Raw genomic sequence first — 286432 nt, 5'->3', positions numbered from 1 at the left:
TTTGTTTGATCGCATAGTTCTCTTCCTATCACCTTCCATGACTTAGCGACAAGCCACTTTTGCTGGGGAAGGTTGTGTGGCACAATCACTGTTTCTTTGGGGGCATCGCTCATGGCTTCTTGGCCTTTTTTTTTTTCGGCTAAGATCAAATGGAGTCACAAGCTGACTCCAATCTTGGCCCTTTGGCTAAGATTGAGAAGCTATAGAATATGGATGGGGTGGGGAAGTGGTGTTAACCCATCCCCACCCACACACACAATCCCCGTGTGGAACACAAAACTGTAGGACCCTAGTCACACCAGACAGATTAAACCTCCTAGTTAAAAAAGAAAAAAAATATTTTAGATGGTTCAGGATTTTAACTGCTCACCAGGAAAACTGAAATGTTCCAGGATATAGCGTATGTTTACTACTCTGATTAGATAAAATAGGCTTGAAGACTCAATAGCGTGTATTAAAGCAATGGAGTGTAGCACTTTTCAGTAGTATCAGATCCCAAATCCTGTGGGCTCGTACAGCAGGAAAGCATCAGAGCAGCACTAGTTAGAACCCTGATATGTGAATAAACCCGGGGCTTATTGCCGCAGGCAACTAACAGACATATTACATGCCTGGATTCTCTAATGTTGTACATCAAATCTATCATTTACTTCCATCCAAAGCTGCCTCTGCTGTTTAAATATATGAAAACAGATGATTACCAGCGAAGAAGAGGTCAGAATCAACCTGCTTATGGAGATTAGTGACAAATGCCTTCCAGCTTTGACTAGAAGAGTCAGTCTGATGGGGGTAGTTAAGTGCGTTGTGGTGCATATCAGCCCCTCTTTGCAATTGCTTGTTTACTGCATCAGAAATAGTAATAATGTCATTGCCACATGGTAAAGGATCTATTACAGCCGCCTGCAGAACACGTGCACCGTAGGGGGCAGGATCTGTAAAGCAGGGGAGTTTACTAGTGCGACAATCTTCATTATTTATAACCCATGACATCAAGAAGATGCCACTTGCCTCTCCTGCTTTACTAAGAAGTTCATGTGCAAAGGGCAGGGTTGTGCCAGGAGGCGGGGTAACCCTTTCCTTCTGCGGGGCATCTCCTGCGAGGACACACAGAAACGTTTCCTTTAGCCTTCTCGGGACTATTTTCCTTTGCCAAGGTCCCCTCGCATTGTGTTACCTTGGGGCTGAGTTCTCGCTGTGGGGATGAGCATTTGCTCTGTGGCCCAGGCGCTGAGATGACTTCCTGCTGGTGCGCGGCTGAACAGTGGGATTTCTAACGCTGAACGGGACAAAACGGCAGGACAGAGGGTTGGGTGTTGAAAGCATAAAGTTTGCTTCCTTAGTTAAAAGGTAATCAAGGTCCAAGCAGAGTAAATATCTGTATAAAGGAGGGTCCTCGTGGTCTCTCTGTGTGCGAGTGCTGAACTCCGGGGTCCTGGGGAAACCGTAACTCCCTTTACCTGAGAGCTCAGTCGGGTCCCCGATGGCCACAGATTCCCTTTGGCCTTTCACCGTCCCACCTGGATCCAGCCGCACTCGCACCACGGCCCGACCTGCGCCTGCGTTCCCGTCGACGATCCTGTAGAGGGGCTTCGATGTCACTCTTCGGTCTTTATTTCTGGTTTATATTCTGCTTCAGAGCCTTCCGGAAGGGAAGGCGTTAACTCACGACCTCCTCTCACCCTAAATGGGATATTTCACTGACACGGCCAGTATCTCCTGAGCCCACTGGCCCCTGCAGCCCTTCATTAGCTGTGGAAGAGTAGGACGAGGTCTGAGTGACCTGGCCTCTGGATCCAGGGGAGGGTAATCTTTCCTCAGCGCTCCAAGCTGTAACCCGGCTAAAATAGTTCTTAAAGTACTCCAAATCCTTGGAAGCTTTCTTAATTTCTCTATATTGGTACCCAGAACGATACAGGGTGAAGGTGTAGGCCTCACCCTAAGAAAGGGACCCACTCCACACGCTTTCCTCAAACGCGCCACTGGACTCTCCCTCCAACCAAGCTCTGGTCCTTATTTATTAGCAGGGCCCACCCACTCAGCCGCCTCTAGAGGAGGCGTTATAAAATGTTATTCCCACTAGCTGGTTGTCTTCTATAAGGGACTGGGTGACATCTAGTGGCCAACCCTTAGGCATGTCACACTAGGGACTGTGAGCACTGGCATTTACTACTACTGATGATGATGATGATGATGATATGGGCAAACAGAATGAGAGGAAAAATTATACCTAATGGTACGGCCTTGAGAAGGGGAAGACTAGGACCATAATGAGAGAGAGGAGGCATGGCCTGAGGCTTATAGGATTGGTCTGGGCCTTGGGTGTTCTGGGGCAGGAGCTCAAACCTCTGCCACTGATTCTTCATGACATTGAGTAACTCCCTTTATCTCCCAATGCCTCTGTAGATATTTGTCTTGACGGGGCTCTCTTACTTAAATTAAGAGGTACTAAAAGGCTATGTAAAAAACCAATTAGTGCATGTGGCACTTGGGTTTGTTATTGGCTTATGGCTTTCCTGATAATGCTGTACTGGCCTTTTTCTTGATCTTCATGGTGGCACAGAGCTGGTTTCAGGCATCCTGCTTTGACCTCTAGTAGTAATCTGCATTAATTCCAAGTATTTATTGCAGAGCTCATTAAGGAAAGACAGAGGAGACCCGATACAGCTATTGCACTAGCTGAAAGCTGTCGATGATGCACCAGAGTCAAACCTTTTCTGCTGGCAAGGAAGCTGCAGAACGAGGGGTCATGATCTGGAACTCAGAATAACGGGTGGTGGAGGCCTGGCGTGCCCTAGCTGCTGTCATGACTACGAAGAAACAGGATAACCTGTGCTAACTTTAGATATAACATTTCTGCAGGGGGGGGGAGATTAGATGACCTGAGCGAACCTTCAGTCTTGCACCCCCCCCCGACCTTTGACACGTGTACCTACCAGCAGCACTTTTGGCACTAAAGCCACTTCTCTCTCTCTCTCTCTCCCCCACATCTCTCCAGCATCCATTTCTCTCTTTTTCCCTCTCCCCATAGCAGCAGCTGCGGGCCACCTCTGCCAGGGGTCCTGGGCTGCCTCCTCTCTTCGGCTGCTGGTGGGATGGCTTGTGCCAGCAAACCCCGCTCCTCTCCTCATCTCCAACAGTTTGCTCAGACATTAACGCCTGCTCTAGGACAGGCAGTAATTTCTGAGTGTAAAAATGTGCAGATTTGTTTGTATCTGGGGCAAATAGCTAATGGCCTCTTGAGCTGCTCCCAGGGGTGTGCGAATGTTACAGTTAAGCCAGAAGAAAGATGCAGAGGTGGGCTCTGTGACCTCAGCACTATGCGCCTGAGCCTTCCAGCGTGGCCTCGCTTATTCAGCCTGAAGCAGTTTCACAAAACCAAGGGCAAGGAAGTGCTTATCTACAAGTGTGAAGTGCGAACAGGGGCTGGTCCTGTGGCCAGCGACTATTTCTCTGGATAATTAGAACAATTTGATTTTGATATTGGACCCTTGGGGGTGTTATACTTTTTCTTCTAATCATAGTGCACTAGAAGCTTCCTTGTTATTGAAATCCGAGGGCCAGGCCTCCACTCTGCGCCTGCCTTTAGTGAATCCGGCACCGTGCAGCGCTGCTTAGACTTGGCCTTCTACAACAGGGAAGCCAGGGGCTTTATTCCTAACTACATTGGAGCGGGGGGGGCTGACGATGCAACAGTTACTACAGGTTAGGGGGTATTTTTGCCCCTTCAGAGAAGCCTGGCCCATTTCATATTGAAGAACAAGTCATATACAGGAAAACAATTATCAGGGCAAATGCAGAGGTTAAAGCTGATTTATGTCACTACAACACTATTCCGCCACTGTAATCCCACTGCTAGAGAGAGAGCTTTCTGTCTTTCCCCGCTGGAGGTAGTGATACTGATGGGAGCACTAAGGATTTCCTTGGCATCCTGCGGTTCTTGGCTTTCAGAATTAAAATAAGACTTTGAACCTTAGAAAGGGAGATAAGCAATGTGGCCTGAAGCAGAGCCTGGACGTGGAGGGAGGTGGAGAATGGGACAAAAGGATTCTGGGAAAGCGTTGGCTTGGTTTTTGTCCTCAGGGCAGGAGAGTAGCTCTAAGAGGTGGTTCCCTCTTCCGGACACACTTTCTTTTAAGTTTTACAACATCGAAATATCGGCCCTGAACCCTTTTTCACTCTTGTGTTCACCTGCCTTGCTTCACAACAATAATATAACTGATAAATCTATTTCTTTCCCCTTCCCCAGAATTTTAGTGGAAGTGCCTTGTGGGGGTGGCTTTGGGAAGCTCTCATTGACCAATCCAATAACGTGCAGACGATTTTACACCTGACAAAGAATTTCATGCACATTAGCACTCCACATTAATCAAGGCATTAGCTATTACTCCCCAAGGCAGAGAGGTGCCTAAGCTTAACACCTGTTTTCATGATGTGGAAAATTTAATTCACAATTAGAGGTGGAATAACAGTTCTGGGGCTAGTGCAGGAGCAGGCAACTTCAGTCTGCAAGTAACACAAACAGGTCTGGTTTTCAGGATAGTCAGACTGAATGTGCATGAAATATATTTGCATACCTAACCTCCCACTGTCTACAAATCTCATGCCTATTCTTTGTGAATATCCTGTAAGGCAGATCTGGTGGCAGCACCTCAACACTCATTGAGGGGGGATGAACCTACAGTGTGTGGTACAGGGGTCCTAGAGTGGGGATTCGGGCACAATTGGCATTTCAGCACCTCACACACATTTTGTACACGTAAATCATTTTTTATGCACACTTTCAAGAGAGCAGGTTTACCTTGCACTGCCTGAGCTTACTGTTTTTCTTAGTGCATGAGGAAAGAATGTGCACTGAGGGTTAGTGCACACATTTTACACAAGAACTACCATCCTGGGCCAAAGGGTCCAGCAAGCACGGGGTCCTGTTTGTAACAGTGCCCAATTCAGATCACAAGTACCTGGCAGGATCCCAAATTGTAGATAAGATTCCATGGTGCTATCACCCAGAGATCGGCAGCAGCTTTACCAGGTCTATAACGGTCTAAGGAAGGAATTTGTCCAAACCTTTTTTAAACCCTCCATGCCAACTGTACCACCTTCTCAGCAAAGAATGCCAGAGCTTAATCACACATTGAATAAAACAATCTCTCTTCAATTTGTTCTGTGCCATTTAGCAATGTCATGGTAGTTTTTGAAAGAGTAAACAACTGCGTTACATGTAGCTGTCCCGCTGCACTCATGATTTTAGAGATCTCTGTCACATCTCCCCGCAGCCGGCTCTTCTCCAAGCCGAAGAGCCCCAACGTCATCTTCAGCCTTTCCTCGTAGGGGCGCCATTCCATCCCCTCCTTTATCATTCTCTAGTTCCACTATCTCTTTGCGAGGCAGCGACCAGCCCTGTCTCCAGCACTCCAGGCCGGTCACACCAGGGCACAATACAGGGGCCTTATGATATTTTCCATTTTACCTGAGGCTCTCAGTTGTAGAACTGGGGAGGTCACAGACCTTCACTGTTTTAATCCACTTTCCTAATCAGATTAGCATATTGGTTTGTGCCTGCCTGCTTCCCTGGCATGTTGCATTTTGGACTAATTTGACTTGCAGATAAAGTAGGAAGTGATTCAAGGCGGAATTCAGCGACCTCTTGCTTTCATAAATGTAGGTCAGTGGGGAAATAAGGGCACTTTTATTGAACATGATGCAGCCTGGGAAGTTATGTACACCTCTTGTGATGGTATTACAAGTTGTGATATGTCAAATAAGAAATTAAGGTTAAATGTCAAAGACTCAGTCCATATAAAATAACTGTTAGAAGGTTCTGTCTAATAAGGACAGAGTCCATAGCAAAACTGAAACCATTATTGTACTGCTTGGTGCAACAGATTTTTCAAATAAATCTAATGTAGATTGGCAGGCTCTGTTCACTAAGGAGTGATATTGCACAAAAATTAACATTTTAGTTGCAACTCTTGGCTTTTTGCACAAGATTTATGTACATGTGCATTTTCATTAGAATTTAATGCATGATAAATTAGCCTAGATTCAGAAAGCTTTTGCACTACCTTATGGTTAGAGATACAGGGCTCAAAGATTTTTCAGGGTTATGTAATTTCAGACTTATTTTTTCAATATTTGTTTAAATATATATTATATTCACAGGCACACACCCTTTATAGTTTCACTTTTTTTTTTTTTTTTTAATATGGTGTTTAGACGAAAATCATGAAAGATCACAGTATGTTAAAGTAACATGCAAAATATATTTAGAGCAAAATTAAAATGTATTTAAATGAGGGTTTTTTTGTTGCCATACTTAGGGGGGAAAAGAATTCCCCGAGTCTCCATCTGTCTCTCTGTACACATACAGGTTGTGATTCTGAGAAGCCGCCCCCCGTTTCAATAAACACAATTCAACCGGAGCCTCTTTTCCAAAAGACCCTGTGTATATACAGAGCCTCGTAAAAGTCTTCACCTTCTGCTGTCTAAATATGCTCTACCCTTTTATCATGCAATCCAAAAGTAATTGCGTGAAGAACAAAGAAAAGCCTTGGTTGCATAAGTCTTCACACCCTTTGGTCATAGTAGACCTGAATGGGCTCCGAATCAAACAACCAACTTACTGTGGGCCTTGTTAAGGCAAGAGCTCCCCTGTGTCCAATCCCAGTCGCTGAGCTGATTTGAAAATTGCTGGACCAAGAATCAAGCCGTTTCTGTTGTATGAAATGAATCCAAGGCTGGCTGATGCAATATCCACAGCTCAACGTGTGACTGGGCAGGCGACCATAAGGTGCCAACACAGGCCAATGGGGAAACTGGAGAAAAGTCCTCATATTAGTTTTGGATCTCTTGGCTTTTATGGGGAGAACGAGTGAGAAAACAAATCTAGTTAGGCACCCCAGACGTTTTCATCCATATTTATTAAGAATGTGAATATTTGGATTTAGTGCAATTTTCCTTAAAACCCTATAAAGAAAACAAACTTGAAAAATCACATTTTCATTCACTGCATCCTAATGGTGGTGTTCTTCCCACTAGTACTGCAGTCCCTGGAGGTAAAACCCCCCTTTGGCTGTATTTTTTTCTTCTCTCATTTTGTGCCTGGTGACCATCAATGCATGTGAGACCTTCTGATCCTTTGTGCAGAGCGTAACCCGCCTCATCGAACATTCAAGTCCCACCTAAAGCTTGAGCAGCAAAGTCCACGCCGGGAACCGGCTACCGGACCAAGGTACACCTCAGAGGGATCTTGGAAATCGCCCCGGGGAGGGACCTTTAGGTCTCACCGCAGGAGAGCAGGACTCTGTCTTTTCTCCAATTTAAAAGTACAATTTCTTCTTCCAAAAAGGTACAGCAATCCCCATAGGGAAAGCACACCCACATCTGCTGGAGATGGAGAAATAGTGAAGGGCTGAGGTTGGCTTTGAAACCTGACTCAGATCTCCATCTGCTGGCAGGGGAGAATAAACCCACTGGTCCTGAGTCCATCTGGCTACACACTAGGAAATCTCACCATTTTGAGACTGCTTCTCATAGCCTTGGCTATTTTTTTTTTTTTAAAGTTTACTGTAATAAGTAAATTTCCCAATAGCTATTTGCCCTGTCTGCATGCCTTGGCTAGACAGGGACTCTCTTCTGTGGATAGCATTGTGCATGTCTACTGGTGCTATAGAAATAGGCAGAACACTTCCAAGCTCTTAAAATGGTGTTTACACTGTCTACAAGCACCATAAATTTGGGCTTGCTCTGGGCCATATGTTGATACGAACACTAATTAAGTGCCACAGAACTGCTGATCTACGGCACTGCAGCCACCTGCTACACCAGCAGCAGTAAAGACTCCAGGTCAGCACCAGGAAGTTAACAAACAGGTTATGTTTATTCTTTCATCCATCAATAACAGAACATGCTTCCTTGTCTGGCAAGAAAATTCATTATTTAAAAAAAATATTTCTTCACGGTTCATGTTAGAATTCTGTTTCCATTACCAGCAGCCAAATTAAAAGATGAATAAAGAGACCCAATATCTGTTAAAAAGACAATTGTTTTATCCATCATCTACTCTCTCAATGGAATTGTAAAAGTGAACCAAGCTCACTTTAAGAAATGGCTTTGAATCAGTCATTTTATCCGAACATACACCCGCCAGACTTTAGTACAAACACACTGGGTGGTGGGAGGAGAATGTGGTTTTCAAATGAATCGGGTTAAGTGCAAAAAAATATATTTACAAAACTACAACTTGTGCCTCTCTCTCTCTGCAAGTTAACCATTTGCAGCTGCTTCTCTTACTTTGTCAAGTTTAAAGCTCCATTGTGTTTGCAGACTTGAAAAGTTTATTTTGGACACATCTGTTCTATAAATTGCCTGCACAGTTCGGTAATGTACTGTTGGCAGAATAGATGGGCTGGGACGTAGGACCCGGCTTCTCACCTGCTGAGTCACCAATGAGAGGGATTTTTCAGACAGATGCAATTTCAGTACTGCAGCCGGTTTTATGGCGGAAACGCCATTACAGGCCAAGCTCCATAGCTTTGGGCAACTCCAGTACCCATCATGCTCACAGTTTCATTGGTTTCGAGCAACTGAGCAGGAGGAAAAGGTGGAGTTTCTTTTTGAAAGCTCAATCCCCCCTTTACAGGGGCCTGTAGGTGGTCAGTGTAATAACCCGGGGAGATCATATACAGAAAGAAACACAAGTCAGAAATGGTATGCTGTCATCTCACCTACCCGAGACTAGAACTGAACCTTAAATATCAATATTAATCAGCTTTCCAGCAGATGCAAAGTATGGATTTTTAGATCACCGTTCTGCTACAGTGGTGCAAAGGCACATCTCTCCCCTTAGGACCTACACCTGAATTCCAGATCAACAGAAGAAGAGAGAATGCAATAATTCCCATATCCGAGACATTCCTTCAGCGACTGCAGTAAAGAGAAGTCATGAGGTGAGGGCCTTGAGCAGCACACAGTGGGCCCCGGATGCTGCTGCCTCTTTCTATGGATGAGTGGCTCATGCAATAGATCATCAGAAAGGGCATAGCATTTCTGTTCCTTAAAGAATGTAGTCTACTGGTTCCTAAATCCAGTCTTCAAGAACCCCCCCCAAACAGGTCTGTTCTAATAGCCAGGTCCAGTTTACTTATTTTGATTAGCGAGAAATAAAACAGACCTGCCTGTGGTGACAGAGACCCTGCAGTGCCATTGGATTAATCCCTAGCAGTTACCCATGGGCTCAGTGGAAGGAGACAGCTCCCTGCACTCTTCCCAGCCGATGTTTCTAACCGTGGAAGAACTGCACATCTGCACCACTTTAAGAGGTTGCTGGCCAACCTTTTTTTTTTTTTTACTGAAAACAAGCTACAGGCCCAAAAGAGCACCCTGTCAGTTGTTCACACATTAAAACAAAACACCTCCTGGTTAAATATGCCAAAAAGTTACTTCTGTTTTATTGCATGACGTTGCATAAGAAGGATTAGGTCTGAAAAACCATAAGGCATCATGCAGTTACCAACAAGCTAATTAGTGGCAGTTTCGTAAGATTAGGTGGTTACATAGTCTTAAGTTTATTAAACCAGTTTCAAAAAAGTACATAAAAAAATTTTTTTTTACACGATGATCATTCCATACCGTTCACGCGCCTGTACCTGTTCCTGGTAAAAAGTGCATTCGAAAGGTAATGCTACTGGAAAGTCACTGTCCGAAAATGGTAGGGGCTGCTACCAGCAACGACATTAAGTTGGGAAAGAAGAGGAATCACTCTATGGGATTACAGAGATCGTGGTTTTAAACGCAAACTCTCCTGAAATTGGTTTTCAATCCCACACTTAAAAATTTAGCACAGTTGATATAATATTAATATTCTAAAAAAAAAAAAAAAAAGTTTTATAACCAAATACTTAACCAACAAAAAGTCAAATGAGTTCAAGTTATGCACGCCGAGTGACCAAATAAAGTCAGTGGACGCAATCTTCCGGCTCCGAACAGAACGCACCAATGCAAGTTTGGCGTTAGTCGATGTATTGCGAGAGCCAGCGGAAGCCTTCACCGTAGCCTTCCCTCTTTAACACGCTGCACATGAAGACTTCTAGGGGCCTGGCGTTGAGCTCCTTCAGCGAGATGTTCCCCTAGAAACGGAGAGGTCAGAATAAGTTCCGGTACCGGGAGGAGATCAAGCGAATTATTTCCAGAAGGAATCGTGCTGACACTCAATCCTTCAAGGGCTTGTGATTGCTCTCTTATAATGAAAGAAAAATAGCAAAAAGCTTTTCTGAACGGCATACCCTTCTCACATACAGAAAGAAATGAAACGTTACTGATGGTGCACCAATAATAAAATGACTGGAGGTTAGCTGCCTGTAGATTGTAGGCATTTTTATTTAATTTTCAGTAATATGCGATATCGCTTGCAATCAGACCCTTCGGCACTGGTGCGTGTACCCTCGCCTGGCAGCAATTATTATGAATAAAATCTGTTTATGGATATATTAAAAAAAGGAAAAAAACCCCCAAAAACAAGGCATTGAACTCAACAGTTAAATATATCGAGTTGTTAGCCAAGCTAAATCTGTATGAAACTTGGAAACTGTGAAGGAGGCTCAGATAAGCGACAGTTAAACCCTTTTAATAAAGGCTGGTTCATTTTATGCTCTAACCTTGGCAGGAATAAACGATGAACTAATTACCTTTCCTGTCGTCTGACCATAGAGTCCAAACAGCTCTCTCAGTTTCTCTTCGCTGATGGCTTCTGATCTGTCGATCTTGTTGCCAAGAACTAGGATAGGCACGTTAGCGATTGTTTCATCTGTCATTAGTGCCTACAAAGGAACGTACGGCTCACTTGAAAATCTTTATTTTGTTAAAACTAATGTTTATTTGTAACAGCAACTCAGGAGAACTGCAACAGAAGTCCTGCAACATATCCTCTCTGTGTCTTCGGGAGAAAGGCTCAAGACGGGAGAGGTTAAGTGAGCTGTGGTTTACGCCTGCCTGATGCCTATACTTGGGGACCCTAAACATATTTCATTTTCAGCTGCTACACAGTGCAAAGGAAACCAAGATCAGACTAGAAAAGAATATGGTGAAGGATTAGCAGGAGTCATATGGGAAGCAGGAGCCACAATGGAAGTAGGACAAACAGGAGGCATACAGGAAACCTGAGAAGGGCTGTTGCAGGACTGATGCAAGGGCATCAACAATGGATGAAGACAAGAGGACAGAAGGACAACAACCCTGTAAGAGTAAGACGAGGAGGCTTCCATGGAGATTCATTGACCACTGCCCTGAAAAAGTGAGGTTCTGTGAAATCGGAGGGTGAGAAGGAAAGGCCAATGCAATGCAAAAAAAAAAAAAAAAGATGTTCCAAAGTTAGGGAAAAACAACCAGAGAAAGCATGAGCTGTGGCAGAGGCGTGAAAAGATCCTGAGGTTGGGGCAGCAGGATGTGGGGTGATAGGAATCAAACTCTACACCTCTCTCAAGCCATGGGGACAGCAGAAGGGCCCCTCCTGAAACTCAAGTGCTCCGCCAACATTCAAATGCATCATTAATAAAAGATTATTAAAGAGACGTCAGCTCTTTTACTCACATCAAGTTCTACTTTTGACTCTTCCAGTCTTGAAAAGTCGGCACAATCCACCAGGAACACAATACCATTGATGGCTGGGAGGTAGTTTTTCCACACTCTGCGAGCTTATGGGGGGGGGAAAAAAAAAAGCAAACCAGAAATATTCATGCATCAATGAAGGCAGTGTCCTACTAACCTATATGGTATAGAAAATATCCACAATTTACAAAGTAAGGAATAACTAAAACAGAGCTGAAATTCTCAAAATCCAAGGCAGCCATCAGAAAGAGTCCACCTAGCTGGACAAAAAACCCCCACAACATTTTGACTTGACTTGAGCCCAGAGACCTCCCTATGCTACTAGTGCCACAGGGGTTTGGACTGGGACCAGGACTGGGAAAGGGAGTGACGAGCGAGACTGTCAAATCTGCAGATGACACAAAACTATTCAAACATGAGTGAACCGTGAGGATCCACAGAAGGCCCTTGTGTTAGACTAGGTGACTGGGCTCCTGCGAGGGCAGATGACATTTCATGTGGATAAATGCAAAGTAAGAGACGTAGGGAAAAATAATCCTAACTATACATACATACACAATGCTGGGTTCTGCATTAGGAGCCACACCGAGGAAAAAGATTTGAGTCACTGTGGACAATGCATTGAAATCCTCGGCAGTATAAAAAAACAAAATAGAACATTAAAGGAATGGAAAGTAAGAGATAATGCCTCTTTATTAATCCATGGTGTGACCACAGCCTGTGTGCAGTACTGTGCCCCAGCTCAAAGATATAGCAAAACAAAAAGGTACACCAAACCGATAAAAGGGATGGAACGACTCCCTAATGGAGAAAGGCTAAACAAGTTAGTGCTCTTCAGCTTGCAGAAGAGGTAACTGTGAGGGGTGGATATAAAAGAGGTTTATAGAATCATGAGTGGGGTGTCTCCCCTTCAAGGGTTAAAACTGGCTCTGAACTCTTAACCCCGCCTCCCCTTAATAAAACTGGAGGTCTGAACTCTTAGGTGTCCTCCTGGATACCAATCTTCTACCATCCTCCGACAACTAAAGCAGAATAAAGTCAAACACTGAGACAAGACCACTGATATATGCGTTTGTCCTTGCCTAGAGTACTGCAACACACTATGTGTACACTTGTGGGCAAAGGTTGGGGCACTCTTGGTCAAAATGTATGTTTCAATGAATCTTTGTGTGAACAGAAGTTAAGAACCTCTACATGGAACTGTACAACATTAAACATGACATCTCCCTGCAATTTGTAAGGCAAAAATGACTATTTGCTGAATTTAACAGACTGAAAATAATAAAGGGAATGAGGCTTGTGCAAAAGTAAACCCTCTTCCAGCTGATTCATAACTTAAGGCCCAAAATGTTGACTGACTCATTAGGCCTTCAATTAGTCAGCGGAAGACAATTCCATGGTTGAACAACTTTGATCCTTCTAATAACTTCTCAGGTTGTGAACGTTGTTCTGTCTACTTTCAACAACCATGGGCTCCTCTAAGCAGCTGTCTGAGCATTTGCAAATGAAGTTGGTTTATGCTTACAAAAAGAAACAAAAACAGAACTCCAAACGCTTCCAGCTAGCAATTTAAAGTTGTTGATGTTAGAGCAGACATAACAGAGCTTGGTTGGAAGAGTTTCATATTGACATACAACTTGCAGCTATGTGGCCATGAAGCGTTTGCCAGCTTTCTCTACAAGGTATCTCTGGTTACAGGGTGCCAACTAGAAAGCAGGTCTGGGTCACTAGTGTGTGCACTGGTGTCGTCTGTCTGCTCTCATGTTCCCTGGATGAGCAAGTACTGTAAAATGCTGGCGCGGCTTAGCAGCCCTTTTAAGAAAACGTTCTTGCACTGTTACTCGTTTCAAACCTTACTCTTTTCACAGACATAAAACAAGAATATAAAGTGCAGACAGTCATCACCTGTTGAGTACAGGCAGGTGACTTTTTGCCATAGTCCACCAGCACTGCAGGAACAAAACGGTTATAGAAGTCCTTGGCTTTCTCAAAAATGGGCCATCCAGCCACCAGAATCTTAGTTTCACCACATTTCTGTCTGTATTGCTCCCAATATTTTATATTTTTGGCTTGCTTAATCCTTCTGCACATTCATGGACTTAGAAGACTTTCTGTTTTTTCTGCTCAGTATTCAACAAAGCTGATGCCATAGAAGACCAAGCAGGCAAAGGCAAGCCTGAGGCAACAAAAAAAAAAAAAAAAGCATGCAGGCAAGGGGATGTGTTAGAGAGAGGTGACAGAAGCCAAGGGAAGTGGTCAGCGAGCTCCAAACATGGCAACCAATGCTGGGACATCGCGCACCAAAATGGTTAAACTGGGCGACACGGACAGTTGGGGGCCCTATAATAGGCCGGTTACTGGATGCGTTTACAACTGTAGTGCAGCAAACATCTGGCTGGGCAATTTGTGGGTTTTAAGCAACCTCCAAGGCAGAAAATGTGGATTGAAGCTGGGCAAGACTTAGCCAGAAATCTATAGGATATGTACCAAGGTTTTATTTTATTTTTCCAGGGAATTTCAATATTATAACAAAAAATTAGTGAAAAAAAACCAAACAACCCACACTTATAACGGGGGGGGGGGGGGGGGGGGGGGGAAATCTGTGGAAAAATGTTTCCACTGATTTATTTTATTGCAACAGTGAAGTTCCCAGAAAACAAATAAAAACTGGAAATGAAGGCCCCTAATGTATAAACTCCGAGCCCTGATTTAAGTTTTCACAACCTGCAAGAGAAATGTAAGATTTTCATACAAATGTTAGCCAACGTTTCACTCTGGTGCTCAAGGAGCAGCCAAAACATTTACCTATGGCTTAATATGCAAATAGACATATGTAAATGAAACGTCACTTACCCTGGGCGTGTCCACCCAGATCAAAGGTAGTAAAGGTCATACCAGCAATCGTCAGCTCTTCTGATGCTAGGGTGGAAAACAGAATCGTTCTTGAAAATGAAAATTAAAGCCCACATTTGTCGCTGCTTTAACACCCTGGCAGGACAACGTCGGTCTGAGCTCCTCACATATAAAATGTGATATTTTATCTTCTAAATACTCATTTCAGTCTTCCCATGATGGGCCCACATCTCACGGTCACTTAGGTAGCAGACTGCTTCTTCCAGGAGTGCCGGAGTCAACGGGGCATCTTAGGGGGCAAGGAGAGAACTGAGACACCCTTCTGCTTCTTGGGAACAGGAAAACGTGCCCAAAATCTCACCACATGCACGCTGAGGCTTTAAACCAGCGTAGGAGATGTGAGGAAACAGCTAAAATGGGTGCTTCCTACAAGGCCGTAAAGCCTGGCACATGGAACCGAAGCGGAGCAGGAGCCTTTACTTACTGGGATGTAACGTGGGAACATGCTGTCCCAATCTGTCATCTTTCAGCATGTGTAGCAGCGTCGTCTTGCCAGCATTGTCCAATCCCAGAAATACTAGCTTACCCGACTTCTTATACAGTCCTAACAAAGAAACAAAAAAAAGCAACATTTGGTAAAGTTTGCAAATTTAGGTCTACGGAACGGATGAGGAAATCTAGAGGACTGGGGGTAACAGACCACTCAACGCTGGCATGCGCACACATTCTTCTGTAGCAGAGTTAAGAAAGCACGGGATAGAGGCAGAGGACCCCTAGACGTGAGGGTAAGGCCACAGATTGGATTCTGTGGTACAGCATCAGGAATGGGCACGTCAGATGGGCCTTGCCCGCCGCTGTCATCCAAATGAACCAAGGCATTTAGAGTTTAAAGTCACAACTTTTTCCTCCTTTACAAAAGAAAGGTCGGCCTTACCAATCCCAAACGGCGAGGGACTTGAAAATCACAAGGCAAGAACGTGATCCTAAACCTCACTCTCTACTGGGGCATTTGCCCAATTGGCAGGGTTTGATCAAATCACACAGTCCCAGCTCACAAATCAGGAGCAGGTTTGCGCTGTCACAGACGTGGCTTGACGTGCCACATCCTGGAGTAAAGACACAACCGCGCTGCATTTCCAGAGAATCAAAAGCACAGAGCAACTCTGGTCACTCGCTGCTGCAGCCACGATGTTTTAAGGGACAAAGTACATCAGCATTACAAAGAATGGTGGCAGAAAAGTGCAATCAAACCACGCAATGCAGTGCTTCTAGAAGATTTATAAAGCACCTTGGAATATGTAGGTAGATAAACGCCACACTATCACAAACGGCAATGGTTAAACAAGTGCTTTATAATAGAGAAACACAAACACAATCACAAATTTAAAAAAATGCTGCTCCTAAAAGCAGCAAAACACTGCCACTTATTACCTGGAAACTACAATCCTTTGTAATGCTTGTATTACGTAGCCTCAAGTCCTCTTAAGGTCTCTTCCACTATAAACAGGATTGTGACATACGGTACATCTCTTATTGAAAAACCTCTCTCAGAGTAAGAGGCTTAAAGAAAGCTTCCGTCACCCGCACACCTCTTCTATCCAGGCACTATTTAGCACCATTCAGTCTCTCACATACACACGTGTCTGGCAGCTGACTCATCTGGGGAATGCATGGCAAAGTTAGGCACTGAGCAGCACTTTATAGTCCCTCTAACTAAGAGAGGGGATGCACAACCGTGCATTGTTACAATCACTGCCATTCAGACAACTTTGCTTAACCTGCCGCTCTTATCTAGGGTAACTATTTACACTGGCATACAGATTAGAAAGAAGCAGCTGAGATTTCAGGACATGTAAAAATGGGTGTTTCAAGGCTTACCTAGAAACTGTAGCACGCTACTGAAACCACTGTAAATCCAATCAAATATGAAGGACATATCCAGATTTTTAAGGTGGTCTGAAAAAACAAAACAAAAAATACACAAACGTTGAATCAGAGGTTAGCATTTAAGATCATCAAATCAAACCAGTGAAAACTGCACCTCCCACACACTTTTGTAAAGATTATGGATCCCTGGAGGAAAGGTCCAGGCATTTTATAACCCTGCACAGCAGCAGCTTGGGCTCCGATCATGGGGGTCATGTTTGTATTCTTTACTCTTAATATGTGGATAATTTATTTAAGTGACAATAGCAATTAAGCCAGGTTAAGAGGGAAGAGAAGAGTGCATGGGTTACCCATGCCAGACAGAAGCACAGGGCTCTGAAGGTGCAAGAAAGATGAATCTGATGTGCACATGAAGAATAAGCACACAGCAAGCCTGCTGTGTAGTCTGTTTCTGGATTTCACGAGGACTGAATGGACCCTTGTCTGGTGGCAGAGAGCCTCCCTTCTAGAATGCCGCTCCACGAGGTCAGATCACTTTTCACGAGGACTGAATGGACCCTTTTAGGCACGGGTCTTGTCTGGTGGCAGAGAGCCTCCTTTCTAGAATGCCGCTCCACGAGGTCAGATCACTTTTCACGAGGACTGAATGGACCCTTTTAGGCACGGGTCTTGTCTGGTGGCAGAGAGCCTCCCTTCTAGAATGCCGCTCCACGAGGTCAGATCACTTTTCACGAGGACTGAATGGACCCTTTTAGGCACGGGTCTTGTCTGGTGGCAGAGAGCCTCCCTTCTAGAATGCCGCTCCACGAGGTCAGATCACTTTTCACGAGGACTGAATGGACCCTTTTAGGCACGGGTCTTGTCTGGTGGCAGAGAGCCTCCTTTCTAGAATGCCGCTCCACGAGGTCAGATCACTTTTCACGAGGACTGAATGGACCCTTTTAGGCACGTGTCTTGTCTGGTGGCAGAGAGCCTCCCTTCTAGAATGCCGCTCCACGAGGTCAGATCACTTTTCACGAGGACTGAATGGACCCTTTTAGGCACGGGTCTTGTCTGGTGGCAGAGAGCCTCCCTTCTAGAATGCCGCTCCACGAGGTCAGATCACTTTTCACGAGGACTGAATGGACCCTTTTAGGCACGGGTCTTGTCTGGTGGCAGAGAGCCTCCCTTCTAGAATGCCGCTCCACGAGGTCTGATCACTTTTTTGGATCTATTTTGTGAAGTGACTTAAGAAGCAGAACAAATTAATTTCCTAAGACAGCTGTAGCCAGAGATGTCTACTGGCTGCATCCTAGACCTACTGGGATCACAAACTATACAGGAGAGGAGAAATTCACTTAGGCACCCTGAAAACCTTGCACTAGTAGAACAAACAGCTCTGTAAAACTTCTACTTACAGATGGTTTCGCAGAGACATATTCTTTCAATTATTCTGAATACAATGGAAAACTAGCAGACAGTGAGAGACAAACATTTCTGAGGACAAGGCGGCACGATCCATTTCTATTAATGGTACGCTCGAGACAGGATGACTCCGCCAGCCCACGCCACCTCCCCGGCAATCATCAAGCCACTAGTGAAACAAATTCCTCATGCCAGTGGGTTTTCCCTTAAAATCCTTCTAGGACCCTTATTCAAAGGACAGGTAGCAAACTAAATGTATAACACATTAACCTGGATGAATCCCCCAGTAGAGGTTTAACGGTCTTAACCAGTTTTTCAAATGTATTGAGATTACAACTTCCGATAAAGTCCCATTTCAGGGGTTGACTAAGTTTTTTTCTTTTAAATCTGTAAGCTTATAACCAGCTTTAGTTCTGCAGGTGTTTGAGCTTTGGAACATGGTCAATTAGAATAAGGCTGAATTTGGTGAACTGATATTTTCTTTCAAACTACGTAAAGCAAAGATTTCCCATTGCCGCCTCTTCACGTTCATTTCCCTTTTCTGATATCACACATACAACAGTCCTGCCCGCTCGCACGCGAGTGCTCAGCGCCAGCTGTACCTGCTCGTAACGTCCTGAGCTCCACTTTAGAAAGGCTTCAGTCCTGCCAAACTAAATTACAACTCAGCCTTGGCTTTGCAGAGGCAGCGAGAGCAGCAGCATGCATTAAACATATGTAATCACCAGAAGAGTATTTTATAGGTTTCACTCATCCTATTTTCTGCATGCTAGCTGGACCTGCTTACAGTCCTACAAATGTAAGATTCGTCAGAGATATTGATAGCTTTAGCAATATGAGGGCTCATTTATCAATGGCTTACAGTGAACAGGTTGCCAAGACCAGAAATGCCTATCTGGGTCTTTGCAGGCCAGGGTATGTACAAACGTTTTGTTTCCTTGAGGCCCAAACAGTATCCAATGTGTGTCTACATTTACTGTTTTCTACTCAAACTCTGCCATTCAGTGAACCACATCATATTATAAGCCAATAATAAGGAACGATCTACTCTTTGGGACCTGCCTGGAACGTGTGACGCAGACAGGGTGCTGGGTTCCATGGAGGTTTTTCTCCGATTCAGCAAGGCATCTCTTATGTTCTCATTGTAGCCTCAAAGTTTAAGCATTAGGTACTTGATCTACTCTTCCCAGGACCATTTTCCAAGGTAACAATGACATTGCCATATACCTCATGTTGAATAACAACACTCAGATACTTAAAACATATTGAAGTCTAACGAATTTCACCACTGACCTTAGCAATTACAAAAAAAAAAAAAAGAAGGTAGTACATGAGCTCCGGAGGACGGTCTAAAAAGCTCATGTTAGATCTTGTTTGTTGATCCAATGAAAAGGTATCCCGGCCTACAAAGATTCCAACTTTCTCCAGCACCACTATGGTTATTGGAACCCTCAATAAAGTCCAAATATTTCCTTGTCAGATGGACTTAGCAACAGAATATGAATGCAAAGTACACAAAAACAGAGTAACATTCAGAGTTTGCTGTGGATAAATTCTTTGACTCTGACCATTATCAAAGGCAAAGCTTTAAAAAATAAAAAAAAATCCAGTCCTCCCAATATCATGACCTGGCCAGGTGATCACAGTATGCCACTATGCATCAGACAATTCCTGAACACAACTGCTGGAACTTCAATGTTCGGCACATCTGCCTCGCTCTATTTATTAAATTACTAAAACTTGATTAAAACAGTTCTTTCCTTAAAGTATCAAAGCAATAAATAATAAAAAAAAAAATGTCCATCATGCATCTAAAAGAAAAAAAAAACCCCATTCTCCCATCCACTAAACCTAAAATGAAACCCTTCAATGTGTATAACTAAAAACACTAAAACTACACCTACCCCTTAGTACTATAAGTTTTCAAGTTCCTTCTGTTCACTTGAGAGCCAAGGCAAATCACTACAATAAAATCAGTGTTTTTCAATCAGTTCTAGTCCACATAACAGTATTACTACTCATAGTACTACCGCTTCTCAGCACATGCAGTGCTGTATGAAACCAGCAAAGAGACAGCGCCTTCTCAGGACAGCTCACAAGCTAAGCAAGACAACCGTGCCGGGCAAAAGAAAGCCTGTGACTGCCACTTAACAAAACTGTTAAACTCCATAAGGCTGTGAGCGGGATAATTAGGGATTAAGATTTAAAAAAAGGAGGGGACTTATAGACTGGATTTGCGTTAGAGCAGAGAGGGCAGACTGTTCCATACGTACCGCACGGAGTCGGTGGTAGAGAAGGGCCGAGCTCAGGAGGAACGGTGTAGGCAGCGATAAGAGGAGGTATTGCAGAGCTGCAGAGTGAAGGCTCTGGTAGGTGAATAAGAGTAGGCTGAACCGTACGGGGGAAGCACGAGTGGCAGTGGGGAATGATAAAATCAATTTAGGAAAAGAAAGGCCCACTAAGAGGCTCCCACTGCATTTTGATAACAGTACAAAAAAAGGCGGATAACTGCCTTCAATGAAAGCACCCAGCAAGCTGCAGTTGACTGTCTCACTTCTTGGCTCCTTTCCTTGCTTGAACCTGCCTTTCATACCCTGATTCACCTCTGGTGATTCACAGTTTGGAATCTCTTGCCTAATGCCCCATCTCCAGTCATCCATTCCTGGATGGGAGTGTTTGGGGTAAGGTCGAGATGACAGTGGTGGCCGCTAAACCAGTCACGTAACAGTTATTTGGCTGCTTTAGGCAGTGAAATGCCTACCTGAAGACCCGCAGGAGCACCCTCCACTGGTTTTAAATCAAAAATGGATCCTCAGAATAAAAAAAGACCATGAAAGCTGGGGAGATAAGGGCACTGCCTGTCTGGCTTTACTGACTGATTTCTTTACTTTTCCGACGTACTAAAAATGCAACCAGAGCTACTTTCCAGCAGTTTCAGACATCACCCCTATGAGCGCAAACGTTCATTACACCTTCTAAAAAGCAAAGATCAGAACACGTGAGCACAGCTGAAGGTACACGTCAGCAGTTTTATTTATTGCTCAAACTAAAATACCCACAGGAAAAGCCTCAGGAGATCTGGAGAGAGAAGGGATCCGCTTGCACAAGGTACAAAGCAAGGCAAATGCTGTGACGTCACTACCAATCTCAGGTTACAGAGGAGAAAAATCACTTCTAAGAAACCAGTCACACTGCAGAGAAAGAGGTGCACCCAGAGACTTCACGCCCCCCAAGGCAGCAGAGGAACTGGTGTATAAAACATGGACATTCAGTTTGGTCACTGACAGCTCTGCCCTATAAATACATTTGGAGATACTGCTGATCCCAGACAAAAAAACACACCTATAGACAGAGCAATGGCAGAAACGCCGGAATATTTATTCCTGCTACAAACGAATTCAGGGCCATCCCCTGAAAACCCAATTGACAGGTTAGCTCTAGTCACAAGCCTGTCTATGACAGTGCCCAGCCTGAACACCCTTCCGTAGCTTGCCTCTGCCTCACATGATCTTCCTGCTGCCTGCGTAATCTGGCACTGCAAGTTCAGTTCAAGGTAAGTGCAGTTTCAGCAACTCCCATGAGTGATTCAGCCCAGGACACAGAAACTCACTCCATCTGCCTCACTTCTTCAGCTTCCCCAGGCAAAGAATTTACAGAAACAAAATATGGAAGATTAGAAACGTGGGCGGGGAAGCTGGGGAAATATGGACAGAAGAGGCCCATAGAAGATGCCAAATGAAAGATGATGATGCAAGGTGGCACTGAAGGTAACAGGAGGCATGGACGGGAGCAGCAGTTAGTACCCAATATAGAAGGCACAGGGGCGGTGGGGATTAGCCTGTACAGTGCAGCAGTTACTACCGTAAAAAAAACCCTCTAGGTGGAGAGATTACATGGACCACATGCTGGAAAACAGTTCAAGATATTGACATGAAATGTAATCTACAAGTCACTCTCTAGAGAGGCTTGTAAACAATTATGTTCAGGAAAACGGGTCAATTTTTTCTAATCTGTGCAGTTGGCCATCAGTTCAATAACAGAAAAAAAAAAAGTATCAGGCCTGCAAAAACAGTTGAGCAGCAGAACTATAGCCCCGTCCATACTGGAACCTGAGCAGCAGGCCCAAGTATCCTGCTTCTCTGGATGAGATGGGGGTCAGAGGGCTTAGGCCTCCAAGGGTCCCAAACAAAGTCAAGATTGGCAACTAAGATGCCCAGAAAACAAAGCCAACCCAGGTAAATGCAACCATGTCAACATCCATCCCTTCAGAACATCAGTAAAAGGCTTGATATTCGTTTCTTTTCAGCTTTGCTCAGTTACCTGATATACTAACAAAATAGGTCCTATGTGTTAATTTGCATTTATTTTTATCTATGAAATGTCAAGAATTTCCACCTAAAACACAGACTCCTGCTCTAGTTTAGAAAGCATGTGCAGCAGTGTTTCTGATACATGACAGCATGTTTGAGCATCAAATTGTATTTACTAACTTTGGAATATTTGTTTGTTAGAAGAAATTAAAAATAGTAAGAGTTACACATTCTGCGTCTGGCCTACCTAGATCTGTTTGATAGCCTCTTGTTTAATTGAAGGCTCATTTTAGCTTATAAGATGGTTTTAACGATGCTTCACCAGGCTAGGTTTTGGTTGGCATTGCTGTAAAATCTAGTTAGTTACCAGTCATATGTAACCGTCACTTTCAGTAACTACAATAAGTTCACATTTTGTTTACAAAGTACATCAAAACACCACAAAAGAGAATGGAAATGAAACCTTTATTAACCAACACAGAAAACTCTCTGCCTACTGGATTTTCTTCAAGAGTCTACAATAGCAAAAGATAAACAGTAAAAGGAAGAACATAAGAAATTGCCATGCTGGATCAGACCAAGGGTCCATCAAGTGCACCATCCTGTTTCCAACAGAGGCCAATCCAGGCCATAAGAACCTGACAAGTACCCAAACACCAAGAAGATCCCATGCTACTGATGCAATTAATAGCAGAGGCCATTCCCTAAGTAAACTTGCTTAATAGCAGGTAATGGATGTGGATGCTGGGTGGAGCACAGCAGGTGTGACCTCTCTCCGGATCAGTGCTTGAATTTTTGGGAGGTTCTTCCTCAGAAGAAATGGGGAAAAGAGAGAGAGTGAGTTTCAACCTAACACGTGGCGAGGAGTAAGGAAAGGAAAAAAGTGATTCATTGCTGGAGACTCTCTTGTGCTCAGCCATTTCTGTGTAACCAGTTTCTAATGCCAAGTTAAGGAATCTCTTCTGACAGCCTGTCAATTAAATATTACAAGCCCTAATACAAATAGACACATGACCCATTGTGTAAACTGTTTTTCTTGTTTAGAAAGTTCAGCGGTAGGCACTTAATTATCTTATTAGCCATCAAGGCAAGAAATACTCAAGAATGATAAAATTTTCTCTTGGGCTGTATATAGCAACACCTCTCAATATATAAAGGGAATTTTGAAAGTTATTCAGTTGCTTATCAAAATCCCTCCCTCTGTGTGGGTCATATGCCAGGTTTGCTTGTCAGACCTTACCATTCAGTCCAAATCAAGGAAAATCAATCACGGTGCTTAATAAGACTAAAGAGGTTAACTCTGTACCTTTCTGAATTTGCAGAATCTGTCTTCTTGATAAGCAAATAGTTACCGCCCCAAAAATCACTGGTCAAGATTCTCTGCAAACTCATGGGCCGATACAGTAAAAGTCTCGGGAGAGTGGGCGAGCGCACAGGCCACTCTCCTGTGCGCGCTATTCAGTAAATTAATTTATTTAAATTAGGGCCCGCGGTAAAAAGAGGCACTAGGGACACTAGCGCGACCCTAGCACCTCTTTTTGGACAGGAGCGGCGGCTGTCAGCCAGTTTGACAGCTGACGTTCAATTTTGCCGGCGTCGGTTCTCAAACCCGCGAACCGTGGGCCTATTTTTAAATTTTTAACTATTTGTAACTTTTGGGACCTCTGACTTTTCTGTACACTTTCCCGGTGCCGAGAGAAATTAACGCCTACCTTTGGGTAGGTGCTAATTTCTGAAAGTAAAATGTGCGGCTTGGCTGCACATTTTACTTTCTGAATTGTGCGGGCGCTATTAGTTTCGGGGGGGGGGGGGGGGGGAGGGGGGTTGGACGTGTGTTTTCAGTGCGCTCCACCGGAGCGCACTGTACTGTATCGGCCTGTTAACTTGTCTTTGGAAGGCTTTTGGAACTGACAATAGCATTGTTTGCTTTATGAGGGAAACCAGATGAGCTCAAGATATCTGATAGTGAGATTTAGACAAAGTGTTGAATTACTATTCTAGGACAAAACAATCTTTGTTCATTAGTGATTTGCATGGACAAATACTATAAGAAACAAGCCACATTCAAAAACTATGCTGGCTCCAAAGTATCTGTAAATAGTCTCTCCTGCTTCCAGCATTTATTTGGTTGGGGACTATAAATAAAAATCTGTTTGGATATTTGGACAGAGCTAGTGACAGGTAATTACTAAATATTATTAGACATACTCTTATCTTTATGGACAAACAATCTTTCAAAAACTGATAATCCATCCTCCCTAACAAGCCAATGAATGTGTTGGATCAGCTCACATTTCTTCCCATGGGGGGGAGGAATGGAAAACAGAGAGCCAGCATAAGGCAATGACAACTCTACAACTAACAGGTGAGCTGGACAGCCTATGCTGGTCACATGTTCCTGCATTAAGGTCTGTCTCTTCTATCATATGCAAAATGGGCAGAGCCATTTAATGATGTCATCAACAAGGAATAATGTCCCCGCACTACCACTGAAATGAGTCACTGGGTATTCATTTACAATGGGAGACACTGTTTGGGATTGCCCAGCATAGGAATGAAAAACAAAAGTGTGTCAGCAGGAGACCTACTTAAATCTAAAAAAATGCCAACCTGCGCGAGGGCCATTTTCACTGGCTGAATAGTATGCCTGTTTCATTTGGAAATAAGATACTCTTGGTTTAGTACCTACTTGGAAATGCTACCAAAAACCAATGGCTTTATTAAATCAATTCTCTCCAAACTTTTCATAATTGATCAAATACATAAGTGTCATGCTGGGGCAGACCAATCTGAAGATTCCTTGAGTTTAACAAGTCCATGGACTGGCTATTCTGGGCTCTATACTCTTCATTCACCTTGGGATTTTGTCTTGTAACCTGTTTTAAGGTTCAAGCCACCAGATGAGAACTGCTGTGCCAATGGCAAAGGCTCAGTGAAAATTCAGGAATCTGTTAAAATGTCACCCTGTATTTTGCAGGGTTTGAATGAAAAATAGTCAATTCCATCAAATTACCTGACAAATTAAGGTCAGTTCTAGTGACCAAAGTGAGATTAAACCTATTAAAGCATGTCCACGCAATGAGATTTATGACTATTCAAGTGTAAACAAAAAGGGGTTAATGAGAGAAAAGGAAACTTAGAAAAGATTATTTCAAACTTGTAGATTGCAATTCCATGGGAAAGCAATGAACACACATATAAATACATAAAAGCAAATATGATTAATACAAAGAATTTTATAGACTCAAAATCATACTTAACTAAAAGTTGCTTAAAGGGATCGGGAAAGAATCTTCCCACTTAAGAGTACTCAATATAAAATACGATAAAATAAAACAGATGTGAAATGCAGAAAAGCGTTTTAACTGTTCATGTTCTTACCCAACAGTACCACAAACTGCTTTAACCTGATCTCTTAAAACCTAATAAACTCCAGTTACCTTCACTGACTTCGACATGATTTGAGCACACTGAGTAATACCCGAGCTTAGTCTTAGCTGAACACATCCGACACCTGAGAAGCACATACCGAAGAAACTGTTAACAAAAGTTACTTGATAGCTGACAAACGTGCCAGAAGCCGCCTTGTTTGGATTAAGGGGGTTCTTCAGTTGTATCAAATTAAATTCCTGTGCTCATTCCCACACGGATCTCATGTTAAAGAATGGACTTAGGTACAGAGTAACCTGCCTTTGTTACCAGAAGGGAAACTCCAAAATCTCAGCCCAAGGAGGGAAGGGAAAACTCCAAAATCTCAGCCCAAGGCTGCCCCAAAGGTAAAGACAAACTTCAGAAGCAATGAGAAGCAGGCAGAGTGCGCGTCCAACTTCCTCATCTCTGGAAGGAGCGGGGCAGATCTGGGGGCTGGAAACTCCATGGTCGGGGGGGCTCCTTTAATCCAGCTTTAGATCACCGGGGGGGGGGGTCCCATTACTGTCCGGCGGAAACAGAGGACGGCTCCCCTCTTTTACTCGGCTTCATGCGGCGCTCGGGAGAAGCCTCGGACAGGCCGGAGAGCCGCGGACCCCCCCGCCTGAGGGAGGGGGCAGAGTGACCACTGGTGCTTAGTGCGGCGGAAGGAGGGAAGGAGGAGGAGGGCAGCACTCACCCTTCCGCGGGAGAAGAGGCAGCTCCTGCTCCGGGGCCTGGCACTCACCCACCGTCCGAGGGACTCGCACCCCGCAGCTGCTCGGAAGCCCGGCCGGCGCCCGCTTCCTCCTCCTCCTGTTCCTGCCGCTGCGTTCCGCTGCCACGACGCAGCTATGGCCGCCCGCTCACTTCCGGGCGCCGCACTGAAACCCTTCCCCACGCCGGATCGGCGCGCGCCAGCCCGGGGACGTCTGCGTCAGCGCGCGTCACCTCCTTCCCCGCCCCCTGCCCTGCACGTGCTCTGCGGAGCAAGGGTTCGCCGCGCTGTCACCCGAGGAGCTCGCGCCGAAAGCAAAAGGCTCTGGCTACGCCCGAGAACCGCCCCAGTGGCGGCGTCCATCAAAGCAAGAGAGAAAATAAGGGCAAGGGTCACTCAAAAGGACCCGGGAGCTGAGCTTAAGAAGCGTTAGGAGCGAGGGCTAGCAGGGCAGCAGGTACAGCAGAGTAAAACCTGCAGCTTCCCTTCCCAACCTGTGTGGCTTACGAACTAAAACGCTTTGGATTTGAAATGCACCTTTATAAACCTCCGTTTACACGAATGGCCAGGGTACAAAGTGTTACCAATGAGGAAAAAAAAAACAGAGCTTGCTGGTTAATTTAAAAAGTGTCCAATTCCTGGTCACTGCCACTCAGCAAGGATTCTTCCACAGCTTGCTGAAATAACTTGATTTTGCCCAGAAAGTGACTGCTTCCTGGCAGAATTACCTTCCCATAATGTTTCAAAGTTGAATCTCTCAGGCCTCATCGATGTTGAAACAGTGGACAAATGGGATGTTCTTTGCTCCTTTACAGGAAGCAGCTGTAAATCCTCAGACCTTGGGATACCGAAGCCTCAGGCTTGATAACACCCCCCAGTGCTTTCAAGTTACTCCACTTCACCACTGGGTTCTTTCCACTGTCAATACACCCTGGTGTGTGTCACCTCAAACATCATCAGAAGTTACTGGCATCACCAAGTCTCCGGCCCACAGTGCAGTAGGGGGAGTGGGGAAAATACAAACTCTGGGTTCAGTGGGCTGTACGGACCAGAGTCACCGGTGAGCCTCCTTCCATCTCCGGCAACCCTAAAGCCTGCACCGAAGTCGATGTCATAGAGCTGGACCAAGACACAGACAACTTGCACAGGAGCAGGTGGAGATGCCCGCTGTGACAGCCCTTATGTTATTTTCCCCATTCAGGTAAAATTAAAGCCAAAGGAAACTTTGAACATGCTGTCGGCAAGCTGCTTCTGCTGATAGGGATCTTCCATCCACCCTCTTGGATCATCTCAGGGCCATATTACAGCTCATCACAATTCCCTGGCGCAAGAGTGAAAAACTCCAGTCCTCAAGGACCACAGATAGCTTTAGCTTTCAGGAAACTGAGTATTTATGAAATATATTTCCATGCATTTGGTTTAAGAACAGGTTCATCTGCATAGCTTGGTTACCCTGAAAAGCAGACCAGTCTGCAGCCCTCCAGGACTGGAGTTTTGCACCCTTGCCCCGAGGGAAAACCAACCTCTCTGCAAGTCCGCCCTTCCTTCACTAAGAAAAGGAGGGCAAATCCTTACATGAGCTGGAAGAAAGCTAGGACTGGTTCAGCCTGTTCTTAATGAGTGCTGACTGAGCCACACGATGACTCCAAATGGAACCGCCTACAACCTCTCCAAAATCAGGACCATTATGTTTTGATAAATAAAGTTGCTAGCATCAGTGGTGCATCCTGTGCTGTATAGGATTTTAGATTTGTTTAATAGCCTTAAGGAGTCTGAGCAGATTCTCTTTAGATTCACCTACAAAGTGAACTCTTGTCCTCCAAAACTAATGCCCCAAAACAATGTTAACCTTTAAGGTGACATCAGCTTCCATGTCATTTTTCAGATACCAAAGGTGCCTGTCAACTTATACTCATTAGATAAGTATGAAAAACAAAATTACACTCAGAGAAGTTGCTAGGTGATGTTTGTATATTCTTATCCTCTACCCATTTCTGGACGTCAGAGCTCCACCCATTTCTGGATGTCAGAGCCTGTGACCTCTTTTTGACAGACTACGATAGAAGTTTGCCATTACCTTCAGCAGCCTACAGCATCTGATCTTCCCTGGTGCTTCCCTCTCCAGGTTCTAGCCAGGCCTGACGCAGACTACTTTCTGCGAGTGCTGCTGGGCTCAGGTGATGCACACCTACCAAACCAGTGCAGAAAAATCCACTGCCTTTCAAGTCTCAGGCATCTTGAAGCTGGGTCTTTCATTTGCAAAGCAACTGTCTCAAAGCCTCCCCTCCACTGGAAATCAGAACTAGGACAGCCTGCTTCTGATGGCCTGCTGTGATCAACCTTGATCTCACACGTGGTCATCTATCGACAGATGACCACTGTGCATGCCAATCCTTTGGGGAAAATATTTTAACACCCTGTTGAAATACATTGGATTATGTTGAATTTGTGATTAATAATCCACTCAAAAGAGTAACCTGACTTCTCTACATAAGCACAGAAATAAAGGTGAACGTGGCAGCCACATTTTCTCCATCAGGTTAGTATTGAGGGCGTGAATCCTTGGATCAAGGTGGAGTTGGAGCAACCACCGTCGGCTGGCGGAGTTAGCTGTGGCAGAGGCCCAACTGGAGCTTCACCTGTACCAGCCCTCGTTCCCCTTAGGTTCAGCCCTCAGGCACTGGGGCAAGCAGGTGCGGGCCTCTGTTGTCAAGCTGGAAGTCCAAGGAGATAGCCATGTGACAGGCCAGGGTCCGGGCAGGCTGGGTGCAGGTGTAGCTTGGGTAAAGGGGAACAGTTGCACCAGTGGGGGACCGGGAAGTGTGGCGACACACCAGTTGAGCACCACTGTAGTAAACAGTAGTAGGAAAAGGGTTGAAAATATAGGGGTAGGGAACTGGGATTGAATATAGGAATTTATATGCTTATTTACATCAAGTAGAAAAATCTCAACTGGGCAGCTTTGGACAAAGTTGGACTTTTGCTGCAGTCGTGTTTTTGGATTCTTGGTGGTTTTTAAAAGTTTAAAATAGCAAAATGAATTTGTAAAGAATTCTTTAGTTATCTAATATAAACAATATCCAACTATTATAGAAAGCCAAGATGGCAGAATAATCTCAAAAGTAAGGCAAAATCCTTGTTTGTGCACTGCCTTGAGAGTGGATTATTGCAGTGATTTGTTCTTTGATTTTGTAAAGTAAGCAATTCTTTATTGTAAATGAAGGGCAGAACTCTAGGTCTCAACATATTACCATATGCTGAAGGATCTTTATTAGCATAGCATAATGGTTAACAGTGACATGTTCGTCTTGTTCAACCTTCTTCAAACAGGAATGAAGAGTGATGAAGGGCAGTTGTTGTTAACATTGCCTGTCCTCATACTGTGAGGATCAGTCACTAACTTCCTCCAAAAAAACAGAGAATGGAGTATGAGATTGCCTTATTTTTGTTTGCTGAGAAAAGTCCTACTAACAGGCTTTTCTGTGCACCCTCCGACTTAATATCATGGTGATATTAAGTCGGAGGTCCCGAAGAGTAAAAAAAGTAAAAAAAAAAAGAAAAAATAAATTGGAAGTCAGCCAGCGGATGTCGGGTCAAAAACCGGACGCTCAATTTTGCCGGCGTTCGGTTTCCGAGCCCGTGGCTGTCAGCGGGCTCGAGAACCGATGCCGGCAAAATTGAGCGTCAGCTGTCAAATCCGCTGACAGCCGCCGCTCCGGGCTAAAAGGAGGCGCTAGGGATGCGCTAGTGTCCCTAGCGCCTCCTTTTGTAAGTTTCTACCACCGGGCCTCATTTGAATACCGTATCGCGCACACAGACTAGTGGCCTGTGCGCGCGCCGGGACTCTCCCATGGACTTTACTGAATCGGCCTGTAAGTGCATGGGGCCCTGGTGGCAGCGGACGGGAGTTATTTAACTAGCGTTGCTGCCTGACCAAAGAAAACCCTTATAGGGTGATCCAGTTCTGTTTTTACCTCATTGCATCTATGGACATGTAGTGCCTAGTTTCACGGGAGAAAATGGGCCTATAAGTCCATAGATAAGTGAGAGCAAAAGACCCTGAATCAGGTCAGGCAGCAATCAAATCTGGAGATGTTTTATACCTGCACGCTTATGCTTACAACATTCACGTTCATTTATAAATTTCATTACCTGGGGAAAAAACCCTTAGGCCAACATGAACTGCTACCGCCAGTGTTTCTCGTCCAGTCTGCAACCCTTGAAGACTGGCAGTGCTGCTGACAAGTTTGAAACTTGTGCTAATGCAACCCCTTTTTGAGTCACAACCCGCAAGGACTGTAGCAACACTTTGTACCCTGGCCATTCGTGTAAACGGAGGTTTATAAAGGTGCATTTCAAATCCAAAGCGTTTTAGTTCGTAAGCCACACAGGTTGGGAAGGGAAGCTGCAGGATTTACTCTGCTGTACCTGCTGCCCTGCTAGCCCTCGCTCCTAACGCTTCTTAAGCTCAGCTCCCGGGTCCTTTTGAGTGACCCTTGCCCTTATTTTCTCTCTTGCTTTGGTGGACGCCGCCACTGGGGCGGTTCTCGGGCGTTGCCAGAACCTTTTGCTTTCGGCGCGAGCTCCTCGGGTGACAGCGCGGCGAACCCTTGCTCCGCAGAGCACGTGCAGGACAAGGAGCGGAGAATCCTGCGGGCGGAAGGAGGTGACGCGCGCTGACGCAGACGTCCCCGGGCTGGCGCGCGCCGATCCGGCGTGGCGGGGGCGGGGGGAAGGGTTTCAGTGCGGCGCCCGGAAGTGAGCGGGCGGCCATAGCTGCGTCGTGGCAGCGGAACGCAGCGGCAGGAACAGGAGGAGGAGGAAGCGGGCGCCGGCCGGGCTTCCGAGCAGCTGCGGGGTGCGAGTCCCTCGGACGGTGGGTGAGTGCCAGGCCCCGGAGCAGGAGCTGCCTCTTCTCCCGCGGAAGGGTGAGTGCTGCCCTCCTCCTCCTTCCCTCTCTCCGCCGCACTAAGCACCAGTGGTCACTCTGCCCCCTCCCTCAGGCGGGGGGGGGTCCGCGGCTCTCCGGCCTGTCCGAGGCTTCTCCCGAGCGCCGCATGAAGCCGAGTAAAAGAGGGGAGCCGTCCTCTGTTTCCGCCGGACAGTAATGGGACCCCCCCCCCCCCGGTGATCTAAAGCTGGATTAAAGGAGCCCCCCCCCCCGACCATGGGGTTTCCAGCCCCCAGATCTGCCCCGCTCCTTCCAGAGATGAGGAAGTTGGACGCGCACTCTGCCTGCTTCCCATTGCTTCTGAAGTTTGTCTTTACCCTTTGGGGCAGCCTTGGGCTGAGATTTTGGAGTTTTCCCTTTTCTCCTTGGGCTGAGGTTTTGGAGTTTTCCTTTTGGTAACAAAGGCAGGTTACTCTGTACCTAAGTCCATTCTTTAAGACGAGCCCAGGGGTTTCGTGCGATGCAACTTTCTGTTACTTATAGGCGCACGCTTTGTTGCTAAGAAAACCATTGCGCTCGTGAGGCTTTTGTCAGCTGTCAAGGAAGGGAAACGCCGGGTTCCCAGGTAAGGTGTTCACCTTGACCTTTTTTGGTTGTTCTCAAGTGTCGGAAGAGAATTGGATTTGTACAGCTGAGATCGTTTCTACGTTACCCCTTTAAACTCCGGCATTACGCAGCATGCTCAGGTCATGTTGAAGTCCGTGTATTTACTAACGGGCACATTTCTTAGTGTTAGACTTTTTAGGTTTAAAAAGATAAAGGTTAAAGCAGTTTGGGGTTCCTTCATTTTCAAGCTTTTCTCCTCTGTCTGTTGGGTTTTATTGGTACAGTATTTAAACATTAAGGACATGTACAGCTAAAACGCGTTTCTGCATTTTCTGCCTGCGGCTCCCTGACCTGGCTGACCCTTGCATTGACCGGACACTTCCTGAGCCCAGGGCCACGTTTGCCAGATACATTTCTCACATGTATTTTTCTTTAACACCGTCCCAAATGGGAGCATTTACAGCCGTCAGGACTACCTAGGGCCAATGAATTTGCCTACAACTTGTGAATTGTAGGATAGTTATTAAAACTAATTTGCCTGCTGGAAACAAGACGGAGTCACAGATTCCAAAAGAGAAATCCTAAAAATGGTTGTGGTGCAACGTTTGTCAAAACATCTCTAGGAACAATATATGTGAAAGTAAGTATTACTCTTTATTTTTAAATCCCAGTAATGTTGTCTCTGGGCTTACAAAGTTATCTTCTTTTGGGTTATGATGCCATGAGGCATCCCTGTTTTGTTTTGGTTTTTAATTTCTCATTTTTTTTCGTTTCCCAACTGAGCCTAGTCACGGCAGTCTTTGTCCAGGGACCACAAACCTCATCTCTTTCCTTTATCCTGCAGTTGTGGGCCCTAAGCCCAGTTTCTCTGTGCTGCCATGGCACAGTGACTAGGAATCCCCCCCAGGGCCTGTCAACACTAATATAGCCTTGAATGCAATTCATGCAGTATGGAGAATATTAATCATGGGACAGAACTCTGAGGTCACTTGTTTCCTTTAGCACATAAGTTCAACTTTCTACAGTTTGTCTATTTATCATTTTGTGTCTCAAACCAGTAGGATAATACCTAGAAGGCAGAATTATCATATCTGGCAAATTGCTCTCCTTCTTCTCCTGCCCTCCCCTACCTCCACCACTAACAGAACCAAGCTTTGTTTCCCAGGCTGTTTCTTTTAGGTCAACTTAATCGACAAAACGGTTGGCCTTTTATTTTTATAATTTAGGTAGAGATCACACTGGCCCAGACCCGTAAAATATTGGCAGCTGCAATCTCTCCCCCAAACTCTAATCATACAAGTCCTATACTATACAAACATATAGAATTACCAGAGGAACCCAGTCACAAAACTAACGGGGCACCGTCCTATCGTCTTTAAAAGGATTGCTTGACCGGTACTGTACATTTAGAGAGAAGCTAGTATAGTATTTATGGTGTATTGTTACTTGATAGCCTGTTTACAGAAACATATTTTATGGATTTTTCAATTGGCACTAAAATATAATTCTAATTCAGAGTAAATATTTGTCATAGACCAACATAGAATACTAATAATTCTTTTTTAGGTCATTGCTGGGCAATCTGCTTTCCTCATTGCTAACATTAAGTGTGTTGATGTAACTTTTGAGTGTTTTGTTACTGCAGGTGTGTAGATATTGGTGCTAATGAATTGTAATCTGTTCAATTGGAGTTTTTATATTTCCAATTTTTTTTTTGCCCTCACTGTGAAGGATCTTAAGTTTTCATCCTCACTCTTTTATACAGTAATGAAGGACTGTATGTCTAAGTATTAGTTATTTGCATACATACTTTATTATTGTGTATATTTAAGCAACTGTTAATGTTGTAGTACTCATGGAATCAGATTTAATTATTCTCTGAAAAAGCAAGCCTGGTCTAAATACATTACTAAAGACTATATTCAATGTTCTGTGTTTTCCTAGCGCAGAATATGATTCTTTTCTCTCATTAGTTGGAATTTTTTTTTCATTCCTCCCAACTAAGCTGAGCTCCAGAATTAGTTGCAATGATTTTCTCAAGCATCCAGTTCAGAGAATCCAAACAAGGATGTGAACTTGCCCTGCCTCCTTCCAATGACAGACAAGATGCCACATGTACATTAGATTCAGAAGTAGAGCTATCTGGCCATCCTGGCATCTGTACTAATTATTTTGTCTTGTAAATTAACTGGATAGTCTCCGTAGTTAAATTCATTCCAAAATAAATAAATCACTTCAGGTGAGCAGATTATTAAGGCAAGCTTTCAGTTTTAGCCAGTGTGTTTTCTATAGTCTTATTTTTAAATTGGAGCTTATTTAGTGATTTGAACAATTGTAGATAGAGAAGGGGAGCGTTTCAAATATTTCAACAAAATAAGTTAAATAGATGCCCTAAAGGTTAAAATGTCTCACTACTGCATCTTAGCAGCTAGTGTTAATGCATCTTGCGTTTTTTGTTTCATATTTATCTCCTATTTCTCCAGTCATCTAGGAACAGGTTTAAAGAAGCAGTTCTTATACCATCAGCATTTTAAAATAATTTGTTCAGCAGAATTATCACTTTTGATGGGAGACTGAAGGATTAAAAATTGGCGATGACATAGGGAAGTTGTGAATGAAGGTACTTGGTGCTGTAGCCCAGTTAGAGGGAAATAAAAAAAACCCAACAAATTGTTTAAGAGTTAAAACAAAGTTAATATCCAGGGAGAAATTATTTGAAATCAGGATATGGCTGTGCTTGTTACTCTGGCTCAAGTTGCAGTGTGAGGGATGCAAATTTTGATCCTCCATCCAATGCGGCCGATCGGGCTTAGCCATTCTGCAGAGGTGACACACTCAGAATGACTGGAGCCCATAAGGGGTACCTGGCTGCCCGGATATGACTACCTGGAGAAGGATGAGAGTGGCCGAGACAGCTAAGGGCAACAGGCTAAAAAGACCAAAAAAAGTCCCCTCCCAACATTTGGTAATGGTCTTTCTCCATAGGACTGGGACTGCATCACCACTTGTTGTTCCATAATTTGAGCCACCAAGTTTATCTCTGAAGAGGTCATCACCAAGGCAGGGCACGCCCGTCAACTTTCCGTGGACATCCATACATAGGGGACAGACTCAACCAAGCCATGAGGAGGCGAGCTGCAGTGGAGTTTGGCAAGGAGTGTGAGGTGGTAGAAAATGCAAGGCATCCATTCTTTGCTTTTAAAAGACTTTTTATTTCCAGAGATGCTTTTTCCAGCAATTCTAGCACTACCAGATAATGTCCCTGCTTCCGCTGCTGCTACCACTACTACTAGCACCACTACTACCACCACCACCTTGTACTTGACATGAGTGTGAATGTCGTCAACCTAAATCAGTGCAGCGGGTTCAGCCAAGTTCCTGGCCACCCTTCAGACCAGACTCTCTCTGGTAGGGGGGGAAAGACTGCTAGGCTCTGGATCAGTCTCACTTGACCAAAAAAGCAGGAGGGTAGGCTATCTAAAAAAGCCGTTTGGGCAAAAATGGAGGTTAGACGCCAAAGAAATGTCCAAGTGCAACTTTATTAAAATGGAGACCAATGATTTTTATATGTGCCCGACTCAGGCCAGAGTTTCGCCCCACACCGGGGCCTCCATTTGATCGTTTTGCACTCAAGTGGAGATCGAGTGAAATCAGTATATGCGCTGAAAGCATCTGACCACTAGACCATTTCATTTAAGAACATTATTGATTTTCAAATATTGCTCTTCAACACACACAGCTCCTGAGGCAGCCCCGGTGCACTTGGATTTTCTGTGTTCATTTCAGGAATTGATAACGCAAAAGACTGTAACTAGCAAAGCAATCTTTAGATGATAGTTATAAAGTTTGTTGTAATTGTGTTTAAAATATTGATGGAGCATGAGGAAGCCTGCGGTTTTAACACATTTTTCTTTTAGGGGTGGTTGATGTATAAAACATTCAGATTCATTAAGTGCCTGAGATACTGAAACAGGGGCTTTTCACTGGGGATCCCCTCCCAGCTCTTCTCTCTCCCTACACCAAGCTGCCTGCCGCGTCCTCTCTCTTCCCTACAGCAGGAACCATTCTTGGACTTCACTGAGATGGTGGCAGCAGTAACCGCCGGTCAGAGAGCACGGGCCAGGACCCGAGCCAGCATGCACCCCCCCACTTCCAGACCCTGGCAACCTGAATTGGGCAAGGCCAGTGAGCAAACAGAAAGGAAGATAGCCCGGTCACCTTAGGTGTAGGGAGACATCTTCTGTTTTGTTTGCTCATGTTGCTTTCTAGGTGCAGAGCCTGCGCGCAGGTAGAAGACAGGCCCTTAATTCATATTTTCCATTGCTGGCCCTCGTGGCTGTTGAGTGCCACCAAACTGATTCATGCCATACGAGTGCCAGTGCAAATGTCCTTAGACCTCTGTCCCGGTCGTGGGGTATAGCCCATTCACAGATAGAAAATGGTCTGAATCAAACTGGACTTATCCACTGCCCCCGCCAGTGCTGAAACACCGCCTTTTCCTGTTGCATCCCGTGTGCTTGTTTTTATGCCATTTTGAATTCAGTTAGGTGCTTGGAAATGGATCCTGCCCGATTGGTGCGGCACTGTCATGCAGGAGTTCTTGGTTTGATTGCTAAGCTCAGCTTCTGCTCGTCGGGTCAGCTGGGGATACAGTCCTGTGAGTGAACGCAGTGCATCCTTGGATTATAAAGTGCAGTCAAATATAACGTTATTCTAGTGGGTTTAGATAATAAAAGGAATATTTGTTTTGTAAAAATGTAACTTTTTGTTTTGTTTTGTTTTGCTTTTATTCTTCAAGGTCCTGTTCAGAACCCACCGATGATGCATTCAGCGCAAATGTCTGTGGGACAGGGCTACCATTCTGCATTTCCTGGACAATATCCCCACCCGACAGCAGCTAAAACGCCCGCGCATCCGGCTTCTGGACAGTTGAACTATGGGGGTCCTCCGAATTTTTCGCAGCTAAGCAATTTTCCAGGATCCGCACAGACCCTGAACAGACCACTGATGGGACCCCCTCCAGCCCCACCTCCGCAGCACATGGGCTCTTTTCCCAGAATGCCACTTCCCCCTCCGAACTCGGCTGTTGTGCCTCCGTCCTCTGCCCCTGGAACTGGTTTCCCCCCCCATTCAGAATGGCAGTACAGTGCCTCTTCGATGAGTCGGCCACCGGTGGAGTCTCAGGCAAACCACGTGGCTCCTGTAGCAGCAGGGACAGTATTAACCCAGCCGTCATCGTCAGGGAACACACCGACAGCTAATCAGTATGTAGCACCTCTCGGAGGCTCATCGCTTCAGAACAGCTTCATGAGACCAGGTACGTCTTGCGTATGCTTCTCAGATTATTATTGGTTAACCCATATTTTTTGGGGTGGCAGATTCAGGATGACGTGCATAGATTATCTGTTGCATCCCGACAGCATCCACCCGTCATTTCATCTAATTGTTTAGCTTCTGGAGGTCCTGTTACAATCTTAGGGGCAGCAGTTGCTGGTTAACAGAGCTCCGGGGAGTGCTGTGTTGCACAGTGTGGGGGGTGGGGGTTCCTGATGCCTTTTCCTGTTTTCAGAAGCGATGACGCTGTCCTTCGGGTCTAATTCAAGCCCAGTCTAGAGCAGCATGATGATAGGGGGACTGAGGACAGTTTTAAAATGAATTTGGCTCAGTTTCTGTAGCTGGTCCTATTCATTTTAACCTGATGGTCCAGATAGCTTTCTCCCTCCCAAGTTGTATGGTCGTCATCTTGCCTACGTATGCCACACCCTCCGTATATTGGCTGCTTCTAAATAACTGGTTCACTTTCTGCTACAGACGGGAGAGGGTGATGTTTGTGTGCGGCTGTATCTTAACTGTCAGCATTCACTTCAGCAGGTTCTCTTAGAATTGTGGATATTTTGTGTAGGACTGGGACTATGTTTTTTTTGTGCATGTATAGGGGAGGAGAACTGGGTCTATAAATCACATTAGCTGCAGACAGAAATAATGTGTTGAGGGAAGCAGAGCTGGGCAGTGCCAGGCACGCCTGCAGTGCTTGTGCTGAGTGCTGTACTGATGTGCAACGTTACAGAGTTGGAAATATTCCTGCCAGTGCATTCACAGCCCTAACCCCTTAATACTGCTTTCTTTTAAGTTTGGGGTTTTTTTTAAACATTTTTCATGGGCAGTTTTTGATCTTGTCCTCCGTTTTTTATATTTGCCTGCAGCTCCAGAAGTACAATAGTTTCTACTTTTAACCACTTCAGACCGTAAGATTTGCCAGGCTGGGTCAGACCCCAAGGGTCCATCGAGCCCCGCATCCTGTGGCCAGTCCAGGTTTATGAGTCCCTGGCAGGATCTCAGGGGGGGGGGGGTAGATGGATTCCCTGCTGCTTATCCCAGGGAGAAGCGGTGGAATAATCTCATCCGGACCCCTCGTATTTGGAGCAGGGGCGGGCGGACCTTTGAGGCCCAGAAGGGGGCAGCAGTGAGGGGGCAGAGTCTTCCCATCGCCAGGAGGGGCAGGGAGGGTCGTCAGAGGCCCAGCTGTAAAGTAAGGCCCATTTCACTGCCCGGGGGCCATAACTTGCCCAGTGCTGTGCTAGGGCCGTGTATTCCTTTAGAAGGAGAGTTCCCGGCAGCGGGGTTACCATGGCCTTCAATTACCGCCCCCTGAATAGATTAGACCCATGAAGAACAAACTGCACAATCCTTTTGCTTTCCTCCACCCAAACGATCTATATCAGATGAAATCTGTAGAGTTGGACACAGTTTGTTTGTTTTATTTACAAGATTCCTGAATCGCCTTCCAAAGCCTCCACGAAGTCTTTCCCTAAGTGATGCACAGCAGACGTAGCCAAATTAAAACCATGGCAGAAAGTAAAGCCCTGGGAAATGTCCGGCTGCTTCCACCTGCGTTGTAAAGTCACTTCCTGTCCTTTCGCTGGCGGGCAGCGAGGGGGAGGAGCCAAGGAAAACCTTTCTACTTGCTCCTGTCTTTAGTTTGCATGGTTTGGGGGTTTTTGGTGGGGAGGAGTTTTGGAGCATTTAAAAAAAAGTCCCCCTCTCTCTCTTTTTTTTTTTTTTTTTTTTTTCTCCTTCTCCGTCCATCTTCATTTGTTTTCCCAAACTCTTTCTCCCCCCCCCCCCCCCCCCCCCGGGCTCACATATGTTCCTCCCTGATACCAATGTTTGTTTGATTTAGATATAACCTCTTCTATGCAAAGATGAACCAAGCAGCTTACTTATTGAATAACCGTCCAGACAGAACACACAGCCCATTATGTAGTGCGGGTGAAAGCAGCGTAGCCATCCCCCCAAATCCAGAGAACAGAGCGAGAGAATCCAGGCTTTTACAAGCTTCTGATGATACGGCTCACAGGAAGTGCCACGGATGGGCGCACACGTGCGAGGAGCCACCCCTGGGCACGGCCTGAATATCTGCTGTGGCTTGGACTTCAGGTGCCCCAGCCGTCGGGGGCCCGGCGCTTGCAACGTTTCACCAATTCCAGCACCGAAAAGACGGCTTTCGAATAATAAACTTGCACTGGCCATCTTGTTTAAAAGCTTGAGCAGGGGAACTGAAAGGAACCAGTTTTGATGTGGAAATGGATAAAGATTGCAGTATCCAACAGGAAACGCTTTCTTTTTTTTTTCTCGTTCTAACTCCTTAGTAAAGGACGGGTATCATTTACTGTTCTCTCCTTTTAATGGTGAACAGAGGGAGACGCTGCTGCCCTCTGTTCATGTCTCAATTAGAAACCGTTAATTTGATTACTCTTTAAATCTCGCCATGCATGCCTGTTTAGAAAATACGCTAGCGGCCTCATTATTGCCTGCAGTGTAGGAATTCATTTCTTGGGCTGACTCGCTGTTAGATATATCTATATATATATATATATATATTAGTAGGCTTAGCAATGGCGTGCCTTCTTTCTGCCGAGTGCAACATTAAGTGGCTGGGTGCGTTGCACTGTAGGCACTTGTGTTAAGGTGAAGGTAAAGGTCTCTGCTGACGCTGAGGTTGCACTTTGCACCTTGTCCTTTCATTCCTAGATCAAAGCTTGCTGTCGCTGAGATTCTGGTAAACACACTCTTTGGATAAACTGCAAAGGTGCCCTGTGCCAAGTCCTGCAGCGGGACACTGATTACCGTTTTGTCAAAGCTTCGATTTCCCACGCAGGAACGGCGGCAGAAGACCGTCTGGCCCATCCCGCCCTCACTGCTAAGGATACATCCCGGCTGCAGAATTTCTCTTTCCCTGTACGTACCTGGATCAGTCCAGACAGTGGGTTATGTCCCCAATCCAGCAGATGGAGTCAGCAAAAGCTTTGAGGGGGCGTCACCATATATACTACTACCCCCTCTGCAGGAGTTGGAAACTGGATTAAATATAAATGATTAAATTGCATTTACAGTTAAGTTTTTTGATTCATGGGTTATGGTGCACTTAGCAGATGTCCTTTTGGTTTATTTTATCTCTGTTGTTGCAGACAAGAAATACTTCCTGAAACTGCAGGCAAGTTAAGGAACTGCCTGACAGCTTTTCTTTCTCCCTTCCCCGTCTACCTTCCGAAGGGAGGAAAAAGACTCACCAGATTACCACGTGCATGCACGTCTTCCTAATAACCTGTATGTTTTGGTATTCTGTCCCCACCAAATATTCAGGCATGTCAGGAGGTCCCAGAGGATTCAGAGTTGTCTTTTAATTAATTCACATAGATCCATGGGTGCACTCATTCTGTCCCCACCAAATATTCAGGCATGTCAGGAGGTCCCAGAGGATTCTGAGTTGTCTTTTATTAATTAATTCACATAGATCCATGGATTCACTCATTCTGTCCCCACCAAATATTCAGGCATGTCAGGAGGTCCCAGAGGATTCTGAGTTGTCTTTTATTAATTAATTCACATAGATCCATGGATTCACTCATTCTGGAAAGTAGGCTCCAATAATTCTGCCTGCAGCTTCTTGTTCCTGAATGACATCTTGAGCAACTAGAAACTGTATCGCTGCCTGATATGACCTCATCTTGATTTTTGTGTGTGGTTTTGGTCGCCCCATCTCAAAGATATAGCGGAATTAGAAAAGTTACAGAGAAGGGCAACCAAAATGATAAAGGTTATGGAACAATTCCTCTATGAGGAAAGGCTAGAGAGGTTAGGGCTGTTCAGCTTGGAGAAGAGGCAGCTGAGTGGGGATGTAATAGAGGTCTATAAAATGAGGAGAGTGGAAACAAGTAAATGTTAATTGTTTATGCTTTCAAAAAGTACAAAGACCAGGGGACACACAATGAAGTCACTGGGTAATACATTTAAAACTAATAAGAGAACATTTTTTTACTCAACGCATAATTAAACTCTGGAATTCATTGCTAGAGGATGTGGTGAAAGCTATTAGTGTAGCTCAGTTTAAACATGGTTTGGACAAGTTCCTGGAAGAAAAGTCCATAAACCATTATGAAGGTAGAGTTGCAGAAATCCACTACTTATTCTTGAGATAAGCAGCTTGGGATCCTGCCAGGTACTTGTGGCCTGGTTTGGCCTCTGTTGGAAACAGGATACTGGGCTTGGTGGACCCTTGGTCTGACCTAGTATGGCAAGTCTTATGTTCTTATGTAAACTGTGTATATCTCTTACCACTGAGTATACAGAGTTGACAGAGAGAGAAAAATACTACTGAAGACCTCAGCCATGCAGCCATACGATATGTCCTTTATTGCACTAAATATGCTAGTTGCTATGGCGTAAGAAAACTTTTGAGTGTAGGCCTCATTGAGTAACTCTGCTACTTCTGTCTACTGGAGTTAAATCAGAGCCCAAAACAAGACCAGCTCCTTTCCCCTTTCTAAGTGGGGTATTTTGTATGCTCATCTGTCTAAGATGGAGTATAAAGACAATAGAAACTGTCCTGGATAAGGAGAGAGGAATTTCAACTTCATGGCTCGCAGAATGGATGAGAAGAACTGAGCAGGCTGGATAGGGTCAGGCCATGTTACTGTTTTAGTGGTGAGCTGAGCACAGAGAACCTGCGGACCACAGATGGCAGCTGAGGATTAGTCATATCAAAAATGGCAAGTCATGAGTTGCTGATTGTGGCAGTCTTAGCTGATATTCAGAGAATTATTTGCATAACCTGCCAAGCATCCTTCTACCAGTTCTTGCTTTGGCTTTGTCTGTGGTGCTTACAGATAGATGTACTGAGTGTTGGGAGAAAACGGGCTCTGTCTGTCTTCCTCGTTCACGCTCTCCTCTCAGCTTCCAGCCCTCCGCCCTTCCTTTTGCCATCTTTTCTCTTCTCACACCTCCCTAGCCTAGTGGTTGGAGCAGCAGATTGTGGACCAGGGAAGCCAATGTTCAAATCGCATTGAGATTTCTTTTGATCTTGGGCGAATTTCTGCACTTAAGCCCAGATTTAGGCCATTGCCTCTGGCATCAAATTTTGAAGGTAGCAAATATCCAGGCCAAGAAGGAATGCAACTTGTACCAAGGAGGACCCTGATCCAGAAATCCAGGCACTTGAGTTTGGGGGTGGGGGTGAAAGACCTCTCTCATTTTCTAATCTCCAGGATCTCCATTGCCTCAACTACAAACTAGGGACAGAAAAATGCCCACAGTACCTGAATGCAGTCCATTTTGATGGGTCATGGAAGGCAGAATATAAATAAATGTATTACCCTACTGCGCCACTGCATTTTCCTAGCCTTCCATTCCTTTTCTTTCTCTCATCCTCCCTTGCCGTCTCCGACCCTCCATTCCTCTCTTTATTCCCTGCCCCAGTGCCTGCTCCAGAATCCATTTCCCACTTCAGCAGCTAAGCAAGCAGTGGGAATCCGTCTTACAGAAACCAACAGCTCTGTCTTTAGGAGCAGCTTCCGACTCGCAGGCTGGCAGTCCTGCCCCTTCTGATCTTGTGGCATCGCGAGATCTGCAGGCAGGACGTGCTGGCCTACCAATTTTACTCGTTTGCCTGCTGTGGGACAGGCTCGTGCCCAGCCCTGCACGGTGAGGTGCGTGCAGCCACTGGAAGATGAGTGCGTGGTACCAGCACAGGGAACATTGACCAGTACCCTCTTAAGCGGTGCTGTCAGAAATGACATTCAGGGGTTTTTACGTTCTTGTGCTTCTGTCATCGGATCAGGGCCTGCCTGCGGAGCATGAGCTCCTCAGATCAGCTTTGTATATTGGGCGTAACATCTTCATTATGATGGTCCTCAGCATCCGACATCTTGCTGATAGAAGTGCTTGCTCTTTACTGCCATTCTGGATTGGAGCAGAGAGAAAATGCAGCTTAAGCTAAGCTCATGGGTTTGTGGTAGGGGGTATAGGGTACGTGAGCCACCATCTGGAGCGCACTGCTTGGAGCGGTTGGGATAGATAATAAGGAAGAGCAGGGAATGAGGCCCGAGAGAGACTTAACGTGCAGGGCTGTTTCATGCTTGCATTTGGCACTGGATCTGCAGGGCTTGATCTTGTTCTTTGGATTGTGATTCTCTCAGTTGGCTAAACAGCATCAGCAGAAGAGAGGAGCTTAACTTCTTTGGATTAAGCCAGCCAGTCATGGGATCTGTATTTTGGAAGGAGAGCAGTGAAATGAATGACTCGTAGCATGGAGTAGAAACATTCTGGTGAAATGGAGACTTGTTTTCCTTTGCGGAGTCTTGTGCCCCCAAACTGCTAGAGCCAAGGGGCCACAATTTGTATCAGGGCTAGGAAATTAACTCCAGTGAGTAGGGTGAAGGTTAATGAAGGTCACTGAGCAGTATTTAGCGTCTTTTAACCATTTGACGTGGTCAAGGATGATACATTTCTGTGAGCACAGCTTGTGATTAACGTTGGGGAGTTTGTCTTCACAGGTTCTGCTCCTCCACCAGTGAATCACCTGGTCCCCTCGACCTATCAGCCAGGCAGACCTCCTCTCGGCCCCCCTCCAGCTGCAGGCCCTTCCCTATCGAGGCCGTTGGCACCTCCTGCAGGCCCAGCGGGCAGTGCGGCACCCCAGCCTGCGCTGGGCCCAGGAGCGCACCCAGCAGGTGAGCACGCCGTCCTCTCGTCCCGATTGCACGTTTTACTTACTAGAAAACAGGGTGAGATACGGCGGAGACGAAAACGCTCCTAGAAAAAAAAAAAAAAAAAGCAGCTCACTTGGCAAAGTTCAGTCAAAAAAATTCAGGATCCAAATGAATTCTTACCTTTTTTTGTGACGACATGGAACCAGAAGGAGGGTCCAAATAGGCAGTTTCTTAAAAGGTTTCACTTAGATAAATGAATTGTTGCAAGTCAAATATTTCACTCATGAGTGAGCTGTTGATGCCTCCTGTAAATTGAGGATTATTCCTGTGGCAGCTGAGGGAGAATCCCTGCAGGAGCCCACAAGGCCACTGAGCTGACGCTGGTTCCTCTGCTACTCACCTTTCCAGGGGTGGGAATATTCCCAGGCACCTAAAAATTGATGGCCCACATAGTGGAAAAAGAAAAAAAAAGTTTCTTGAAAAAACGGAAGAAAGCGCCAACAAAATAGCAAATCCACACAACAGCACTGTCTTCCATATACTTAGTTATGAGGATAATTGGAGTAAGGATGATGATGATCAGAATGTAATAATCCTCCTTCCCTCAATTTCAGACAACTATATTATATTAGACGCCTCTAAAATGGCCTTCACAGTAGGCATCAGCAGTTTGTGCTGCCACACTTACAACACATCCGATGACTATATATATCTGCAGTTCATCTTTTGATTATTATCATTAGAACATCAGAAGATAAGAAAATGCCATACTGGGTCAGACCGAGGGTCCATCAAGCCCAGCATCCTGTTTCCAACAGTGGCCAATCCAGGCTACCAGTACCTGGCAAGTGCCCAAACACTAAGAAGATCCCATGCTACTGATGCCAGTAATAGCAGTGGTTATTCCTTAAGTCAACTTGATTAATAGCAGTTAATGGACTTTTCATCAACACCTTTTTTTAAACCCAGCTACACTAACTGCACTAACCACATCCTCCGGCAACAAATTCCAGAGTTTAATTGTGCGTTGAGTAAAAAAGAACTTTCTCCGATTAGTTTTAAATGTGCCCCATGCTAACTTCATGGAGTGCCCCCTAGTCTTTCTACTGTCCAAAAGAGTAAATAACCGATTCACATCTACCCGTTCTAGACCTCTCATGATTTTAAACATCTCTATCATATCCCCCCTCAGCCGTCTCTTCTCCAAGCTGAACAGCCCTAACCTCTTTAGTCTTTCCTCATAGGGGAGTTGTTCCATTCCCTTTATCATTTTGGTTGCCCTTCTCTGCACTTTCTCCAGTGCAACTATATCCTTTTTGAGATGCGGCGACCAGAATTGTACACAGTATTCAAGGTGCGATCTCACCATGGAGCGATATAGAGACATTTTCCGTTTTATTCACCATTCCCTTCCTAATAATTCCTAAGAGTTTACCTCATAACTACGTATACGGAAGACAGTGGTGTTTTGTGGATGACCTAAAAACGATACCAGCGGGCCCTGGCCTGATAGGAGAAGTAAGGGGGAATCCAGGGCTGCAGACTGCTCTCACAGAAGAGAGGCCTGGGGGGAGGATAGAAGAAGGAAAACAAAAAACATCTAACCCCTCAGAATATGACAAAACAAAGCAAACAGGAAAGAGATCTGAAACATTTAAAAGAGCAGAAGAAAGTCCAAACAGAGACAAAATTAGAAGCACTAAAAGCCAAGCATCTCAAAACAAGAATAGGCAAAGGTGACTAGGGCAACCGTTTTTTTTGTGCTGGCTCTTAAAGCTTTGGCTGGCATGCAAGCTTCCTAAACCCCCTACGCCTTCTGCTGGTGGCTTACGTTTTTTTTAATGTCTGGACATTCCTTGAGGACTTTGCTCGAAATGAAAGGGGGGACCCTGTTATGGATCGGGCAGGACACTTTCATATCAAGCTGAAGACCAACTCTTTCTTCACTGTGCCTGCCCTTGCCCCCAAGAGTTCATGTTCAAGATCAGATTCACTTCCCCTCCGGCAGAAGGTTCAGCAGCGTGGTTTTTGTGTTTTTTTTCTTTAATTTCCGCGTGCAGTGCTAGGGTTATCGGTGCACTTTGATGTCTACTATTCCGCTTTCCTGCTGTACAGGATGAGCTGACCTTAATACATTTGAAATGAATCCAACATTTGAACAAATATATTTTCAAAAGGGGTCTGTTGTAGGCACAGAGAGGGGAAGAAACCATTGAAAATCCATCTGACTTGTAAGCAAGGCAATGGGGCAGACTGGGGCCTTTAGGTGTGAGAGGTTTCCAGTCAAAAAGGATGTCCACGAGCTTTACTGGCTGTGTTATTATAAAGGTGTTATGCACTTTGTTTTCTTTCCGTATCGTTCCATTTTCCTTATGCTTTGTGCTGACTTTGGCGAAGCGGAATATCCGATCAGATTAAATAAACAGCTGATCCCATTCCTCATCCTGTCAGTGTGACCCTATGAGTTGCCACTTTCACAGAGTCTCAGGTGCCACAAGGTGGCAGTGCTTCCACGGAAAGGCCCGGAGGCAGCTTTCGGGCAGTGGATAATTCCCGTCCGCCTGCAAATAACCAAAACCGAAAAGAACTAGCTTGTGTTATTTTTTCTCTTTAGTGCAAACTACAACTAAATTTATAAAGCCTTTTTGGTTTTCCCTTTGCAGAGTATTTTCTACTGTTAAAATGCATTTTAAAGAGATCAGGCCCAAAATCCAGCTAAGCAGGCAGGCAAAGAGGAGCGCTGGCTGAGTGTGTATGAGCTTATATTCAGAAATGTATTCTGTGCCCTTTTTGTATTTCTGTAGCTTTGAGGCCATTATTTAGAAAAGCAACTAGCAGATAACTGTTAGCTGTATAAGGAGATCTCTCTCTCTCTCTCTATGCTCTGTCTGCTTCAGCCTCACAGCCCCCCTCCTGTGCCTGGCAGGGTAGGGGCCGGAGCAGGAAGCAGAGGGCTGTTCCCTGCCGCCTGAGATTCATGGCACTGGCCAGTGCAGTCTTGGGGAAAGTGCCCTGTGTGCTGGTGCAATGGGCCCCCTTGCTCTGTACATCGGGAGAAGCAGCTCTGCTGCCGAGCCCACCCTTAGGCCTGACTCCAGGAGCCAGCCGCCCCCCTTGTCAGGACTAGGGGAGGACACCGCAAAATGAAACAAAAAAAAAGAAGGTGATTGGGCTTGCAGGGCTGATCTGCCTTCCCACAAAGCACTGCAGGAAGTGCAGGCTCCCCCCCCACAGTATATTTATAAAGTCGCGGAGCCCCCAGGCGTGCTGAAACCTCAGCCGAGCGCAGGATGGTCTTCCGCGCTTTGACAGCAGTGCTGGAAGCGTTCAGTGACAACCTTGCCCTCCCGGCATCTCTTTATTTACAGGCCTCCTCTCGGGCACTGCAGGCGCTGTGCTGGGATTGTACAGCAGTGCTGGAGGCGTTCAGTGACAGCCTTGCCCTCCCGGCATCTCTTTATTTACAGGCCTCCTCTCGGGCACTGCAGGCGCTGTGCTGTGATTGTACAGCAGTGCTGGAAGCGTTCAGTGACAGCCTTGCCCTCCCGGCATCTCTTTATTTACAGGCCTCCTCTCGGGCACTGCAGGCGCTGTGCTGTGATTGTACAGCAGTGCTGGAAGCATTCAGTGACAGCCTTGCCCTCCCGGCATCTCTTTATTTACAGGCCTCCTCTCGGGCACTGCAGGCGCTGTGCTGTGATTGTACAGCAGTGCTGGAAGCGTTCAGTGACAGCCTTGCCCTCCCGGCATCTCTTTATTTACAGGCCTCCTCTCGGGCACTGCAGGCGCTGTGCTGTGATTGTACAGCAGTGCTGGAGGCGTTCAGTGACAACCTTGCCCTCCCGGCGTTTCTTTATTTACAGGCCTCCTCGCGGGCACTGCAGGCGCTGTGCTGGGATTGTACAGCAGTGCTGGAGGCGTTCAGTGACAACCTTGCCCTCCCGGCATTTCTTTATTTACAGGCCTCCTCTCGGGCACTGCAGGCGCTGTGCTGTGATTGTACAGCAGTGCTGGAGGCGTTCAGTGACAGCCTTGCCCTCCCGGCATCTCTTTATTTACAGGCCTCCTCTCGGGCACTGCAGGCGCTGTGCTGTGATTGTACAGCAGTGCTGGAGGCGTTCAGTGACAGCCTTGCCCTCCCAGCGTCTCTTTATTTACAGGCCTCCTCTCGGGCACTGCAGGCGCTGTGCTGTGATTGTACAGCAGTGCTGGAGGCGTTCAGTGACAGCCTTGCCCTCCCGGCATTTCTTTATTTACAGGCCTCCTCTCGGGCACTGCAGGCGCTGTGCTGTGATTGTACAGCAGTGCTGGAGGCGTTCAGTGACAGCCTTGCCCTCCCGGCATCTCTTTATTTACAGGCCTCCTCTCGGGCACTGCAGGCGCTGTGCTGTGATTGTACAGCAGTGCTGGAGGCGTTCAGTGACAGCCTTGCCCTCCCGGCATCTCTTTATTTACAGGCCTCCTCGCGGGCACTGCAGGCGCTGTGCTGGGATTGTACAGCAGTGCTGGAAGCGTTCAGTGACAGCCTTGCCCTCCCGGCATTTCTTTATTTACAGGCCTCCCCTCAGGCACTGCAGGCGCTGTGCTGTGATTGTACAGCAGTGCTGGAGGCGTTCAGTGACAACCTTGCCCTCCCGGCATCTCTTTATTTACAGGCCTCCTCTCGGGCACTGCAGGCGCTGTGCTGTGATTGTACAGCAGTGCTGGAGGCGTTCAGTGACAGCCTTGCCCTCCCGGCATCTCTTTATTTACAGGCCTCCTCTCGGGCACTGCAGGCGCTGTGCTGTGATTGTACAGCAGTGCTGGAGGCGTTCAGTGACAGCCTTGCCCTCCCGGCATCTCTTTATTTACAGGCCTCCTCTCGGGCACTGCAGGCGCTGTGCTGTGATTGTACAGCAGTGCTGGAAGCATTCAGTGACAGCCTTGCCCTCCCGGCATATCTTTATTTACAGGCCTCCTCTCGGGCACTGCAGGCGCTGTGCCATGATTGTACAGCAGTGCTGGAGGCGTTCAGTGACAGCCTTGCCCTCCCGGCATATCTTTATTTACAGGCCTCCTCTCGGGCACTGCAGGCGCTGTGCTGGGATTGTACAGCAGTGCTGGAAGCATTCAGTGACAGCCTTGCCCTCCCAGTGTCTCTTTATTTACAGGCCTCCTCTCGGGCACTGCAGGCGCTGTGCTGTGATTGTACAGCAGTGCTGGAGGCGTTCAGTGACAGCCTTGCCCTCCCGGCATCTCTTTATTTACAGGCCTCCTCTCGGGCACTGCAGGCGCTGTGCTGGGATTGAACGCCTCCAGCACTGCTGTCAGAGCAGCACTGCGAGCGGGGAAGGCGCTGCCTCGCTCCTGCCTGGGCTTTCATGGGGGCGCTGGCCTCGATGCTGTGGGAGGGGGGAATCGGTTGCTAGGCCCCTGCTGTGTGGGGTGAGCAGGTGGGTGATTGGCCTGCAAGACCCGATCACCTTTTTCATTTTGCAGCCGCTTATCCGGCTGTGTCAGATACCTTTAGATTTGCTTTTGCCATGATTATGACTAAATTTATCATTGCTATCTGGCTCTGCCCCCAGAAGGCAGCTTTTTTTTTAAAGTACAAATACATTTTAGCTGGATGACTTATCCAGCTAAAATCGATCTGGAAGGCAGGGGGAGGAAATATTTAGAGCACAGATTTGTCCGGCTAAGCTTGAACTTGGCCTGTGAAATCATTTTGGATATTGACGTCTTTGGGGTCGATTGTAAGACCTGCACACGCACATGGACGCGCCGATTTTATAACGTGTTCATCGGTGTGCGCATGTTATAAAATAGGGGTCCCGCGCGCACCGGATCTTCATGTCCATACGTCTATGTGCAGGCAGGTGGCTAGCTCCATGTTGGGGGAGGAGGGGGGGAGGGAATTTTAGAAAAATATGCGTGGCCACGCAATTGGACCTCCCCCAGTTCCCTCCCAGTCCGCTCTAATTAAGTGTTGGACTAGGAGGGGACGTTCCTATCCCTAACTCTGTCCTTCCTCCCTGCCCCCTAAACCTACCCCAACTATCCCCACATTTTTTGTTTTGCTACTTACTGCTCCACCGGAGCAAAGGTAATCTCTGTGCGACTGCCGGCACGTGCTTCCCCGGGACAGCGTCGAAAGGTGCTGTCCCGGCTGTTCCAACAATGTGTGCGGCACTCGCAGGGCCTGACCACGTGCCTAGCCCCTGATTTTTTTTTTTCTTGCCTGCGCATTTTAAAATCAGGCCGTTTGCGTTTTGCTATACAAAGTATCCCATGACATTCGCATCGTGCGGCTTGGTGATGACTGAAAAATGAGGGTTGCTTTGTTCAACAATAAACCCCTATCTTGGATTTTATGTAGATATGGATTTCAAACCCCATGCAGAAGGCGATTTTTATAATTGGGGGGCACAGTGGGTAAGCCCGAGGGCCAGGGAGAAGCAGGATTTGAATCCTGGGTGTGAGCCTGCTGCTCTGGGCTGCCCCTCTGCTGCTGCTTCCTCATGAGATTTGTCATTGTTAGGAACCAGGGCAGATTCAAAGCAAAATGTTACAAATAAGGAGGGAGAAATGTTTGAATCATCCCATGTGCGCATGCGAGCATTAGATGTACGTGCAGCACGGTTTTTCCTGTTCTTGGCCTCCTCCTGTTGTTCCTTTCCCACAGAAGCTGGGGGCCCGCCGTGCTTGCTATTCCAGCGCGCGGTTTGTTTTTGTGCGAGGGTAAATTAAGCCTGTTAGATGCCTGGGTGTGTGCTGCATGCCCTAGCGCCCAGGGAGGGAGAGAGAGACGCTAGAGAAATCACATGAGGCCCCCGAGGCCCCGGTGGCAACAGGAGGAAGCTTGGAAGGAGGAGAGATGCAGGGATTGCGAGGACTTGGTGCTGGAGACGCTTCAATTTAATCAGGATTGGGAAAACCCCCAAAAGCTCCCACTTTTCTAGGGCAGTGTAACGTCGAGCAGAGCGGCCTGTCTTTTCTAGGATTTCTCACTGCAGCTTTGGTTTCATAGGGGAAGTCTGTGCCGTGCCCGGCGATGGATCCTCTGTACAAAACAGCTATGATGCAATAGAAGGAGGAGGATATATGGGTAAGAGACTCTTGTTACAGTTTTGTCTGTAACGTTTTTATTTCTTCCTCTTTGGCTACCCTGCCTTGTTTTGTGGAGATCAGGTAACCGCATGTTGTGTTAACCTATGGCCACGATGGTGCGACATGAGACATAAGGTGATCGCTGATCTCATTTTCAGAATTATTTCGATTAACAGAGCGTTTTATGCTAATCGAGCCAGACTTGCTAGAGAAAATTGACATTTTTAGGAGAAAGGATTACAGACTCCATTTATTTCATTTCTACTTATCTCAGTCTGGATCTAAATGAACTATGTGGCTTATTTAGGAAATGCCTAATGTATCAAATGGATTACTGTTTGTTTTTCTTTAGAAAGAAAGCGAAGGCTTAATATTTGAATGTTATAGAAAGCATTACCTGTGTTATAGTTAAATGGCTTAATCTACTTATATTTCAACGTCAAATCTAAGGTACAAGAAACCTATCCAAGTCATTAATTGTTTTCAATACATGTTTTTGTTAGTGGTAAATGTCTTACATTAGGAGATTTGTGGGAAAATACATGGCAGTGCATTTCTACAATGACTTAAGTAACTTTTCATATGTTATGGTTTTTGGACTTGCTCCAGATTGCTTAACTTGATTTGCTGATTTCAGGACACTTCTCAAGTCCAAGATTTCTGTCTGTTTCAGGCTCCAAAATCTGCCGGACTTGCTTGATGTTCTGTACATTCTTTTCTTTGTCGCCTCCTAGGTTTGTTTGCATCCCATCCTGCCCCACCTCAGCCCCAGAATCCTAAAATGGGCAGGAGTGTTGGTTATTCCTACCCCACGTTACCGCCAGGCTACCAGAGTGCAACAGCAGGAACGTCAGCAGCCCAGCCCTCGCCCCAGCCATTCCCCCAGGTAAACCCTCCGTTTGCTAGGAGTCTCCATCGGTGCAGACCCTGTCGATAAATCCTAGGAGAGAGATCGGAGCAGGTTCCACCCCAGCTCTCTCCTGGAGGCACAGCCAGCCAGGCGGGGTTTTAGGATTTCCCCCATGGCTATGCATGCCGGACATTTGCATACACTGGTTCCCTCAGGCATATTCCTTCTGGAAATCCTGAAACCTCGCCTGGCTTAGCTGTGTCTCAGGACAGGATTGCGAGCCACTCCCCCAGCCGGTGTGATCATTTTGGATTCTCCTCCGTTTCTCTTGAGAAGAGCTGAATGCTAGGATCTTTATACAGCATGATATAAAGTGCAATAGTGGAGAAGTTTTGTTTATTTTAGTTTTTGCTTATGTAGTTTCAATTCTCTCTTTTTGAAAAACTTTTTTTTTTTAATGTAGATATCGATCCCGGTCACACCTCCAGCCTTCCTAGCAGAGTGCCCCTCTCTGTATATCATGCGTGTCTTTTCATAGCTCTTTATTTAGAAAAACGTCCACAAGACTTCTTTTTTTGGTGTTTCCAGAAAATCACAAAACTGGAATAAAATACATTTATATGAACATAAAGGTGTGCAGAAATGTATTTTGCACTTGCACTGAACATATCTGCAGTCCCGGGGAGTGCGTCCTGCGTACAGTCTCCCTCCCAGCTTCCTTGCAATGTGTTTTTCTGCCGTGCTAGAATTTGAGTAACCTTTGACAGCTGATTTGCTCTCATCCCACACATACCAAACAGGCTTCAGATGGGCCAGAATTTGATCCCCTTGTCATGTAATAAGACTGTTTACAGCTTTTCATGTTTGTTTCGATATGCCCAGTTGCTGTAGGTGGGTTTTGTCCATTTTCTTTTTTTTTCAACAAAACTTGAAGTACAAAATTTCCATCGCTGCTCAGTTGAGGGGCAATTAGTTTACGGGAACTCGTTTTGAGATGAGCGAGATCCCTGCCCAAAGAGCAAAGCAGTGCCCTCCCCAGTTTACCATGAGTGTAGTTCAATAATCCGTCCAGGCAAACCCCTCATTGTAACATCTAGTAGTATGTTCCTTAAATAAATTCATTGTTTCAAAGTAGACTAGTGTAATTGGACTTTCCCAGGGCTTGGATAGTTTTAGCATCTTTTCAAACAAGTACAAATGAAATATTACAGTAGCAATATTGTGTTCTGTGGCATCCCGGGGCTGCCAGTAGCGCTATAGAAATGAGAAATAGTGGCTGCTTGAATGTTGTCTCTTTCCTTACTCAAAAGATGCATTCACGTGGAGACCTTTTTGTTGTTTGCTGCCTTTTGAATATATTTTTATTATTCTGATTGTATTGTGATTAGTTTGTGTGTGGGGGGGTGGGGGGTGGGATTTGCACATTTTATGCATGCTGTGATTTTTTTTTGTTTTTCTGTTGCCTAAGAGTTTTTTGATTAGATTTTTAGGAGAGTTGTAAACCACCTGGAGTTTGACCATAGCCAATGTGATTCCAAAGTTGCCATAAATAGAATTTACTCCCAAGTAATTCTACACAAAGGAAAAATGCAACTCAGGCCTTCAAACAAAAGGATTGCCCAGGCGGGCCTGCCTGCAGTGCCTGTCATTTCGAAATCAGTTTTGAAACATTTACAATGAGAGACAGTAAATGATTACATGAAAATTTGCTCTATAAGGCTGACGACTGCCTGCGGCCCATTGTGGGCGAGAGAGAGTAGATTACAATATCTTAGAGCATCTGTTGATGATATTGTCTCTCGTTTGTATATGATTTTTGAGTAATAGAATTATATTCTATTTCCCTCTCTTTTTGGTGGTTTGTGATTAGTGTGAGAGGAGAGTTGCTTCTGTAACATTTCGAAATCATGTACATGAAGTTTATATTAAACAAAAAAAATCCCCCTGAGGAATCTGAATTCTGACAAAGCGCAACCCCTGGGATATCAGAACCCACTTCCAATTTTAGCTGCGGCTTCTGTCTATGCTGTTTACTTTTGAAAGAATTTGTCGCTGATTTGAAAAGTAGAGGTAAAAAAAAAAAGCACTAGGATTGCTGCTTTGTCCAAGTCTGTGTGTGTGTGCGTGGCAGGGAGGAAAACAAAGTTCTTTCTGTGCTTGCAATCCCTTGATCCTACGTAATAAAGTACTTTTCAGTTTTTGGGGGGGTTTTCACGCAGGCTGCCTTGGGTGCTAATCAGTTGACTTCATCTATGGGTGGATTAAGTCTTCAACAGAGCCAGCAGCCAGAAGGACTGAGGCAAATCAACCTCCTCCAGGACCGAAATGTGCTTCCTCCCAGCCCGCTGCATTCTCCTGTTCCCAGCCTGCACGAGGACATCCGGAAGCTGAACTGCAGCCCAGAGTAGGGGCTTTTAAAATATTATTGCCATTTCTTTGTTTAAAATTGGAAATGTCTTGATGCAGTTTCCCAATCCTTGCCCTACAGACAATATCAGGGGTCTGATGTTATGAACACTGTCCAGGGAAGTAAACTTTATCAGGGAATGGCTTCCTAGGTGAAAAATGATTCTCCTCCTGATCTCTCTTTGCCTGCTGACAGCACACATAGCGCTGTAAGAGCATAAGCGATGGAGGCGAAGAGCAGGGAATCGGGTCCGAGGGAAAGACTTGGGTTCGGAGCGCTCTGGGCTTCATTATGGCGTTGGGTGGCCGGGTCCATGGATTTGAAAGTTCTCAGACAGAGTAACTAACATGGTAGGAGAAAAAGACCAGCTTTGGCCTAGCCAGATGAGCATACAAATTCCCACGTGCAACCCAACACTGAACTCCCATCTTTGCCCACCCGCTCTCCCAAATCTGGTCTTTCACTTCACTTTTCAACTCTCTTCCAGATCTGTCAAAATGTTAGCCTTCATCACTTTCGCAAACCTTGTCGTCTTCCTCTGTGAGTTTTACAAGACCAACACTCATGTCCCCTCCCAGGTCTGATTGCCAAGTTTTCTAATAATCCACATGTTGTTCTATAACTTACAACATGGACTGAATGGCATTTTGGTACCGTTGGATGTCTTAAGTGCACTTGACACTGTGTTCCATAATATTTTATTGACCTGTTTACAGGCTATTGGGATCACAGGAACTGTTTTGATGTGGTTTGCATCCTTTAAGGATAAAAAAAACGTTAGGAATCATCTTCTTGGCGGGAGCTGTCAACTGGTGTCCCCTACTTTGCTGCTAGATAAAATGCGAGGCAGGCCTTTTGGCTCTTTATTATTGCACCAGCAGTTTTTAGCAAATGATAGACTGATGTAATCCCCCTGACATGCTTTTCACAAGAGCTTTCTTGGTTGTGCTGCCTGTAGTTCTGTGCGCAGCTCCTTGTTTTGTCTTCAATGAAAATGCTTCTAAATGGCAGGTGATCTTGTTAGTCTTAATGGTATTTGAGTCGTCACATTTTATCAGCCTGAAACGAGGTGGTGCTTTTCTGTTGCCTTGGTGCAGAAAGCATAGTTGAAAATTTGAGCTGTTTGCAAGTAATCTAAAATTAAAACTTGAACGGAGATGCATTCTACATTCCCTGGAGGAAACACGTGGGGAAACGTGTACCAGGGTCACATGGCTCCAGGTCTCCGTTGGCCCAATAAACTGCCTTTTTAAAATTAGAGCTATACCTCTGTGGGGTTTTTCTTTAGAATTCTCATTTAAGCCAGGGATCAGGACCTGGAGGAATTATACAGTATGTTCTGCTTATTTAAAAAACTTGTATTCCACAGTCTTCCATACAATTTTGTATTCAGTGCAGTTTACCTAAAACGTACATAAAAATCATAAAACAAAACGTGCATATAATTTAATTCAAAATCTTATGTTAAAACAAGAAAAAAAAAAACCCCCATGCAGTAACCTCCACAATATTGCTTTCATCCAAATGCCTCCCAGAAAAGCAGGCCTTCACACCTTGCTAAACCCTTTAACATCCGACTCTCTTCACATATGCAGTGGTAAAGCATTATAATCTCTGTGTGAGGGGACCTGCAGTAAATGCTGGCTAGCCAGAGTGAAGAGCACCTGCCAAACTATTTATTACATATATATTTCTCTACTTTGATTATCTTTCTCTTCATTTCCAATTCCAAGTTATTCACCCTTGTTATAATGTAACTTTTTACCTTCTGCTCCCAATCTGTCTCCTCTTTTGAGGTTTGACTAATTATTGTTAATGTACTATCGTTCTATGTAAACCGATTTGATCTGTATCAAGAAAATCGGTATATAAAAACCCTAAATAAATAAATAAATATATATATATATATAATTTTTTTTTTTTTTTAAGAGCACGGTGTATTTTCATGAAACAGCTTGAATATTATGATGAGTAATCGAAACTTCACAGGCAACCAGAGTAAGACCTGCAGTGCAGAGAGTGACAGGATCAAAGTGTGTTAGGCCTAATAAGAGGCGTGCAGCAGCCTGCTGAGTTAACTGTATCAGGAAAACTTACACAAATGGTGCTGCAGTAGTCAGTATGACCTAGGATGAGAGAGTGAAGGGCTGTTTGAAACACATCTGCTGATACTGAGTACTTGAGTGGTCTGGGCAGTTTTAGTTAAATATTTTATGTCGGGGGTTTCATACTAAGTTGTGAGCCCAAAAACATCCCCCCCGCTTTCTCTTGGAATAATGTCGGCAACACAACTCCATCACAATTTGTGGCCACTGAATTTGTTGCCAGAGGACTTCTTCCTGCCCAAACTAACCTTGTTTTTGGGACATTTAGGACTAAACCATTAGTACCTAACCAATCTTTTACTTCATACGTACGTTTTTGGAATGTTTTGTCAGGGATGACACCAGTAGCATCACTTGAGATTTACAGCTAAATATGACATCCGCGTAGAGAAAAAAAATGATACTCCCAACGCTCGAAGAATTGAGCATAATGGTACACAATACAAACTAAACAGAACGGAAGACAGGGTAGAGCCCGGAGGGACACCAGTTGACAGCTCCCGCCAAGAAGATGTTTGATTCCTAACGTGAATGCCCTGATTTTTTGTCTTGTTTTTTTTATCCTTAAAGGATGCAAACCACATCAAAACAGTTCCTGTGATCCCAATAGCCTGTAAACAGGACAATAAAATATTATGGAACACAGTGTCAAGTGCACTTAAGACATCCAATGGTACCAAAATTCCATTCAATCCATGTTGTAAGTTATAGAATAACATATTGCGAAGAGATACTATGATGAGCCCTTCCTCACTGCCAATGCACGAGCCTGCCTTTTCTTTATTAAAATAGACCAGTTATGCACAGTCTCTCAGATTATTGTGGCTACAGGAGTAGGGAATTCAAGAAAACATGAGACCAGCACAGAGGATATAAAGCTGAGCAAGAGAGGATGGGGCGTATGGTCTATGTTTCTGAGAAGAATTGGGGTGGCTTTGGAGAATACTTCCTTAGGTAGCCCAGAGAAGGATATGATTTGGGTCATCGGCAGTTGATGACTGTAATAGGAAAAATATGAATCGAGTGGCAAGCTTTTAAACATGGAGCACATGACTTACCTTTTAACCCTTTCTTCCCAATATCTTTTTAGGTTATTCCGGTGTACCTTGACAAATATCCCCCAGACGCAGGCCTTATTGAACAAAGCCAAACTTCCTTTGGGTCTCCTGCTGCATCCTTTCAAAGACTTGTCGGTATGACACAATACCAAGGGGCTCAATTTTCAGAAAAAATGCTCAGTACCTGCATTTTAGGCACCTAAGTTTAGGAAGGTTTTTAGCCAAATTTAGAATCCTTAATTTTCAGCTGAAAAGTCACTAAAATGTAGGTATCTAAAACGTGAGTTCCTGCCTCAGTTTTAGGCCTGTGGTTCATTTGCTTAGGTTTAGCAGGCTAAGGGCCTGATTCATCAAGGTATTTTCCCATAGACACAGAATCAGGTCATAACTTAGGTGTCAAGGGCTGACAATTAGTGATTTTGGAAGAAGTTGAAATTTCTTATATTTAAGGATCTTTTATTTGGGGTTTGAAGTTTATACTTTTTCTAATTTTACCCTGATCATTATTTTATATTTATGTTTTTTATATATTTATTTTACATTATTTATAACACTTTGTCCTGTTGTGTTAGATGTTTTAGTCTTGCAGACTCCCACTTTTTAGGTTTCCGGTGAAAATAGCTCCTAAATTTAGATTCACAGCCCTAGTTTTCAAAAGGGGGCTTATTTAGGAGCCCAGCTTCCAAAACGAGCTACCTAAACCCTTTGAAAGTTAAGTATTTTCAGCAGCCAAATTGAAGTTTAATTCATATTTAGCCGAGTATGTTCACTACTGATCTCCTACATAAGAACCACCATCCAGATCCGAGTTGTTGTGGTTTTGCACGCCATGTGTTGAAGTTGAGCCTCTCTCATTGTCTCAGCCAAGCTTCCCTGCTGATTATATAAGGTAGCAGAATACAGAGTGACTTTGGGCCACTTGTATGTGATTTGTTTAGCTTGTGCTTGTGGCTTACCAGGATACAAATACATCTGCCAGCAGGGAGCGCTAGTCATCTCTGAGGCTATTTTTGAAGCAGACTTTGTTTTGGCACATGGCAGATGTTGGTTTTTGCAGCTAGGATATAAAGGGAGGCTGCTCTAGCTAGGGAAGCATTGCAGATGTTGTCCTCTTGCACCTTCACATCCCATGCTCCTTTTTTTTACTTTTTGTTTTCTCCCCTAGCAATTGCCTGTGGTGACCTCCAGCACGATTGTGAGATGTCGTTCCTGCAGGACGTACATTAATCCTTTTGTCAACTTTGTAGACCAGAGGCGGTGGAAATGTAACTTGTGTTACCGAGTCAATGATGGTAGGTTGTCGTCTGATTTCTAATGCTGCCATGTGGCAAGCAGAAGTTGGATCACTGGTTTTGGGATGTAGGAACAGATCTGCCAGGAAGCGGGTGTTTACCTTGTCAATCTTGTATTCAAATGTTTCCTCCTGACAGCAGTGCTTCTCGGCCTTTTGTATGCCAGCTGCCTGCCTTACGTTATGTGCACTGTTGCAGGTTTGGAAACTTAAGAGTAGATTTTTAACCAGCGTTCCTTGATAATGGGGTGGACTGATGCTAAAGAATATTCCCGTTAGAATGGGAGATTAATGGGCACATTGGTTTGTTCCAAGAGATCTCTGTAGTGCACTCTTAAACTGTTTGGCATATTACTGCCTTGTCATCTCCCAGCTGAGAAAAGTACGATGATCACGGTCACCCAGCAAGTCGTCTTTACTTTTCTCTTTTTATAGTCCCTGAAGAGTTTATGTATAATCCTGTCACAAGGGTCTACGGAGAGCCTCACAAACGACCTGAAGTCCAGAATGCTACCATTGAGTTTATGGCTCCTTCGGAGTATATGGTGAGCTTTTCCTTTTCTTTCATCTGAATATGCTGAAATGGGAAGCGGTCCAGAAAAAAAAAGCACAAAAAATACGTATTTTAAACTTGCTCGCGGAGTGGCACATGCAAGCCATGGTACTCAGGTACGTAAAGGGGGAGAGAGGGCAGGAGCATGATGTGGATTAGGAACTAAAAGGAGGGACCTATTTATTCAGATGCACTAAAAGTGCCCGCTTTTAACGTGTGGTGGTGCGGCACATTTCATGTGCGGTTTACTAAAGACTTTTCACCCTTAGTGAACAGCATGTTAAGTGTTGCAAAAATGCAGTTTAGCACATGCTTTTAACACAACATTCAATGGCATTTTTAGTTGTCTAAAGTTGGGTGTTGATGGCTGCGTTACGTGCCGCATTAAACAAGCCACTGTCCACACTGGGACAAAGTTCATGGATACTTTTTCCACCTACAGCCTTTGCAGCAGTTTCACAGTGAGAATACATAGCTATTTTGAACATTTCCTAAGGAATAAATACCCACAATTCCCTGTACATACCCAGATCAGTCCAGACTCCTGGGGCTTTGCCTACCTGCCAGCAGATGGAGACAGAGTTTTGCAGGCACTGCCTCTTAATCCGATGGGCCACCTGCAGCTCCTCGGTATTTCTCTGCCTCCAGCAGATGGAGGAGGTACAAAATCTGCAGTTTTGTACCTAAGGGAAAAAAAAAAAAAGGATTGTATTTGTAGATATTCCCTCCCAGGAGGTTGGCAGGTCCTGGTGGGACCATCCCTCCAGGTTTTAGAGAAGGATGAGCAGGGGTTGGGGACCCTTGAGTGCCTGCTGATCTATGCTGATTCACACCGGGGTTGAAAGCGGGTGGTCCAGTTCCCTCACCCTCAGGAGTCTGGGGAGAAGCCTCTGCTACGTTTCAGATAAGCTTGCTGTCTGTTTTGTAAAGCTTTTAAAAAAAAAAAAAAAAAAGAGGGGAAAGAGAAGTCAGCGTATTTTGTTTTTTGTTGGTGCTGTCTGTGGCAGAAGGGCTCCAGTCAGGCGGCGAACTCCAGTGGCGGCTCCCAGCGGTTCTCATGTTCCGGCATGTGCCACATGGTTGGAGCCAGGCCATGCTGCATGCCTGCCGATGCACCACGTGTGGAGAGAGTGCCACGTGCCTCTCTTGAGCTGGCCGCTGTCACCGATGCCTCTGGTGGGGAGGGCATGTCGGGGGGGGGGGGGACGGGGATGACTGCGATGGCATCTTCGTCGCAGCGTGGGTCTGGTGGGCCTGGAGATGCAACATAGGTCATTGATCCTTTGCCGCTGGGCAGTGGGAATGGCAGCCATTTTGGAGTCCTTTGTGGCAAAGGCACAGAATGCATGGGGGGAGGGGATCTTCCGCCTGTACTTTCTCCGGCTGATTTCTCTGTAGAGGAGGACCTGGGGCTAGTTGGGGGAAGAACAAGATACTCTGGAAGAGGATTGAGGGGTTCCTCCCCTTTTTTGCCAGAATTTGTTTTGTTGATGCACAAAGCCTTTTTGGCTTGCCAGGCCGCGGAGTGGTCCATTCCTAAGCGGAAGATGGCTGAAACCCCCCCAGAAAGAAGTCCAGATTTCTGGGGGGGTCAGGGGCAACTGAAGAGGATTCCTCGGAGGAGTCTGATTGGGGCTTGCCATCTGGGGATGGTTCTCCCAGTGACGATCCCAAGGTGGTTTGCCTATTTCAAAGGCAGGAGCTCAGGCCCCTGATCCTGCTGGTCCTGGCGGAGTTAGGAATAATCATTCTGCAGGAGCAGACTGTCCTGGAGGAAGTGGATCTGGTCATGACCGGCTAGAGGGGTCCAGCCAAGACTTTCCCTTTTCACAGGTCAGTTAAAGAACTAGTGGTCAGGGAGTGGTATACTCCAGAGACTGGCTTTATCCTTTGCCTGAAGAAACTTTGGAGCTCTTGAAGGTACTGAAGGTTGGATGCTTCACTCTTGGCAGTTACAAAAAGGACCACCATTCCGGTAGCTGGGCTGCAGCTCTTAAGGATTTGCAGGACAGTAAGCTCACAGTACTTCTTAAGAAGATTTTCAAGGTGTTTGCTCTGGGCACCTGTGCAGTTGTGTGCAACAGCTTTATGCTCCAGGCTAGTTTGAAATGCGTGCAGCAGTTGCAGAGTACCAGAGATATGTCACTCCAGGAGTCCGAACAGGTGGAGCGATTGGAGGCTGCAGTGGCTTATGGTGTGGATGCTTTGTATGAGCTCATTTGCACTTCTTCCAGGACCATGATGTCTGCTGCTTCAGCTAGGAGGCTTCTTTGGTTGCGAAACTGGTCAGCGGACGTCTCATCTAAGGCTCAGCTGGGAGTGCTGCCTTTTAAGGGCAAACGTCTGTTTGGGGAAGACTTGGAGCAGCTGATAAAGCATCTGGGAGATAAAATCACAAGCTACTGGAGAACAAGTCAAAAGGGTTTCTCCCAGTACGTTCTTGTTTTTGGGGCCAATGGCGTTTCCCTCAGAGCAAGGCTCTGGGTATTGACCAAAGGCAGACCTCAGAGTCGCAGTCCTGGAACCAGCCATTTCGTGGGATCAGAGCAAACCGAGATGGCTCCAGCCAAGATACTGGTAGAGCCAAGCCTGCGCAATGAGGTGAGGCCGACCCACTTCTCAGTCCCTGTCATTGGGGGTTGTTTGACTCCATTTTACGAAGAGTGGGTCGAAATCACATCAGACCAATGGGTTCTAAGCGTGATAGGATAAGGCTACACTTTAGAATTTGCTCTGCCGCTCGGAATACTGTTTATGTTGTCATCTTGTGTCTTGTGGAGAAGCTGATCGTTCTGCAGACCATACAGTGGATGCGAATGCTGGGGGCCATTGTTCCCATCCCCCGGGATGAACAGGGGACGGGGCATTATTCTATTTATTTTGTGGCGCTAAAATAAGAAGGAACTTTTCATCCAATTCTGGATTTAAAGAAGGTAAATTAAGCTCTCAAGGTTTTCCGTTTCCAGATGGAGACTCTTGAGGTCCATCATAGCTGTGGTGAAAAGCGGGGAGTTCTTGGCTTCCTTGGATCTGACGGAGGCGTATCTGCAAATAGGGATTCAGCCAGATCATCAGCGGTACCTCCGGTTTATGATTCTGGGGAGGCATTTTCAATTTTGCGTGCTCCCATTCGGACTAGCAATATCCCCGAGGACCTTCACCAAGGTGATGGTGATGGCGGCAGCCCTCAGAAAGGAGGGTGTGCTGATCCACCCGTATCTGGACGACTGGCTGATCCGGGCAAAGTCGGAAGACCTTTGCCGACTAGCAGTGGAAGTGGTGTTGCAGCGCCTGAGATCGTTGTGATGGATAGTCATTCTGTCCAAGAGCCACCTTTCTCCTTCGCAGGTTCTGGAGTTCTTGGGTGCATGCTTCGATACCTGTGTAGGGAAGTCTTTCTCACAGAGAAGTGGATTGTCAAGCTGCACGCTAAAGTTCGGAACCTGTTGCCCAGGGTCTGGGATTACTTGCAGATCCCTGGTTCCATGGCCTCTAATTTGTAGCTGGTCCCGTGGGCATTTTCTCACATGAGATCTCTACAGAAAGCGCTGCTATCCTGGTGAGATCCAACTTAAGAGCAGTTTCATCTTCCACTACCGCTTACAGAGTTCGCCAAGTCCAGTCTTTCGTGGTGTATAGGCTGGGACCATTTGTGCCGTGGGGTGGACCTCGAGGTGCCTCAATGTATGGTGGTGACAACCAATGCCAGTCTCTCCGGTTGGGGGGCTGTGTGTCAGCCCAGTTGGTGCAGGGCCAATGGTCGGTGGAGGAAGCATCCTGGTCCATCAATCATCTAGAGAGCGGTACGGTTGGTTCTGCAGGAGTTTCTTCCTCTCTTGAACAACCGTGCAGTCAGAGTCCTGTCAGACAATGCTACAAAGGTTGCCTATATCAACCGCAAGGGAGGCACCAAGAGTTGAACTGTTGCTCTCGAAGCGGAGCTACTGATGTCCTGGGTGGAGCATCATCTGGCCTTGATAGCAGCCTCGTACATAGCAAGGTCCAAGAATTTGCAAGCGGATTTCCTCAGCAGACAACAATTGGATCTCAGAGAATGGGAGCTATCGGAGGAAGCAATGACCCTCATTTCTCATAGATGGGGCATGCCTCCTGGATCTGATTGCAACCCAGAGGAATGCCAAGGTGCTGCGTTTCTTCAGTCACAGAAAAGAGCACGGAGAGGAAGGGGTTGATGCCCTAGGGCTTCCTTGGCCACACGACGCTCTGATCTACGTGTTTTCCTTCATGGCTCTGGTGGACAAGGTTGTAAGGAGAATAGAGGTCCACCCAGGAAAGGTAATTCTTGTGGCTCCTGAGTGGCCATGTGAAGGCCTTGGTTTGCGGATCTGGTCAGTCTAACAGTGGACATCTCCCTGAGGCTAGGCCATCTACCACATCTTCTGTGGCAGGGCCCTATGTTTTCAGATCAAGCGGATTGCTTTTGCCTAGCGGCTTGACTTTTGAAAGGAGGCAATTAAGGAAGAAAGGATATCTGGAGGATGTTATTTCTCTCTGTTGCAGGCTTGCAAGACCTCTACTTCCTTGGTGTATGTCCAGGTTTGGAGAGTCTTCGAGTCTTGGTGTACGGAGCAGGGAGTTGATCCTCAGAGAGCTTTGGTGGCGCAGATTCTAGTCTTTTTGCAGAGAGACCTAACAAAAGCTTTGTCCTTTAGTTCCCTGAGAGTGTAGGTGTCTGCCCCGGGCTGCTTGTGGGGCAAGGTTCATGAAACAACTCTGGCTGTGCATCCGGATGTGGTATATGTTCTCCTAGGGTCTAAACATTTGCACCCCCCCCCCCCCTCTTTGTGAGGTGTGCCCTTCTTGGAGGCTTATCTTGGTCCTCAAGGGCATTTGTGAAGCACCCTTTGAGCCTCTTACGAGGGCCACCATAAAAGATCTGACTCTGAAGGTGGTTTTCTGGGTGGTGATTTGTTCAACCAGAAGGGTATCTGAACTTCAAGCCCTGTCATGTAGGGGGAACCCTTTCTGCAGATTTTGGATTCCGGAGTTTCTCTGAGAATGGTTCTTTCTCTTCTGCTGAAGGTCGTTCCAGCGTTCCACTTAAGTCAGTCAGTGGATCTTCCGGCCTTTGCAAATTTGGAGAGTGGTATGCCTCAATCAAGGGAATTAAGACGTCTGGATGTCAGAAGGGCTTTGTTGCGATCTCTAGAGGTCACTAACCGTTTCAGATTGTAAACCTTTTGTGCTATGGAGTGGTTCATAAAAGGGGCAGAAAGCATCAAAAGCCATGATATTGCGTTGGTTGAAGGAGGCTATAGGTTCCGCATATATCTGTCGCGGTCGTCCCATCCTGCAAGAGGCCTGGGCAGAATGCCAACTGGTTTTGACGCAAGAGATTTATAGGGTGGGTACTTGGAAGTCTTTACATACCTTTGCCAGGCGCCACTGGTTGGATGTTCAGGCCCCGGACGTCGGAAAGTTTGGTGAAAGTGTTCATCAAACGGGACTCACAGTCCTACCCTGGGTAGGGAAGCTTTGGTACATCCCAGGAGTCTGGACTGATCTGGGTACATACAGGGAAAGGAAAATTTGATTCTTACCTGCTAATTTTCGTTCCTGTAGCATCACAGATCAGTCCAGAGTCCCACCCGGTGGTGGGGAAGAGGTGTGGAGAGTCCGCTCAATTTGTCTACTATAAGAATGGCACAGGTTTCTCATTAGTCTTTTCAAGAAAGATTTCAAATTTGGTGTTAGTTCTCAATTATGAATTTTCCTTTTTCCCCTGCTCGATCTGGGGAATATTGTAGAGTTGATTTATTAGAAGTTTTGTTAAATATTTTATGCTTGGGTACTGATTAATTCTGAGGAGCTGCAGGTGGCACACCGGGTTAAGAGGCGGTGGCTGAGAAACTTTCTCTGTCTCCATCTGCTGGAAGGGAGGCAAAACCCCAGGAGTCTGGCCTGATCTGTGCTACTACAGGAACAAAAATTAGCAAGTAAGAGCCAACTTTCCTATATTTGGCAGATACTGCTTCCCAACTAAAACCTATGTGCATGGTTTGGAAAATCCAAAACTTAGCCATGTATCCCTTGTCCGCCCTAACTCTGGCCCAGGAGCGCCTCCACTTCAACTTATGGAACATCCTTTTACCCGGCTGCTGGGCGGGCAAATTTCTGATGGGTGATTTACGCAGCTAAGATGCTCTTTACCTGGAGAAATCTTTTAATTCGGAGTGCAGCTCTTCTTTTTTTTGTTCTGCACATCTGTACAAATGTTAAAGACTTGGCAGGTATAACCTTAAAGTCAGAGAGCAGGCCCAAAAAAGTGCATTTTACAAAGTAACTTACCACCAAAGAAGTTTTAATATAAACTTAGAACGGACAGCTCAGTGGCCTGCTGTCGCATGCAGGAAAATCAGACAGCTTGCTTTCCTTCAGCCTGGATGTCCGAACAAAGAGAAAACAAACTGAACCTGATAATCTGTTCTTGACCCTGGTCACAAGGAATTGAAACTATTTTCTTTTTCTCTCTTCCTCTAGCTGCGTCCACCCCAGCCTCCTGTGTACCTCTTTATGCTTGATGTTTCCCATAATGCAGTCGAGACGGGTTACTTGAACACAGTTTGCAAGACCTTACTAGACAATCTTGACTCGTAAGTTTTTGACTTCCTCTGTGGAGCTGGTGCCTTTGATTCTGGGTCTGTCTGCATCTCTTTCCAGTCTCTGGTCTGTAAACTTTGTGATTTCTGCTCTGCTGTGTGATGTTGCACTTACAGGTAGACAAGGAAATATTACAAAATGTCTTGCATGCTTTGGACCTAAATTGAGTGTAAAATGATTTGATAAGGTAAAGCCAAAATGGCCTGTAGTATTCCCCTTCCCACAAGGGCTGGAAGTAGCAACACTGACAGGAATAACACACGCCTTTGGGAATCTAAGGTCTTAGCTGGTCTGTTCCTCTCTGGTGCATGTCATGGCCCTTGTTAAGGAGCATAACCACCTTGATTTAACTAGATTTGGAGAGTAGTTGTCCTAGATGAAAAAGCAAGCCCTTCATGATGTCTCTGAATGGCCCTCTTGGTGGTATTAGATTGTAGCTGGTACAGAGTCATGGAAGATGTCAGAAGATAAATCATTGATCTGCCTGGCCTGCCCATTCTTAATAAGCACTTTTTTCCTAGAACCCTTTTTATTTATTTATTTTTTTGAATAATGTGAATAGTTGTTCCAGTTTTTCACGTGAGCTTAGCTACAGGAATCGCTGGAGGCAGCCCTAGAGCTGCAGCACTGCTAGAGAGATGGATGCACCCAGCAGCCACAGAGTGCGATTCATCCTGGCTTCCTGGCATAGAGAGACTTCTGCCTCTCTAGTTTTATTATTTTAGACCTTGCTGGTTGGAAAGGTGAGGGCAGCAGCTCACACCTCCTGCCTAATATCGCCTGGTGTTTGAACACATTTACAAACTGACTTGTGAAAACATAGCTGATAGCATTGTTTGTGAAAATTATTAACAGATTAACATGTGTGTGTGTATAAACGCTAATTATGATTAACATGCTGATTATTTTCAATCTTGGGTATTTTTTTTTTTTTAGACTCCCTGGCAACACTAGAACAAAAATAGGTTTTATCACATTTGACAGCACAATCCACTTCTACAGTCTTCAGGAAGGCCTGTCTCAGCCTCAGATGCTAATAGTTTCAGATATCGAAGGTACTTAGAAGCTCATTCGGGCATGACATCAATATTTTACGGGTTTAATTCTATGAAACGTGACTCCGACAAGCAAGATGTTAATGCTACACAGATCTGCACAATAACATAGTAGATAATAGGCCGAATGGCCCTTATCTGCTATCTTGTTGCTTCTGTCTTCATTGCTCTGGCATTGATCATCAGCCGTCCTTCTCCCCACACTTAGCACAAGGCCCCTGGGCTAGTGTAGAGGTCCCAGCTACAGGAGGTTACGCCTCATCCTATTTGCCATTAGCTTGGGAGTGTATCCAATCCATCCTGCCACTTCTCTCCCTCCCCTCCACCTTGTTAACCTGAGAATAGCAAACTCCTGCTGCCAGCTGTTCCTGGAGACCTGACGCAGCCGCACTGACTCTCCATGCAGGTACCCATACGAGGGTATCTTTTATCATTCCAGATAGGTGCATGCATTTCCATACATAAACCAACACACCCCCCCCCAGCTTAGCTTATTGGCACTCTGATGCCTTATGCTTTCTGGGGAGGGGGGCTGGTAGTTCCGCCTTCTACCTTTTTCTTCTGGCTCCATTGGAACCAGTGTTGAGATTCTGGTGCCATGAGCCCTCCTTCACAACTGCCTGAGGATTTGTTCCTCAGTTTGTCCCCCTCCCCAAAGCACACACTGGAACCCATGCACCAGGACACTGCCCGGAACCCGTTATCCTGGATTCTAAGTCCAGCCACCATGGATTCCCATTAATGATGACCATGATCATATCAACCACAGGGCACTGGGCCAATGCAGCGTTTGCTTGGAAAGGGACCGAACGGTTATTAAATGTCTGCAGGCATCCAGCTGGTTGCACGCTCGGTGCACCCTCATCTCTTGTTTAGTGCCGTTATCAAAATATAAAGTGGGAAGTTAACAGACCCTGTGCTGCCTCGCACTTGACCAAAATTTGCAAAGAATTAGGGTTTTGAGATAATGATAGCTTGGATCATTTTAATTTGTAGTGAAGCCTGCAGATGAGGAAGGTGAATTTCATTTTAAAGTGATCCAATCCTGCCTCGTGCCAACTGCAGGGTGATTTTAGTACATGTGGGTGAGCTCTAGTTAAGTGTTCTGCTCCCCAGAAATGTGTCTTCTAGAGGATTCAGCTTGTTTTGTAGATCCCCGCCCCCCAAACAGCCTGCCTGGGCGTTACATGTGGCCCTGTTGGCTGGGAGCCCTCGGAGCCCCTCCAGGGGTATCGGCAGCCGGCTTCCTGCTGCCAGCGCCATCAGACAGAAGATCCGTGCGCTGCAGCCTGAGCCCACAAGACTAATGCATTTTCCCCCATCTAAATTGATACTTTGGCTCTGCGAAGGAAGGAAGGAAGAATACACCGAATAGTTTATTCATGATTTTTATAAAGTAGAAGTCATGGAAAACATTTTCCAAGGGCACAGCTGGAGGAGGGTTTAGGTTACTGGGAAATGCGTACATCCTGTGTCTGACGGCCAGAGGTGAGAAATGTTCAGCTTCGAGCAGTAGTGCCTTGTGTGGACTGCAGAATTAAAATTTGCAGAAAATCATGAATAAAAAATTGCATTGTGTCTGATAACCAAAGATAATGGTTACCATTTTCCACTTTAAAAAAAAAGTGTATCCCTCTCTGCCTGGTAATCATCAGTGTATTTTTACAAGCCTTGGCGTCTCTTCCTTCCACATCCCCTGCCAGCAGGGCAGCACTGTTTTCTCAGCCTTTTAAATTGCCCAGGGTAGAAGCTCTGCCCCAGTGGTGCCATTTTGTGTTCTGCTGCTGCATGGCTTCGTTTTGGGGGCACGAGTCGGGGAGCGTTCTGCTTTAGCAATCCCAGCTGGCTTCCTTCGGCTGGAGCAGCGGTACCGATGCGCCTCCTGGGTTATTACTTGGCCTCTCGCAGTTTAGCGGCCTGGAGTGCATGCTCCTAGCATGATTCTTCCATGCCTTCTCATTGCAATAACGCTTGCTTTTCTTCTACAGATGTGTTTATACCCATGCCCGAAAACTTGTTAGTAAACCTAAATGAGAGCAAAGAGGTAAGATCTGACTTCCAATCCACTAATTAAAAGCAATGGTTAATCCCTGCTGCTTTAAATGAAAGAGGGCCATTCTCGGTGCCGCCTGTAGAGCTTGCAAGAACGTTTTCAAAGGGAAACGCCCTGCACACTGTCCCTTTGGTTTTTTTAATATCTTGGCAAGTACCCGCAGACTTTGCTGGCAAACTCCCCGCTGGGCAGTATGCACGGTGTTAAATTAAAAAAAAAAAAACCAAACCCCAGCAAAACTCTTCTTAGGCGGGCAGAACGCTTTGGGCGCGCATTTCTTGGAAGCTTAATGTTGTTGGAAGGGCGAGGGCGCCAAGGGATCCTCTCACACCAGTGTTGCCCCAATTTTCTTTCCAGCTGATCCAGGACCTGCTCAGGGCTTTGCCGCAGATGTTCACGAAAAGCTTGGAAACGCAGAGTGCCCTGGGCCCGGCCCTGCAGGCCGCCTACAGGCTGATATCGCCCACGGGCGGCCGAATCTCCGTCTTCCAGACCCAGCTCCCCAACGTGGGGGTTGGAACGCTGAAACCGCGCGAGGAGTCGAACCAAAGAACTTCCGTAAAGGTAAAACGTGAGCCATGGACCAGTGATTGAGAGTACATTTTTTATTTCACTGGGTGTGCTGTGACTCCTCCATAAATATCAGGAATACGTGTCTATCGGACCACAGAGGAGTCGATTTTTGTATTTTGATTAGGCGAGATGTCCTTTGCCCTATCTGATGTGATGACATTTGCTTACTATTCTAAATCCTCGTTTTGCAAGGTTTGCTCTGTAAATGTTCGAGAACAGATCTTACACAGCCTCTCGTTTTTCAAAGGATAGAAATAGCGCTTACAGCACATGAGCCCTGTCTGAAATGGCAGAAAGTATTGGAAAAACCCGACCGCAGAAATCCTGCAGCTTTTCTTCGTCTTTTGCATTGGCATGGAACATTCATTGGGTGTTGGCAGTTCCCTCGCCAAGAAGGGAAGCTGATTATTTCTCAGTTTTTCTTTCTTTTTTTAATCATTAAAAGTGGCCTGCATTTGCATTCTTTCGAGGTCTACCCTCTGTCCTTAGGCTGAGACTGAATACATTTGCCATTAAGCGGTAAAAATAACTTAACAAAATATTCCCTTAGGAATTCCTTGCTGTATTTTACTTTTCTCTCCTATAAACAGGACATCCAGCATCTGACACCAGCAATAGACTTTTATAAGAAGTTGGCCTTGGACTGTTCAGGACAGCAGGTTGCAGTTGACCTGTTTCTTCTCAGCGGACAGTATTCTGACCTGGCATCTCTGTGTGAGTCCTGATTAGTTCCCTTGCTCATGTCCCTATTTTTGTAAGGGGAGAGCTGTAGGAATGTCCACACGCTCTATCCCAGGCAGGCGATTGTATCTTGGCCTCTCACCTTTATTCAGGGGGTACCTATTGATTGTTTGCCTTTAGCTTTTTAGTCCGTGCTCAGAAAACTCAAGCCTTGTTGCTGCCCATGAGTAATGTGACAGCTCCCGCCCTTCCCTTTTTCTTCCAGCCAGCGGCAGGATCACAGCAGAGAGTGGAATCTGACAGGGTTGTCGGTGCTGAGCCATGGCACTAATCCTTGACTTTTTTCCCCCCCCTTCGTGTCTTCTAGGTTGTATTTCCAGATACTCGGCTGGTAGTGTGTTTTACTACCAGTCCTACCACCATCAGCAGAATCCTGTCCAAGTGGAAAAGCTGGAAAAGGAGCTGAAACGTTACTTAACGAGAAAGATTGGCTTTGAGGCAGTCATGAGGATAAGATGCACAAAAGGTCTGAATATCGCTTTTTCCTCACCTCATGCTCAGTTTGAAGAAATGTGCCCCAGACGTTAATCAATGCAGTGGATTTCTGGCAGAAACTGAATTAGCAAACTGTGGCACGCCAGCGGCTGTCACAGTCAAAATGGGATCGGCTTTGCTTCCCATCCCAAAATCAGTTGCTAAAATCATGCCCGTGAGATCCTTTGACGTGAACAGATCTGTAGGGCATTGGCTCTGCAGTGCATTAAACCTCTTCTTTGTTGACTTGTCTGAAGCTTGGCTCTCCAGAGAAGCTGCAGGGCATTGGAGCTGCTGTTGATAAATGCCTGATGTCCTGAGTCGCATCACTGCCAATAGATTATAATTACATGGGGCTTTTTCTTTTATAGGTCTTTCTATCCACACCTTCCACGGAAACTTCTTTGTGCGGTCCACGGATTTGCTCTCCTTGCCAAATGTGAACCCTGACGCTGGCTATGCAGTGCAGATGGCTGTGGATGAGAACCTGACTGACACGCAGGTGGTCTCTTTTCAGTCTGCCCTACTGTACACATCCAGCAAAGGTAAAGAGGGCAGCTGCCACCTCCTCGTGGGAATAGTTGGTGTGGTGGGACTTGTAGGGAAAGATTCCCAGCGGCTTTGGGTGCTGGAGACTCCAATCCCTTTGCTGTCAGTTTTGCGATCCCCCCCCTCGTTCCCCATGGATTGTAGCACAGTACTGGTAGTATGGATAACGTATCGCGGTTAACTTTTTAAACGGTGCTGTGTGCTAGGAGGAGAATCTCTGACACCAGCCTTTCAGGTTTTGCTATTAAGGCAGCTTTCTGCTTTTGCATTGGGATCAGCATCAAACTGCAGAGTTAGCTGATAAGACCTGCGAGGACTCTCAGTGGCTGTAAAACACCGCAGAGGTGATTACAGTGTGAAAGGGTAATCCCTGCTGGGCCTGGTAAAGTTCTCTTCCCTCGCTCCCTTGTAGACCACTGCCCCCTACTGTCACCCTGTTGTAATTAGAAACCTTTTTTTTTTTTTTTAATTGTAGTTTTTAGCAGTTCATACCATTAACTGAGTAATTGAAAGCGTGCACAGTGAAACCAGACCTTTTGCAAGGGCACTGATTTGTAATGTGCCAAGAGAAGCCTTTGCCACGCCACATGTAAAACAAAAACCAAACACACCAGTTATTTAGTATAGGCCAAGAACTAGGTTGGGCTTGTTAGGGAAGGAAGTGCAAGCTCTGCAGGGCCCTGCTGATAGCAGTGAGACCAGACAAATCACTCCCATCAAGCCTTTCCTTCTCGGACGGGCAAAAACCAGTTAGCAATGCAGCAGTAGTGATTTAATGCAAGACCTTATCAATGTGCCAATGAAAAAAACCCATCGTTTTTTGGGCTTGTCATTCCCCAAAGGTGAGCGGAGGATTCGTGTTCACACGATGTGTCTGCCTGTGGTTTCATCGCTGGCTGATGTCTATGGTGGAGCAGACGTGCAAGCAATATTGGGGCTTCTGGCCAACATGGGTGAGTGTTGGCTATCAAATAAAACAGATCTACGGCTTTGATGCATTTTTTTTATAAGATGATGATCCATTTTTTATTCCTGTTTTCCAAAGGAAATCGAGGTTTATGAGATTGCTGTAACTTTTTGGTTTGGTGTCCTATCCTCACCAAATTTTCAGGACTCGGCAAGGTTGTTTGTGGGTTATTTTTTGGATTCACGTATACACGTGTCCCAGAAAGTACCATGTTTTCCAGTGTTTGTCTCATTTTTATGAAAAGGTTTGTACATAAGTCTCACCTTTATAAAAGATGCACCCGTTCATACAGAGACTGATGAGTTTATGCTGTGTCCTATGCTGTGCCTGGATATCACTGCCTAATCTGATTCAGAAAGCCTTAATCTTCCGCGGCACTCAGAAAGACAGCGGCTGCGTAGGATGAGAGTGCTAATCACCGTTATGGCACGCGGGAGGATCAGGCATACCAGGCGAGTGCCAAAAGTAAGTCTGCTTACTGGCATTCGACAGGCAGCATGGAGGGTTGCAGTCAGAGGTGTCGCGGATGCTGTTACGGTAAAGAAACAGTGTTCGGAGGCCGTGCACAGCAGAAAGGGAAAGACAGATCGGTAATATTTAGAAAAAAGCATACAAGACGCATTGACGAAAACTTGAAAATGAAATGACTTATACACTGGAAAATATGGTAGATCTCTTTACTTCTGAGTGAAACATTGTTTTTCTTTTCTTTTTGTAAAGAGAGGAAACTGGGTCACCAACATTATTGAAACTTGTAAATTAATTCATTTTACGTATAGTTCCATTCTACTGATGTTTTAGTGCCCGAATGGGATCTTCAGCAAGACCTGGAGTATCTGCAGGGGTTACAGGGAAGCCGTGTGGGGTGGGTGGGTGTGTGTGTGTCCGTCCATCCGCGCATTGCGATTCATCCTGACGCTTGGTATGCTTTTTCTGTTGGCAGCGGTTGATCGCAGTATCTCGGCTAGCCTGAGTGATGCCCGAGATGCCCTGGTCAATGCTGTGATAGATTCTCTATCTGCATATCGCTCCTCTGTGCTAAGCATCCAACAGCCTGGTCTCATGGCACCCCACGCCCTGCGACTTTTCCCTCTCTTTGTGCTGGCACTCTTAAAACAGGTAAGCACAAAATGCAGAACTCTCAGGTAATGCTTTGAATGTGAGAATTAGACGGGGGTTTTCTGTCCCTAGGTGAAAATGATATCCGCACAGAATTTTGAGAGGTTAGATGCATGTTCTAGTGTGGAGCACTGAAAGCATTTTGGCAGGCTGTTTTTACTGGGATTAGTATTCACAGGTAGTTTTGTAACCAGGCTCTTTATTTCATAGAACCACTGTTTATCACAGAGTTGGACAATTTAATGCACACAGTCTTTGTGTAAGGAAGGTGGGGAGAACATTTGTAAAGCACAACTAGAAGTCTTGCAGATGACATTTGAGTCTGTAGAAATATTGACCTGATTGAATGTCCCCTTTTTCCTTCTTGATTTGCATTTCCTTATGAAAGTGGTAGCAGTGTTTAAAGTTTCTGGACGGTACCAGCTTTGCCTTCCACCTGGGGTGCTGCTTTGTTAGAATACAGCACAAACAGCCGAAGCGTGATCTCTGGGTGGAATGGTGCAGGGCCATTGGCCAAAGGAAACCATATAAATACATAATTACAACTTATTGGCAGGAAACGGAAAGAGGACCTGAAGAGGTGTTGATAGGAACTGAAAGCTCCTAGGAGAGTTGTTAATTTGGAGACCTGTAACTCTGCTGCATTTGCACCATTGCAAATTTAGATTTGGTGGAGCTTGACAAGTAAGGGTTTCTAATCCATTAGCAGTTGAAACTTAACCTCTGCCATGGAAAAAACGATCAGCAGCGAGCAAAGTGATCATATTACGTGACATAAAAAGATGAGTGGAGGTTTCCTGTAACAACTTAAACGGGTGTCCTTCCCTATAATGGATTATTTATTTATTTTAATTTTGCGATATGTTTTTAATTCTTTTTAATTCTTTTATCTTACAGAAAGCATTCCAGACTGGGACAAGGACGCGTTTGGATGAGCGCACATTCGCCATGTGTCAGATAAAGAATCAGCCGCTCGTGTACCTCATGCTCATGACCCATCCCAATCTGTACAGAGTTGACAATCTCACAGATGAGGTGCGTTGTGGATCGGTGCTCCTAAGCCTCAGCCCACTATTCCCAGATACCTTGTGTACACAAAGGGAACGTTGTGCATTCTGAAGAGCCTTTGGTGCCTTTTAGAAAATAGGTGAATTATAGCAGAGCTTATCGGGCTAGGAAGCTAAATCTCTACCCATTTTAGAATTTGCAGAGATCTTGAAGGGAGATTGGGTATATCCTACATTATATTTCCATTCATCCTCTTGTTACCATGGGGTGTGGTGGGATAACAGGTTACTGGCAAACATTTTGCGTTTTATCTAGCCAGTGAAGAGTTTAATTAGTCTTGACTGCAGGAATACCATTGGTCTTTGAGTAGTGACATAGGCATCAAAGATGTGCGATAATCCCCTCAGTACATCTTATCATTCAGTTGTCTCCATTCAAGTTTCAGTGAGACCAGAGCACAGTTTGATATTATCTTCCCTTATTTTGTTGCTGGTCCGTGCACTCCTGGAATGCTGTTGACATTTCACCAATGCCGATTATTCACAACCATATTAAATACAAATTCACTCTACTTGTTCTCCAGATGGCACCCAAGAAGATCTACTTAATGTTAAAGCACCTATATTTTAAAGATTTAGTGTATGTAACTTGTTATACCAATACAATATATTCCACATAGGGACTACATCAGAAAACTATTGCCAGACTGGTAGAAAGCTTACTTAAAGGAGTCTTAACAATGATGGACCCAAAATATTTTTTACTTTTTTAATTTTAAAAGCAAAATGTTTTGGGTTTATTTTGGTCATAGAATATAGGGCACACTTTCTGGGTTTCTCCTTGCTTCGGTGTAGCTTGCATGGAAATCCTTTTAATGTGCACTCTGTTATTTATTTAAAAAGGTGTATCCCATGCTAGCAGGTAAGAAGGTAACTATCATAAAATTATATAAATTACCAAAAAAAACCCCCAAAAACATTTTAAAAGTGCAGAAAACTTAAAATCACTCTGTAGCACAAACATAGAACGTGAGAATCGCATCCTGTAATGATGGTAACGAGCACATGTACCATGCTCAGATACTGTAAATTTGCATAAATAGATGAGCTTTAATAGGTTGTAGAATCTGACGATGTTTGATTTGATCTAATCTCCTCTGGGAGCCCATTCCAGAGACACGGACCTACTATGCTATCAAGCAATTCAGTCACTCTCTAATTTGCTTTACTGAGGGCACATCCGATAGATTGCGGAATGGGATGGCCAATAAATCTAGACTGTATTAAAACAACAAGGAGCTAAGCCGTGTACAGCTTTAAAGTCTTAAACTTAATTTCCCAAAAGAACAGGGAACCAGTGTAGCTTGCATAGGACTGGGGTTATGTGATTGCAAATACGTCAAGAAAAAAATCTGAGCAGCTGCGTTCTGAGCTAGCTGGCACGCGCTTAGAGTGGTCATTTTAAAACAAGCACGTGTGTGTCCATGAAGATACGCTGGCATTTTAAATCGTCTGCACACTCGCATGTGTTTGTCTTAAAATACCCCATCCGCCTGTTAAGTATGCTCCTAATTTTAAGAAGTTACTCAAACAAAACTAGCGCGCGTGTCTTCCATAGGACTGTCAGCTTTTACACACACGGCAGCAGATTTTAAAACCTGATCGCATAAGCCACATTCCCAGTTTTACAGTGAGTCCACCAGTTTGTCCAGTTAATATTGAGATCTTTCAGAAGTTGACCAGGACCCCTTACCCTGTCCTATAAGCCCTAAAACACAAGATTTAGACTTTCTCCTCCAAAGGAGCAGCAGTAAAGTTACTTGGTTATTTAGCCTGCGGTTTTTGATTTCAAAATACGGAGTTATGCGAGAGTGGCCACGCCCCTTATTTCTCCCATGTGCACGGGTGCATACCCACATAATAAGTGGCTCTTTAAAATCCACATTTGCGCGCGGGCCGCGTACGCACATATGTGGGCGTTTTTTGTGCAGGCAACGCTTTTAAAATCGATCTCTCGGTGTAGGTTCTGGGAGCCCAATAATCAATTGAAGGAGCGAGGAGGGCTTGCTCTACAAATCTAAGGTCTCATTCAGAGAACAAAGGTTTAAATGACGCAGCATCTGAAACTTGTAAAAATAAATAAATAAAAGTTCTTAACTCCTGAACATGCAGATTCTGAGCTTGGCGTGAGATGCTAACATTTCAGGGACAGGAAATCCTGCTAGAAAAGGTTTGTGGGCAGTGCAAGTTCGCCTTCAGTTTAAGGAGTCGCTCTCACAGTGCAACAGAAGATAAATCTGCAGCATTAATAAATCCAAAGTCAGAAGCAAAACTAAGCAACATCGGAAACCTTCTCTCTTGCTTTTGTTGGCTTTGACACCAAGGGCAGAACATCTACTTTTGTTTCCTTAGGGGGCCCTGAACATCAATGACCGAACAATACCTCAGCCACCCATTCTTCAGCTGTCTGTGGAGAAGCTCAGTCGAGATGGCGCTTTTCTAATGGACGCCGGCTCTGTAAGTTCTGTGCCGTCCGTGGAGAGTTTTATGTTGATGAAGGGTGGTCCTCGGTCGTTCGGCCAGCAGTTCTGCATGTAACGGTGAACTCTCCTCCGCTAGGAGAAGTAAACCTGCCGCTCTCGGCAGTACCAGCCACCCACCCGGCGCCTGTTCACCAATACCGCAGGCTGTGCGGCTTCTCGCCAGTCTCAAACGTTTGTAATCTGCATGGGGCTGCCTGCCGGAAGGGGAACCGTAAACCTCACATGTTGCTATGGCAGTGCCTTGGAAATAAGGTGGTAATTACTGAGCGATGTTTCCAACTTTCTAGGTCCTGTTTTTGTGGGTCGGAAAGACCTGTGGGCCGGACTTTATCAGTCATGTTCTGGGAGTCTCAAATTATGCAGCAATACCACAAAACATGGTAAGTGTGTTTTTTTTTTCTTTCTTTCTTTTTGCTTTTCTGTGCCACTGTATTTTTAAAGGATTTGTTGGAAAACGTTTCCTCTTGCAGGATGAGTACAGGACTGGTGAAACACTGCAGAATTTTTATGGTGCAGGTTTTATTAAGAGTTCAAGCCAACTTCACTTCATGGAAGAAGACATTTTATAGAAAAATATAACGCTGACCCATTTGGTAAAAATAAGGCCCTGTAAGACCAAGCCTCTGAGTACAGCCGTGCCCCTCCTATAGTGGGGAGGTGCGAGCCTAAAGTGTCCCCCATACAGTTGCTATACTACAAAACATAGTGCGGTAATCTCTGCAAGGAGCAAATTCATTTTTAAGTTGTTTGCTTCTTAATTCTTGGGCTTTCTTCAAGGTCTTTAACTTCCTGGTGTCCAGAGACTTTCTGAAGAGTGGACTGAGAGCCAAACTAGGGGAGGGGGGAATAAAGCAGCTGAAGCAGAATATTTTCTATCCAAAGATCCATTATCCGGGAAAAGTCTTAGGCGCTTCCGAAAAACGTCGGTTCTCCAACAATATTGGGGGAGCTTGCATTATTCTGAATGAAAATTATTCAGATGAAAAGTACTTACTGCAGTGGCCGTGCTGCTTTACACTTCAAAATATAGTTCTCTACAAGACTGTGGGTGCTGTCCACAAAGGATTGATGATTTCTTCCTTGTTTTATGTTCACATGAAGTCCGTGTGAGGTTCACACCACTGTAATAGGTATTGTTTAAAACGTACTTTTTAATGTCCTTGGGGTTCGTCACGTGTGCTGTTGCTGTTCCGGTTACTTTGTCACATATTACAGACCGTGCTGTTTTCCTGTAAGTTCCAGTAGTCTGCATTCTCTCGCAGCAAGCCAGAAATGTTTAAAAATAAGGACGAGCATGAAATTCTCTCTCTTTGCAACAGACCCAACTTCCTGAGCTCGATACGGCGGAATCTGCTAGGATGGCCTCCTTCATTTCTTGGCTTAGGGAGCAGAGACCCTTCTTCCCGACTCTGCATGTAATAAGGTGAGCTGGGCTTTGACTCCTCCAGCCCTCTCTACGTATCGGAAGCTGGAGTGCTGATGCCATTTATGTTCTCGCATTTAATCCCAGATAATTGAACACTGAATGATGAGCGATTTAATGCTGGATTCCAGTATCTTAAGTCATGATGTAGACGTGCTGCTGCCTTGATTTTCTGAAGCATAGTGCATCACGGACATTTTAATGTTTAAACCTGCGTGTTTGGATAGGTTTCCTCTGGCTAGTCTCTGATTTGAGTTCTCTGAAAGGTTGCAGAGCTGTATAAACCAAATTGGGGTGGTTTATGTGTTTTTGGGTTTGTGTTTTTTTTCTCTCTTGACCTGGTAATTCCTCTCTCCTCCTTTTTCTTCCAGCTCAGTCAGAAACACTGCAGGGATTCTGGCACAATGAGCTTTTGTTCCCCGCCCCCCCCCCCCCCCCCCCCCCGGTTTAAGACTTTCCCTCCCTAATCCAGCCAGTGACCCAGGTCCATATATACCAGGGGTCCTTCCAGAAACCCTGGTCAGTGGGGTTTCCCCCTTATCGATGACCGGGACTTTCTGCACCCCCAGGAGCTGTGAGCGTTGCCTCTGCCGCATCTCTAGCCCCACCTGATCCAGGAAGCGTAACAGGCCGGCCTGGGACTGGGTCATTTGTGCATCTCTTCTTTTGGTTACGTCTCTCTGCTAACTATCACTATGCTGATCTGCAGAGCTATAAAAGAAATAGGATTCTCTTAACCAGCAGCTGTGAGAGAGATGCTAGTACATCACTAGCTTTATGTATAATATCTGTATGCTGGCCCGGTGGTTCAGGCTCCAATGCTATGCATTGCTTTATGGGTAACAAGTTTCTCTGTTTTTTTTTGGTCTGATGAAGCTGGCAGAGTTGTGAACAGGGGAGCAAGGCAGCTGCCATTACTGTGGTGATCCTTCTCAACCAAAAAAGAGTAGTGTTGTGTCTCTCCTGGACCTCTCCCAGGCTTTCTGTCTGGGATGCGGGGTGAATATACCCAAAGAGAAAATTAGCCACGCTGTGCATCACCTAATGTTTCCTTACTTTTATTTTGAAAGGGACGAGAATTCGCTGAAATCCAGCTTCCTTCAGAACATGGTAGAAGACAGAACGGAGTCTGCCTTGTCCTACTACGAATTCCTCCTTCACATACAACAGCAAGTGAATAAGTAGCCCGTGGAGGTGGAACTGTGTGGTGAAAGCCAAACCTAACGCAAGCCGCTGGGCTCTGGTATCGTCCTCCGTAGTGTTAACTTTGTGAGCCTGGTGCAGATGAGATGTGTGTGTGTGTTTTTTTTTTCACTGTGATTTCAAGGATCAGCGCAAATAAAGGACCACTACTGGCACACAGCTGTACAGCTACACAATGCTATAACTTTTCAAATCAAGATAAAATTCAAACAAGCCTGGCAAATTCATCTCGCTGCCAATTATGTTTTGAAACTGTTGCAGTACGAATCACTTGGCGGCTAATTGTCAAGGGATGGCATACATTTTGTAAAATAAAGATAAATCTTTGTTGTTCAAAATGTATATTTTTTCTTTTTTTAATTCTTCTGTTATAGGTTTCCATACACATTTATGGTCGATTACAAGTTTTGCAGAGAAATTTTATTATCTGTTATCTATCCATTAATTGTAGATAAGGAGTTAATTCGCTTTTTAAGCGTTTATCATGCTTGAAATAGCGGATAACTTACTGTGATGTGAACAAATATTTAATGAACCTTTTTAGGATCTTGTAAGCGAAGGCAGGAATTTTTTTTTTTATTTGTTTTTGGGTTTTCATGTTAATGGAGTTGAAAGCAAACTTTTCCTGAGACTGGCCTTAGAATACAGAAAATATGAAAATTGTTTGAAAAACATTTTAACTTCCTGTGATATTCTGAAATACAAAAAGAGCAAAACCACCCTTGGCGTAGGTTGCTGATGCCATAAATACGTGGTGATCTGAGCCGCTGTGAAGGACCGGAGAGTTCTTCATTCATCCTAGTTTTGTACTCGTGGTAACCCAAATCTATTGTTGCTATGGCAATTCTTGAACATTTTATTCCCATATGAAACTTTAGAACTGAAAGCTGAAAAACATCAAGCCATCTAGAGCTTTCTTTTAATTGTGTTGGTAAATCAAAGCTTGTTCCTTTTTTTTTTTTTTTTTTACTGAGAATGCTTCACCAATGCAGTCAAAATGCTGCACATGATTTATGTGAGACTGAGTGACACAAGTCTGAGGTTCAATAAAGTATTGAATGTGCTTTTGATGTAGCAGCATTGAAGTGTTTTTCAGTCTGAATGTGAACAGTGGAATCCGAATGAAGTTTATCCTGCTGACAAAATGAATAACTGAAATACTAGAAAAGATGCTAATCCTTTGAAGAATGGATGCAGAATTATCTGATTAGGTTTTTGGGAATCCTGTTTAGCTCTGCCTGTCTAAAAACTCCAGCAATATTGCTTGGGGAGCATCATAGGTGCCCCTGAACTTATTAGGGAAATTGGATATCTGGCAAAAATCTCTCCAGTTCTTGCCAAGGAATATATGCAGATCTGTATCTGACGTGGATATATAGCACCGGTTTTAATAACATTCATTTCAAATCACGATTGACATATTTAGATAACCAGGATGGAAGATGATGGTCCCAAACTAAAACGAAAAAAAGTATGCCAGGCTCTTTTGTTCGTTTTGTTTCTTTTTTTAATGTAAAAGAGCAAAGTAAGCCATTATCTTTTAAGCAAAGGAAATTGTTCTTTGCTGCATTGAAAATGGGTTGGTTCACAGCAGTGTCTTGCATGCTTTTTATCATCTTCTTTGCTCCTTTTAGTAATGTAATAAAGCGATCCGATTTCTCATGAGCTAGATGCTGAAATCCTATTCCGCAGCTGCAGATACAACCGGTGCTCCTGACCTGCTGAACTCGGCAAGATCGCACTGTTGCAATAAATTCCTTTTGGTTTGTGTTTTTTTTTTTCTCTTTATTGGAACTTTTTTTTAAACAAAATATTTATGTATATTTGACACAAGATGCCGCTACTACCACCATCATTATTTGATGTTTATATTTTGTCTTCACATAGTTTGAGGCACCGGCTAATAGTATCGATTGATTTTTTTTTTTTTGATAATTGGACATGCAGAATGGCTCATGTGCTGGGGTCCATCCCGTGATTTAAGCTGTTTGTGCACTATTGAAGTTATAATCCATAATTTTGATTTTGTAAAGTAGTGTATAATATTGTAACATTGCATTCTTTATTCTTGACAAACCTTGAAACACATGTATTGATCTTTAAGATGCTATAAATTCTACCCCCTTCTACCCCTTACACAGATGAGGTTTACTTGTCTTTCTTTTTAAAGTTTGTAATTCTCTTATATTCCTGTAAAAGAAACAAATATTTGTAACACATGCAAATGCTTTTTATCTGTGCTAATTTATCAGATTTGGCAACTCAATAAAATTAAGTGAAAGAGCTCACATCCAAGACCGACCATCGTTTTTTACTAATGGCAATAGTCTTGAATGCTTTACTTAACAGCTTCTTTTCCTTGAATCAGAGGCATTTTGAAAGTATGCAAGTGCTAGATCTTCTAGGAGGACCACATCCTTTTTCTAAATACCTGTATAAAGCACAGTATTTTTTTCAGTTTGATGACCTGCCTTTCCAGAGCGCATCACAGCAGTTTACAAGCAAAATATGAATCATAAAATCTACTAAAGCACAGTATTTGTTTTACAGAGGGAGAAAATATTTCATGAGTGCATACAGCTCCCTTTTCTGGATCTCCCAGAGTGCTTAGCATGCCCAGTTTACTGGTTAAGCATACCATCTAACAACCTGAACTATATAGACTTTATTCCTACCCTGGCTTCAGTGGATCGTGGAGTTCAAATGGCCATTCTTGGCCTTCCTTTATATTAACGGACAAGACCCACAACCTAGAGCTGAAAATGAAAGCAAGAGTAGGATTCCTATTGTCTAAGAAACATGTTCTATTGTTCAATTGGCTCCACTACTTATCACAGACTGGTTCAAGCCCTCTGCCAGTCACAGCAGAGGAGGCACAGTATGCCTGACTGGAAAAAGAAAACAAAAATTCAAAGAAGTAGGAGAAGATGGAAGAAAATATATTTGGCTTGTTTAAACCATGGAGTATGAGGCACAGTATGTGCCAGGTCAAAAGTCCAAGCCTGCCTACCTACCTAGTTTTGCTTCAAAATCATTTCCTTTGTGTCTGACAGAGTCTCTTTTTTTTTTTTTGTGCTATAGTGAAGGGTGCTAGATGCAAACTTCATCTTGTAGATTTCCAGAGTTCCCTTTTATGATCTTTCAAATATTGGCATGTATGCTGTTTACCCAATAAGAAGCTGCCTTTTGTCTGAGCGGTAGGATTTATGGCTTTTTTGCTCTGGTCCCAGCTGCACCAATGACGGAGCAGATCGCCCCATGGCTCATGAGCTCTACTAATAGACTAGCAGGTACCTGAAAATGAGAAAAGGGTTGCAGTGTTTACATCATTAAAAGAAAGCCACAGGATGGGTAGTGGGCAGGTAAGGGCCTGTTGTACCTGCCTACTGTGGCAAAGTGCAGAATATTTCACACTCGGGCAAGCCCCATCCAGGGTTGCCATGGCTTAAAGGGGTCCTGTGGCCACCACAGGACTCCCCCTTATAGTAAACTATTCTTCCTAGTAGCTCCTTGAGGAGGGCTTAAAGTGCTGTAGCGGAAGGGCTTTTAGAAGTTTCACCCCCTTGTGGCTCCTTTAAAAGAAAAAAAAAATCTGGAAGCCAAAAGTGCCCCTTTCCAAGCTTATCTAATAGTAGAGGAGGGAGGGGGGTCATCTTGAGGCAGGAGCAATGCCTCATTTCCTAGGGTGGAGCCGGAGAAATCCTGTGGGCCACCAGAGAGGATTTTTTGAGGGGGTGGGGAGGAAGAGACCTTCCTCCGAAGCCCCTTTCTTCTCCCCACGGCTGCCCAAAAAAACCCCAAAACTATCTTTTTGAGGTGTATTTTTTTCGTGGGAGTAATGGGCCCATAACGCCAGTTTTGCTCACAAGTTTTTGCAAACTACCCCCTAATGTTATTTGTAACTTTTAGGTTCTCTGTAAACCGGTGATGTACCCACGAATACAAGTATATAAAACTGTAAAATAATAATAATGACCTGTATGCCAGCAGCTTGTGGGGAGTGGATTTAAATAAACTTTTGCACATAGCAGACCATCTTTTGTGATTTTTCTCTTTTAATAAATGGATTTATGAAAATGTCAAGCTTATATATATATATATAATGAAAAAACACTAATGAGTGGGATACAAGCACTAATTAACAGAATTATAGAAAGATTAACCTAACAAATTATTTATTACAAAAATCAAATCATTACAAAAATTAATGTACAATTTTATCATCTCTTACTATTCAATATACATTTCTCTCTTAATATAAGAAATATTAACTCTGTTTAAAAACGTATTATTGCAATCAATCCTATAACCCATACTACATCAATCACACTTACAAATGGAATTGTGCATAACAACCTCCTCCTTTTGTATTATATTGTACAATATTATTTTTAGACTATATCAACGTCAGAATATTTTGCAAATATATCTTCTGTGTAAGCTCTCCTAACTGCTGACTGTGATATTGTTCTAATGTTCTTTAACTGTTACCAATTCTTTTTGGATCGTCAAACAATGACAATGCAACTGGTGTTCTTCTATGGTCTATAATCAATGTCCCAACAACAGGCCCTTATTTCGCCAGATGGCTTCCTCAGGGAAATGATCACCTTGAACAGAACACCTCTAGACATCAAATTCTAGAAATAATAGATTCCAAAAAAATAGTAATGAAAAAAACTCCCTCAATGAATTTCTGCCCAACCATAAATCTATTATAATTAATTTAAAATCGATGAACCTGAAAATTTGTCTTTGTTTTACCTTAACCACGCCCTACTTGTCATCGCTTTTTAAGTTTTATCAACCTCACCTAGCACTCAGCTGGTTCCAAACTATGAAAATGAAAAATACAATTGTCATATTCAATCCCTTTATACCAAAAGCTGTTCTTGAATAACATTTTATAAACGAATACAATCCTTTAAACGGGAGGAACTACCTGAATCATACAGCAGGGACGCAGCCACAACAACCTTGTTAATGTCAAAGATAACCCGATCCCTACCTTATCCTGCCAAACCTCTGCCTTGGGTGCTGCTTTGGAAATGTCACTTCTCTCTGGCGTAGCGATCTCACAGTCCTCGTAATCGGACCCCGCGCTGAACGGGACTTCTTAATTCGTCATAGTGCAAGCTGCAAGTACAAATAAAACCTTAAACAATAATGCGTTTAGCGTCAAGACCCCGTTCCTACCTTAATATATATATTTGCATTGATTGGCGTTTAGCAAACCTTTCCATGCAAAACATTTAGTGAAAAAAAACCAAATGTTGCTCTTTAGTACATTGGTCTCTGTATGGCCATAAGATCAAAGATTGCCCAGTGCAAAGCGTTCGGGCTGCGCGGGCCCCCGATGACAGCTGGCCGGGCGCGCCGGTGACGTCATGAGAAGGCGCCGGCGCTGGGCGGCTGCGGGCCAGGGAGTGGCGTCGGCCGCTGGCGAGCACATTCCTCGCCATGGATGCGGAGGAGGAGGAGGGCTGCGGGATGTCCGAGTCCCAGCGGAGAGCCGAAGCCCGCAGGAGGAAGCTGCTGCTGAACTCGGAGCAGCGAATGAACCGGATCATGGGCTTCCACGGCCGGGACGGCGCCGACGGTGAGAGGGCGCGTCCGCCCCCCCTCCCCGGTCCCGATGCTCGGCGTAAGGCGCCCGCTTTATTCCCTCTCCTGGGGCGTGTGGCTCCCCCGTGCATTGGGCGTCTTAGTGCTTGGAAAGTTCTGTCTAGCCTTGGCCTCGTCCCCATGATTCAGAGCCGCTCTCTGATCTGGCTATGCTTGTATGTCTGTAAGATTGATTCCGATATATATACGCGCACATTTTAAAGATCGCTGGCCATAACCAGTCGGGGAGCTCTCAGGACGAGAGATGCACAAATGCTCTTTTAGTGGGATCCCGTATCAGACAAGAAACAATAAGGCGCTTTCTCTATTTTTTTTTTTTTATTGAAAACTGAAAGAACTTTAACATGTCAGTGCATGTTTCATTTATCAATTTTTTTTCTTTAACCACATTCAATTAGCCCCTTAAGGTTTATCTTTTCCCCTTCCTCCCCCATTTGATACCTACCTAGTCTTTCCTTCAACTTTATGGTAAATATAATATTTCCTGTCTCTCTGCCTATTTTATTTCATTTCTATACTCTCTTCCCAACACAGTTGCCCAAAGCTGCTGTGTACAGCAACTATTGTAAACCATAAAAAACATTAAACAATTTAAAAAAGAAAATATCTGCAACACAACATGTTTTCTATTATGTAGGATTATTTTTATGTTATGTTTGTTGTTCCCCCCCCATTTTGGAATACGTGGGCCACACACTTTTTAAAATAAAGACACACAGTTCATGGAAAAACAACACAGTCCTAATACCATCCCCCTTAGATAGAAAAACAAGCCTTCCTAACTGCCACCGTATTCCTCTCCCCAAAATGTCAAACACAAACATACCACCGAAAGTAGCCTTCAAGACTATATAAAACTGGCTACCATATAGCAGTCAACTCCTCTAACACCCACCCATAAATCCACAGCCACCCAACACCTGCTCTCTGACCTCCTCTTAAGCATACATACACAAGGTATATAAACTATTGTTAGTTTTCCCTCAAAGTAGTTGTAGAGGGCATATCTTTTTTTCACTGCAAGGGTGTTATGTACAGTAATATTTCTGATACTGTGTGGTTTTCATAGAAACCCATTGAATTATTCCAAAGAGGCATCTTGAACTGCTTTGTGAATTGCATTCAAATAAGATGCAAATAAGTTATCGGTCCATTTCAAGTGGTTCAGGTGTCCTTGTATAGGTTCCTGATAAGTCCATAGTATGAGTATTTACGGCTGGAGATGCAACCATATCAAGCTTATTTTTAGCACATCGTGATGTGTGGCGTATGCCAATCTGTTTTGCACCCTAGTGATGAACGTGAGACAGCCTTTGCTTGCCATAGTGTTTAAATCTGAATTTCAAATTTGTGAGTAGTACTGTTGAAACAGCAGGGTCTCTTGGGATGGAATTGAATTTTAGCAAAGGGACTACAGAAACTTCTCTTGTTTAAAGTGATTTTCTTGAAAAAACCCACATCTAAAACTGCAAGGTATCTGGCGGCAGTGTTTACAGGTTCTCTACCTCTTCTCGTCCTGCCTCTGGTCACTGGTCTGCAAGATGGCAAGGAATCACTAAAAGTGGTGGGATTTCAGTGTGAGATCCTTTGGACTGCAGGCACCACAGGGTTAAGAAGCCCAGGACAGATACTTTGAAGTACTTAGCCCTCTAAGAGCCTGACCGGAACGCATAATTTTGTCAATCTTTTTATTTCTTTAGACAACGAAAGCCACACGGAGCCAAAAAATCCTCAGCCTAAGCCAGACTCGCTGCCCATTTCATCCATGTCAAAACGTGGCGCCGTTATGTCGGGTGATTCAGCAACTTTAATAGGAACCTCTGAAAACCGCAGCGGCGTTCTTCCAGAAGCGAAGGGCCCCAACCTCGAGGAGATAATGGACTCCTTCAGTGAGACCGCAGAGATGGGGGACGAGAGTGGCAGCGAGCTGCGGCACAGGCAGAGGGGAGACCTGCCGTCGGAGACAACGGAGAGGGTGCCCCGGCACGGCTTAGACCAGTATCTCTCCAGATTTGATGAAGCTATGAAGCTGAGAAATCAGCTGATTAATGAGAAACCAAGCCCGGAGAATGGGAATTCAGCGGAAGAATTGGATTCCTTCCGCATTTTCAGATTAGTGGGGAGTGCTCTTCTCGCCATCGGGGTCAGGGTCTTTGTGTGCAAGTACCTGGTAAGTTTTTTTTGTTTTTTTTTTTTGTTTGTTTTTAAAAGGAGGAAGGGGCAAAATAAAAGCACAAAGCGGCTTTTCGGTGTAGAAATGAAGGACCGGCCGCTGTGGTGAATCAGGTTTTGGGAAAACTCAGGAGGTTGTTCTGATGAGGTCCAGACCTGCTGCTTTAATCCTGGTCAGGTGATTCCCTTAACCAGGGCTGAAAACCTGTCAAACCACCTCTGAGCCTTAGAGGCACATCCTAGCTGAACAGGAGCCCTGGATCACGAGTGCCGTTTAACATCTGTGTAGTTTCATCAAAATGTAAGAAAGAAGATTAGATTTGCATTTGTGACTTTGTACAGTAGTTTTGTAACATAACTTACAAATGACCACATTGCCATATTCATGTATGTATATATATATTGTTTTGTTTTTCTCTCTCCAGTCAATTTTTGCTCCATTCCTTACGCTGCAACTTGCATTTATGGGATTATCAAAGTATTTCCCAAAGGTAAGAGAGACCAGTGTTTATAAGACTTCAGCTTTGGAATAAATCTATTCTGGTTACTAAGCATTGCCAATTAGCAAAACCTGCACTTTTGTTATAGCACCCATCACATCACATCACAGCACACATCACAAAGCCCAGTGTCCTCTCCCGCTGCAGGCTTCGCAGATGCATCCATCTCACTGAGAGCTGGCCTCTCACCCATCGTATCACGTCACAGCACACATCACAAAGCCCAGTGTCCTCTCCCGCTGCAGGCTTCGCAGATGCGTCCATCTCGCCGAGAGCTGGCCTCTGCTGAGTCTGTGGCACTGTCGGTCTTCACACCCAGGTCTCCATTCTATCTGCCCTCCCATGAAACCCAGCCGTGAGAGTCCTTGGCCAGGGGTAAGTAGGTGTCGGTGAGCAATGATTTGGAGCTCTGAATGCTATTCCTGCAGCATCTCCAGCCCTGGCCAACCCGATTAAACAGAAGCTGAGCTTAGCGATGAAAGCCTGAACTCCTGTGCGGTATTGCTCCGGTTTTCCCCCTCTCTTCTCCGCCACAGAGGGGTTGTCCTGGGATTTCATGCATTACATTGCCATTTTAGGCTCCTGCCACTTCTATGCATCCCCTGGCTGTTTCTGTGAAGAAATATCTTTTTTTAACATTAAACTGGAGTCTACTCCCTGTCCCGTTCCCATGACTCCTGGTTCTAGGACCTCTTCAGTAAAATATGCTCCACACTACGCTTTGTCTGGGCCTTTGCGGTGTTTGACTCTTTTTCCTTCTTTCCTTCAGTTTACAAACGTACGACGATTGCTGTGGTGGTTGTGGGGTAGCATTTGTGTGCCAGACCTCTCTGATATAGAGAGAGAGGATTCAGGAATGTGGAAGGGGGCTTGCGGAAGATTGCATGCTGTTTGTGGCAAAGGGTGGGCTCGTTCAGTCGGGCTGGGAGATGCACTCTTTCCCAGTGAATGGGAGTAACTCGTACAGCCTGACGTGGCCATGAAAATCAGTGGGTCCGGCCGCAAGCAGACAGTCCTAAGCCCTAAAGAGGAAAAATCTTTACGTAAACTTGACTGCAAAAAAAGAAAAAAAATTTGACTTTTTTTTTTTTTTTCCCCTGCTCCTTTGTACTTTCAGCTCAAGTCAGAACCAGAGCTGGGATCTGGCACCATGAACCTCCATTTGCAACTACTTAGGGGATACTTTTTCTCCTATTTTTGAGGTTCCTAAAAACAAAGGGCCAGATTTATTGAGGTTTTTCTCCTATTTTGTGTTTTTGGGGGAAAAAACCCTTAGTGAATCGGGTACAAAGTTTGTAAAAATAATTTACTGCACTGTTTGCTTGCAGGAATAATAAAATAATAATAAAAAAAAGGCATCTGAGACATCTTGTGGCATTTCAGGATTTTGCAGCATTCAAGTGGTTTTTCACTGTTTGGCAGGGTGAAAAAAAGGTGAAAACTACAGTGCTGACAGCGGCCCTCCTGCTGTCTGGGATCCCCGCCGAGGTGATCAGCCGCTCCATGGACACCTACAGCAAGATGGGCGACGTCTTCACGGACCTCTGCGTTTACTTCTTCACGTTCATCTTCTGCCACGAACTGCTTGGCTGCTTTGGTTCGGCAGTGCCCTGATTAGCGGCTGCACTTCTGTATCTCGTACCAAGTAACTCCTAATGATCCGCAGCCAGGAATGGGTCCTTTTATTTATAGTTCTTACCTGTTGCAAAGCTTGAAAAGGACACTTTGGTTCTAAATGGGAAAACAGGGTCCCCTGTGCACTCATGGGGTAGTGTTTGTTCAGTGTACTAAGTGTGCACTGCTTTCAGATGCGGAGCAAAACTACAAGTTGTGTATTTCATGTTTTGTTTTCCTAAGCAGGAGACATTTTGTATTTCATTGTTTGAAGTCCTGTTTAGCCCTGTTAGGTTCTCACGTCCTATGCTGGCATTGTAGTCCATGGGGTTCTTTTAAGAAGCCTAAGGTAACGATGCCCGAAAGAAGTGTAAGGCGTGATGGCCTTAAGGAGTTGTTTATCACAGACATCATTAGGGGATGGGGGCAGAAACTAGAGAGCATGTTTCCTGAGTGCATCGTTTGAGCGGCACCATTTCCCTTTTTCTGGAGGGTAGTGGGGCCTGTTTATTTTATTTCAGGTCTCCTAGGGACCGAGGCCCCATTTTCCTTAATATCATTTCCTTGCCACGGTTGAAGATCAGGTCTGGTGGAGAGCTCCCTTGTAAAACAGCTTACTCTTCCCCCCCCCCCCCCCCCCCCCCCCCATTCTTAGTAAAGGAATCTGCCTGGATTTGTGACCTAAAACAACTTTATTTATACTTTTTCTATTTCAGCAAGGGAAATTAGCTGTCAAATGCGAATAATTTCCCGGTCCCTGTGAACTAGTCCCGTCTCCACGCCAGTGCCCCTGTAGAACGTCGTTGCATCTCAGAATTCTGATGTTGCATTAAATTACCAAGCACTACAAGTATTTATATAAATATTGGGAATGTGATTTCTACAGCCCCGGTGTTTGTGTGTTTTGCAAGTTCGTGGTTTATTTCTTTGTAATACTGTTTGGCCTTAATGTTCAGTTAATTGAAGTGACCCATTTAAAATTAAAAAACAAACAAAAAAAAAAAAAGCTGAGAGTCTTAATCTGAATGGCCTATCCATATATTAACTGAACAGTGCTGATAAAAAAAAAAATAGCACCATCATCACTTTGAGTAATGCCGTAATGAAATACTCTGGGTGTCGCGCTCTAACTAAGAAGAATTTAGCATGGTGATAAATAAATATAGTGCTGCATTGTTCTGGGAGCCAGATGCTTTCTACTCTCACTCACCTCGACCCTCTGAGGAAGGTTGGGTAGGATTCGGGAGTGCTTTCTGGGACAGTCTGGGTTGTTTCTTTTCATGAGCTTCTATTTTCTTTTTTCTGAGTGTAGCACTAGATAAGGGCTGCACATCCTTAGGGAGCCTTTTACCTTAAGTTGGGAGCCGACATAAAAATTGCAGAAGGAATTGATTTTTTTTTATTTAGGTAAAATTGAAGTCTCTTCTCATTCGTTCGGGGAGAGAATGCCTGAGCTATGTCCCAGAGAAACCTGAGTGCACTGTGCAGCAACCATTTTTATTTATTTATTTATTTTACAGTGGCTGCTAGGTTTGTCAACAAAATAACTATTTTATTTTTTTTTAAAGATACCCTCACTTTGAGGTGGATGTACTAATCCAGGGGTGGCCAGCTGTAGTTCAGGAGCCACAAACAGGCCTGGTTTTCAGGATTTCCACGATGAATATGCACGAGAGAGAGATTTGCATGCACTGCCTCCACTGTATTCCATTCCGTGCACACTCATTGTGGATCTGCTGAAAACCCGGGCCGGTTCATGGCTCTTGAGGACTAGAGTTGGCTACCTCTGCATTCATCTGGGGAAGTTTGCTACAGGGCCAGCAGGAGAAAAGATAATTACACCTCACTGAGGTGTAGTTAGGCTTTGTGGGCTGCTTTCCATAAAAAGGCTTTTTCTGAAGCTGATTTTCATTAAATATTAAGCTGCTTTGTGAAATGTTGGATCACAGCAGCTCATTAATGGATTTAAATAACATTTTGTGTTCAGCGGACTGTATGTGAAATTTTACTACTGCGAATGGCCAAACTTGCAGAAAATATTAGGTAAGCTTCGTGCGCTAAAACCCTAGAATTTTGGGGGTTTGTGCAATTTTGCATTATGAAACCCCATTTGTGTAAATTTCAGAATTGTAGTCGATTATCCTTTTTATGTAAGGCAATGGGAAGTGCTTTACTTAAACGTCAGCACAACTGGGGTGAGTTCCTTATTCGGACTGTGTAATGCCCTATTACAGATGCAAGGTACAATTGGATCTTACCTGCTGATTTTCTTTCCTTGAATCCTGACAGACCACTATGGGTTTTGTCGTCCCTACCAGCAGATGGAGACAGAGTTCTAGACCTCTTCTTGAGGATCCCTTCTATACAGATGGTTTCGTGGGGAAGGGGGGCAGTAGATTCTTAGGAGAAATTCTGCATTTTAAATTGGAGGAAACTGAGCCCCGCTCTCCAGCGGTGATAACTGAGAGATCCCTCCCCCAGTTGAGAATTCCTGAGGTGATTTCCGAGATCCCTCAGAGATGTGCCTTAGTCTGGTAGCCGGTTCCTGGTGTGGACTTTGCTGCTAAGGCAGCAGGTGCAGGAAGCCAAATGTGGAGGTGACGGACAAAGTCTTCTCCCCGCTCCACAGCGAGAGACATTCTCTGTATTAGCGCTGAGCCCAGCGCTAATACAGAGACTAATAAAATAATAATAATAATTAAAAAAAAAGATTTACTTCTGATCCAGAGACTATTAGTGGGAGTTTCGGTAGGTTTGCCCCCGGTCTCTGTGCTCGGCGTGCCATACCGAATCGTTCCCACTCCCGTTGGGGGTAAGAGGAATTGGGCTTCCGAGTGGGTTGAGTGGCCCCCAGTGGGCTAGGCCCCGCTATGGGCTTGATCGGCCCACAGCGGCGCCATCTTGCGTGCGTTTCCTGTGCGTGCCGTATTGCCCTCCGTAGGATGTCGGTGCACGCAGTGAGTCAGTTCTGCGCACTCACTGTGCACGTAATGTCGGGCAGGTCCCTGCGCGCCCAACTTCGAAAGCGAGCGCTACGGGGAGGCTGTGCGCACGGACTGTGCGTGTGCCTCGCCACGCGTATTTACTCGTAAATTGTGTGCATACACTTTTAAGCACAAGCCGATTGAATGCACAGCCACCGCTGCCAATGGCACCAGCAACCGAGAAACCTAAGCGCCTTGCTCTCTGCATTGCTTGTCGTATTAGGGCTTCACAGCTTGACCTGTCAGCACTGTGAGGAAGCCCAAGGAGAGTTGGCCTCCTCGGACTTTGCTAATCCAGTCTCCTCCCATTCAGATGATGGGTTGGACACAGCTTTAACTGGCAGTATGCTGGACCTGAGTACACCCTTGACTGGGTCATCCGTGTGAGAGGGAAATTCAGCTTGTCCCACCCCAGTACCGCCTGGATCCAGCTGCCTTCTCTCGGGTGGAGTTTTTCCAGAGGCTACAAGCTTTTGTACAGGCGCAGTCTGCTGCCTGTCTGGACAGAACCTCAGCCTGTGACCCCTCTCTCACCCATTCCTACCGGCAGACCCCGAGGCATGCCTCACTTTACCAAGGGTATCCCTGGTAGGGACCCGGATGGCATGGACGAAGAGGAGGGCCCAGATTCCTTGGAAGTCGGGGAAATTCTCCCTGAGTTGGAACCATATCGGACCGTGTTACGGTTCTATCACAGAGATGAATTGCTAGCCTTGGTTTCCCACACCCTGAAGACACTGGGAGTTCCTGGGGCGGATTCTGTGACCGAACCAAAGACGAATCCCATTCTGATCTCCCTGTGGAAAGCTTCTTGCTATTTTCCAGTAATGAACGCCATCCAGGAGTTGATTGATCTGGAATGGGATGCCCCAGAAGCAAGTTTTAAAGGGAGCCGAGCCTTGGAAGTGCTATACCCTTTGGACCCGGCAGTAAGAGAACATTTGGAAGCCCGAGCAGTCAGATTGGCATGTTTACTCCAGGGTCAAGCGGTCCATGTGATGTTGGACAATGCATCGATGATAGCCTGCATCAACCGCCGGGGAGGAACCAAGAGTCAGCAGGTGTCACAGGAGATACCACTCCTTATGGAGTGGTCGGAAATACATCTACAGATGATCTCAGCCTCCCACATCGCAGGAAAGACCATGTCAGAGCAGACTTTCTAAGCAGAGAGAGTCTGGACCCAGGTGAGTGGGGGCTGTCGACCAAGTCGTTTCAACCAAGCCTACACAGAATAGACCCTCCCTTCCCTCTATTGCTCATACCCCCCTAGGTGACCGCCCTTTTCCTTATATTAAGGAATCTAATCACAATGTACATTGTTGTCTTCTTGTTATGACCTCTTGTTGATTTCTTGTTGTTTAATCTATTTTCCCTACTGCTCTAGGTTAACCCCCTGCCCAGTTCGCCTCCCCTGTTGAAATGTACTTCTAAATCTTTTGTTAATATGTGAACCGGTATGATGTCCCCACTAATACCGGTATATAAAAGTTTCTAAATAAAATAAATAAATATAGTTGATCGCTGGGGCCTCCCATCAGTTGACCTGATGGCTGCATCTCATCTTCAGTTGCAGAAGAGAGCCAGGATCCCTGGGAATCGACACTCTCTCTTCCAGATCTGGCTGGAAGATGCGTTGCTATACGCCTTCCCTCCGTGGCCCCTACTGGGGGGGTGCAGAATTGAACACCACAGGGGGATAATCCTACTAGTATCTCCAGATTGGCCCAGGCGTCCGTGGTATGCGGACAGGCAGAGACTCCTAGTGGAGAACCTCCCTGCACCTCCCACCACACAGGGACCTGAAGCAGCAGGGTCTGGTCCTTCACGAGGATCTGACGATTCTGCACGGTAATTCTCAACTTACTGTGCGCCCCATTCTCTTTCTCCTGCTGAAGAAATTGGCTGCCTTGGCATTGCTGCTTTTGGCCATCAGGTCCCATGGGGGGCAGGGGGGAGTCCCGATCAGGTTATTTGTTGAAATGCCTCCTCAGACAGCTTCCATTCTCATGGGTCCAATTTTTGTTGACTTAGGAAATCTGCTTGCACGTTGTCCGCTCCTGCCGTGTGGGTCGCAGAGATGTACTTCCACCTATATAATTATTTGGGCTGCTACTTTCACCAAGTGCAAAGTGTTGGTTCCTCCCTGCCTGTTGATAATGGCTGCTGTTGTGGCATTGTCAGAGAGAATCCAGACTCTCTCCCCTCCATTTGTGCCCTGAAGTGGTATAGAGCCCTGGTATCTATAGGGAATTCCTTTTCTTCCTGGAACCAGAGTCCCTGCCTCGCTTGTCTCTCACTGCGCTCCCCCGCCATTGTTGATGGCATCCATCATCAGTAGGATTCATTGTGGAGGTTCTGAACTGGATCCTCTGGACAGCTTGGCCTTCACTTGCCATCACCAGAGGTTTTCCCTTACCTGGGATTGGAGCTACAATCTCCGCTCAAAATCCTGACTCTGCAGAGTCCCACAGGCTAGCAAGTACTCCTCAAATGGTCTCATATGAGCCTTTGCCCAAGGTACTCTTATTGATGGCCGGTGCCAAAGACCCTATGACTTACAGTAACTCGTTGCTCTGGGTTCCTTGGTGGTCAGTATCTACCTGCTGTTGCAACTTGATCTTTCTCTCTTCTAGTAGGGACACTGTTCCTTTGCCTGTATTGAAGAGGGCTCCCAGATATTTCAGCATTTGGACCAGGCATAAGTTCACAATCCATCCCAGTACCTCTAGTGGCTGAATGACTCTTTGAGGTGTGAGGACGCCCTCTTGATGGGAATCTGCTCTTATTAACCAGTTGTACAGATATGGATGGACTCTTATCCCATCCTTAAGGCCGCTACTACCACCAGCACCTTCATAGAGGTCCTTGGCGTTATTGCCAGTCCAAAGTGGAGTGCCTGGAATGGATAATGCTGCCCCAAGACTGCAAAACGTATGAACTTCTGGAAGCTTTCTCTTAAAGGTATGTGCAGATATTCTTCCATCGAGACTAGGGATGAGAGAAACTTGTCTTTTCTTACCGCTGCCTTGACAGTCCTCAGGGATTCCATCCTGACGTGTGGAATTTTCAAGGCCTGGTTTACCTTTTTGATGTCCAGTACTGGTCAGTATGAGCCGTCCTTCAGGACAACAAAGAATATGGAGTATGTCTCTCTTCCTCTTTCCTGGTTGGGAACTGGAAAGATTGCCTGGAGGTCTAACAATCTGTCCACTGAATCTTGAACTTGCCTGCCTTTTTGCCTTGCCTGCGGACAGGATAAATCCTTCTTTTATGGTGTCCTTTAGTTCTGGGTAATAGCCCTCTCATGATGTTGAGGACCCATCTGTCTCTTGTTATTGTGGCCCACTCGTGAAAAACTGTTTCCAGCCTGCCTCCAGTTTGTGGGGACTTTGAGTGGGCCTGTGCACCGTCATTGTGCTTCCTTGTTAGGGGGGCCGACTCCTGCTGAAGGTTTCTCTGGAGCCTCGTCTGGTCCCCTGAAAGTACTGTCCCCAGGGCCCAGTCTGCCATTACTAGTCTGGGGTCTTGACCATCTAGGCTGCTGCCTACCCATGCCCGCTCTTTGTGCCTTTCTGCCTCTGTCCTTCGGCAGCTGCAATGGTTTAGACTCGAGATGCTTCATTAGTTTTTCCAAATCATCTCCGAAGAGGAATCTGCCTATAAAAGGTAGCTTACTCCATTTGGCTTTTGATGCTGAATCGGCTTCCCAATTCTTGAGCCATAGCAACTGCCTGGCCATTACATCTGTAGGGGTCTGCTTGGCCATGATTCTAAGTCATGTAGGGCATCGGACTCTGCTTGAGCAGCCTCCAAGTTACTCGGGGATCCTGCCTCATTGCCCTATGGTGGGACTTGCTAAAGCATGCAGAGCAAATCTCTCGCTGCGTATCCTCCACAAATGGCTGCACATAGTGTCAAATTGGACAAATCAAATTCCTTTCTATCTTCCTATCCTGTAGGTCTCTGAGGGCAGTGTCCCCCCTCAACAGGCATGGTGGCTTTCTTGGAGAGGGCGGTGATCTCTACATCTGCCTTAGGTAAGGACAGCAGGTTATTTTTTCCTGCCTGGTCCTGCACATATAGCTTCTCTGTTTCCCCTCTACTACGCAGCCTTGTCTCTGGTGATGTCCACGCCGCTGCGATGATTTCTTGAATTGCGGCGTGGAGAGGGAAAGCCTTTGCAGGCTTCTTAAGCCCTGGGAAGGTAGGATTCGCTTTGGCTGAGGAACAACCTAAGGAAGCAATCTGAGGACCTGGGAAATTTTGGCGATAAGAGCTCCTAGCTCTTCTGTGCTAGGAGGCTCATAGCAGACTCTGCCTCTTCTGACACCATGTTTTCCTCTTCCTCTTGGAAGGAGCTTTCTGGCTCACCTGTTCCTGGGATAGTCTGGCTTCCCCCCCTCCCCCTTTTTTTCTTTTTTGTCTCCAGCTTATGCTGCTTTTCCCCTTGGGTGCTCAATCTCGGGGGCTTTTGCAGTAGAGCTGCTCATATCAGTCAACTTGCCTTTCATTTCTGGCATGCGTTGTGCAGCAAGAGGACAAATTCCATAGGAAATCCCTCTCAGCTGCTTCCTTATCTGAACATAAGAACTTGCCATGCTGGGTCAGACCAAGGGTCCATCAAGCCCAGCATCCTGTCTCCAACCATGGCCAAACCAGGCCACAAGAACCTGGCAAGTACCCAGACATTTGATGGATCATAAGCTACTCTTGTTTATTAATTGCCATAATAACAGTTTATGGCCTTCTCCTCTAGGAACTTATCCAAACCTTTTTTAAACCCAGTTACATGTACTGTTGTAACCACATCCTCTGCCAATGAATTCCAGAGCTTGACTAGGCGCTGAGTGAAAGAGAATTTTCTTCGATTTGTTTTAAATGAGCTACTTGCTAATTTCATGGAGTGCCCCCTGGTCTTTCTATTATCTGAGAGAGTAAATAACAGATTTACATTAACCTTTTCAAGTCCTTTCATAAGGTCCCCCTCAGCTGTCTCGTCTCCAAGCTGAACAGCCCTAACCTCTTTAGTCTTTCCTCATAGGACAGCCATTCCATGCCCCTTATCATTTTCGTCGCTCTTCTCTGTACCTTCTCCAGTGCAACTATATCCTTTTTGAGATGCAGCGACCAGAATTGTACACAGTATTCAAGGTGCGGTCTCACCATGGAGCGATATTTATTTATTTAACGTTTTTTATATACCGATAACCGTTTGCACATCGTATCGGTGTACATTTAACTCAAAACATGGTAGGCAGAGCCTTTACATAGAACAGTAACTATAACAATTAAAAGTTGCAAGGCATAACAAGAGCAAAGGTATTGCGAAGGAGAGAGTAAACAATAATTATAATAGATACAGAGGCATTATGACTTCCTACATTTTATTTTTCATTTCCTTCCTAATAATTCCTAACATTGTTTGCTTTTTTGATTGCCATAGCACACTGAACCGATGATTTCAATTTATTATCTACTATGATGTCTAGATCTCTTTCTGGGGTGGTAACTCCTAACATTGTGTAACTACTGCAAGGGTTATTTTTCCCTATATGTATCACTTTGCACTTGTCTACGTTAAATTTCATCTGCCATTTGGTAGCTGGAGACTGTCCGAGAACCCACCCCAGGATGATGTCAGGCTCTGGGGCTGCAGGCAAAGCTTGGCTGGCCAAGGGAAGAAAAACAGCTGGGTCCTCTCTCCCACTGCCTTCTCCCGTGGCTATTTGTAGTGCCTTCGCAATTGCGGCAAAACAACCCCATGACCGTAAGAACATGTTACGCTCCACACATGATCCACTTCCCCTCTCCATCACATCACACCTTACAGCAGGGGGGAGGAGTTCAGGCACTTTGGCCCAGGCCTGCACTATTAGGCTTCTGAGGTCTCTTTATGCCGCCGCACATATCATTTCCTGATCGCCTAGGGAGAGGAAAACAACTCTAGGAGGGCTGCCGTGTGTAGGAGGATCCCTCGCCCTGGTCCAGCCTCTGTGCCTCTGGTGAAAACTTTCCTCAATGGACATCACACCTGCTCGTTCCTGCTAAACCAGGTCCACCTATCAGCAGCCAGAGGCAGAGAGCTATTGACTCCTCTATAGAACTGCCTCTGTGGGAGGATCATCAAGAATGAGATCTGCAACCCTGCCTCCAGTGGCTGGTAGAGAAATGAAACCCATGGTAAAAACTTGTCTGGTAGAACGAAGTAAGAGTGAATGGACTGGGCCCTAGGCTGCTGCAACTGCATCAGTAGGTAGGGAATCCTGGGGGTGCAATGCTGTCACGACACCCAGCTTCCAGGGCAGAGATTCTAGGCCAGTCCTGGATTTCAGCTAACACCATTCTAATGGATTATAGGACCTGCAAAGCTGAATTCAATGGGTAGAGTTTAGGTCTACTCATACCGCCATGCAAGTTCAAAAGCACGCGTGGCCGCAAACTGGGTCAATTGTTAGCTCTGTGCTTGCTAGAAGCCATGCATGCCTTTTCAAACAGTGTTAGGCAGACAGAGGAATAGTGTGGAAAGGGGGGCCCGACTTATCTGTATTTAAATTCAGGGTAAAGTGCTGTGCAGGGATGGAGCAACACCAAAACATGAACCAACTTTTGCACATGCTGCAGTGTTCATATTTTCACTCTGCCTCCTATATCACATTGATTCGCTCACAGCGGCAGCTGGAACGATGAAAACTGGGGGGGGGGGATTTTCCTGGCCATGGCTAGAGAAACTCAATTGAGGAGGCAGAGTTCCATCAAGAAGTTATAGCGCCGTGTGCTTTCTTTTAGTTATAGTGCACCTATTAATGTAGGATTATAGATATTCAAAGATCTTTTTTGATCCTTCTCAACTTGGGGCTTATTTGAAAGGTTGATAAAGTCAGCAATTAAAAGCAGTCTCTTCTGATTCCTTTGTAGAAACATGATGATAAAAGACCAAATAGCCAATATCTAGTCTACCCATCTATACAATACCCATACTTCAGCAATCCCCTGTGCTTGTCCCATGTTTTCTCTAGGCACGTTGTTGGTTAGGGTGAGCTAATGATTATTTTATAATCCTATGAGTTTTGGGGTCAGCCTGACTAGGTTGTCTCTTTTTTTCACTTCTGTAATTGGAATTTAGAAAATGTTCAGATTCTTGGATTTCCTCTCCATGGTTTTATTGGGGAGAGTTGTATGATTTGCCTTTCACTTTAATTTTTTCCTTCTTCGGACTGTGCATACTGTACTCTATAATAAAGATTATGACAATGCAAAAAAAAAAAAAAAGCGGACTCGTTGATTTAATGCAATTAAAATTAGGTGACAAAACCTCCAGGAAGAGGTTCAGTCTGAGTTGGCAGATCTTGCTGAGGATCAGAAAAGGTAGGGAGAAATGCTACCGCTTCCTTGGAAGAAGAAAAAAAAGAAGCGCAAAGGAAGATGCGGCCCTTCCATCCTTCCTGCAGTGCTGGGGGTCAAGGAAGAGAGGGCAGCGCAGCCGGGCGACCTCCAGGCGGTAGGGGGCGCTGTGAGGGCTGCGTGGGCTGCCTTCGCGCGTTGGCGCAGGCGCCGCACTCGCAGCCTTGGCTTCGCTCGCGCAGCGCTCCGTAGCGGTGGAGGCTTCGTCGCAGCACAAGGCGCCATGGGCCGAGAGTCCAGGTAAAAGGAAGGAGCGGCTGCCTCCGCTCCGAAAGCCCCCTTCCTCTTTCCGGGCGTTACAGTGGTACGCGCCCGAGGTTTCTGGCAAGAGAGAGCGGCTCTCCCCTCCCCCGTCCCCCCGAGCGTTGTAGCCGTGAGGCTGAGAATGGGGCTCGGGAGCAAGGCCGCCCCAGCCCCTTTATGCAGGGGATAGGGGAGAAGGCTGTGCCCTCCGAGCCTTCCAGATCTTCAGGTACTTCGCTCCCCGTCCCCATAAGTAAAGCCTCCCTGCTGCATCCACACAGCCACTTCCTTCTCACATTCCCAAACACCCCCCACCCCCCCGGCATGTTTCTCCCCACCCCCCAGCTTGAGGTTGGGTTGTAGACCGATTTGGCGGGGGCAGGAGAGAGAAACAGGATGGCCGGGCTTGATGGCCCCTTGGTCTGAGCCAGTATGGCAGGTTCTTATGTTAACCGTGTGTTCAGCCCCCTGCTCCCAAATGACAGGACAGAATTAAAAAGAGTAGACCACTGCCAGTTGTAGGTATTGGACATTACAGCTAGAATTAAAAATCATGAATCTGGAGCTTGTTAAATGGTTTTATAATAAGACACTTTTACCTTTAGTTTATTCCCCATATCGTACTGTTTTCTCTCCTCTGCTTTGCTTGACTTTCACTGGCTTTCTTTTCGTTTTACTGTGCCCTTCTGTGACGCTTTCTTTCTCCAGCTCCCCTGCATTCATTTGACATTGGGTCCCCATCATGCTACTTCTCTGCATTTCTCTTATTTCTATTGTATGCCTTATCTTCTTTCAAAATGCTCAAAGATGTTGGCTTATGATGGTCTCTTTCAAATATGAATGATCTTTAACCAACCTTGTTAAACTTGCACCTACAAGCAAACTTCTCAGCTGCATGTTTATTGGACAAAATATTGTATTCACCCTGATGCTTGAAAAAAATACATTTATACACTATATACAACAGCTCTGTAGACTGAAGGTTATCCAGTGCAACATAATTTTTATAATGGGTTCTGAGGTTGATCTGGGAAATTATAGACCAGCAAGCCTAATGGTGCCAGGCAAAATGAAAGATATTATTCCTAAAAACAATCACTGGTTATATATATTGACATGGTAAGAACTAACATAGTTCTAGCAAAAGGAAATCTTATTTTATAAATCTATTAGATATTTAAAAAAAATGTAAATAAAGAACATTTTGCCATCTGGTGAGTTCTAGTTGTTAGGGAGTTTTTCTTGGTGGTGTGATCAGGGACATTGAGCTGAAGCAGTAAAGATAGAGGAGGAAGTGGTGGCATCTCTTCAGGAGCATGGGAAGCACTCAGTTTACGGCATGTGTGGCTTATGCTGTCCAGCACTGGAAGGATGAAGCCTCTGTAAATCTTGTAGGGAAAGAGGGCAGAATCAGAGTCATCTGTCTGGGGAGGCAGGGCATTGGTGGGGTCATCTGCTGTTATTCCTGTTGGCAAGCTTGCTACTATGGCAGGAACAGCAGCCATATTGAAACCACAAGCAAGTAGCTCAAAGCGATGGTGATGGATGTGGTGGCTGTGGCCCTATGTAGAGAAGGTATTTTGGTACATTTGTGTCTGGATGATTGGTTTATTTGAGTGAAATCAGCCCAGGAAAGTAAAGCGTAATGTAGTTATAGCAGGACTTGAGCTGGGTTTTCAATTTCGACAAGAGCAGCTTATACTCTCTCAGTCTCTGAAGTACCTGTGGGGTTTGGTTAGACAGCAGGGAAGGCCAGATCTGGCTGTCAGATGTAAGGATCCGGAAGTTGCTGAACCAGATGCATGGAAGACGCACCAGTTTACTCCCATTCTTTAGGGTCAGGTGGTCAGGATTTTGTCGGGCAATGCTACAGCGATAGCGTTTTCCTGAGAGGGATACCAGGTGTCAGCATGTGGCAGAAAAGGCAGACTAGGCAAAGAAGCATGTAAAAGGGCTCTCCACCACTGATATAATCGGAGTAGAAAATGTACATGCAGATTTCCTCAGTCACAACAGGCTAGTTCTAGATTCTGTCCCAGGAGGTGTTCTCCCAGGTTGTGTCCAAATGAAGAGAACCAATGGTGGATTTGACGGCGGTCAGCAGCAATGCATAGGTTGCTGAAGAAAGGTAAAATAATTATCTGGTCTGGATGCCCTGATTCAGGACTGACTGGTTCAGGGTCTAGGTGTTCCCTCCATGGCCTTTAATGTGCACACTCTTGCAGAAGATTCCTGAGCCTCGGGGGCTAGTGTTATTGGTAGCTTCTGATTGACCAGGGTGTCCCTGGTATGAAGATTTAGTGAGGATGCTGGACGGGAGCCACTATTATTGTTGACTCAGGTCAGGGGCTTATTGTTCAGGTTATGGATGGTCATGAGGATCTTTTGTTTTTATAAGAACTTGTCACATTGGGTCAGACCAAGGGTTCTATTTCCAACAGTGGCCAATACAGGACACAAATAATTGGCAAGGTCCCAAACAGTAAATAGATCCCATATGCTATCATGCAGTGATAAGTAGTGGCTATTTCTTAGTCTGCTTAGTTAATAACAGTTTATTGACTTCTCCAGGAATTTATCCAAACCTGTGCTAACTGCAAGTAATAAATTTCAGAACTTAATTGTGCATTGAGTGAGAAATAATTTTCTTCGATTTGTTTTGAATGTCCTATTTACTAACTTCCCCTAGTCTTTGTATTTTTTTAAAGAGTAAATAACCATTTTATGTTTACTCGTTCTATTCCACTTATGATTTTATAGACCCCTATCGTATCCCGCCTCAGCTGTCTTTTCTCCAAGTTGAAAAGAACCAACCACTTTAGCCTTTTCTCCTAGGGGAGCCGTTCCATCCCCTTTATCATTTTGGTTGCCCTTCTCTGTACCTTTTCCAATGCAACTGTATCTTTTTTGAGATGTGGAAACCAGAACTGCACACAGTATTTTAAGTGCAGCTCACCATGGAGCGATGCAGAGGCATTATGACATTTACCGTTTTCTACTCCATTCCTTTCTTAATAAGTCCTCATATTCTGTTTGCTTTTTTAACCGCTGCCACACACTGAACTGAGGATTTCAAAGTATTGTCTACTATGACACACAGGTTTTTTTTTCCTGGGCAGTAACTCCTAATATGGAATCTAATATCATGAAACTACAGTGTGAATTACTTTTCCCCATGAGCATCACTTTGCATTTGTCCATATTAAATTTCATCTGCCATTTAAATGCCCATTCTTCCAGTCTTGCAAGACCCTCTTGCAATTTTTCATAGTCTGTTTGTGAGTTAATGGCAGAATAATTTTGTATCATCTGCAAATTTGATCACTTAACTCGTCATTTCCTTTTTCAGATCATTTATAAATATATTAAAAAGCATTAGTCCCAGTACAGATCCCTGAGGTAGTTCACTGTTCACCCTTCTCCACTGAGAAAATTGACCATTTAGTCCTACTCTGCTTCTGATCTTTTATCCAGTTTGCAATCCACAATAGAACATTGCCTCCTATCCCAAGTCTTTTTAATTTTCTCAGGAATCTCTTTTTTTTCAAACGACTTTTTAAAATCCAAATACACTACATCCACTGGCTCACTATTATGCACATGTTTATTAACTCCTTCAAAAAAAAAAAAGCAGCTGGTTAGGCAAGATTTCCCTTGTGTAAATCCATGCTGGCTGTGTCTCATTAAACCTTTCTTTCTATATGATCTGAGATTTTGTTCTTTAATTTCCATGATTTTTCCTGGCACTGAGGACAGACTCACTAGTCTATAGTTTCCTGAATCACCCCTGGAGCCCTTTTTAAAGATCGAGGTTACATTGGCCACCCTCCAGTCTTTAGGCATGGCGGACAATCCCAACAATAGGTTACAAGTTACCAGTAACATCTGCAATTTCATTTTTGAGTTCTTTAGAATTCTGGGATGTATACCATCTGGTCCAGTTGATTTGCTGCTTTTCAATTTGTCACTCTGCTTTATTACATCTTCCAACTTCACGGTGATTTTTACCAGTTCTTATGAATTATCACCACTGAAAATAGTTTCTGGCACAGGTATCTCCCCAATATCCTTGCCACTAAACACCGAAGCGAAGAATTAAGACTTTTCGCAATGGCCTTATCTTCCCTAAGTAGCCCTTCAACCCTTTGGCCATCTAACAGTGCAGCATATGACCAACTGAAATCACCAGCACTCAAAATATAATCCAAACCACATAGAAGTGGCAAACCATCAGTCTTGCAAATCCTTAATGCCTGAGAACTGCACTGGTTTTTCCTGCCCCGACAAGGGCCCAATTGTTTTGCCAATGTCGGCTTCTTCAGAGGAAAGTACTGTTTATTATGCCACTTCAGGACAAGACATGTTCTAGTCAATATCAAGTAACAGTAAAGTCCTAATAGCACGGCAAACGGGCTTATGGATTATTTCGTTTCAACATGTTTCTTCATTTCAGCTATTCTTCTCACACTGAGGGGCAGATTTTCAAAGGCTACACGTGTAACCTGAGAAAATCTGCCCCTGCGCGCGCCGAGCCTATTTTGCATAGGCTCGGTGGCGCACGCAAGCCCCGGGACGCGCATATGTCCTGGGGCTTCGAAAAAAGGGGCAGGAAGGGGCGTGTCCGGGACGTGACGGGGATCTGGGGGCATATCCGGGGTCAGGTGCGGGTCCGGGGCATGATGGCTGTCCGGGGGCGAGTTCCCGAGCCCTCTGTTCCGGCCGTGCTGGAGGTTCACCTCCGGCAGGCGTAAGACATAAAATAAGGTAAGGGGGGGGGGGGGAATTTAGGTAGGGCTGGGGAGTGGGTTAGATAGGGGAAGGGAGGGGAAAGTGGGGGGTGGGCCGAAAAAAAAGTTTCCTCCAAGGCCGCTCCGAAAACTCTTGCAGGGAATGGGGAAAGCCATCGGGGCTCTCGGCGGGCGCAAGGTGCACATGTGTGCACCCCCTTGCGCGCGCCGAGCCTGGATTTTATAACATGCGCGCATATGTTTTAAAATCTGCCCCTGAGTACTTTAAAGGAATCACGCTATGAGAAGGATAGCTGAGTGGGATGGGATTGGTAAATAAAGAACAGTTATTTACCATGTGAAATTATGCTAATAAAAAGGGCTATTCCATGAAACCAACAACCAGCAGATTTAAAACAAATTGCGAAAAATACCTTTTCACCCAACACACGATCATTGCTGTGGAATCTGTTGCCAGACAGTGTGGGTCAAGGCAGCCAGCGTAGCAGGATTTAAGATAGTTTTGGAGAAGTTCCTGGAAGAACAATGCATAGAACATTATTAGCCAGGAGGCTAAGGAAAGCTCTCTCTCTCCTGTCAGAAGCATGCTTAAATTCTGCTTGTGACCTACCCAGGGGATGTGGCTGCCTTTGGGGAAACCCCCTCCCTCTAAATTAGGTCTACGTTTTGGGATATGCTGGGTAGTTATGACTTGGGCTGGCATTCTGTCGGAGACAGGACGCTAGGCTCAGTGGACCTCGGTCTGACCCAGCAGAGTGCATCTTATTTTCTTGTGTTCACAATCAAGCTATGGAATCTGTTGCCAGAGGATGTGGTCAAGGCATCTAGCAAAACCAAACTTAAACATAAACAATAAACCATAAACAATAAACCAATAAACCATAAACAATAAACAATAAACCATAAACAATTATTAACCAGATAGAGCCACTGCTCTTTGAGATCTGCCATTACTTCGTGGAGCTCTGGATTGGCCACTGTCAGAGGAAACTTGGTCTGACCCAGGATGGCATAGAGATCGCTATTCAGAGGCATTTAACTGGATAATTTGTAAGTTAGCCAGCTAAATACCAACTCTTCAATACTGCAGGCATTATCTGGCTAAATGCTTTTATGTGAAGAATTGTTTTGTGCTTGCTGTAATCCGCCTTGGACAGCGGCTGTTGAGAAAGACGAAATATAAGTCTTTTTGGATAAATACGTTTATCCAGGTAAAATAGCTGCATTCCAGGACAGAATTTAGAAAGCTGAATAACTTAATTTGGCTAAGTCTGATATTTAAATAAGTTATTCAGTTGTGTGAAGATGTGGGCCCTGCTGGAGCAGCAGTGGATACACTGGGAGCTGGATGCAAGATCCAAGCTCAGGTCAGGTTTGGGGAGTGCTGCTGGGGCAAGAGGATAAGGGTGGACTTGGTGGCCCTAATGCTGTGGGCTGCACGTTTATGCTATTTGTGGACTTGTGGGGCTGGAGCAGGGGAGGAAGGTTTGTCAGTCCTAAAGGAGCTGAGGGATCTTTTACTGGGTTGGGGGTGGGGGGATTGGGCCATGAGGGCTGCTCAGGAGCGTTACTGGGACAGCTTTGCAACCTAACGTGATATTCAAATCTAACCGGTTAGGTTTCAGAGTTATTTGGGGATATTCATTTGGACGTTTATCCCGCCAAATATCCCTGATAAATTATCCAGCTAAGTTATCCATTATGTATTTAAAATTAGGTTGGACAAGATAATCAGAGTGCAAAGAATAATTATGTGCAGTTCCTGACAAATATAAACAGTTACTTTTGTGAAATGAGGCATGTTTTATCCCCCAGGGCATCCTGCTTGGCAGCCTTGCCCAAATCATGGAGAGTGTCACCCCCTTAGGCATTCTTGGGGTGCTGCTCTTTACTCATGGGTGCCTGTCCTTCCTCCTTCCTCTGGCCTGAGCACATCCAGGTCTGACTGGCCTATTTAGTAATATCCCTAGGTCCTGAGCTGTTTAAAGAACAGACAGACAGGAAGCCAAAGGGACGTTACCACTGCTCATTAGGGTTTTAAAAAACAATGTGTGCTAAATCTCAATGGATTCTTACTACAGGCATTACCGGAAGAGATCTGCATCCCGCGGACGTTCCGGTAGCAGATCCAAAAGCCGCTCCCCCCGCCGATAAAAGAGCCAAGCGAGGGGATGAACGACGTTCTAGAAGCAGAGATCGAGACCGCAGGAGGGAGAGATCCCGCAGCAGAGACCGGAGGAGATCTCACTCCCGGGACAGGAAGCGTTTGAGGTATGAATTCCGACACCTTTATCATCAAGTCAGTTGCTCCGATCTTCCAGGTTTCCTGCATTATGAACAAGATGACCTTCTTCTAACATTGTCTCCATCAGTGCAGAAGATGTCTGTAATTAAATTGTTAGTTGTCATAGTGTAGTATCATTTGATCATCCACTCGGCTCAGTTATTCTGTTCCACACTTCTAAGGATGTATCCCAGCTGCCAGCCATAGGAGCTCGACTGCTGGTAGGATATTCATCTTTACCCAAGTCTGTTTTCATTGTCTTCCTCACTCATATCGATCCCGCGTAGATGAGCATTCAGGTCTCCTCCCTCTCCATGTCTTACCACCAAGCTTCCTAATAATCCAAACCGCTACCGAACCTAGAGCGGCTGTTGCGTAAGCCTCTGACCACCAAGGTCCCTTTGAGCTCGCTGAATGGACCCTAACCTGCTTGGTTTCTGGGAATTGTAGGCTGCGGATTCCAGCCTAGCTACCCCAAGGTTTGCAGTGTCACTGTGTGGTGCTCTTGGCTTTTGCCTTCTCGCCTCTCCCCGGGCCTCTGCTTGTGAATGGAGGGTTGTTTTCCTTACTGCAGCCTCCCAGTCCTTTTCTTACCATTGTCCCTTTGTACCTATCAGAAGCATGCTTACATTCTGCTTGGGACCTACCCAGGGGATGTGGCTGTCTTTGGGGAACCCCCCCCCCCTCTAAATTAAAAACAGAGGTCTTACATAAAGCATGCAATTGTTTGTTTTTTTTCAGCCGGCGATCAAGGAGTCGAGAGAGAGAGCGAAGCAGAGAGAGGAGGCGATCTCGTAGCCGCGAGAGGAGACGATCCAACAGCCGAAGCCGCACTAGGCGGTCCCACTCCCCCAGCCCCAGCAAGAGCAAAAGAACAGAAACACGGTACTGAATGCTGGCCGTTGCGTCTCAGGCTTCTATAGAGAAATGCCAACTCTGAGTGTCAGAAATGTATTAGTACATTAGGTTTCTGTGTCCCATTGTTTGACCATGGGGGGAGTTCACTTCTAACCTGCAACTATCATTTTTGAAAAACGTCTTCTCTGCAGCTGTCGGCAGGGCTAGAAAAAAACCCCCAGGCATCAGGTTTGCTCCGGTTCCTAGAAGTCTGCTTCTGGTGCCCTGCTGGGAGGGGAGAGGAGGAGGGAGCAGGCACCCAGGGCCGGGAAAAGCAAGAGCCGCCCAGGGCGGGCCAAGAGCAAACAGCAGAGTCTTCAGAAGAGCTATGGGAGGAACTGGGGAAGGGGAGAGCAAATCAAAAAAAGAAAAAAAGGTGTTTTTTTTCCTACCCTGGCTGCTATGAGTTTTGGATTGTGCTTAAGTTTCCGAAATATTTTCCATCCTTGGCTATCAGTATTGGTTAAACAGAATTTGTCTTGCTTTTAAAGAATTTAGGAAAGTGAAGGCTTGATTTCCTGATGCACTTAAACTGTATCTGAAGCTTTCCAAACACTTTTTGGGGAAATAGTTTTACCTTCTTGAAAAAAAAAAAAGGAGCACTGAAATCAGTAAGGAGGAGTTCAAACCTGGACAAGAGATGGGTGAATGTCGTCGTATCTCCAGATGAAGTCTCACTGGACCAGTTAATGTAGTGGTTCTTCACCTGGGGGTCCTTAAACCTCACCAGAGTGGGGCTAAGTCACCCGAAGCAGGGGAGTCTGGAAAGAGAAGATTCACCTGCCTCATCTTCCCTGCGTAGTGGAGAAGAGAGAAACCGGGGCGAACTGTGCCCCCTCCTTCCTGCCCTCCCAATGGAACTGAGGGGGCCGATTGCCTCTCCTCCGACCTTTGCACTTGCTAAGAAGCCAGCGAGGAGAGACGCCACCACCGTAATTCTGCTCCACCAGGAGCAATAGGAAAGAGCCAGAGACATCTTCTACATTTGTATCTCTTCTTATCGTTTCAGGGCGTAAAAATATTTAATCCGGGTCGTACAAATGATTCGTTTTGAACAACAAAGCATTGGGGCCTGATGTTTAATGCTTTCAGGTCATCAATGTTGTGCAGTTTGTACATAAAGCTAGGAAAAGTGATTGATCCTCAAACTTCATAGGGTTGTGTTTTTTTTATCTTACAGATCAAGATCTAAAGAAAAAACAGATGGCGTTGAAGTTTCAAAGGAAAAAAAGAATGAGAAAGATGATGAGAAAGAAAAGGAGAAAGAAAAAGAGAAAGAAGACAGTGTAAGTCCGTGGGCAGTGCCTTCTCCTCGTAGGGGCAGACAGCTTTCGCTGGGCACGGGTCCGTTAAAAATCGCTAAACCTGATTCTGGGTACCCATTGATGCAGTATGTTGTGAGTCTAGCAATTATAATTACCTTAATAAATCTGACACCAATTCTTTTTCATAGATTATATCACACTGATGGCTTGTGAAGTAATTATGACCAGGTCAATCCTCCGTGGCTCCGATTCTTTCACTGAACCCATTAATAACAATTTCCTTTCCTTTAAGGAAGGCAGTCCAATCCACAACCCACAGTGGGCTGCCTATTTGCTTTTAGTTGGGCCTTTGTATGCAGACGATGCAGAGTGTTATTTCTTTTGATTCATTTGAAGTGAAATAAGTCCCTAAGTTAACTTTTTTGTTGAGGTTAGTGTTTCCAAGTGGGTTGGAAGCATGAGTGGCTGACGATTAATAGTCATGTTCAAATATAATCAGTTTGTCCAGTTTGGCTGTTCTAGAAATACTGGCAGGCTGATGTCTGGGCAGGGCTATATATCAGTGATGTCAGCTAGTCAGTTTTACTCCATCTCCATCTGCTGGTAGGTGTGGATTGGCCTGACTTCCTTAGAGGGAAGGAAATTATCGGGTAACTACTAATTTCTCCTTCCTTGGTCAGTGATTTAACACCACAGCTACATCTTATTGTGCCATTGGGCAAGTATTCAATCATTTTGCCTATTCAGCTCAAGTCAGTAGAATCTCAGATGTTTTTCATGCAGAGATGCCTGCAACATTTGAACATGTGGCTGCAGAATATTCTTTTTAATTGAGATTTAAAATATGCATTTGAATGCAAAATTATTTACTGCTATTTTGAATAAGAAGAAGTTTCTAGAAAATGTATTGAAAGTTGGGACTCAGAGCAAATGGGTTAATAAACAAAGTAGTCTTGCTTTTACATTCTTAGATGTGATGTGTATAATTATCAGCTTGGAAGGGATTGTAGATCGCTGGGGGAGAAGTGAAATTACTTGATAGCAAGATGCAGGAGTTTCTTTTGCCCATGATCTGTCGTCATATCCTACCGCACTAGGCTAAATTGGCTATTCTGAGTGGTTGTATAGACTTTGAAAATGTTGGTTAAGAGTGATACCTTATCGGGAAGTGATTGAATTAACTGCCTTAAACAGTTCCCGGGGAAAAGAGATTTTTGCAGTTAATTGATCTCAGGGTTCCTAGCTGCTGGTGCCATAATTGGTCTATTCTTTAACACAAATAATTGTTTGTTTAAAAAAAAAAAGCCTTGCATTTTCTTTCTTAGTTTTTATAGCTCACAGATTTTACAGCATACATTTTTTACAATAGAACTTTGATCAGAATAAGCTAGAAGAGGAAATGAGAAAACGCAAAGAGCGAGTGGAAAAATGGAGAGAAGAACAGCGAAAGAAGGCAATGGAGAACATCGGAGAACTGAAGAAGGAGATTGAAGAAATGAAACAAGGAAAAAAATGGAGCTTGGAAGATGACGATGGTATTTTCATTTTTGTGTCCCTAGATAAATTACTGATCAAGTTCTGTAGTAATATAAATGCTCTGAAACTATTCTGAAAACATTTAGAATTTCCTGGGATATTATAGAGTTTGTCACATAGCATAGCAACATATATAGTAAGATAACAATGTCGGCAGATAAAGATTAAATGGTCAATTCAGTCTGCCCAGCAAGTGGCTTATGGTAGTGATTGCCTCATCGTGCAGGTTACTTCCATGCATTCTATTAACAGTCATGCAGGTCATTTCCATATGTCCCTTTAAGGGTAGTGACTACCACTCCGTGCAGGTTACTCCCATGCATTCTGTTAAGAGTAGTAGCTACCATGCAGTGCAGGTTACAACACATGCAGAAATATTACACCTAAAGTTAACGTATATATCTGTAATGGATCCTATATTCAACAGTGAATATAGGACCCATGATTATAGATAGGGCTAATTCACAGTTCCCTGTACGTACCTGGATCAGTCCAGACAGTGGGTTATGTCCCCAATCCAGCAGATGGAGTCAGCACAAGCTTTGAGGGGGCGTATCCATATATACTACTACCCCCTCTGCAGGAGTTCATTATCTTCTGACTCCAGCAGATGCGAGTAGGGGAATCAGGCTTCCCCTCCTTTTCCTTTTTCTTCACTTTCTTGCTTGATTATGGCTTGTTGTTGTCTTTTTCTGTGGATCAAGTTTGTATCAAGTTTGTATTAAGTTAAAAAAAAAAAAAAAAAAAAAGGCAGAGTTCTTTCAACTTCTGGGGAGTGGCTTATCTTCCTTGTCTCTTCTCTGCGGCCTTGCTGTTTATTTCTCGTTGCAGCCAGGGGTAAGTTTGTTTTTCCTTTGTAGTTTTTTCCTTCACAGCTCAGCCCCCGGTGCCTGTGAAAGCCGGTGGAGCCGGCCTCTTCGCTCTTTACTCCCTCATCCGCGGCCATTTTACAGCTCCTCATGGGCTGCTGAGCCATTTAGGGAAAGATGTCTGGGGCGGGTCGTGTGGCCGGGAAGGCCCCCCTGCGGCACCCTCCTCTATTTTCGGACAGCGGGCAGTGCGGGCCGACCGGGCCCCCCCGCAGCGGCGCTTTTGTGCGCGTGGCCCCCCCCCGTGGCTTTTTCTTTTCTACAGCGATCCCGATGCCGCGGCCGTCCCGCTGTGCGGCCTGCGGAGACCCGGGGTCCCGGATTTCCCGGGAGGGCATCTGTGCACGATGCCTTCCCGGGGGGGAAGGTACCTCACAGTCCCTGACTGATTTCTCTTTTTTGCCCGGGCGGTGCGGGCCGGCCACTCCGCCATTTTTGGCGGGAACGGCGGCCATTTTACATTCTGAGCGCCCTGAGGCGCAGGCCACGAGGGGGAACGAATCCCTGGAGGCCACGAGGGAGAACGGATCCCTGGAGGACTCTACCAGCGGGGGTGTTCCCCCGATTTTGGTGCAGGAACCAAGCACCCAGAGCCAGGGAGCAGGAACCACGCCGCCCCCGAAGCACACCCGAGCAGGCCGGGGTTCTCTCCGGAGTTTATCCTGCTCATGCATACCGCTTATCTGCAGGGGCTGGAAGCACCTGTGGGACCCCCCCCCCTCCTAAGATCCCTCTGATGTCGCCCTCGACGCCGGCCCCCCCCCGACCCTCCGGGAGTGGGGGCCTCCCGCCTCCCTACCCGGGTCCGATCCACGCCCGCGGCAGTGGGGGCGGTGCCAGACCCAGCGGGACATGGACTTGACCTCCCGGACGGGGGACAAGGGGACGGCACGCAGGAGGGGGATGATCCACGTACCCTACGCCTCTTCCAGAGGGAAGAGCTGGACGACCTCATCCCGCAGATCATCCAAGAATTAGATTTGGACCCGCCACCAGACCCGCCTGCCCCAGTAGCTCCCGCTGTCGTCACTTCTTCAAGGAAGGGAGATCCTGTCCTGGCGGCACTCCGGCCGAGGGCTCGGGCTTTTCCCATTCATGACTCGTTTTTACAACTTCTCACCAGGGAATGGGACACCCCGGAGGCCTCCCTGAAGAGCAGCCGGGCTATGGAAAAGCTGCACCCGCTCCCCGAAGATTTCTGGACCTCATCAAGGTCCCAAAGGTGGACTCCGCAGTGTCGGCGGTCACGAAGAGGACGACTATCCCAGTGACGGGAGGTGCGGCGTTGCGGGACACACAGGATCGTAAGTTGGAAGTTTTCCTTAAGCGGGTTTTCGAGGTCTCACCCCTCACGTCTCAGAACCTGCCGTCCGATGAGGCTGCCCAGGCAGATCGGCTAGAAGCCGCAGTGGCGTATGGGGCGGACGCCTCGTACGACCTTTTTCGGGTCCTCGCAAGATCCATGGTTTCGGTAGTGGCAGCACGACGACTACTGTGGCTACGCAATTGGGCAGCTGATACGTCCTCTAAGTCGAGTCTGGGCTCTCTTCCCTTCAGGGGCAAGTTCCTCTTCGGGGAGGATTTGGACCAGATCATCAAGTCCCTGGGGGAGAACGCTGTTCATCGGCTGCCGGAGGATAGGTTTCGACCATCCAGAGCATTTTCTTCTTCTCGGACCAGAGCCAGAGCGCAACGGCGCTACAGGGGATACAGACAGGCGGGCTCCCGGTCATCCGCCCCCAGGTCTCAGCCCTGGTCGCGCTCCTTTCGCGGGCGTCGGCCCGCACGCACTACTCCCGGAACCGGGAACCCCTATACCAAGTCTTTACAATGATGCCAGTCTCGCCCACTCCCCTGTCCCCAGGATTGGGGACCGACTAACGTATTTCTACGCGGAGTGGGCACGGATCACCTCGGACCAGTGGGTCCTGGATACCATAAAACACGGCTACGCATTGGAATTTGTCCGCCCCCCGCAGGGAAGGTTCATCTTTTCCCCCTGTGGCTCGGACCTCAAGAGAGGAGTGGTGCTGCTGACTCTGGACAGACTCCGGGAGATAGGCGCTATTGCGCCCGTGCCCTTCGGAGAGGTGGGCTCGGGCCACTATTCCATCTATTTCGTCGTACCAAAGAAGGACGGTTCCTTCCGGCCTATCCTAGACCTCAAGGAAGTCAACAAATCCCTTCGAGTCGTCCGGTTCCGCATGGAAACGCTCCGGTCAGTGATTGCGGCGGTGCATCGGGGGGAGTTCCTCTCCTCCCTGGACTTAACGGAGGCCTACCTACACATTCCCATCCGCCCGGACCACCACCGTTTCCTTCGTTTCAAAATTCTGGACCAGCATTTTCAGTTCACGGCTCTCCCGTTCGGATTGGCGACGGCGCCGCGCACCTTCACCAAGATCATGGTAGTCGTGGCGGCAGCTCTCCGGAAGGAGGGCATCCTGGTTCATCCTTATCTGGACGATTGGCTCCTCTGGGCGAAGTCATTCGATCATGGACGCTCAGCGGTGACTCGAGTAGTACGGTTTCTACATTCCCTGGGATGGGTAGTGAACTTCTCCAAGAGCTCCCTCATGCCCTCGCAACGCTTGGGTTTTTTTGGGGGCGACCTTCGAAACCCTACTGGGCAAAGTTTTTCTGCGCCAGGACAAAGCTCAATCCTTGCGGGATCACACACGACGGTTCTCTGCATTACCAGAGCCCACCTCCTGGGACTACCTGCAACTCCTGGGAGTGATGGGGTCCACCATCGACCTTGTACCTTGGGCTTTCGCGCACATCAGGACCTTACAGTGGGCACTCCTCTCCCGTTGGAAACCAGTATCGCAGGACTACCAGATGATTCTCCTGCTCCCGCAGAATGCCAGGGACAGTCTGGGCTGGTGGTTGGATCTGCCGAACCTGGCCCGTGGCGTGTCCCTCGATCTGCCAAATTGGGTGGTGGTGACCACCGATGCCAGTCTAGCAGGCTGGGGTGCAGTCTGCGATCGAAGCGCCACGCAGGGGACGTGGTCCACGGTGGAGGCGAAGTGGTCAATCAACCGTCTGGAAACCAGAGCGGTCCGGCTAGCTCTGCGACATTTCCTCCCGCTTCTTCGGAACCGGGAAGTCAGAATCCTATCGGACAACGCTACCACCGTGGCCTACATCAACCGACAAGGAGGCACGCGCAGCCCGCAGGTCGCGCTCGAGGCGGCGCTGCTGATGCAATGGGCGGAGCGTCATCTCGTCCGGCTAGCGGCCTCGCACATCGCCGGTGTGGACAACGTCCAGGCGGACTTCCTCAGTCGTCAACTGCTGGACCCCGGAGAGTGGTCTCTCTCCAACAAAGCGATGCAACTCCTCGTCCATCGGTGGGGGGCCCCCCACTTGGATCTGATGGCGTCCGCTCTCAACGCCAAGGCTCCACGCTTCTTCAGTCGCCGGAGAGAGCGCGGCGCGGAGGGAGTGGATGCCCTGGTCCTCCCGTGGCCGCCACATCTTCTGCTCTACGCTTTTCCACCATGGCCCCTGGTGGGCAGGATGCTCCTCAGAATAGAAAGCCATCAGGGGACCGTGGTTTTCGTCGCCCCGGAATGGCCCAGGCGATCCTGGTTTGCGGACCTGCTACAGCTGGTGATCGACGGGCCAATCAGGCTGGGGCACCTCCCCCAGCTCCTACATCAGGGCCCGGTATTTTTCGAGCAGGCAGAACTCTTCTGTCTTGCGGCCTGGCTTTTGTGAGGCGCCGCCTCCGGCGTCGGGGCTACCCGGAGGCGGTAGTATCCATGCTATTGCGGGCACGAAAGACATCGACGTCGGCGGCCTATGTTCGAGCTGTGGTGTACCAGCCAGGCCACGAGACCCGCTAAGGCTTCTGTACCTCAGATCCTTCAGTTTCTACAGGCGGGGGTGGAAAAAGGGCTCGCCTATAATTCACTACGGGTTCAGGTGGCCGCCCTTGGCTCGCTGTTGAGCGATGGGGGCTCTCTTCTACAGTATCCTGACATTGCTCGTTTTCTCAAGGGTGTCAAGCATATGCGTCCTCCGTTACGGGACCCTTGTCCCTCCTGGAGTCTTAACCTGTGCTTCGCTCCCTGTCGGGACCACCGTTCGAGCCGCTGCGCAGCGCAACGATAAAGGATCTCACTCTCAAGACTGTATTTCTTGTGGCAATCTGTTCCGCTCGACGCATCTCGGAGCTGCAGGCTCTGTCGTGTAGAGAGCCCTATCTCCGTTTCTCCGACTCTGGAGTTTCGCTTCGCACCGTTCCCTCCTTCCTTCCGAAGGTGGTTTCTGCATTCCATGTGAACCAGACGGTGGAGTTGCCGTCCTTCTCTTCCTCAGAGCCGAAGTCTCTCCGTCTCTTGAATGTCAAGCACACTCTGCGCCTCTATCTGGAGGCTACAAATGAGTTCCGGACCTCTGACCATCTCTTCGTACTCTGGGCCGGTCCTAAGAAGGGGTCTCAGGCCTCGAAGACTACCATTGCCAGATGGCTGAAGGCCGGCATTGCTGCTTCCTACATTGGGTCGGGTCGGACTCCCCCACCCGGAATCATAGCGCATTCTACACGTTCTCAGGCGGCTTCCTGGGCGGAGGTTCGCTTGGTATCCTCGCAGGAAATTTGTAGGGCAGCCACCTGGAAATCGTTACACACGTTCTCGAGGCACTATCGTCTGCACCTCGCCTCTTCAGTCTCTGGACACTTTGGCGAGCAGGTTCTCCGAGCAGGTCTCGCAGGACCCCACCCGATTTAGGGAAGCTTGGGTACATCCCACTGTCTGGACTGATCCAGGTACGTACAGGGAAAAGAAAATTATTACTTACCTGCTAATTTTCGTTCCTGTAGTACCATGGATCAGTCCAGACGCCCACCGCGTTTGGGTTCTTGATCCTGCTCAGCTCTGCGCTACTTCTTGCTCGCAGTGTTCTGTGTCTTCACAGTCGTTTCTTTTCGCTGTTTTTTCACAGCTCCCTACAAGTTGGTAGGATGTTTGCAGTTACTTGTTGCGGTTACAATTGTTTTCATTATCTGTTTCCACAAACTTGATCCTTCGGGGGTTTCTACTCTGGCTTTGATATACTCGATACTGAACTCCTGCAGAGGGGGTAGTAGTATATATGGATACGCCCCCTCAAAGCTTGTGCTGACTCCATCTGCTGGATTGGGGACATAACCCACTGTCTGGACTGATCCATGGTACTACAGGAACGAAAATTAGCAGGTAAGTAATAATTTTCTTGTTTTTGACAAACAAATAGATCTGGCATGCCCAATATGAAGGTCCTTCATTATTAAATAACAGTGTGGTCACGTGAAAGCTCTTGACGATGCCTGCTTGAAATCTTAGCATTAGGCCTTTTGTGGAGAGGAAACTGGAAATCCAAATAATTTTTTCTCCTACTTCTGCATCAGATGATGACGAGGAAGCAGGAGAAGGAGAAAAGGAAGGTGATGAGGCTGAAGATGAAGAATTGGACCCATTGGATGCGTATATGGAGGAAGTTAAAGAAGAGGTCAAGAAGTTTAATATGGGCAGCGTGAAAGGTGGAAGTGAGAAGGTGAGATGGTTTGTTCATTTGGGGATGTCAGGCTAATTGAATATTATAATTCTAGATAGCAGTTATCACCCAAGCAGTTTTCTGATGAAAATGGTGAGACAACCATCTCATTAATAGCACTTCTGTGAATTGTAAGTGCAAGATGATTTTAATCTTTTTTAAATGTGATCTCTTATTTTCATGGCATGGATAATTCAATCATTTTTTTTTCTTTTGTCTGCACTAGAAATCTGGTCCAACTGTTACAAAAGTCGTAACTGTTGTAACAACTAAAAAAGCATCTACAGAGTCAGAGAAGAAGAAAGGAGAACTCATGGAGAATGACCAGGACGCAATGGAGGTAACCAGCCAGCCCAGAAAACGAGCACTTACAATATGCAACACAGAAGCAATTGTGATCTTAGAAAGTGTGCATTTGGAGACACGAGCATGTAGTAGGATTCCACTTATCACATGGTCACGTGGGATCTTTCTGTCCAATGGCATAATACCAAAATAAAGAGGTTCCTGCATATTCAGACTCTTAAGATAAACTATTGATGCATTTTATTAAATATTAGAATTGTAATAATAGGACTTTTGATTGGTTTGGAGAAGATCACGTCTGAATGAACTGTGCCTTCCAGGAAGATAAGTTCATATAATGACATGATAATATTTTTCCTGTGCTTTCAGGACAAATTCATAAAACATCTAGACAGATACTTTTGTTTGATAGAAAACTGGCTACTTGGCTAGACACAGTGACAGAGGAATAATGAATTTCTAATGGTTACTCTCTTTTGTAAGCTCATATTTGCTACTGCTTATTGATTGGTAAATTGAGCATAAAATCCAGCAACGCATAGGGCAAGGCAGACTCCTGAATTTTTAATGAATATATACAAATGACACAATCAATTGAAAATTAAATCTCTCAAATGAGTATGACTGATACCTCTCCCATTTGTGTACAGTACTCGTCAGAAGAGGAAGAACTTGACCTTCAGTCTGCCCTTACTGGCTATCAGACTAAACAGCGGAAGCTGCTTGAACCAGTTGATCATGGAAAGATCGAATATGAGCCGTACAGGAAGAACTTTTACGTTGAAGTTCCAGAGCTGACTAAAATGTCTCAGGAAGGTAACGAAAAGTTTGACAAACTGTATGAAGTAGGCTGAAATGATTGCCATAAAGGACTATGCAAACCCTTGTTCAGAGTCTTCCGAGATTCAATTTGTTTTCAAACTGCAACAATTTCTCCGTCTATGGGAAGCAGATCACAACAAGGAGTGCTTTTCAATGTCAAGGCCAACCAAGAGGAGATCCGCCGAAGCCGTGACAGGTGGTGGTGAATGGAGGACAGAGTTTGTATTCTGCCTCTGGATGTAGGAAGCACAAATGCAATTTTTGATTTGTTATGCAAAATTGACAGTACCTGGATCAGTCCAGACTCCTACTATGAGTGCAGAAACCACTGAAGAAGCTAGGTCTAAGGGCTGAATAGTGAAGCATGGCCCTATTCTGTCTCCCTGATTGGACTGTAATGCTATATCAAAACACTGAACATTTTGAAAAATATATCCTTAAACTAATATGACAGAAAAACAAACATAGCGCCTATGCAAGAAAACTTAACTACTAATTGTGGTATAATTCTTTTTATTGTAATCTGTGAGTACGCTTTCTTTCACTCTCACAAGAGCTTGGCGTATGTTGAAGACAAGGCTGTAACAAATTTCCCTTCGCTGGGTTTCTTTTGGAAAAAATTGCAGTAATTTTAATGGTTTTCATCAGGTTCCTGCTTGTAACCGGCTACACATGGAGCTGGAAATCTGCCCAGCCTCTTCTTGCTTCTGATGTGAATGTGTCTATTTGGGGATCAGTGAAAGTCAAGAGAGATGCGGGAAGTCGGATATCGGCACTGTTTATTGCCGTTTCACTGGCTATAAAATGAACCTTTCTCTCCCTGTTTTTGTTGCTAGAGGTGACTGCGTACAGGCTGGAAATGGAGGGAATCACCGTCAAAGGAAAAAGTTGCCCCAAGCCAATCAAGACCTGGGTACAGTGCGGCATCTCCATGAAGATTTTGGGTTCCCTGAAAAAGTAAGGAAACCTTTTGTGAGGTTGTGCATTCAGGTGCAAGATGTCCTAAGAAATTCTTCATGGCTTATATCGTAATATTTTAATTCCATTTTATTTATTTATTTTTTTTGTTTGCAGACATGGCTATGAAAAACCAACTCCAATCCAAGCCCAGGCTATTCCTGCCGTTATGTCTGGGCGGGACTTGATTGGTATTGCTAAAACGGGAAGTGGGAAGACCATTGCATTTCTGCTGCCCATGTTCAGACATATCATGGATCAGAGGTCATTAGAAGAAGGAGAGGGTCCAATAGGTAAAGATAAGTATTCTCGAACCCGTGTAGAACGATCACGCCAGTGGTATTAGCACTAGACAAGTGGGATGCTTACATTTTGGGTTGGAACGTATAACACTTTCAGATAAAGTTGGGTGGTCAGAGGTGTCTGGTATGGCTTTTGGGTTTTTGGTGGAACTCATTGATCATGTACAGTGCTGAAAAAAAGGTTTTGGAATCCCAGGTATTATGAGAAGACTCTCAAGTTCTTACTGTGATACGCTTTTCTTATTGCAATAAAAGGTGTATACATTTCACTAATTCTGTGATCCTTCAGACAAGTGGGTGTGTGATATAGTAAGGGGACCCCTAGTTCCCTTAGCACAATTGTTACTACTGCTGCCCTTTCTGCTCCTCCTGCCTGCCTCATTTTTCATCATCCCAAAGCATCTCCTGATTCGGTGCCTTGCTGTGCTGTTCTGACACTGGTATTGCCTAATCTGCTCCTGTCCCTCTCTTGGTACAGTGGGGAACTGTTGCCAATCTTGGTACCACGTGCCTAGGATTGGAGCTAGGCGGGCTATAAGTTTTTCAAATAAATAATTAGAAGCAGGCAGTTAGATACTTAGGTAAGAAGTAAACTATCCTGCAAATAACTGCACAACTGAGTTTGGGAATCCTGTTGTATATGAAAGTTGGTTTTCACTATAAAGGAACTTATCATGCCCCAATCAGTCGAAATTTCAGTGGACTTACAAAAGAGTAGTTGATGCTTATTTGTCTGGATAGGGTGATATGAGGGTGACCGAGCAAATCACCTAGGCTGGAACACGAAACTCGATGAACTCCAGGCTTTTCTGTATTATACATTCAGCACAAACAGTAGACTGCCTGCCTTCTTAGCAGTGTACTTCCTGGTAACCTTCGGGTTAGAGTTACAGGAGCTGCTGGGGCCTCCTGAAACCAGCTGGCCTTACACTCTTATTCTGCCCCAGCTGGTCCTGCCCAGCAGGGTTCCAGCCACAGTGTGTTCTCCCTCTCTGGGCTTTAAGATGGACCAGGCATCTAGCCAGGTCCTGCATACCCAAAAAGGGGGGAGACAGGGTCACTTCATCACATGAAGTGATGAGCATTTGGGGCACCATCCACTCACTGGCAAGCAGTCTGCAAACAGGAAAAGGTTGAAGATTACAGTGACTGTACCTAGGAGCAGTTGTCTTGCCTAGATCACCCCAAGAGCAAACCATAAAATCACCCACAGAGTCACATCTAAAGACCTGCAGGCCTCTCTCATAGCTAGTGTGAGGGTTCACATGTCAGTCGTCAGGAAAAACAAAATGAATAGGAATGTTGTTCCTGAGAGGGTAACTAGGAAGAGACCACTGCTGTCTAAAAAGAACATTGCTGCCCACCTCAGGTTCACCAAGGAGCCACCTAGATGACCCACGAGAATTTTGGAATAATGTTCTCTGGATAGAATTGAACTTTTTGATCACCATAACAAATGTTTTGTTTGGCAACAACTAAACACTGCCTTCCAAAGTAAGAATCTCCTTCCCCCTGCCAAGCATTGTGGTAGGAGCTGGACGGTTTGCCATCATTGATGGAACCATGAATTCCACATTCTACCAGAAAGTTCTAGAGGAGAATGTCAGGCCATCCCGGCACTGAAAGTGGGTCATGCAGCAAGACAACCACCCAGAACATTCATTTCAGTATTTCTATTACAGAATGGCTGAAGAAGAGAGACTGCGTTTTGGGTTGGCAAAGTCAATCCCAGCCTAAACCCTATTGAAATGTGGGCAAGACCTTGAAGCAAAGCTGTTCATGGAAGGAGGCCTTCAAATGTCGGAAGCTGAAACAGTTCTGCACTGAAGAATGGGTCAAAATGACCCAAGGGCGATGTGAGGGACTGAGCGACGGTTACAGAAAATGTTTAGCTGAAGTTATGGCTGTTCAAGGGGGTGCCACTAGTTACTGAAGGAAGGTTTTGCATACTTTTTCACACAGATACTTATTGTTCAATACATAATCTAATGTCTCCTTTTTGTGTGAGTTATTTATTCAACAGAGTTATCGTTCCCTTTTATCAAAGTTTAGGTTACGATCTAATCGTGCTTTGAGTTTAAATTGTGCTACAATACAGACCATCCTCGGGGGTTCACAGACTTTTTCTCCGCACTGTGCATGTGAATAACAAGGAGTCCAGCACCTGATTTGTAGGCCTCAGTCACATGGCACAGTGTGGGTGCAGAGCAGGTTATCACTAGGCTTAAAAGTCCAGGTGCAAGGATGTCTGGCAGAAAAAAAAAAAAAGTCTAAAGTTTCTTACAACTGATTTTCTGGAAAAAGAATAGTGAACTATAGAGGAGATGCATGGACAGCTTTACAGAAAAAGTCTTAATATAGGGATAAATGACTACCATTCTCGCTTCCTTCCAGCCTGTTTCCATCACCCTTTCTCCCTTCCCAGGACCTGGTCCATCCTCACTACTCTCCCCCACTCTCAGGGCCATACCCACCACATTCTTTCTCTTCCTTCCCGCCTCCTCCCCCTGCCCAAAGCTGTATATTCTCCCACCACTGCAACCACTGCTCGCGCCCTGCATGGGCTGGCACTGTGTCTGTTATGCTGGTGCCAAATGCCATGTGCACACATGCTTTTCTTTGAAGGGCATACCCTGGTTGCATAATGCAAACTGTAATGTTAATTTTTGTTTGACTAGGTAGTCTAGTTCTATAAAACAAATTATTTTCTTCATTTCTTTCCTGTTTATATTTCTAATGCACTGGATTATTTGTCTGTAGCTGTCATAATGACCCCAACTCGAGAACTGGCTTTACAGATCACCAAAGAGTGTAAGAAGTTCTCCAAAACACTTGGACTTAGGGTTGTTTGCGTCTATGGAGGAACAGGAATCAGTGAACAGGTACCTCTAATTATCTTATTAGACAGTGCGTGTAAGTGTCAGTAGGTTTAGTTGATCAGATACAATAGATATGCATGGAGTTGTATTTTTGCAGTCCTGAATTTCACCCTTCAACTGAGTTTTTGATCCTGCATGTGTGATTTATTTAAATTGCAAAAAAAAAAAATCCTAACTGGGCTGTTACTTTGAATGGAATTATTCCGATCCTGAATTGAAATGGACAGTGGATTGTGAAAGCGGAGACTGAGCGGTTACGGTGAAAAAAGTGTGCACATGGCACACTTCAAATTAATCACCATTCTGCATCCTATATGACGGCATGCTTATGACATTTCAATTTGTTTCTTTTAACTAGGACTACCTGGATGTTCTGCAGATTAGTAAGGCCAGATGCATTGGTTTTCTAGTTCATGTTTTTCAAAATAATTGGTTTCTTGTCCCTTTTTTATTTATTTTATTTATAAAAGACATTTTCCGCATCTCCAAAATCTTGTTCAAGAGCGGATCACAATGTTAAAATATCCATAATTTGAAACATGTATTACATACATAAACAAATTATGATTCAAATTAACATATTTCATAGAAATAGGCTTGGTGTAATAGTGAACTATATTCAGAACCTTTTAATCCAGATCTTTCAGGTACTAAAACAGAATTCCATTGGTTAACTTTGGACCAGATATATAAAACATTTTTCCCTTTGACAATCCCTATCGCTGGAACCCCCGGTGTGCCACAGCTACATCTTGCCATGGAACTGTGCCTCATCACTCCCAGTCTTCCATTCACTGCTCCTGCTCTCTTACTGCTAAATATAAGACCTGCGCAAAAATTCCACCTTCCCTGTACGTACCCGGATCAGTCCAGACCATGAGTTGAGCCTCCTGTCCAGCAGATGGAGACAGACCAAAACTGAAAAGGGTATCCTATATCAGGACAGAGCCTACCCTGCAGCCCTTCAGTATTTGTCTGTCTCCAGCAGATGGATCAGCTCACCCTGCGGTTCCCTGATCTCGGCTAGTTAGCCTTTTCCCACTTTGGGTAGTTCTGTCTCAGGATCAAGCAAGTACTCTTTCTTTTGTTCAGAATTGGTTCCGTGGCGTCTACTCTGGAATTAGTTCCCTGGGCGTTTGCGCATATGAGACCTTTACAGAGGGCGTTGCTTTCTCGTTGGGATCCGAAGTTGGAGGAGTTCCAGCTACCGTTGCCCCTCTTGGAACCCGCCAGGTCCAATCTCGATTGGTGGTTGATTCCGACCCACTTGCAATGGGGGATGGACCTGGAGGAACCACAGTGGATGATCGTGGCGACAGATGCCAGCCTCTCTGACTGGGGAGCGGTTTGCCAGTCAAAGGCCGCTCAGGGCCGATGGACGAGTTGTCAAGCGAAATGGTCCATCAATCGGTTGGAGACCAGGGCGCTGCGCCTAGCGCTACGCGTCTTTCTCTGGTCAGTCAACGATCGATACGAGTATTGTCGGACAACGCGATGACCGTGGCCTACATCAACCGTCAGGGAGGAACCAAAAGCTGGCTAGTGGCCTTGGAGGCCGACCGGATCATGGCATGGGCAGAGCGCCACCTGGTCCGGTTGGCAGCCTCACACATAGCCGGGATAGACAACGTTCAGGTGGATTTTCTCAGTCGCCAGCATCTGGATCCTGGCGAGTGGGAGCTGTCCAAAGCAGCCTTCCAGCTCCTCACTCGTCGCTGGGGTGTTCCTCACCTGGACTTGATGGCGACTCAGAAAAATGCAAAGGCGGCTCGGCTTTTCAGTCGTCGGAGAGATCACGGCTTGGAGGGGTTGGATGCCCTCATCCTTCTGTGGCCTCGAGATGTTCTGCTGTATGTTTTTTCCCCCCTGGCCACTAGTGGGCAAGGTCCTGCGTTGGATAGAAGCCCACGTAGGGTCAGTCATCCTCGTTGCTCCGGAGTGGCCGTGACGGCCGTGGTTTGCAGATCTGATCAACTTGGCGATAGACTGTTCGGTGCGTCTCAACCATCTTCCGAATCTTCTTCAGCAAGGTCCAGTATTTTTCGATCGCGCGGATTGCTTTTGTCTAGCAGCCTGGCTTATGAGAGGAGACAGTTGAGAAAGAGGGGGTATTCTGATTCGGTTAAGTCTACCCTACTGCAAGCGCGGAAGTCGTCCACTTTGCTTGCCTATGTTCGAGTCTGGAGGGTTTTTGACTCTTGGTGCTGCGGGTTGAATGTGTCCCCGCGTCAGGCCTCGGTGGCTCATATTCTAGCCTTTTTGCAGGATGGTCTGAAGAAAGGGTTGGCTTGCAGTTCTCTCAGGGTGCAGGTTGCGGCCCTAGGGTGTCTGCGGGGCAAGGTTGATGGTATTTCACTGGCAGCTCATCCGGATGTGTCCCATTTTTTGAATGGGGCTAAACACTTGAATCCTCCGGTCAGAAAGGTATGCCCTTCGTGGAGTTTAAATTTGGTTCTCCGTGGCTTATGTGATATTCCCTTTGAGCAGGGGTCGGGGACCTTTTTGGCTGAGAGAGCCATGACCGCCACATATTTTAAAATGTAATTCCGTGAGAGCCATACAAGACCTACCAAATTAATTTACTACAACCCCCTACTCTCCTGACGCCCCCCAAGACCTGCCAAATTAATTTACTACAATCCCCCACCCTCCTGACCCCCCCAAGACCTACCAAAAGTCACTGGTGGTCCAGGAGCGGTCCGGGAGTGATCTCCTGGACTTGGGCTGTCTGCTGCCAGTAGTCAAAATGGCGCCGACGGCCCTTTGTCCTCACTATGTCACTGGGGTCGACCAATGGCGGCGGTAGCCCCTGTGACATAGTAAGGGCAAAGGGCCGTCGACGCCATTTTGATTATTGGCAGCCGACGGCCCTTTGCCCTTACTATGTCACAGGGGCTACCGCCGCCATTGGTCGACCCCAGTGACATAGTGAGGGCAAAGGGCCGTTGGCGCCATTTTGACTACTGGCAGCCGACAGCCCAAGTCCAGGAGATAGCTCCCGGACCGCTCCTGGACCCCCGCTGGACCACCAGGGACTTTGGCAGGTCTTGGGGGGGTCAGGGGGTGGGGGGTTGTAGTAAATTAATTTTGGAGGTCTTGGGGGGCGTCAAGAGGGTGGGGGGTTTTGTTAGATTTTTACTTTTTTATTAAAGATTTGTCTGCGAGCCAGATGCAGCCATCAAAAGAGCCACATCTGACTCGCGAGCCATAGGTTCCCGACCCCCTGCCTTTGAGCCTCTCAAGCGGGCCACATTGAAGGACCTGACTCTCAAGACAATTTTCCTGGTGGCGATCACCTCAGCAAGGCGGGTCTCGGAGCTTCAAGCATTGTTGTGTCGGGAACCGTATCTCCGTATTTCGGATTCGGGGGTATCTCTAAGAACAGTGCCCTCGTTCTGCCAAAGGTGGTGTCAGAATTTCATTAGAATCAGACGGTGGAGTTGCCTGCTTTCCCGAATTTGGATCCTGGTTATCCAATGGATAGGGATCTGCATAAATTGGATGTCCGGAGGGTTCTCCTTCACTATCTGGAGGTGACCAACGCTTTTCACTTGTCTGATCATTTGTTTGTCTTATGGAATGGCCCTAAGAAGGGTCAGAAGGGCATCCAAAGCTACGGTTGCTAGGTGGTTGAAGGAGGCCATTACCTCCACTTATGTCTGTCTCGGCCACGCAATACCGGAAGGTTTAAAGGCGCATTCCACCAGATCTCAGGCGGCTTCTTGGGCGGAGAGCCAGTTTGTCTTGCTGCAAGAGATTTGTAGAGCAGCCACTTGGAAACTGTTGCATACCTTTGCTAAGCATTACCGTGTGGATGTTCGGGATCCGGATGTCAACTGCTTTGGCAGCAGCGTTCTTCGCACAGGACTCTCCAGGTCCCACCCCAATTAGGGCAGCTTGGGTACATCCCAGCGGTCTGGACTGATCCTGGTACATACAGGGAAAGGAAAATTGGTTCTTACCTGCTAATTTTCGTTCCTGTAGTACCAAGGATCAGCCCAGATGCCCGCCCTTGGAGCTTGGAGAGTCCAGTATGTATAGTGATTTGTTTACTCTGCAGGATTCTTTCCCGTAATGGCCACTCGTGTGGCATAGGAAGGTGTCTTCCTTGTACATATGTTCCACGTTTTACGGTTTCGTTAGGTTGGCCGAGCAATTTGATGTAGCCATTGGTCATTACGTTTGGGGTTCTTATTCGTTTGATATTCTGCTATGGTATGGATTATACTGAAGGATCACAGGTGGCACACCAAGTTAAGAGAGAGTGCCTTTCAGTTTTTTGCTCTGACTCCATCTGCTGGAAGGGAGACACAACCCAGCGGTCTGGACTGATCCTTGGTACTACAGGAACGAAAATTAGCAGGTAAGAACCAATTTTCCTTCTTTTGATCCCTGGGAGCCCGCTTGTGGAGTTCTCCAAGTGTCTGTATTATCACCTTTTTTAAATTTGTTAGACCTCTTTGGACCTTGTTGCTAATGGTTCCCTTATAACACTTCAAATTGTGTAGCATTTGATACAATTGCCATCTGTTTGACTCAGGTCTCAAATTGGCATAAACACCACAAGTTAAAGGTAAACAGCTCTAAATCTGAGGCTCTTGGGATTGGTAAATCGGGTCTCCCAGAAGATCTTGGCTAGCCTTGATCTTTCTATATGTCATTTAGCAAGGAATCTCGCAATTACACTGAAACTGATTTGAACCTGATTAATCAAAGTGCTTCTGTGACTAAATCTGTGTTTGGTCCTCTTAATCATCTTTAGTTTAGTTTATTATGTCATATGCCACTTTTCAGTTACCAACTAAAGTGGTTTACAATTCACTGATACAGTCGTCCATATTTACAGATTTCTGATTGAATTAAGGTTGTTTTGGCACCTAAATTAGATTACTGTAATGGAGTTTTGATCGATCTCACTCAAAAAAAAACATTAAGTGTTTCAAATTATTCAGGATATGGCAGCCATAATTCTGGTAGTTCTTGGGGCTAGGAAGACTCTGTATTGGTTACCCAGTCTAGTTAGGATTGAGTTCAAGGTTATTGTATGAACCTTTAAAGCTCTTCATGGTTTGGCACTCAGTTATCTCCAGAATAAACTTTGTATTTGTAGGCCTAAGTGCAAAATTAGATCCCTCAGAAAGAAGTTAGTGTTAACTTTTCTGTAACTGGCCCTGGACTTTTGAGTACCTTTCCTGCTGAGTTACAGTTATAAAAATATTATTTAGTTTTAGGGAGTGTGAGAATCTGGCTATGCCAGAAATGTTTCTCTTGAGGTCTTTCCGTAGACAAAAGCTGGGGTTAGAGTTTCTGTGGATTGTTTTTATAGAAGGAAGGGAAGGTGGGTTTGTTAAATGGCTGTAATATTCAGGGATTCCTGTTTTATTAACTGTTTTAAATCACTGTGAGTTGTCTGACAAGATACAGCAATAAATAAGTATAAATAAAAAATTGACTTGCACATTCTTTACACTTTTTTTCCAACTTCCAGAGGGGTGGTCACATTAGTTTGTAGCAGTAAAAAAGGCAGAGGTTGGTGGCAGCGTATAGACTTAACCAGTTATCGAGGCATAAGTGTTCAAGGACAGTCCATGTCGTCGGATACTCCTTGCTTTGACATCTGATAAATCTGACAGCGTGAACTCTTGTCCTCAAAAGCTTATGCCTTAATAAATGGGTTCATCCATAAGCTGCTACCAGCCTCTCTGCTGTTTTTTTCTTTTCTTTTTTGCCAGAGACTGAAAGTTGGTTGTAAGGGTAAGATTGGTTCCCCTTAACTTAACTCTTTGCTAGAGCCTGATATGCTTTTGTGTGTAAGGTGGCTCAGCAAAATACTTTGCACAGGAATAAGCAAAACATGCTAGCTGTTTTGGTGCTGCGGTGTTTATTGGATAAGGATGATTCTTGGAAGATTTCCTGTTTGTGTCATCTAGGATAGCCTTGTTCTGCCTGATAGGATTAGTGGTTTTGCTCAGGTGTGCAAGTGACATTCACAGTCTTCTAAAGGCAACAGAAGTAGGACAAATAGAAAGATGTTTGACAATTATCATCTTAGTACCGCCTAGTGTGGAGCTGGGATTGGTCTGATTATTGGACGAAGTTAGGTTTTGTGCCTCTATGCTCCTTCGTTTGCTCTAGCCCAGATGGGGGATAGTAAATACAAAGTACAATTTATTTGTAGCTTTTCATAATCCCTTGTCTGTATTTAAAGTATATCGAGCTCGCAGGTTCAGCAAGGTTTTGTGAAGGTGGTCCATTGCTTTTTCTTTAAACGTGGAAACAAATCTTTGGTGTCTGTATTAAGAAAAAAAAAAACATATATGTGTGTGTGTATATATATGTCCGGTTTTTATTAATGTGTTTAATTTTGTGTTAGATTGCTGAACTTAAAAGAGGCGCAGAAATTATTGTGTGCACACCTGGCCGCATGATTGACATGTTAGCCGCTAATAATGGTGAGTAGAGGATCTTTTTTCTTTAAAACAACAAAAAGCTTATTCTATTTTGTGCTTAGTTGTAAAATTTGAGAGGGCCATAAAACATTGCTTAAGTGGTTTTTCTGGGATTTTATTGATTTGCATTTCTTGAAGCTGTGATCTCTCTCTTAGATGTTAGACTTGGCTTGTAACGTAGTTACATGATGGTAGCTAAGTGCCAGCTGGCCCAGCTGGTTTCTCTACCACTTTGGGAGCGTGAGCGTTGAGCATATTATTCCCCTGCTTAAACCAACAGCAGCTCCCACCCGTGTCTGTTACCCAGCCTCTCAACCCTACTGAAAAGAGGGTAGAGGATATGTCATTGAGTTTGGAAAGATGCTGTGTAATGAATTTTAAATGGTGACACTTGGTGCATTTTTAGGTTTGTCAGCTAAGGAATGTAAATAATTATTTAGCAAATTGAATCATCCCAATATTTATTCAAATATTGTCTTTCAAACCCTCCATTTTTCCCTCTTTGTTAGATCCCCCTTCCCAGACAGCATGCCCCCGTGACCTGCGCCCTCCCTGACTAGGCGGCTAACTTTCAGTGCTGCTCCTTTTGACTGACGGAGGTCACCATAATAACAGTGCCCGTCTTTCTTCTTCCCGGGCGTCAGCGAGTTGCCGCCAGCACCTGTCGGCGTTGTTGAACAGCAGATTCAAACTTGAAGCTCCAACTCTGCAGCCACTGCAGTCTGAGCCCTACCACAAGCCTTTATTTCCCAGGGAATGTGATATCCCTTCTGTTAGTGCTGTCAGTTTTAACCCAGCTCTATTTCAAAGCAGCTGCAGAAGTCATGAAGTTTGTTTAAAGCAGCATTGCCTCCTGCTCGCTGTAAAAGTTGCATTTTTCAGCAAATAAAAGCTTGAGGGGAATTGGAAAATGAAAGCATTTATCACAATTTTTGTCTCAAAAGGAATTGATAAAGTTAAGATTAGCATCCTAGTTAATTAAAATGACCAGCAGCAGCATGTCCCACCCCATCTCAGTTGCTCCAGTATCATTTGACAGGAGCTGAGCTTTTGAAGTGGTGCCCACTTAGTGCAGTTTAAATCATTTGGTTATCCACTTTTTATCAAAGCAGAGTAAAATAAAATAAAAGTAAAAAAAAAATATATAAAATAAAACAAATCACACAACACACAAATAACATTATCTTTCATAAAGAAAAGCAAAAAAGTTCCTCACATACATTATAGAATAAAACTAAGGGCCTAATTCATCAAGGTATTTTCCCATGGACAAGGAATGGAAGAAAAGCCTTAGTGACTCTTAGTGAAGCTTGAAAGGTCTGACAGAACAATAAGGTTTTGACTCCCGTCCTAAATTTCACGTAATTGGTCTCCCTTCTGAGCTCTGCAGGAATGGTATTCCACAAAAGAGGAGCCTGGTAACTAAATGAAGTGCATCGAATGAGTTCTGACCTAATCAAAGTTGGGGCAGAAAGAGCAGGTATGACCATTTGCGAAGAACACACAGAGTCCATGTAGGTTGATATTCAACCAAGATATCTGCCAGGCATTTAGGGACACCTCTGTAAATGCAATGGTAAACAAGAGTCAGTATCTTGATACACAAAGCAATGGGAAGACGACGAGGCTCACAAAATGGGGGTCACATGATCAGATTTCTGCATGGAACAACAATTTAATGGCCATATTCTGTATTATTTGGAACCGCTTCAAGGAGGTAACAGTAAAACCTTGATGTGTAATGCATTACAGTAATCAAGCACACTCAGGATTAGAGCATGAACAACTGTCTCAAGAGCCCCTTTATCCAGAAAAGCCTGAAGCTGACAAACCATCTGTAGATTGAAAAAGAAGGATCACGCAATAGCTGAGACTTGGCCACGCATAGAAAGCTTCGATTCAAGCCACATCCTTGGAGAGAGTATCAATCACAGCAATAGGAGGAGGAAACCTCAGGTGCCAATTCGACCTCTTGATCCATAGTGCCTCAGATTTAAGAGGATTTAGCTTGCGTCTGTGTTATCCAAGCCATAGAGAAACCAAATCCAGACACTTATTCAGATTACTCAGATCATTAGTTTGCAACAGATCAACAAAGGCAACGAAATGTTCTGGGTGACAATTCTTCTCAATGGGAACATCTTTAACATCAAGTGCGTAAATAACTCTGAACAAATAAAATCACACATCCTGTATTGAATATTTGAAGACTGTAGAACCTAAAAAAACGTAGGCAGATTGCTTCTACTTTAAAGAAGCAAACACATCTAAACTGTTTCCAAAAAATATGGCCCACTGCATTTCAGATGACCTGTTTCAGCCAGTCACCAAATTAATATGTCTACTTTTCATTGGTTTCCTCCAAAATACAAAAACACGATTCAAAGAGCTTATCCCACATACAACTCCTCAATGTAACAAAATAGTCTATACAATAAACAGTATAGTCTAGAAAAAGACATGCAATTCTACTTCCATTTGAAAATCTGCTGGATATAAACTTTGCAATCTAAAAATCCACTTCTGTCCATATTGGTTTTGCTGTTTAGCAGCATCCCCTCCTCGAATACATGGAGGATATAAAAAAATATATATTATGTCTCCTCTGAATCCAATGTGTGGTGAGCAGTACCAATCTGTTGTTCCCTGTACGTACCCGGATCAGTCCAGACAGTGGGTTATGTCCTCTGTCCAGCAGATGGAGTCAGACAGAGCTTCAGAGGGTGCTCCCTTATAAACCAGTACCAATCTGTTCTATAATACAGGTCTTAAACAAATCTAGTGGTTTTCCTAACATGTATTTGATGTTTGTTTTTTTCTATATTATTATATTTCCAAAATAATTGTTTAGTGCAGATTACACAGTAACATACACAGTATAGCAAATTGCATGGACATATAATTACATATACAACCATTTGTGAATTATAGTCCGTCAGATGCCTCAGTTTATAAACCTGCCCCACCACTGTCTAAATGGATAAAGCACACAATGAACAGCCTCCACATCTGTTATGACTTTATTTATTTATTTATTTATTTATTTATTTATTTATTAGAATGACAGGGTTATCAAAACCCACTAGTGGTTGACATCAAAGTATCTTTCAAGTTCAAACCTCAAGTAAGAGCAATCATAGGTTTTTCCTTAAACACTGGGTTAACCTGAAAATAGACCAGTGCTTCCTAATAATGTCACCAGTCTGCAACTCATTGGAGAAAGGTAAAACACATGATGATCAGCAAGAGCAGCCCCTCTTTTATGCTTTTTATAACGATCATAGGGATAATCTTTTGCAAAAAAAACACCAAAACAACTTCTTAGAAGGTATACAAAATTCTTGCTTCATGGAATAAATTCTGCATAAATGCAAGAATTGTCCAATAGGGATATTCTTCAACACGCTCCAATGAAAACGGACAAATCTCAGTAGATTATTCTTATCTGTAGGTTTCTGATATATGGTGGTAGTAAAACTGGGCCTACTAGTTTGGCTCAAGTCTCCCGTTGCCTGGGGTTTTTCTAGAAGCTTAAGTAAGGTATAACTGGAGCTTTTATCATACCCCCTACTAGCTTCTTTCTGAACAATGCATTGGAGAAAATAGTTTTCTTTTTCCGCTCAAATTTCCAGAACAGAATTGAAAAAAATTAATTTCTAGTGTAGGAGGCCCTGCTGCTTAAAACTATATATTTTTTTCAAATATTTTGGTTCGTAGCACAAATTTGTGTTGTTATAGTTGGTTAGATTAAAGGAAGGCCAGAGGTCTGAGTCCACCCACCTTGTGATTGCTTCACAGGTATTTAGTCACAGTTCAGAAGGGGCCAGTAAGTTCTCTGAAGCTCATGTACAGTGTTGATTCAAGAAAAGATAGCAGATCCTGCAAAGGGTCTCAATTTACTTCATGACCAATACAGTTACACTGCTGCACTACTAGATTATGTTAAAATACACTATATAAATATTTAGATTTTGTTTAAGAGAATACCAGTAGACAACCAGTCAGGGTTGTTTTGCCATCAGCTCATCAAATATCATTGTTAATCCTGTTAATTGAGATTCCCTGTACGTACCCAGATCAGTTCAGACTCCTGGGTTTTGCCTCCCTGCCAGCAGATGGAGACAGACAATGTTTCACTGACTCTTTACATAACCCAGTGTGCCACCTCCAGTCCCTTAGTATTTTTCTGTCTCCAGCATATGATGGATGTGCAAAACCTGCAGTCTGGAGAGAAAAAAAAAAGAGATTAAAAGACAAAGTTTCTGGATCCTTCCAGGGGGTTATGAAGTCCTGGTGGGGCCATACCCTCTGGTTTGAGGCAGACTAGCAGAGGCTTGGTGACCCTTCTAATAGCTCGGTCCGCAACACCTTGGTATTCTCTTTGGTTGGGATGTCCCTATCTTCCGTGAATGAGACACATTGCTGCCTCCAACAGCTCCCATTCCCCGGGGTCTAACTTTCTCTGACTGATAAAATCCGCCTCAACGTAGGGTGGACATCTGGAGGTCCAGATCCCTCATCCCCTACGAGACAGCGGTGGAACTTACTGGAAGTTCTGCACTGCAAGCCCAGTGGAGCAGGAAAGTATCCCTTTTATTCAGTTTGTCCTGAGCTGGTCACTAAGGTTTGGCAAAAGGAGAGATGGATATAGCCAGTGGTCTGGCTCTTTTCTGAACTGCCATGCTGCCTGTGCTCCTGGATCCTGAACCTCTGCACCAAAAGAAAGTATTGGTTTCTATGTATTTTTATTTGTTCTCAGAGTTTTAAAAAAAAAAGAGAGAGAGAGAGAGAACAAGGAACTCGATAGAGGAATCTGTGCAGCAGCGAGGTTCCAGGGTGGGGGAAGCTACCTCAGCAACTCGGGGAGCTCAGTGATGAGGTTTTTCAGCCGCTTCTCTGCCTGCAGAGGAGACCGGGTGTTGGCTCCGTGCCACTGTTCCCCTGCTTGCTGTTGAGGTGCTGGTGGTGCCGTGGGTGCGGGGAGGAACAGAGTATGCGTGCAGCAAAAGCATTTGGGGAGGGGGGGGGGTGTCCTGTATCAAGCATGACAGCACCGGTAGAACAAGCCTCACGAGTGATGGGTCTAGCTCTGAGGCTTTCCCTATCAGTGCAGATTCCTGAGGTTCATGGTTCTAAGGGAACATTTTCGGTTTCAAGCCCTTCCTTTCGGCAGGTGATGGCTCCATGTACCTTCACCAAGGTGATGGTGGTTGGGGCAGCTGCATTGCAAAAGGAGGGTGTGTTGGTGTATCTGTAGCTGGATGACTGGCTCATTCATGCAAAATCAAATGACCTCTTATGACAATCAGTACAAAAGGCACCGATGCGCTTGAAGTCTTTAGGATGGGTGGTGAACCTAGCAATGAGCCATTTAGTCCTCTTACAAACTCTGGAGTATCTGGGAGCTCAGGTCGACACACTGGTGGAGATAGAGTTTCTTACAGAGACAGATTTCTGAAATTGCAGAATCAGATTAGGCTTCTGCTAGAGCTTTTGGGGCCGAGGGTCTGGGACTATTTACAGGTCTGGGTTCAATGGCATCGACATTGGAATTAATGCAGCCTCTGCATGGTGCTCTATTCCCACAGGAATCTGTTATTGGAAGAGTTTCATGTTCCTCTTCCGTTAGAGGGGGAAGCCAGGGACAGTCTTTCGTGGTGCTTACTTGCCCCAATCTCGAGCGTGGTGCGGAATTGAAGATTCTGAATTGGATAATAGTCACCACCAATGCAAGCCTCTCTGGATGGAGATCAGTGTGGCAAGATCAGTCTGTGCAGGGCCAGTGATCGAAACAGGAGGCCTCATGGCTTATCAGTCGGTTAGAGATGAATACAGTGCATTTCATGTTGCTTGCCTGTCTGCCAAGGTTATGCGGCGATCCAGAATGGATCATATCAGATAATGCGACGACAGTGGACTACATCAACTGTCAAGGCGGGACCAAGAATCAGGGAGCAACTTGAGAGGCCCAGGAGTTGATTCTCTGGGCAGAAACAGCACTTGGAGTGGCTGGCAGCATCTCACATCGATGGAGTGAACAACGTTGAGGCGGATTTTATCAGTCAGGGAAAGTTAGACCCCAGGGAATGGGAGCTGTCGGAGGCAGCAATGTGTCTCATTCACGGAAGATAGGGATATCCCAACCAAAGAGAATACCAAAGTGTTGCGGTTTTACAGCCCCTGAACAGAACACAGTACAAAGGAATCGGAGCTCTGGTGCTGCCGTGGACTCGGATTCTTCTTTGTCTTCCCTCCCATGGCCTCTGGTGGACAAGGAATTACCTCGGATAGAGAAACATCTAGGCAACATGATCCTGGTAGCTCCAGAGTGGCCACATCGACCATGCTTCCCAGATCTGATCAACATGGTCATAGAAGGGCCCCTGAGGTTTGAACATCGATCAACTGTTTTCCACCAGTGCCCAATATTTTTGGGCCAGGCGACTCACTTCTCTCTTGTAGTTTCATTTCTGAGATGAGACAACTAAGATGGCGGGGATATTCCGAAGCTGTTATTTCCACCTTCTACATCGTTGACGTATATGCAAATTTGGAGGATCTTCAAGTCCTGCTTTGCTGTAGACGGAGTTCAGCCTCAGCCTGTTCAGACTACGGTGTTGCATATTTTAGCTTTTTTACAGAAAGGTTCTGGTGTTTAACTGAGTGTCCAGGTGGCAACATTGGGAAGCGATAAAGTTGACTTACATTTCTAAGTGTGCCTGCTGCCGTGGAGTTTAGGGGCGCATTTCACATGTTCTCAGGTGACTTCCTGGGCTGACTCACAGCAGGTGTCTCCATGTGAAATTTGCTGGGCGGCTACTAGGAAGTCGTTGCCTACTTTTGCTAGACATTATCGCTTGGATGTCGGGGATCCGGCTTCCATGTGCTTTAGTGAGAGTGTTCTACAAGCGGAACTCTTCATGTGCCACCCGAGTTAAGGGGAGTTTAGGTACATCCAAGGAGTCTGGATTGATCTGGGTACATGCAGGGAAAGGAACATTGGTTCTTACCTGCTGATTTTCGTTCCTATAGTACCAAAGATCAGTCCAGAGACCTGCCCATTTGCTGGGGAGGTCTATACTGTTGCTTTGTGTATAGTGCGGCGCTGTTGGAGTTTTTCAGAGCTGATCTTATATTAAATTTGGGAAGCCAGTTTTTCATTGTCTTTTTTTTGTCAACTTCACCTTCTTTCGGCTCGTTGGAGGGGAGCGAGTTTGCTTAGAAGCTTGCTTAGAAATTTATGGTTGTTACTGTCATCTTGGCTTGGGTACAGGTCAATATTGAGAGACTGCAGGTGGCACATTGAGTTATGTACGGTGTCCGTGGAACTTTCTCTGTCTCCATCTGCTGGCAGGGAGGCAAAACCCAGGAGTCTGGACTGATCTGTGGTACTACAGAAACGATAATTAGCAGGAAAGACACAATTTTCCTTTGCTGGTCAAAACACAGTTAAGTTGATTTAAGCCTTCGAACCAGATGTACTAAAGAGTTTTCCCGCCTTTTTATGTTGATGGGAAAAATGTTTAAGTACATCTGACCCTTAGTCAGAATTGATAATTTCTTCCCTGTGCGTGAAAGAGAGTGGTTTGCATGTAGAAACTTCAGTAAATTCAATTGAGAGATTGCAGCTTTAAGGGGAGTTTTTAATTATAGTTATTGCATGCTTTGTTAGACAAAAATCTTGTTTATTATTAAAGTTCATCACAACTTTTACTAAACTGTTGACATTATTCAACTTCTGTGGAAAAAGTCTCTTCAAGATAAATAGAACGGGGATTCCAAGACTTTAATCATCAAAGGTAGGTAAATTAATGCTGTTCCAGAGTACTTTTGCAAAGTGCTGACTTCATGCACACATAGATATATTTAATTATATACATGTATGGGTTAGTATGAAGTTTTCTGTTCAACTTCATGAACCTCTTTACAACTAAGAGTCAAGGATAATTGTAATTGTGTTTTTAATTTTTCAAGTTTAAAGTTTTCTTACTGTTCCATCAAAGTTTTCCGTTTCCACTCATACTGAATTAAAATCCAGATATTTAATTTTAGTGCATCTAGAGGAGACTCGGATTCAAGTGTCCATTGTAAAAACTCCTCACAGCAAAAGTGATCACCCCTTATGGAACTTCATGCTCAGATTATTTTGGTTAACCGTTTGACCTTTTATTTTTACATTTTATATACTTTACCTAGAAAGCTGGTAGCACACACACAGTTTTTCCGTCAGACGAGAAACCCCTTAGTCCGTGTGGCCCAAGGTCCGGAACACACTCCAAATGTAACTTCTGCAACTGGTTTTGTTATTGAACTGTAAAATTGCATGTGGAATTTTAGTAATTGTTCAGAAATAATTATTATCCATGAGCATCTTTTCTTTCCACATAGTGGAAGGCACATAGGTGATGATTTAAAGGGAAGGTATATTTATGGCTGGGGTTTTGCCTTGTACACATGCGCTGTAATCTCTAATATGTTTTTTCCTAGGTGGCCGCTGTCAGATAAGGGCTGATGTGGCTCCGTGCTCCAGCTCACTCTTAGTTTTATGATGTGTTATGCAGAGGGCTGTTTTCTGAATTTTACAGGTTCTTCTGGCCCTATAATGGTATGCAAGAAAAGGGTTTGACACAAACTAATAAAAAGGGCCTTGCACATCTGTACACAGATGCTAGAATGAATCGGTGCATTTACCATGAGCACTGTATGTTTGACAGATATGCAGTCAACTGATCTTAAAAGATTTAATTTATATACTCATTCTTAGTTTAATTCAGAACAGTAATGAATTGGCATTTTAATTTGTGAGCTGCAGATGAAGTGACCGATTCCCCTTGTTTGTTTTTCTTTCCCTTTCACAGGTCGCGTGACAAACCTGCGCAGAGGTACGTACGTTGTGCTGGATGAAGCGGACAGAATGTTTGACATGGGATTCGAGCCCCAGGTAATGCCAGGACATCCCAGGAGCTCCCTTAGTATACTAATTTAAATTCTAAAAGAAACGAAACACAATTCATGCATGGATCTTACGAGAGGAGAATAAACTATTTAATGCTCCAGATCAGAAGCAAACGTTTGTATTTTGAAGTGTTGCGGCTTTTTCAGCGGCGCAGCTTTAGGTGTGACGTCTGAATATGTGTTGCTCGGAGAGGCGTAAATCAGTTTGTTCCTTTCCTGAACAGGTGATGCGTATTGTAGATAACGTCAGGCCCGATCGTCAGACCGTCATGTTTTCTGCCACTTTTCCCAGAGCTATGGAAGCCTTAGCTCGCCGGATCCTGAATAAGCCTATCGAGGTGCAGGTTGGAGGCAGGAGTGTGGTTTGCTCTGATGTGGAGCAGCAAGTGGTGAGTGTGCTTGGCGTTAAGAAAATACGTGCTTTCAGTCCCGTATTACTTCGATAAACGTCTTTTTGTCTAGTAAAATAGCAGATAAAGACAATTTGACACACAGACTGCTTAGTTTTCCTTATCTACTCTAGCTTTAATTGGTCTTTCTCATCCTCTGGCAGAGATCTGTCAGCTCTACAGGTCTGACAACCTGCAGGAAGTTACTGTTTTATCCTTTCTGTGGTGTTAACTAGAAAGCACTGTTCTCTAATTTGTTTTGGCTAGTGTGCGCTATTGTGGTGTGCGCAATTTTACCAGTGGCTGGAAAGCTAAATTGCCCACATTTGCTGCAGATAAGAGCACTGCTTCTCTCCGTGCCAGGCTCTTCTTCATGTTTGGCATAGACATTATCGCTAGACAGATAGTTTGCTGTCTCAGCCATTAGATGGCATTAATGGCATTTCTTGCGACTTCCCACAGTGTGTGGCACTGGAAAGGACCATTTAGCTAGTTTTCCCTGTTTGCCATAGCTGTGAGTAAAGGAAGAACTCACTGATTGGGCCTTTTGGTTATTTTGTGTTTCAGATTGTGATAGAAGAAGAGAAAAAGTTCTTGAAGTTGCTTGAGCTGTTGGGCCATTACCAGGAGGCCGGCTCGGTCATTATTTTTGTGGATAAGCAGGAGCATGCGGATGGCCTGCTGAAAGACTTAATGAGGGCCTCCTACCCTTGCATGTCTCTTCATGGAGGTACTGCCAGACTTTCTGTCATTTGGGCGAGAGATGTGTCTGCTTGGGCTGCAGTGCTAGTGGGTGGGAATGTCTTGTCTGCTTGGGGCTCTCTGCGGTCAGGAGCGCTGCAGAGGTGATGCACTTGATCCCAGGGAGGGAGAGCCGTAGCGACTCTCTGCACGAGGGGACACATTCCTCCAGCTCTCCTGGCAGGCGAGGGATTCTGCGTGGGGGGGGGGGGGTCTGGGGCAAAAAAAAAAAAGAGACCTGCCTAAAATTAAACTATTGGGAATTAGAGGTCTGTATATTCCCAAGGTTTGGTACCAGTTGTGAATGACTTTTATATATGGGCCGATTTCAGTAAACGTCGCGGGAGAGCAGGCGAGCAGGCCACTCTCCTGGGCGCGCGATTCAGGGGGGGGGGAAAGAAGATGCAAATTAGGGCCCGTGGTAAATAGAGGCGCTAGGGACACTAGCGCGTCCCTAGCGCCTCCTTTTTGACAGGAGCGGCGGCTGTCAGCGGGTTTGACAGCCGATGCTCAATTTTTCCGGCGTTGGTGCTCGAGCCCGCTGACAGCCACAGGTTTGGAGAACGGACGCCGGCTAAATTGAGCATCCGTCTTCTGACTTGTGGGCCGCTGGCCGATGTAAAAATTTTTTTTAAATTTTGGGGCCTCCGACTTAATATCGCTATGATATTAAGACAGAAAAGCAGTGCTGGCTGAAATTAACGCCTGCCTGTATCGGCCCGATAGAGATTATGACCTGTTTTGGGAAAGTACTTGAATGATCTGCAACAGAAAATTACTTTAAAAAAATGTTTACATTTAAGTGATGATTGCCCCACAGTCCCAGGGCTGCCAGTGCGTGAAATTTAGGGGTCTGTTTATGCTGCGGTATTTTTCCCGGCTGTATTTTACTGCCATGGAAAATACCGCAGGAGTCACAAAGTGGCAGTGCCGAGTACTAGCATTTTGTAAGTCCCGTGGTATTTTCTGCTCCGGGAAAAATACCACGGGCTTAGTATATGAAGCCCTTAGATAGTAAGTCCTTTGGGAATCAGGAAATACCTACAGTGCCTGAATGTCATTCACTTTGAAGTGTAACAAAAGATAATATATAAATGTAACCCCTAATTAGGCTCATGGAAGCCTTTCCTTTTGCTTGATATATTGTTTAAGCAGTGTATAACATCTGGGACAGAACTGCTGCACACGTGCACCATGATAATATTTTACTTGATTGATATTGTGCAGGCATTGATCAGTATGATAGAGACAGCATCATCAATGATTTTAAGAGTGGCGTGTGCAGATTGCTCGTGGCCACTTCTGTAGCAGCGAGAGGCCTGGATGTGAAACAGCTGATACTGGTGGTGAATTACAGCTGTCCCAACCACTATGAAGATTACGTACACAGAGCAGGCCGTACCGGACGAGCGGGCAACAAAGTATGTGATGCGTATTTATACTGAAATACCAGTGCTTGGTGCTTTACAATCTAATCACATGGAAAGGTAATAGATCGGCGAACATTTCCAGGGCATCTCTGTTTCGCACTGGACACGAGTTATCGTAAAAGTGTGTAATTAATTCCTCTATTGAAATATTTATATATATTTTTTGCATGGTAGACTCAGCTGCCAGGAAAACACGATGACAGCAGTTTGTCAGTAAGCACTGGGAGGTCTATATTCAGCCCCATTTTAGCTGGTTAAGTTCTGACTTAGTGGCACTGTTTGAATATTTGGCCACTGAACCAACTAATGTTTTATCTGGCTAATCAGTGAACTGGATAAGTGAGGGGCAGAGTTATTTAGCCGGATAAAAGTGGTCCTCTTTTTAAATTATACCTGCATCCATACATTTTTCTTGTTTTGCATCTCTCTTTCCCAGGGCTACGCATACACTTTTATCACTGAAGATCAAGCACGGTATGCCGGCGATATCATAAAGGCTCTGGAGTTGTCGGGAATGCCAGTTCCACAGGAACTGGAGAAGCTTTGGGCTGACTTCAAGGACCAGCAGAAGGCTGTAAGTAGTGCTCCCTGTTTCTTGGGGGAGGTAGCAATGAGGAGGACTCACCCTTTTGAAAGGAGTGTGATACAAGGAGTCAAGGATGCTCTGGGGTGGCTTGGATGGGTGTCGGCTCCAGTAAGAAGGCTCCATCACTAATGCTGTTGGACAGGTGCCTTCGCCTGCCTTTGTTTTGGGTTTGAGATCTGGGAGCAGCACCAGATATAAAACAATTCAAATAGTTTTGTCACCAGTCAAGGCTTAGCTTTATTTTGGTCAGTAAGTAGGTTCTTTGCACTGTAGCCTTCATGCAGCTTTTTTTTATGAGGACTGTGGGGGGAAAAAAGTCAATCAAATGACTACTTCTTGCTTCCAAAGGACACCTTAAGTCTTATTTTCTCTTTGAAAACCTTAGGAGGGGAAAATCATTAAAAAGAGCAGCGGATTCTCTGGCAAGGGTTTCAAGTTCGATGAAACAGAACATGCTTTGGCCAACGAGAGGAAAAAACTGCAGAAGGCGGCTCTTGGCCTGCAGGATTCGGATGATGAAGATGCGGCTATTGATGTAGGTGTCCTTGGCCTTGACCTCCTTCCGAGCCCGGTTTAAGTGGTAGGATTCCTGAAGAGCCGATCGCTTTCCTAGCTCTTCTGAGGGCTGAGAAATGAACTCCTCTTTCCCCAGCACACGCGTTCTTTGAGGGTTCAGTACCTTGCAGAGAGTGGGCCTGCCTGGATTGGATCGTTTCGGCGAAACCCTTTTGATAGCACTGTAATAAAAAAAATCAGATTTTCTATAGCATTTTATCTCCAAAAAGTGTGAAAGTGCAGAAATATAGCTGCTATGCTGGATCTCTTCAGTGCTTTCACAATTCTTGAAAAACCCTGAAGTGCCTGAGAGTGGGTTTAGGAGGGGAAGCAGCAAAATATTATTGATATGAGTGCTCTTGAGGCCCTAGGAAGAAAAGTGCCTTTTTTTTTTTTATCAGGCCTCGTGATTCTCTTTACTTATTCCGATGCACACCTCTTTTTTTTTTTTTTTGTACGGGGGTGAGGAAAGCTGACTTGCACGAGTGTGCGAGATGATGGAACATAGATACTTTGTAGCATAAAATAAGTGGACAACACAAATATTCACAAGTGCAGTTCCCCCATCATTGACTTTTGTGGTTTTGAGTGCAGGTTTAGCACATTTCATCCTCATTCTTTTTCTGTTTAGATCGATGAGCATATCGAGAGCATGTTCAACTCCAAGAAGAGAGTGAAGGACATGGCAGCCCCGGGTGGGGGGACCACCCACTTCCCGATGCCCACAGCAGGAAATGCCGAAAAACTGGAGCTTGCCAAGAAACTGGCTTTGATCATCAACGCGCAGAAGAACCTGGGGGCGGAGGCACAGGTACAGTTTCGTGTAAGCCAAGCTCTTTCCAGTTCAGTAGTGATTTTTTTTTTTCTTTTTCAAACTGTTCATGGGTCTTTCTTACACATGGGCTTTGCACTTATTTTCAGACAGCGAGCACATACTTGCTTTTGCTTTGAGACTTTCCGTGGGTGTGACATTTATACCTGTTTATTCTTTCAAACAACCCTGCGCAATCCCATGTATGTATGTGTATGGCCACAACCTCCGCGGATTAGGTGCGGATTATAAAATCTGTGTATGTCTACCCCAGCATCCCCGCGAATATCTGCAACGCTTTGAAAGTGTGTATGTTTCCTTCCTGTTCTGCAAACAAATGCCCACGCTTTACACACAGACATAATTGTGACTTGCTTGTCTAAAATCCTGTTCCCTGTATGTATCCAGATCAGTCCAGACTCCTGGGTTTTGCCTCCCCTCCAGCAGATGGAGACAGAGAAGTTTTGACTGCCACTGCCACTTATGCTGAGGTGCTGTCCCTCCGTATTTGTCTGTCTCCAGTAGATGGTGGAGGTGCAAAAAACATAATATAGGAAAATACAGAGGAAGAGGGAAGATTCAGCTCGATAGCCTCCCAGGTCCGGGGCGGACTATCCCCCTTGGTATTTGAGGCAGAGGAGCTCAGGTTGGGGATCTTTACTTAGCCCTCATATCTTTGGTGCTTGGCAGGGTTGATAACGGGGGTCCCAGCTTACTCACCTTGCAGGAGACGGACAGAGCCTGCTGCCTTTGTCAGGGAAGTGCTTGATTTTATTCGCTTTTATAAAGTTTTATTAAAAAAAAAAAAAGAGAGACTCTCTTTTGGGCAGCTGCACACTTTCCCACACGCTTGTGCTCCGGCTTAATTGAGCGGCTCTCTGGCTCCCTGTCTCTCCGGCGGGTTCTCTTTGCTCCCACTCTGCCGCATTTCTCATCAGCCATGCCATGTGGCGTGGCGTGGCCTGTATATCCTGCGGCGATGCGCGCTCCTTTCGCGCGGCGGCCTGTGCTCCCGCTGCATACCCGGCGGGGAGGGCTCCTCAGGGAGCGGGCGCTGGGAGCTTGATCGGCTTTCTCCGGTGCGGCAGTCTCCCGAGGACCCCTTCCTGCTCAGTGCAGGAACGGAGGCCATTTTGTTGGCCTTTAAGTCTCCTGTGCATACTGCGGGGGAGGGGGAATCCCCTCCACCGTTGTCACCGCAGGTGGGGGCCGATCTTGTCAGGGACCGCGTGTTCCGGACAGGGTTGAGTCTGAGGAAGGTTCAGACACCTCTTCTTTTTCCTCGGAATTCGTTCTACTGGTGCTTAAGGCCTTTAAGGGCAAGAAGTCAGCTAAGCAGCATGTGGACAGGGAGGCCCCTCCCAGATCAGCGAAGAGGTCCAGGGCCCTGGAGGAAGTAGGGGGTCCAAGGGCCCGGCGACTTCTGCAAGCTGCTCTGCCCCCATCCGCGACGGACAGTTCCTCTGAGGGCTTGGCTCAGAATGACTCGCTTGGGCAGGACCCCCCCAGGGGCTGTGACCCTGATGTCGGGGTTCAGGGCACGGAGCGTTCTTCAGTTCAGAGGCTGGCTGTCGAGGGTGATGATCCCAAGGTGGTGCGACTCTTCCACAGAGAGGAGCTAGCCCCTCTTATACCCTCGGTTCTAGATGAGCTGGGTATTGACACCCTTCAGGAGAACTCTGCATTGGGTGCGGTGGATCCCGTTATGGTTCTTCAGCTGGCGGCAGGAGACGGGTGCAGAAGGAGTGTATGTCTTCATCCGAAGGCCAAGGGAAAACTTTCTCCTATACGTGTCTCTGCCCTGGCCACTAATCAGCAGAGTCCTCCGTCGCATAGCATTTCATCTGGGCGACATGATTCTCGTGGCCCTGGAATGGCCCAGGTGTCCATGGTTCACAGACTAAGTCAACCTAGCAGTGGACGGTCTTTTACAGTTAGCTCATCTTCAGTGTCAAGGTCCCATGTTTTTGGATCAGGCAAATCGCTTTTGTCTAGCGGCCTGGCTTTTGAGAGGGAGCATTTAAAGAATAAGGGTTATTTGGATGGTGTGATCGCTACCCTCTTGCAATCCAGGAACGCTTCCACCTCTCTGAAGTATGTCAGGGTGTGGAGTTTTTAAGGCTTAGTGCTTGGATCATCGGATACAGCCTACTTGGGCCTCTGTGGGAGATGTTGGCCTTTTTGCGGGAAGATCTTATTAAAGGCTTGTCCGTTAGTTCCCTGAGGGTTCAGGTGGCGGTCTTAGGTTGTTTCCGTGGTAAGATCCGGGGTGTTACCCTGTTAGTGCATCAGGATGTAATGTGTTTTCTTCAGGGAGTGAAACATCTGCATCCCCCGATTCGGAATCCATTTCTTCAGGAAAGCCTTAACTTGATTTTGAAAACCATGTGTGCGCTCCTGTTTGAGCATTTGAAGCGAGCGACTGTTAAGGATCTTACTTTGAAGGTGATTTTTTTGGTGGCCATATGTTCTGCTCGGAAGGTTTCGGAGTTCTAGGCCTTGTCATGTAGGGGGCCCTTTTTGAGGATTACAGATACGGGTGTATCCCTAAGAACTGTTCCCTTCTTTCTGCCTAAAGTTGTGTCCTCCTTTCATGTAAATCAATCGGTGGAGCTCCTGTCCTTCCCAGGTTCGAACTCAAGACTTAGAGGTTAGTTGTTAAGTGGGCGCTATTGAAATATCTTGAGGTGACTAACAGTTCCATGGGCCTTTGCTCACGTGTCCACTGCAGAGGGCGCTGTTATCCCATTGGAATCCGCTTTTGGAGGAATTTCAGCTTCCTTTGCTGTTGCCAGAGGATGCCAGATCCAGTCTCTTGTGGTAGCTGTCTCGGCACAGTCTGGAGAAAGGAATGGACCTTGAAGTGCCTGTCTGGGTGGTGGTGACCTTGGATGCCAGCCTCTCTGGTTGGGGGGGGGGGGGCAATTTGTCAAGGGAAATCGGCCCAGGGTTAGTGGTCGTTGGAGGCACCCTGGTCCATTAATCGGCTGGAAACCAGGGCAGTGCGCAAAGCCTTACTGGCATCTCTCCTACTCATTCAAGACAAGGCAGTGCGAGTGTTCTTGGACAATGCGACAACAGTGGCGTACATCAACCGGCAGGGTGGAACAAAGAGTTGTCTAGTAGCACTGGAGGTGCAAGAACTATTTGTTTTTGTGGAGAAACATCTGGTAAGAATAGCTGCTTCCCATGTGACTGGAGAGGACAACATGCAGGTGGACTTCCTCAGCAGACTGCGTCTAGATTCAGGGGAGTGGGAGTTATAAGTGGAGGCCTTCGCCTTGATTCAGGCCAGGTGGGGCAGACCAGGGGTGGAGCTCATGGCAACTCCAGGAAATACGAAGATGGATTGGTTTTTCAATCACAGAAGGGCATCGACTCTCTCATTCAGCTGTGGCCGACACATCTACTGCTGTATCTGTTTCCACTGTGGTCTCTTGTAGGTCATGTGCTGCGGTGCATCAAGCTTCAATCCGAACAGGGTGATTCTAGTGGCACCCGAGTAGCCATGCCAGCCATGGTTTGTGGACCTTCTTCGTCGAGCGGTAGATGGTCCCGTTCGTTTGATCCATCTCTCAGGGTTGTTGCGGCAGAGACCCTTATTTTCAGACCGAGAGGATCACTTCTGTCTAGCAGCTTGGCTTTTGAGAGACGACAGCTCCACTTGAAGGATCATTCAGAGCCTGTGATTGAGACTTTGCTTCAGGCAAGAAGGTCTTCCAAGTTGGTGGCTTATGTCAGAGTGTGGAGAGGGTTTGAATTGTAGTGTTTGCAGAACAAGGTGCAGCCTTTGAAGGTTGATGTTCTGCAGATTCTGGCCTTTTTGCAAAGCTGCTTGTCTAAGGGTTTGGCCTATAATTCCTTTCAGGTTCAGGTGGCAGCTTTAGGGTCCCTTCAAGGTAGGATTCAGGGAAGACCATTGGCGGCTCATCCGGATGTGGATTTGTTTTTTGAAGGAGGTAAAACATCTGCGTCCTCTGGTCCGGAAGATTTGTCCAGCATAGAATCTGAATTTGGTTCTTCGAGTGCTCTGTGGTCCTCCCTTTGAACCGGTTAGAAATGCTTCTTTAAAGGATTTAACCCTGAAGGCTATTTTCCTGGTGGCTATCTGTTCAGCTGCTGAGCTGCAAGCATTGTCGTGTAGGGACCCTCTCCTTCATTTTTCAGAGGAGGGATTTCTTTATGAATGGTTCCTTCCTTTTTGCCTAAGCTGGCTCCCTCCTTTCACCTTAACCAGGTGATCGAGCTTCCAGCCTTTCTGAATTTGTCTGTGGATGCTCCTATGGCGAGGGAGCTTCACATATTGGATGTGTGATGAATTCTTTTGCATTGTCTTAAGGTGACAAAGGCCTTTCAGAGATCTGATCATTTGTTTGTCCTGTTCAGTGGTGCAAGGAAGGATAGGCTTCCAAAGGCACTATTGCACGATGGTTAAAAGAGACAATAGCTTTGGCTTACATCTGTAAGGGCCGTTCAGTGCTGGAGGGGTTAAGAGCGCATTCCACTAGGGGGCAGGCAACCTCGTGGGTGGAGTGTGAACTGCTTTCTCTGCAGTAGATTTGTCGTGCGGCGATGTGGTCTTCTCTTCACACTTTTACCAAACATTACCATTTGATGTGCGGTCGCCGGAGAGGCGTCTTGTGGAAAGTGTGTTGCGCGCGGGTCTTTCAAGTTCCTGCCCAGAATAGAGGGGCTTGGGTATATCCCACTTGTCTAGACTGATCTGGGGTACGAACAGGAAAGGAAAATTGGTTCTTACCTGCTAATTTCCGTTCCTGAAGTACCACAGGTCAGGCCAGAGACCTGACCCCATCTTTCAAAAGACTTCCTCGCTTCTGGATGTTGCTGAACTGGTATGGATTACATTCAGAGTAATGAGAGGTGTACATAGTTTTTAGTATGTACTTTGGGTTGGGTTAAGGGGGCCTAGTTTTAAGGGGGCTCCAGCTAAGTTTCTGTTCGCCCAAGGTTTATTTGGGGTTTGTTGGCTTGGATACAGGAGGGCCTGCAGGTGGCACTCTCGGATATGTAGCAGTGCCTCAACGTTTTGTTTCTCTGCCTCCATCTGCTGGCAGGGAGGCATAACCCTCTTGTCTGAACTGATCTGTGGTACTTCAGGAACGAAAATTAGCAAGTAAGAACCAGTTTTCTTTTACTGGCTCCATGTCATGTCCTATGCGCTGTTCAAATTTCTGGTGTTTACTTGCAAATGCATTCATGGATTTCCTCCTGATACTTTGTTTGTCCTGTTTGATCCCCAGCTTTGTGCATTTCTGTGTATCCCTCACATATATACACACAAAGAAAGAGAGCAGAAAAATTCATACAGTCCGAGATTTTTTAGTTTTGCAAAAAAGGATGGTCTTCCTTGCTTTTATTATTTCATAAGCGGCTACTCCAAGGGCTCAATACAATAAACCATAGTTTTCAACCAGGTCCTTGGAGTAGCCGCTTATGAAATAATAAAAGCAAGGAAGACCATCCTTTTTTGCAAAACTAAAAAATCTCGGACTGTATGAATTTTTCTGCTCTCTTTCTTTGTGTGTAGATAATTATTGGAGAGCAGAGCCTCCTGTCCAGCAGATGGAGACAGACCAAAACTCAGTTTACCTGCATGGTAGCATGCAACACTGCCACTAGGCCACTGATCTAAAAAAAATATTTCAACACAACTGTTCGAAGACGTGTTGGAATGTATCCCTCACATCTAGCCAGTATCCCTCCCTTCTGGCAACCTTTCACTGGAACACATTTAGCGCTAGATATTGAAGTCTCACCTGTTCTTTCTGTGTCCAGTTTTTGGCTAAAAACCCACTTTTCAGGCTTACCTATCTTAATTCCTATATCCCTCTGTCCCTCTCTCTCTTAATCTCACTTTTTTTGAGTCTGGTAAATTAAATTGTTCTCCATTGTGATGTAATTGTGAAGTGCCATGCACAAGCTGAAAGTAAATGTCTATTTCCTTACCCTGCACCCTTTTTTAACCCAATTATTGCCGCAACAACCCTGAGTGGCTCTCTTTTGGAGCCTGGTGTGTGGGCACCCTGAACCCCTCCAGTGGGTGCTGCTGTTGAACAGTAAATGTTGAATGCCATCTCCGTAACCCAGTGAATAGAAGCTGAGTCTGGGAATCAAACCCAGTTTCCCTGTCCGTACCCGGGTCAGTCCAGACCATGGGTTGAGCCTCCTGTCCAGCAGATGGAGACAGACCAAAACTCAGTTTACCTGCATGGTAGCATGGCAGCACTGCCACTAGGCCACTGATCTAGAAAAATATTTCAACACGACTGTTCGAAGACATTAAGAGAGGCCTGGTAAAAGCCAGAGATCATCTGGGATCTTGTGGCACTGCAGCAGGCATAAACTTGGACAGACTAGATGGGCCTGATGGTCCTTAGCTGCCCTCATGTTCTCTGTTTCTATAAAGGAAGCTAGTCCAGGCTTTCTTCTTTGTCTCTATCGATTCTGGGGATTGATTCAGCACAGCTGATTTGTTTTCTGCCACAGGATGTTATGCAGCAAGCTACCAATGCCGTTCTGAGAGGAGGCACCATTCAGGCGCCCACGGTGTCCGCAAAAACCATTGCAGAGCAGCTGGCGGAAAAGATCAACGCTAAACTCAACTATGTGCCTGTAGAGAAACAAGAGGAGGAGAAACAAGAAACAGGACAAAGTGAAACCTTTAAGAGATACGAAGAGGAACTGGAGATCAACGATTTCCCACAGGCAAGTCAAGAGTTTTGTGTTCTTATTGCATTATAGAAAGTGATGAGATATTGGCTGAGGACTGAACAAAAGGGGGATTGTCCTCCTTGTGTTTGGTCTGGAATCACGGCTGTTGCAAGGGGTGGACAAGAAGGGTGACCAACCTGGGCACCGGCGGGGGGGGGGGGGGGGGGGGTGTGTAATCGCACTGCTTTTGAGTCTGGCCGTGAGCATGTGAACATGAAACGGAAGGAAAACGCCGAAAGCGACTTTTTGCACTGAGGACCCTTTTCTCCAGCGACTACCCTGTCTGGAATTGTTCTTCCAAAGCCGCTGCTTGCCTGCTTTCATGTCAAGTCTGTGCATTTGAAAAGAGCTGCCAAACTTGATTTCACATGAGGCAAGATAGCCCTGTGGTCTTTTCACTTGTGCTGGGTGTAGCCACCCACCCAGGTTCAGGGTTTAGGTGATGTGCTTGCCTTCTGGGACCATGTTTCCACCCCCACATGAACATGCATAAGATACATTTCTGTACACTAGAGACCCAGTATATGCAGATCTATCTGATGCATATTCTGAAACCCCCAACTTGGCTGTGGGATCACTAGGACAGGTTTAAGAAGCACTGTCCCAGAAGGGACATGCTGACTCCTGAAGGATTCATCTTTTTGGGAAGAGGACCTTCCGCATCAAGGATAGGTATCTTGAGAATGTGGAGAAGGGATCATTTTATATTTTTAGATGATAAACCCACATTTAATATATTCTGTTTTGCATAATTTAATTCCCTCAGTTCCATTGCTGTTGAGCCATGCCAGCATTTCGTTTCCCAAATATATACAATAAAAAAAAATACTTTTTTTTCCTACATCTTCAGACTGCCAGGTGGAAGGTTACCTCCAAGGAAGCACTGCAGAGAATCGGTGAATACTCTGAAGCTGCCATTACAATCAGAGGAACATATTTCCCTCCTGGAAAGGATCCCAAAGAAGGAGAGCGGAAGATTTACTTAGCCATAGAAAGTAAGTGCTACTGAGAGACCTCTTGTGTGAAGGGAGTGATCCCAAGACTCATTATCCCAAGGAGCGCCGAGCGTAGCAATTCTGCTTCATTAAGTGACACGGACAACTGTGCCCCAGCTTCATGGGGGAGGAAACCATAGCTTAAAGTACCCTTTCTGAATAAAGCATGCCCAGATTCCCGAAACTGTCAAATAGTTTTATTAACTTTCTTATTAAAAAAAAAAATTTGATAGAAAACAAGACCTAAGGAATGTAACAAAAACTGACAAACGCCTTGACTCACAGTAAGGCATTACTTTAATTGCTGGGTTTATTCCAAGCGATCCACTTATGATATAAAATTCCACTTTGCATTTTGGCAGGTGCTTATTTTTTCACTTTCTCACCTCCCAGGTGCCAATGAACTGGCTGTACAGAAAGCTAAAGCTGAAATTACCAGGCTTATCAAAGAAGAACTTATTAGACTGGTGAGTAAAATATGTTTGCTTATTATTACTGCCTGTTATCCATTTTAGGGGCCTGTTTACCAAAGGTTTGCTTCCATTGTTTTGTCTATGGGAAAAATGCTTAGTAAATAGGGCCCTCTGGCAGGTTTGCTCACTAATATGTCCCCAACTTGCCAAATTTCCATGAAGGTCTTGTAGTTCATAGACACTGTGATAATTATTACGGATCTACAGTGTCCCTAATTGGAAGAGTGACTTGCCCTTCCTCCTCCGAACCCAGGAATGAGTGGTGATAATTAACTGACCCTGACATATTGTCATTGCTCTTATGTTTTTATAGAAGGCTTTTCTCTTTCGGGGTTGTAGACCTTGACAGTGTGCTGACGCTGTAGGGTCGGTACAGGTGTCAGTTGCCTGAGCTCTCTCAGCTGATCCGCTTAGCTTATAGCTTTAGCTCAATTGCACAATAATTGCTCCTCAAAAACATTGGAAAGGCTGCTTTATTAAGGTAGTGGCTCATAAACCTGAAATGCCCCTACAAGGCTTAGCTGCCTCGTGTCATCTCCTCTGACCCCCAAGAGTGATGTGGTGACTGTAGTCATTGATGCCAAAGCCATCTGTGTTTGTGGCTCAGTTTTACCTAGGATCCGCCCTCTGCCCTTATAGCGGCGACGCTGCAGTTGGAGGACACAGCGTCCTCCAATGCTGCTTAATCCAGCATGCCTGAGGCTACGGTGTGCAAGTATATGCCCCTAACCACGAAGTTACTGACATTTTCTGCTCCGATGCTGAATTAAAGTGTCTTTTAGGAGTTAAGACTTTTTATGGTTTCCTTATTATGTAAAATTATGCAACCACAGTTGTGTGTGACTTGTGCTTTTCTTTTCATTGCAGCAAAATTCCTACCAGCCAACCAACAAGGGAAGATACAAAGTTTTATAACTATCCAGAGACTTCTGGCTACATACTGCTGACGTATCAAACGTTGTGGCTCTGTGGTCTATGCTGTTTACACTGTTTATTGTAAATTAAGATCTATTTTTTTTAAGTTTGTCTTTCTGAATTTTACAAGGAGGAAGTATTTGATTTCAATCTTAAAAACGCTTTGTACGCTTTCACTAGCTCAGCTAGGTTGTCAGTCTTGAAATGGACCAGTTCCGGCTAACGTCATTGAAAATGAGTTTGTACCTATTCCAACATTTCAACAGTAAACAACACCAATTTTAATTCTTTTAGTAGACTCAGACTTAAAGGAATAAACTGTTTGAAGTTTTACATTAGAATTTGTTAAAGTGGATTATTCTAAAAAGTGTAATATTTTGTATTTTGGAGTAGCCCTGTATATTAATTGGACAGAAATTATGCTGACACTCCAGGCTGCAAGGGCATAAGCCAGCAGCTACAGGATGTTTTTTTGTCTTGTTCACATCTTTAAATTCTACGGTTTTTAAACATTTGGTAGTGAAAGCTGAAACTTCACATACTTGCAGTGGATGCCAATTGGACTCAACATGTTTATAAAGCAGTACATAGACGATGACATGTGTCAAACACAATCTATGTTTAAGAACTTTGAAAAAAATATGAAGTCAAGATCCTGTATTTTGCCTCCCTGCCAGCAGATGGAGACAGAGAAAGTTTCACTGACATTATATATAATCCAGTGTGCCACCTGCAGTCCCTCAGTATTTCTCTGTCTCCAGCAGATGGTAAATGGTGTAAAACCTGCAGTCTAGAGAGAGAGAAAAAAAAGAAGAGGATAAGATCCAAAAATTTCTGGATCCTCCCAGGGGGTTGTGAGGTCCTGGTAGGGCCATCCCTCCGATTTGAGGCAGACGATCAGGGGGGTTGGTGACCCTTCTGATAGCTCAGTCTGGAGGGCCGTAGGGTGGACATCTGGTAGTCTAGATCCCTCATCCCTCACTAGACAGCGGTGGAACCTGCTGGCAGTTCTGCACTGCAAGCCCAGTGGCGCAGGGAAGTATTCCTTTGATAGTTTGGCCTGAGCTAAATGTTGGCAAAAGGAAACAGATGTAGCCAGTGAGCTAGCTCTTTTCGGATCTGGCATGAGGTCTGCGCTCCTGGAATCGGAACCTCTGCACCAAAGGAAAGTATTGGTTTCTATGTATCTTTGTTCTCAAAGAGTAAAAAAAAAACCCCAAAGAGAACAAGGAACTAGTTAGAGGAATCTGTGCAGCATTGGGGTTCCAGGGAGGAGCCACCTTAGGAACTCAGCGATGGGGTTTTTCAGCAGTTTCTCTGCCGGTGGAGGAGACCGGGTGTTGGCTTGTGGTGCTGAGTGACTGTTTCCCTACTTGCCATTGAGGTGCTGGTGTTGCCGTGGGTGTGAGGAGGAACAGCATGCACATGCGGCATGGCATTCAGGGGTCTGCGTTGAGCACGGCTGCACCGGTAGAACAAGCCTTACGGGTGACGAAGGTCTAGCACTGAGGCTGTTCCCGTCCCTGCAGGAGAGGCAAGGGAATCCCCTCCTCAACTGTCGCTGACGGTTTCCTGTCCCACAGAGGTGCAGAGAGGCAATTGCACCAAGGAGTCGGCGCTGGTTCTGGCAATAAAGGTCATCTGCCGGTTTAGCGGAACAAGCAGCAGGGGGGTGCTGGCTTTCGGCCCCAGTCGCCATGGTCAAGAGGGCTGAGCTATTGAGCAGCTCTTCAAGCCTTTGATGATTTTCGGTGTCGGATGTTGAACGGATCTGGGTCTACACACACTGAAGGTACAGGCAGGCTTTGCTTGACCGTGTGGTAGGCCGCGGCAGCAGTTCTTATTACAGGTGCGTGTGTGTGCTTTAGGTCGCGGCCTAGATTTGAGCGCGTGTTTGCGTAGGTACTTGTGTGCCTAAGGCCACGACCTAGAATGGAGAACATATTTCTGCAGATACTTTTATTTATTTAGATTTTTATATTCTGCTTTTCGGCACTTCAAAGTGTACATCAAAGCGGATTACATTCAGGTACTAGAGGTATTTCCCTGTCTCCTCAGGGCTTACAATCTAAGTTTGTACCTGAGGGGGGAGGGGGAGAAGTGACTTACCCAAGGTCACAGGGAGTGACAGTGGGTTTTGAACCCTGCTCTAACCACTCGGCGGCTCCTCCACTCCTTGTGCGGACTGCAACCTAAACTTGAGTGCATATTTGTGCGGGTACTTGTGCGCCTATGACACGGCCTATTCAAGTGTGTATTTGCGCGTGTACTTATGCGCGCACAACTTCAAGCTAGTCTTGAACACGTATTTGTACGTGTACATTCAGATGGCAATGGTGTATGCACAGGAGGCCACCTAGAGCTGAAGTTCAGGAGAGCTAGGCACCATGGACGAACAGGTCCAAGCAGCTTGCTATCTTTGAGGCTTGCCATGTGATAGCAATTCAATCCTCACTCTATTTGTGTCAGCGCTATGGAGATGCTCAAAGCAATTTGACTACTACAGCTTTTGTCCATATTGGGACATCCCCTCAGCTTATGGTGTGTTTGGAGGGGAATGGAGTAGGAGGCGAAGCAATGATCCGTTCTCCTCCCTTGTTCCCGAGGGCAGAAGCTTCCTTGAGAGAGAGGTTGGAGAGCAAAGTTGGGCCTGTGGGCTCCGGTATAGATCCATCTTCCTTCTCCTGGGTGAATGTTTCCAGGGCTTGCAGACCTTTCTACAGGGGCGCCCAGCAAAGGCGAAGCAACCTACAATGTAGGAATTGTGCTCGGGCCTCCCATTTGTCAGTCACAGTGAACAAAAGCCACAGGGAGGCTGTCCCTGGTAATGATCATTAAAATCATCCATTCTACCTGAAGGGTGGCTAATGTAACCCCAATATTTAAAAAGGGGTCCAGGGGCGATTCGGGAAACTACAGACCAGTTAGCCTGACTTCACTGCCAAGAAAAAATAGTGGAAAGTGTTCTAAAGATCAAAATCACAGAACATATAGAAAGACATGGTTTAATGGAACAAAATCAGCATGGCTTTACCCAGGGCAAGTCTTGCCTCACAAATCTGCTTCACTTTTTTGAAGGGATTAATAAACACGTAGATATAGGTGAACTGGTAGATGTAGTGTACTTGGATTTTCAGAAGGCATTTGACAAAGTTCCTCATGAGAGGCTTCTAAGAAAAGTAAAAAGTCATGGGATAGGTGGCAATGTCCTTTCGTTTATTACAAACTGATTAAAAGACAAAAAAACAGAGAGTAGGATTAAATGCATAATTTTCACAGTGGAAAAGGGTAAACAGAGGAGTGCCTCAGGGATCTGTACTAGGACCCGTGCTTTTCAATATATTCATAAATGATCTGGAAAGGAATATGACAAGTGAGGTTATCAAATTTGCAGATGATACAAAATTGTTCAGAGTAGATAAATCACAAGCAGATTGTGATAAATTGCAGGACCTTGTGAAGACTGGAAGATTGGGCATCCAAATGGCAGATGAAATTTAATGTGGATAAGTGCAAGGTGTTGCATATAGGGAAAAATAACCATTGCTGTAGTTACACGATGTTAGGTTCCATATTAGGAGCTACCACCCAGGAAAAAGATCTAGGCGTCATAGTGGGTAATACTTTGAAATCATCAGCTCAGTGTGCTGTGGCAGTCAAAAAAGCAAACGTTAGGAATTATTAGGAAGGGAATGGTGAATAAAACGGAGGATGTCATGCCTCTGTATTGCTCTATAGTGAGACCACACCTTTGGTTATTTACTCTTTTGGATAATAGAAGGACTAGGGGGCACTCCATGAAGTTAGCATGTAGCACATTTAAAACTAATCGGAGAAAATTCTTTTTCACTCAACGCACAATTAAACTCTGGAATTTGTTGCCAGGGGATGTGGTTAGTGTAGCTGGATTTAAAAAAGGTTTGGATAAGTTCTCCAAGAAAGTCCATTACCTGCTATTAATCAAGTTGACTTAGAAAATAGCCACTGCTATTACTAGCAACAATAACATGGAATAGACTTAGGTTTTGGGTACTTGCCAAGTACTTGTAGCCTGGGTTGGCCACTGTTGGAAACAGGATGTTGGGCTTGGCCTGACCCAGTATGGCATGTTCTTATGGGACGTGGATCATGACACATCGGAGGATTCCGATAGGGAATTGGCTTTCTCACCTCTAGAAGAGGTGACAAAGCCACGTCACATTTTTTTCTTTTTCTACAGAGATGTCTTGCTGAATTTTTTGGCTCAGACCCTAAACACACTTCGTGTAGCCAGAGGTCAATTTTAAGTTAAGGATCCTGTTTCTTTCCCCCCTGTATCTGATTTGAGATATTGCATTTAAAGAAGTTAATTGTAGCTCTCAAGGTTCCCCATTTCGGCATGGAAACTCTGTGGTCCAACTCTGAAGTCCATCATAGCGGCGGTACAAGGAGGATTCTTGGCATCTTTCACCTTGACAGAGGCGTATTTGCTCAGGCCGGAGCACCAGAGATTCTTGAGGTTCATGGTCCTAAGGGACCATTTTCGGTTTCAAGCCCTTCCCTTTGGCTGGTGACCGCTCCATATGGGATGGCCACATTGCAAAAGGAAGGTGTGTTAGTGAATCCGTGTCGGGACGACTGACTCTGTTGATAATTAATCAGTACAAAAGAAACCGATGCACTTGAAGTCTCTAGGATGGGTGGTGAACCTAGCAAAGGCAAACAACCCAAAAATATTAGAAATCCAGGGACCTTTTTAGAAATTACTCCCACAGTATATAGCAATGGTCAACTGGTCATATATTTCAATATCTAAAAACAAAAACTGAGTCGGCTTATAAAATTCCAAAGCTGCTCTTAGTTAGAAGTCCACTTTACTTTATTACTTATACTTAGTTAAGTGAGAATTTTCATAAAAGCATGTAAATAGTCCCAACTGAGGTGAGCAGTGAAAATGACTCGTTCAGTCTTAATGCCTTAACATAACAAGGTGAGCAACTCTAACTTGAGTAGTACTTATCTTGCCCACAGCGTAGAGGTCATAAACCCCAACATGAATCCATGTTTCAAAAATCAATCTGCTTCAGTCTCCAGTGCTCACACTTAGTCCAACTTCCAGCGAATCCCAACACTCACTTCATCATATTCATATAAATCGATCCTTAGAAGTATCACTAACACCTTCAAAATAATTTAAAGAAACATGGCGATGGAAGTATTTATATTATTCAAGGAAATGAGGTATGATAAATTAGAAAGCTTAATTACCCCAGGGAGTACCAATTAATTCAGTCATTGAGACCCCCCCACCTCGAGGTTGTATCAAGTCCAATTCAAAAATCCAAAATTGTTCCCATTTATTTAAATGGGATTGACTATCACCCCCCCCAGTGGGGGGTGATATTCAATCCCATTTCAATCTGTTCCAATATAGTCCATTTAGGATCCTGAAACTGATGGGCTTTTTGTATACAATGAGTCACAATAGAAGCTGTCATTTTTGACGTCTTAATATAGCTCTTGTGTTCAGTCAAGCGCACTTGTATCTTTCTTTTTGTATGTCCAATATAAATCAAATCACATGGACACTGAATGACATAAATTACCCTCTCTGAATCACAGGTAGTATGACATTTCAAAAAAATTGTGCGATTCGAACTGGGATGACACCACTGAGAGTCCGTCATTGCCTGGGTGCACATATCACATGCACCACATGGATAGTTGCCTTTCCTTAAGTCATCAATGTCCCTGTTTGATGTTGACAAAAGGTGGAATGAACCACTATAATCGCCAATGTTACCTCCTCGGGAATAAGTGAATCTGGGTCTAGATTGAAAAATGTCATGAATCACCAATACATAAAATCTCCACAACCCCTTCCACACGATCAGTATACTGTACTACACATGTCAAGCCCTTATCTTCAGTTTTTTGTTTATAACTTAATAGTAATGACAGATTAGCAAAAAGGGCTCTCTTGTAAGCCTTCTTAACAACCGACCTGGGGTATCCCCTTTGTAGCTTACAGGGGAGACTGGATGGACCGTTTGGTCTTCTTTTGTCCTCATTTCTATGTTTGTATGAACCGGGAAAACAAATCCACTGATTGAACCTTAAATTCCATATCTGTTGAATGAATTCTTCTCAGTCTATCGGCAGACTGTCCTTCAACTTCTTTGGATGATAACTTGAATACTTCAGTAACTGATTTTGATCAGTTGCTTTATGAAACGATGTAATATGTAAATGATCCATCTCCCAAAAGATAGTTATAACAAAAAAAGATAGAGAAAAGTGATGAAACTGCATAGTGATCTTGAGATGTAAATCCTGATTTATTTATTGGTTTACATTCAGGTATTGTAGGTATTTCTCTATCCCCAGAGGGCTTAATAAGTTTTGTACCTGAGGCAATGGAGGGTAAAGTGACTTGCCCAAGGTCACAACAAGCAACAGCGGGACTTGCACCCTGGTCTCCTGGGTCATACCCCACTGCTCTAACCACTAGGCTATTCCTCCTTCCCTGATCATTTAACCAGATCAAAAAAGTCACAAGATGATGTCCAGATGAAAAAGATATCTGTGTAGCGCCACCACAACTAAGTAGGATATAGAAATTTTTCTTCAAATGCTGACACACAAAGATTTACTATATCTGGGGCTACTGTAGCCCCCACTGCAACTCGTTGTGTTTGAAGATAAAATGTTAAACTTAAAAAAAACAAACTTGTAGGAACCAGATGAGGACGGGAGCAGGAAGATAGAATCTCCCCTATGAAACAAAGTGCTTTTACTATAAAGTTTATTTTGTTTGAAATGCTGGCGCTCATCTAGCCAGGTTTCATTGGCAGGCTACCCACTTTTCTTATTGACTGGGTAGATGCAGCAGGTTGATGGTGGCAGGGTACTGTCTGGAAAGGCCAGTAGGGTTGAGCAACAGCCACTCTAAATATTAGTAGTCATTTATTAAAAGCCTTGTGGTTAGACAAGAGAAGGGAGGAGTGCGGTGTGTAAACTAAAGAGGGGATCTGGCATGCACATCAACTCTAAAGGGTGGATAACAAAGGAGTTAAACAAAAACAGTTTCCAAGTGGTCATGCTCTACAAAAGGCAGCTGGGATATATCCTGCCAGTACGAACAAGACTATCTTGACAGACTGGACAGCCATTTAGGTATTTTTTTCAACCATTTACAATATTACTATGACAGATTGCTCTTCAACGTACTGTGACAACTAATGGGTCCTGTTAAATGCATATCTGATAATGCACAATCAGATTCTCCTACGTATGATGCATCGTGGAAATGTGCTCAGCTTGCATTGCATAGCATTCAAAACTATCAAGATGCTGGAGACACAAGCGCTCCTAATACCCCCCCCCCCTCCAAAATAAGCCTACTTTACTACGGGCAACAAACGTTCCTAATATAAATAGGCACAGGACACCTATCTTGGATAACAGCGTGACGGTTCTGCTAACGGCAACTGCACATTTGAACATCGGGGGGGGGGGGGGGGCCGGGGCATCATCAACGGCTCAACCCCAGCACCACTTCCCGCCCGGAATCCTTCCGCGGCACTTCCGGGGCAAAGCTCCCATTCAGCTTCGGACAACTTTATTGGCAGGACAGGGCGTGCATGTGTCGCCCGAGCAATACCCTGGCAAGCCTTAAGATGGCCACCGCGCTGACGTGCTGAGGCGGCTGTACTGCGCTTCCTGCCCCTCTCCCGGTCTCGGGAATTCGGGGTTTTGTTTGTTTAAATCGGTTTGTGCGCGCTCTCTTCTCCTTTTTTTTTTTTTTCTTTTTCAATGGAGGAAGCAGCCGTGGCTGCTTGGCAGGGTTGCCAGGTTTTCATGAAAGAACAAGCACTTTTTTTCCAAAAAAACAAGCCCAAAACACGTGAAATTGAAACACCAATGTCTGTGAGTCGCATAGATGACAAAGGAGCTTAGCTTTTTGCATGTTTCTCTGTTTTAGCAGGTTGCAGAAGGTCTGCATGATGTGCACGAATGTCACACTTACAAAATTTGCATGTAGCCTTATTCTCATTGCTGAAAACAGGCTGAATCCATGCTTTTAGTTCACGTTCCTCTTCCCATGCTTTGCAGTACTTTTTACTATATTTAGCCCAGTTCTTTACTGTAGCCATAGTAGATCAAAACCATTTATTTATTTTAATTTTTTATATACCGATATTTTTACAATAAATGTAAATCAAACCGGTTTACGTACAACTGTAAAAGCAGGAAATATAATTCCGTTGTCTGATACAATGAACATTTGTAATTTAACTTATTAACGAGCCATAAAGGTAAAGAAAGGAAAAAGAGGGTTAGTTAAAAAGAGAAAAACAAGCATAAGATAAACAAATATTAGATAAGGCACTAAGGATTGCACTAAGTGTAGCAGCCAAGGACGGAAACAGTAGGTATAGACTGGCTTTCTTACAGAGGTGATCTTCTACAGGGAGAAGAAATGAAAGAAAAAAAAAAAGCAAAATTAGAGGAAAGCAAAAGTGGTGTAGAAAAATAAGAAAAATAGCATTACAAGTTTCCATGTCACATTTTTTTACCTGTAGTCAGCAGGTATGGACAAGCTTTCTTTTTGTCAAAATAAGGGTTGTTTTGTTTTTTTTTATAAAAGGTGATCAGCTACAGGGAAGAAATGAGAAAAAAAAATAAGATGAAATCAAGTGGAGTAGAACAAATTACTTACCTGATAATTTTGTTTTCCTTAGTGTAGACAGATGGACTCAGGACCAATGGGTATAGTGTACTCCTGATAGCAGCTGGAGACGGATCAGATTTCAATCTGACGTCAGCCCTAGTACAGTGATGGCCAACCTTTTGAGCTCTGTGTCAAAATTCATAAAAAACACCGAGCATAACTCGGGTGGTGTGTCACTTCTAGAAAAATCCATAATTTTGTGATATTTGTAGCTCTAATATTAATAACAAAAAGTTATAATTTTAATATGTTCTGTATTTATTAATAAAGCAAAAACAAATAATTATTTACCTTACCTGCTTAGTCACTTTTTTTTGCTGAATTTCATTGGCTAAATCTTCAATTAAAACACTCTCTCCCCCTCCACCCCCCCAAACTCTCACTCCCCTGGATTTTCTCACACACACACACACACCCCCCCCCCAAGCAGGCTCCCATTCATTTTCACACCACTCCCGCTCCATCCTCCAGGCAGGCACCAATTCATTCTCACGCAGGCACCCATTCATTCACATACATACACCCCCATGCAGAGTCCCATTCATACACATGCACACACTAAAGGCAGAGACCCCCTCTCTTTCTTTTGCCAGCAACCTCAGAACCTCTCTCATTCCTCTGCTGCCACTGTCACTGCTGTCGCGTGGCTATTGGGGAGATGCTGATCGCTGCTACTGACACTGAAGCCCATTCTGCTGCCTCCTCTGTGCAGGCCCCATGGGCTTCCACTTTCTCCATGCTGATCTCGAACATTGTGAGATCCGTAGAGAAAGTGCTACTCTTGCACATTCCCAAAGATTACATGTGCCAATCACTAAAAAGTAATTTATTTTGTTTTTTACCTTTGCTGTCTGATCTTCATTTTCTAATTGGTTGGTCACAAGCTTTTTTTTCCCACCTTCCCTTTATTTTTTCCCACCTTCCCTTTCTTATTTTTTTTGCCAATTCCTTTTATATTGTCTTTTTTTCTGTTTCTTTTCTCTCCATCTTCTTCCCTCAAACACACAGGTTCTCATTCTCACATGCTCTTCTCTCTCTCACACACACACAGGCTCTCACTGGCACATGCTGTCTGACTCTCACACACAGGCTCTCTCTTACTCCCACATGCTGTCTTGCTCTAGCACATGCTGTCTCTGCAAACATTCAAGTCCTCAATCTCACACACAGTCTCTCAACTCATCTCATACACGCACACACACACACCCTCTACAGACCCTCAGCCTCTCTCTCACCTCTGGGCCTCCTCTTCGCGGGTCGTCGCAGGATGGGCTCTGCGGCAGCCCTGCTACCAGGCCTCTACCTCTTCTCGGGCCGCTGCGACTTGGGATTCGCGGCTGCCCGTAAACGCAAGCGCTGCTCCTCTTCTGCACGCGCCGATGCTTCACCTCCTTCCAGCCCACGTGGCTCCGGCAACGTTTACTTCCGGGGCCGCACAAGCAGGAAGGAGGAGGAGCATCAGCGCGTTTAAACGTGATCTTTTTCTTCGGGCCACGGCCCTGCCTATCTGCCTGTCGCTGCGCCCGGGGGGCATTGAGGGGGTGGAGGGGTCCGGAGAGTGGGGGGGATACTAAAAAACTAGTTTTAAAGGCTCGGTGCAGCCGATTAAAAAAAAAAAAATTCCCAATAGTCCACGAAATGCTGCGCGTGTCAGCAAAAAGTCTCGGCGTGTCACCACTGACACGCGTGTCATATGTTAGCCATCACTGCCCTAGTACACATACCCCTGCAGGAAGTGCAGCTCCTCAGTATTCTTCCTTGAAAAGCGTTGTGGATATATATGTGACTGACTGATTGATTAACTTCATATTATGGTTAACTTAACTAACTTGTTAGAACTTTTAAACTCGATTAACTTGAACTGATTGGTTGACTATAGCTGGAGACCGCCAGTGTACTCAACCGGAAAGCGTCGACACCGGGCAGGGTGGACGTCTTAGGTAAATAAAGATATGGCTTACCCGTAACTCATTGGCACAATGCCTCAGGGCAGCCCAGGGTGGGATGCTGAGTCCATCTGTCTACGCTAAGGAAAACGAAATTATCAGGTAAGTAATTTCTCCCATTTCCTAGCGTGTAGCAGATGGACTCAGGACCAATGGGATGTATAAAAGCTACTCCCGAATCGGGTGGGAGGCTGCCCGTGGTCCACTTAGAATTGTCCTTGCAAATGCTGTGTCCTCCTGAGCCTGTACGTCCAGATGGTAGAATCTGGAGAAAGTGTGGATAGAGGACCACGTTGCCGCTCTGCAGATGTCCGCAGGTGACAGCATTCTAGTCTCTGCCCAGGACACCGCCTGGGCTCTGGTTGAATGGGCCTTGACTTGTAGAGGTGGTGGTTTTCCTGCTTCTACATAGGCCGCCTTAATGACTTCTTTGATCCAGCGGGCAATGGTTGCCCGCGAGGCCGCTTCCCCTTGCCTCTTTCCGCTGTGAAGGACGAAAATGTGGTCTGTCTTTCGTACCGGTTCCGACCTTTCCAAATATCTGGCTAGGAGTCTGCCGATGTCGAGGTGACTTAGGCTACGGTCTTTTCCCGAGTTCTTCACGCCGTCCATCGTTGGTAGTGCGATGGTTTGATTGAGGTGGAAGTGTGAGACCACTTTGGGGAGGAAGGAGGGAACTGTGCGTAGTTGGATGGACCCTGGGGTGAATCTGAAGAACGGTTCACGGCAGGACAGTGCTTGTAGTTCCAAGATGCGGCGGGCCGAACACACGGCCAGCAAGAACACTGTCTTTAAGGTTAACAGACGGAGAGATAGGCCTCGGAGGGGTCTGAAGGCGGATCCCGCTAGGAACTTCAAGACGAGGTTTAGGTTCCACAGAGGTACCGTCCACCTTAGAGGTGGGCGAATGTGTTTGACTCCTTTCAGGAAGCGTGATACATCCGGGTGCGAGGCTATGCTGTTGCCCTCGCTCCTGGAGCCATAGCATGACAATGCTGCTATCTGTACCTTGATGGAATTGAGGGACAGACCCTGCTATAGCCCATTCTGTAAGAATTCCAGGATCACGGGAACTCTGGAGGGGCGTGGCTTGACGTTGTGGTCTTCGCACCAGGCCTTGAAGACTCTCCAAATCCTTATGTACGTTAGAGATGTGGAGAACTTGCGTGCTCGGAGGAGAGTATCTATTACTGCCCCCGAGTATCCGCTCTTCCTCAGTCGAGCCCTCTCAATGGCCAGACCGTAAGCGAGAACTGAGTCGGGTCCTCGTGAAGGATAGGGCCTTGTTGGAGCAGGTCTCTGTGCGGCGGCAGGCGTAGTGGGTTCCCTGCCAGCAGTCTTCTTATGTCTGAGTACCAGGGTCTTCTTGGCCAATCCGGGGCCACCAGGAGAACTAGTCCCCTGTGTCGCTGTATCTTGTGAATGATTGCGCCCAGCAAGGGCCACGGCGGGAAGGCGTATAGAAGGGTCCCTGGAGGCCAGGGCTGTAACAGGACATCGATCCCCTGGGACTACAGGTCCCGTCTGCGGCTGAAGTATCTGGGTACTTGAGCATTGGATCTGCTTGCCAGAAGGTCCATGTTTGGGATCCCCCACCGATTCACTATCATTTGGAAGGCTGTGGATGACAGTTTCCATTCTCCTGGGTTTAGACTTTCTCTGCTGAGGAAGTCTGCTGCGATATTGTCTTTCCCGGCAATGTGGACGGCCGAGATCTCCTGGAGATTTGCTTCCGCCCACGCCATCAGGAGGTTTATTTCTAGGGACACCTGTTGGCTTCTGGTTCCGCCCTGTCGGTTGATGTAGGCCACCGTCGTGGCGTTGTCCGACATCACTCTGACCGCTTTGCCTTGAAGTCTGTGGGCAAACCGCAGGCAGGCTAATCTGGCTGCCCGCACTTCTAGGTGGTTGATGTTCCATCCTGCCTCTTCTGCGTTCCACTGCCCTTGGGCGGTCAGCTTTTCGCAGTGTGCTCCCCATCCGTGTAGGCTGGCATCTGTGGTGAGCAGGGTCCAGGTTGGGGAGGATAGGCTTGATCCCCGGCTCAGGTGGCTGTTCTGCAGCCACCACCGTAGCTGGGTCCGGACGCTGCCCGGGAGTGGAAGGCGTACGGTGTAGTTCTGGGACCATGGACTCCACTGCGTTAGAAGTGAGCGCTGTAGAGGTCTCGTGTGTGCTCGCGCCCATGGCACTACTTCCAGCGTGGACGCCATCAGTCCGAGGACTTGCAGGTAATCCCATGCTGTGGGACGAGGAACGCTCAGCAAGGTCTGAAGCCGGCCTCGCAGCTTTGACCTCCTCGCGGGGGTCAGGCTGACTTTGTCTTCCTTGGTGTCGAATTGGACGCCTAGGTATTCCAGCGACTGTGCGGGCTGTAGGGAGCTTTTGTTTATGTTGACCACCCATCCTAGGCTTTCCAGTAGTGCTATGACTCTGCTGGTTGCTTGGTGGCTTTTCTCCGGTGACTTCGCCCTGATCAGCCAATCGTCCAGGTAGGGATGAAAGAGGATTCCCTCCTTCCTGAGTGTTGCCGCCACTATTACTATTACCTTGGTGAACGTCCGGGGTGCTGTGGCTAACCCGAAGGGTAGTGCCCGGAACTGATAGTGACGATTCAGGACCTTGAAGTGTAGGAAGCGCTGGTGTTCCTGATACATTGGGATGTGTAAGTAGGCCTCCGACAGATCCAGGGATGTGAGGAACTCTCCTGGTTGTATTGCCCGTATGACGGATCATAAGGTTTCCATGCGGAAGCGGGGAACCCTTAGGTGGTGGTTGACCGACTTGAGGTCCAGGATGGGCCTGAATATGCCCTCTTTCTTGGGTACGATGAAGTAAATGGAGTAATGTCCAGTATTCATTTCCCGTATAGGCACCGGGGTTATGGCCTCGAGGGTCAGAAGCCTGTTCAGTGTAGCTTCCACTGCCGCCCTCTTGAGGGGGTCGTGGCAGGGAGATTCCACAAATTTGTCGGGGGGAGTTCAAATGAAGTCCAGGTAGTACCCCTCCCGGATGATGGCCAGGACCCATTTGTCCGTAGTTATCTCAACCCATCTGCGGTAGAATAAGGCTAGTCTGCCCCTATAGCATCTTCCCTTGGATGGGTCGGCTGATTCTCATTGTGGGGTGCGGCCGGAGCCTGCACCCGCGCTGGTTCCTCTCTTGGTGTGCTTGTTCTGAAAGGACTGGTTCCTGCCCGTAGGGCGGGTTGCTCGATAGTTGCTTTTGAAAGGGTTGAAGCGCTGTGAGCTTCTGCCTCTGGCGGATCTGTGGAAGGGATGCTGGTTTCTCTTCGTCTTGTCTTCCGGCAGGCGCGGTAATGGGGAGTCACCCCATTTGTTGGCCAGTTTCTCTAGTTCGCTGCCGAAGAGGAGGGATCCTTTGAAGGGCATCTTTGTTAGACTCGTCTTGGAAGAGGCGTCCGCGGACCAATTTCGGAGCCAGAGCTGTCTTCTGGCTGCCACAGTGGATGAGACTCCTCTGGCTGTTGTACGCACTAGATCGGAAGCCGCGTCGGTGAGAAAGGACAGAGTTGATTCCATGTCCTCTCCCGGGGTGCTGTTCCTGGCTTGAGATAGGCAGGCACGCGTCACCACGGTGCAGCAGGCCGCAATCTGAAGGGACAGAGCTGCAACCTCGAATGACTGCTTTAGCAAGGCTTCTAGGCGCCGGTCATGAGCGTCCTTGAGCGCCACTCCTCCCTCCACTGGGATGGTAGTGCGCTTAGCGACCGCGCAGACCATGGCGTCCACCCTAGGGCACGCCAGGAGTTCTTTGGTCGCTGGGTCCAGGGGATACATGGCCGACAGTGCTCGACCCCCTTTGAATGAGGACTCTGGAGCATTCCACTCTAGGTCAATTAGCTGTTGTGCCGCCTGTAAGAGAGGAAAATGGCGAAACGTCTGACGAAGGCCCTCCAGCAGGGGGTTCATTCTAGGTTCCCCTGAGGGCCCTTTGCCCAGGATAGCGAGTTCCGTTAGACATTGGGATACTAGGTCCGGGAGCTCATCCTTTGTGAAGAAGCGTCTCATGGTTCGGTGTGGCTCTGTCCCCGGGGGGAGTTCCCCTTCTTCCAGGGGCTCAATTTCCTCTTCAGAGTGGTCTGTGTCCCCGTAGGCGGAACTTCTGGACGATGTGGACCTGTGCCTAGGCCTAGAGGGTCCTGGGGCATGAGGGTCCACCGGAGGCGCCTGTGGCTGGACCTCCCAGGGTTCAGTTTGCATCCTGACAAAGGCGTGAATCCCCTTGAACAGCTCCACCCAGGATATCGAAGCTGGGTCTAAGTTGAGGGGGTTCTCTGGGAGTCCCCGAGTGCGGGGTGGACTCCCTGGGGCCTGCTAGGTCCGGGGTGCCCCCTGAAGAGCTAGCATTGGGCTCTGGCTGGGAACGGCCCTGGCCTGGATCTCCCAGGGCCTCCTTCAACTGTGCGCACAGGGCGTCGGCCTCCTCGCTCTGTGCAGCTCTGACGTGGCATGCTTGGCAGAGGCCTTGCGCTTTTATGCCCGACTCTGGAGGTGCCATGACTGTGGCCGCGTGAGCTCTTGTGCGCTCCAGTGCGCCTCAGATATGCACGGAGATGTGCACTGAGATGTGCACCTAGCCGCAGATATGCGCCTTGTTCCGTGCGCGCAACTTATGCGCGTGAGGTATTATGTGCGCCTAAGTTTGTGCGCTCGAGTTGAACGGTGAGGCGAGCCTAAGTTTGTGCGCTCGAGTTGAACGGCGAGGCGAGTCAAGATGGCGACGGCGAGCATGCGGGCAATATGGCGAACTCCTCAGAGGGTCTCCACGTGGGAAGACCCTCGGGAACAGCTGGGGCCTAGCCCTGCTAGGGCGGATCAACCCGGCGGCACTGGCTCCAATCGGCGGCCTGTGCTCCTCTTCGATCCTCGGAGACCGTTTACATAGAAGATTTCTACCTTACCTTGTCTTCGGCGCTTCCTGGTTTCATCCCGGGCGGTCTCCGGCTGCGGGGGGGAGAGGGCAAATACCTTCACCGCCGCGCTCGAGGAATGCACCCGCTGCCTCTCAGCCATGCCCGAAATCGGGGGCTAAGTCCCTGCTGAGATTCGGCCACCGGACCGAGGCTCACCTCTGAGGGACCACGGAAATCACCTCGGGAATCTCAACTGGGGGAGGGACCCGAGGGTATCACCGCAGGAGAGCGGGGCTAGTCTTCAGGTAAACTTTTCTTCTTAAATTTGGGTATTTCCTTGAATTTTGGTTCTAACGCTCAGAGAGCATGCAGATAAGTCCCTAACTGCTTTGGAGACGGAAAATACTGAGGAGCTGCACTTCCTGCAGGGGTATATGTACTAGGGGCTGACTTCAGATTGAAATCTGATCAGTCTCCAACTGCTAACAGGAGTACACTATACCCATTGGTCCTGAGTCCATCTGCTACATGCTAGGAAATAAAAGATACCAGCCCCTCACACTCATTCCCCCCTCCAAGCACATCCCTGGCTCCCACACACTCACTCATTCCCCTCTCCCCACCCCCCTCCGAGCACATCTCTGACCCCCCCCCCCACTCACTCACTCATTCCCCTCTCCGAGCACATCCCTGGCCCCCACACACTCACTCATTCCCCCTCCGAGCACATCCCTGGCCTCCACACACTCACTCATTCCCCTCTCCCCACCGAGCACATCCCTGGCCCCCACACACTCACTCATTCCCCTCTCCCCACCGAGCACATCTCTGGCCCCCACACTCATTCATTCCCCTCTCCCCATCCCCCTCCAAGCACATCTCTGGCCCCCACACTCTCATTCATTCCCCTCTCCCCACCCCCCTCCAAGCACATCTCTGGCCCCCCACACTCTCACTCATTCCCCTCTCCCCACCCCCCTCCAAGCACATCTCTGGCCCCCACACTCTCATTCATTCCCCTCTCCCCACCCCCCTCCAAGCACATCTCTGGCCCCCCATACTCTCATTTCCCCCTCCTGATACCTGGCTGTAGCTGCACAGTCTGAAGATTCCTTTGCCCTGCTGCAGGCCTTCCCGTTCCAGGTCTGCCAACAGAAATGTGCTCCTGAGGTATCTATCAACAAGGCTTGCAGCTCACTATTTGAATCCTGCTCTGATTGGCTTACTGCTGCACTATAGGGATAGGGTGTGCCTGCTATGGACAGGCTTCATCGCAGCAGCAGCAGCAGCCAATCACTGTAACATCAGAGTACAAGTCCCGCCCAACAAGCCCGAAAAAACGTGACTGGCAGACAAAATAGCCCAATTAAAAGCAACCAGCGAATCGGGGGAAAAAAACGCGAATGACTAGGAAAAGAAGCCCAGTCTCGCGGTAAATAAGCGAGGTTGGCACCGCTGCTGCTTGGCGGAGCGCTGGGCCCTGGCTGTGTGGAGGCCGTGGAGCGCCCCGGAAAGAGCGGGAGGCGGAGGAGGAAGCGGACGCCGGCCGGGCTTCCGAGCAGCTGCGGGGTGCGAGTCCCTCGGACGGCGGGCGGGTGCCAGGCCCCGGAGCAGGAGCGGCCTCTTCTCCCGCGCAAGGTGAGCGCCGCCTCTGGGCCCCCCCCCCCCCCCCCGCGCTCTCCGTGCTGGGGCGGGGGTGGCCGCCTTTCTCTCCCCCGTCTCCGTCTCAATCTTGCCTGCTGGCCGAGGAGCCTTGTGAATGCCCCCCCGGGAGAGGCTCAGGCCTGGGGATTAACTTGGGGGCGTTCAGACGCTAAAGCGGGAGCCTTCGAAGGCTGCGGACATGCGGTTATTGTGAAACCGTTTCTTGCCTTCCCTCTTCCACCCTCCTGTGCTTGGACTTTTGGTGGCGAGCTCGATTCCCTTGAGATAAGCACAATAATAATAATAATAATATACAGGCCATCCCGTTTTAACTATTACAATTAATGAAAATGCCGCTTTTATGTGCACCACAGGTTGAAGCGCTTCTCCCCCAGATCTCTGTGTACATCTTTGTGCAGTAAATTGAACTTTCTTTACTTATCTTTGGAATAGTTGGGGTGGAAGCTGTGTTTCCTGCCTTATACACCCAGAGGGGAACTGGAGAGTCCTTGAGCCCTGAAATCGCTAAAAGATATAGGGGTAGGGAGTCCTCGTAATCTTTGGAGCTTCTTACAGTAAGGTCACATTGTGAGCTTCAAGCTGAATTGACTTTTCACTTTGGACCAAAATTGCCCTCTTGCATCCTTTCCCAGTAGCACCTACTTAGGCATGGTCTGCAGGCCTTGTTTTGTCTTGCTGCCCTTTAGCAGCAGTTCCTTGCTGTTCAGCCAGGTATTTTACCCCGTTTTCTATGTATGTGCCTGCATCTGGTTTGGTGTAGTCAGTTTCTTGTAGATCTGTCTTCTGACCTCTTCTTGGTTTGTCAGTGTTTATTTAAAAAAATTATTACCCGCCCATATCCACAGTTTAAGGTGTGGTACAATTAAAACAAGCATAAAATAATATGATGAGTCTGGCAGCCTAATAGCTAATTGGAGTTCTCCCTTTTTATTAGGCAAGGTATGTTCACTGTACTGTTAGTTAATGTTTTGTTTTATGTGCTTTTTATGATTACCTTGTTAGTCGCTTTGAATTATGGAAAGTGCAGGCTATAAAAGTTTTGAATAAATAAAATCTGTTTGATTATTGAGAATGTGACCATGAATAGCTTGTCTTGGTCATGCTCACAATACCGAAGAAACATGAGCTAAACTTTAACTTACATTTTCTTTACTCGAGGTAAAAATTAATTCTTTTTTTTGTAAAAACTTTAATATCACAGAACAAAAATTATAAACTCTTGATGCAGTAAACTAGCTGATATATCGAATGTAAAAAAAAAAAGGCATGCTCACTTAAATGTGCACAAAGACAATTTTAGTGTGCATGAAAAGATTTATTTTCATAAAACACATTTTCTGCACATACATATTTTATGTGCAGAAAGCATGGTTTTATGCACACATCTTGAGTGTTTAGATCCTCACACCATGAGCTCCCCATAGACTAACACTAGCCACAGAAACTGACGTCACTTCTGACCAGGACTTAAATTTCAAGCATTAAGAAAACATGAGTAAAACTTACATCTCTCTGCATGGGGAGTAATGACTCAAGGCTTGAATAACATAGGATTACATGAAAGAGCGCTAATGTGTGTATTCATGTTAGCACCAGGTTGTATGCATGCATTTTATGTGCAAAACATGTTCTTGAATCAGGAAATGTACACACACATTAGTACGCCTTATTATGTTAGGGCCACTGTCGGCAAGAACCTGGTTATCTACTACTATTCTCTTCTATAGCGCTCTTCAGCCACACAATTGTCCAAATTTTGGCATCTGGAAAAGTGCTGTCATGTTTGGCCCTCAACTTGAAATTTGGAGACACCCTCATCCCCCTGTCACACACCCAGTTTGCGGTCAGGAGGAGGGGGATCTTTTTATGAGTCCCACAAAAGTGATGTAGGAAGCTTGGGAGTATTTCATCCATGATTTCAGAGAGCCCTCAGAAACAGTGGGGCCTGGTGCAGTCTTATTGATTTCTGCAGCCTTTTAAATGGGGCTGATCTGGGGACTTTAGGTACACACACAAATATTCAAACATAGCTATTGAGTCGTCAGGGTTGAAATACCTGATGTCCTTTTTATATATGCAGCCTTGTGTGTAAGAGGATGGTAGTTTTAGTTTTTGGAAGAAGGGGGGAAAAAAAAGTCTTGTTGAATGAATACTACATTTATTTATTTATTTAAAAACTTTTCTATACCGTCGCTAAGTTAGGTACCATCATAACTGTTTACAATAAGGCACTTATTAATATTGGAAAAGATTATGAATTCATGTGCCAAGACTTTACGGTAACAAAGTAGTTATAAAAACTCCTAATTGGAAGTGTTATGTTATGTCCGTCTATTTTGAGCGGGAATAAAAGAGAAACTGTCATCTTGTTCTAGATATTTGAGATTAAAGATTAAAATAGAATATGTACCCGTGTTGATTTGGGTAGTGTGTTTAGGGTGTGCTGCCAAACTGTCCAATTTTAGTATGTTTGGACGTTGAATGTTATTTCCCCCTATAGTCATTTTTAGAAAGTTAAAAACTACAGAATGGGCCAGTCTGGTTGCTCAGGTCATAAGTGCTGTGCACAACCATGCAGAATATCTTCAGTTTGATCCCTGGGTCAGACAGGGCTGTGAATGCTGTCTGCAACATTCACAGCCTCTGGGAGAGGAGAGAATCATGGTCATTGCTTAAGAGTGGCACTTAGTAGCCAGGCTCATATAACCCATGAAGGCAGGGTTCTGTAAGAAACCCAGATGCATGGCACCTGGCTCAGGCCCATTACTGCATTGACAGGACTAATGTTGTAAGGGGAAACATTCCACAGGTAATTACAAGTGAAGGCTCATGGTGCCAGATCCCAGTCCTGATTCTGACAGAGCTGGAAGGTACAAAGAAGCAGAAGAAAACTGCTGGGGGAAAAAAAACCAACCTACTACAGAATGCACTTCTTCATATAAAAATTACTAGCTATTGGTTAGAGCAGCGGGCTAAGAATCAGGAAAGTCAGTTCAAATCCCATTGCTACTCCTTGTGACCATGGGCAAGTCACTTCACTGTCCATTGCCTCAAGTACAAATTCAGATTGTGAGCCCTCTGGGAACAGGAAAATACCTACCTGAATGTAATCACTTTGAAGTGATTGAAAGGCAGAATATAAAAAAAATAAAATAAAGGTATAGTTATAGCATTGAGACTGTTTTGTGGTGTTTACCTTGTCACTATGTGAGATATATATGTGTATATATATATATATATAATCTGCAGAGATAAAGTTTGTTTCTCAGTTATCAGAATTATATTGTTGCTGGTTGAGAAGACTGAAGATGGGCTGGGGGGGGGTTTAGACGAAATTCCATTTACAGAAGAGAATGTATGGGAAGAGCTAGGAAAACAAAGTGGAAAAGGATGGATTAGATATGTACTGAGGGAGCTCAGAAATGTGCTGGCCGGTCCGCAGAAAGACCTGTTCAATAGATCCCTGGGAACGGGAGTGGTGCCATGTGACTGGAGAAGCGCGGTGGTAGTCCCGCGTCACAAGAGTGGTAGCAAAGCGGAGATTGGAAACTACAGGCATTTTGGTAGTGATAAAATTAATGGCGATGCTGCTGAAGGAAAGGATAGTGAGCTATCTACAATCTGATGGGTTGCTGGGCCTGAAGCAGCATGGATTCACCAGGGGAAGGTTGTGTCAGACACATCTGAGTTGTTGGTTTGTTTTTTTTGATTGGGTGACTAGAGAATTGGATCAAGGAAGAGGGCTTGATGTAATTTACTTGGATTTCAGCAAAGCTTTTGATAAAGTCCCACATAAAAGGCTCATGAATAAAAATGAAAAGCTTGGGACTCGGCAGTGGACTATGAACTGGTTGATTGACAGGAGACAGCGTGTAATGGTAAATGGAACCCGCTCTGAAGAGAGAACTGTGGAGTGCTATAGGGATCGGTTTTGGGACCGGTTCTGTTCACTATCTTTGTGACATTATGGAAGGGATAAAAGGTAAGTTTGTCTATTTGCACATGATACCAAGATCTGCAACAGAGCGGACACACCTGAAGGAGTAGAGAGAATGAAAAGTGATTGAAGACTTGGCAGCTGGGATTCAATGCCAAGAAGTGCAGAGTCATGTATATGGGGTATGGTAATCCAAAAGAGCTGTATGTGATTGGGGGGGGGGGGTGGTGATAGATTAATGTGAATGGACTGAGAGAGAGACTTTGAAGTCCATAGGAAAGCAAACAGTTGAACTTCGGGGTCACAATTTTAAACTTCAGAACAAACATCAGGAAATATTTCTTCACAGAGAGGTTGGTGGATACCCAGCATTCCCTTCTGAAAGAGGTGGTGAAGATGAGAACAGTAAACAAACTTAAAAAGGCATGGGATAAACACCATGGATCCCTAAAGGCTAGAGTTGGAAATTTAAGAAAAGGGTGCATGGGGGGGGGGGGGGGAGTAACCAGCATGGAGCGGCAGCTACTTCCCCTAACAGAAGGCATGGGGATTATTATCCTTAATCAATTAGCTTACAGGATTTTGATGCAATTGCAGCATTTACTCTCTGCTTTGAAGGCAGGGTGGGGGAAAAGGGAGAATGGATTTAGATGATAGCCAACATTGGGCCCTGACTGTTACAGTCCAGGGTACTGATATGCAGACATTAGGGGGAAAAACACAGGACTGCTTCTACGGCCAAGTCTAAAAGCAAAGCACATTCAAGCAGTAGCATTGTATGGATTATTAGGATGGCTGCTCACCCTATAAAAATGTTGCTAGCAATAATTTTTTTATGAGTTTGACGGTTACTTGGTTTTGATTGTTAATATTACGACCCTTAACATAAGGCTTCAGGGTAACCTGCACGGAGCGGCAGTTACTACCATAAGCTTGCTGGGCAGACTGGATGGACCATTTGGTCTCTCTTTGCTGCCATTTCTATGTTTCTCTGTTACTATGATTGTACTTGGGTGAAAATCTTTTCTTTTCATTGATAGACTAAATGTCATTTGTCTTATTTAGATAGTAATAGATATACATGATGTAGGACTCATGATGAATGACCAAACTTTGTTTTATTAAATCAACATATTCTATAGGATCATTCATTTTTGTGACCTAAAAATCCTTCTGATGGAATGTTATATCAGCGTGTCACTAGAAAACAATGTTTTGATAGAGACAAAACTGAAGATGTGATATATTTGTACATAGCTTATCTTTCCCATATATAGATATTGCTCTGTATGATTTTTAGCCCAGCGTATTGCTTCAGCAGGCAGTATGTGGTGGTGGGGGGAGGGGGGGGGGGCTCTATGTGTCCTTCAGTGGTGGTCAGAGATAGAAAAGGAGGGATCGCAAACGGGTAGCAAAGTGAATCAAGGGCAGTAGTTTTAGCTGATACCTTATATCAGAAGTTGCCAAATCTGTCCAAGAGGACCCCAATCCAGTCAGGTTTTCAGGATATCTCCAATTAATATGTGTGAAATACAATTTGCATGTGGTGACTAGCAGGGTGTCCTCCAGGAGAGGTTTGGGGACCACTGCCTTATATGATCTGTTAGAATGTTGTCTAAGCAGATGGCGACAGTGGTAATGGCCAGATGTCCATTATGGTTAAGAAGCTGTTGTAAGGACAGATTAAGGCATCTGCTCTTTGGGGAAAAGCTAGAAAAACTGGTGAAGCATTTGGAGGAATTGAAGCTCCAGAGGCTCCCAGAAGACAGATCCAAGGGTAATGTTGGAGGAAACTTCCCTAGAAATTGCCTGAGATATGTCTAGCAATACAAGCCAGGCAGATCTTACAATGCCTAGAGGAGAAAACTCTCTGGTTAGAGATTAGACGAGGTTGCCCACAATGACAGTTCAAAGGGCCACCCCTCCTTCCCTCCAGTAGGAACCTGGTAACAACACTACAAGGAGTAGAGCCGCATCACAATGGGTGTTAGAATTTATTCAGTGAGGATACATCCTCAAATTGAGCATGCCTATACCAGAATCATTCATCATAACTTCTTGCAAGTCCCTAGTAAAGAAGGTGGCCATTCTGATTGCTTTGGCTGGAAGCAGTGTTGCTGGTCCCAGAATTGGAAATGGAAAGAGGCAGTCATTCCATTTATTTTGAAGTCCCAAAGGAGGGGACACTTCAACCTATTTTAAATTTAAAGGGAATCAATCGTTCTTGAAGGTGCTACATTTTCAGATGGAAATTCTGAAGTCCGTGATATCAGTAAGAAAAGGAGAGTTGTTTTCAACCCTAGAGTTATCTGAGGCATAGCTCCACATCCCCATCAATGAAGAACTCTCAAAGTTTCTATATTTCGAAGAACTAGGAAGACATCAGTTCAAGTCTCTGCCCTTTGGGTTAGCCCCACTGCACCATGAACTTTCACAAAAGTAATGGTGGTGGTGGAGGCGGCCTTCCTCCACAGGGAAGGCATTCCAGTACACCCATACTTAAGACAATTGGCTAATAGTGGCCAATTCCTTTCCAGAAAAACTTGTCAGCTCAGCGAGTCTTGCAATTGTTGGAAAGTCTAGGTTGGATAATAAAAGACAAAAGTCAGTTACAATCCTTTCAGTCACTCATATACCTAGGGGCAAGTTTCAAGACGAGCATAGAGAGAGGATTCTTGATAACAGGATCAGTGAGCTGCAGGAACAGGTGAGGAAATTCCTATTCACAAAATCACCATGAGCTTTGTTTTACGTACGGTTGCTAGGTTCGATGGTAGCATGCGTCCCCTCCAGAGGGCCCTCTTGTTGAGATGGTCTCCATCGTCAAAACTTCGAAGCAACCTTTTCCATCACACTGCAGGCCAGGAAAATCCTGACATGGTAGTTGATCAAGGCCAGCTTGAAGCCCCTAAATTGGGTTATGGTAACAGGAGACATGAGCATGACTGGATGGAGAGCCCTCTGTCAGGGTCAGGTAACGCAAGAACTCTCGTCCAGAATGGAAGATTACTGCTCAAACTGCCTGGAGACCAGGGCCATCAGGAAGGCTCTAATCCCCTTTCTTCAATAGATAAAGGGGGAAACCGCCATTGTAAGGTTCTTAGATTGTAGCTTATGTGAAGAGGCAAAGAGGGGCCAGAAGCACACAGGTAACAAGAGAAAGGGAATAATTAATGGCCTGAGTAGAAGCAGATCTGTCTGACCTTTCAGCAGGGCACATAGGAATAGACAGTGTAAAGGCAGATTATTTGAGCCAACAGACACTAGACCCAGGAAAATGGCAACTAGCCAAGGAAGCATTCAACCAGCTAGTGGTCAGATGGATCTGCGTAAATCTCAGTGGGATGTGATGGTGAAGCGCAGGAACAGCAAAGTGAAAGATTTCTTCAGTCAAAGAAGGGAACTAGAATCCAATGAGCTAGATGTACTGGTGCAACATTAGCCATGAGGCAGGTTCCTGTATGTATTTCTGCCAATGCCAGTGGTGAGAAAAGTAATCCAGAGGATTGCCGATCATCCTGGAAAGTTTTTTTTTTTTGTTTTTTTTTAGTAGACCTAGACTGGGCAAGGCATCTATGCTATGAGAACCTGATCAGCTGGGGAAGAGGAACCACTCGGGTTTGAGGTTTGGTGTAAGAGGAGGAAGATGTCCCTGTTTTTAGGGTGCAACTGGCTTCAATTCTTCAATGTCTACAAGAGGAGCGAGACAAGGGATTAGCCCTCAACTCATTGAGGGTGCAAGCAGCAGCTATAGCCTGTTACAGGGGTAGGTTAGATGTGGCTTCCTGGTGGCACCTGGGTATGGTGGGCTGCTGTGTCTGCCAGTATGAGTATTAACCCCACCATGGGACCTGAATCTTGTATTGAAAGCCTTGATGGAAACCACATTTTGAGCCTCTGAAATGACCCTCACTAAATGATCTTCCCCCCAACCCAGTGTACTAAACTGTATAGGGAAGAGGAATGTTGGTCACAGTTTTCGCTCTCTGCCTTTGTCTGAAGGTAGAAAGATTATTCCCACAAGTCTGGACTGATCTGGCAGAACTCAAGAAAAAGAAATTAGCAGGTAAGATTCTAATTTCATTTTGTCAAGAGAGAGAAATAAAATTCTCTGGGAACGAGAAAAGAGACTCTGATATAAAAACCCAGGAAGAGAGGGACCACGTGACCTGATGAGCCGGTAAGCTGCGTGCGGACCGTGCTCCTGGCTCCCCCACCACCTCACAGCGAATTTTGGCCTCGAATCTTTGAGCAAAGTGGCGTCCCCGACAGAACAGGGAACACAGAAGCCGATTACAGCTTTTTTTTGTGCCGACGAAGCCGCCATGTCCGCGAAACCGCAGAGAAAGGACAAGCTTCCCACACGGCAGAGTGAGGCCAAAATGGCCGCCGGCCCCCCAAGCCCTGGACCCGCGACGGGAACGACGGATCTCGTGAGTGAAGTGACCGGGGCAGTTGTCAAAGCGCTTGAACCGAGGTTCAGTGACCTGGGGCAAAAAATTAATTTGGGTAATGAAACGCTTTTGGAAATAAAACAGCAAGTAGCTGATACCCAGCAACGTGTGGCTGATGTGGAAGCTGAGACGCAAAGTCTATTACAAAAACAGGGCACAATGCTCAAACAAATCTCAGACTTAGAAAACAAAGTTGAAGATCTGGAAAACAGATCAAGAAGGAACAATCTGAGATTCGTGGGGATGCCAGAGTCCGTGGCAGATAGGGACCTTGCACGCTTATTAGAAACATGGCTGCCGGAAGCTCTCAATCTGCCTCATCTAGTTGGCAAATTGGTTGTTGAAAGAGCGCATAGATTGGGGATGAAAAAACAAGATGCCCCTAAATCCAGAGTGGTGATTGCACGTCTCCTGAATTTTAGTCAGAAAGCAGAAATCATGCAAGCATTCCGCAAATGTGACTCTCTGCTCTATGAGACTAATAGAATAATGCTCTTTCAGGATTATTCTGCAGCTCTATCTGCTAGGCGCCGGGAGTTCTCACCCTTATGTGCTGATTTATTCAAAAGGAAACTGAGGTTCAACTTACAATATCCAGCCAAACTTCGCATGGAGCATAATGGAGTTTGGCATAGCTTTGAGTCAGTGGCGGAGGTGAAGCAATTTTTAACTGACAAGGTGGATTCCCGCTGAAGCGCTCCTCTTAGGGCCGCCTCATGGCGGTGCTAGAAACATGTGGAGTGATAGGCTCGGCTCAGTGCCTTGGCTCTAGAAGGGGAAAAATCTTTTTTTTTTCTTTTTTTCTTACCTTACATACGAAACAAAAGGTTTGGTTTGTGATGTTTCTGTTCATTGTTCAGCCATAAGATGTTATAACATTAGACATTGTTGGTGGGGGAGCTGGAGGGAGGTGGATCAGGTGGTCTTTCTCCTCCTATTAATGGAGGACACGAATTTGGTTTCTAGACGGGGAAAGGGAATTGGGGGATGGGGGGGGGGATGTTCGCTATGGCCCCTAGGGCTTTTGATATTGCACCACATGTTGTGGCTTGGAAATGCATATATTGAGCACATACTTGCTGATGTATATGTAATTTGGGGGTCTGCTTGGGGGTCCTCCCTAGGCTGGGGGGGTTGGACCCATGGGAGTGCACAAGCTTCTGTTCTGTTGTGGGGGAATGCCTACTACTCTCTAGACTATGGCTGAAACCCTACGCTGCATTTCCTGGAACGTAGCGGGTCTGGGTTCTCCCATAAAACGAGCTAAAGTGCTTCAATCTTTGAGGCGTCATAAGGCGAACATTGCACTACTGCAGGAAACGCACCTTACTGAAGGCGAATGTCGCAAATTAGAAAGAGATTGGGTGGCGCGGGTATTCTTCTCTCAAGCGGTAGGTCGGAAGGGAGGTGTTGCTATTCTTATTGGGAAAAATGTGGTGTTTGAAGAGGCACAGAGTTTTTCTGATCAGGAAGGGAGATATGTTTTAGTCACTGGAAAATTGTTTGGGACAATCGTCACCCTATGCAGCGTATATGGCCCCAATGTTTATAGCCATGAATTCTTTCAGGACCTGATACATTTTATCTCTCTCCATCAAAGAGGATTACTTTTTGTAGCAGGGGATTTTAATCAGGTGATGGATGGCGAGTTAGACAGATCCACCAGGGGCTCAGGTCCGCAGCAGCGGAAAGACAGAGGCTTGCCCTATTTTTGCCACCAGGTGCAGCTGGTAGATCCCTGGCGGCTTCTACACCCGGAATTGCGTAATTATACTCACATAGCGCGAGCCCATCCTATGATGTCTCGCCTTGATTATATATTTGTGTCTCCCCAGTGCTTTAATACGCTAAAGCTGGCTGAGATTGGGCCTGAAGAATGCTCCGACCATACCATGATTTGGGTGGAGGTTCAGTTGGGGGGCCCTAAGTCAGATCAGCCCCGATGGCGCTTTCCGGCATACCTGTCGGAAGATGTGGGATTCCGTTCCTACCTTCAGGACAAGTGGCGCGAATATACCCTTAATAACGCTCAGCACATGGACACCCCAGCGTTATTTTGGGAGGCGGGAAAGGCCACCATCCGGGGTGAGATAATAGCCTATGTCATACGACAGAGGAGGATTGCCAATAAACAACTTATTGACATGGGAAATGCAGTTACTAAGGCTAGGGGGTACCTTGCCTCCCATCCATCCCCACAAGCCAAGCGTGATTACAGGGACCTGCTTTACACTTTAAACTGTTATATTCACCAAAGGACACAGAGGGATCTATTACACCAGGCACACAAGCTGTATAGGTTTGGGAATAAAATGGGGAAACTATTGGCAAACCAGGTCCGGGCCCAACGGGGAATGACATTTATTCCTGTGTTAACAGACACCTCAGGTACCAGACATACCAAGGGTGCCAGGATATGCGCCATCTTTCGGGCTTTCTACGAAGGATTATATACCAATGATACACCTGCACAAGCAAATATAACCGAAGTGGAATTTTTCCGCCATTTAACCCTTCCCAAAATTAGTCCTGCCCAATTGGAAGGGGTAAATGCCCCCATCACAATGCAGGAAATTTGGGACAACATAGGTGACAGCAAGGCGCATAAGGCTCCGGGCCCGGATGGGCTAAATGCGGATTTTTACAAATTACTAAAAGTGGAAGTTGGGGAGCCCTTACAATGTTATTTCCGCAGTATACCTACAGTGGGGTTCTCTAAAGAAGCCACAATGGCGTATATTACTGTACTACCAAAGGGTGGTAAAGATCCCCTTAATCCGGCGTCTTACCGGCCAATCTCCCTACTGAATTATGATGTTAAATTATTTGCCCGGATTCTGGCTAATAGGCTTAGCAAGGTGTTACCAGAACTAATCTCCATAAATCAGGTGGGCTTTGTGAAGGGGCGGAAGGCCAGCCGACACCTTCTGAGTTTGTGGATGGCGATGACACATTGCTCGACACATCGCATTCCAGCCTTAGCAGTGGGCTTTGATGCCGAAAAGGCATTCGACCGGGTGGCGTGGGACTATCTATTTTCTGTTTTGCAGAGATATGGTTTTCAGGGCACGGTCCTCAACAGCATTGCGGCTCTTTATCACCATCCTCAGTCCATGATAGTAGCCAACGGCCTCATGTCTGCCCCGTTTGAGCTATGCCGCGGAGTTCGGCAGGGTTGCCCCCTCTCACCCTTGCTCTACATCCTGTCCCTTGATCCTTTATTAAGAAAAATTCAGGAAGATTCGGGGGTGGAGGATATGCAGTTGCGGGGGTCTCAGTTTAAAATAGCTGCTTTTGCAGACGACGTTTTGATCTTTGTGATCAACCCAGTTGCTTCTCTTCCCAGAGTCCTAGCACATCAAGCACAATTTGGGGTTTTTTCGGGATTAAAAATTAATAGAGAGAAATCGGAAGCTATTGACATTCTTGGTTCAGTAAAGGGACTCTGGCCGGGGGCTTTCCCACTGCGTTGGGTGACCTCCGAGATGAAGTATCTGGGTATTAGAATACCAGTGAATGTTAATAATCTATATGATGTGAATATCCTGCCATTGTTGAAAAATACGAAACGGAAACTTTTGGACTGGATGAACCTGCCACTGTCCATCACGGGACGGATACAGCTGTTTAAAATGATTGAATTGCCCAAATGGCTGTATATCATGCAAATGTTGCCCTTGTGGGTTCGGAAGTGTCACATACAAGAGTTGAATGCAGCTCTTCGGACATTTATTTGGCACAATAAGAAGGCCAGAATTGGTATGCCTATGCTTATGCGAACCCAACCAGAAGGTGGTCTTGCTTGTCCCAACATGCATCTGTATAATGTGGCCCTGCTCCTCTGTCACCTACAGGACTGGATACGAGGTACGAGTCTTTTCATTCCACGTGATCTACTTCGTGATTGGTGCCACCCGCTGGACCTTTGTAATTTACTTATTGCCCCCAGGTCAGCCTTGCCGAAGCATGTAGGGGACTTTCCATATATCGGGGCGTGTAGGAAGGCCTGGAAAAGACTGTGCTCTCAGCTTTCGGTCCCTTGGAGGACGCTACAATTTGCTACTATATGGGGTCTTCCACAATTTTCCCCTAGTTGGGACCCTTCTGTTTTTCGTCAATGGTCTGAGTTGGGTCTTACTCACATTGAGCAGCTAATGAACCCCACTGGACACGGATTGTTGCCTTTTGCTGAATTACAGGAGCTATATGACCTTTCACAGACACATTTTTACGCCTACCTACAGATCCGACATTTTATCGCCACTTGGGAAAAATCCACGAAGATAGGAGTCTTGGGGGAGCGGTTGGAACTGATTTTTCCTATCACTCCTCATCGGACTTCCTGTGCCACAATGCTTAAAAAACTTACCACTTTGAATTCCACAACCTGGTTGAACCACCTGACGGACCGCTGGAATGAAGATCTGCAAAGTCAGCTTTCCCCAAAGCACCTGGCCATTTGCTTCCGCACCATTGGCTACTACACGGATAATGTACAATTAAAGGAAGTCCAATTCAAGTTACTCCACAGAATTTATGTTACCCCGGCTAAAGCCTGCCAATGGAAGATGACCACCTCTTCCGCTTGTTTTAAATGTGGGTCGGAGGGGGCCAATCTTTGGCATAACATCTGGGATTGCAGCTTTATCAGCATGTTTTGGCAGAAAATTTTGGCCTATGTGGGGAGGCTGTGGGATTGTGTTATTCCTCGGGACCCGCAGCTGTGTTTACTCCATCTCTCGTCGGACCCTAGGTTGGGGTCGCATACTAGCGCACTGGGACGTTTCTTGCGCAAAAGCTTTCTCTTAGCCAAGCAGGTCATTCTGTCTCACTGGATGGATAAAGACCCACCAACCTTTACGCAATGGCGTCTAAAACTTCATCAGATGGTGGTCTATGAACAGATTACGGCGAAGGTGGCCCTATCGTCTAACAAACAAGACCAGTTTCATAGAAACATAGAAACATAGAAACATAGAAATGACGGCAGAAGAAGACCAAATGGCCCATCTAGTCTGCCCAGCAAGCTTCACACATATTTTCTCTCATACTTATCTGTTTCTCTTAGCTCTTGGTTCTATTTCCCTTCCATCCCCACCTTTAATGTAGAGAGCAGTGATGGAGCTGCATCCAAGTGAAATATCTAGCTTGATTAGTTTGGGGTAGTAGCCGCCGCAATAAGCAAGCTGCACCCATGCTTATTTGTTTTACCCAGACTATGTTATTAGCCCTTATTGGTTGTTTTTCTTCTCCCCTGCCATTGAAGCAGGGAGCTATGCTGGATATGCGTGACGTATAAGTCTTCTCCCATGCCGTTGAAGCAGAGAGCCATGCTGGATGTGCATCAAAAGTGAAGTATCAGGCCCATTTGGTTTGGGGTAGTAACCGCCGTAACAAGCCAGCTACTCCCCGCTTTGTGAGTGCGAACCCTCTTTTCTTCTCCCCTGCCGTTGAATCAGAGAACTATGCTGTATATGCATTGAAAGTGAAGTATCAGGCTTATTTGATTTGGGGTAGTAACCGCCGTAACAAGCCAGCTACTCCCCTCTTTGTGAGTGTGAATCCTTTTTTCCACATTTCCTCTTGCTGTTGAAGCTTAGAGCGATGTTGGAGTCACGCCTGTGTATGTTTATTTAATAAGGGTATTGACTCCAGGCAGTAGCCATCATTCTGGCGAGTCACCCACTCTTCATTGGCAGCCTCTTGACTTTATGGATCCACAGTGTTTATCCCACGCCCCTTTGAAGTCCTTCACAGTTCTGGTCTTCACCACATCCTCCGGAAGGGCATTCTTTATGGATCCACAGTGTTTATCCCACGCCCCTTTGAAGTCCTTCACAGTTCTGGTCTTCACCACATCCTCCGGAAGGGCATTCCAGGCATCCACCACCCTCTCCGTGAAGAAATACTTCCTGACATTGGTTCTGAATCTTCCTCCCTGGAGCTTCAAATCGTGACCCCTGGTTCTGCTGATTTTTTTCCTTAGGAAAAGGTTTGTCGTTGTCTTTTGATCATTAACACCTTTCAAGTATCTGAAAGTCTGTATCATATCACCTCTGCTCCTCCTTTCCTCCAGGGTGTACATATTTAGATTCTTCAATCTCTCCTCGTACGTCATCCGATGAAGATCCTCCACCTTCCTGGTCGCCCTTCTCTGTACCGCCTCCATCTTGTCTTTGTCTTTTTGAAGGTACGGTCTCCAGAACTGAACACAGTACTCCAGGTGAGGCCTCACCAAGGACCTGTACAAGGGAATAATCACTTCCCTTTTCCTCGGAATTTGGAACCCATATCTCTTTACCTTACATCAGCGAGCCAGGAGCAAGATTTTAGACTTCTCCTCTTGAATTGGCCCTCTCGGTGAGCTCCATCATCGTCTGGACTACTTACCTGGACTCTTTTTCTTTTTCTTCTTTTTTTTTTGTGGTAGTTTTCTGAAACAGGTATCGCCTCTAGGCCACATGTATATCATGTATATCATGTATATCAGGTATATCGTGGATTTCATGCATATCATGTATTTCATGTATATCATGTATTTCATATATTTCATGCATTTCATGGTAATGTTTTTTCCTGGTAATGTATCTTGGTTCAACAGCTGTTTGCAATTGCAATTGCTTTCTGTGTATTGCTTGGTCTGGGGACATAGCGGACGGGGGGGGGGGGGGGAGGGGCGGATGGGGGTTGGGGTTGAGGTTGGGAGGGATGGATGGATGGGGAATGTGACCGTATGATAATCTGCACATTGTACATGCTCGTGGTTGTACTGTTAAAATGTTATAAATAAAGGTTACAAAAAAAAAAAAAAACCCAGGAAGAGGATCAAGAAAAAATGTTAGCACTCGACAATTTTTTGTTATTTTACTATGAAAATACTTTTGCTGATATATTTTCCTCAAAAATGTGATTATAGCAGTCACAGCTGGTTTTATTTTGCGCTAATCCTTATTCCGTGGCTGCCCCCAGGGTGGTTTTTATCGACTCTCTCTCATTCTTAGACTTGACCAATAACTTGGCTTATCTTCAATCTCTCCCTCTTGTTTTCTTCTCCATTTGTAATCTCTTTTCTTATTTATCAACTGTCTAATGTTTATGAAATGTGCCTCTCTCGCCCTCTTTCAGTACTTGTAACACACTGTATTCACCTTTCATCTCTCACTTAGACTATAGTAGCTTACTTACTGGTCTTCCTGAATCTTTAGTTCTCCTTCACGATTTTCCAAAATTCTGTGGTGTGTGTTCTCTCAGCTTCCACACTATTCTCATGCTTTTCCTAGTGTGCTTGCAACTAGTTCCCTAGTTGAGTATTTTTGTCTATTTAAAACTATTTTTGGATTTGTAAGAACATAAGAAAATGCCATACTGGGTCAGACCAAGGGTCCATCAAGCCCAGCATCCTGTTTCCAACAGTGGCCAATCCAGGCCATAAGAACCTGGCAAGTACCCAAAAACTAAGTCTATTCCATGTAACCATTGCTAATGGCAGTGGCTATTCTCTAAGTGAACTTAATAGCAGGTAATGGACTTCTCCTCCAAGAACTTATCCAATCCTTTTTTAAACACAGCTATACTAACTGCACGAACCACATTCTCTGGCAACAAATTCCAGAGTTTAATTGTGCGTTGAGTAAAAAAGAACTTTCTCCGATTAGTTTTAAATGTGCCCCATGCTAACTTCATGGAGTGTCCCCTAGTCTTTCTACTATCCGAAAGAGTAAATAACCGATTCACATCTACCCGTTCTAGACCTCTCATGATTTTAAACACCTCTATCATATCCCCCCTCAGTCGTCTCTTCTCCAAGCTGAAAAGTCCTAACCTCTTTAGTCTTTCCTCATAGGGGAGTTGTTCCATTCCCATTATCATTTTGGTAGCCCTTCTCTGTACCTTCTCCATCGCAATTATATCTTTTTTGAGATGCGGCGACCAGAATTGTACACAGTATTCAAGGTGCGGTCTCACCATGGAGCGATACAGAGGCATTATGACATTTTCCGTTTTATTCATCATTCCTTTTCTAATAATTCCCAACATTCTGTTTGCTTTTTTGACTGCCGCAGCACACTGAACCGACGATTTCAATGTGTTATCCACTATGACACCTAGATCTCTTTCTTGGGTTGTAGCACCGAATATGGAACCCAACATCGTGTAATTATAGCATGGGTTATTTTTCCCTATATGCATCACCTTGCACTTATCCACATTAAATTTCATCTGCCATTTGGATGCCCAATTTTCCAGTCTCACAAGGTCTTCCTGCAATTTATCACAATCTGCTTGTGATTTAACTACTCTGAACAATTTTGTGTCATCTGCAAATTTGATTATCTCACTCGTCGTATTTCTTTCCAGATCATTTATAAATATATTGAACAGTAAGGGTCCCAATACAGATCCCTGAGGCACTCCACTGTCCACTCCCTTCCACTGAGAAAATTGCCCATTTAATCCTACTCTCTGTTTCCTGTCTTTTAGCCAGTTTGCAATCCACGAAAGGACATCGCCACCTATCCCATGACTTTTTACTTTTCCTAGAAGCCTCTCATGAGGAACTTTGTCAAACACCTTCTGAAAATCCAAGTATACTATATCTACCGGTTCACCTTTATCCACATGTTTATTAACTCCTTCAAAAAAGTGAAGCAGATTTGTGAGGCAAGACTTGCCCTGGGTAAAGCCATGCTGACTTTGTTCCATTAAACCATGTCTTTCTATATGTTCTGTGATTTTGATGTTTAGAACACTTTCCACTATTTTTCCTGGCACTGAAGTCAGGCTAACCGGTCTGTAGTTTCCCGGATCGCCCCTGGAGCCCTTTTTAAATATTGGGGTTACATTTGCTATCCTCCAGTCTTCAGGTACAATGGATGATTTTAATGATAAGTTACAAATTTTTACTAATAGGTCTGAAATTTCATTTTTTAGTTCCTTCAGAACTCTGGGGTGTATACCATCCGGTCCAGGTGATTTACTACTCTTCAGTTTGTCAATCAGGCCTACCACATCTTCTAGGTTCACCGTGATTTGATTCAGTCCATCTGAATCATTACCCATGAAAACCTTCTCCACAAATGTCTCTTCTCTCATATTTCCCTCTACAGTTTTGCATGTTCTCTTCACTTTTGACTGTACACTCCTTAATGCTCCTTGTACCCACCAAGCCGCCTCCCACTTTCGGCCTTTTTCACTTCAAAAAAAGCTTCCACCAGATATCCGAGATGCTAGATTACTGCCAGTTCTCCAAAGTTAAAATTTATCTATTCTGCCTAGTATTTTGTTGCATCCTCCTTTTGTTTTACCCTTCCATCTAATTCAAATTTGTGTGTCACAGCCTGTGGTTGCTTATTGGTGCTGCAAGGTGCCCTGGTTACAGGCGTCAAATACTGTAAATAAAGTTATTCCACAGCACTGTTTATAGCAGTTGATCGTGTTTGCAAAAGTAAAATAGTATCTTAGCTAAATGTCAGGATTTATAAAAATGAGATGTTTATTTCAGTATGGATGTCCTTGGTGTGGAGGTCAGATTAAAGCATGGACACAGGGTACCACAGCTGCTCGATATGCATTTAATATTTATAAGTAGGCAAAATAGAGGGGAGAAAACACTTTTCCTTCTAAAAGTGTGTAGCATAATTTTTATAATTTGTGTGTGCCTGAACAATGTTAATATTTAGCCAGAAAACAAATACCAAGTAATCTTATGAAATGCATTTGCTCTATACTTTTTTTGTATGGACTGGATAGTAGAAGGATGGGTGTGTTTTTGTTTTGTTTTTTTCCCCCAGCATTAGTTTTGGCAGATTCCACTAGCCATCTTTGCCAATGAAAATGGCTTTAGTAGGTAGGCAGTGTATAGAAGTGCAAATCTAAATAATCTTAGAGATTTTACATTTAAGCCTGTCCTTGGCCCTCCCTCTGAATGTTGGTTTCTTTGCTGTAGCAGAGCAGGGGAATGAGGAAAGGGGTGTTTGTATATGTGTGTGTTCTCGGGTAATCATGTGACTAGTTAGGAATTTTCTTCCCTTTTTGATTATTTTTCTTGACTCAGATCACTTCCAAATATGGTATTGACTTCTTTCTTTCTTTTTTGCTTGCAATTTTACAGAAATTAAAGCTTTAATGAATGTTCCATGATTATTAAGAAAAAGATTTAAAAAAAAAAAAAAAAATATCAGAACTCTTATGGTATGGAGATTAATTGCAATGTGAACTTCATCCACTGAAGAAGACTCAAAACCACCATTAGAAACTTGATTTATCAAAAAAGGGGTCTTATGTCCTCACTCACTACACATGTAGTTGAAAAAAGCTAGTAGATCTTCACCGAGGTTTACTTGGTTACTTTTGAAGCTGAATATTTCTTTCCTTTCTAGAACTGATCCTTCTTTAATTAGCCCACTATTTCCTGCTAAAGAAATGCTTAACATTTGCACTTCATTCAGATTATATCAGTTGCTCCTTGCTCTGTCCACTGCATGTGGGTCTTATTGTATATAAACTGTCCCATATGGAATCTGCCAAATAGTCTGCAGATGCATTATAGTTGGAGGTGCTCTTTCAGTTCTTTAAATTGTAGTTTTCTGTTAGGATTCTGTTTTTCATAAGTTCTTAACCATTCTGCTTTACCTATAGTTCATCTATTTTCCTAAAGAAAAGGCCACAATGTATTTATTACTTTCCCAGTGCGTGCTTTGTCTTCATCTCAGCCAGCGTAATCCCTTTTATACTCCATATGTAAGCACGAAGAGAAGTCTTGGGGGCTGCTTTGCCAGTGCATAAAGGGGTTTTCTCTAACAAAAAATTACTGTAGCTGAGCCGGCTGTGAATGGACTAAATGGAAGTAATGTAGATCATTTATTTTCAGAGCGAGAATATGGTTAAAATGGCTTGGTCAGACAAATGGGACTGATGAGCCAGAGGAGATGTTTATTTCTAACCAAAAGAATGTATATATATCTAAGAAGTCAAAGGTTGTGTTGATTACCATTGAACCCCGGCAGACCTAATCGTTTTTCTGTGATTAAACACTACTGCATATTTGTTTAGGGAGACAAGGAACTTTCTGGCCACCAGGTCTCTCTCCAGTTCTCCCTGCCTACGCATCCAAAACGTGCATCCAAACCACCGCAAAGCTAATAGCACTCATCACATGTAAAGTACATGTAGATGAGGCTATTGGCTAATCCCTTTGATTCTAAAAATTTCCTGTGCGGCCAATGTGCACACTGCAATGTGGCATATTTTACGCCAGTCCAGGGCTGACGTAAAGGTCTGCCGCACTCACGGGCTCATCGGAAAACCAAGAAATCCTGCTTTCTTGATTCCTCCTCTTAGTATCATCTGGATACTAAGTAGGAGGAACCACAGAAAGCAGATCCAGGTTAAAAAAAATTCTTGGACGGAGAAAATAAATTCTGGGCATTCAATATAGATGCACAAGAAACACAGTCCAGGCCATGTATATTGTGCTGGTAGTGGGAGAAAATGGACGCTCATGTTGAGCGTCTGTTTTCCTAACCCACACTGACGGCCACCTCTCCCGGGCACCCGATGCTGAGGAGGCGCTAGGGGTGCACAATTTTTCCTAGTGCCTCCTTTTTGGTGCGGCGACTCATTTAAACATTGAATCGCGGGCGCTAGGCATTGATCGCTTGTTTTCTGCTCGCCCATATTGCATTGGCCTGCGTGTGACTAGAATTTTCCCTCCCTTGCCCTGAGCACTTTCCTCTGATTCTGTCCCAACCATGCTTGAAGTTGCACAGTTTTGGTTGCTGCCTGTGCTGGTAAGGGATTTCCAGGCATGTTCAGCTTAGTTGGGGATGCTTATCTGTTTGGCAACATAATAAACACCCATAAAACGTTTAAGAAAATGTTTTGAAAACAACTGAAAAACCAGCAATGTAACCAGGCATTATATGCATTGCTTGATGCAGAGATCATAGAAGGTGTCTGATTTCAAAACGCACTACTATGTCAGGTGTTTGTTTATAAGAGAGATTTATGGGTACTTCACTGGAAAATATACATGTTTTGGAAGCAAGGACATTGATTTTTGAATGAATGGACATTGGGAGAAATACAAGCTTGTCTTTGAAAAGATTTTAGAAAATATCTGAATACAAGGAAAGCAACAGAAAATATAACAATATGGGCTGATTATATCTTTGCATCGAAGTGGGATAGTACTAAAAATTAGTACCAATGAATTGGTGCTACTGTATATAAAAGTCCATTAATAGAATGCATGCAATGCCCAGTTATGCAGCTGTTTTTCAGATGTTTTGAAAAAACACTCTTAATTTTTTATGGGTGTTGATTATTTAAATGTTTCTTGAGAAACTCATCTTTGACTCTCTTGACATGGAAAAATAATCAAGCCATTTTTTTTTATTCTCTTGGGTTTTACAATTAACAGAAAAATACTTTTTAAATGTTGGTGGCTGTTTTTTTTAAAAATATGGTATCCAGTGCATATTTGTGTGTGTGTTGGGGTGGGGGAATGACTGTTTAACAAAACACAGAGCAGGTGGATGTGTGGCTGAAGTAGACAGATGGAGAAATGCATGGCAGCCTTGCGCTCCAGGAAGAGAGAATGCTTCACAAGTAAAAAAAAAAAAAAATGGGGTGAAGAAGAGGAGAAATCTTAAATATGTGCAGCAGATTTAATACTGAAGGTGACAATATTTTACCTGGATGGTACCGCTGTATTTATTTTATTTTGTGTTTACAGTATTTATATGCTTCCTACAGCTGAAGCTCAAGGCGGCATATGTTGTAAGATGCATAAAAATTAAAAACAAACTCTGCATTTCACAAAATCCACTAAAACAGAAAGAATTAAAGCTTTACAAAAATGCCAGCCTAAAAGAGAAGGGCTTTAACATGAATTTAAATGCTTGGAAGTCAGATTGTGGAGCAAGAAGGGATCTGAACTGCATGTCTCATGAGAGATGGCTCCATTTCCACTTTCCTCACAAAGTTTAGCAAAGCAGATTTTTTTTTGTTTTTGTTTTTTTTTTTTAAATCAAAATTAGCATTTAAAGAGAGCAATATTTTTCACGCTTGTGTTTTTATTCTGAGTCGTCTTTGGGTTTTGTTCTTGGAACACTATTCCATGTAATGAAGTCAGTTGATATGAGAAACTTAGTTGTATTCTGGGAACCCTAGTGTTTGCCACAGAGGGGGAGGAAGATGCAGGATGTGTAGATGTCCTTTGCAATCTAAACTAGAATTTCAATCACATCCTCCAAAAGTCAGCTTGGCTGCAATGCTTTCCCAAGGACGTCTAGCATTAATACCAAATACGGTTTTAGAGGATTATTTTTTAAACAAGTGATTTGTATTTTTCTTGTAGGCTTTTTTTTTTTTGTATGTGGTTAGAGATTTCTTAGGAACAGTTGAATTTGTCAGAACGTCTGCCAGTCTAGCGCTGGTCAAGCAAAGCCCCCTCCTCCTTCCGAGCAGTTAATCACTCCTTGCTTGACCAGATGGTTGGCCGTTTTTCCACATTCACAAGCTGCAGAGGTGCAAAGGTACTGTCTGTAAATACAGGAGTTGAAATGCCGGGTGCCTGTTTCCAGATAATGTAAATAGCAGCGCTCCTCATCTGGTAGTCTGCCGCAGTCATCCACTGTTCTTTCCTGCACTCGTTTATGATCCATTCATGCCTGACTGAATAAAAGCATGTGGACTCCATCGTATACGAAAAGGAGAATAATGCTGGGAAGGCTAGAACAGACTTAGATTTTTCATTCTATACATTTTTATTTCCTCCTTTGTTATGGGTGTGTTAGCATTGTGGAAGTATGTACAGCACCAATAAACATTTTTCACGTCAAGTATGTTGAAATGCTGCTGATGCAAATGAAGAAACTCCCCTAAATAATGTTAGGGGAAAGTGCAGAGGTTGTTCCTAGTTGGCTGTCTTCCGTTATTGCTGACTGAATGAATAGAAAAAATTGTTACAAAGGATTTAGATCATAACATACAATTAGACATGTTGGCAAGAAATGTTAACTCTGCATTCTAGTTTAGATAGAGGCTTAGCTACCTTTTGAAAAAGAAAAAAATAAATCTTCAATTTCAGACACAATTTCACAGATTTAGAATAAATACAGAGGATTTAAATGTGTTTACTCATGATGCTGCAGTTCTCAGCAGGATCAGCTTGCAAGTCATGCCATGTCCAGGTCTCCCATCAGCAGAATTGCAGTATGAGGCTGCTATGGGACAGTATGGACATCAGGCTGAGTTATTTCAATGACAGAAACAAGGAAACACCAGGGAAAGTAGATTCTGAATAATACCTTGTGGATGTGCGTTCTGTTTTGTGTATAGAGTACGCTGTATTCTTAGTTGGCCTTCATGTTGAGCAAGAACTGCAGCTTTAAAATAGATTATGCTGTAGACAGTATAGAAAAAATGTGGATCATACAGCAGTAAGGTGCATCAGGCAAGCTTTTTCTATGTTATAAAAACAAATGAGAACTAGATTTTCATTAATTAGAAATGCCATAAGCTTTATCTGACATTTTAGAGAATATATAGGTGATAAAGCTTGGAACAGTTCTTTACCTAGTCTAAATTTTTCTAGGTTTCTCTCCTTCTAATTCATATTTACATATCTCATGCTTAGGATGCACAACCCACATAATTTGTTTTAACAAACTTGTCTTCATTTGATCAGGTTAGCCTAATGATGTAGTGCAGTATTAAAATATCTGACTTTTGTACCATGTTTAGGGCATCATGCAGATATGGTGTTAGGAAAGGCAACTAGATAAGATGATGAAGTTATTGGAGGGGAAAAAATAAAGTAATACTTGGCTATGACACTACATTTGACTAGCTTGGGTACCTTATTCCACTGTATCGGTGGCTCCCAACCTGGAGTCCATGAGACCACCACGAGGGGTCCGCCGTAAAAGAGACTATCAAAGTGCAGGCTGACTTCTCTTCTGAGGAGCTCTGTTCTGAGGCTTGTGCTGGCTAATCTCATTGCCTAAAGTCACACCAAGAGGAGAGGATCATAGTCTAGAGCAGTGGCTCTCAACCAGTCTGTCACCAAAAATGTGGACATAGCCAGCCTATGCTTTCTATAACAGCCACATGTGCTCGCTGCTTGAGGAGAGTGCAGAGTAAAGGAGCCTGGTACTTAAAATTCCTCATCACCCCCTGTTCCTGCATTTCCCTCACCCCTGACAATCACTGCCACCACCAGTTCAAGCTAGAAATGTTGCAGGCATGCTGTATCCTGCCCCCCCCCCCCAATTCCCAGCTTCTCTGTTTTTCTGTATGTGCTTGTTCTTAATTTATGGTCTTTTATTCTGTATTAGATAAGTGTCAGTCTGCATTCTGGATATTTGACAGAGGTGAGGGATTCTGCTAACTAGGATGTAGATTCTAGAGCAGTCTGGCTTTCTTTGTTTTTCCAACAGTAAGTGTGTAGTGTGCTCTGTATTTGCAGTGTTGCTTTTTCATAGGTAAAGTTGTTGCTGTTCAGGTCCTGGGTGTTGGTGCTCTTATGGTGTGGCTGGTATGCTATATAATTTCTAAATGTCTTTTTAGCAGGTTTTCATGTTATTTCCCAAAGTGCTTGGCAGGGAAGGGATTTTGAAGTACTATTACTGAAGGGGATACCAGAACTTGAATATATATTTTTTATGGTGAGTTGAAAGGGGAAACTTCCTAATCCTGCTCTGAATAAACTCCAGAACAGGTCAGAACCTACTGAGGTTGACAGTGAAATGCATGAGAGTTTGTTGTCAAGAAAAACTGTGTGGTGCAGATGCATCATTCCCAGATTTCTCACTGATGCAGTAAGTAAAGATTAACATTTTAATGATCGTTTCCTTAGCGATGATCGTCCTTAGCTAAATGATCGTTTCCTTAGCGATAGTTATGGTTCCTTGTAAACCGGGGTGATATGTATACTATACAGGAACCCCGGTATATAAATTCTTTAAATAAATAAATAAATAAATTTTTGTGACACATTTGATATTTTAAAAGAGTATTCTTTCTTCATCATTTTCAACAATAAAATATCTAGGGTTGGTTTATTTTTTAATATAGCTGTTAAATGTAGAGTGCAATATGTCAGGCATGTGAGCATCATCTGTCAAGTGGTCATGATGGCATAAAGGTTGAGAGCTACTGGTTGAGAGGAGTGGGGGAAGAATGGGACTGACTTCTGCTATGAGGAACCCAAATTAGTATGTCAGGGAGGCTGGGCTGATCAATGCTATGACGAGACTGAAGAGTCCGCCACAAGGAGCTTGACGTCGCATGAAGAGGGGGAAGCATGGTTCTCCCAGCATCCAAATTAGCTGCTGTTGTACATTTATTTATTTATTTATTTATTTTTATTTATTTAAGGTTTTTTTATACCGGCATTCAAGAACTCGTTCTCATCATGTCGGTTTACAGAAAACAGGGGTGCAAAAATATAACCAAAAACATAAATAAACGTGGAGAAGAGAAGCAGTTACAATTAACAAGGGTTCATGAACTGGGATTATAAGAAGTAAAAGAGATAGAGGAGGATAATTATATACAAGTGTACAATGTAAATAAGGAGTCCTCTATATATACAAGAGAACAAAATAAATATGGAGTCCACTATATACAGCTACTTAGCATAGGAGTCATTGATGGATCTTGTTAGGTGGAGTTCGGGAAGGCTTGCCTGAAAAGCCATGTCTTAAGTCTTTTCCTAAACGTTAAGAGGCACGGTTCGTTTCTTAGATCTGGTGGGATAGAGTTCCATAGCGGAGGGCCTGCTGTTGAAAGGGCTCGGTCTCTCAAGGTTCTGTGATTAGTAGTTTTTACGGGTGGAACAAGGAGGCATCCTGTGTAGGCTTCCCTAGTCGGTCTTGTTGATTCGTGAACATGGGGAGGAATTTGTAGGTCGATTATGGTGTGTTGGTGAATGATTTTGTATAATAATGTGATGGATTTGTAAATTACTCTGAAGTGGATTGGTAACCAGTGGAGGGCTTGAAGGACTGGAGAGATGTGGTCTCTTTTTCTGGTGTTTGTTAGTAAACGTGCTGCTGCGTTTTGGACCATTTGGAGTGGTTTTGTATATGAGGAGGGGAGGCCAAGAAGAGTCGCGTTGCAGTAGTCTAATTTGGAGAAGATGAGGGCTTGGAGAATGGTTCTGAAATCTTTGGCGTGGAAGAGTGGTCTTATCCTTTTTAAGACTTGCAGTTTATAGAAGCAGTCTTTGGTTGTTTTGTTGATGTGGGCTTTGAAGTTCAATTTATTGTCTATTAGGACACCTAGATCCCTTACATGAGTGGTTTGTAGGTTGGTTGGAAGACAGACTGTGGGTTTATTATCGGGAGTTATGAGTAGGACTTCAGTTTTAGATGAGTTTAGTAACAGATTAAGGCTGTTGAGGAGGCTTTTAATTTCTAGGTGGCAGGATTCCCAGAATTCGAGGGTTTTTGAGTATGATTCTTTGATAGGGATCAGGATCTGGATGTCGTCCGCATAGAGAAAGTGTATTAAGTTGAGGTTGGTGAGGAGTTGGCATAGTGGGAGGAGGTAAATATTAAAGAGTGTAGGGGATAAAGAGGAACCTTGTGGGACTCCGACGGTCGAGTCGTGGCGTGCTGATTCTTTGTTCTGTATTTTTACCTTGTAGCCTCTGTTGGTTAGAAATGATTTGAATCAGGAGAGCGCTAAGCCAGAGATTCATGACTAGAGGAGGAGGCAAACTGGGTCCTAATCCTTAAGTGCGCTTGTGGCTGCTATTGCATATACTCTGGCTGCCTTTCTGGGCTGACACTGAGGGAGACAAGCTGTACTGAGTGATTAGTATGGCCATGGGGGGGGGGGCGGGGAGGGAGTAAAACAAGCACTCAAAGGACAGAAGAGGGCAGGAGGGAGAACATTCAAGAAGAAACCATGTTGGGGGGATGGGACGGGGGGATGACGGGGACAGAAGAGCACTTGGGAAGATGTGGGTGGGGACAGAGAAGAACACTTGGGAAGATGTGGGTGGAGGGGAAGAAGAGTAGGAGGCAAGGCACTCAGGAGGAGATATGGGGAAGATTGTGGAGGGAAGGCATTCGGGAAGTGGCCATGGATGGGTGGACACAGGAGAGAGAGCACTCAGGCAGGGTTTGATTGGAGAAGCTGGGAGGGAGAGGACCTGGAAGGAGGTACAGGAGGGAGATGGCAAGAGGAAAGACGCTCATTCAGGAAGAGGTCAAGGGTAGGGGGAAGCAGGGCAGAAGACATTCAGAAAGGGACCACAGGGACATATGGCAGGAGGGACAGCACTTTGGAAGAGGTCATAGGGAAGGATATCACAAGGAGGGTGGGAAGGACTCAGCATCACCAGAGATCATTTTGAAATCCATCCAGTACTTGCAGTGCCAGCTGCCTCTGAATGCTGAAAGGCATACTCTGAGGGGCAGAGAGAGAGACTGCTGGGGAGGGAGATTGGTAGGGACAGGATGGGGAGGTCCTTGCACTCAAAAAGATTGGGAATGCCTGGGCTATATTTACTTAGTTCTAAATTTTGTATAGAATAGTCATAGCAAGGGAAAGCTATACTGGCAGCTCAGCTTTCCAAAACTGAACATCTGCTGTAGAATTGCCATCTGTTCTCTTGTGCAGTCTAAGCTGGTTTCTTAGCCTGTTTTGGGTAAAATACATAGCACTGTCTACACAAAATGACTGCTTTGTTCCCTGTAGAGCCAGAGGTGCTCAACCCTGTCCTGAAAGCACAACTAGCCAGTCTGGTTTTCAGGATAGCTAAAATGATTATGCATGGATAGATTTGCCTGCACTGATCTCATGCATATTCATGTCAGCTATCCACTTGGGTGTGTCTCTGGGATAGGGCTGTGAATAACTGCTGGATAAGTACATGAAAGCAGTGGCTGCTTTTAAGGTAATCTAACGCTGTAAAATTAATCGCTTGATCTACATGAGTCGGTGGAGACGTTTTAATAAAAATAATTCAATGTTGTTCCCCCCCCATCTATTGCCTGGGATTTTTAGTATTTAGGAACTTTATATGGACCTAAGTTATAAAGTTGTTAAGCAACATGCTTTTAAATTATGTAAACAGCATAAATTAACTATAATGCCTGCTAGTGAGAAGAGTGGTGTTTCTCCTCTGTAGTGTTTATACAAGTGCAGTAGTGGTGTTTTTTTCCCAGTAATGTGTACTTTATAATTTTTTCTTCTAGTGTTTTCTGTTATGCAGCCTGTCTTCAAGGGAAGCAGATTTCTGAAATTGATGGGATCTTCAAAATCAATTTGTAAACTATTGCTCATTTATAAACAGGCAAAGGGTTAATATGAGGACAGCCCTGTTTGAAAGTCAAATTTCAGTAAGGCAAATCCTATTCACAGAGAGTGACAATAGTAGTATTACTGTTTCCACTTTTGTGTCTTGAACTTTTTTCCTTAGATTATATTTTGGATGTGTGTGTTCTTTAATTCTAGTCACTCATGCCAAGTCTTTCTTTCTTGCTTTCTTAAATATTGGGTCCTGTTTCTGCTGTTTTTGTACTTTTAATGTGTTAACTCGCAGTTACTGTGCAATGGATTTCTAATAATTTGCAAACCCATGATTTGGTTCCATTATCTTTGATAGTAGAAAGTGCTTCATAAGACTTAAAATCCTTGTTTTGCCTGAACAAAATAAAAGCTATAAAGAAAAGGGGCTTTATTTTGTTTTGTAATTGCCAAATCATGGAAAGAGTACTGCCTTCATCCTTCTACTTAAAATAGAAATGAATGTCATATTTCAGCACCACATGGCTTATTTTAGGCACATAACTGAATGTAGCAAGTGCTCATCAAAGGGCAACTTCTGTTTGTATATTGGTAGAAAGGCAGTAATCATATGGGGTCCAAATACAAAAATTGATGTACAGTGTTTACAGAAAAGCATTAGTGCAATATATGTTTGCTGTTCATGTATGTTAGACATCTATGTAATGCTAATAAAAAAACATCTGTATCTCCCTTTATTTTCACCAGAAGATGATGCGTCCAGTTGCAAGCGGTAATCCAGCTTTCTGTGGGACTGGCAAAACGTCATGCCTTAATGAAGACAGTGTGAGAACGACTGACCAATATGACTTATATTCAGCTCAAGAAAACAAATATAGCCACACACTTAGCCAAAAGCCCGTTGCTTGCCAGAGGCAAGAAACATTCAGTGAAACTCACTTGCAGACCACGAGTGGCCGGAATTTAGAGACAAAAGATGATCTAAAGAAGAAGAAAAACCTCAGCAGGTCTGGTAAACGTGGCCGACCATCGGGAACCACCAAATCTGCAGGATATAGAACCAGCACGGGCCGACCTCTTGGGACCACCAAAGCAGCTGGATTTAAGACAAGTCCAGGCAGACCCTTGGGTACGACTAAAGCTGCGGGATACAAAGTCAGCCCAGGGAGACCTCCAGGTAGCATTAAAACTCGATCACGGCTTGCAAATCTAGGTTACGCATGCAATAGTGCAGCATTTCCCTATGCCACAGCCCATACCAGAGGACTGCATGTGGTTGGGGAAAACAATAGCAAAGTCAAGCAATCTAATGAGTAGAGAATTTCATTACTTCATTTTTTTAAATGGTCAGTCAGAAAAGACCAAGTTTTGACACATTTTCAGTGCTTTTATATAAATAGTTTTCAGATCTTTTGGAATCCTAAATTTTTGGGCTGTTTTGAAGGACTCCATACAATCACTGGAATCCTACCAAGCAGATATTGGTGAAGGGATGTTAGCCTGACTTTGCGTTTTACTTAATGTAACTTAACTGGTTTTTTTTTAAATTTTGTTTGTAAACAAGAGTGATACTATTCTCATTCATTAGTTACCATACAAATATTCAAAACATTTTAATTACAAAGTACATCGAAAAATAGAACACATTTTGCTGTACACAGCTCATAAAATTGAACACGGGTGCACAGGTGGGATTAGGTGGAGCTTTATATGGTAAAGGAAAATCTAGATTTACTACTCAAGACCTATGTTATCCGGAGAAATATATAGAACAAACTCATTGTGTTAATCGGCATCTCCCAGATATTTGCAGGTATTCAGGTGATCTTGAAACCTTGTTTTGTTGATGGTAGTAATTAGAAAGTTACTGGCAGACAGGTAACATAAACCAATTCAACTGATGTTCCAATACTTTATTTTGTGTTAACTGATCATATACTGCTTGCAAAATTCTGCAGCATGCTAATTGGCTACGAGCATGCAGGATAAATGCTACAAATTATTCATATCAAAATTGAAGTATGTGAGAGATGGCTGCAGGTCCTTAATGTACTGTGCTACTTTTATTTACCATGTCAACACATTTGTATTGTGCTGTAGAACAATGTTCAGGACATTAAATTCAATGGTAACGTCTTTGTATATCTACATGACTACAGTTGAAACACAAAATACAAATTAAAAGATCTTTTATGGTGAACCTTGGAAATATTCACGTAATGTGAATGATGTAGCTACTTTCCCCACGTTTTCAGTCTGGGACGTTGCAGCTTCCAAAGCACACTGTTCGTTTTGTTTCTAGGTTGCAGTTATATTACTGATGTAAACAAGATGCACTTTACTGTATTTGTTTTTAAACAGTGCAGTAAAGTAACTGTCCAACCTTTAATCTATGCTTGTTCAAGTGGGGCAAGGCCTACATGATACTGTGCATTTCCTTGCCAGATTAGCTATTTGCATCCAGAAATGTTCCACTTTAGACTAGTTGTGTATATTTTAATGAAAACCTTGTATATGAATAATCCTCATTAATATTGCATATATTTATGGTAATTTTAATAGATGTAAATAAAAACGTGTGCAAAAGCATCGACATAAAAGGATACTAAAGATATAAGATGATCAGTAACACATAATACCAAATGACAGTAGCATGGGAGAGCAGTAAGTGCTGTTGAATATGAGCTAGTTTTTTCTGAGATGTAAGTTCTGATGTTTAATGACTGTGACTTTAAGAGCAGATGCCATTTTTCATCCTACCTTTCTTATCAGGAAAAAAGCAGCAAGCCTTCAGGTGTTCCAGTGATGCCTAAGACACATGAGCTGGACTTTTTACTATGAGGTCTTGAATTGTATATTGGCACTGGGTTCATGGGCACAGGCCGCAAACAAAAATATTGGCCTCATCAAACTTTGGTATTGTACAGACCATATACAACAATGAGTTTGCTGAACTGGATGGCTTCTTAATCAGTTGATAAACTACTGGCAGCTAAACAGCTACTTAAAAATATGGGTTCTTCATGCTGAAGCTATTACAGCGCGCGCTGTACCTTGTTACTTAATGAACTGGGCATTTAATCCAATTGGTGTAACTTCTGACACACGCAAAGGCTAATTTGGTAATTCCCTTTTCGGAGACATCCGTTTTGTTGTACACAATATTCAACACAAGACTGCTTCGTTAACACCTCTAAAGCAATGGTGGCACATCCCTATAGCAAGGACGTTGCATGTTGCCACTGTGGCTTAGACTCCCTTAGAACCTTCCTCTTGTTTTTCCTGTTTCATCCCCTTTTTTTGTCCCCCCTTGTGCATCTGCTACATGGTGCTGTGCAGTGTGTCAAGACAGTGCTGATGTATTATTGTTATACTATTGAATGAATTTTGTATTTCAAGTATGTTGGTGGAACGGATTATCAAATTTACATTCATCAGTGTTTAATAGTACCTTAAGAATGCGATGGGATCCCAAGTTTAAAGGGGGTAAGCAGTGTGACTTCTGAACGGGCTTGCATTCATTAGATGGGAGTGAGTTGATACATTAGATTTGTAAATCTAAAACCATAGGAGCACTTGCTGGGCATGTTCTGAGTGATCCATTTCATCCTTGATTCAGATGTGTGTACTGGAGTCATGTTGGAGAGAATAGGGAGGTTAAAGTGTGAAGTAAGATTGTGTACAGCTCTCTGCTCCTGTAAGTGACCTGCAAAATTCAGTACATTTTGGCTTTATCAGCATTGATTACTGGTAAGGTTAAACACTCAAAAAGAAGAAAGTTACTTCAATATTTCTCCTAGATGAATAAATGTTCTTTGGCTTATTTCATCTTGTAGTAGTGAGATCTTTGTTCTGCTGTGTGGGCAATGATCAGCTTCAAAGTAATTTTGTTTTGTAATTTGCTTTTCTTGTTTTACAATACTTGTGGGTTTTTATTGCCTTATACATATATATATAACTAAATCTTGTAAAGAAATATAAAGTGAGGGCCCTTTTGACACTTTTTTTTTTTTTTTGCTATTCATTTATGTGGAAGAAAATAAATGAAGCCCTTGCTTTTTAACTTTATGCAGCAATGATTGTTAACTTTAAATTTGTTGCTTTGCTAGTCATTAGGACAAGATCCCATTACGGTTCTCCTGTGTGTCTTGCAAGCTAGTATGCCAATTCCCCCCCCCCCCCCCCAAAAAAAAAAACAAAATATAGGTGACTTTCACGATCGGTTTTGTATCCAAATCCGTGGTTACTGCATTGTGGCATCATAGCCCTTTTTTTTTTTTTAATTGGCTGCATTTTATTCCAGTCTGGCTTCTGTCTTTCAAATGGGGTTAATTTATCTCCACATTTATTTGACGTGGGACAAGATCATTACCAGTTATTAGAGGATGTGACAGTAATTGAGAACTTGGGTTTATGAAGTGATCTCTATGTTGTATGCTTGGGGCAAAACTGTGTAGCAATTAGAACCTGTGTTGTGTATGGAAGTTTTGCGTTTTCTTTTAAGAAAAATGAACCAATGTAACAGAATCACCTTTGAGCAAGTCATTTTTATTTGCATGAAACGGGTACAGCAGTGACTGCCATTTTCCTAATGTGATTCAAACATAAGTCACAGTGTGCTGTAGGTGGCTGAAAGCCAGCCAGCCAGGCTGTCTGTTTTCAGGTGTACAGCCAGTTATCTTGGCTTATATGGGCCTAAAGGATCTAATCTAAATTGAAATGGTGGGCTATTCAAGGTAATGCAGATGTCTCAAAACTCCCCATCAACTAAAGTGCTGGTTCAGGTTTTGCACGTACAAATCTTTGTACAGCTTCATGTTTCTGCTGGATTGAGATAGATGTTCCCTATAGTAGTATAAAGGGAGGCAGTCATCATTGAGCTGGGCCTTATGAGCTTCTATTCCCACTTGCTATGCTTCCTATGTCAGAAGGCTAATGCAAGAGTTATAGAGAAATATGGATTTCCAGGTTACTTGGTGTGTACTGCACAGTTTCATAACCCTTCCTTGTAACAGGAGAGAGATAGCTATCTCCTACCAGCTCAGTTAAGGAGTGTGGGGGGTGCTCCTTTAGCTAAGCAGTAGTCATTGGTTTGGAATCCAGTGGATGCAAGCTCAAACCTTGAGATCGTAGTTTAGAAAAATAGGTGATTGAGTCTTGAACCCTACTACACCCTATTTCAATGAATTGTTCATAATTATTTAGATTATAAAAATTCTGTATCGTCTCTTTATATTTTTTATAATACACATTTTAACATTTTGTTTTTTAATGTCTATAAAGTTTAGCAAATGGTAGCCTTTTTTTTTCCTTTTCTTGTTTTAAAGTAAATGTACATCCTTGATTATATTCCGTGTCACCTTTGGAAAGTATTATGATGTTATAGCAAGTCTTTAAGAAGTTTAATGCTCATCATTTAAGTAATCAGACTACTTCATGATTCTTAAATATTTCACACTACGCTTTCCTCCCCAAGGTTATGGAGGAAATAAATACCCATTAGACTAATATCAGGACTCTGTCCTATGCTGTAAAACGTCTGATAGATGCTGTATGGGTTTTACTTGTGTGTCCATGAACTTAAGCTACTCGTGAAATTGTGTATGGGAATGGAGTAGTGTTCAGGATCTATGTATTTAGTCATATGGATGTATATTTATTAATAAAGTCATTACTTTAAAACTGGTTTGGTTTGGTTTTGTAGCATCAAACTGTAATATTAAAGAGCAAAGACAAATATTGCCCTAGCCTCATGGAAGGATACAAGTAGCTGTGAACATTGAGGGCAATGGCACTCAACACATGCTTGACAACTTGATAAATACAAGCACTGCCTGTAGTAATAGTCACAATTGATTCTTGAAACCCTGTATTGTTGAAACCAGTTTTCCTGTAGGAAACAATATTATACACAATGTTATTCACAGGAGATTTTAGTTCCAACCCCATTTTTATATAAGGGCCCCCCCCCCAGCTTCATAGGAGCCAGACCCAGGCATAGATGACTACTGACACTATAACCGAAGAGACTGGCATTTTCACAGGGGGCAGGGGAAAAAAAGCAGCAACATAAACACACATTTTCTTCCAGCAGGCAGCTTGCATTGAATTTTGCTTCTTGCTGTGTGTGCTCTCAGCACCTCCTGCATGCTCGGTGCAGAGGGCAGATGGTGGTGATGTCTTGACATGCTAATATCAGGTCCTGGTATCAAACTTGGGTGTAGGACCTCCAACACTTGTTATGGAGCAGGATATTAGGTGATGTAAAACTGAGGACTTGCCCTATTAGAAAGCATTGCTTGCTTGCTTTTAAATTTCTCTCTTCCAATACTGGCTGAAAGCAGTTACAAAACATTCCAGTACTGTTACCTGTAATCCTATTAATACAGGTGCGCACAAAATATCTTCAGCATCTGAATAATACCAATTATAAAAACATAAGTCCTAGTTAAAAACTATAAAACACATATATTACATATTACACATCTGTGCTAACTAAAGGTTGCTAAAAATAACCATGGTTTTGCAGCTCTTCTAAAACCCAGCAGGTTCATCAATTAGTGAGCCTCCTTGGGGTGCAAGGTCTACAGCAAAAGTGAAAGATTATTTCCTAGTACTCTCATTTTATCTTTCAGAGGAGGAAGTTAAGGAGGGTCTCACCTGTTGATCTTAAGGCTCAGAGTAGGATTCATAAGACTCTCCATTTACGTTTTTAAAAGGTCAGGGATAATGGACAGGCACATGCGTGCGGGATTTTAAAATCTGCGCAGGCAGGCCCGCGACTCGCATGCACAGGAGGGGAGAATTTTAGCTAAATACGTGTGGCAATGCATTCAGAGGGAACTTCCCTAATCCTACTCTTCCCCTCTCCTCCTCACCTAACCCTACCTATCCCTAATTTTTTTTTATTTTAATATTTGCTGCTCCGCGGAAGCAAAGTAATCTCTGCGTGCCGGCTGCCTGCTGGGGCATGCTTCCCCAGAACAGCGGCTGATGGTGCTGTCCTGGCCCACACCCACTCCCTGCCCAGACCATGCCCTCAGTCTGCCCTTTTTGCAGGGCCTGGCACTGTCACATAACCCCTGTTTGTTTGTTTTTTTTATGTGCGTGGCCCTTTTTAAAATCGGGCTGTTATTGCATAAGGCAGATTGTAAGTCCTATGGGGATAGAGAAATACTTTCAGGTACTGGCGGTAACTCGCCTTGAGCTAACAAAATGCGTGAGCTAAACGAACAAAAGAAAAGTGCTTTTTCATTCAATACAGTTTTATATTAAGCTGCGGAATCTGTTGTCAGAAAACATGGTCAAGGATACTAATTCGGAGAAGTTTAAAATTAGTTTTGGACAAATACTTGGAGCAAAAGTCCATCAGGCATTATGAGCCAGATAGATCAGAGAAAGCCATTACTATCCCCATGACTGAATAACAAGAAACAGATTTACTTTTGGGATTGGCCAGGTAATTATGACTCGGACTGACCACTATTGGAGAGAGGATGCTGGGCTCAATGGACCTTGGTCTTGACCTACCATGGTATATCTCATGTTCTTATAGTTTTCATAGTACAACTATACACAGTTTTAATTAAAATAGAGGAAGCAAATATGCCCATAAGGAATCATGTATCAAGCGCTCCAGCCTGAAAATTGGAAAAAAGATTTACAAAGGTTAAATCTGTTGAACACAGCATGACATAATGCTGTTTCTAAATCTTGCATGGAAATAGTATCCATCCTTTGGATGCAATAATGTTTAAAAGGCTATTTTTAAATCTTGTCCTCCTGTTGTAAATTTTTTTCCTTCATGCCACAAAATTGAGAACAGTCCAAAGTACCACCATGATGATCTTGAAAATGAACAGGATATTAGTCTTATTTTTATATCTGACTATTAAACATTCAGCATTTTAATTTTAATTATATTTTAGCCTGGCAATTTCCTCTTACTCCAGTTTGGGGTTTCAGCTCTTGGAACCAGCCTCTGTTGGGCCACAATTTTATCAGCTTTCATTTGCAATAACCTATTTTCATAACTCTTCCTAGCTCAACCACTACAGAGCCGGGCCTTGGCTGGAAGCCACAGACTGCAATTTGGAACATGGTACAAGTGCATCCTAGCCAAGGATGGATGTCATCCACTACCACCCCTGCTTCAGTGCTATGGTACGCTGTCCTCACCCAACCTGGGAAATGTCTGAGCTATGGTGCCATCCCCTCCCACCGAATCTCTGTTCCAGTGGTGATCTTCATAAGGAAGGGAGGGAGGGAGGGGGGGGGGGGGGGGAGAATAAGCCTGAGCCTATACACTCTGTCCGCTGCATGCAAATCCCAGAGCAAATGGGCTCTGTAAGTAAAAGCTTAGTCCCCTTGCTCACTGACCTATGCTAATCACCACTGGAGCTGAGGTTGGGGTGCCTTCATAAGGCTGGATCAGGACTATGGAGAAGCTAGGGGTGGGGGCAGGAAAGTTGTTGCCGCTCCATATTTTGCCACCTTAGGCACAAGCCTAGTAAGCATGTGTGTAAAGCCAGGCCTGCTCCTAGTTCTACCTTGTAGATGTCATGATTAAACAAGAAGTGAGATTCCTTCCATCTACAGGCTGTGAGCAGTGCCGCGGCAGCATTCCCAGCTATCCTAGGAATCTGTATTACTGAGATACCTGACAAGACTCAACCATTCTACATTTTAATTTCCTTATGTACTTGGCCATATTGGTAAAGAACACAAATGTATATTATGAAAATTGAATTAATATATTTAGTTTTATAATCCAGTCTATAGATTTAGGTATAATTGCAGGCTTTCTGGTTACCAAAAGGGTGCATATGCCCAATCTTTTGCTACAAAAATGTATGCTGCTTGACACTTGAAGGACCATGTAGCTTTTGCCAAATCTTGTTTTAATATTAGGAGAATCATCAAAATAATCTCCTAAAATGAGATCCATTTTAAGGCTCTTCCAATTTTAGACTATATGGATAGTAATTAATTTTTTTTATTTTCTAGTTATTTCATTTATTTTTAAAATGGGGATGTTCTTAATCCTTTTGTTAGTATAATTATTTTATTTAGATTTAGCTCACAACTTTTCTTATGAGGGTGGCCTTGAGGAAATTCACTGCTTATCCCAGGACTAAGCAGCATGGACCAAATACTTGTAATCTGGATTGGCTAACTTTGGAAACAGGATACTGGGCTTGGTGCACCTTTGGTCTGACCCAGAATGGCAATCTTAAATTGTTATGCTCAGTGAAACTGTGTGTGTTTTGGCTTCATGGGGCTGCCTTACCACATCTCTATCTGTCCTACCCATAGAGGTGACCTTGAAACCAGTTTGAAAAATGTATTTATTTTGAGAGAGGACAGATATATTTTGTGCAGTTAGTGATGACTACTGTCTGTCAATCAATGTAGTGTGATGTTATTAGCAAATGTGATTCCATGGAGAAACCTGAGTAAATTATAAGCACTGGTCACGTGTCTCATAGTCAAACACTTCCTCTTTCTCATCCCATTCATCAGTCTTAGCTTCGCCCCTCTGGATCTTTGAAATATGACTCCCCTCTTTTTTTTTTTTCTTGTCCATAACTCTTCCACCTTTTCCAGATTAAGAAGTGAAACCTATACTTTAAGATTTTTTTGGCACTTTACATTCATGTCCTATTGATATTTCACTAGCCCTAGATGGTTTACAATCTAGCCTAATTTACGAAGCATTTTTGCCATAGATACAGCATGGGGGAAAAAAGCCTTAGTAAATCAGGCCCTGGGTTTGTACCTGAGGAAATAGAACTTAAAGTGCCTTGGCCACAGTCAATGAAGGGGCAGTTGAACCCTAGTGCCCCAGGTTCATACCCTACTGCACCACATCACAAAATGCCCAAGTACCATAGCTTTAGCCACCACTTCTGTCCCTTCTATCGGTGCCAGGTGCCGACTGGGAGGGTGGGATTGGGCAAGGTTATGATTTATTAAGTTGCTCCAAATAGTGATTCCAGCTTTCGCCGGGGCTTTAGACGTGAAGATGTGATCCCTGAATTAAGGGAAATCAGTAACCCTATCATCAATCCATGTGGGAGCTTTAGGCTTTATTTTGCACCACCCCGGTACTTCAGTCGTTCCTTAACATCTTAATTACCGACTGCAAGACGTTTTACAGTGTAAAGTTAACACCTGCTTTTCGCCCTTTGATGCGGCGCGAACTCAGTCGCAGTTTGGAAGGCGACACCTCTCGCCTGCTTCCGCCGCAGAGCCTGCGCCCCCAGCATTCCGCCATTAAAGGGCGCCGACAGGCGGCGCAAGCGCAGAAGGCGGGCGGCGAGGCGCTCGCGACCCGGAAGCAGAGCGGCCGTGCCAGCCGGAAACAGGAAGCTGCTCCAGGCTTTTCGCTCGGTTGCCGGGGAGACAGTGCTCGCTGCCTGGGCCTCAGTATGTGGCCTTCGCCGTTCCACAGCCTCCGCCTCTGGGTGCTGGCCCTTTCTTTTCTGGCGGCCTCGATCACAGGTCAGTAAAGGTGCGGAGAGGAGAGTGGACTCCTTTCTTTTCTTCCCGTAGTCTAATTCCGATTTAATTTCCTTCTCGTTCCTTGCACACTTGCCATGTTTTGGAAGCGTGTAATAAGTTAGAGAGCAGGGGGTTGGGTCGCTATGCCTGCGTGTTATTGTTTCTGGCCTTTTAGCCAATATAGCTCCCAAGAGACAAATTTAAGGAATTTAGTGGCATTAGTATAAATGAATGTAGGGTAAGGTGGTTCTCCTTGCGAAGTGTACTAAAATGCCACGACTTGAAAGAAAGCTACCCGGCAATGTAATATTTTGGGAATTTTGTCTCACAAGCACTGTTACTAGAAAGATAAGGGTTTTTTTTGCTTTTCGGTGGCAGATGAAACCTTACGGTTAATTTGTATTTTCTAGCAAATGCCTTATTTTGCTCATTCTGTTTGGGACTTCAGAGAGTTTGTGTGCTGCCGAAATGTATTAAGATAATGCCGTACAAATCATCTTTTGGTGGCTGATGTATTAAGCTTTCTGGTAGTTGATGGTGAAGATCCACAAGTTATCGTGGAGGAGTCATTGGTGATTAAGTGGCAGGTTGCATTGCTGTTTCCATGGGAGATAGAGACTCAGGAACTATCCCCTGCTGGGATAGTCATCGGTGGATATTACCAAAAGATCCAGCTTTGACATCAGTGTCAGCTGTACATTGGGGGAGGGGGGTACCCAGGACAGCTATGTGCCTGCAACCAGCAACAGAACTACACTAAGAGAAAGTCCTCAGTGGCCCACCGTAGAGTTGGGACAGATCCAGATAGTCATCATTGGTCCAGCATAGGATCGTGTCCAGATAAAGTCAGGAACAGGAGATTCATTCATGGTTTAGTACAGTGGGAGCTTTCCTTGTGGGGTATGGCCTCCGCCCATAGCTCTCTTCTCTCGTTCTGCATGGAAGGCTGCTGCATTCCATGTTACTGGATTAGATGATGAGTTTGCCTCCTGGGAACCATGACTCCAATCGTACAATTAAATGCCCTCTTCACGTCCTGCATGGTCAAGGCCTCGTAGAATACATACCGGCACGGTCATCAGATGAAGCTGTAACCTGATCCGACAACAAATTCATTGTAGCTGTGCGCTGTCTGGCAGACTGATGTGACGCTATGAAGCCAGGGTATTTCTTTCCTCATGCACTCCATCTTGGCATGTATAGCTATTCAGCCCATCATCACACTGCTCTCAACGAGTTCCTGCCTCACAGTCAGTTACACTGTTTTAACTGATGTAACTTGTTATACTTTTTATATATAATCTTTTTTCTAATTTTTAGGAGAAGAAAATGTCAATTTACAGTCTACACAGCAAAGTAAGACAGATTTATCTTCCAGTCAAGAAAGCATCACCCTTCCTTTAAGTGATGAAGAAAGTCAGTCAGTCAGGACAGTCCAGTACAAGACAGCAGAAATAGCTGATGCCATGTTGGGCACTGAACTTCACCAGGATCATTCATTTCTGCTTTCAATGATTCCTGGAGAAGCAAAGGACAGACACGCGGGTGATTCTGCAGCTGCCACTTGTGATGCAGCAAGAGAAGGGGCTGAATGCATGAACCAGGATAACCTTGCTAGTTCATTGAAGGAGATAGAAGACATTCAAGAGGGAGAAAGAGTGCAAGGTTCTAATGTGCAGCCTGAAATGACACCTGCAGAGTCTTCAAAACCTGAGGAATCTAATAACACAGAAAACACAAAATCTCCAAAAGTGAATTGTGAAGAGAGAAACCTTACAGGGATTGAAGATTTTACTTTGCAAGTCCTAAATGTTTCAGAGGTGAGTGATTATCATTTTGACAACTTTTTTCATCTGTTGTCAACCTTTTACAATATACTGGAAAATGAATCTGGAAGGGAACCGGAAATTATGCACTGCCTAGAACAGGGGTCGGGAACCCATGGCTCGCGAGCCAGATATGGCTCTTTTGAGGGCTGCATCTGGCTCGCAGACAGTCGCCACACTTTCCCGCTGACCCAGCTGCTCCCCGGTCCTCCTCCGCCCGGGCTTAAAATGCTGTCAGCCCGGGTGGAACGCGGCAGGACAGCTGGAGTCAGCGGCACCGGCGAGCTCTCTTCTTCCCCCCCCCCCGCGACCCGGAAGAGGAAGTGGAGAGTATCGGGTGCCTGCGCGGCAAGAAGAGGCCACGCTGGTGCGCTCGGCATCGGCCCGAAGAAAAGAAGACTGCAGCGCGGCTCGGAGGAAAATGAAGAGCTTCAACCGCGGCCGATGGGACTCCGCGAGGGCTGAAAATGAAGAGGTTAGCGTTGGGAGGAGGCTGCTGCTGCCGCGCGTTCCCGGGGTGGGGGAGAGAGAGTGAATGAGCGAGCAAACACAGCTTGTTCGCTCATTCACTCTCTCTCTCCCCCACCCCGGGAACGCGCGGCAGCAGCATCCTCCTCCCAACGCTAACCTCTTCATTTTCAGCCCTCGCGGAGGCGGAGTCCCATCGGCCGCGGTTGAACCTCTTCATTTTCCTCCGAGCCGCGCTGCAGTCTTCTTTTCTTCGGGCCGATGCCGAGCGCACCAGCGTGGCCTCTTCTTGTCGCGCAGGCACCCGATACTCTCCACTTCCTCTTCCGGGCCGCGGGGGGGGGTGGGGGGGGTGTGTGTGTGAGTGTGAGTAAGAGATTGCATGTATGTGAATGATTGAGAGCCTGTACATGTGAAACAGAGTATGTCTGTGATTGAGAGCCTGCCTGTGAGAGAGAGAGCATGAATGTAAGTTTACCATTGAGAACTGTATGTGTAAGTTTGAGATTGAAAACCTGTTTGTGTGAAAGAGTATGTGTGTATGATTGAGATCCTTTGTGTGTGAGAGAAATCATGTGTATGTATGATTAAGAGCCTGTGTGTATAAGTAAGAGAGAGATCATGTGTGTCTGTGTGTGATTGAGCTGGTTTAGGTGATGGAGCATGTGAGTATGTGATTGAGAGCCTGTGTTTAAATGAGAGAGAGAGACCATGTGTGTCTGTGTGTGATTGAGCTGATTTAGGTGAGGGAGCATGTGAGTATGTGATTGAGAGCCTGTGTGTAAATGAGAGAAAGAGAGGACATGTTTGTAAGCATGTGAATGAGAGTCTGTGTGTGAGAGAAAAAGACAGCATGTATTTATGTGATTGAAAGCCTGTGTGTGTGTGTAAGCATGAAAAGATAGACAGCATGTGTGTAAATGTGTAATTAAGAGCCTATATAAGTGAGAGAGAAAAAAACGTGTATATGTGAGTACTGAGAGCATGTGTGTATAGGTGTGTCATTGAGAGCCAGTGTGAGAGAGAGCGCTGGTATGTGACTGAGAGAGGAGAAAGTTCCAAGCAAACCACCCCACCTCCTGCTAATTCAGAACAATCTCAGGACACCTGGATATCAAACGTTCCCAGGTATGCAGAGCAAAAAAATGTTTGTATCCTTATTATTTTTCATTACTGGGTCTTTGTGTCTGCTATTTTGAAATATTTTGTTGGTATCTGGAAATGTTTTCTATGAGTTTTTAATTATTGGATATTCCACTCATTAGCTGTTTCGAAATATGTTCTTTTTGTTAGTACAGTTTTACTGCTGATGATTTTATATTTCTTGATTTGTTTTATAAGGATGGGTGATGTTTCTTTTTTCCTTTGTTACACTGCATACAGAGACTCTGCGTTGTTGCAGTTTCCAATTCATTTTTTTCTGTATGCTTCTTATGCGTTTTGGTCTCTTTATTCTATGTTAGGTGAGGGACAGCATGTGATTCAGGTGAGGTTTTCTGCTGGCGTGTAGTTTCTGTGTAGGACTCTATAGCAGCCTGACTTGGTCCGTTTTCCTAATAGGAGATGTATTGGTGTCTTAAGGCCTGGTGTAATATTTTCAGAGACTTATTGTACTTTAAAAGTGTGATCTTACATAAAATGCACACATTTACTTGTATTTAGTTTTAAACATATTGTATGGCTCTCATGGAATTACATTTTAAAATATGTGGCGTTTATGGCTCTCTCAGCCAAAAAGGTTCCTGACCCCTGGCCTAGAAGATTCAGCTCAAGCTGAGCCTAACATTCCACTTTTTACTCTGTTGCTTAGAAAAAATCTAAACTTCCAAACTGGAGTAATCTTTTGTTAATCATTACAACTTTTGTGGAGCAAAATGTGACCTTGCAAGTTTTCAGTGCTTGAGAAAACTGAGGTGAATGCTTCAGGGTTGCAGTCTTTTCTTACAAGAAATGTAATTGAAATGTTATTACATCTAATGTCAAATTAACATAACAACATACCATAATACTGGTTAGCAGATAAGGACCCCTTGGCTCGCCTAATTGCCCCACCACAGAGCCTATGTGGTCTATGATATTTTGCTGCTTTTTCCCTTTTATCCTTGCTCTGTGTATCTGTGCCAAGCATATTTGAATTCTGTTATTGTTTTGGATGATGCCACCTTTGCTGGAGGCGTCTCTGAAGATTTTTCTTTGAGCTTCCCTTTTTCCAACCATTAGGATCCCTTGTTCTTGAGCAGCTTTTTCTATGGAACATACTTCAATCTTGAACTTTATTGAATCCTGCTGGATATTTCAGTGTTCCTACCATAACCGCCTTTCCTTTGGGTGTAGCTATTTATTTAATTTTATTGATTTTAAAACATTTCTCACCTGTCAATCTAAGGCACTTGGTGAGGTACATTAAAACCTTCATATTTACAATAAAGCAACACAGAAAATCTGCCCACTTCAACTTCTCCAAGGTGGTTTGTAGAGCACACCTTATAAACAGCGAAAAATTTGAATCTGTCAATACGTTGTTTACTGGAATTGCTTTCTGTAAATTTGAACTGTAATTCATTTTGCCAAGAATTGTATTTTTCTATTTAGTTTTGTGATTTTTAAGTTTTTAATTTCCTTTTAAATGGTAGTATTAGGACTCAGTTCCATAAAAAGCAACTATTTAAAAAATCTCTAGTGTTTTTAATCGCTGAAAGCTCCTATATTTCTGTTACCACATGGCTAAAATCAAGCATTTACCTAGCTACAGCATCTCTCACTGCAGCTCTCCATCTGCCTTCTAAAATGCTTAAACTGCTGACTGAAAAATACATTTTTACTTTTGAGACCTACCTGCATGGAAATGGAAAATAAGACAAAATTTAAAAAAGTCTTTTAAAGGATTGGCTCACTGGCCCAGTGGCAGACTTTTTGGACATCCAAAATCTTTTTATGAGGAAAAGTAGCACTACATAAGAAAAATACACCACCTCGCCTCTAATTATCACAGAAAACCAAAGATGCATAAGTTTGAAAAATGACCGTCCTATTTGGCATCATTGATAGTGAAACTACTGTACTGCTCTGCCTTATTTTTAAGCACAGGTCAAATAGTGAACAAGTCCCACATAGAAAAATATTTATACACTAATTCAATTGCAAGTAAAAATCGGTATTCTCATCCTTTCAAAATATAAATTCTAGCAAACTGTAAACATATCACATTGAAACTTATCTGGAGGATTGTTGTGTAGCCAAACTTGAAAAGTGCTTCATAATTCTCCCCAGAAAATTCGGTCTCTACATGTCATATTAAATATGCACTGCAGTAATCACTGTCTATGCCTGTTGACTCCATCAATATCATTGCCCAACAGGGGACCCTGTTTTTGGACGGAAGCCCTTCTTTAATGTGTCGGCGTGTTCGTTTCTAAACGGCGTTCGCTTCTGGCAGTACACGAAGAGGTTTTCAGGACACCCACAATGAATATGAATGAGTATATTTGTATACAACAGCGGTAGTGCATGCAAATATTCCTCATGCGTATTCATCATGATTATCCTGAAAAGCAGACCTGTTTGTGGCACTCCAGGACTGGCGTGGCCTACTCTTGTATTAGCCTAGTGGGTGTGGTGGGGGGAACACTAGAGGAATGGCCTAGCACTTAGCGTAGTGAGCTGAGAGCCAGGGATGTCAAGATGCAAATCCTGCTTCTGACCTCAGGCAAGCCACTTCACTCTCAGATTGTAAGCTCTCTGGAGAGTGGAAAATACTGACTAGACTTAAATGTTTTGCCCGTAGCTTGGAATATTGAAAAGCGAATAATTTAATCCAGATTTTGAATTGTTGTTATATGTTCATTTGAAAACATACATTTACCAGTTTTGGTTGCATGCATCCGACTTGTTTCTACTTCTTTTACTCATTTTTTACTTTTTTTTTCTTTCCCATATTCTCCTGCATTTTGCTGGATTCACTGGCATTTTCTTCATCCTAAGTACTCCCTACCCTAGTTCATGTTCTCATATTTCCTCTCTCTCTCTCTTTCCTATTTCTGCTTTTCCTTCCCCCATTGGCAGTCTCTCCTTTCCCCGTCTTTGTCTCGCAGCCCTTTGCCTGCCCCCTAACTCTTATGTTCCACCCACCCTGCAGTGGGTGAAAAGCATGTATGGGATGAGGCAGGATCATTAGGACTTTTAAAGGAATATAGGTTGCAATTGAAAAAACAAAACATGAGTTAATTCTAGGGCTGCTCTAAGTGTGGCTGAACTGTGAAAGAAACCCTTGCCCTTAACATAGGAAGTGCCTTGCTGGGTCGGACTGATGGTCCATTGAGTCCAGCATTCTGGCATGCGGAATTGTCTAGCAGATCTGAAAGTTGGAATAGAAATCAAATAAATAAATGAGATGCTCGGTTTCCCATTACTCACTTCCAGAAGTAAGAGGAGGTGAACCCCAGATCTGCACAGCTAATGATTGCTGATGGACCAGTGGTCTAATACATGAAGTCTTCTTTTTTATCTTCTAGGACCTGATGGAGGTTTTAAACCCAAACAGCAGTGAATGCACTTTGGTGTTGTTTTTCACGCCTTGGTGCCGCTTCTCTGCTGGTCTGGCCCCTCATTTTAATTCTCTGCCACGAGCGTTTCCAGCCCTTCATTTTCTGGCACTGGATGCGTCTCAGCACAGCAGGTAATTCGGAAGGAGCACACTGTACAGTAGTAGTATTCATTTACTGCTAATTTTAGCAGTACAGGCGTGTATCTTTTTAGCATTTGATCTAAAGCTATAATGTTTCAGTATTTTATTTTGCTTGTAGTGTTCATGAATGGGAGACAATTTGCGCATTCCCGTTTAATGAGAGGTTCTTTATGTGACTGTGATCATGCATGATGAAGGCCTTCAAATGCAGTAGAGCCCATCAGTGTTGCTGCATCTTGTTTTGAATTGGGTCCTAGTTCCAATAAAATAGTAGGTGGATAAGTTCACTCTTTCTTGCTGCTTTGTGACAAGTTTTTCCTTTTACAGCCTTTCCACCAGATTTGGCACTGTGGCTGTTCCTAATATCCTTCTTTTTCAAGGAGCCAAACCCATGGCCAGATTTAATCATACAGACCGAACTCTGGAGACCCTCAAAGCCTTTATATTTAATCAGTCTGGTACGTACAATATGTGCTCTTAACATGCTGGTGCAGTTCTGTCTCTAATGCTTATCTGAGCCAGTTTTACTGATAGACCTCTGATGAATTAAGTTAGGTACAACAGCCCCCTGATGAATTCACTGCAGTGAGCACAAAACTGCAGGTGATTCGAATAGCAGCCAATGTCATCGTGTAATGACAAGAATCATCCTAAGTCATCTTTACTGTGCAGTAACGGTGGTTTTAACTAGTAAACGGGGGCAGATAAATCATATATATCTACAATAGGAGGCACAAGGTTTTGTAATTGTACAAAAAGGATTTAACTACAAAGGCTTTTAAGATTAGAGTAAGCTCGTTTTGTAAAAACTATTAGTGTTTTGATATTTGGGCACTGAAAATAATACAATACATGAAACTAAGTAGTAACAAGCAGTGAGTTCAGCTAGTACAAATGCAAAATAAAACCAGAAAAGGTTCATGCATCTTGAAAATAGCAATTCAACTTAGCCGTCTGGGAAATACAATTAAGATGCCTCGGGTTGGAAGATTTCTTCCAGCAGTGGGATGTGGACTGCCTATTGATCAACACAACATACTGTGTCTGCCAGCAGGAGAGAATTAAATTCCTAACACATGGTTTCCCAAAATGCAAAGTTTTTTTAAAGTTTCACTTCCTGTGGTTGTATAGTGCTATAAAACAGCACAATATGGGCCAGCCCTATGGCTTGGGCTAGCACAGAGGATCTTGGGCCTGAGGAGAGAGGGGGCGATAACTGTCACTGCTGCGAACGCCCTTGTGTGATGCAGAGGGTGTGTCTCCAGCCCTTGGGGCCAGCGAGGGTTCCCTGTGCTGTCTGTTTGGGGAAGAGGGGGGCAGAGGTCATCATTCATACTGTAGCATCCCATACTGTTTTTTAAAGAATTAGTTAGTGACAGGAAAATATGTTCTAAGCTCAGAGGCACAGTTCTGACTTGGAGATCTGACTCCTTGTCATGGCCTTTTAGTTTTGCTTCTTATCCATATTTCTGGTTGCAGTATGCTGAATGTATCTCCTTTGATCCCTTTTTCAGGCATAGAAGCCAAGAATGATGTGGTAGTGACAGAGGAAGACCACGAAGGCCCTCTCCCTAGCACTCCTTTGAAAGGAATTGATTGGTTGCTTGTATTTTCTCTGCTGTTTTTGGCTGCTTTTGTCATGTATGCTACCATTCGAACTGAGAGTATTCGGTGGCTAATACCTGGACAAGAACAGGAGCATCAGGACTGATTCCCATTACGAAATGGCATTCTCTGCCCTTGGCCAATCTTTTTTTCTTTTTTTAAGAAGTATTTTAGAAGGGCTCAGCTGTGTCATTTATAACAGTGCATGTGCTATGCCCTTGTCAGAGTAAAAATAAGTCCGTTCTGAAAGGTGGTTTTCCTTCATGCCTTTGTGGGTGTTCTCTAGGTCTTACCTCCCTTTCGGGACTCCAAGCTTTACTGGATGGGTTGGGGGGGGAAATGCACTTCTACCAAGGCCCCAACCAGAGGTTGAGAAGGGGATCAGAGAGGCAGCAGGCAAGGCATCGCTTGGTTAGGTATTTAGCACTTGTGGCGGCATGGCTGCTTTTGGGTTAATGTGTTGAAATAATGGCTTTACTGTCTGAATTTCTTGTCCTAATGAAACAACGTGCTGTTTTCAATGACTGACACTACCAGAATTCCCCTCTACCCCTGCATCGTTAATGACGGTTCTAGAGCAGCCCCCAGCGCATTTCATTTATAAAGAAGTTTGGATTCTTTCCAGCTTTGGGACTTTTAATTGGATCAAGAAAAAAATGATTGAATAAACGTTGTCTATAAGTTTTCAAAACCCTATGCAGCCCTGGTTGAGATATAGGTAAGAAATGGCTTAGATTACTTCATTCAGTTGAAATTATAGTTTGATACATGTAGGCTCTTTCAGTTTCAGTTTTTATTTTAGTGTTTTGTTTTTTTTTAGGAATTTCAGTGTTTATTAGAACAAATTGATTTTTTTTCCTTCCGTATTTTCATTATAATAAACACTGTTACACTTCAGGGCAAAATTAAAATAAAAACTGAAAGGAGAGGGCCCTAGAGCCATGCCAAAAATCTATGGACATTTCTGAAGCCTCTCGGCGATTACCTGTGCACAAGAAATTCCATTCCTGTTTGTAAATCTGGGGAAATAACTGCTCTCCTGGGGTAAGGCAAGGAGCTGCAATTAGCTTAACCTGCAGCTTCACTCTGCCACCTCCACCATGCCGGATTCCTGAAAATCGTACAGAGAAAGCGGTTTTTGGCTGCAAACAACAACTTTACTTTCCGTTGCCTCGGGTACAAACTAAGTAGGTCATTTTCTAAGCTTTTCGTGTGCGATAGCTTGGCGGGGGAGGGGGAGGAGTTGGGGTGGCGAGGAGGCGGACTCCGCGATGTCTTCGCTGGCGGCGATGAGGTAAGTTACGTTATCATGGCCAGTAGCGCGCCCAGTAGCACCACCTTTCACGGTGGCACTATTGGGTGCGAAAGCCGGCAGCGATAACCCCGCGCTGGTTGCCGGCTTTCGCAGGCCCCCCCCCCCCCCCGTTTTCGCGGGATTCACCATTCTGCGCTAGAATGGTGAATCCAGGCCTTAGACTGGAAGCCCTTTGGGGATAGGGAAATACCGACCGCACCTGAATGTAAGCTGCTTTGAAGTGCCGAAAAGCAGAATATAAAAATCGGGTAAATCTAAAATTAAATAATAAAATGAATGGCACATCTAAAGTCTATGTAAAAAAAAAAAATAAAAAAAAAATAAAATATATATATATATAGCAAAAAAGTATGAGAAGGCTCTAGTTTTATTACCTTTTTCATTGTCTACGCTGCTGTAGCCAAGCTGGAAGGTGTGGAAAATGTGAGGAGGGATCTGTAGAGCTCAAGGAATGGTCTAGAATTTGGCAACTAAAGCTTCAGGAGGATGTATTTTGGGTTTCAAAAACCCGAGGGAGTGGCTATAAGATAGGGGATGATGTACTGTGAACAAAGCAAGAGCAGGATCTTCTGGGCGTGATTGTATCTGATGATCTTAAGTCGAGTAAACAGGTAGACAAGGTGTCAGCAAAAGCCAGAAGGTTGACTGGGTGCTTAGGGAGAAGGGTAGCCATCAGGACCAAGGAGGTGATATTACCTCTGGATAAGGCTCTCATTTGGCGTATTGTGTACAGTTCTGATGACTGCCCCTTCAGAAGGATCTAAACAGAACAGAGGGAAGCTACTGAAAGTATCACTCTTACTGGTGAAGCATATGGAGATCGAGTGAGAGGAGAGAGACATTTAACTCCTGCCAAGGAATAAACACCCAGGAACTGGGCCTCTTTCAACAGAAAGGAAGGGGGCAGGAATAATCTAAGGAAGTGTTTCGTTTTTGTTTCCACTGTGTTAAGAGTCCAGCTATGTTCTTTGATCAAAGCTCAGAACCCATGGTTAAGAACAGGAGGGAACGTAAATGAAATCCTCTCTCCGTTATATTTTTTTTAAGAGGTTCATTTTAGTCTGCCTTCTCATTCTACTCTTGTTCCTTAGTTTTACATCTTAACTAACCCCACCAGGAATACAAATAGAGCTGGCAGTGTAGCTTATTCCGCAGAGCCAAGACCCGGGTTTTAATACCATCCGCCCCGCTCACTGCAGAGCCTTGCGCGAGCTGCTCTGGCAACTCAGGGGCTTAGGAAGTTTAAAGATATCATTTCTGTTCTACAGGGAACATGACGGTAGCTAAAGAGCATCCGGTCTGCTCATCGTGTTTAGCAGCAAACTCTTTTCTTCTCCCTGACTGTGAGCCTCTGTGCTTCTGGGTTGTGTTTATTTTTAATTGCTGGGGTCGTCCTCATCTCGACCACTTTTGCTGGGAGGCTGTTCCATCTGTGTAAAGAAAGGCTAGTCTGGAAACAAAGAGCAGCACGGAGTGACAAGCAGCTTGTGCTTGAACATTTTTATTTATCTATAAATAAATATCATGCATACACGCCCCACTGGAAGACTTGCTTCAGTTTTTTATCTAAGCTAGAATAAAGCTTGCTCCTCTGAATAGGCTTAATTAAGTGTCTCAAAATTTATTTTTTTCCAGGCCACCCTTGACATATATAAAATATGCATAAGTAGTTTTGTGTAGTGGATCAGGTTGAATTCACAGAGATTAGGCCTTAAATTATTCACCAGTATTTAATATTGTATGTGCCTCTCAGGTAAATCACCCGACGAAGCGGAAACCGGTAATGCATATCAATTTGGCAGTCTGGGCTTGTATTGTACTCTTAACAGTGGCCTTTGACAACAGCCTGGTAAATTTGACTTTAGTGTTGCAGAAAATTGGAGGTTAGCTTTAGAGAGAAGGCAAGAATGTAAGCAGCATTTCATTTAAGTTGCGAAAGATGTAAGAGGTACATGATTACAGAATCAACACTTAAAACATTTTTATTTTTAGTTTCATCATCTTTTAACACTGATCAAATTAAGTCTGTTTTAAGTGATGGTAAGCCAGGGTTATTATGTTGGGCTTTTATTTACCCTGCAGGCTCCTGCTTTTTTTAAAATGTGCATCTTAAGTTAAATCAACCCCAAGTGGGGTAATATTTCCATGAATCTTCCTGCTCTGACCCAGGTAGTGAAGCATAGTTATCAACTCCCTCCTTCGATGGCACGGCAGTAAAATGAATTATCCAACTCTTTTTGCTTTTTGTAGTTTCTACCATTGGCTGTGCCTTTTAAAGTAAGATTTATAATTGTTACAGTGCTACCAGATTTAGGTAGGGCTATTTAAGGGCAATACATAGTCAGCTATGATCACCTGGGGGCAATGGGAGATGAAGTGACCTGGCCCAGGGTCACAATGTGCATCCATCAGAGGTGGATTTGAACTCTACCTCTCAGTCCCTTACTCTATTGGGCTACCTCTTGTTTGCAAACAAATTGCATTCTATTTATTCTATATGTATGTTTGCTTACATATATGCCAGCTTTACAATTCATATTTCAGATCCTGCAAAGGTAAAATTATAAACGGAGCTGCTTTTCTGATCAGGGCCGTAGTGCTGACCATATATGCATAAGAGATGGGCCTTGCTCCATTGCACTTACAGTCTGGTTAAGGCAAACGTACGATAAACAATGACGACTGAAAATGTATATATTAGAGAGAAATGATTACGTTTTAAAGACAGCCTTCACGAGGTGAAAATAAATTTCAAAGGTTGGTTTTTTTTTAATTTAGTGGCTTTACTTTAATGCTCCTGTTTTGGCAATGGTTGCAACATTATTAGGTCCCCAGTGAGACTGAGAGCTGGGGTATCAGCTGCATATTATACAAGTTTTCGGTCAAGAAAGAAAGAATAACCTTGGCTTTTTAGCCAGAAGTGAATCTTTTATATCTAGTAGCAGGAGCAGACACGCAGAGGAAGAACCTTTATTATTGTTATATACCGCCGTTCGATCTGACACATCACATCGGTTTACAGAAAATAAATGCAGCTAGTAACAGCATTGTCTTCCTATTTCTTACAGTAAAACTTAGAATCAACATTAACTGATATTAACAGAAAATGAACGCTATTTGTCACTTTAAATGTGAAATAAATGGAGCTGATCACATCTGTGTCATCCTATTAGTTCTTACAGTAAAACTTGGAGTCAGCATTAACTGATATGAATATGAAGTTAACATTACTTGTCCCTTTAAACATGTTCATAGAGTTTCCGTAGCAGGCATTGAGGGACATTCCAGGAGCAGACAATATACTCCTTCTCGGTGTCATAGATTGATGGGCGCCATGGTATTCAGGCAAAGGCGTTTTGAAAGAGCCATATCTTTAGGTTGTGGTTTTTTTTTTTTTTTTACTGTTTGGGTCATGGGTTCCATTCTTTGGATTCGTTTGGATCACTTTATAAAAAGCCCCCCCACTCTCTTGTCCTGTATGTTTGCCTTATTAGATTGTAAAGCTTTCTTAAGCAGGGACTATCGTTTTTGTGTTTCTACAGTGTTGCCTATGCCATGTAGCGCTATAGAAAGGCTTAATTAAGGTGCAGTGGATCAGGGTTTAACTTCGGGCCTGTGGAGAAAGACGGCAGGAACTTGGCTGCTTTATATCCAAGGCCTTTTATCGCCAGGTCCAGGTGCAGCTCATTTCTAAATCGTTTTCCCTATAAATCCAAATAGGAAACAGTGCGACTTTCTTTTCCGCCTCTGTCCAGGGTCGCGTGCACTCGCCTTTGATCTCCCAAGGCAGGGTTGCCAGGTTTTCATGAAAGAACAAGCGCTTTTTTCCAAAAAAAACAAGCCCCAAAAAAGTGAAATTGAAACACCAATGTCTGTGTGATGATAACATTTATTGTAGGCATCTGTTTACTGGAAATTTACCAGAAGGGTTCCAGGAGGCACTGCTAGGTCCTGAGTCCCTCTCTGAAACTGACTCCCACTTACATTTATTTTTTCTGTTATCTATCTCTTTGTAGTTTTAGACATTTATTTAAGTATTTTTATATACCACTGCACGTTGGGAACATCACCTCTGTTTACAGATAACAATGCAGCAACAGGCTTTACAAAAACCACAAAGAATGACCTTGTGAAAGGTATGATGAACCATATGTACAAGAAAGAACAACAAAACTGAATTACCATTTGGGCGATAGGTACAGAAAAGAACCTTGTCAGGAAGGTTGTTAATGTTCAAGAGGATAAGTTGTGGGCTGAAGGGGGGGATGTACAATTAGACAGGGTTACCAAAGGTTAATAGAGGAAACTTTTTAACAAGAGTATCTGCATGTAGGGGCTGTTGACAGAGAATTCCAGGGTTTGAGGAGATGTATTCACGGTGTCTGCAGCGCTCGCCCTTCAGCCGGGCAGTGGTGAGACTATCACCCCTGCAGGTTTTATCGACTCGAGCCGCGGGCCCACCTAGGGGGTCCCCACGCCTTTTACCTAAGCCCGACAGCGAGCTACTGTCGGGACCGGGAGACAAGTCCACCCTGCCCTGAGACCCAGATGCTGTCACTGGCAAGGCGAGTTTACATTTTTTCTTCCCCTGTGGGCCAGGGGACAAGGAATCCTCAGTCAGTAAGTGGCCGCCTCTGCAACTCTCAGGCACACCCGGGGTGGGTGTCTCCACTGGGAGCGGGGACCACCTCCGCAGCCAAACTGCGCAACTCGGGTGGGGAAGAGGCCGCAGGGACAGGCACCTCATCAGTAGCTGGGGCAACATCAGTGGGGGGCGTTGGTGGGAGGAGGCTGTAGCCCCTCCTGAGGTCGAGCGCCCTCCGCCTCCGAGGAGACGGCGGGTGAGTCTCCCGAGGGGGTACCAGCAGGCACTTCCACGGCAGGGCCGCCGCCACGGAAGCCTGAGTCCCCCCGCGCAGTTGGGGAGGGGGGGGGTAGGTTCCCCCTGGATGTTCATCTCAGCGACAGCAGGAGCTGGGGCCTTCGTGCGTTTCCGGCGGGGCTGGGCACCCGCGGCCGGCGCCGAAGGGGTAGCAGTGTCGGGACAGCAGAGATCCTCTCGAACTCCGGAGACGCTGGGGACGCTGGGCTCTGGACCGTGCCTAGCTTGGTCGTTCCATGGAGGGGCCAGGCATGCTGTCGTGGCTGAGGTGCGCGGCTCTGCAGCCGCCGAGGGGGTGGCCTTGGTGGGCGGTCTGGCCACGGGGCACGCCTTGCGGGTGTGCCCCACCCCCTTACACGCAAAGCACCTCGCCTCCCCCGCTGCGTAGTGGATCCGGTAAGCATAGTCCTGGTGGGGGATGACAAAGACCCTCTCGGCCTCCTCCTGCCCTGCCTTCAACTTGAGCACGGCCGCGCGCCGGTAAGACTCAACGTGTTTGAGGGTGTGGTCCGAGTGGCCCATCGGCAGGGTGGTAATGTGAGACTTCAGCTCTCAGAGGGCACCAAGATAGGCCGCCAGCGTCTCGTTGGGCAGGAAGGGTGGGACATTCGAGAGGAAGACCTTTGTCCCCATGCCATCTAAGGGTTCCAAAACATGAAAAATATCCTTCACCACCAGCCCCGTGACCAGCGCCGTATGTGTAGCGGCAAGGTTGGCCAGAAACATAACCACCTTGCCGTACATTTTCCCGCAAGAGATGATATTCCTAGGGCCCACCAGCTGAGCCATCGCTGAGGCGTAGTCTTGGGGTTCTTCACCCGGGAGGATGGGACACCGGACTCCGTGGCGACAGCTAATACCAGCTCTGGGCATGGGACCGGCTCTCGGTGGGGCGGCGCCAGCAGGGGGATGGGAAGGGGGAGCCAAATTGGAGGCGCATCCCGCTGCCACGGCCGCGTAGGATAGCACGGCGGGCTGAACGGGACGCGGCAGTGACACGCCTTCGCCCACGGAGCCGGGCTCAACGTGGGTTTTGCTTTTGGACTTGGCCTTGCCCCCCGGGCTTCGGGGGCCTGTTCCAGGCGGCGGGGGTTCCGGCTGCGGAGCTGGTCCCGACGGACGGGCGGGGGAGCGGCAGCGAGAACAACGGTGGCCGTCGTGAGTATGGATCCCGTAGGGTTAGAGAAGATAACCGGAGGACGGCACCCACCCGGAACCGAAGGGTTCGACGATTCCCTCTCCAAGCTTTCGGCACGAACCCCCACCGGAGTAGGCATCCCAGGGGGGGGCAACAGCCGGTGCTTGGGCGCTATCCACCCCCTTGGCTGACTCGCTCAATTCCCGACCCCCCCCCCGATGGCGAGAAGAGACACTGGGGGATAATGCCGTCTTCGTGGTGGTGCGGTACCAGCACGAGCGTCGCATCGTGGGACGTGGAGGGGACCGGGGGCTGTGAACCGGGTGACCGGCACTTTGGGTCACTAGGTCTTTCGCTGTAGTGGGTTTGACGGTGGAGAAAGGGCCCGGTGAGACCAGGCCGGGTACCTCCACCACGGGAGGGGCAGCAGTGGTTGTCTGAGTCTCCTCACCCCCCGGGGTCCCCGAGGCAGAGGGTTTTGGCAGCAGAGGAACAAAATGAAGGGTTGTAGCGGGAGGCACAGCTCGGGCAGTATCAGCAGGTATAGGTGGGGAGCCCATGCCCGTATCGAGCCAGCGCGAGGGCCTCGAGATCACCACCCTCCCTTGAGCCCTTCTTAGGAGTCCTTCGCGGCATAGTAAAGGGAGAAACGTGGACACGGCCACGTGAAACCAAAGCAGGTGGGCGGGGCTGTGAAAGCCGGCGTGAGGCAGGCAGGCAGGGAAGAAGCCCAGCCTCAGGCTTGAGGGGGAGAAAGGAAAAAGGAGAGCCCAAACTCAGGAGAAAAAAAAGCCCAGACTCAGGCTTGAGGGGCAGGGGGGGAAAAAAGGGCCCAAACTCAGGGAAAAAGCCTAAACTCTGGCTTGAGGGGTAGAAAAAGAAAAGCCTAAACTCAGGGGAGGAAAAAAAGTCCAAACTTGGGAGGAAAAAAAGCCCAAACTTGGGCTGAAGGGGCAGGAGAGGAAACCAAACGGGGAGAAAAAAGCCTAACTCAGGCTGAAGGGGCAGGAGAAAAAACCAGACAGGAAAAAAAGCCTAACTGAGGCTTGAAAGGTAAGGAAAGAGAGCCTAGCCTTGGAGAAAAAGTCCAAACCAGGCTCTAGTGGCCACAATAAACCCAACTGGGGAGGGAAGCAAAGAAACAACTGACACAGACAAGGGAAGCTGAAATCTGTTGTTTGTATTTTATTTTGTTTTTATTATGTATGTACCCTTGTATATCGCCTAGGCCTTGTTAAGTGTTAGGCGATTTAATAAATTTTAATAAGTGAAATGAGCAAGGCAGGACAGACACAGACAAAACGTACCCGACCTGTGCTGCAAGTCTCTTTGGGCGGAGCCCAGCCCGCACCGTGCCCCAGAAGGCAAGGGAAAAAAAAAGAACACAGCGGGGAACTTGCAGGCAGATGAAAAAAAAGCAACGAGGTGCCCGAAGAGAGCCGCGGCAGAAGCAGGGAGGGTGGGGTGGCCGTGCAGGAGAGAAGTAAACCCCAAACCTGTTCCCCGCTGCACGTGGGAGGAGGAACAAACACAAAACAAGGGGGAAAAAGGTGGTGTCTCAGGAGAGACCGAGGAGTGCAGAATCAGTGCCCCCGGAGCACCACCGGGGAGGAAAGGCGGCAAACGCCGGCAGAGTTTGTCAGGGAAGCAGCAAGCAAACCTCCAGCAGAGCCCTCCCACTTCCTCCTGTGAAGGTTTGCCGCTCGGGTTGGCTTACTGCTGCTGCAATAAGTTAGGGTGCGCCTGCCATGGACAGGCCTCACGAGCAGCAGCAGCAGCCAATCACTGCAATATCAGTGCACAAGTTCCGCCCACCAAGCCCAAAACGAAAACACGATTGGCAGGGAAAATCGCCCAATTACAAGCAAGTCCAGAATGGAACAAACAAATCGCGAATAACGAGAAAAAAAAAAAAGCCCAATCTCGCGGGCGGGGAAGCGAGGTTGGCAACACTGCCCGAGAGCCATTACGGGCGGGCCTGAGCTTGCGCATGCGTCCTGTTCCCTGTCCCGGGTCATGTTTAGTAGCCGGGTAGGGCTTGTGCTCTCTCTGCTCCGCAGGGCACTGGTTTCGGCCGCTGGCGAGAGGAACGTTTCCAAGATGGTAAGTGCAGGGACGCTTGGCCCGTGCACGGAGGAGAAAGCTTGTATAGGGTGGGGTGCAACCTACAGACCCTTAAGCCCTTTACATAAAACAGACCGGGTTAATCAAAGCTGTTGAGTTGCATTGTTACAAAGGAAGGTGCTGCAGAAAAACGGGAATATAACGGGGTAAAGGATGAGAGCTGCGTGCATATTTTACCCAAACTCTCCAGGAACCATTTCTGTAGTGTTTGGGCACTGTACTGTGTAAACCCAATATTCAACGTTTCTGATTTTCCTAAAAGTCAGACTGTTCTAATAACCTCAGGACGTTTATTGTATACTGGACTAGCTAAGGGCATGAGGTCAAGTATTCTTAGGAAGAGATATAAAATGGTGTCTTCCCTAGGAAAATAAATAGTATTTAACTATATTTTGCGGTCAGTGAGTTCTCCTGCTGCAGCAGATTCCACGTAGAAGATATCCCTTGTATTAAAACATTGGCTCAGCAATTGCTTTTTGGCCCCCGTTTAAGGATCAAAATTCAGAACCGTTCATAAAATATGGTCAGGCTTCCATTTTCAGTACTTGGCTTTGCCTGAAGATATCCAGAACGACTTGATCATTTGTTTTGGTTACTGCTGAATGTCTGTCTCCTGACACTGTCCTAGTTCACAAACTCTTGGCAATCTCCAAAATTATCTCCTACCCCTCTCCCCTCCCCCCAGAAAATAGTAAGCTCCAAAAATCTTTGTTCTTGCTTGATGTGCAGCACCATCTAGTGGAATGAAAAGGTGGCAAACTCTCTTCATCTGGTGGGATTGTAATTTGCAAACGTTTTTTCAGGATGCTCATGAATATTCATGGCATACAAAAAGAACGATTGGATATAATCAGAAATCCAGAGAGCATGCAGGTGATCAACAGTGGCTTTTATTGTTCTTGTACCTCCTCTTATAAATGTCTATAAGGAGCTGCATATATCTCCTTATGCTAGAGAAGAAATATTTGCTAGTAGTAGTGAGGAGCTTCCCTGCCATCTGTAAAACACCAAAATGCCATTTCAGGCTCACATATGGCCTGCATGATATTGTTTTTGTAACAGGTGACAAGCAGATGAAAGAGAGGGGAATGGTGAGTTGGAGAGTAGAGGTAGATGTGCTTACGACATAGTGAAATTTCACCTACCAATTCTAATTGCCTGTATTACATGTGACAGAAAAGGAAAGAGAGAGATTAAGAACTACTGTATTTTTCGCATAAGCTTTCCCGGAGAGCTAAGAACCAGAATAACACAATATCTGCATAGACTCAGACCGACCATTACCTCCTGTAAATAGTTACTGTTCATTTCGCTATCACTATGTAACTAGATATGTTTTAATCACTGTAACCTCCTCCAAGTTCCCCTGCCCCTTTATGTTATCTGTTATCATGTTTCGATGTAAACTGCCCTTCGAGGCGTCAGTTGTATTTCCTTGTAAACCAGTGTGATATGTATATTATACAGGAACATCGGTATATAAAAACTAAAAACAAATAAATAATGAGCGTACAGCATGTATCCTAAAATACATGTATTCAGCTTCTCAACTGATCTATAGAGCAAGTCTGTAAATAAGTTTATTCTGGTTTCTATCTATGTTTTTACTATATGCTTTTTATTATATGCCTTATAATATGCTTTATATTATATTATATGCTCATTGTATTAGCTCCTTGTTCTATGTAAAGCCTAGGGCACCCATACAAAGCCCATAGTGTTTTTTTCTGTTAAATGTAAACCGAAGTGATTTGTATCTTATACAGGAACTCCGGTATATAAAAATAAAAAATAAATAAAGCAATTCTGTAATTCATTCACACTTATTTATTTACAGGTTTTTTTTGTTTTATACTGCCTATGCCCCCCAATAGTTTTCACATGGCTGATTTTTATTTTCCTTAAGAGCATAAGACGTGCCATGCTGGGCAGACCAAAGAGCCATCAAGTCTAGCATCCTGCCTCCAACAGTGGCCCATCCTGATCTCTAGAAAGGAGCCAGCAGCTCCCAAAGAGTCGATCTGGTTCCCTGTTCATTCCCAGGGATAAGTGATCCACCTAGCTGATAACTGTTTATGGACTTTTTCCTCCAGGAACTTGTCCAAACCCTGCTGTCTGGGATGCTTGATCACATCCTCCACGAATACATTCCACAGCTTAGTTGTGTGTTGATTGAAAACATGTTGTTTCCAGTTTGTTTTAAATCTTCTTGCTAGTTTCATGGAGTGTCCAATAGCCTTAGTACTATTTAAAAGGATAAATAACTCTTCCACCCTACTCCTGATTTTATAAACCGCAGGCTTATCCCCTGTCGTCTTTTTTTCCAAGCTCAAATGTTAAGTCTTTCTTCTTAAGGGAGCTTTTCTAGCCCCTTTATCATTTTGCTTACTACTTTTTGTACCTTTTTGTATGTCTGCTCTGTCTTTCTTGAGATGTGGCAACCAGAACTGCACACAATTCTTGGTGAGGTCGTGCTACAGAGCTATACGGAGGCAAAATGATCTTCACAGTTTTATTCTCCATTCATTTCCAAATGAATGGAGAATAACCCTAACCCTAACGTTATATTTGCACTTTTTTTTAGCCACTGCAGCACACTGAGCTGAGGATGGGTTTCAATGTATTAACTACAATGACTCCAAAATCCCTTTCCTGGGTGGAAACTCCTACTACAGATCTCAACATTGTGTTCCTGTAACTTGGGTTATTTTTTCCTATGTGCATCACTTTGCACTTGTCCACATTACATTTCATCTGCCATGCAGATGCCCAGTCCCCCAGACTGGTAAGGTCCATCTGCAGTTCCTCATAGTCTGCTTGTGTTTTAATTACTTTGAATATTTTTGTCATTTTCAAATTTGAGCACTCATTGCTCCCTTTTCCAGATTGTTAGCTAATTAGATAAATAGTACCGATCCCCAGAGCACTCCACTGTTTACCACTCACCATTAGTCCCAGTATGGCATATCTTATGTTCTACGCTGGTTCCTATCTTTAAACCAATTACCAGTCCACATTGAGACATTACCTCATTTTCCAAGACTTTTCAATTTTCTGAGGAACCTTTCATCAGGAACTCCTTTTGGAAATTCTTATAAACTAAATTGATCGGCTCACTTTTATCCACCTGCTTATTCACACCTTCATAGAATTCTGATAGGTTACTAAGGGACGACCTTCCTTTAATGGCTCTTCTCTGTTAAGCCACGTTTATCCATAAGACTGGTAATTTTGTTAATAGCTTCCACCATTTTTCCTGACACTGATGTCCGGTTCTCCGATCTGTAACTACTTGGGTCGCCCTTAACCGTTCTTGAAAATCGATGTTACGTTTGCTGTCCTTGGGTATAGAGGCGGATTTGAATAATGGGCTGCAGATTGCCAGTAGTAGTTCTGCGATTTCATATTTGCGTTACTTTGGAACGTGGGATGAATGCCGTCAGGTCCTGTTGATTTGCTGCTATATAGTTGGCCAGTTTGCTTTAGCATTTCTTCCAGATTCACATGGATCTGATTCAGTTCCTCTGAAACATCACTTACAAAGAATGGTTCAGGTACCTCCCCAACATCCTCATATGTAAAGAGCAAAGCTAAGAATTTGTTTAGATTTTCTGCCTTGGCCTTTTTCTGAGTGCCTTTTAACATGGGGGGGAGTTATCTGACTCCCTCACAGGTTTCTTAAATAAGACACAGTCATGGTATCGTTTCTCTAGTGGACCTAACAGAACTAGAATTGTGCTGAATTGTGAATGTGGGCCAGGCCCAGCTGGCTCAGGCATGCCTCAGGTTGGCTGGTGCTGGGATTGCTGCGGAGGCAGCTTTCACAGCCCCTGGGAGTGACTGAGGGAGGAGTCAGTCACCGGGCTGGATTTTGGACCCATGACTGCAGGATTTCAGAAGAAGTCCTGGTGCTTGTCCCCCTGATTAAGGACTGAGGATCCCTTGGGAGGGATTATAAAATAAGGTAAAAACGAATCTCACACGTAGTTGCAAATGAAGACTTCTGGCACCAGGTACTCCCTGAACTAAAAGCCCAAAAGAGCGGGAGAAGATTGCTAGGTCCAAAAAAAAAATGTTGACCGGTGTGACAGGACCTGCTTCCGAGGTCGCTGCCTCCTATTGGCAGGCCACAGAGTATTAACATGCTGGGAAGAAAATGGTTTGTAGCCCCTGTCTGTTCAATTCGAGTGCTCTGTGTGGTTTTTTTTTTTTTTCTTTTTCTCTGCATAGACCTCTGAGGCGCACTGGCTGACGACAGAGGAAAGAAGCCAGGTTTTACATGATCTGAAGGCTTCGGGATGGACGGAGCTGGGCGCAAGAGATGCCATCTACAAGGAATACAACTTCAAAACCTTCAATCAGGTAATGCTTCCTCTTCTCTCGCAATCCACAGAAGGGACGTTTTCCTGAGGCATTGTCGGCCTTTTTTTTTTTTGTGTCTCGTTAAATCTTGCTCGCCTCTGGACGCGCAGAAAGGGAGAATTTACTGAGCAGTCTTTACCGATAGCTTCATTTTCGGATACTGAAGAATTGAAGCAATTTCCTTGCACTGGAAAAATGTGTGGGAAGTGGCAGCAGGGCTGAAGGCACCCAGTCTGTGTGGCCTGCCAATGTATATTCGTGCAGGGAGGCAATCGCAGGGACCCGGGTGATCTTGTAGACGGATGCCTTGTGTTCTCGGAATCGCTTAATTCATGAACATGTTTGGGTTTTTTTTGTTTGTTTGTTTGTTTTTTTACACTTTCACAGTAACAAATTTCCTTTCTTTTTTTCCTTTTCCTGCTCCCTGAAATGGCCTATACCTTCCCTTCTGGCCGCCTCCTTGCTGCTTATTCAGATATCGCTCTGAGTGGGAGCCAGGGCTGAGGACGTTTTGGGCACTGGGGCGTGGGATAATGGATTGATGCTGGTCAGAAAGCAGGATTCTCCCTCCGTGCTGGGTTATACCTGTCCGTTATGATAAACCTCACAGTGGCAATGTAATTATCCTTTCACTTCTGTGTCTGCTGTTCCAGAATTTCTGATTAGACCATGGAGAGGCTTGGGGGAGCTACCTACCACTATAGAGATTGGAACGGACGTTAGAAACCAAAATATTTTTCTCAGTAAGATAAGCAAACATTGGTTTCATGCAGTGGTGTGAAGGGTGGGTAGAGTTTACCATCAAGAAGTGCAGTCATTGCTCCTCTCATTGCTGCCCCCTTGTGGACGTTTTCCAGGCAGGAAAAGTACAGATCAGCAGAGTTGAGATGCTCCGTGCTGCTGGTCTGCAGGTCCAGATTTAGGCAGAGGCCTGTGCCTAGGGTGCTGAAAAACTGGGACTCCCCTTGCTTGCTCCCTGACGTCTGGTGGTGAAACCCCCTAGCCCCTCATCCTCTGCCTAGGAGTGCCATAATCTTACATCCAGCCCTGTGTGTGTGTGTGGGAGGGGAAGCTGTGTTCCTGGCAGGCCTCGAGAAAGATGAACAGAGATGATTGAAGCTGATGTGAGTTGTCGTCCTAGGTGCGAATAATCTTGGGAATGGTGCACTCGGAGATGAGGTTAGCCTATTGATGTATGCTTACTATTTATTCTCTTTGTATTTGTTTTGTAAACGTGCGACACTGGATGAAATGTTACCTGCCTTCAGGTTTAGCTCCCGCCTTTTCACTGCTAACTCAAGGTGAATGGCAGAAGGTATTTTGCTGTTCCCAAAGGGTTTACAGCCTGAAGTGCCATTTTACTAAGCATTTTTCCCATAGGCACAGAATGGGAGAAGACCTTTTAGTAAATCGGTCTCTAAGTTTGTCCCTGAGGCAACGGAGAGTGAAGTGACTTGCCCAAGGCCACAAGGCGTGGCAGCGGGATTTGAACTCTGGCTTCCCTGGTTCTCAGCCCGCTGCTGTACCACTAGGCGGCTCCTCTACTCCAATTATAGATTGCAACCGTCCTGGGGACTTTATCTGACAGTAATTCACCTGGATTAGGGGTCGGCTAAGTCTGACTCTGGTCTTCAGCATGAAAGCAGGGATTTCCAGCTGGGAGTGAATCAAGTGAAGAAAAATACTTTTTTTATGTGTGTGTGACTCCAAGTTTCTGGGCCTGGTGCAAAACCAAGCAGTAATAAAGAATAACCAAACAAAATACTGGATCAACCTAAAGAAGACCAATACAAGACGGGGAGATCTGGCGCAGAGCACGCTGCTCCTTGACGCACTGCTTTCATGTAAAAGTGTTTAGCCCTCTAGATCCAGGGGACCTCCGCCTGGTCCTGGAGGACCCTTGACGGGTCCAGCTCTCGGATATCTGGAGCGAACATGCACAAGGGAGGGTGGTGCCTGCAGATCCGTCTCGTGCGTGATCATTGTGGGTTGAGCAGCGCTGCTCCGGATGCCTGGAACCTTGCAGACTCTATGCTTTGGTACCTTCGACCTTCTCTCATTATCCTGAAATTGAAAACTTTTTAAACAGTTTCAGCTTTCTCAATTGCCTTGAAATCCCTTGGATCTGTGATTACTGAACAGTTTTCCTGACTCGCCCTGCAGTGTAGTAGCAAGTGTGCTAAGACAACACAGGCTTGTGACACAATTTTGAGGAGCACATTTTAGCAGTAAATTGGCAGAATGCTTTTTGTGTTCTCCTTCAGTTTTATTTATTTTTATTTTAATGATTTTATATACCGACATCCGTTTGCACATCGCATCGGTTTACATATAACTTATAACCAGTTTTTAACGCAGCTGGTAAAAGAGAAAACCCTTATGGTGAATGGCACCTTTCGCCACTTTGCTGGGACTAATTACACTGCCCAATAGTTTTGTACTTTTCAATTATTTAATTATGGTTAGTGCACAGAAATGTGTGCTTTTATGCAATAAACAATGTTTTCTGCACATAAATCCCCAGTATAGGACCCCTGCATCACGGTTCAGCTCCTTAGTAGGAGTTAGATTTTGTGTGTTATTGTGTGTGGGGGGGGGGGGGGGGGGAATCCAGACTGGAGATCTTATTTTAAAAAAAAACCAAAACAAAAAAACCCCATATATCATATTTATTTAATTTTGGGCCCTCCATAGCAAGCCAAAGCAGCCCTCATCACAATAGCCTTTTAAAGGATAAAAAGGAAGGAGAAAACCACCTTTTAAATATTGCCAAGGAAGCATTTTGTTCTGGAAGGGTGCTCAGTAGAAGTGGATCGTCTTCCAGGCTGCCATTCTGCAAACTTTGCCACCCCCCCCCCCCCTGCACTGATCTTGGGATGCAACGTGAATACGGTCTTGGGAGAGGTCGTGGTGCGGCCCAAGCCAGGGTTTGTCAGCTTCTGTGGATATTATTCATCAGCTAATGATAACATCCTTCCCGCCCCGGCTAATAAGATAATGTTGTGGTGGCAGTGAAGCTTGGCTGTCAGCGTGCTAGGGTTGCCAGCAGTGCCATCTCGGAAGTCACAAATCGATCCTGTCTCACTGTATGCATTTTTATTTCTCCAAGATGCACAGCAACAGCGTAAAACCAGGTCTGACTCCCCCAGTCCCTCATGATATGGAATTGTTGGCGGCCCTCGATGGGTGTGAAATTAGGGCTTCAGGAGAAGGTGTGGAACATGCCAGCCCTTTCAAGCCCAAAAATGTCTGTCTGTCTGTCTCTCTCTAGCTTCTGGACAGAGATCTTGTATTGAATAGGCTGGCTGTCCCTTAGCAGTAGTCTGGGTTTCTCGCCTGCTCTGCATCTTCGTTGCCTTGCCTTTTCTTGAATACCAAGTCATGCTCAATCCATTTCAGTCTGGCTTCTGCCCTCTCTCCCTCTGAGATGGCCCCTGCCAAAGTTTCTAGCAACCTCTTCATGGCCAAGGTCAGAGGCCACGTCTCATCTGCTGTGTTTGAAATTGTTTAATCGCCACCATTCCAGGTCTCTCTTCCCCCCCCCCCCCTTAAAATGTTTCTCTATAATATCACCAAAATCTCCCTTTTCCTTTCTAAACCCACTGCCAAAACCTTTATCCATGTTCGTTTTCATCACCTCCTGCCTAGATCACTGCAATCTGCCGCTGAGCTGTCTTTCTCTCAACTCTACCTTCCTCCAGCACCCTTATAGTAATCCTCTTCTCCTGGATCTACGTTGGCTCCTTATCTGCCTTTGCATTTGATACAAACTGTTTCTCACCTATGAGTGAGAAGCGGTTTGTACCAAGTCTGCCTCCCCCCTCTTATCTACCCCCCCATGTCCCCCTTTCGTGACCTCCGCTCATCAGGCAAGCTGCTTCTTCTCCATTGCTGATCCCAGGCTCGGCCCTTATCTTGTGGCACCGGGTGGTTGGAACGGCTTTTCCTGGGTTGGTGGTGCACGTGGCTCCCCTTCTGGCCGCCTTCCAGTTCTGCTTAAAGACCTTACCTGTTTGAGAGATGCTTTTAAGTACCAACACCCTGATTCCTCCTGATCGTGGCCCTCTTCCATGAAACAGGTTTTATTGTAACAGCGGCGTGATTGCTAGAGAATTTGCTCTCTTGTGCATCGCCAGTGGATTGTAAGCTCCACGGACGAGGAATGATCTCTTAGATATGTGGACAGCACAGAGTATTCCTTCTAGAGCTATAGTAATGTTCAGTAATCTCCTTGCTTTGGCTCAAAATATAAGGGGGGTGTGTGTGCAAGAAGCAGACCTGTCTCTCCATTGCTCACGTTTCTATCGCGTTTTGCATGGCTCGTCGGGACAATCGGTTCAACATGCCATTTCATTTTTTTTTAAATAAAAGAATGAAAGTAAATGTTTCCCCTCCTAACTCCCCAGAAGAATGGAACTCGGATTTCATTGTGAGGATTTATGGCTTTGAATGACGATGGTCGTATGTTGTCCTGGCTTGGCCTTTTTTTTTTTTTTTTGGGCAGTAGTTTGACAGAAGGCTCTTGATGGAGAGTGATTGATTGTTAAGGTGGAGAATCAAAGGCATCCTTCGGCACTCTCTAAGAAATAGCGAGGACCTATTTTCAGCCGCGACCGAGCGCCTCACTTAGCAGGCTAGGTTTGAGGGTATTTCCAGCCCAGAACCTAACCGGCTAGCTTTTTGGCAGAAAACCATCCTACATCCAGCGGGCTAAGCCGCTCACGTAGGGCTTCCTACACGTAGCCGGCTAGCTGCCAAAGAGAAGGAAGGAGAAAATTAACCAGGCTGTATTGACGTCTGCTAGTGCTGGTGGATGAACTTAGCCGGCTAACCCAGAAAATCTGCTGTCCTCGGCCAAGTCTTCTACCTGCCTCGGTCACATCTCTCGACTCACCCGTTTTCGATAGACTAACTTTAGCCAGCTGGTAAGTTGGAGGCAGCTCAGATTTATCCGTTAAGCTCTGGTCAGCTTTCGGAGGCTTTGATTTATGCAGCCGAGCCCTTGCTTAGCTGGCTAAATCCCTCTTTAAAACTTGCTCCCGAAGCAGATTTCACTTCCACGTGCTGGGCCCCTCGTCCGTTAGCTAAGCGAGGGGTATTGGGTTTCCCGTGAGGTTTTGCACAGGACCCGCTGAGCTCTGCGGCCTTAACACGACGTCCTGATGCTTCAGCAGCATCGGGTGCCAGGACGGGGCGTGATGGTGCCCCTGCCAGCATCGGCCTCCTGAGTGATTTTGTATGATTATATTTTTAAAATCTGTTTTATGACCATATGAATAGTGCCTTTTTTTTTTTTTTAAACTGCCGTTCAGTTTTGCAAACTTGCACACAATCTGTTTTTTTTTGGTTTTTTTTTTGTAATTTTTCTCCCAGAATATCTGCATGTGGAACAATTTTGAGCCATTTGGAGGATCCTACTTCCTTTCGAGTAATTTAGTGCTGTGGGCAGGTTTCCTTAATAAGTTTTGACAGTTTTCGAAGGCGCCGTGGCATTTCCAGCATTGCCAGTAATGCAGCCAAGGGTGACGCCAAGACCCGATAGCGCCTTCCTCCATTACTCTGCCTGCTCCCCCTTTCTTTATTCAGAAGGGATGTGAAAATGGATTTGGACAGTGAACTGACTTTCCATCTCGGTTGTTCTGTACCCCCTTCCACTCCCAAGCCCGTGGAAAAGGCTTTTTCAAAACATAGTTCCCGAGCACTATGCTCTGCAATACTAAATAAAAACGTGCAACCTCTACAATGCAACATTTTTTTTTTTTTTTTAAATGGACTGGTTGCGCGCCCAGAAAGCCCATCCGAGTCGCTTGGCGGCCCTCCGTTTTAATCCGGTGCTCGTCAGATGCAGGCATTCGTGCACCCTGCTTTTACACGGGGAACGGTTTCTGAAGTTGCAGTCCAGTTGTGACCTTCCACATCTGCTCCCTTCACAGTAGGAATCTCCACTCCCGGCTCCCCCGTCAGGATGGATTAATGTGACACAGTGCAGAGCTCAGCGTTGGCTGCAGTTGACTTTTGATCAGAATTATTTCTTTCACAAACAATCACGTTCGCTAAAATGTTACATCTGCTCTGGAAACCACTGGCGGCTGCTCCCACAGTTTATCAGTGTGCCGGGGCTGTAATTTTTCATTTGTTTTTCATAAAGCTGTAAACCTCTGCAAATGGATCTCGGAGGTTTTTGGTCGGCTGTCCAGGTCTCAGCCTTTCGTTTCCCAGTTTTATTGGGGGGCGGGGTTGGGACTTAAAATTGCTTATGTTATAGAATTAAAGTGAAGCTGACTCAAGAGTTTGGGGGTTTAGGGAGATTACTTTTGAACAGTTTTATTGGAAAAATCTTTTTTTTTTTCCTTCAAACTTTTTTTTTTTAATTGAATGAAATACAAAAGGAGAGAATTTAGTAGCAGAGATCCGTGCAGATTAGTGTTGGTTGTAAAACATAAGAACAAAACACACACTGAAGTATTACTTGCACTCTCAATAATCAGCATCCATACAAGTGCAAGAAAATGTAAATTCCTGGTTCACTCTTTGAAAGTAATTTTCTCTTTTATTCAATAAAAGAGAAAATTACTTTCAAAGAGTGAACCAGGAATTTACATTTTCTTGCACTTGTATGGATGCTAAACATAAGAACAAAACATGTTACTAGCTTGTTAGGTGGGTCATCTACCCGCCTTCAGTAGTTATCGCAGAATTGCTGCTGCTGATTTTTCCTTCCATAGGGCCTTGTGCATTAAACTTCAGCGCGCAGGTTAACAGCGAAAATTAGCGCGGGATGCAGTAAAGCTTTAATGCGCACATTAAGTTTTTTTCCGACTTGCACGTTAAATTAAATTTAGTGCAGGTTTTATTGTATACCCCCCAAAGCCTAAGAAGAAAAACACAATCCTGCTTGTCGTTCTTGACCAAAAGAAAATAGCTGTCCATATTCGGGACCTGCCATCCCGCCAATGCAATTGATGGTTTTGCGGCCGGTATTAAATTCTTTTCTGAGCTTTTGTTACATTTTGAGATGGTGCCTTTAAAACAGCACCCCAGGAGTACCAAACATGAGTCCGTTTGTAATTGGGATCCAGGAGTTTCGCCCATCGGTTTTGTCACATTGTCGCCAACATTTTAGTAATCTTGGGGCAGTGCCACCAAACGTGTTTGAAGGGGCCCTTGCTAGAGCAGTTCCTCCAGTGCGTCGGAGCTGAGCTTTAGCAATGCCGGTATAGCGTACGACTGCTACACCTTGATAGCCAGTATAAAATTGAATATTGTGCGCGTAGAATTTTAATTTGTATTTTTCCCCAAATGACGGTCCGCTGAGAATCGCTAGCGGTGCTTCCCAAACCCACCTCCTATTTATTCTGAGAAATATTTCCATGTGCAAACTTTATTATTTAACTGAGGAAACGCTTTGACACACAGACTCCTGCCTGCCTCTTTTCTTTTTTTCTTTTTTGGATTATTTATTCGAACTTGTTTAATATCCTGAGAAAGTCTGGTTTTATAAGAGTGAAAAAAACCGTTCCACCTGCAGGACTGGGTAAAGCAGCAGCCACCACCCTGCTGTGAAGCTCCTCTTGGGATATAAAAGATCCCGTCTCGTGGGGCGTAACTAAGATGGCCGACCGAGAGGCAGCAGTTCACGCGCGCTCTGATCGTTTCTGATTTCCTCTGCTAAGTATTGCTGATTTTTTGAAGAATGCCTCATAAAAGAAAAGGTAGAGTGAAGGTATATCCCTCCGAACCTTCCCTACCTTCCGATCGGAAGTTAATCCGTGAAGATGCGACACCAATGGGGCGGGCTGCGCCTCCCGCGGGCGGAGGGGTTGGAGGAGAACCCTTCTCGCCGGGAGAAATAACTTTTAAGCCCGCCTAACCCGAGAAACTTGCAGCTAGCTTCCTCCCCGGAGACTCCTGGAGCTGCTGGCCCGACCAGAGGAAATTCGCTTGGAGTGGACCTGACGGAGGGAGCAGAGGGAGCTGGCTCCGGGGTAGCGACGACATCAACCCCTATAAGGCTGAATGGAGCTGCCGGAGAAGGAGGAAGTAAGATGGTGGCAGCCAAAAGGATGGATTCGACTTCTAGAGCCGAGGAGGTGAGTCAGATCACTTATCGGATTGAAAAACCTGCAATTGTGACTTTAGACTCCCTCTGGGAGCTAATGGCTGGAATGGATATAAAGCTGCAGGAGCAATCTCACAAGTTACTTGGGGTTTCGGCCAAATTGGATGTTGTAGCCCATGATCACCAGCATATATTACAGGAACAAGGAATGGTTATCCAAAGAATTGAATCGGTGGTAAAAGATTTAAAAGAAGTCTCAGCTGCTTTCTCTAGAGAAAGGCTAGCTACATTGCGTAAAATGGAGTTTCTCGAAAACTCTATAAGACATTTGAACCTTCGTATTCTAAATTTTCCGATGATTAAAGATGAACAGTGCCTGGGAATGATAAAGAAATATCTGGGAGAATTTTTGGAAATTCCCCAGGAAAAAATTCCTGTGATAAAGAAGATATTACACCTGTCTCAGAGGCAAAGTACACCTAGAATTAGTGTTTTGGATAATATGGATAACTTGACGCAGTACTTAGAAGTATCAGAAGTAGAGGTTACTGGAAGAGAGACTCTTTTAGTAACCTTATTGGCAGAAGAAGATATAAATTTAATAATGCGTAAATACTACAAGAAGTTAAGGGTACCTTTCTGTGGAGACTTGGTTAGGATATTCCCTGACCTGGCCAAGGCTACCCAAGTGAGGCGGAAAGCTTTTCTTCAGATGAAGCCCGAAGTTTTAGCTATGGGCGCTAGTTTTATTGTGAAATACCCTTGTAAGTGTGTTATTGGTTGGCGTGGGTCTACTTATATTTTCTTCGATATACCACAGTTGAGAGAATTCTTGAGCTCTAAATATCCAACAACAGTTGTAACATCTAATGAGGGTTAACAGTTATGAATATACTCTCGGTTGACCATTGTTTAAGTTTAAATTGTTTATAGATTTGACTCCTCTGTATTTCCTTATGCCCCCGCAATATTCCCTCTATAATGTGAAAGTGCATACAATGGAGCAAGAATGAGAAATTCGCCTGAATTGAAAATGTTTATACATTTATTTCCTTTTTCTTTGTGTCTTTAATAGCTCATTGAAAATGCACTTAAATTTCTTCATGACAAGAATTTTTTTTGTTATTGTAAATTTGGAAAGTCTCGCCCTTTCCAAACTCATCTTTACGAGCCCGCTAAAACACTGTGGGCCTTCTCTCTTGGAGGCGAATAAAACATTGACACAAATGGGAGACGAAGATGAAACGAGCCAGTGAAGTTTGAGCAGTCCTAGTGGTGTTTGAATATTGTCCTCAAGATAGATTGGACCAGTTAGCCCTGTCCTTTTAACGTAAGCTCTTTACGGCAGTATGGACGTCTGATGTGCCATTGGTTGGATAAAAGCAACTGTAGAAAGCAAAGCACCTTCCACCGCTGTGCAGGTGCCAATGAAGGAACCCCAGGAGGGTCCTCCCTGTGCACCGTACGAATCCTGTCGCCGGCCGAGGTTTGAAGGTTTCGCGGGTGGTATTTCTCTGCGTCTTGCGCTGTCCTTTCAGGAGCACCTTGAATTATTACCGTACTCACCGCAGACCCACGTTCTGTCCATCCGAAGCGATTGATTTAACAGGCGTTGGCTGTCTGAGGGCTAACTCGAGTTCTCTGGCTTAAGTGCCTGTGAGTACGGACTTCCTGTTGGCCCATATTCAGTGGTTTGTTTCCCTAAGTTGGGATGAAGCCAGACAAACCCTGCCAATTTGACTGCTTCTGACTTATCCAGCTAAGTTGTTAACTAGTTAAAAACGTGAGTGGATGAGACAGGAGCAGGCCGGAAGCAGAGCAGTTAATCCAGCTGTGTTAGCCAAAAACCTCCAGGACTGTCCCAGAGTTTTCTTAAAGTTATCTGGGTCCGTGCAGCCGGATACCTTTATCCTTAACCAGCTATATTCAGAATTATAGTCCTGTTAAAAAGCTTCCGATTTTTCTGCACCTCCCTCCCCTTCACCGCCCCCCCCCCCCAAACAAACCAACTTTAAAATGTTTGGACGTAGTGGGCCTTAGTGACCCGAAGCCTGTCCCCATCCCTCCACGACTTTTAAATAAGACCCCCCCCCACCATGGCAGCAGAGTCAGAAGCCCGTCCAGGCTTCGCGTGCTTCCGGCTGCTTCCCGCCTCGCTCTGACAGCAGCTCTGGAAGTGGACGCAGTCTGCTCGGGGGCCTGCACGTGTGTGTCTGCTTTTTTGTTACCCAGCTTTATTCTGCCTATAGCCGGGTAGGGTTAAAATGTTTTATAAATGGACCGTTTTTATATATATATAAAAAAAAAAAAAAAAGCTCAAAATTCTGTTTATACAAAACCAATAATCAAGAAATGTCCATGTTAATCCAGTGAGAAATCACCTTAGAGTTGCCCCTTTATATAAAGCTGTAAAGCGGAACTTCCATCAGTGCAAAGCCAACCTCCTGCTGACAAGACTCGGCGAAAGATATCTGGAGGGTAGCCTAACTTTTGCCTGCCTCCAATTTTTCTAATATTCTGCCTTTCAGGCACTTAAAAACAGATTACATTCAGGCACTGCAGGGAGGGCTCACAAGCTGTCTGTACCTGAGGCAATGGAAGGGTACAAACAGATTGTATGGGGGCAGCGGTGGGATTTGAGCCCTGGTTTCCTCGGTTATCAGTCTGCTGCTCTAACCACCTTGGCTGTTCCTCCACTCCTGGATGATTGTCCAAACTGAATGCATGAAATGATATTAAATTGGGCTAATGGCAGGCTAATGTGTCAATGTGTAATAATCCCACTTAGCGCAAGCTGGGAAACCTGCAGTGTTAGTTTTAATGGGAAGTAACAAACGTGTGTCCCAGAAAACCCAACCTATCAACTTTTGTGCCGAAGTACCAGGAGAGCATTAACTTTGCAGGGACAATTTAACACGTGAGGCAGAGCGTGAAAGGATTTGGAAGCTCTTGGCGTCATTGTACAATAGAAGTCGAGGCTACCTCCTTGAACGTTTTGCTGCTGGAGCGAGCCTGTAGAAACCTTTTGAAAGGGTTTTGGCTCGGTTGTGAAGCTCTGAAGAAGTGCTTGTGACGCTAGCCGCTTCCACCCGCTCGTGTACGCCTTCGTCGGCCCGAGCGAATGGGGCCTCCGTGTGAGCGCAGCAGGTTCCTGCAGAGTTGAGGTGATTTAGCTTAACCATGCTCTGAGGGAGAGGGCCTCGGTCAGCCTTTTTTCTGGCGGATTCAAATTTTGATGCCGCTGCATTTTGGGTGTGGCAGTTGCTTCCTGCTTTTGGGCTTTCGGTTCAATTGGAAACAATCCGTACCCGGACTGCTGCGTCGTGAGCTTTCATGCATCTTCTCCCATCTAAGTTGGCCACGGCGGTGACCGTCCTGTGGGCTGGAAGGTAAGGACAGTGACCCTTCCTCCGGAACCCAGCAGAAATGTGCCCTTTTTGAGTCGTCCGCCTGTAGCTGTCACCATTGTGCAGTGGTTGAGACTTCCTTCCGCACTCAGGGGCTGTGATGCTGCCAACTCAGCACCTCCAGCCCTGGATAGCCAGGGAATCAAAACCACATTGGGCTAACTTTTTTGCTTGTTTTTTAGTTTTATTCAAACTTCACAGCAAAACTGTCCACCAGCGGGTGGCCACTTCCCAGATAAGAGGCTTGCTCCATTCTTTTTTTTTTTTCTCAATGTCTGCATATAGTACCTGATTTAATAAAGATTGCCCTGCAAAAGGGTTTTCAGTTAGATGTCAGTCATATATATATTTTTTTTGTATATTTTTTTTTAAATTAGATTGGCGGTAGAGGTCAGATTATGGCTCCGTTGAGTTGTCCACCATTCCCTGGGCTAAGAGAAATAAAAGGGGACTTCAGAAGATCTATGTGGCGTGTACCGCTGGTGACCAGATGACCGAATCTCGTTTTAGGGCTCAGACTCTGCTCCCACGTCTCCTCTTCCAGCAGGTGTGGCACCAGACAGACTACAATCAGATCTGGAAAGCGAACCCTGCCCGTCTGAGATTGTCCTAGTTCATTCAAAACAAAGAAAGAAAGGAAAAAAAAACCTCGAGCAGCCGGAGCGATGTGGTTTATGGCAACGGCACTGGGGGAGCTGGGCTGCCCTGCAGATTCGGGGGGAGCATTTTTTGAGACGGGAATTCCTGGGATTGCAATCTGCCGGTACCTGCACGGGGAAGGCCCCGCCGCCCAGCTGCACTCATTGGTTGCCCACCCTCCCCCTTTTTTTTTTTTTTTTTCGGTGAGGTTCGTAAAATTCACAGTCGACAAGACAATAAACAGAAATGCCCTTGGTAGAAGAGGGGAAGGGAAATGGTTGTTTATCTGGTCAGGTGGTTTAGATTAACTCTGATTCTGCTCTGTATTATGTTACTTTAAATCATTGGGTCCCAACAGGACATAAATTACCAAGATTGTTACAGTATGTTTCATCCCACGTAAGACCAACAAATTGGAATCGTTTTTATATAGGGGTATCACAGCATTTTGGCAGGGTTTATTGAAGTATTAAATTTAACCTGGGCCCTACTCGTATGTCATTCCTTAGCATGCTCACGATTATTTGCATATGGTAGGGAATATTTTTAGCATTTTATTTTCCCCAATGGAAGGCTGCAGTCGTCTACTGAGTTGACAAGACACCAGAGGTGCAGCAGTGCTTGTGGTTTTGGTTCTTGAGTGCAGTGGACCTTTTTCATTTCTTCGTTAGGAATATTAATTACAGGGAAACATTGCTGGACCGGTAGTAAAAAGGAAATGTAAATGTGTTTTTTTTCCCCCATCTCACATCGTTGGCTATCGCTATGCATCAAAGTCGGCGGCTAGCGTGCGGCGCACAGCTCTTACGGCACACGAGGCCCATCATCGCGTCCTTCTGAATGTTGTAGCAAGTGTTAGATGCACGGTGAAGCCAAGGCTGCTCTTGGGGTTGTTGCTTTGCACGAGAAGTGGGATCAGATCTGGCTTCTGCCTTTTAAATATTTTTCTTTAAAATTATTTATATCCCTCACCTCAAGAATCAAGGCAGGCAGTAAAACAAATTCATAAAATCATAAATATGAACATCGCCTCATAGACTTAGGGTTGGCCATCTGGGTGCGCCACAGTTAACGGATCCAGGCCTGGAAAGGGGAGGAATGGGATTGGAACCACGGTGGCGGCCCCTTGCCAGCCATCAAGTGACATGGAGAGGGTGCCAGTCCTCCAGGGTCACTGGTTACTAGCGAGGCAATCTGCCTGGGGGGGGGGAGGGGAGAGACAAGGATGGCCAAAATAGAATTAGCACAGTATGAAGGGAAAAGGAACACATTGTTTTATGGGGGAGGGGGGAATTTGTCTGGTGTCTTAATTTTTCCAATGGTTTCTCCCCCCAAGATCTGAGTAGAAGCGCTGTCCCTGACATGACCTGCTGGAGGTTGCACCCCGAATGGTGGTGTAGGGGGTTACTCCGGGGCTGCGTCTGCAGGTCTCGTAAGTCAGCACGGTGACCACAGGGGGCTGCAGCAGAAAACCCCTCCCCCTCCCCCACGGGAACAGAGCCATTAAGTGGGCAGGCAGGCTGAGTGGCAGTGCTGACATGTGGCACATGCGTTTTGACCGTGCCTATTATGCCGCGGACTGTTTAATAATAATTTTCATTATTTTAATTGGAGTTGAAGAAGTGCAGATCCCAGGCCAAGACGAGGGGGGAGGTTGAGCTGCCGGAATCTGGGTAATTGCCTTAAATTGATCACAAGATAAGTTCTCCTTGATAACCAATTAGACGAGATTGCTGCTCGGGTTTCAAGACGTGAAGCGATGCCCAAACTAATTAGGAATAAAAATTCTGATTATGTAATCAAACATAAATATCCTTTCCTCCCATCGCCGATTGTATTTTCGGAGAGGAGGGTTACAGGCCTGAAAACCTACAAGGCGATTGGTAAACAATGGTGATCTAATTCATTTAATGAGCAAAGGAAGTATTTAGAGGCTTAATGAAGATTGCATTGGGGAAAATTGCTCCTTAAGTACGGCCGTGTTCGTTTTCCTAGTGGGAGAGATCTTGCTGCTTTGCAGGTAATTAAAATTGGCTCTAATCAGAATAGGGGAAGGCAGTTGACGTGAGCAATTTTAACCCGAGTCTCCTGCCTCCTTCACAATTGCCCTGGCCACTTGCTCGCTTTTCCTGCTTTAAACCCTCGGTATTTCAGGGGCTCGCTGGCTTTCTACCTGCTATTTAATCTGGGGGGGAGGGGTGAATTGTAAGCAATGAACTTTCTTTTTTTTTTTTTTTTTTAAATAGAATGTTTTGGTGATTAAATGAAAAAAAAAAAAATTCATTCATAAAAGAAGCAGCCTGGAGGTACAGCGCTGGCACCAGAAATGTTTGTATGGGGGAGGGGAGGCATAGATGGGGCACAGTGAATTTCAAGGTGGACAAGCGCCTTTCCCGCCAACCAGTCCAAGTGGTCTGGGCATCTGGGGTGGGGATAGGATTGGGGGGAATGTTCTTGCCGGGAAAAGGAAGGGGGGGTCCTTAAGATGCAGCTCCATAATCATCAAGTTTGGGGTGAGGGTATCGCCGCCACCACCACCACCATTGGCTTGTTGGTCTAGGAGTGTGACTCTCGCTTTCGGGTACGAGAGGTCCTGCCTTTAGCTCCAAGACGAGCCTTTTGATTTGCGCACAGGTGGATCCTGGGTGGCAGAGGATGAAATCTCCCCTGGCTGGCAGGGCCTGCAAATTCTGTACTAGTTGAGCCCCCTGGATTGGCCACTGTTGGAAATAGGATGCTGGGCGTGTTGGACCCGCAGTCTGACCCAGTAAGGCAACTTATGTTAACTGATATGTTGGCATGCAAGGGCACACTGAGGCATGCATGCAAACTGCATGAGTTGAACTGCAAATAAGATGTCGACACTTATTTGAATTGTATTTACGGAATCATGCATCTGGATAAAGCCCAGGGTTTATGAAGTACTCTCTGGCAACCGTAGCGTAGACTCCTGTGTCATTTACTTTTACATCTCCACTCAGTTTCTCCCATTGTTTTAAAAATAAACTTTGATGAATTCTTCAGATATTTGGCTTATGAGAGCCGCTGACTTGGATGATTCGGCCTGCATGCAAGAAGCTATTTTTATGTCCTGTCCATCTCGGTGAAAACATTTGGATGCATTTGCCCCTGTAAGGGAGCCCCAGGTTTGGAAAGGCAATGAATTCCTGTTAAATCTGGTATGAAAGTTGGCGGAGGGAACATTTTTTGATGTTTTGATGTTCTCCGGTGCTGTGGGCAGGGAAACTATCGTGATACGAACAAGAGTGAGTTGGCGGCAGTCGTATTTTGCCTGTGCCCATGGTTGATTTTGATCCTGGGGGAGGAGAAGAAATCGTCCCTAAGTGCTGAGGTCCTTGGCACGCTAGTGCGGGCCTCGTTTTTTTGTTTTTTTTTCTCCCTCCCTTTCCTTTCACTGCCAAGTAGACTTTGAAGTTAACATCATCCATCGCATCGTCTTTGGTTTATTGATTTGATTAATCACAGTGTCGTGCGGAATCGGCACCGACGTATGCGTGGCGATTCTGCGCTGTGGGTCGGTCAAGCCCCTTTGGCATTGTCAGCGGGCAGTAAGCACGTCTCCTCCCTGTGAAGCATTTCCAGACAGATGAGCATCGAGTGGTCTGAGATAACACGGCCAGTATGTCAGTATAGCCGAAGTCCCTCTCTTCTAGCATAGCATAACCTGTCTGCCTGCATTTGTGGTTTTTTTTTTTTTTTAAGATATATTTTAATCATATCCTTAAATGACCACCGTGTACTAGAAGAATGTCCCTCCATAAACGACAGAATTTGAGGATGTAAATGTTTTCACAGTAACGCGCGCATGTAGTCTGCTCACTCTTAGACCTGGAAAGCTGTACTTGGTGGAGTACACACAGTTTTCAAACTCTTGCTTTATATTGGGTGCATGTTGTACATGTGCTCTGTCCTTTCTCTCTCCCCCCAGCTGCCCCTGCTAAGCATCATTTGTTCCCCTTCGGTCTCGGTCACCCTTCTTCAGCCTTCATTTTAGCCTTCCATCCCCCTGAGCTACTCGCATCCTTGTCTCGGCAGCCTTAATCTTACCCTCAGTCTTGGCAGCCTTCCCCCCAACCCCGGACAATTTTAGAGTCTGAGGAGGGGCAGCTCCTTTCAGGCTGGCAGTGTGGCTGCCTGGTGGCTTGTCAGATGGCTCCAAAGCTGATTGGTTGGCAAGGAGCTTTATGATGGGAGCATGGCAGACGGGCAGACGCTGGCTGTATACACTATATAGAGCTTTTCTTTTGGTTATCGCTCCATTTAATTGCTCAGATTTCTGAAAAAGCAAAAACCCAAACGATATATTTTGGGGTTACGAAGCTGTATGGTCAGTGCCTGGAATAACTCGGCTCATATGCGGTTTTTTGGGGTTTTTTTTTAAACTTTATCGCTCTGTCTACGGTGCGGGTTATGGTGAGGTTCACAGGGAGCATCAAGGAAAGTGGCTTTGCCCAGACAAGGGACTTGCCTCTGGACTGCCCCATTGGAAGGCCTTCCGTCTATCCATAAAATCCTGACGAGTATTTTCAGGATGATTGGAAGAGCTCTGGAAAGCCTTTAGGATGAGCAGGTGGTGAGGCTAGGCACAGCTTTGGCGTGACTTGGGTTGCAATTGTACGATGCTCAGAGGCAGAGGCCATGCAAAAATAATACCCCAGTAAAGTCAGAGGCTGTTGTGTAATTTTCATGGGGTTCTGGGAAGAGAGTGAAAAATAAAACATAATTGCAGCACAGTCTGTGCTCTCTGAAAATAAAGTGTGAGTCAATTCTTATTCTTAGTGCTTTGACTTCTTTGCCTTTCAGTAGGTGCAGTTCTCATTAGAAAGGCATCCTTGCTTACACTGGTCAGCAGTATTGGAAGTAGGTGGGGCACTGGTGGTGTGAAGCATTTCATGAATGTCAATACCTCTGCTCTAAGTAAAAATATATTTAGGAATAGGATTGTGTTCATTTTTGCATGCTAAATTTGCATTATTTTCATGTAAGATGAGCATTATATTGCATACTATACTATTCCATTAGTTTGCATGCACACAATAAAGAGAGATTCAGATGGATATGCAACTTAAAGATTGAGTATGCCTTGTCCCTTAGACCAGTGTTCCTCAGCCCTGTCCTGGAGTGTACCCCTAGCTGGTCTGGTCTCAGGATACCCGCAATGGATACATGATAGAGATCTGCATGCACTGCCCTCCATTGCATATAAATCTATTTCATGCATATTCATTGTGGTATCTGGAAAACCAGACTGGGTGTGGAGGGGTTGGAGAGGGATTATTTCAGGACCAGCTTCAGAAACGCTGCCTCAGACCAACAAACTGTACACAGTTTTAACAAGAGAAAGATGTAATTGTTGGAAAAACAGTACATTGGATAAACACATTAAATACATCAAAGGACAAGAATTATTTGGCAAAATCAAGAAATTAGGAGTGGCCCAATTTTGTATTCACTCCGATTACAGATCAAAAGAAAAAAAAATGGAGCATCGAATCAGAGTGGGTTAGTCAAAACTAACTGAAGATGAGTTCACCAAAAATCGAGAGAGTCTGAAAACCACTGTCAGCTTGAACTGAGGCATCTTCCATTGAGCCCAGTAAAATGTACGAGGTTGTTGGAAATGGTGTCCCAGCAGAGAAGAACACACTGCCCACCCAAAAGACCAATAGTTGATGCCCCCTTGGCACGGTTTCCTTTAACGATGGCAGAGATGCAGTATTGCTGTCCATGCCTTGGTGGATTTATCAGTCCGTTTGCTGCCATTCAGTACAATATTATCAGAGCGTTAAGCCATATCGACTTTAAAACGGGATATAAAACCATTAAAAAGAAACTACCTAGAAAAACTGAAAATTCAGACTCAATGAAGTACAGTAAATATATGAAGAGTAGTAGTTTTATGATTCATTTGCTAAAGGAAAAAAAAACCAGGCTTTCAGACATTTGCGGCCTTTTAATTTTTTTCTGTGCTAGTACCCAGGGGAATACCGTTCCAGATCGAGGGGCAGCTACATAACTAAAAGCAGCTCTACTCTATTCCTAGAAGGCAGAGAACTACACAATAAACGGGCGAGTTTATAAGGACATAAAACGATTTAAGTAATTTTGTGGGCATATTTAGAATGGGCCTTAAATATTGTTGCAGATGTATTTAGATCAAGCCTTTTAACACAGCCTCGTTTCAAGGAAATCTCCTCTAATTCGCCCCGTTCGCGTGGCTGCTACATGAATTCATGCGGCCTCGTGTGTCTATGAACGGGATTGTGCTCGCGACAAAAAGCGTCATTACTCCAGTGGCTGGGGAAAAGCGCATAACTCGCAAGCAACACCTCAAGCATTTTGCTTTTGGAGCCGTCTTGCTGAGTTTGACTCGGGTGCGGTTTGGTGAATTATGGCGTCATTGCTAAAACTGGCTTGCCGTGGGATAGGACCTCGCCAAATATGGAAATGAGAGCTGGCAAGAAACCTGTGGTAATGTTACAGTAAGGGTTTAGTGCCATGGGCCTAAAATGTTACCATTTCCAAGACTGTATTAAAAACAATTGTAATGTATTAGAATTTCAAAGCATTGTAGGTCTTTCTTGACACTTGAGAATATGTTTTGGTTTCATATTAACTGTTTACCAAGTCTTTCTATATAGAAACATAGAAACATAGAAATGACGGCAGAAGAAGACCAAACGGCCCATCCAGTCTGCCCAGCAAGCTTCACATTTTTTTTCTCTTACTTATCTGTTTCTCTTAGCTCTTTGGTTCTATTTCCCTTCCACCCCCACCATTAATGTAGAGAGCAGTGATGGAGCTGCAACCAAGTGAAATATCAAGCTCGATTAGTTATGGGTAGTAGGGGAAGTAACCGCCGCAATAAGCAAGCTACACCCATGCTTATTTGTTTTACCCAGACTGTGTTATTCAGCCCTTATTGGTTGTTTTTCTTCTCCCCTGCCGTTGAAGCAGGGAGCTATGCTGGATATGCGTGTAGTATCAGTTTTTCTTCTCCCTTGCCGTTGAAGCAGAGAGCTATGCTGGATATGCGTGAAGTATCAGTTTTTCTTCTCCCCTGCCATTGAAGCAGGATATGCATTGAAAGTGAAGTATCAGGCTTATTTGGTTTGGGGTAGTAACCGCCGTAACAAGCCAGCTACTCCCCGCTTTGTGAGTGCGAATCCTTTTTTCTTCTCCCCTGCCGTTGAAGCAGAGAGCTATGCTGGATATGCTCCATGGTATTACCCTTGGAGAAATCAAGCTTGCTTATTTAGACCAAATTATTGCGGCGTCCTGCCCTTATTCCTGTTTCTTTCACGTTTGTAGGCTTTTGGCTTTATGACCCGAGTGGCCCTGCAGTCAGAAAAGATGAATCACCACCCTGAATGGTTTAATGTCTACAACAAGGTAAGGTGCTGCTTAACGTTTCTGATTCCTTAAAAGAAAACCTATGTATGAGATGAGGCCTATATTTTGGGCAAGGTGCTGGGCCTCCCTAGACCATCTGGTTTTAAGTTTCTGAGTCGACCCTTGTAGTGGGCGGGTCACCTTGGGTTGAGAGACAGGAATTGACGCCAGGATAGGAAGGGATCGGAGGCCGTACCTGGCTTACTACTTCCAGATGGTTTCCCTTTGTTGAGAGGACTCTGGTTTCTGATCCGTCAGCTAAGGTAGTCCCGTTTTGAAATACATAACTCTTCTTCCTCCCAAATCTGTCATCCCCCTCCTTTGTTTTACTCTATCTTAATGCCAAGTGATGTTACAAATATCTATATGTTTGTAAATCAGGTAGGTACTTAAAGTGATGGATTAATACCACTGGCTTCAAGTTAAGAATATTGTAGAACGAGGGAGGCTTCAGATGCTCAGCCAGTGCCCTTTAGCCCAATCTGCCGTTTCACCAGCGGAGTCGCTCTTCAATAAGCCACAATGCGTCAGATACCTACGGAATTGTTCCAGAGACGAAAACCAAGTGCTGAATGGCTTTTTTTTTCTACCTGTCCTTTCTTTTGCACTAAGTTTCGATGACATGAAAAACACATTGCATTTCTAGTTCAGATTTCAGATGTAGAATGCCTACGGTAGTTCATCTCTGCAACTGCTTGCAAGCCTTCTGAGAACCAACAGTAGGTCCCACAGCTTGCGGCGTACGAGTGCAGTCTGTTGTCTTCCATCACTGAACGTGTTATGGTGAAGGACGAGAGCTTAATTTTGCCGGTATTGCTTCTAGCAGCTGCCGGCTTCCAGCGGAGATAGTGGCTAGTTTCAGCGTCCCAGTTATGACGCATGTTCAGTCATTTAGCACTGGCATGCTTATTGCATAAATTCCTTTTTTGGTGACCTTGCTAGGAAGGAAAAATCACCTTTGCTGTACAGTGCTGTACACCTTTTTCCAGAGCAATCTTTTTTTTTTTTTTTTTTTTTTTTTAAAGATTGAAACAGACCAAGGTAAAAAAATAGATTTCCCTTGGGTTAAAGCCAACTTTGTTTTCAGTCACCTCGTGTATTTTTACATGGCATGTGTGTGTGGCGGTGTAGGTCGTTTTTCATGGCTGTGACATATCTGAATGATTTGCTCTTTCCTCACGTTTTGTGTTTTTATTCCAGGTTCAGATAACCCTCAGCACACATGACTGTGGCGGACTGACCAGAAAGGATGTGAAGCTGGCTCAATTTATTGACAAAGCTGCGGCTTCTGTGTTATAATTCCTCAATGTAGCCGAACGTATATTTTTTTAATGTATTTCTAGTAATTTCTTCTCCTTCACGTGGATTGGACAGATAGGCAAAGGGGATCGGGTCACGCCGTTATTTAATGTGGTAATGGTGGCGTCAGTCCGTTCCTTTCTTTTCCTCCTGCACGTGCATGCAGTAGTTTAAGTTGGGGAGAGAGAACAATGCCAGATATCAGACGCTGTTTGCCATTTCATCTATTTGGAATGGTTAAAGGATGTCTTTTAATGCATTTGTACTGCTCAGATTCTAGGACTCCCTAAAACAGCCACAAATCAGCGAATGCTCAAACGAATCCCAGTAAATTTAGAGTATAAAAGAGAAAGTCCATCCCCGATTCACGCTGGAGCAAATTAGTTAATTATTTATCCGGGCCGAGCCTGGGGTTGAACAGAGCTGGAAGAGGTTCGGCCGTTCCCGCTTATTTAAACACTCGGAGAGAAGACTGACGACTCCTGATGGAGAGACCTTCCGTCGAGCGTAGGAACCATTCCCATAGGATGTGCCGTAAATTTCATGGATGGCTTTTCAGCAGTTAATCCAGGGCTTTGGGGAGTCTGCACATTCACTCCTTGTCCCACTGTCTCCACCACATGTCATGACTTCATGAAATTTTGCAGATGTCTCTGTCGTAACCTCTGAATGTTCAGGTAGGGCGCACTGCTCTTTGGACAGACACACGGTGCATTTTATTCCTAATGATCAGAAATGCTCTCTAGGGCTGTTTCTTAAAGAAACCACATCCAAAAAGGAGAAAATCTTTTTGTTTGTTTTTTTTGTTCAGTTGATTCTAATTGATTCAACTTTTATTCACCTCTGAAAAGTGGGGGAAAAAGTACAATTCCACTTTTTTATTATCAATTTTCTGACAATTTTAGTGAAAAAATAAAAGTGGATGTGCCAATCTTCAATCACAATTAATCGTTGCATTTTCCTCTCTGTAGTAGAGGCTGCTTTAAGGTTGTACATTTCCAGGAGGAATCCTTGGCTATCTACATACAGATGCCCATAGATTGCCTATGGATTTCCATAGAATTATGCAGCTTTTTGTGGTCTGTGCTGTAACTCGCTAATGTGATGGTCATGATGGTCAGTGCTTTCCTTTACGTGTCTACTGGTTGATCTTTTCTATACATCAAAAATTGTAAGTAAAATAAAGCAAGTTTAAAAAAAAAATGACCACTAATCCATTTTCTGACACACTTCTCACTTACTCATTGGCCTTGATTGTTTCTGATTCCTTTTGGGCATGCAGTCTGACTTCCTGGGGCCAGAATAAGTCTTGAGAGGAACCAACAGGGACGAGGGGGGGGGGGGGGGGATGTGTATGAGTGGAAACCAGGGAGCAGATTAGATTGCGGACTTGAAAATTATCCAGCTGCTTAAAGCCATCAGTGGATTCCTTAAGGTTGATCTTGGGATCCTCTGCTACTTCCAGTTCTTGAGCTTTGTTACGTTTCGTCTCTCCAGCACCTCCCTTGGACGATCATTCCGTGTACCCACCACCACTCTTTTCATGGAGAAATATTTCGAGAAGGTATGGGAGGAGTGATAGATGCAAAGAAGTGAAGAGAAATCCATAGGTCAATTGGCGTTTATGGCTGTGCAGCAGGAACGTAATTGGGCAGACTAGATGGGCCTTATTTGCCATCCTATTCTGGATAATTTTATTTTATTTAGAGTTGGTGTGAGAAAAAGAGGGCAAAGCTTATTCCTAGTGATTGATAGAGGAACGGGAGTCCCACTAATGTGCACCTTTTTACATTGTAAAGCATAATCGTGCAGGCCGGCAGTCACAGAAAGAGCTGGCCACCTCTATTTCCTTTTTCATGACAGCAATTCTCTTCCACCTGTCTGAAGCCTCCTCACCCAAGCAAAACAGTCTGTTACCGATTGTGAAAGGGAAGCATCAAACTGCCCAGATACAGCAGGGAGCTTTCCTCGTTCAGATGTAATTTATGGCCAGAAAGTAGACAGGCAACCCTGCTGACCCCAAGAAGAAATGTTAATGAGCGCCCAGGGAAATCCATAAACTAAACTTTGTAAAATTATTTTGAAATTTAACTTTTTGAAAGACCTGTGGGGGAGTTGCCTAGCGGTTAGAGCAACAAACTGAGGAGCCGGGGAAGCTAGGGTTGAAATCTCACTTCTCCCACTGACACTCCTTGCGATGTTGGCTAAGTCACTCTGTGCTCCGTTGCCCCAGGTACCAGCTTAGATTGTGAGCCCTCTCTGGGGCAGGGACCTGCTTCCTGTGTCTGAATTGTAACTCACCTTGCCTTAGAAATGCAAATCCAGGTCGTCATAAGCCGGTACTGGAAGCGCTGAGAAACCATGATGCTCTGGACGTGTGCATCTCGGGCAGTTGTCTGCCAGTGAACCCTTCTCTTCTGACCCCCCTCTCTCCTTGTCCAACCTTACAGAGCTGTGCTTGTGTTTGACCCATTGCATACTTTGATTTAGCTGAATAACGGTCACTATGTGCCTGAACATATGCACAATTAAACTCTGGAATTTGTTGCCAGAGGATGTGGTTAGTGCAGTTAGTATAGCTGGGTTTAAAAAAGGATTGGATAAGTTCTTGGAGGAGAAGTCCATTACCTGCTATTAATTAAGTTGACTTAGAGAATAGCCACTGCTATTACTAGCAATGGTAACATGGAATAGACTTAGTTTTTGGGTACTTGCCAGGTTCTTACGGCCTGGATTGGCCACTGTTGGAAACAGGATGCTGGGCTTGATGGACCCTGGTTTGACCCAGTATGGCATTTTCTTATGTTCTTAACTTGCAAGCAGCCTGCTTTTCCCTTGCTTATGGAAGGCACTGGATGGAGCTGCTGCTTTTGGAAGTGAAGTAATTTGCAGAGGAGTCACATAATGATACCAGGAGAGGGGGTTGGGGTAGTTGACGTTTGAAGGGGAGTTTGAGATATTTGACAAAGTTTAACAGTAGTCTGGGGTTATTGCCAGGTCATCTAATGAGTTTGGTGAAATGGGAGTTTTTTGCCAGATTGACTGACTGCGTTTCTATATTGTGTGACGCTGAAGTCATGGATTTTCTGGGAATTTTTTTTTTTTCTGCAAAGAGATTCTGATCTACGTGATATACATTGTAAGATCCTGTGTGTACCAAGGAGTTTGAATCTGCGATGTGTAAGAACTTTCTGGGGCAAGTTGATCTACAGTTTTTTGTGAATACCATTGTGCCATGAGAGTACCATATTGTCTAACAAGTCGTCGGAAAGGTCAGCCAGCACTGTAGTTCATTTTTCTTTAAAGTTTGTCTGGATCAATGTGCTGCTGATTGGATCTTGGTTAAGGATCAGGCCTTGGGTTCATTAGGGGGCTGGTGAAACTGATAAGGGAGTGTGGTCAGACCAGGGAACTGTTTCAGATTGTCAGGGATGAGAGAGAAGACAGAAGAGCTGAGGAACACTTAAGTCCAGTGTGTGCCCGGCTCTATCGATGGGGGTAGGAGATGCCCTGCACCCAGCCACAAGCTGACGGGGTCTCTAGGAAAATCTCACAGGTCGAGGAGAATGGGACCTGGCCTACATGAAAGTTAAAGGCCAGGGATCAGCTGTTGTGCAGAGATATAGGGGAAAAAAAGGGCCGTGCACCTCCCTCTAGGAGATTCTTTTGAATTTATGTAATCTTAAGATGATTGTTCTAGCGGGAAAACACCATCCAAATCTTAAAACGTTTTAGTAAGTACTTGAGCCACAGTTTCAATGCAGAGTGAAGCCAAGGGGCAAGATTCAATGATTTTCTGGTGCCAAAATCTCTAGTCTGTGCTACAAATGAGGAGGTCTGTTTTCAGCCGCCGGTCAGCTGGCAAAGTTAGGAGATAAACTTTATCTGGCTACCTTTTACTGGGATGTTCGGTGCTGCAGCTGTGCCAAGCTGTGACAGAGTCAGTCATGCAAGTTTATCCAGCTAACTTTAGGATTGTCCCTGGATAACACTGAAAATCTACATTTCATCTGCTCTAATTTAGGCGGGTAACTGTGACCCTGTCCCTGACGTAGCCGGATCAAAAGCCAGCTGCCTAGGTCAGAGGCGGTAAGACCAGTAGGATTTTAAATCCTGTGCTTTGTCCTGCTAAGTCTGGGCCATAGTTGGCTGGCCAAACCATTTTCATTGTTGACCCCCGAGGAAAAATACTTTTCCGAGGTGCTTTCTCCTTTCCTGAATGACTAATAAATGAAGGCATAAACCCTGAGATATTATTTCACCCTGCCTGCCCGACTATCCAGTGTAGCAGTTCCCAGGGTTTCTGAACATGCTGAGCATTTAATTCAGTTGTGTGATCTGGACTTTGTCTAAAAATACCTGTTTTATACCCTGAGTGCAAGGATATTCAGCAGGGTTCTTTGGGTGGCATCATTTGATTTTCATGGGGTGATGCTGTGCTCTAAATGCTAATTGTATAATTTTTAAGCTTAGCATTTTACTTATTTGCTCAGAGGCATCACTGTGTCGAGGTGACTTTGGAGCTTAGAGGCTGAAACATCCTGGCCTTACAAAAGGGAGCTCGGTGTTCATTATAAGGAAGGAGCCCCTTAACGCGGAGCAGAAATGCTTGGCATGACCCCGTGCTGAGCATGTACTCTTCACTTTTTTTTTGGAGTCTGGTAACAGGTGCATTTCATGGTTCTTGGGTTTGTATTTTAAAGCAGTGATTTATGGTTTGTGTGTGGTAAGATTTTTGTTGGCTGCTTTAGTGCAACTACAAATTGTGATTTGCGTTTTTAACTTCCTGCTACCCAGTTCCTCTGCATGCTGCCTTTATGGTTTTAGTTTGAACTTACTCCCTTGTTTTGCTGATCTGCCCACACTGCACTGTTTCTCCACAATAAAATAGCGGCTTTATTGTTACTGAAAATACAGGGTAAGCTCAGCGTCAATCCCCACCTTCGCCCTGCAGGGAGAGAGGACGCGGGCAGCAGGTGCCTCGGATGGTTTTGGTGCATAACCAAAGTCTGCCTTTTTTTTTTTTTTTGGAAGCAAAATCTGCAGGCACTTTTGGCTGTAGGAAAAGGATGAAAGAATAAAGTCCAAGCAGCGCTTTACAGCGCTTTTCGCTGCAGATACGTTTTCTAACTAAAACGCTCATGGGTTGGAAGGTGGTCAGCTTTGCCCCTCCTCCCTGGGATTGCAGTGTGGCACCGCCCCCAACCTGCTACCTGCGTACAGGGTGGGCAGAGTTCCGAAAGCCCTTTTGCCTTGGGTAAATGGCTTTAGAAAATTGCCCTTTAAATGATGACTGGATATTATATTGTCTCCTCCTCAAGTTCAGAATGGAGGTAAGGATGCTAAAAAGAGTTGTTAAGCGTGGCTGTAAGTGACCCTCTAGTAACCCAGAACCTGAGTGTGGCTAGGGACTCTGATAGAGTAAAGCAGCGTTATTAGAAAGTGGCTAACAAACCAAACAAAATCATTTCCGATCCTTCCAGAATCGGCTCCCTGGCCCTTCCTCCAGTTTCGTTCACAGTTGCCACGGCGCCCCCAGTCACCCTTGGGCTCAACACTTACCATGGGTTCCTGAATCCCCAGGGAGGTCAGAGCACCGTGTGATGTCACAGAGCATTTTCAAAGCTGGCCTGCCATTGGTTGCCATTAAGCATTTTAAAAGCTGACTTGGCCGCTGGTTAAGCCATCATAAGCCTGCACCAAAGAAGGAAGCTGGGCCTGCTGAACCATTCCCGCATCTCCTTATTCCTGTCTCTGTATCATGTGTAAATGTTTCTGAAAGCTCCTTCCCTGCTTTCGCCATTACGCGTGGAGGCTGCTTGAGGCATTGCTCTGCCGAAGCCCGTGTACACATTGCAGTAATACGCACAAGAACGTGATTAGTGCCGGTGTGTCCTTAAGAAGGAGGAACGCTTTTAAATGGGAGTGTGGTCTTGTATTGACTGCGACAGGAAGTAAAGGAGAACTCGGAACAAGACCAGGGAGAGCTTGTTAACATTGGGCAGACACTGCTACCGCTTTAATAAGATGCAGAAGAGAGGCCTTTGTGCTAGGAGCTGTCATGTTGGAGGGATGAGCCTGGTTGTGTTGAGATGACGACATTCTCCCAGGCTTTCGCTTGGCTGGAAGTCTTTGTGCACTCACAGTTTCCTACTATCCCCAAGCAAAAGGGGGTGGAGTTGACCACCCTTGCAGAGGGCTTTGTGACACACCGACGGGCTATTATCTCAAACCACATCTTCCTGCAGGCTTAAATGTAGCCTGGCTTTGAAAACCTCTCTTGGCAGCCTGGGAGAGCGTTCCAAGGGCCCTGTAACAGAAAGCACTTGTCGTGTCATGTTAGTTAGTCCTAAGCCCACCCTGTTGTGTGATGCTGGAGAACAGCATCTCGTGGCTTCTAACGATAATTAGGTTAATAAAATGGTGTAGAGTGAGCTTGCTCATGCCTAACTTTCTGTGCAAAATGAAATGATGGAATCATTTTGCAGTGAAATCCTGTTAAGTATGGCTTAGGCCTTACCCTGTACAGGCTTGTTTTATTTGGATTTCTATGAAAATCCTTCTCAGGACCTAAGTTGTGTTTTTTGGTTTTTTTTTTTACCCAATTTGGAGAGGGGGGAAGCAGAAACCATTCTTTATAATTCTCTGTTTATAAAATAACCACTACGGTCATTTGTAGCGCAGACAGGTATTGTTCTTGCTCTGATGAACGCGGTTTCAGAGCAGCTGTGTTTTGTGTGCTTACAGCTACAGAGCCGATACTAAAAATCAGGAAGAGCCTTGTAGTTTTGGCAGAATATGGATACCATGCTCCTCCTCATGTATCCTTCAGCATGCCTGGGATTTTATCACTAAATAGCCAAAACCCTTTTGGACCTTTCAGGTTATGACCTGTAGCAGAATGCCTGTGTGGATAACGCAGAATAAAAAACGTGACGTTTTGCAAATGTTAAATATTAATCAAGAGAGCAATTAAAGGAAGATCCAGTATCCATATTTTTTTTTTCCTGTGACATGTGAGATGGCAATGTTAGACACTTTGAGATGTTCTCTTGAGAAATATTTTAATTAACTCCCATGGCTTCTCAATTGAATGTTGCACCCTGGCTTAGATAAGAGGACCCACAACTCCAACCTCACAACCCAAAATAGAAATGCAAAGGGAAATGACATTCCCACAATACACTAGTGCTGGGGGATTATGGCAGGCCAAGCAAGCAATATAATGGGGCCAACATGTTTTGAGTATGAGGCACAGCTAATTTTTCCATAATCTCTGTGTGCGTCTGATATCTAAATAGCATTGACATCTCCTCCGTGTCCTGGACAGTCGGGCTAGGCGTTGGATTGGGTGGTGCACGGAGACAGAATTAGGAATATATTTTTAAGGGTAAATACTGGAAACCAGGGCAGGGGGATCCCTAATTATAATTAAAGACACTGCTTGGTCACACGAGTGCTATATGGCTACATTTGTCAAACTTATACCTAGGCAGCAGGAGTAAATAAAAGAGGCTCCCAAACGCACCGGCCTCTTCATAAACAAAATAGCTTGACGGGTCATAGACCCTGACAGCAGGAGGCTATTTCTTTTAGCAGCGCTGATTTTCCACAGGAAGCAGAGAAGTTGGATATCCAGGACCTTGCTGAACATATTTCATGTTTTTGGGAGGGGTTATTTGGTTTTATATTGTGATTTTTATTATATGCATGATGGTTTTATTATAAACCACTCTGAGTAATATGCGAAGGTGGCATATTGAGAGCATGAATTAGCTGAATGTCAGGAGGGGGGAGTCCCTGTCCGCTCCCCCCGCATCACTGCAGTGCGATACTGCCTCGCACTAACAACACAGCTTCCGTGCTACAGTCTGGGGTAGACACCGTGCCCTTTGGCGGTTCCATCAGGGGAGGTGTACTAAGAGCATAGGGCACCTACACTTACCCTACGTCCGTCTGTCGTTTTACTCATTTCTGGCAGCTAAGGGTTAGGTGATCTTATCTTGGCAGAGCACTGCTCTGCAGCCCACAGCACCTGACTGACCTTCTGCTATTTGCCAGGCCTGACCCTACTTAGCTTTTGAGATGTAACAAGTTCAGACTCTCCTAGGCCAGCGTTGCTCTTTATCTGTTAATAGCTTGACTATTGGTTTATCTAGCATAGGTCTGGAAGCAGACGTGCCAGTAGAATCGGCTGGTTTTTCAGTAAGAGGACTTTGGTAAGAGCTAGATTGCACAGCTTGTGTGGCAGTTTAACCGTGACGCCAGGATTACGTGGGCCATAAAAAGCGACATAACAAACTTTATAAGAGAAACGAAAATCCAATAGGACAGCAATCCAAAACTGCCTTGGCCTCTGTAATGGCCATAGAGTAGCCCAGTCCAGGATCTAATTCAAAAGATGGCGCCGTCAGCCTGAGAGAGTTTCCTAATATTGACCTCGTGGTGCGGAACTGGCTCATAGGCATTGCAGGCCCTCTACCAAGCAACCCAGCACTATTTACCGCGGGGCTGCCCCTTCGGATACTAACCAGATCCAACCCTGCTCAGTCTCTCAGCGCCCCTGGTGCTGTGCCTGCACGCACAGAGTAAAGCTGGAAGTACTTTCCAAGAAGATAAACACCGGTCACTCTGGAATCAGCAGCGCAATTACGTTTACTGCAGAGAAGCCTTTGCTTCTCAATTAAGTCAAATTCCAAGGCTCTTGACAAACACTTTGCATTAGTTATGCAGTCTTATAGTAATAAAATGTGCTTACAGACTTCTAAATCGTGATTAGCACGACACCCATGACTGAGATTTGAGTCAAACCTCCTAATTATAATGCACAAATCTGTGTAATGCTTCATGCCTCAAGTTATCAGGAAAATAGCCATCAGCAGAATAAAGAGTAAATATACTGTGTGGTTGGCGTCAGATTTTTTTATTTTTGTGTTTTTGCTTTTGTGACGCCCGAGTTAGTTGCTAAATAAGTCATTGCACAAGTACTGAAATTAATACATGCTCATGTTCTTTAGCAACACATGTTCAGTATCTCGTGGCTTTTTGTTTTAGCATCCTTGTCAGGTTAAAAAAAAAAAATCAAGACTGTTCTCCCAATTTTTGAAAGACTAGGTGTGCAAAAATGTTCTTTTTGTGCAACTTTTTATAAGATCAAATTTGTATGCAACAAGTCAATATAATACAAATATCAGGATTTTCTGAGCGCATTGGGTTTTGCTGTGCGTGTGTGTGCAAAGTTCACGACCTGTGTGCGCACACGCACAGTTTAGCGGGAGCAGCATTCAAGACTGGATTATGGACTTGCTTTATGGCTGTGGTACAAAGATGAATTTCCGGGAGCCCTATATTCAGATCTTATCTGCTGCGCATTGAGTAACTTTGAGCAAGTTTTTCTGACGGTATCCACGCATGCTTTTTATGTCTACATTACTACACTGAATCATTTAAAATCGCTTTATTATACTGCTGTTCCAAAATTATTTTAAAAAATAATTTACTGTTTAAAATTGCACTTAACATACAGTATTACAAGCTCTATAAAAGAAGTTCAGACCCACACAACAATTAGTCACATGTCGTGGTAGGTTTTCGGTCAGAAAATCCCAACATTGGTTCCCATATCTTTTCTCACATGGAATAATCGACAATCACGCCTGTCCCCCCACCTTGAGTGTGGGTTGCTGCTCTTCTCCAAACCCTGGCAATGTGTGGGGTTTGCTTTTTTTTTTTTTGGGAGACTGCAATCACGAGGACTACGTCCGACATCTTGCACTGCGCTTTTGCAAAAAATGTCGTCATCCAAGTTGCAACAGGTGTGCGTCTCATCCGGTCATTTGCGTCCCTTGTTTGTGACGTCAGTCTGTCTAACCGCTAACCAGATTTGTACTTTTGCAAATGTGCCACTGACATTGCCTGCCGGTGGCGCTACCCCATCTTCTAGTCTCGGTTCCTCAGGTCTCGTGATGATCACCGAAAGAAGTTGCGACTCCTGGAAACACAATGATTGTAGAATTCCCAAATAGTGATTTATATAAAACAGGTAGGTAATGATTTAAAGCTATAATTCCATTGAAAGGTTCTGGTAACATAGCCCAAGTGATCAAAAGCCATGGCATTACAACTTTAGTGGCCCTGTTTGCTTTATTTAGCATCATATCGTTGGTGAATTGTGGCTGAGAGTGGGATCACATGTCTACGATATTTATGCGGTGGAAAATTCATGCCCTGCTTGCTTTTTGGTGAGAAGTATTGTGAGAGCAAAACTTGTCATTGCAGATTAACAGGAAAATCATAAACTTGTCATGGTAAATAGGCCCCAAAAGATGCCCTCTTTTGGCATGGTTTATTCTTGGAAGTATTTAAGAGCTTCTGGGGTAAGCAAGCGGGCAGACTCTCCCATGTAAAAACAGGAATATATCTTTTTCACAAAAGGCGTGGCCTCCCAGTGGGGGCGGTGGTGAAGACGAAAGCAGTAATGGGATTCAAGAAAGCCGGAGACAAGCACCGAATATTCCCTGCTTGCAAAGAATTGAAGGGGGAATGTCCGAGATGAACTGTGGTCCATTGCATCACGTCAGGAAGTAAATTTGGCAAAAGAGTTTGGCCCTCCAGTCATTCTGTTTCTGTGGAGACAACTGTAAGTAAACCATCCAGGTTATATAGGAGTCCATCAAATGATAGCAAGCAAGGTTTTTGGGTACTTGCCAGGTTCTTATGGCCTGGATTGGCCACTGTTGGAAACAGGATGCTGGGCTTGATGGACCCTCTGTCTGACCCAGTGTGGCATGTTCTTATGTTCAGGACTATAGGCTATTGTTGTAAACCTGTTACAGCCCTGGAGGACCTTGTTGGAAATCTGTGGCAAATATTTAGACCTGGCCATGGGTGAAAGGGTTAGACAGTGATTCAGTACCAGCACCTGACACTTTTCTTTTTTTTTTTTTTTGGGGTGGGTTTTGGAAAGAGCACTGCTTCCTTAATTCCTCCCCACCCCCTAAATAAAATGCCTATGGCCCTGGAATTATTGCGCCTAGGAAGGAGGGTGGCCAGCCAGCCTGTGTCTGGAGGGACAATCATTTTAGTTTGCTTCAAGATATTCTGGGGGAAAAAAAAATTATTTTTGGATTCTTTTCTTGCTGGCCCGACTGTTGAAAAGCTTTCATTGTGTTTGGCGCGCAGCCTTCCAACTGGACATTCCCCGGGAAGTCTGTGTTAAATATGTGTCAAAACTGATCTAAAAGGACGTTGGAGAAGCAGTGTGCAGCTCCCTGTGGACTAGAGGTCTGAGAAAAATCTTAGTTCATCTGCTAATGTCTGCAAAGTTTCAGATATTACAAAGTTTTATATTTTGTAGGAATCCCCTGGGTGCAAAGTGCAGATCTACAGGGTCTGTACAGAGAACTTTCAGTGTTTTAACGTAGACCAGCCAGACTTTCCAACAAAGAAAAAAAAAACGACTTTTAGGCTCCCTAAAATCTGATCTTAGGAAGTCTTACTCGTTCTTTCATCTCCTTCCTATTGCATTTATCTCAGCTGTATCCTCTGACCTCTCTGCATGTTGACACGGTCTTGATCATCAGTCTGACTGGTCCACTAGGAATGAGGCCATTCCTGCGAGTTACTGATGTCTTCTTCCTTGTCATTCATACTGGTTTTTCCTCCCAGTGGGGTTTCCAAGCCAGTTCCAAACTATTCGTAAATTGGATCAGCATTCCAGGTTTTGCCACAAAATCAATGATCAAATCTGGGTTTCAGACGAGAAAAGCTACCCTGCTACCAAATTCACTTAATGCAAACCTGAATGTGGGGAACAATGGTACTCAGATTTTCTTTATTTTAGTAAAACAGAATTTTATATATATAGATAGATCATAGATTTTATTCTCAGAGTACATTACTAATAAAATAAATGGTTAATACGGTACTAATTGGTTATTTTATTGACAGTAACATAAGAACATAAGAAATTGCCATGCTGGTCAGACCAAGGGTCCATCAAGCCCAGCATCCTGTTTCCAACAGAGGCCAAACTAGGCCACAAGAACCTGGCAAGTATCCAAACACTAAGAAGAACCCATGCTACTGATGCAATTAATAGCAGTGGCTATTCCCTAAGTAAACTTGATTAATAGCCATTAATGGACTTCTCCAATAAATTATCCAAACCTTTTTTGAACCCATCTACACTAACTGCACTAACCACATCCTCTGGCAACAAATTCCAGAGCTTTATTGTGCGTTGAGTGAAAAAGAGTTTTCTCCGATTAGTCTTAAATGTGCTACTTGCTAACTTCATGGAATGCCCCTAGTCCTTCTATTATCCGAAAGTGTAAATAACCAAGTCGCCTCTACCCGTTCAAGACCTCTCATGATCTTAAAGACCTCTATCATATCCCCCCTCAGCCATCTCTTCTCCAAGCTGAAAAGTCCTAACCTCTTTAGTCTCTTCATAGGGGAGCTGTTCCATCCCCTTTATCATTTTGGTTGCCCTTCTCCGTACCTTCTCCATCGCATCTATATCTTTTTTGAGATGCGGCGAACAGAATTGTACACAGATTATTTTTCAGTGTTCATTTTTCTGTGATTGCTATATTGTATGTGTGTGTATGTATATAAATTTGAGATTTCTCTAATTTTTCCCTTTGACTGGTTAGTTTGGGTTATGTGCCTCTCAGCGTAGTTTTTGATTGTCCCATGTTAAACCCACTCGGTTTTTGTATGCCAGGTTTGCAATTTCCAAGAATTTTAGTGAATTTAGGCCTGGATTCTCTAAGGTCGCAGACCTTAGAGAATCCGCTGGTAACGGGGTGGTGGCGAAGCGGAGGGCAGTCCTGCAATAGCTGGCGGCGAATCTTACCTTTTGCCGCCAGTGATGTGTCTGAGCATCGGCCCCGGTGCTGCCCCGACTCCTCCTCTTCCGGGGCCGACTCCGCCCCGAGCTAGCTATCGCACGTGAGTGGAGAAGAGTGTGTGTGGGGGGGGGGGGGTTAGACAGTAAGGTTGCCAGTTTCCTAGAATATCATTGACCATTTGTCTAGCAACCTTTACCCCTGCTTCCCCAGCATTTCAAATTGCTGAAAGGGCCAGACTCCAAGGGGAACACCCCCAGCCCTTTCAGTGATTTGACCTATGCCGCACTTTGCGGATTTGGGGGAGCATCTTCTCATTTCTCGCCTCAGGCAGCAGATTGCCTTGATCTGCTCTTGGCTGCTCCTTAGTCATCATTTCATACTTTTTTCATCCCACTACTGTCTGAACTACTTATCCCAAAGAGACAGTAACTTCGGACAAGTGGTTTTGCACAGCGTATTCCTCCAGTAGCCACTCTCCTCCGCTGGGGTCTGGGGGCCGATGCAGTAAGACCTGCGGCGAAACAGGCACTAGGTGTGAGCGCGGAGTTTGATCATCATGCATGGCTGAAGCTGGTGCCTCTCCGAGATGTAAAAAAAATAAAATAAATTATGCAAATGATTTGTACACACTAATCCGCACACTCATTCAGAAATGCATGTACATACACGCGGTAAGGCCTTAAGAAATAAGAGGCTGCATCCATGCTGAAAATACGCACATACAAGCAAATGTGGATGAGCTACTGGGTCTCCCTTCTTAGTGAATTTATGGAACTAATAACTGTGGGCTTCAGAAAAGATGGCAAATACATTAATGGGTGATAATTCACACCGCATGCCACGACGCCTGCCCCCTGCCAAACCTTCTCTGCTGTCATCCTCTGGCATCAGGAACAGCTGGACAAAATCAGAAATCTCCATAGTAATAACACCAGAGCTGCATGGACACAACCACACCCCACCAATGCGAACAATAGAATAAAATGGCCCCTGAGTCAGCGCTGACATTTAAGCCATGCCCTAACTGTGGAGCTAAAAAACCCTCCATTAAAAACTCTCACGCTAGCATTTCTATTTCCAGCACGGCTTCCTGCATTGCCTCTGAATAGATAATGGCTTCCTTAGCATGCCATCAGCATGCACTAGTGCAGAAAAACCTGCAGGTCAGCAAGCACGTTTGTATGCGCTATTTTCCTGCACACAAAACCTTTTATACTTTTCCGTATAGGGCTTTGCGCAGAAAAATGCACATATAAACCCGCGGCAGCTTCAACGCACCTTGTTACGTCGGCCCCATAATGGCTGATTCATGCCTGCTTGTTGGCGGAGAATGCAAGCTTGCTTACCTGTAAACAGGGTTCTCTGTAGATAGGATAAATTAGTCATATTTACTATCTGCCTGCCTCCCTGGAGAGTCCATTACCTTGCTAAACCTTTAGCTCTGGAAAAAAAAACAAAAAATGAAACCAAGGGACTCGCAAGGCAGCGCACATATGCAGGGAGCTCCCGCACATGCTCAGTAAAACTGTTAGTGAGCTCTGAGAGCTGGGTCTGCAATGGCTAATTCATCCTGCTCTCTACGGAGAACCCTGTTTACAGGTAAGCAAACTTGCTTTCCTTGCCACTGGGGTTGATTATCCACTTTTGTATTATAATTTAAAACCTTTATATCCTAGAAAATCTAGTATTGATTGCTGTGCTTCTTCAGTATCTAGTGAGCAATATACTGTATGTGAGGATAAGTGTTTTGAATAAGTTTATTTTTTCACGTAATGCATGTAACCTCGTGTGTAAAGTATGTACTGTATGTTTTTTTTACGTTGGATATGTTGTAAGCTATTTTCATACTGAGTTATCTTCATTCTGAGTTTAGTCCTATGTTAAAGCTAGGTTATCTTCTTACTAAGTTGTCTTGAATTCATCGCCCTTGTTTTATGTAACTTTTTCTCATGTTTCTCTGGTTTTGATGTAAACCGGTATGATAAGACCCTTGTCTTGAATATCGGTATAGTAAAAAGAAGTAAATAAATAAATAAATAAGCCAAAATAATTTTAGGGTGGCCATGAAACCCGGACAAAGCTTTGCAACCTAAAAGGTGCTGCTTTCACATGTTAACCTAATGGCTTTTTAATATTTTAGACTCTAACGGGATTGGTGAGGATGGTAAAAAATATGTTCTCTTCCTGCTTGTTACGTGCAATTTTGGACTGAATTATTGGGTGATCCTATAATTTAAGATACCAGTGATCAGATCATCAATTTTCTTGGTCTTCGGTTAATCCTGACTTTTTTTTTTTCTTGCCAGTCTCTTGAATATCATGTCAAGCACATCTCATAGCAAAATGCTTAATATAATGTTACTGTCAAATTGATTTTAATTAAAGTATGTAATTGGAAGATTAGACAAACTCTATATCGGTTATTTTTTTGCATTGTGAAAGCAGCTAAGAATGGTCTAGTTGTCAGCATGGTTGCCGTATTGGACCAGTAATTTTTTAAAAACTATTAATGGCTTGCGTTGTGCGGTGTCCTACACGTAAGCGAGATCTTTAGCAGGCCCATGACCTGCAACATGCATGTGGTTTCATGCATTACTGGCCTATGTAAGTAATATGTACATTGAGTTTGCAGCAATATGTTTGCAATAGTGTGCTAAAAAAAAAGCCCCCATCACTACACCTCTCTGAAGTGTAGTTGTGTCCTGGAAATCTTCCAGTTTATGCAATTTGCCGTGTGAAATTTTTTTTTTTTTTTTAAATTCTTGTTAGTCACAATAATTTGCAAGTAAAATCTTTCATTTGTAGCAGTAGACTCAGTCTTTTGAAGGACCATATTCAGTGGTGATTTTAAGCCAGGTCACCAACCCGGAACCTCTTAGAATTTGCTTCCCTTTCCCCGGTTGGGGGAAAAAGTGGAAGGTAGGGGCTGCTGGGGGACTGGTACCGCTTTTTTTTTTTTTTTTTTTTTCTTGTGTAGAAAATTCTCACTAGCTGTATTTAGCATGCAGTATTAGGCCTGGGGGAATTATGCGCTACTGCGGGGTCCAGAATTTGCACAGAATTCCCCGCCTGCGCAGCTGTGCAGAAATTCCATTTTCTGCCCAGAATTTGGCAGGCCCTGGCAGCCTAGGTGCCCAGATGTGCTGGTCTGTGGGAAGAGGCCCAGCTCTTGTGTGTGGACACGAAACGAAGCAGCAGCAGTAGAGGGAGAGAGAGGGGGTAAAGAACAAACCTGCATGACTGCTGCAGAGGCGCTGTCGCAGCTTTATTCGCAGCCCGACGTAGCTCTGCTGCAACCTGATGAGGTTCTGTTTTATTTGGGGGGGGGGGGAATTCCCCATGCGCACTGTACTGGAATGAAAATAGGGACTTGAAAATGGTTGTCAAGCCCACGTCAAAGCCCAACGCCAAAGTAACAAGTGTCCATGGAAAGTGAAAACGATTACACTGAGCAGACTGAGAGCTTGGTCTTTTAGTGCTTGGAGGTAATTGCTCTGTTTAAATAATCAACCTGGCTACGACCTTCATATTTCACGACAGAATCTGTGACCAATTACTTCCTTTTGGGTGAAAGCAGTTTGCTTCCCTGACGCTGTAATTAGAGACATTAGGCCTAATTGAAACTGATTGCCAGGTTTTTTTTCTTTTTTTCACAAAAATCTTAAGAGGTTTTGGCAGCTTGCAGGGCCTTCGCTCTGCGGTCTTGAATGTTTCATGAATGGTTAGAGGAGCGTCCTGCTCCGGCTTTGCATTGGCTGCCTGCATGGCTTCTCCCGTTTGAAGCCATCGCTGCTGACCTTCTTCTGCAGCCCTCCTGATGGGGAGCAGAACAGGGCAGGGGCAGGGCTTTCCCACCCTTTCGGGTTTTCAGGGCGAGATAAAGCTGCATGGGCCGGGGGCTCCAGCGTATGGGAAATGTTGTCAGCTGGGTCTCCGGGACACTTCACCAGCTGCCGGGGTCACCAGGCCAAGTTTGGGAAGCTCCTGGCGTAGGGTCGCTGCCACCACCCGGGTTAAGCTGCTGATCCAGCCCTGGTTTTTGCCCTGTGCCGTCCGTGCACTTGTGGTTTTGGATTTCCCTATGAAAAGTAGGAGCTACATCTCCATGCATGCCCTGGGGACAAAGCTAGGGCTAAATGGGCGAGGTGACCATCAAGCGCCACTAGGGGTGTTCCTTACTCATCGTAAACTTGGAGTTCAGATTTTCCTTACTTTCACTGAACATCTGCAGGAATTCTAATACAGGTTTTGTTTTGATTTTTTTTTTTATTGTTAAAGCAATTTGCATACAATTTGCCTGGTGCTGAAAACATTCGTTACAGTAGATCTAGCATACATCTACTATAATGGACAAATGCACAGACCCTCTCTTGTCCATTCAGTTAGAAATAATATTCCTTTACGGAGTGAGGCAGTCCAGTTCAAGCATTTTACCTGGCCACAGGAAAGGCCTAAATTGACCAAGATGAATGACTTCACGTCAGTGTTTCTGGAGGAACAAAAATCTGGACATATAGCCATGTGTTGCCTGGATAAAATGTTAAATTGATCCTGAAGCAAATATTAATCCGTTCTAAGAGCTTACTGGAAAAGTGGAAATCTCATCCAGAAAGTCCGCCTCATCAACCAGATGCAGTATTCCTGACTATGGTTCTTAGTCATCTCCCCGGAGTTTCATTTATGACCCCCTAGTTCTATTGTTTTTTCAATGGAAAAGGTTTGAAGTCTCTGAAACCGTTTAGGTATCTGAAGATATGTATCATGTCGCCCCAGCAACTCCTTTATGTCAGGTTATACATATTCAGATCCTTCAGCCTCTCCTCATAGCTCTTCCTATACAGACCCCACACCATTTTCGTCACCCTTCTCTGGGCCGCTTCCATCCTATCTCTATTCTTTTTGAGATACGGGCTCCAGAACTGAACACAGTACTCCAGGTGAGGCCTCACCAAGGACCTGTACAAGGGCATCATCACCTCCTTTTTATTAATTCCTCTCTCTGTGCAGCCCAGTGTTCTTCTGGCTTTAGCCATCACCTTGCCACATTGCTTCATCATCTTTAGATCCCCAGACATTACCTCAAATCCCTCTCTTGGTTCGTGCATGTCAGTCTTTCACCCCCAATCACATACAGCTCTTTTGGATTACCGTACTCCATATACACGACTCTGCACTTCTTGGCATTGAATCCCAGCTGCCAAATCTTCAATCACTCTTCAAGCGTTCCTAAATCACTTTTCATTCTGTTCTGGGACTGCTGCTTTTTAATATATTTATAAAAGACCTGGAAATGGGAACAACAAGTGAGGTGATCAAATTTGCCGATGACACAAAATTATTCAAAGTTGTCAAATCACAAGAGGATTGTGAGAAATTGCAAGAGGATATTACAAAACTGGGAGATTGTGCTTGCAAATGGCAAATTAAATTTAATGTAGACAAGTGCAAAGTGATGCACTTAGGGGAGAGTGACCCAAGACTCTTCAGAATGGAGAATAGATGGCTGAGAAAAGATATGATAGAGAAATGAGTGGAATGGAATGCAGAAACATAAAACAATTGTTTACTCTTTTTTGAAAAGTACAAAGACCAGGGGACACACAATGAAGTTACCAGGTAATACATTTAAAACTAATAAGAGAAAATATTTTTTTACTCAATGCATCAGTAGGCTCCGGAATTTGTTGCCAGAGGATGTGGTGACAGCTATTAGTGTAACTGCATTTAAAAATGGTTTGGACAAGTTCTTGGAGGAAAAGTCCATTAACCATGCTGCTTATTCTTGGGATAAGCAGCTTGGAATCTCTCTCCTCCTTGGAATCCTGCCAGGTACCTTGTGACCTGGATTGGCCACTGTTGGAGACAGGATGTTGGGCTTGATGGACCCTTCGTCTGACCCAGTATGGCAAGCCTTATGTACCTATGCTGAAAACCAATGCTGAGCTCCTAACTCCTCCCCAGGTGCCACCAACGTATTAGGTCCTTAAATTCAAATATTCGCATCAGGTACATTTTCAAAAGTGCCAGTTTAGGACCCTAGCTGCCAGAGTTAGGCATTGAGACCCTTAAGAAAGTTGGCCTTTCTGTGTCTTCTTTAACAATTATTCTAATTCTTTACATAGTGGAAAAGTTAAGAGAAGCAACATTTTGGGGGCATTGAGACATTCGGTATAAAGGACTTAGAATTGTGCACCTCCTATTTTGATTTTAATGTTGACAATGCCAAGTAGGGTTGTGTGTTCAGTCACTGCTGGTTCTTGCGCACTCCCATTAAAAACCCGGGAAACTGTCCTGTTAACTGCACCCACATTGGTGATACTTTTAGAAAAAATGAATTGGTCTCTGGATTGCTCAGTACACACTGGAACTTGAACAAACCAAAACCTAGTAACGACGGCAGAAAAAGACCAAATGGTGCATCCACTCTACCCGGCAAGTTTCCTAAGGCAGTAACTGCCGCTCCGTGCAGGTTACCCCACAAGCAGCCTTTTCTTCATTTCCAACCTCTAACCTTTTAGGGATCCACAGTGCTTAGCCCGTGCCCTCTTGAATTCGTTTACTGTTTGCATCAGCTGGGTATCCGTCCGCTGGAGGGCCAGGAAACACTTCATATACGTAAAGCTATTTCCATGACCCAGGATAGTCCAAGAGCGTAGCTTCAGCTGCTGCTGCCATGGCATTGGCATAGCTTGCCAGCCTCTAACTGATGACTGCTGTCTTAGTTCTCTGCAAACCAAAGGACAAACCTTGTTTTCTTTAGGCTGAATAATTCGGTCGCACTGCCTGCCAAATCTGTCAGACTTGCTGAGCTCTCAAAAAAATTTATTTTTTTTTTAAATAAATTTTCTTTTTCCTTCCTGCCCAGCAGCAGCAGGAAAGACGACAGAGAGAAACCCTTCGCCCAGCACCACTTCTCCCCGCAGCTTAGAGAAAAGCATCGCCCGCTGAATGTGAAGCAGGGGGGGTGGGGGTGGGGAGATAAACTGCATAATAAAGGCAGGAGCCCTCTAACAGGTCGCAGACCTAATGCCCCTTCCCATTGCATCCTTATCGGCTGTTCCAAGCCCTTGAAAGAGGAAGAAAGGGGTGGAGAAGAGGAAGGGCCTGGCAGGAATAAGAGCGAGGCCATTGGCTCGGCAGGAAGATCCTACGGCTAGTTGGGTTTTCAGGATATCCACGGTAACTGTGCCTAGGTCGGCGCCCCCTCTATGCAAAGCTGTTGGTGGAGAAGCCTGAGACGTCTTGCAGGTGATTGTGCTCTGTGGCCAGGAGCTGGGAAGTATCCTGAGCAGTGGGAACAGAAGCGGGCAGGCTGAATGGGTCGCATGGTCTCTTTCTGCTCTCACTCACTGTCAGGCCGATACAGTACAGTACGCTCCGACGGAGCGCACTGTTAACCTGCCCTTGGACGCGCGTTTTCCCTTACCCTTTATTCAGTAAGGGGCGGAAAATGCGCGTCCAACCCGCGGAACCTAATAGCGCCCTCAACATGCAAATGCATGTTGAGGGCGCTACTAGGTATGCCCGCGGGATACAGAAAGTAAAATGTGCTGCCAAGCCGCACATTTTACTTTCAGAAATTAGCGCCTACCCAAAGGTAGGCGCTAGTTTCTGCCGGCACCGGGAAAGTGCACAGAAAAGCAGTAAAAACTGCTTTTCTGTGCTCCCTCCGCTTAATATCATGGCGCTATTAAGTCGGAGGTCCCGAAGGGTAAAAAAAAAGTTAAAAAAAAAAAAATGTAAAATGGGCCGGCGGCTGTCGGGTCGAAAACCGGACGCTCAATTTTGCCGGCGTCCGGTTTCCGAGCCCGTGGCTGTCAGCGGGCTCGAGAACCGAAGCTGGCAAAATTCAACGTCGGCTGTCAAACTCGCTGACAGCCATCGCTCCAAGCTAAAAGGAGGCGCTAGTGACGCGCTAGTGTCCCTAGCGCCTCCTTTTGCCGGTTTCTACCGTCGGGCCTCATTTAAATAGAGAATCGCGCGCACAGGTAAGTGGCCTGTGCGCGCGCCGGGAGAGCGGGCGTTCGTCCGCTCTCCCGCGGACTTTACTGAATCGGCCTGTATGTTAGGATCAGTGGAGGTCAGTAATGTCATCTGAATTTGGAACCTCTGACATCATAAGTGATTTTTATCAAATAAATTACAGTTTTTATTTATTTTGCATTTAGCTCATGGGTTGCTCAAGGCAAGTTACATTCAGGCACAGTAAATATTTACCCTGTCCCCAGCAAACTTACAATCTAAGGGGCAAATTCATAAAGCCGCGGTATTTTTCCCTGAGGCAAAAGCACTGCAGGAGTTACAACGGGGTGGTAAATAAATAACCCTGCCGCTTTGAGACTCCCACAGAATGTTTCCCTGTGGTAAAATACCACAGTGGTAACTACTCCCAGAGAATGCGCGACGGCAGTCATGGGACCGCGGTACCATCATGGCTTAAAGGGCCAATTGGTCCCAAGTTGCCCCTCCCCCAGAAAAGTTTAATAAAACCCAGGGGTCTGTATACATCCCTTGTCCGTCTGTGGCCTTAGAGGCAAGCATAGTAGTATACGTTTTTAAAAAATAATTTTAAAAGTGTGGTGCAGGACCCTGCTCCCCCCATCAGTGCAAAATTTTGGCCCCTACTGCCCATCCTCTGGATGCCCCCCCCCCCCATTACTCACTATTTTACCCCTGATGGTTCAGCAGGGGCCCAGGGCACTCCCTAAGCTCCAGGTCCAGTGGTGGCCATTTTTCAAAATGGCACCGGGCGCCCCTGTTGCATGATGGGGCAAAGGACCCACTGGCACTATTTGGAAAAATGGCCGTCGCTGGGCCTGGAGCCTTAGGTGGTGCACTGCGCCCCTACTGGACTACAAGGGGCAAAATAGTAAGAGTGATGCAGAAGGTGGGCTAGAGTATGGGTTTTGGCCACAGTGAATCAGATTTTTGCACTGATTGGGGGAGGGACCTGTGCTGCACTTTTAAAAAGATTTTTTTTTCTACTGTGGCATTTCTAAACACTTTTTTTTTGGGGGGGGGGGGGGGGCGGGTACTGATTTGGGGTCAGTTGGCCCTTTAAGGCTAGGCCCCGGGAGCATCTGGGCATGTGTTGGCATCTCAATGGGCCGGGGGAAGTTAGCTATAACTCTACAGTTATAACTAGCTTCACATCAAATAACATGGTTTGCAATTTTTCTAGCAAGCCTCATCATTCAGTTTGCATCATTTAGGATATGTGTGAGCTGATTAATATACATTTGCATGCTAATAAGCTCATTTAAATACAGACTGTGCCAGGGCAGAATAACATGAGATATTTGAAATATCTTGCGTTCACCACAGAGTAAATGACCTAACGTGGCTTAGTGAATGAGCGTCTTAAGTTTGCCCCTGAGGCAGTGGAGGGTGAAGTGACTTCTCCAAGCTCACAAAAAGCATTAGATTGAACCCTGGTTCCCTGCGCCGCTCCATTTTGTAGACTGCAGAGATTCCCATGTGCCCTTTCAAGCATGCACAGAAACCCCTTCGATTTTTAAACCCAAGATAAATGCACTTTGAAAATTGGGTGAGGTGCATCTAAGATATAGCACATAACTTTATACCTTATGCACTCTATGCCATACACACACACACACCATTTTAAAAATTTCTGCTCCATGCAGTGGCGTAGCGAGGGGGGGGCCAAGGCCCCGGGCGTCAGGCTGTAGGGGTCGTCAAGAGGACAGGGGATCCCATCCCGACAAAGAAGAAAAGGCTGTATGGCCACCCTATCCCGCCAAGTGGCAGAAGAGGAGGAGGCCCGCGGTGGCTGGGGAAGACCATCCCACCCGGAGGCAAAGAAGTCCCCGCTGATGCAAGGCTGCCACAGATGCCCATCCCTGCGGTGGCAAAAGAAGGGGTTTGGCTTGGCGGTGAGGCCCCGTGTGTGTGAGAATGGGAGCCTTGGTGTGGGTCTTTGTGTGTGAAAGAATCATGGGAGCCTGAGTGTGTGAGTGAGGAGGGGTGTGTGTGTGTGATGGGAGCCTGAGTGTGTGAGTGAGGAGGGGTGTGTGTGTGTGATGGGAGCCTGAGTGTGTGAGTCTGGAGGGGTGTGTGTGTGTGTGATGGGAGCCTGAGTGTGTGAGTCTGGAGGGGTGTGTGTGTGTGATGGGAGCCTGAGTGTGTGAGTCTGGAGGGGTGTGTGTGTGTGATGGGAGCCTGAGTGTGTGAGTGAGAGCTTTTGTGTGTAAGGGAGTTTGGGAGAGAAAGCATGAGCCTGTGTGTGTGAGTGTGTGTGTCAGCAAGAGGAAGGGAGGAAGAAAAGAGGGAAGAAACAGAGAAAAGTAACTGTGACGGGGTCACTATGCTAGACCAGAACCGTCAGAGAAAGACCAGAGGAGCCACAGGTGTGGGACATTAAGGGTGGAGCTGGGGAGGCCAATCCCTGGTTTCAGGGGGAGGGCCAAAGTGAGGAGGGGCCGTTCTGAGCCAACCAGCTGCGAGTGGAGGAGGAGCCTCCACTGAATAAAAAGGACTCCCTGGGAGAGCAGTCTCAGTCTCCTGCTGGGGACTGAGGGAGGAAGGTCGGGCTGCCTGGGGAAACTTGGACACTGGATATCCCTGACGGTGTGAAGGACTTCAACCACTATCACAAGGAAGGTGAGCGTGGGGACTTCTGTTGTTTGGACATACAACAAGGACACTTTGCCTGGAGAACTGCCGGTGGGTGGCTGTATCTCTGGGGAAGTGTTGAGCTCCCAGAGGTACGGAGGGAGGTGGCAGTTAGGCCCAGTGGGGCCGGACTCTTGAACTATGGACATTGAGAGGGACTTCTGAAGCCAGTGGTTGGACAGTGAGTTGCTGGCTCAGTGGGGAAGGCATCGGCCTTCCATCCAGGTGGTGAGGGTTCAATTCCCACCTGGGGACTTGTAGGATAAATACTACTAAATTGCTATTTTGAGTTTCCAAGCGACCAGGGAAGCTCTGCAGGGATTGGATCCCGGGAACAGACGCAAGAGACGGTGTACAGACCGGTGAAAGCGTCACAGTAACCCTGGAGAAAGAATTGGGAAAAGTGGGGAAAAAAGAGCCCGTGACCAACTGATTAGAAAAATAAAAAGATCCACAAGAAAGGTAAAAAAAAAAATTTAGATTTTAGCAATTGGAATCTGCCATCTTTGGAGATGTGCATTTCTTATAATTTTGTATTTTGCTCTTTAGCATTCCATTGTTCAGTCTGGTTTCTCACGCTTTCTATTTTGGTTTTGTTTGTATGTTTCTATTTCTAAATTGTAGTCCCTTATTTCTGTATTAGGTAGGGGTCGGTCTGTGTTCTGCCTGTGTGTGACTGAGGCACAATATTGCTGCCAGCGTGTAGTTTCTCTGTAGGGATTTGTAGCAGTCTGGCTTGTTCTGTTATCCCAGTAGGTGGTGTATTAATGTTCTAGGGCCTAGTGTAGGATTTGCATTGTTTCTTTTTCGTACGTTTGCTGTTATTTGAGTCCTGAGAGTCTGTGCTGTTATGGGACGGCAAGATTCTAGGTACCTTTTTATATTTAAGCAGGGGTTTGTTACTTCACAAAATGTTTACCAGTGGAGGGAGTACTTTTGTTTTGTTTGGTGTTTTTTTTGCTGAGGTGATGCCAGAATCTAAATATAGTTTGGGGGTTTTTTTAATGTTGGGTTGTAATGTGAACTATTGTAGTTTTGCTCTGCACCCGTTCTTATGATTATCACTATTTTATTGTAGTTATGGTGATCTGTCTTTCTGGATAGAGGATTCATGAAAGAATGCATTGCTATTTGTTTTATTACATGATTGATTGGATCTGTTTTTTGCTTTTTACCTGATGTTCTTGTGTGTTTATAAACTACAATAAATATACAATTATTGCAAATTAATAAGGAATTTTTAATGTTAAGTGCTTGAATAATAGTTAAAATATACTAAAATGTTTCACTCATGATGCAAAAGGGCTGTTGTAGGTTACTAAAGCTAAAGTAGTATTTATCAATAAGAATACAACTAGTAGGTTTCAGACCTGTATGCCTACAACCCACCCTTGTTAACACATCCAAAAAATCAATTCTGGCTATGCCACTGGGAAGAGGCCTATGGCCACTGGGGGAGCCCATCCAGCCCAGCGGCAGAGGTGGAGAAGGCTTGTGGCCGAACTGAAGGAGAGGGACTGGAGCCAGAGCTCGTGTGTGTGTGTGTGTGTGTGTGTGTGTGTGTGTGTGTGTGAAGGAGAGGGAGTAGAGCCAGTGTGTGTGTGAGCCTGAGAGAAAGGGAGCCAGCCAGCTTCTGTGAGTTTGGAAAAATTGTTTGTGTATGCCTGTGTGAGCATGAGGATGAACTTGTATGAGGATGAGTTTGTGCTTTCTCCTCCCACTACTTCACGACAATCTCAGGTTGACCGGAAGTCAAACGCTCCCAGGTTTTGATCCTTATTGATTATAATTAATCGGGTGTTTGTGTATGCTGTTTTGAAATATTGTCTTAGTGTTTGGGAGATTAAAAAAAATGTTTTTAATTATTGGATGTTTTGTTCATCCGCTGTTTGAAACATTCTTTTTATTAGTATGGTTTTACTATTATGATTGATGCCTTATATTTCTTGATTTTATTGTTTTCTGAGGTATGGTGATGCTTTTGTTTTTCCAGAGGTGCACTACATATGGAGTCTGACTTTTTGTGGTTTCCAGATCAGTTTGTCTGCACTTTTACATTTATACTTTATGGTCACTTTATTTTGTATTTGGTGAGAGTATGTTTGTGTTGTGCATTTGTGAGTGCGGTTAATTATTTTGCTAATGTGTCGTTTCAATGTGGGGATCGCTAGAAGTTTGGTTTGTTCTGTCCTCCTTATAGGAGGTATGTTGGGGTTTTAGAGCCTCATGAAAATGTTTGCAGGGTCACCTTTTCATAGGGTGGTTAACTGAGTGCTGGCAGTTAAACCTGTTTCAGAATGCGAGGTTTATTATATTGTAATTGTAATTTAGTTGTCTCATGGCTTTCTGAAGACCACGCCCACACCCAATATGCATTACAATAGTCCTAATACCACGTGTGTTCCAAATGTCTTTTTAGCTTTTATGCAGGGTTTTCTGGTTGACCCCCACAGCTGTGTATGTAAATATGATATTCATGCTGTTGTGATATTTTTATCTCCAAAGACTATATTTTGAGTGTCCTTTTTCATGTAAAAGTTTTTATTATAAATGCATAATTTGAAATTTGCGTGTGGAGAGGGCCATGGTGGGGGGAAGGCTTGGTCACAAAGTTGTAAGATTCACTTGGGGAGTCTAATACCCTTGCACTGGCCCTGATTAGAAAACAAATACAAATAAAATGTAAAAAAAAAAAAAAAAAAAAAAATATATATATATATGAGGAAGGGGCCAGCACTGGCCCTGCACAGCGGCATCCTGTGGTGACAAGCTGGCTGCTTTCCCGTCCTTTCCCAGTGAAAAGACTCCAGGAAGTGGTGCCATGTGGTGATGTGATGGTGGGGGAGAAAAGGGGGTGGCACAGAGGAGTCAACACAAATGCATTGGGCGCGGGAGACCCTCGCTACGCCTCTGGCTCCATGGGCAAGTCCTAAGAAACTCTCCTTTTCTGTGAGTGCAACACTAAACATATAGGGGTAGATTTTAAAACCTGCGCTCGGGCGCAGATTTGTTCGCGCAACCTGGCGCGAACAAATCTACGCCCGATTTTATAACATGCACACGCAGCCACGCACATGTTATAAAATCAAGGGTCGGCGCGCGCAAGGGGGTGCCAAGCTGCGCAGCCTGCCTCCGTTCCCTCCCTTCCCCTACCTAACCTGCCCCCCAGCCCTACCTAGAACCACCCCTTACCTTTGAAGTTACGCCGGCCGTCGGCCAGGCCACGATCCTGAGCACAGCGGCAAATGGCCGCTGTGCCTGGAGGCTCAGGCCCCGCCCCACCCCTTTTTTCAAGCCCCGGGACATACGCACATCCAGGGGCTCGCGCTTGCCGCCGAGCCTATGCAAAATAGGCTCGGTGCGCGCAGGGGGTGTTTTTAAGGGTTACACGCGTAACTCTTTTAAAATCCGCCCCATAATTTTAACAAATTTGGGTACCGCATAATCAGCAAGACTATAAAAGCAGTGTCTTTCTCCTTTATACTTCACTGACTTGGGTAGAATAGAGACGTGCATTCATTTTGTTATATTTCATTTCGTTACTTTTTGCACATGAAAACACATTTTATAAGCGTAAATAACGAAACAAAATGAAATTTAAAAAATGCAATCGCAAATGTTTCCTGGCCTGCCCCTAGGGTTGAAAATCGTACATCACCACCTCTTGGATCTCTCCAGCATTCACTTTTCCCCATGCCTAATCACAAAGCTGTAATAATCAGCAAGCAGTACTAGCATGGCTTTTGCCCAAGCTTTTGGCTTCCCAGATCCTGTGTGTAGCCTGTCAAGTAGACCTGGCTGCTAATGTGATTCTATTACCAATTGCTTATTGATCACAATCCAAAGCTTTGACGTCCAAGGTCAATGACCTCCTACTATTTTCTAATCATTGTTCAGGCAGGACACAAGCAACACCATGAGTTTATAAATCTTGAATATTTCAACTCTATTGAGTAGGATTACAGCATTATGTCTGATCAGTTGATCAACAAACATTTTAACATCTTGTAACTATTCTCTAAATTATAAACAAGTAAATTATAAACAAAGACCAAAAAAAAAGCCTCGAAATAAATAAATAAATAAAGTATAATTCATGTTAGGATGGACGTATGAAATTGATACTGGTGATTATGCAATACACACACTGCATTTCCATTTCCTGGCCTCCATATTTAAGGTAAATTGATAAAAGACTGATTAGTACAAGAATTATATTTTCATGTTCTTGAGCTGTATTTCCATGCTGGTGAGTCGGTGTAGTGGACAGAGTTGAGTCTTGGAGCTGAGGTCCGTTCTGATCTCTCATACCTCTATTAGCTAGGATTGGGCATGGGATGGAGGGATGGTGCTCGCCCCTGCCGAGACTATGGGGATTGAGTGATAGAGGCCAACTATGACTACTCTAAAAGGAGCAGATCCCTCTAGCCTACACACAGCTAGCCCTCAGCCTTGATGTATTAAGCTGCGAATAGCTTCACAATTGTGTTTCATGTGTTAAAATGGCAAATAGTATACATAATCACATATGTGAATTTTAATGCACACTATTTGCCAATTTAATGCTCAAAATACTCATAATTTTGCTTTTCTGAAGCTTTTTGAAAAATCATGCAAAACTCATCAATAGCAATTCAGCATTAGCAAGTGCCAAAAAAAAAAAAATCGCTAAAATGAACTTTTTTGTAAAACTTAATTGCACCTCAGTGTAGTTTATAGTTTTATGAAAAAATTAGCAATTTCTTGCTTAAATTTTTGCAAGAAAATCGCTGGAGTCATTTGCATAAATATTGAAATGTCAGCATAATGAGAAATTCTTACAGGGAGCCAGCTCATTGCTGTGAGTTTCCTCTCAGCTTCCTTGTTTGACGTTAGGTAGCAGAGAAACTTAGGGGCTAGACAATATTAATGAAGAGCACATAAATCATAAATCATATTTCATATTATGATTATGGAATCTGACTTATTACATATTAAGTATCGTACCTTTTTACATCCACTGGTCCTCTTAAGCCTGAAGTAAAATTTGTAATCTATCATTAAAATCATCCTATGTACCTGAAGACTGGAAGATGGCCAATGTAACCCCTACATTTAAAAAGGGCTCCAGGGGTGATCTGGGAAACTCTAGACTGGTGAGCCTGACTTCAGTGCCGAGAAAAATCGTGGCAACCGTTATAAAGAATAAAATTACAAAAACGTTAGTTAGACATAGGGATACAGGCAACATTGATTTACCCAAGGGAAGTCTTGCCTCACAAATCTCCTACATTTTTTTGAAGGGGTGACTAAACATGTGGACAAAGGTGAACCGGTAGATGTGGTGTATTTGGATCTTCAGAAGGTGTTCGACAAACTCCCGCATGAGAGGCTTCTAAGAAAACTAAAAGGTGATGAGATAGGAGGCGATGTCCTTTTGTGGATTACAAACTGGTTAAAGACAGTGGAAAAAGGTAAACAGTGGAGTGCCTCAGGGATCTATACTTGGACTGGTGCTTTTTATATTTATAAATGAACTGGAAAGGGAAATAAGGGAGGTGATCAAATTTGGGATGACATAAAATTATGCAGAGTAAAATCTCAAGTGGATTGTGATGAATTGCAGGAGGACCTTGTAAAACTGGAAGATTGGGCTTCCAAGTAGCAGATGAAATTTAATGTGGACAAGTGCAAGGTGATGCATATAGGGAAAAATAACCCTTGCTGTGATAACACAATGTTAGGTTCTACCTTAGGAGTTACCACCCAGGAAAGAGATCTAGGCATCATAGTAGATAATACATTGAAATTGCCTGCCCAGTGTGCTGTGGCGATCAAAAAAGCAAACAATGTTAGGATTATTAGAAAGGGAATAGCAAATAGGGGCGGATTGGCCTATCGGGGGATTGGGCATCCCCCGGTGGGCCGGTCGCTCTAGTCACGTGGTCTGCCAAGCGCGGCTGTGACAGAGCTGCCTCATCAGACCATATGGTATCTCCTGGGCCGGCCTGGGCGGCGAATCCCTGGGCCGATCGTCATCGGGAATCCGCCCCTGATGGCAAATAAAACAAAGGATGTCATAATGCCTAGGTATCGCTCCATGGTGAGACCATATCTTGAATACTGTGTGCAGTTCTGGTCACCACATCTCAAAAAGGATATAGCTGCACTGGAGAAAGTGCAGAGAAGGGCGACCAAAATGATAAGGGACATGGATCGGCTTCCCTATGAGGAAAGGCTAAAGAAGTTAGGGCTGTTCAGTTTGGAGAAGAGATGAGTGAGGGGGGATATGATAGAGGTCTACAAAATCATGAAAGGACTTGAACAAGTTAATGTAAATAATTTATTTTCTCTCAAATAATAGAAGGAACAGGGGGCCCTTCATGAAGTTAGCAAATAGCTCAATAAAACAAATAGAAGAACATTATTTTTCACTCAGCACATAGTTAAGCTCTGGAATTCATTGCCAGAGCATGTGGTTACAGCAGTTAGTGTAACTGGGTTTAAAAAAGGTTTGGATAAGTTTCTAGAGGAAAAATCCATAAACTGCTATTACGGTAATTAATAAGCAATAGTAGCTTGTGATTTATCTAATGTTTGGGTACTTGCCAGGTGCTTGTGACTTGGATTGGCCACTGTTGGAAACAGGATACTGGGCTTGATGGACCCTTGGTCTGACCCAGTATGGCGATGCTTATGTTCTAAAGGGAGTACTGTCCTACTCCTATCATGAGCAGAACAGGTGTGATAAATCATATGCATTCTTCAATTCTTAAAGTTTGTGTATATAAAATGTGTATATACACATGCACATACATATCACGTATTACAATATTATTATATGGTTAGTTGAATCTTTCTTGAAGTTATGATATTAGTATAGGAATTATTGTTGCCTTGCTGTGATGAGAATAGAAGATGGAGGGACAACTTTCCTGAGTCAGCAAATTCTAGGCGTGGCACTAGAAAATGTAAAGGTTTTGGTTTGTGTCATGGTGTGAGGCAGGATGAGCAGTGTGCCTGGAATAGTGACCTGGAATAGGTTTTTACATTAAATTACTCACCTTTGGAAATCCAACTTTTATGGAGAGTTCCAATCGGATACAGTATTAGCCCCAGAGGGCTTAAACTCTATCTGTACCTAAGGAAATCCTGCCCAAGATGACAAGAAGCCGCAGCTGGTGAGGCTGGATTTGGCTTTCAGCAAGTAGGCTACTCCTTCACTCCATAAGAAGATAGGCTGGTAGAGGCAATGTGGTATATTCCCATAACTGCTGCCTAACACTGCTGTCTCCCCGCCTTCACCCCCTTGTCCTCATCCTGCTATGTCAATCCAGCCGTCCACATCTTGGCCTGGGGCCTGTGATGCACACCCACTCGCCACAAAGCTCTGTGGTGGAAAGCAACAGTCATACTGTGGTGAGAAACCATGTTATTAAAAAGGCACCACCACCATAAGCTATAGTACTGTGAAATCCATAGCAGGAACAAATCGTATCTCCTGCAGTTGGCTTGATTACTTCATGTTTTACGGCTCCCCAAACCCTCATGAAAATCTGATTCTGTCAACAACTGTTTCCTGACAATTTATGGGCTTGCCTCTTCTGTATTTTGGAAAAAGAATTGTACAAATCCATGGAAGTTCATTGGCATCAAAAGACCATATTTGAGATGTTCCTAACTGGGTGACCCCCGAATCTTGATCAAACGCGTCATACTCTGGGAGCGCATGGAATCATGTTTTGTTTTACCATTAACCATCCTTTTCTGTGGAAAGGAGAAATGAGCAGTTGGGAGGGGGGAGGAGGGCAGACAGGAGAAGTAACACCATAATTTGGGGATAATATAACATGACCAAGAATTTCATTGGCCAGTTTTCAAGGATGATGTTGAATGGGTTGGAAGCTTGCTGAATCCTCTCGGAGTCTGGTATGGATTATGTCTTAAAAAAACCAAAAAACTAAACCCGCAACCCCCACCCGATCTTCAAAGTTAACTATCGCAAGCCCAGATATACTGCCAGTAAGATTGCCAGGTATATCATGTCTAGTGATGGGAATGTGTCCATTGGTTCATTATTGTTTTGCTCCCATATATATTTCTCTCCCTTCTGTAGTCTTCTGGTGAGTGTTCTGATAGCATGGAGAGCTCCTGGTTTAAGAATAGAGTTGGAGGGGGTGGAGAGCTTTCCCTGCCAGCTCCCAGTAGGGAGAACTGTGGTTCTACCCCTGGGACCTGGATCCATACTCTTCCAGTGGACTATTCTGCTTCCTTTCCGTCTTGTGCTCTTTCTCCTTGTAATGAAAAGGAAGGATAAATACAGATGGAACAGATTGGTTGGGTTAGCCTGCATTTATTTTAAAAGTGGAGGAGGACAGATTGAGGCCTTTGGATGGCCAGCGTGGATCTTGGATAGGCTGCCTAACTAGTCCTATGTCTCCTGTGATTGTCTCTTTCCTCCTGAATCTGTTTCAGCACATTATTAATAGCCTGGGAGAGGGCAACTCTTCCTCATTGGCCCAGATGAATTTTGGAAGCTCGGGCCCTGCTGCCAGCAGTTCACCTCAGGAGGCAGATTCCCTACTCAGAGAATAAAAGTACAAAGGGGGGGGGGGGGGGAGAGAAAACCCATTGTTTTTAAAGGGGAGCTATCATTTATCCTACTAGGATGAACTGATTGCATCCTTGATGTCAGAGGTTGTTTCTCTGCATCGGCTCTGGTACATGACTCTGCACGACACTATAGTACATGACTTTGCAGAAAGGAGAGAGAGCCAGAAATCTCAGGATAGGTTTGTCACTTAAGAGCAAAAATAACAAGCTAGTTATACATTGCAAATAAATGTGGCGAAATGCAAGTATTAAGACACACAGCATCTGTTCTGCATAATGCAATTTACAGTACAAGCAGCACTGGTTAATTATAAATTTTAAACAAACGTATAAGAATGTGTAAAGACTTCATAAACCATCAGCCTTAATTGAAGAGGACGAGCGCACTATAATTTTGCAGTCATTTCTTTTATTTTCATCTTCAGCCTGCTTATTGTGGGAGATCTGTGATCTCTGATTTTAACCTTCATTTCCTCCAGCTTCTTAGGATACAAATAAAGCCCTTTCCATGCTCTTAATTACTGCACCCGCTACAAGTTTGCGGTCTTGCTTCTCATGGCGTCGGAATTGGTCCGTGGCTCGTTGGCTGATGAGGTCATGAGCACTGCTGAGCTGTACAATGCACACAACAGCATCCGTTCTTGTAGATTAGGAAGTGACGAGAGACAAGACAGGAAAATCCAATTCAGAGAGCTTTCTGTACACCTGGCTAGCTTGTCAGTGTTCATCGGTTAGCCCTGCCGCAAAGCATTCTGGGAGATGTTGTCCTACATTTGTCATTGGGAAGATCAAGGCTGAAAGTGAGGGGACAGGTTGGAATTTAAGCTAAAATTCAGTATCTGGAACACTACCAGAATTTCATAAACTCATTTGCTTGCTTTAGCTGACGATTTGGGCAGTTTCATGTGACCTAACATTAACCTCTTCTGTTTTCATAGGACAGCCTCTGTAAATGGGGATGGGTGATCTTCCTCTGATACAATTTGAGTTCTCTTTCATTTGAATTTTCTCAGATGATCAGAGCGAACTTCAGGCTGGTTCAGATTTGACTCTGTTTTTGTGAAAAATTCAGAAAATGGTTAGAATTATGGGTTTGATTCAGAGGGAAAATAATGGAAAAATGCTGAATAGCCAGAAAAGTAGATATTTGTTAGAAAAAGATTGTCAGAAATGCCTGAAAAGCATTATTCTGGATATTAGAGGAGGACCACCAAAGATGCTCCATTAACACCCTTCACTGCTCGCAGATCTGCCCTCCCAAATACTTTCCATTTATTTGCCTTCAAAAGCCCTCAGGCCTGAAATAATTTAGTCCTGAGTGACGCAGGCATGAATTGGAAGAGGAGCACTGCCACATCTTGCAGTCATGCCTGGAGGAACAACATTGCCACTTCGAAAACGTATTGCATTTATTTCTATTCAAAACACTAAAAAAAAAAAAAATATTCACAAGCTTTCCCTTTTTAAAATGACTGCCTAAAATTTTGCATATAAAAACCACGTTTAAAGGGCTAATGTTGCTTTTCTTAGCTGGTATTTGTGTTTGAATCACTGCTTTGGCCAATTTTAACACCTACATCATGCATACCATCATCTCCCACAGCCTAATGTAAGTCTATTTTACCTTGCATTTATAACTTCCGTTTTTATCTCACATATGTCCATTGAGTTACACTTCACTTGCTCACACCTACATTCTGTACACTTTTTCGATATGGATTCAGTCCATTTTCACATATATACTGCTACTCAAATATATACACACATTAGTTCAACGTCGCATCTTTTCTACCAGACATGGCACAAGTGAAATACAGTCTTACAAGGGCTGACACTGCAAACTGCAACCAAGATCTTTTGCCATCTGCAGTCATAATGGGCAGAAGGAATTCTTTACGCATACTTCACTTAATTCTGCTATGGGACGACTCTACTGGAGTTTTTCAGTCAAGATGAACTTTTGATTGCATTTGGGAAATGTTCTTCCTTTTTGTATGTAGATGTGAATCGGTTATTTACACTTTCGAATAATAGAAGGACTAGGGGGCATTCCATGAAGTTAGCAAGTAGCACATTTAAGACTAATCGGAGAAAATTATTTTTCACTCAACGCACAATAAAGCTCTGGAATTTGTTGCCAGAGGATGTGGTTAGTGCAGTTAGTGTAGCTGGGTTCAAAAAAGGTTTGGATAAGTTCTTGGAGGAGAAGTCCATTAATGGCTATTAATCAAGTTTACTTACAATTAATAGCAGTGGCTATTCCCTATCAGTAGCATGGGATCTTCTTAGTGTTTGGGTAATTGCCAGGTTCTTGTGGCCTGGTTTGGCCTCTATCGGAAACAGGATGCTGGGCTTGATGGACCCTTGGTCTGACCCAGCATGGCAATTTCTTATGTTCTTATATTGGATGCTTGAGTTGGATTGTGAATGATTCCCCTGGAATATCAGTATGCAAGAAATTGTATTAAGAACCAAAATCCCAAGCAGTGCCAGAATGTATAGGATAGTTTACAATTTCTATTTGCCAATTAATATTAATTGCATTGGTTTTTGTTGACTCTTTTTTTTTTTTTTTTTTTTTTTTTATGCCCATTTTTCTCCCTCATCAGTCTCTTGGGATGTGCATTCATTGGAAACGAAATGAGACATTTTAAATGAAATTTCCCATTTCGTTTCGTTTAAAAAGCAAAATGAAAGAAAAGAAAGACAAATGAAATTTCATTCATTTTGTTTTAAAAATAGGGCACCCTCTACAAACCCCCCCCCCCCCTCAAAAAAACCAATAACCCCCAAACACAACCAAAATACACCATCCCTCCTGGGCCTTCCATCTCCCCAGATCTCCTTACTGGGGGGGGGGGGGGGGGGGGCTCTTTCTTCACAGGACAGGAGCGATTCTCTGTTCCTCCTGCCTTGCTGGTGTTACAACTGTAAACGTTGCTGTAAGACTGAGGCCAGCCCCATCATTCATTTCTTCCATATAAGAAAATGGCAATGCCCTGTGGTGTACAGAGAGTGCCTAGAAATTAAACATCGTTGTTTGGCTACCCCCCCCCCCACCTCACCCCCACCTGTACAGCTATAGAAAATTATATTATTGACTGTTCTTAATGTCAAAATATGAGTTTAAGATCAGCTGGTGAGAAGCTTCCTCTTCTTATCAAGCAATCATATTGGTGGGTCTGCAGGGCATTAATCCATTTTTAAATATAACACTCCCCCCCCCCCCTTCTCCTCCTATCCCCCACCCCCCAGAAAAAAAATGTAATCTACAGGAGAACTAATCCCGTCTACAGAAGATTTAGGACAAGTTAATGCCAGCCCTCCTCCATTAATGGCAATAGATGCCTTGTCCATCAGGGATTACCCCTGAAGTAAGAAGCGAGGCTTTTGAGAAGAAGGCTCTTTATCAATGTAGTTTTGCACACATTCAATTCAAAGCAGCTGTGGTGTTGGCTTATTTACTACATGAATTCAGCTTAAGTGATGCAAGAAAAGGCAGGATAAAATAACCAAAAAAGACCTTACTTAAATGAGAACAAAGGTCACCATTGTTGTTTTCACTGCCCCTATTGTTAGGTCCTTTAAATCACTAATCTAATCTCTTTTTTTTGGGAGGGGGGGGGGGGGCGCTCTAATCTGGCCTGTTGCTTCCCAAGGTCTCTCATTGCTTTGTAAAGCCAGCGCTGTTAAAAAAAAAACCACAGAAAGACAGGCTGTCTGTGCTTAACTTTATCGCCCCGACTAAAATGACTGTTCTAGAAACAGAAGGGGTCAGGAAAGGGTTACAAAAGCTGATGGCCATCCTCAGCATAATATTTAGACAGCATTACTACTGTCTGTATACACAGCTCTTTGCAAGACAAGCTGCATGGCTGGAAGACCCCAACCTAATGGTTTCACAGCCTAATCTGAAGACAGAGGTTCCCGCTCAAGGTCAGAGAATGAGTAGCAGAGAAGGGAATAGGACTCAATCTGCAAACGTCACAGGGTTGTACTCTACTCATTAGGTACTCTGCCCAGTGTCAGGTGGCCTCCAAAATCTATTATAGTGCTTGAAACCATGAAAGGATGATCTTAGTCGGTGCAAGAGTATATGGCGACCTAAGTGAACCTTTGGTCATGCACACCCCTCTCCAGAGCCGATGCAGCCCGTTAGGTGAACACCAAAGAGCAGCTATGTGGGGCCTTGAGCGGAGCATATCCCACTCTCGGCAGAGAGGGGTAGAAATTAGGCGGGCCGCGAGTGGCGCCCATCCTGCTTGTGGCCCAAAAAAGCACAGAATCTGCGGGCCACGAGTAGCATCTCACTGAATGAGGTTGGCACCGGGATCCGGGGGTGGGGGACGACACACAAGGCAGAAATTCATCTAAGTCACCTAATACTCTTGCACCGATCCTGCCCCTCTCCTTACCAATTGATGGCAGCTCCGACATAGTGC

General features: G+C 45.0%; 6 protein-coding genes and 1 long non-coding RNA gene across 16 annotated transcripts in view; 5 read left to right on the top strand and 2 right to left on the bottom strand.

The window, feature by feature from the left end:
* SEC24A (SEC24 homolog A, COPII coat complex component) overlaps positions 1-81636 on the top strand; it is a 96956-nt gene extending 15320 nt beyond the window's left edge. The window contains exons 1-23 of one of the 4 annotated variants that reach the window (XM_029583857.1): positions 30640-31109; positions 36477-36995; positions 43510-43686; positions 50675-50752; positions 51489-51640; positions 53824-54008; positions 57207-57309; positions 58340-58466; positions 58901-59010; positions 65520-65632; positions 66576-66694; positions 68683-68738; positions 69105-69311; positions 69911-70034; positions 70369-70527; positions 70907-71080; positions 71927-72037; positions 72995-73170; positions 74068-74205; positions 76590-76694; positions 77008-77100; positions 78040-78143; positions 79214-81636. In XM_029583857.1, coding sequence (XP_029439717.1) covers positions 36497-36995; positions 43510-43686; positions 50675-50752; positions 51489-51640; positions 53824-54008; positions 57207-57309; positions 58340-58466; positions 58901-59010; positions 65520-65632; positions 66576-66694; positions 68683-68738; positions 69105-69311; positions 69911-70034; positions 70369-70527; positions 70907-71080; positions 71927-72037; positions 72995-73170; positions 74068-74205; positions 76590-76694; positions 77008-77100; positions 78040-78143; positions 79214-79328 — 3225 coding nt within the window. In that variant the 5' untranslated portion in view covers positions 30640-31109; positions 36477-36496 and the 3' untranslated portion in view covers positions 79329-81636. Of the gene's footprint in view, positions 1-30639; positions 31110-31977; positions 32319-36476; positions 36996-43509; positions 43687-50674; positions 50753-51488; positions 51641-53823; positions 54009-57206; positions 57310-58339; positions 58467-58900; positions 59011-65519; positions 65633-66575; positions 66695-68682; positions 68739-69104; positions 69312-69910; positions 70035-70368; positions 70528-70906; positions 71081-71926; positions 72038-72994; positions 73171-74067; positions 74206-76589; positions 76695-77007; positions 77101-78039; positions 78144-79213 lie in introns of those variants that run through there. The other 3 variants (XM_029583858.1, XM_029583859.1, XM_029583860.1) reach the window with 3 other exon arrangements.
* On the bottom strand, positions 9418-84455 carry SAR1B (secretion associated Ras related GTPase 1B). 2 transcript variants are annotated; one of them, XM_029583865.1, is made up of 7 exons: positions 84355-84455; positions 16333-16410; positions 14939-15058; positions 14455-14520; positions 11584-11687; positions 10683-10814; positions 9418-10124 (listed from the first exon to the last, which is right to left on the bottom strand). In XM_029583865.1, the coding sequence occupies exons 2-7, from the start codon at positions 16388-16390 to the stop codon at positions 10008-10010; spliced, it is 597 nt and encodes a 198-aa protein (XP_029439725.1). In that variant the 5' UTR covers positions 16391-16410; positions 84355-84455; the 3' UTR covers positions 9418-10007. The 2 variants fall into 2 exon arrangements, with proteins under 2 accessions (XP_029439725.1, XP_029439724.1); XM_029583864.1 differs by lacking the exon at positions 84355-84455 and adding an exon at positions 26164-26481.
* Positions 84456-84681: 226 nt separating this feature from the next.
* On the top strand, positions 84682-92569 carry CAMLG (calcium modulating ligand). 2 transcript variants are annotated; one of them, XM_029583862.1, is made up of 4 exons: positions 84682-84990; positions 86672-87141; positions 87569-87634; positions 89066-92569. In XM_029583862.1, exons 1-4 carry the CDS (start codon positions 84807-84809, stop codon positions 89255-89257), a joined length of 912 nt encoding a protein of 303 aa, XP_029439722.1. In that variant the 5' UTR covers positions 84682-84806; the 3' UTR covers positions 89258-92569. The 2 variants fall into 2 exon arrangements, with proteins under 2 accessions (XP_029439722.1, XP_029439723.1); XM_029583863.1 differs by having other exon boundaries at positions 84690-84945.
* Positions 92570-99868: 7299 nt separating this feature from the next.
* DDX46 (DEAD-box helicase 46) lies at positions 99869-151669 on the top strand. The gene is given in 24 exon segments (XM_029583861.1): positions 99869-99885; positions 106718-106778; positions 106780-106907; positions 107662-107805; positions 108998-109103; positions 110452-110617; positions 116889-117034; positions 117261-117374; positions 117991-118156; positions 118999-119119; positions 119237-119412; positions 122182-122303; positions 128674-128752; positions 137608-137690; positions 137929-138093; positions 138661-138823; positions 140062-140255; positions 140701-140838; positions 141236-141385; positions 142037-142216; positions 148724-148942; positions 149799-149943; positions 150337-150410; positions 151284-151669. Coding segments are annotated over 24 exon segments (3105 nt in total). The 3' UTR covers positions 151332-151669.
* A 7888-nt stretch (positions 151670-159557) lies between these two features.
* On the bottom strand, positions 159558-168078 carry LOC115079911. The gene is made up of 3 exons (XR_003853440.1): positions 167950-168078; positions 159890-159968; positions 159558-159777 (listed from the first exon to the last, which is right to left on the bottom strand). It is a non-coding gene; the product is annotated as an uncharacterized LOC115079911 (long non-coding RNA).
* A 153-nt stretch (positions 168079-168231) lies between these two features.
* C18H5orf24 (chromosome 18 C5orf24 homolog) lies at positions 168232-200384 on the top strand. 3 transcript variants are annotated; one of them, XM_029583648.1, is made up of 3 exons: positions 168233-168504; positions 196936-197365; positions 198961-200384. In XM_029583648.1, exons 2-3 carry the CDS (start codon positions 196939-196941, stop codon positions 198999-199001), a joined length of 468 nt encoding a protein of 155 aa, XP_029439508.1. In that variant the 5' UTR covers positions 168233-168504; positions 196936-196938; the 3' UTR covers positions 199002-200384. The 3 variants fall into 3 exon arrangements, with proteins under 3 accessions (XP_029439507.1, XP_029439508.1, XP_029439506.1); XM_029583647.1 differs by having other exon boundaries at positions 168232-168504; positions 196939-200384; XM_029583646.1 differs by having other exon boundaries at positions 196936-200384.
* A 5974-nt stretch (positions 200385-206358) lies between these two features.
* On the top strand, positions 206359-251104 carry LOC115079631 (pterin-4-alpha-carbinolamine dehydratase 2-like). 3 transcript variants are annotated; one of them, XM_029583340.1, is made up of 5 exons: positions 206359-206691; positions 208012-208511; positions 228964-229095; positions 248533-248613; positions 249814-251104. In XM_029583340.1, exons 1-5 carry the CDS (start codon positions 206379-206381, stop codon positions 249910-249912), a joined length of 1125 nt encoding a protein of 374 aa, XP_029439200.1. In that variant the 5' UTR covers positions 206359-206378; the 3' UTR covers positions 249913-251104. The 3 variants fall into 3 exon arrangements, with proteins under 3 accessions (XP_029439200.1, XP_029439199.1, XP_029439201.1); XM_029583339.1 differs by lacking the exons at positions 228964-229095; positions 248533-248613; positions 249814-251104 and adding exons at positions 213497-213660; positions 213997-214127; positions 215184-215894; XM_029583341.1 differs by lacking the exons at positions 206359-206691; positions 208012-208511 and adding an exon at positions 223505-224712.
* Positions 251105-286432: the final 35328 nt, after the last annotated feature.

Source organism: Rhinatrema bivittatum, chromosome 18, assembly GCF_901001135.1.
Source record: "Rhinatrema bivittatum chromosome 18, aRhiBiv1.1, whole genome shotgun sequence".
NCBI classification, from domain to species: domain Eukaryota; kingdom Metazoa; phylum Chordata; class Amphibia; order Gymnophiona; family Rhinatrematidae; genus Rhinatrema; species Rhinatrema bivittatum.
The sequence above is the reverse complement of the archived record's forward strand: the minus strand, read 5'-3'. Positions and strand labels throughout refer to the sequence as shown.

What these genes read in the sequence shown, in the direction of transcription:
- C18H5orf24 (XM_029583647.1), top strand. Translation starts at nt 196,939, where the DNA reads ATGATGCGTCCAGTTGCAAGCGGTAATCCAGCTTTCTGTGGGACTGGC.
- CAMLG (XM_029583862.1), top strand. Translation starts at nt 84,807, where the DNA reads ATGGATGCGGAGGAGGAGGAGGGCTGCGGGATGTCCGAGTCCCAGCGG. An exon ending in CCCCGGTCCCGATGCTCGGC is followed by an intron (nt 84,991 to 86,671) that starts GTAAGGCGCCCG and finishes TTATTTCTTTAG; the next exon opens with ACAACGAAAGCCACACGGAG. An exon ending in TCTTTGTGTGCAAGTACCTG is followed by an intron (nt 87,142 to 87,568) that starts GTAAGTTTTTTT and finishes TTCTCTCTCCAG; the next exon opens with TCAATTTTTGCTCCATTCCT.
- SAR1B (XM_029583865.1), bottom strand. Translation starts at nt 16,390, where the DNA reads ATGTCCTTCATATTTGATTGGATTTACAGTGGTTTCAGTAGCGTGCTA. An exon ending in AGTCAAAAGTAGAACTTGAT is followed by an intron (nt 10,815 to 11,583) that starts GTGAGTAAAAGA and finishes GTTCCTTTGTAG; the next exon opens with GCACTAATGACAGATGAAAC. An exon ending in ATGGTCAGACGACAGGAAAG is followed by an intron (nt 10,125 to 10,682) that starts GTAATTAGTTCA and finishes CTCCGTTTCTAG; the next exon opens with GGGAACATCTCGCTGAAGGA.
- LOC115079631 (XM_029583339.1), top strand. Translation starts at nt 206,379, where the DNA reads ATGCGGCGCGAACTCAGTCGCAGTTTGGAAGGCGACACCTCTCGCCTG. An exon ending in AAGTCCTAAATGTTTCAGAG is followed by an intron (nt 208,512 to 213,496) that starts GTGAGTGATTAT and finishes TTTATCTTCTAG; the next exon opens with GACCTGATGGAGGTTTTAAA. An exon ending in GATGCGTCTCAGCACAGCAG is followed by an intron (nt 213,661 to 213,996) that starts GTAATTCGGAAG and finishes TTCCTTTTACAG; the next exon opens with CCTTTCCACCAGATTTGGCA.